The sequence below is a fragment of the Agelaius tricolor genome, unplaced genomic scaffold, assembly GCF_023055355.1.
Source record: "Agelaius tricolor isolate 1412-34295 unplaced genomic scaffold, bAgeTri1.0.p SCAF_2, whole genome shotgun sequence".
NCBI classification, from domain to species: domain Eukaryota; kingdom Metazoa; phylum Chordata; class Aves; order Passeriformes; family Icteridae; genus Agelaius; species Agelaius tricolor.
In genome coordinates, this window is record NW_027269262.1 from 52872975 (window position 1) to 53140916 (window position 267942).

Here is a 267942-nt window from a genome sequence, read left to right on the forward strand (position 1 = left end):
GATGTTTGAGAAACACCAACAACCACTGCAGACTTTACCCTCTTCAATACATGGGGCCCAGTCCTTGCACAGGGTGAATCAGTGCTGTGCTGGTGATGGCAGGACAAAGGTGTGATGCACGTTCTGGGGCTCTGACAGAGACCAGACCTGCCAGCCACAGCCTGATGTTTCAGTATGGGGTCATTTTTCCTCGTGGAACCTGGATTTAGGTGGGCTTTCTTGCCTCCACAAACATGGCACAGCAGGTTAGCCCCTTAGCTGATTCTCAAGAGTGGACATGATCTCTGCACCATTAACTGAGACTCACAGAATTCACAGAATTCACAGAATTCACAGAATTCACAGAATGACAAAGTTGGAAGAGACCTTAAAGATCATTGAGTCCAACCCTAACACCTCAACAAAACCATGGCATCAAGTGCCACATCCAGTCTTTTTTAAACACATCTGTGGTGACTCCACCACCTCCTCATTTCAGAACTTTATCGCTCTTTCTGTAAAAAACTTTTTTTTCTAATATCCAACCAATATTTCCATTGATGCAGCTTGAGACTGTGTCCTGTTAGTTCCTGCCTGGTGCAACTAGTGTCAGTAGTCACAAATTTCTCTCTGAAAAGAATAGATGCTACTACTGAAAAAAAGAATCATGTCTTTGAAATATTAAAAAACATATCTTACAATGATTAATACACTTCTGAGAATGCATGTGATGCACTGTCCTTCTCTTACTTCAGCGTATGAGACACCCAGGTATTCTGCTGCAGTTGTCCTCTGAGAGCATAACTCAGGAAAGGAGGCCAAAAATGGTTACAGGGTGTGCCTTCTTTGAGATGATGCAGCCAGAGATCAGGAACAGTCTCTCAGGGATCCTCTCCAGAGTTCTGTGGCTAATGGTCCTGGAGGGACCATTGACCAGGCAGAAATGGCTGAATGACAGTATGGATGCAGCCCCTGCCCTCCCATCCTGAGTGATGCTGGAGGAGCAGACAGGAGGGCTGGCTCTGGCACAGAGGCTTTTCCATCTGCAAAGAAGGTCCTGCAGCTTGCAGACCTACAAGTGATAGCAGTCATAACATGAGGAGGGGGAATGAGTGCATTTTCAATGTATTGCCACAAATTAGACAAAGTTTATTTTTCCTGTGTGCTTTAGCACAAAATGGATGCTCTGCTTTATGAAGTTTGAGAGTCAACAGATTGCTGTTCAGAATTGTGTTTTGCTTCAAAAGGAAAAGTGAAAAAGCTTACTCAGAAAGCAGATGTGGCAACAGTTGCTAAAATCACTGACCTTGCTGAATTAATGAGTCCAGCAGCAGTGACAGAGACCCCCTTCCTGCAAACCCCATCCAACCACTCCTATTCCCAACTCCGTTTGCACTCTTTGACCGCTTCTATGTTCAGTGAAATGGACTGTGTGCACATGGACAGGTGCCTTTTGGACTGTTCATTGAATGGTAGAAATGCACAGATTAAAAAGAGAATGGCAGAGATTTCCTTTGTTTTGTAACAGGACAATCCTGATAATATTAGTAGATTAGTGACCCAGGAGTAACTCACCTGTGTTCTGTCCTGGGGAAGATAATGACTCTAATACAGACTCAGTTTCTGTGCACTGTGTGTGTTTGCAGCAGCAATTATTATATATGCATTTTTCTTCCTTATTAAAAGGAAAACCTGCAGTCTCTTGCCCCCTGCAGTTTTTAGTGAATACTGTACATAAATGATTTATTCTTTTCTTTTAGAGAAGGCTTTGCTCTGCACAGCATCTGTCATCTGGGATTTCCCCCTCCCCCTCTTGCAGAAATATAGCTGGAAGCCGTTTGACTCAATCTGAGAATGAGTCAAAGTTGGTTGTATTAAATCCATCAAGCTTCAACTACTCTTTAACAGTCTCTTTCATCTATTGAGGACCTTTGTTAATATGCACCATTTGTGATTAAGGTAGCACTTGCAGGACCATCAGAGGATTATGTGCAGATTGGCTACACATTCCCATGAAATTCAGATTTCTAGAGTTTAAAAAAGAATATTTAAAACCTTAAAAAGTTTTTAATCATTTTTTATTATTGATCAAGAGAAATCATGCCTATAATTGCTCTCTAAGACATGATCTCTTCATTTGCAGTATATTGGAGATGGGCAGTGAGACAGGATTTCAGCTGAAGGATGTGTTGCCCAACACATAAATTAAGATGGATCAAGAATGCTAACCCATAAAAAGTCTCAATTCAGTGGGATGCTGGGGTCTATTTCTGGTAGCTCTTCTTCAGGGACAAAAAACGTGCTATATTAGGTACCACATAGTAGTAAATTCTGTTATATATCAAATGCTGTATATCATGACTTTCACTTTTTATTTTTAAACAAAGTTCAAAGTAGCATTCTGAAATAGAGCTGTCAGGTGAACTCCTGTGTAAAGGCCAAGGAAATGCTGTTGCTGGCATGAGATAAAAGACAAAAATGGAACAGGTAACAGAACAGAAAACTTTGGAAGTAGATGATTGCATCAAAGCAAAGCATGACAGGGTCGATGGGGAAGAAGATTAAAGTAGAATAGGAAAAGTAATCAAAGGATGTCTTGAGTGAAAGCTGTTGCAGGGTAAACTAGATGCTGAGAGGGAAATATTTGAATCAGTAAATACACCTAGTGTAGTTATCCATTTTCTGATGGTCAAAACTGCTCCCACTGAAGTGAGTTCAAAAATTTCAAGAGATGCAAAAATGAGTCTGCAAAGAGCCTCCCCAATCACTACTGGGAATGGCACATGCTACCTGCTGGGGCTTTCTGAGCACAAATAAGAGCTGGAAAATCTTGACCAACATGAAGAACACAGCTCAGCCATGCATGGCTTATTGGAACTCCCTTCTTCAGGCAAGCCTTCACCAGAGGACCTGGAGCTGAGTACAGGGTGCTGGGACTTGAGTGGGGAGATGAGGAGGTACCTAGGGCAGGTCATCACAAGCATGCAAAAAGCTTCATTGCACAATCATCATGCGGTCATACAATGGCTGGGGCTGACAGGGACCCCAAAAATTATCCAGCTTCAATATCCCCACTGTGGGCAAGGACACCTTTCAGTAGACCACCTTGCTTAGAGGCCTATCCAACCTGGCCTTGAACACTCCCAGGAACAGGGCTTTTGAACCAAGAAACCAGAGAAGAAGGAGCTTCATATGAGAAGGACCTTCCTATCCTCAAACACAGGATTTTTTATTTTTCTGCCCACTGTGCCTATGAAGGGAAAACTCTGCCTTTACAGAATGGCCCATCTGTTCTGCTGGAGGGTGGAAGTAAGTGGCAGCTCAGAACTCCCAAGAAAGGTGAGACAGCCTTTTTACCTGCTCAGCAGAGGTGCTACAACATGGTCGGTGAATCGAGTTGGTGCCCTGGAGTAGAAAGGAGAACAAAACAAAAAGGACTAAGAGGATGAGGTGATCTGTAAGCCACAGACAGAAGGGTGGTCAAATGGGACCCCACAGGTCCATGCTGAACTGCAGACTGAAGTACAGACTGAATGCCTTCTCTTGCACAGGGAGCAGCACACGGAGCCTGAGCTGTCTCACGGCTGGGCTGTGGGTGATGTGCTGTGTGCTGGGTGTGCACAGCATGTGCTGTGTGCTGGGTGTGCACAGCATGAGCTGAGATCATTCACAGGGGCCTCGGTGGCCCTGGGCTCAGAGAAAGCAGGGAAAGTGGGACAGGCAGGACATGAGGAGCAGGAAAAACAAGATGTTGGAAATCAGAGGAAAAGAAAAGGTGAGGTGAGAGCTTATGGCTGCAGCTGCACTTTTCAGCCCACATGGGCCACTTGGAACCAGGAATTACCTTCTCCCTCCTTAACCACAATCTCCTGCATTTCTGCAAAGTATAATTTATGGGGAAATTCCATAATTTTTCTAAAGATAGTACAACTTACATATCACATTTGCATTTTGTGACTTATTTGCATACCAGTCCCACTTAGTTGCTCCTCCTGCATTTAAAAATTTCAAATATGTTACATCTATAAGCAAATATTGAACATGTAGTAACAACTACTAAAATCACCGTTTAATCATTGGAACATGTACTATTTGTTCATGGCAGGAATGTTCAGTAGCAAAGGTTTGCAGGACGTACAGAAATACTAGTGGCATTGGGAAAAGTTTTCAAAATGAAAGCTAGGTACTGGTTTTAAGGTCTTCAAAAAGAGTGTGCTGGCAGTGGCTAATGGTTGTTGTGGAGGCTGTTGAGAGGAGACCTGCTGTGAGATCATGGGGCCCTTGGCTCCAGAAGATACTGGCTGGGGTCACTGAGGGGACAGAGAAGCAAGCAGGTCTAAGGAACTGTTTTCTGCAGGAAAAGAGTTCCAGTCTTGAAGGAGAACCATGGAGTAGAGTAGGGTAATGTAGACTTATTTCTTCTTTTGAATATGATGACTAGCCCAAGGAGGGGATTTCTGTGTGGGAGACTAGCCTGAAGGGTGGAAGGGCTCCCAGGGAGCTCTAGCTAAAAGGTGGGACTCCATCAAGAAGTGTGACACATACCAATTTTGTATTGGTGGTGGTAGAAGAACTGTGAATTTGAATTATTTTTTCAATTAAAATCTTGCAGCACAGCTGAAAGCAGTATCCACTCTTGGAGTTGCTGCGTGCCTCAGAAAAGAGAGAAGGTTGTTGAATGGAAGAAACATGGTTGTCTCAGGTGGGACTGGGCAGCTCCTCCATGAATTGTGCTATTCCCCACTTGGAACTAGAGCACATGCTAGCAAAGGATGCTCCTGGAAGAGAGATATCCTCACTCTTTTACTTCATCCGCTCTCATCAACCTTCCCTGCCCCTGTCTTCTCTGGCAGTTACTCTGTCATCTGTTTCACCTCCTCTGTTGTCCCTATCTCAGGTTTCATACACAAAGCCTGAGCTTCTTCAGTATAGTGATAAGAGAGAGGAGTAACAAGGGGTTTGAAGAAGAGAAATACAAGCCAGAGGAAAAAAATCTTCAATTGAAGAAGGAATGCCATATTGTTTGTCTTGTGTAGTGTTCTTTTTCAATGAAATTATCTCTACAGTCCATAATTAATTCCTTTTTCTTGCAATTACATCAATTAGCATGTAACACAGATAAATTGAAGAGGCAGTATTTTGCCTCCAGCAGCCAGCAGTGCAATATGTTAAGCCATCGAATCATCTATGGTGCTGCAGAACATTCCTCCCTTTGAAAAAAAATTGCCCACCATTAAAGCACTAGCAAAGAAAAATGAGCCAGAGGTTTATGGCAAAGAGGCAGTGCTTCAAATGTACATTTTATGCTGCTAAAGAGAGCCCCAGTACTGTGACCAAAATCCCATTAAACGGAACACTTTCTATTTAAATCTTCCCATGACATGATTCTGGTATTACTGCACCAGCGAGGCACATAACTGTCAGGCTTAAAGGCTGCTCTTCTTTCCTTCCCTGGATGGCTCTGCAGACTCAGGCTGTCACTTCCAGTTCAGGATCTCAGCTAAGTGCCAAACTCCAGCGTAGAACAATGCCCCTTGGCTTGTGTGCCTTACCCAGTGAAGCATCACCCATGTAGTGCTCAGGGAGAAAGCTCAAGACTTCTCAAGGAAAACTGCAATGCTGTTACTCCTTCCCTGGGCCACCAGCTCTGCTGTGTCCCTCACAGTATGAACTCCATTTGTGGGTGCCTGCTACGGATACAGTGATGCACTTCACTCATGAGAAAGAAGCAGCAAATTTTTTTACTGATATAAACCAGCAATTTCACAAAATCTGATAGCAAATGCAACACTGGCTCGACAAGATTTGTTGGCAAAGAGCACTTGGTTATTTACTGCATGGAGGGCAGGGCCAGACAAAACTATCAGGGAGAGCTTCCCATTGAGTCATGAGGTTCAAAAAAGACCCCCTTTTATTCTAAAATCCTTTTCAGAAGGGAGTTTTGCTGCAGCTGAATCCAGACTTAGACCCAGACTTAACCAATCGTTTATACTAAATTATTATGTGTACACAATCGATCCTTTATATCACTTAGATGAGATTTAAAATTTGAGTAACCTAATAATCTGAGAATTACTACTGAGAATCCATTGTGGCAAGAAATCTCTCATTCTTGAGGAGTAATGTTGAGAAGCATCCCCGTTCAAGGGGAGATCCGGTAGTGCAGCCCCGAGCTGTGCAGGAGAGCTCCCCAGGCCCCTGGCTGTCCACAGTTTATGGAGTAGGACAATGACTTACAGTTCTATTTGCATATCAACTACAGAAGCTGGTTCCTGCCAAGTCTGGCTTTTGGTCAACCTTGATCAGGTATATGGTGAGGGAGTGGGGATGTTTTACTCAGGTCAGCCCTTGGCTACTGTGCTGTTTTCCACCTGCACTGAATCCATTAGGAGTCAGATGCAGCCATCAGGTCCAGATTCATCCACTGACACCACTGCTGGTAGTTATCCCTTGGGCAGGTGTGCAGGAAATAAAGGCCAGATTTTGGGAGATCGGGGAGCACATCCTCACAGTGCCTCACCTGTCTTTTTCCACTGGTGGATAGGCCTCTGGCAGTGTTAACCTGGTCAGCACTGAATGGAGAGTAATGACTCAAACTAGAAGTTTTGGTTGTTGTTTTTGAATCACCCTTTGGGCATTCAAGGCATGCTGTGGTTTCTTACCCACACAGAGAAGAGTTTCTCATCATGAAGGGCAGCAAAGTGTGCTCTGTGTCTGGCATTACCTGAAATGTCACACTTAGCTTTCTGTCAAGGGGCTGGTCCACACATCTTGGATACACTTAATGCTGGTTTACAGTCAGCACGTGTTAAATGCCTGCAGTAATCCCAAGTGCAGTGTATACAGAGTGGACTACAGCAGCTGGTTCAGAGGAAAAAATGCTTAAATGACTCTTCATAGACTGTCATACCAACCTCTCCAAACACTGGTGATGTTACACAATACTGTAAGAGAAAAAAAGAAACATAAATGTTAAACTAAAGTCTCAGAAACTTACTTTTTCCACAGGCTAATTTTAGCTTTGACAGGCTAAAATACGCCTCCTTTTTTATCATTTTGTATTGGAAGGTCGGCCTTTTTTGCTCCCAGTTCAAGAGCTTCAATGTAATCATCATTTCTATGATGTAGACAGCTATAGCTACATTTTCATATTTACCTAATTTGTAAGGTATATAGAAAACCCATCAGATTTGGGATTCCTTGTAGAAGCAACTAGCAATAGCCAGTAGATCAACCGGATTGCTGTTTTGGATAGGATGTTAGGTTTGGTTTTTCATGTCTTGTACCTAGATATTGAACTTTTCTTCATGGCTTGATCAGTTGCCTTAGCCTTGGTTTTCTTCCTTCATCCCAGAATATTAGAATTATTGAAACAGGGAATTGCTTCCTGGTAAGTCTTCAGTGTCTGTCGAGCTGAAATGATTTTACACCCTTCTTGCAGTTCATAGTGGGCATGGTCTCAGAAAGCACACAAAGATCTGAGCATCAGGTAAATTCTTCCTCCAAGGTATTTTCCATATCAGTCCTTAACAACACTGGGCAATGCAGAAGTCTAAATTAATGTTCATCTCTTCTTTGGGCCAACAGGACTCCACCATCCTGCCTAATGCTCACTGTGTGAGAATTAAACTCTGCTAACCACCCCCTCAACCCCAAAATCCCAAATAATCTGAGAGAGATAATATATTCAAAGGGGTAGGCAGGTTTAAATATGGTGTCTGTCAAGTAACTGAGCCTATACTTGGCTGCAAATATTTTTTAACATTTTTCCTGGCCAATATTAGTATTTATCAAAGCTCTCTTTTGTTTAAGGAAGGACCTGCTGCCTCCATCCTGTCTGCTTAGTCCTGTGGTGCAACCATTTAGATGAATGCATGACACAACAGTAATTACTTTGCCAAACCCAACCAGCTGCTGTTTAAAAAAGAAATCCCCCGAAAATCTAAGAAACAAAACCACTGGATTGTGCCTAACAATGCAGAATTAGACAGTGGAGAAGGGGAAAGCTTTATTTGACCATTAATATTCAGCAAAGTAACAGGGAGACTGGAAATGAATGTCAAGAGCAAGTAGCACGTTGAAGAAATGTCTCCTCCAAGTTTATTCCCTTGTAAGACCCCTTCTCAGTGTAGGGTGGTGCCACAGTGTAAGGCACACAGAGAGCCAGACACTTGGAGTGAACAAAGGCCTGTCTCCTGCTGTTGCTTAATGCTGTAACTTTTATTAGCAGCAAGTGACAGCGGTTTAGCCTCCCTTCCTTTTTCTGGATGATTACATTCCTAAGCCGATTGACTGCGGTGACTAAAGGCAGCTGTTGATCCACACTCCTTCCTCTTACACACACAATGGCACACGAAGAAAAGAAACACCAGATTTCCTGTGTTCAGGACAGGCTTAAGGTTTTCATTGCCTCAACAGAGGTGAAAAATTGTTTGCTGGATCAGGAACCCAGGATCCCTAAGGGTAAAGTTTCCACATGCTTAGCAGAAGAAGGTGAGGATACTCTGAGTTTGGGGGCACAGAACTGAGCCTCTTCCTAAGTTCCTTTTCCTCTTGCCCCAGACATGGGGGAAAGGGTGGGAAAGGGGACTACACTAGTAGCATGCATTTGGTTGGATTTGGGCCACTAAGTCATCAGCCCTGACAGAAAAAAGGAGGATTAATGAATCAAAATGCAGCCTACATGGTCTTTACACAGAGTTAGATGTAGATACGTAAATGGAATTAGTTTCCTTCTTTTTCTTTTTTTTTTCCCCCATTTTTGTTTATACATAGATTTGTTTCCATGCCTAAGTCCAGGGAGGTGCTTCACACCATGCTCAGAAGACCTTCAGGACATGTAAAGTGGCAGCTGTCTTTTCTGCTAAGGCTGAGGGGTGCAAGGCCAGTGCATGGGGACGTGGATGGTGTGGAATGGGCAGTTCACTGAACTTGCAAGCCATCCTTTGAGGTTGTAAATAGCACTACTGTAGGGGATGGTATTGGGAAAGGATTCCTCATAACCACAAAACAGCTGATAAGCTGGCTCTTCAAGAGGTACTGCCTTTTAACTAACTTGTCTGTGTGAACTGGCAGAAAATTTTACCTCAGGAGGAAAGATGATAGTGGAAGTGGAGTTGCAGCTATAATTAGCCAATTAAGCTTTTTTTCAAGGAAAAACATGTCTTAGATATCACCTTTTTTTGCTGTAAATTAATGGAAAAAAACCCAATCTCTTTCTGCAAAGATTTAGGTGGCCAATTTCCTGCTTCAGCCTCTGCTGTCTGCGATGCACAGTAAATACATCAGCTACAGGTCTCAGGAGATGTTGATCTAACAAGAAGGCTCCTGCTTCTGTCTTATCTCAGGTGGGAGGTAATTTACTGTTTAAAGGAAAATGCAAGAGCAAGGCCTCATCTGCAAAAAGAAAATACAAGTAAAGGAGTGGTAGGGATGTTTTTTCCTTGTGCACAAACTAGTGAGGCAATGCGGCTGTAGCGAAAAGGGATCTAACAAAAAAATTCAGATCACTTTCCCCCCTGACAAAGCTGTGGGATATCTGCTTAGGAATTTCTAGCTAATGCAAAATATGGATTTCCAGATGAAATTCAACTGAATGTGTCAAAGATAAAACTACACCTTTTAAAGGGATAGTTGTGTGGAAAAAAACCCCCAAAACTTTAATCTCTCCAAATGAAGTTTTCAAAAATGGTTAAAAGCAAAACATACTTTTTCCACAGGGAACCTGTGCCCTCTGTTTTACTCCTTTGGAAACTGCAATATGGAAAAAAGTTCCTTTTGTGTGCTAAGAACAAATAAGAAATGTTTGTATCCTTACTACCTTTTGCTCCTCTCTCTCTCTTTCTCTCTCCATATACCTAAGCTTTCATTCATATTTGAGTGACATAAAATGATTTATGAAGTATTGGTCAGATGTACAGTTTGATGGAAAAACTTCTTGATTCTGCTTTGTGCAGTGTGAAAATGGATTTATGCACACTGGAAGAACTTAACAGGGATGACAATCTGATAAGTGACATTGTTGTGGTAATTAATTTAGAGGAGAAAACCTAGACTGGATTTCAAAAGCTTGACTTGGATAATAGCTCACTGGTAAACCATATCCTGAGACATGAAAGCACTGCTGGTGTGCTGTCAAATAGGGAAAGTCTGTTCAATAATGAAACAGGACACACTAGGGAAGCAGGTGACTTTCCAGGTGGTAATAGGAGTACCAGTGTGGGTCTGAGTTGGAAAGGTCACAGTCCAATGGAGTTAGCACTGAGGAGTGGAAAGATCCTGCTTTTTGTGAAGATGCCAGGAAGTTGCTTGGTTTAGAAACACCTTGGAAAATTCTGCACCCTTTGATGGAGTGATGTGGTAAAACATGTTATTTTAATTTCAACCCACTGATTGTACTGATTATAGTTCCTACAAATCTGTTTTCTGTGTGGATGAAACAGATGATATAAGGTGAGAAAGTGTGTAAGTCACAAATGCTCTGATGACAATAACCACATAAAAGGGTTGAAAGTGTGATTCTACTGCTTCTCTCCACATCACCTTCAGTCCACCCCTGGTGTCTTCAGAAAACTCCATCAACTGTTACATTACCACAAATGAAAGAAACTCAGGCTTACCTTCAGCAGCCCTTGTAGGATATGACTGTGGAAGCTGCTTGTCTGTGATGAGCTTTCCAAAGCCTTGGGCTAAATCAGCAGCTGTGCCTTTCAGGCAGCAGTGGTGATGTTTATACTGTTCTTCAGCCAGAGCTAAAAGGAAGTGGCTTGTCTGGACTCCAGGGCACAGGAGCCAAGGATGCCACAGTGCCCTGGGCCACACTGACCCAGGCTGCAGCTGCCCCTTGCAGACACTGCTGTGTCTGAACACACCCCCTCCTTTTGCAAGCTGCAGTGATTGTGCTGCCCACGTGAATGGACATACCTCAGTAATCATTTCAATGGGAAACAAAAAATCCCATTCTTGGCAGATTTATTTCATCATTCAGAAGGAGCTGCATCTATTTATTTTGGTTATCTCTACCAGTAGGTGTCATGCTACAGCAACCTGTGAAAATTCTTGGTGGAGTGGGAGATAAAGTGGTTAAGTAAAAACTAAAAATTACAGAATTTTATTTAAATCATTGGATGCCAGTGGTTAAAAGGGTGGTTAATTTTGCTAGATGCTGCCACACAGATATTACTCCCCTTGTTTTGGATGTGCTGCAAATGAAAACCTCTGTCATTGCCCCCAAAATTTCTTTTTGATGCCTGTGGAATACACCAGTTTCTCTTCTTCCAGGAATGGTACCTGCCCTTCAGTGGGACACACTAATAATGGGGTGGGGAAGTGACTGACGAGTGACATTCTCTAAAGAAATTAATGATAACCTCTCCTTTGAAGAAAGAGATTGGAAACAAATGCCACACACATTTGCTATGTCTAAGAGCAGTCCACTTAGATATTTTTGTCACACACATCAAAGCATCAAAGCACAACTCTCAGCCATGTCCAATTTTGTGATGGTTTCATCCTTCCTGGGGAAAAAAAACAAAAGTCTGTCTACTCTGGAAAATCAATTAAATCAATTAAAAGGAACTCTGATATGCCAGATAGTCAATCAGGTGCCTACAAGGATTGCATCCATTCAGAATTGCTGCAAATTACAGCATGACATGAGTTTTCTCTCACCTTTCCAACAGCAAGCCTGGTGCTACTGCCAGGCAGGGTGTTTAGTTTTTCAGGCTTTTGCCTGCACGGGCACGCTGCATTTTAAGTGTAAAGTAGCAGTGTTTTAAAGTTTGATCTGATTGCTGGCCTGAAGACTTCTCCTGAACACTTCTCCTGCTCCCAATAAAGGCTTGGAGTTGTTTTATTTATTTATCTCAGCCCTTTAAAGGCTGGAAACAAACCCCAAACCCACCCCCATCACATCACATGAAAGGGCCTGTTGCTATTCAGTGAGAGAATAAAAACTGAAGTTCAAAGTCTTATTAGAAATGTCTAAACCTTCCTTTGTCTACCTTTGCTTCATGTTCTCAGCAAAGTTCTTAATCTAAGCTTGAGAAATCATGCAAATCTATTCTGGACGTTTTTAATGATTTTTGCAATCCATATTTTTGAATCTGTTCTTCAGTTTTTAAGACATATATGTTTACAACTAAATTTCTAGATTCTTAAAGGGTTAAGGTGAAAAAATAAAAGGATTCCTCAGCACAGATGGAAGCAAAAAATATTTAAGAATATGCACTTCATTTTAGTGAAAACTCCAGCCCTGCAAATTCAGTGAAGAGGGAGTGTAAGAACAAACACAGCATGGAGGTTAGGAAGGTACCATGGTACAGGATTGACCTCAAGGAGCCTGTGAGTGACTTCTAGTCAGGCAAGACTTGATGGAACTTTTTAGTCAGACTCACCAACACCCACAGAAAAGCCCTTGTGGACCTCTGACCTGGAGGGGCTGATCACCCAAGTCTTACTTGAGCGTTGGCTGATAAGCACTGCCATCTGCAGAACAGAACCAAAACTTCTTAATTGGTAATACAACCTCTTTGACAAGTGTGGGTTTTACATAGCACACCTCCAGCATGTCATGCTGTCACTCTTGAAGGAAATGAGACAAGATCACTACATTATTTTGGTATCTCAAAATACTTTGGGAAGAAGTCTGGTCTCTGCTGAATTCAACAACAGCGAAATATTCATGAAGCAAAGCTACCACAGTAAGCCTGCTTGTCACAACTAGCCTACTTCAGAGTGGTTTACCATTTCTTAGCATTCAAGCTGAATCTACTACTTGGCAACTAAATGTTACAAGTGAACATACCAAATTAGCTAGCAGGTTTCAGTGGATGAACAGAGTCTGTTGCACCCAAACCAAATGCTTACGTTTTTTTGAATTGGAGGAGTCTCAATCAGTTATGAATGAGCTTTTAACCTTCATCCTAGACCTGTCAGCCTTCTAGAAAGCAACTTATGCTCAGAGTACATGTTGCAGGCCTCCCAGCTCAGCCTGGGTTGCTGGAAGAGCTATTATAATTAAAGATGTGTTATCAACTGCCCTGCTTTTGGCTGGGGTACGGTTAATCCTCCCAGTAGCTGCTGCAGTGCTGTGGTTGGATTTAGAATGAGAACAATGTTGATGACACACTGGTGTTCTAGTTGTTGCTTTGTAGTGGCCAGGGATCCTTCAGCCTCTCATCCCACCCCACCAGGGAGCAGGCTGGGGGACACAAGAAGCAGGACAGCTGACCCCAGCTGGCCTGAGGGGTGTCACACACCACATGGCTCCATACATAGCCTGAGGGAGGGAAAAGAGGGACAGCTGGCCAGGAACACTGCTCAGGAACTGACTGGGTGGTGGCAATTGCACACTCTCTGTGACATTTGCCAAGTCCTGAAGCTAAGACTGAAGTGAATGCTTCTCATTTTTATAAAGATTTTCAAAAGTCTTAGCCTGAGATCTCCTGCTCTCTGTTCAATGGGCTCCATTCATTTTTCCCATTCAGGAGTGGCCCCAATAACTTTTATTCACAGCCTGGGACAAGATCTGCATAATTTGTAGGTAGCTGTTTCTGATAGTTCATGAATATAAATTTAGTGAACAAAAAGTGTGCCCTCTCAAAATGTGTCAAGTTGAGTCCTGACTCAAGTAACTTCAGTCTGCAGAGTCCTCTCAGGGCCTGGTGCTCATCCAGGCACCCAACGCCTGCTGATTTCTGTCATCCTATTTTGCCATTCACCCTGTATTACCATAACAATGACATCCTCTTATTGGTGGGGAGAATGAGAAGCCTAATAAAATTCAGTATCCTTGTTAGTATTCTCATATTCCCCTACAGAAGAAAATAAAAAAATGTCCTTTTATAATGACAAGGATGGGCAGATGGCCCTTTTTAAGCAAAGATAAATTTTCACTGCTTTACATCCTAAAAATGTACCATCTTAGCACAATGTACAGAGAGACAGCTAGTAACCACATTTCTCTCTCAGTTTCTTGGCAGTGGAATTCTCTTTCAAGTTCTAAAATATCAGCCTGAAGTCCCAGTGACAGTGACACTTATACCTAAGCTCTATCATTCCAAAGAGATTTTCCAAAAACTTCTCAGCCCAAAAATACAGGGAACGCAGCACCCAGCCAAAAGGCCACTGGGAATGAGAGCCTTTCTGTAGCATCACACAGAGCTCATAGCAGCCCTCTCCAAGGCTAATAATGAGCCAAGAGACTGGATCCTCAGGGATGCCATCCAGAAGGAACTTAGCAGGCTTGTGGAGGGACCCTCATCAGGCTTAAAAAGGTCAAGTGCAATGTTCTGCACCTGGGTCAGGGCAACCCTCAATATCAATATAGGCTGGGAATGGATGGATTGGGACTGGAGAAGGACTTGGGAATACCAGTGGATGAAAAACTGGACACAAGCCAGCAATGTGTGCTTGCAGGCCAGAAAGATGGACACATCCTTGCCCACCTAATGAAAATTGTGGCCTCCTCAGGAGTTCCCCACACAAGGAACTCTGGAGTTCCCCACACATAGATCTGCTGGAGCAGGTCCAGAGGAGAGCCACAAAAATGGTCAGAGGACTGGAACACCTCCCTTATGAGCAAATGCCTAGGGAGCTGGAGTTATTCAGCCTGGAGAAAAGAAGGCTCTGGAGCAGCCAGAGAAGCCTTTTGATAAGTAAGAAGGACAGAAAGTTATTTTTCGCCAAGGCCTGCAGTGGCAGGACAAGGGGCAATGAGGACAATGATTTTAAGCTGAGAGAGGGTAAATTTATATGGAATGTAAGGAAGACATTTTTTACAATGAAGATGGGGGGGCACTGGAACAGATTACGCTGAGAAGCTGTGGAGCTGTGGATGCCCCTCTGGAAATGTTCAAGGCCTAGTTGGACGGGGCTTTGAAAGTGGTCCCTGCCCATGGAGGGAGGTTGGACTAGATGAGCTTTGAAGGTCACCCCCCAAGCCAAAACATTATTTGATTGTATGACTCTACCAGAGTGTAAATGATTTAGTGTTTGAACCATTAAACTTTAGTCAATAACCACGTGGTAGTTTTTTAATTGACCATGATTTCAAGCCCTTTATCATCACTGTTTTTAAGGCAGCAGAATTACGCATGGCAGGGAGACTAAATGGGGTATGCTGTCTTCTGGACACCTGAGTCCAAACAAGAGAGTGGATTTATGCCATAGAGATTTGCCCCCAATAGCAGAAGAAATCTGGACTCCATAAACTGTAAACAAACAATACTGATAGCAATTTGTTTAAAAGGAAAAATCATATGATTTTATACTTAAGCACTGAGACAAATTTTCCAACTCTATGCTAGATATTAAGGATTTATATCAAATCCCTAATTTTATTTCTATTGTTATTTATCATTGAAATCAATTAATATATGCTTTAATAAAGTATAATTAGATTGGACAGAGACATTTAAAAAATAGCCTGTGCTTCTAATTATTAGAGAATGGCACTGAGAGTTAAGTATGCCTTGTAGCTTGCAATTTTCAAATATCAGGTGCAGCAAATGAACATTGTTAAGGCTGCCTGCTGGCTAGGGCAGTAAGAGCTTTTCTCAGCTAGAAGCTATTTCTCCTACAAAATATGAGAGGAAATAAATAGGTCAAGCTCATGGTGCTAAAGCACTGTGATCTGGGAACCACAAAGAAAATTAATTTAAAACAATTAAACAATGACATGTTGGAAATATTAATGATATTTATCCCTCCTATTTTTCCAATTCTTCCTGCTGCTTTTCCTGCTATGAGTACTCCATTGTGCTGTGAAAAGAAACAGCACCAAGAACTGATTAATGACCCTACAATAACAAAACAGCAGCCTCACAGGAAAAAAGGAAAAATTATCTGGTACAAGTTTCCAGGGGAGCATTAGGAAAAAATTTAATTTCTTTTCTGGAAAATCTTGAAAATTCAGTAACACTGCTTATTTTTAATTACCTACTGGAATTTACCTCCCTGCTAAGTCAAGAAAAGGAAGATAAACCTATCTATGTGCTGGATCCTTTTCCCAGCTCTCCTTACACCAGAGTTGGCTACCTACAGAGAAGATAAACTTACAAAAAAGTTTTATATATAGTCACAATAATTAGAACTCTTACACTGTGTTTCCAGACATCATTAGAAAAAGGAGCAAAAAATTTTGCATAGAATATCTTTATCCAGACTTGGGGAAATCAAGTGAATTATGTGGCACAACATAAAGTTTCTATTCACAAAGTAGTCAGTAATTTTACAGCCTTTCCAGCTCCTTTGTGCTCCTTCGTTCAGTGGTGAAAAAGAGATTTAAGCAGGTAATTTTAGAAGAGGTAAGAAAAAAACATTTCTGCACCCTGTTATACAACATTTGATTTAGTTCTGACCATGGAAAGGGGTCAACAGACCCAGGCATTCACAGGTTGCATGGCCTCAAGCAACTAATTTCTCTTTTTTCCTGCTATTTTTTAATGATATATCATGCCACATGACATCATTCTACGCCAAAAAGAAGTAGTGGGAATTGTACTTAGGGTACACCCTAAATAGCCTGGGGATCTGCTGGGCATCACATCTCCTGGTGGGAAGTGATGAGGGATTACCTCTGCATCCCTTCTGCTTTTTCATTCTTTACTTACTCAGTTTGACCCAGTTTTTTCCCTCACTTTTGCTCTTTGGATTTTTTCCCTGAGCCACTGTGGGGAGGGATTGAGAGGGTGGGTGGGGACTTACCTGCCAGCCAGGGACAGCCCACCACAGCCTCAAGCTCTTGTAGGCCATGGACGTGCATTTAGAAATCCTTGCTATAGGCTTGCTCTGTTCTTCTGGCCTGCTGTATCTAGCACATCTTTATCTGTTTTACACATTATTCAGAGATAGGCTACAAGGCTGTGAACAACTGATCTTGTCCAGCACAGACATTTTATATTCTTACGTATTTAATCCAGTAACCACCTTTATGACATTGCTTGATTTCTCCCATTCTCCCATTATTTCACAGTTCTTTTTCACATGCTGGTGTTTTTCAATAGTGGGTGGAGCCTGGACTAGATCCTGACTTCAGGATTTATCAAAATCAGTTTTTCTTTACGTAGAAAATCGTCTTCTTTATGAATGCCTCACAAGCCTTTCAAAGCCAGATTCAGAGGAGCTTCAACAAATTTATGGGGAGTCTTTTAACACAGCGCTAGGCACTTTGAAGAAATAAAGTTGCTCCTCATTTTCAATGGAGTTTTACCAACAAAACCTACCTCCAGCTACACTGTATTCAGCAGTGACTCAGGCCATTACAGCAAAAATATCCACATACTTTAGTATAACTCTGTTTTCCAAATAGTTTTATAGCCATAGTCACGTACATGTTCACCAGCGTTCCCTCATCATGAAAATTCCTTCTCTGTAGAGGATGGGCAGCTTTAGAACTGTCAAATACTTGCTTACCTCTGTATATTCTCTCTGTAGCTTCTGATACTCACCATGGCTAGTATGGTGGTGTCATCCTTCAATGACAGGCAGCAAGGTGCCAATCTGGATAAAAACCATTTGACTCCAGATCTCTTTTCATGTGTTTCCAGTTTCTCAGCAGGCATTGAAAGCAGTAAACCAAACTGATTAGTTGATAAGCTAGCCCGATTTTCCACTCTCACAACCCAAAGTTGAATCTAAAGATATTACCCACAGCTGTCCATGAAAACTACCCTGGAAATCAGGGAGAGAAGAATGGATGACTGACTTGTCTTCCCAGTGTGTATGTAATCCATGGTCAGGTTTGGTACTTAACTCTGTAGGGAAGTTTATGGACATTATGACATTTTCCCACCATCCCTCCCTGCCCAACAATCCCTTGGAGACAAGAGGTCTGACAGGACCACTCATAGAGAAACTCCAGGATAGTTGGGAAGATGTGAGGCTGTCTCAAGAAGGACCAGCACCTGCCAGTCTTGAAGCACTAGTTTAATAAAGATGTTGGATATAAGGGTAATCCTTTTCTGAAGGCAGCCTTAAGCAGCCATACTCAGTGGAGACTGGGTATTGTCCCATGCTGGAAGAAACTGGCCTTATCCTAACAGCAATATTTAGGCTGAGGTAACCAGGCCTCTGTTACAGAAGATGTGGATGAGAGAAAGAAATAACGCTGCAGTTGTTGCTGGGTGCCTGAGCAAGATGTTCTCCCTTGTGCTTTTACTGCCTTAGAAGGTTCAAAGAAGACACAAGCTAGAGGGCTCTGAGACCTGGATTCAAGAGGACAAATTTAGTTGCAATGCTTGGATCTAGATTTTCACACACAAAAATGGACAGAGGTTTATGGTCTCTCCTTCACAGGATGGGTCTCAATTTCGGTATCCTCTTAGAAGAGGAAGTTAAGACTATAATTGAATCGGTGATTGTTCCAAAGAAGAAATTAATAAACCCAGTACTTAGGGGCAGAAACAGCTCTAGAATAAAAACTCCCATCTGTCTGATGGAATTTGGTATAGACAAACCACTTGAGGACACACTTAAGTATCTGTATAAGACTTCAGAGGACATCAATTGCTCCTGTGATTGAAGGAGACCCTAAATATTCCAGAGGAGGCACACAGAAGAAGAGGATGTGTCTAGAAGACATGGAGAAGTATCAAAGTAGGCTGGGAATGGAGCTGGAAAAAGGGGAAAATAGTCATGGGCCTTGAAGGTTGTATAGTGACCCCAAACTTTCCTACTTCTCCCTCAAGAGAAGGAGTAATTGAGGGAGAAGAAAGAGCAGTCAGAGGACAGAAAACTGAATTAAATTTCTTACCTCCTTGTCCTCTAGCTTCTTGTCCTTACCTGGATTTAGCAAAAGAGCTTGAAAAGTGGTGAGGCTGCTCAGCTGAGCAGAAACAAATGCACCTCCTAAGTGATGGGGAACAACTGGTAAGGATTTGCAACAATATTCTCACATCCAAGAACAGGGGCCTCTAAAAAGACATCCAATAGTTTTTTAAGAACAAATGTAGAGTGGCACAATGGTGTTCCCTCCAGCCAACTTTAAATTATATATACTAGTTACTCAATCCTACTGGATTTACTAAGCAATATTGAGAAACGATGTTTGAGGGGCTGCATGAATTGGACTGGAAGGCCATTTTCCCTCTTTAAAGACCATTACAGTTATAGCTTTAAATGTTATTCTATTTAAATGTTATAATGTTTCACAATCATGTATTTAAACACAGAAATCTGTTTATTTACCCAAACAAAACAGAGGAAATGATTCCAGCCCTCAGGTTTTGAATTCTCATTTAAATATGTGAACATGAGTCCACAACTTAGAGATGTTTGTGTATCTATGTACCTCCAAAATACTCATATTTCATAGGCTTTTTCACATTAATATTCACCAACAGTATCACAAAAGTTCTTTTTCTTTTACATAACTGTAAGCAACAGTAATTCTAGAAACACTAGAGAAAAAAAAAGCATAGCAATGTCCACAGTTACAAGAAAAAGTGCACATTACTTGGTCACAATCACAGTCATTACTTGGAAAACTATATGTAACAAGTAGATATAAAATATCACTGATGCCTTAAACTCATTGTCAAAAACGGAATTACATAAAATTTTGTACATGAAATAAGGCAAATTTAGGAATGCACAAGAAACTTGTTATTCAACAAAAGCTAAACAACAGAACAGATAGTACAATAAGCATAAACTAAAGTACCTTTTTCTATATACTTAAAAAGAAGCCTGCCATAGTGCACAAAGAAAACACCATTAATGTGTAATCAATATTATAAAATAAGAAATAGAGGGGTTGGGAAGAGTGGGGAAGGGGAGAGAAGAGTTTTATTATAGTTGCAGCTGCATCCACTTACAGTTTTGTACAGGTTTTACCTAGGCCTGGGAATTATACAAATTATACCAGAAGTGTCAATGACCTTCCTTGGTAAGAATTTTGTTTAAATTAAGGAAAAAAAATAAATACACACAAGAGTGCAAATTTTCAGATTGTCACTTGCAACCTCTTAACATTCATCATCTACATCCAATCACAACTAGAGGGACTTGTATAAGACAGCAGCAGTGATCATGGAGTCAGATGAGCTCACCGTAAGAAATCAAATCATCTTTTTTTTTCTCAACGATATGTCTTTTTTAAAAAACGCTCAACTCTTTATTAATTGCTAATAAAGCTGCAATATATTACAGAATGGAGTTGAGAATGGCATGAATGCAGGAAATGCATACTTCCTTTGGAAGGTATTCCATAGATGACAATTTACAGTACACGGGGGAGGAAATTATCCAGCATCAAGAGTTACTCGTTGTAGAAAGAATATGAAGTTGGGGAGAAGGGCACAGCCAGGGATTCAAGAGAGGAAAGGGGGACTTAAAATAGCTCCTCAAAACATTTTCAGGACCAGTGAAAAAGTTTACCAAAGTAAAAATGAAAAATCTTGAATGAAAACAAAAATCATTTGTTTCGTTTTTTATAAAAATTACATTTTTTTAAAATACAAGATCCTTTTAATTGCAATTGTGCCCTGTAGCAACAGGACATTTGGCAATGTTTTGCCATATACTGCAGCTTTAAGTCCAATGAGTCAGTATCACATTCCACTAATATTGCACTTGGATCTTGAACCACTTGTTTTAAAAAATCATCACAGCATCTTCTGTTTCCTCCACTTGTTAGAATGAGTTAATTTCTAGCCACTTTTTCGATATTTATGCTGACACACTAAAACAAAAGCAATAGCCTGGACACAGTAAAGTACCTCGGAAACACCAGAGGTCGAAGTTCACTTTAAGCACCTTAACACATCACTTTATGGATCAAGAACAGTGTGGCATTATGGTAATTAACTCTCCTAAAGGACTGTGCAGTAACTGAAGTGTGTGCTCTGGGAAATCAAAATGTCATTAGTGGAAATTCTGAGATAAGACCAGGCCGGTGTGAAGGTCACATGACTCAGTTCTGCTGCAAAATAAGGTTTTCCAGTTCATCTGCAGAGCGCAACAAGAACGCGGCTGATTCCCGGTACCCTGCCACGAGCTGCCTCACTGCGTTTATTTCGGTGGGACTCAGCTGGGGTCTGGAGCTGGAACTACTGGAGGATCCAGAGCTGCTTGCTAACTGCCTCTTCATACTGAGATCTGTTGGACCTGCAGACAGCAAAGGGAAAGAAAAGAAGCTTCAGATCGGCTGCCAGAGACGTTTCACAGGTTTGTAGAGACCAATGCAGAGCAGTAGGACCTGCTCTCAGCTGAGTGCAAGTAGCAGAAATAAGCAATAATTGTTCTGTTACCAGTCACCTTGACAGGAACTACAGCAATTTATATTTATGTATCACAGACCCCACTTACAGAACATGAGGGGCAAGTCCACTGCCAGCAGAAAATTACCCTCCAGGGGCATATTCTAACAGTGTGAGCCACTCGCACCCCAAACCCTGCCCTGGGATCTGATGATGGTGATCAGGCAGAAGGTTCACCTCCTGTGCCTCTCCCCAGCTCCAGCTGCCATGGTGGACTTCATGGCAATATGCACACTTGCAATTTTTATCACAGAAAATCCAACTTATGTTCTCTAGACAGCTATTTTCACATTTTATGCTTCAATCAGCATGTGGCCAGATTGAATCCCTTGCAGACGTAGATAAATGGTCATCCACATGACTTGCCTGATGCTGTCTGATCACTTACATAAATAGCTGCTCATGAATGAGATTAGGCTGGTGACAATCTGGCTGCCACAGTGAGGAGCACACTATCATCTGTGAGGGCTGCATACAGCTGGCAACACATTGCAAGGATCTTGTAAGGCCAGAACACTGACAAGAGATTCTGCAGCAATCACCATGCTGTTGTATTGGCAGCTCACAGCAATATGCTTAGCACTTTTCTTCAAAAAATATTCTCAAGACCATGAATACTTCATATGGAAGACAGCATTCCTGAGGGCAGTCTGCAGGTTACTCTGATTGGCAAAACATCTGCCATCATGAACTTTAGCTTTGTGTGGAATTTCCTTGGCTGTTTGATCAGTTATTAACCAGCTAAGATGCATGGTGCCTTATTAAAGTGTTTGTAATTTCCACTTAGTACATTTTTTTTCTTCCTGGAGTGTAAATTTGGACAGGTAGAATTGGACTGAGGATTTTTTTTGAGCATATATAGAAGGATATAGATGGCAACTATACCTATTAAGCAAATCTGGGAAATATTGCTCTCTCATTTTGGCAATATAGCAAATCTGTACTTCCAGCAGGTAGACGACCAGACTAGCCTCACCCTAATCTTAATACTCTCCTGGAAATTGGGATCAAGACATCCAAAGCAATGGATCTTGCTTTCCTATGAGAAAAATGTCACTCTTCAATTTGATCAGTACGCTATATGTCAATGCCAAGATTTTCCAGCAAAGACTGGAATAATTTTAAAATTTAGCATATGCAACTGCAGAACACAGAACACACTAATTCATACTGTGGAGGTTCTCCTAAATAATCCCAAAAAAATTATAAGATTCAAAAACACAGACTTGCAATCATAAGCACTAATGGCAAGAGATGCCTGATTTTCAGAAGCTGAAGATCTGGTCATAAACCTTATTTAATTTTCTTCCTTATATATCTGTGCAGAGGTACAGGTGAGACCACAAAAAATGTGGAGATTGCCATGTCCCTACAAAAACTGAAGTCAATGAAAAATTTCCCTTTTAGTGAATAAAAGCAGAGCTGGGACTATGAAAAGAAACTACTCAAACAGAAAGGGTCCTATTAGATCTGATTTCCTACTACACAACTAGCATGAGCAGCACTTACCCTTACAACTTGTATTATCTGGTTTTACACCAGCATAAATGAACTGACTTTTAAATGACTTCCAGTGTACAGAGGATAAATTAAGCATAATTAACTTAGAATTAGAATTTGTTTGGTGTGACCACATGCTGCAGGAAAATCATGACTGTGAAGAAGCTCAGAGGACATGTTTAAATAAAATCTTACCCAGCACAGGGAAGAATGGTTTACCAATCATAACACCAGTTGGGCTGAATGGTTGTAAAGAGCCATTAAAGACTTCTACATTTATTGAGGCAGTAGTGAAAAAGCTGCCACTGACATATTGAGGGCATTGTACTCCATATGAACCTACTTTAACTTTTATGTTCTTTCCTCGACTTTCATTCATGTCACTGCCAAACACACACACACACACACACACACACACACACAAAAAATATCTGGCAGAACAGAGTTTCTGCAATAGATAATTTCATTTTATGAAATGTAACTGTTTTCTCATTGGTAATCCAGATTTTAAGTGACAGAATAGGATATCAGTTTATGTCACTCATAAGTAAAATACACATGGAAATGTGCTTGGTCATATCTCTCAGGTTTTCCTTACACAAACTGATGGTGCACTGCTCTGAAAGGAAAGCTAAGAGAAGACCAGATATCCAATATGCACAAATCAGTATAAATCCTCACAAGTCTATAGGGTCACAGTAATTTACATAGTCTGAATATCTGGCTGGCTCTGTATTTCTCAATGTCTGGATTAACTTTCATGAAGAAAGTTTTTTAATTCTTCAGAATATTTATCTTTGCATCCTGGAGGTACTGGAAAAAGCCAGATGGCAGTCTGCATACACAAGGAACAACCACAACCCAAAACTCCTCTTGGTCTGGGAGATTTCTGTTACGTCAGAGCTCTTGTATACAAAGAAAATAAGATTTCTCAAATTTTAATGTACCCAGCTCCTTCAAACTACTTGGTGGGTGTCACTATAGGACATGAAAGAACACAAGCACACCACCATTCTCAAGGCGAAGGAAAAAAGGGTAGTTTATTTTCTGACTCTAACCTTTATAGTTTTCCAAAAGTGACAGTGGATTGGAGGGTGAAAGTGACACCTCTCCAATGACACTGGTCAAACCAACAGTCCATCAACTCTCTCCTCCTCCATAAAGGAATGCAAAACAATGAGTTGTTTACAGAAAGTGTGTGAGAAAGTTCACTACAAGAATGTCAACATCAGAAGGCTTAGAAAATCTTAAAAAACCAGAGTGACAGGTCGGCTTATTTTTTTTTTTTTTATTTACTAGGAAAATGGGATTTTACTTCACTCCCCAATTCCTGCCTTGTACTTAACAACTCACAGCACTGTCCTCCTTCCCCCTCAAAGAAAACCCCTCTGAGGAAAAACCCAAAGGAATACACACAGAGAGAAGTTTCATAGCTATGATTTTGGGACACTGAGAACACCCATGCCTTTTCAGGAAGGGAAGCTGCCAGAGAACTGAACAGAAAAAAAAAAAAGCCAATGCTTCATGTGGAGATAAGGATTTTAGCTCTTTTAATTATGTTATGTGACCCCTACATCTCACTTCTAAAGCTTGCCTATGACAGTCCAAGCTCTATATCTGGGAGAACACCTCACTCAGAGATTAGTCCCAGGATGTGTTATATTGGTCTCAGCTTTTAAGGGCTATGATAGACACTCACTGGCAGTAATAGAGATTCTCAAAGGTGGGCCAGGCTGCTAAATACTAAAATATTGTAACTTATTTGTAGCTTCATCAGTCATACCTGGTCATTTAAAAACTGAGGAATAAGTGCAACCTATAAGTGCATTCCTGTGCTGTAGATTTTTCCCATGCAATTTTATGCGAATCAGCTACTGAAACATGGAAGCCTAAAGCTTATTCATACCTACTGTATCTCTTTAATCAGAAAAATAAATCACAGCTATTTTGAAGGCTTAAAATAGCTGCTTAAGGACACTTTATGTATATCTATCTCCAGAAGCCATCATGACAGGTTACTAAATCTGGAAAAAGCTGAACAGCTTCACCACTATGTCTTTTTAACTCTTTACTATTTCTTTAGTCTATTTAACTTCATTTATTAAGCTGCCAGTCCTCACAGGAATGAGAAAGTGTATATTTGTAAAGACAGAAATCTGAATATTTCTGCAATGAATTTTGCAGTGTCAGGTTCCTCCAAGATGTTACTGCACATTTTAGCATACTGCTTCCTATTCTGGAGTACTTCAGGACTATTAAAAATCTTGATTGCAAACATTATTATCAGGTTCCACAATGTCTGCTGAGCAAGCAAAGATAAAGCATATATCACAGAGATTAAGACAGGAGAGTTATTTCCATTTTTTTCTTTCTCTTAGTGCATATTGCCTTAACATGAAATTGTCACCTTCCATGTTTCTATAACAGCACAACATTCCCACAAGCAGTGGATTAAACAAAGCTGAGACAAACCCTTTCTTTTATACTCTTTCAGAAGACTAAAGGCAGATTGTTCATCTGCTTCTTTTTTAGGTCACCTGATTGACACTTTAACATAAGAATATTTTTGATTTACTATCTCTGTCCAGTTACATTGACCTAATTTCCCCTGTGAGGTGCAATTGTTCTTGTTGGAACCACTTTAGGCTGAATATGAAAACTCTAAAAACCCACTCAATGTGCTAGACAAACATTCATCAAATTAGCTGCTAGAAATGTCTGCCACTAAATACACTGTGGAACAAGTGGCTTTTTCTGTAAATTACAAGACTTTAATGGAACTAGTTACTGCCTCATGCACTACTCATTACCAACGTGATTTATATCAAATCCCAAAATATGGGTCAGATGTAGATGTGTTGATACTGATTGCTTAGACACTATCAACTGTCTCAGCAAAATTCCCTTAAGAATTGTATGTTGTCACTGGGTAGCTACCAATCTTATAATTAACAACTACTGAAAGAATAATAAATGTGTCAGTGACTCTCAAAATGGTTATCACTATTGTAGATAATAATGTAGAATAAAAAAATATTTTTTAAAGCTTTATGTGCTCAAGCATCTACATGTTCATTAATAGTTAAGCAACCTTTTTCAGCAGTGATAATGCAAAAAGCAGTGACACTTATTTAGAGAAAAATACATTTGCTCATACTTTGAAATCTTCCTATAGCACCTATTCTGCTCTTCATTTTTTTCCCATGAATGGGTTTAGAAGAGAGGTTTGACTGCAAACCTTATATACTGCAATTAAACAAAATATAAAAAAAACTTATCAAAGTATGCCACCTTTTCTTTCCGAATCAGATGTATTTATTGTAATAAGAATGTTTTATTATGATTTTATGTATCTGTCAATGCTTCTTTTCCTCTTGCCTTCCAACACAGAGCAGATGTGCCTAAAAGTATTGCTTCAAGTGCCAGGAGAAATCAAGAAAACAGGAACTTGATGAATTGGAGCTTTTAAGCTCCTTTCTCCCTTCTACACCTCTCCCTCTGGAAGACACATCTTCTGCTACTTTAGACAGCAGGGAAAAAATGCTGTCTTGCCTGAGGAAAGTGATATGAAAAACACAGAAATGCCTACAGCCATCATTCATTTTCAGGGATCAGGACACACAGTGGTCTGTGATTAAATGATTATATGAGATCCTCCCTATCCAACACAGGAGATTAATTATGTGGTTTATACTGTGTTGCCTTAACAGTTGTCACCTCAGCTTTGCACAGAGGTAAGAAAGTCAGATACTGCCCAGTACATTCCATTTCCATCCCTGTGGTGGGAATGGAGTAGTACTTGCCTGTGCCACGTGTCCGACAATTTGAAGAGGATGAGGAAGAAGGAAGAGGAATGTGGGGAAGGTCTTAACAGAAAATTCAGCCAACATTTTCCATCAAGAAGTTCCCCTTTGCCAAAATACAGGTCAAAACATTTAACTTCTCCCAACCCCACCTTTTGGGTTTTCAAATGGGAATAAACACACTGTCCCAGGTTCCTATATCTATCACTCTTGATCTGTTTCTTCATGCTCCAGGTTCTGTGTTAGAGACAAACTGTGTTCTCTTTCCCCTCTGTCCACTTTGATGTCATCAGGGTAGCACTGAGAACACAAAAGACTGTGCAAGAGTATGGTATAAAGAAGACCTGGACAGAGGAACCACAACAAAAACCCCATTTAACTACTACACCCTGGCAAGCCAACCTGTGAATAACCCACTGAGCACTTTAAAAACTAGCTACATATTGGATATTCTCATCTGTTGGGGCTTTTTTCCTCCTAGTTTGCCACCAAGAATATCACCAAGTTTATCATTGCCATCAGCCATGCAAGTGCCAAGATTTTACAAAAGGTTACAACTTGACCCAATTTTTGGGTGTGGAAAGGAGGTGCCTTTCTTCCCTCTTATCTCATTAACAAGTGGACAAGAGTGCTCAGTACTCCTCTTCCTGCTGCAGATCAGCATGGTCATGGTCCTTGGAGGCTCCCCCAGCTACCCTGCTGTCTTCAGCAGGGCTGCAGCATCTGCAGGACCAGGATGCAAAGGACCAGGAAGGCTGGCTGGCACATGGGTAGGAGTCCTGGCTAAGGCAGGGCAGAGCTGGGAGGGCACAGCCTCTGGAAGGAATGGCAGGGAGGGGTGAGCAGTGTGAGAGAAGTCCCTGAGCCACCAGCTGGGCCATTAGGCCATCATGGTCTGCAGGCCTGCCCCTGGGAGAGGAGGCTGAAAGAGAAGCCTGCCAGGGCCAGGATCTGCCGTGGTGTGAACATAATGGGATTCAGCCAAAGAACTCACCTGAGCTGGAAGGGGACTGGACGTTTGTGGTGCCTGGGATGCAGTGCTGAGTTGTGGCTGTGCTGGAGGTAGGCTGCAGATCTGTGGAGAGAAAGGGAGACACAACACTTTGTCTTACTGTGACATGAGGGCATATTCTGCATGACCAGCCCAACACCAAGTCTGAAATACCCTCTTTCTACACACACAAAAGGAAGTGACTGACATTTCTGGCTAGTAAACCAGACAATGATGCAGAACAGTCCCAAATCACCTCCAGGCAACCCAGCTATGGCAGCAGAAACACATCCCACAACTCCTAGAGAAAATGGACTTCAGGAAATGAAGCAACTGCAAAGACCATGACTCCAAGGAGCCCAAAATTACTTCAGAGAGTGCTGACAGTCATCAGGAGAGGGCAGACACCAACTCACTGGCCTGAAATACATGGGGAGACAAGCCAATCCCACTTCCTCTGGAGATGCTCAGGCTACATGCAGGGACTTCAACAGCTCCTGGTGGTATCAAGAGATTTTCCTCTCAACATTATCTCCTGTCCTCACCCTCCTGCCCTCAAGCTGGACATTTTTCTGAGCTCAGTCCAGGAATGATAGAAGGGGGACAGCTGAAGCCTTTGTGGCTGGCTAAGAGCTGGCAGAAAAATTCTGCATTCACAGAGCTATTGCACCTTGGAGGTTCTCTATTCAGTTCTGTAACAGGAACTGCATTAGCCTTAAAAAGGGGAGCTGTGGAAATCCACCCTTCTCAAAGAGTAGCTCTCCTTCACTATCTAAACAAATCAAATACAACATGACCAAAGGCTTCTACCCAGCCCGTGTACGGGCTGACAGAGACTCTGTCAACCCACAGATTGCTTGGTGAATGTTTCCAGCCAAGCTGGATTGGTCTAAAATGTTTAAAAGGAGGGCAAAAGGAAACCTTGGTGCTGTAAGACCAAGCCTTTTCCTTCTGTGCTTTTTTGCCAGCCCATAATAAGGAGGGGTCATTGCACAAGCTGCTACATTCTGTTTGCTCATATTGAGCAGTTTCATGAAGGCTTGCCCCATGCAGTTGTGTGAGGAGCTAATTATGTCTCTGTAATTAGCCATGTGGAAGGACTGACCTCCCCATGAGGAGGGAAGCACTGCAACAGCAGGCAGAGAGAGGTCCCTGAGCCAGAGCCACCAAACAGTTGGGCGAACAGACAGCTAAGTCTGTAAGGTCAGAGTAGGGGTGAACTTTATATGGAGGAAATAGCCAAATTAAATGAGTCACAGAATACAAAATACATACATCAGCTGGACTACTAGACAGAGAGTTAATTGGACATTAATTATTATGTTACTGTGGGGGAAGGTCCAGAAATAGGTAATCAAGCAGTGAGTTTTAGATAGCTATTGCAGCTATTGCAACTTCTTTTTTTCCTGTTTTAGCAGACACAAAAAAAACAGACCTTATTTGTTTATACACGCATTCTGACTGAGGAGCCTATTTGTTTTTACACTAGGAGAACATCTGTAAATGTGACAAGAACATTTGATAGGTTACTATATTGAAAAGGAATTGCATTTTTAAATTAGTTCTTCGCTCCTGAAAACAATTCACAAGTAAATATCCTGTTCTCCAGAGAAGTATGTTATTAACCATTTTAACAGCCTTGCGTATGTTTGGAACAAGAGTCCTTGAAACAGTGTAATGACTGCAAGCAAGGGTCCTGTGAGGTCTGTCAGGAGGGCAATGGTTACTCCTGTCAACTGCAAGTCCAACCACTCCTCTTGTCTACCAATGGACACATGAGAGGACTGACAGATCTCACGGTCCTCCAAGTCCTCTCACTTCTCCTGTGGGGAAACCAGCTACCAGAGCCAGAGAAATTTACCCTGAATATCTGAGAGATAATTAGGTTGGCTCCTCGTTGGCTTTGCGTCAATGAGACTGGGGAATGAATGGAGTTGCCTTTCCACAACTTTCCTAATGATCGTCCTGATTTGACAAGTGGATCACAAATCACCAACCTAACTAGACTGTCAGCATCAAAAACTGGTTTCCAAGTCCTGGCACACAAAGCCCTTTGGTTCCCGGAGCTTACGTACTTTGACTCGTGCAGGATCCCTGTGGAGAAGATGGGCACCTTGGCACAACCTTCCAACTGTGCAACCATGTGGGAGAAGTGCAATGGCTTACTGGTTTTTCAAGGTAAAAGAACGTACAGACAAAATTGTCCAGTGAAAGTAGGGAAAGGCAAGGAAGAAGAAATGTTTGAGCATTTGTCTGTATAGAAACCTGTCTCGAGCTTTAATTGTGAAAAAACCACTGGAGTCCTCTGTGTTAAAGGCACAAAGAAGATGTGGCTTCTAATCAGAAGAAACGATGAATTGATGGCTAAAAATGCATGTGGTTGGATGGTGGGTGCTGCTGCCTATTATCTGTTCCCAACAAACCTCTCCTGTGATGCTACAGATGGCATTTAATTTGTACATAATTTTTTTAAATTGCATGCTGAGGCGACATAGAATACTTTTGCTTAAACCCCAAAAGTCAGTACAAAATGCTAGTTATGAAAATGGATCCTATTACAAGAAGTTTGAAGGGAAAAACAAGTACACAAAACAGTTGTGATTCCTCACAGTTTAAGATTATATAAACCAGGACAATATTGATGGCTTTTGCTGACAAATAACACATGGGGAGCTTAATCCTCCTCTTAGCTGGGCAAAAGAGCAAAAGCCAACTGTTTTCAGTGGGAACTGGTTCAGATCCTCTCTGGGCATAATGTAGAAGACAATTTTAAAGTTCTTGTGCATTTTCACAAACAAACCCAGATTTCCACGGCTTGTCTTACTGTAATGAAAATATTTGATCAGAGACCATATTCAGTGCCTCAGATGTGCTCTTCATGTGTATGGGAACAATTGTAATCATCATTCACACTGAGTCAAAGACTTTTGACAACTAAAGTATTACCTATTTAAAGACTTTCGAAAACTTAGCACAAATCATCCACAGACCTTTGAGAATTCTGCAGGCAGGGGTGAGGAAGAAGATGTGACTGAAGGTCCTCAGCACACCACATTCCAATAACTCCCTGCAGGCTGCAGCCCTGGTAGCATTTTGAAAATTGCTGAGCATGCTGAATGTAGAGGCTGTAGCTGAGCAATTATCATCTAGCCTAAGTCAGCTGCTCTACCTGAACTGGCACTCTAGCCTGCCAGACAGGGATCAGCCAGGGCAAAACCCCAGGGATTTCTCCATCCTCTGAGACATTTCTTTAAATACAGTCCTGGGAGTTGATAAAACCTCAGGCTTCCAGAGGAATTACATTTCTCTGACAGAGAGACAATACCCATTTTATCAGAAGGGTATTGCTCTGCATTTGTACAAAATCAATATGAGGGATAATTTCAAACAAATACTACAATTTGCTTACATTTTTATGTTACAAAAGCATGCCAATGTAGGAAGCAAGGTATGTTGTCTAAAGAAATGACACCACTTGTTTTTTTCAGGGGGACATACAACCTCATGGTGACATATTTACCTTATCATTTTTAGTGTAGGGTATAAATGAATATGCTGATTTCTCATTTAACACTTGTTATGCCAGATCCTTATCTGCAGTAAATTAAAGTAGCTGGTGAGACCACGTGACAAATCTATGTCAATTCATTTGTGTTACACAATATGGAGTTGAGTGTTTTGAAACTTGAGCCAAAGATATACTAATGGCCTCCTTTTGTGATCAGTGTAGGAGAGGACAGTAATGATAGGGTCCTATACAGTTATGCAAACAGACTGAAGATCTAACCTGGCATTTTTTTACTCAGCTTTGTTACAGGCTTATGGTTCAGTCTTGCCCTATCGTGTATTAGTCCCTTGAAGCTGGAAAGAGACTAGCATGCAGGGAGCAAGTATTTTGCTCAGCAGTAGCTGTTTGCAGGCTTGTGCTCCTGCTCATTATGTGATAATAGCCTGTGGCTATTGAACCCCATGGATTAGCTTTATGTACAGCAGGGGGAAATACACATCAGCACATACATATACAGCCACAATTTGTGAGGAAACTCACCACTACTAGAAGCATCATTGAGGTTTAGCAGCCCACCTCCGAGCCCTCGGTAGCTATGGTAACTGTAGGTCCCATTGCCGTTGATGTACAACACCTCCTGCGTGCTGGAAACAGCTGATGTTGAGTAAGTGACCTGGGCTGGCTCCTGTTTGCACTGCTTGTCAGCTGGAGCAGCCTCATCCTGCAAAAAACAAGAAAAGGCTTGGAATTACCGTTACATTTCGCCTTGCATGTGAAGGTCTTTTCCGTTGTTAAGATTCTACATCTATCGCTTTCACAAAATTACAATGCATGTTAAACAAGCACAGATATGTTTCTGATTTACAAATATCAGCATAAAAGAAACAATGGAAATAAGCAAGAATACAGGTTTCCTAAAAATCTGAGAATATTCATTTATTTGTGCTCCACAAACCAGCCATAACTGATTCTCAAAGAAGAACATGTACCCTCTCACCCTGAAGAGCTCTTCTTCAAAAACCAACTCTGTCCAGAAGAGTGGGAAAGGACAAGAAAGAAACAGCCATTTCCTGAGTACTGGAGTGACTCTTACAAGTCAGAGAATCACATATTTCTTTATAAAATAAACCAATACAGAATGTACCATCTACTTATTTGGATGCGTCAGTCTCAGAAATGACAGAAGGAATAGAGGAATGGAATAAAACTGCATTCTTATGTTTGGAGAAGTTTAAGTGAGTGTCCTTCCATACAAAGGTCATAAAGTAGGGATGCCTTCACAAAAATGACTTGAACACTGTTGTTATCTGTGTAACAGCAGCATCTGTTTGTACACCATGAGCTTTCCTCAATGCTTTCTGTTTGCCTCTTTGATGATTGTGCAATATTTAACAGAATTTAGCACAACAGCCTTTCAATTTTTCCTGAAGGGAGATGCTTCAGGTGAAAGTGTATTATTCCCCATTGGTACTTACTGTATCTACTGCTTAGAGTACCTCACCTCCATTCATCATCACAAAATGCCACAGCAGCAACTTTATTAATGACACAGGTGAAATAAAGAAAAGCATTGAGAGAAGATTTAATGCATTTTAGTAGTTGGAAACAAGGAAAACTATCACTGTGTGACTGCTCATCCTGCCACAAGGACCTCAGTGACACAAAATATGATTTAGTCTGTATGTATTTGAATATTTTCTTTGTTTCTTGACTTTTTTCATTGGTTTTACTTTCTACTCTCATCTAATGAAAACACATTGCAGTGTTTTCAAATAAAATGGTTTAAAAAAATGGATCTATGGAAGTTTTGTTTTTAAAGGACCTTTTCAGAGCAGTTAACTGAAAAAAAAAAAAAAGGATTACCTCCCCTTTGTGTCAGATTTTTTGCTATTTTATGCATATCTCCACTGCACAACTCTTTTATGGTTCATAAATATACCAAACGTATTAAGAATTCTATAAATTTTCTGAAACCTTTTTTATAGTTTTTACTTAGATCAAATAGTTCAAGCAGTGTTGAGTCTCTGTGTTGAAGTAAAAAGGGCTGTGAATCCTGTATGCATTAAGAGCAATTGTTGGTTTCACTTCTCAAAAGGCACTATCAGCTTTTCTTACATGAGGACATCCCTGTCTTGCAGGTAGTTATTGGTGAAAGAGACTTTCACCTGAAGCACAACTGAAATAACTCAGGAGAAGGGATATATGTTATTAACAGAAATTCTAATATTTATTATGGAATGCTGAACCATCAGACAATTAATACCATAAACAATAAGAATGGGGCCTCTTGGGCAGTATTATGAGCTAAGGCAAAATTTTACACTTTTAAGAGAGTTGGCCAAAGTGGTCTCCTAAGCATTTTTTAACGTAATAATAATCTTAAACAAACGGCCAGAATTGCAATGTATTTTTGCCAGGAATTTAATATCACTTATTTTTTTATCTCCAAAGGTCATTGATGTCTCTTATGAGAGAAAATATATTATTTTCTGAGAGAATATTTATAAGCTACACAGTAAAGTTATATCTTGGCAACATAGCTTAATTCATCGTCCAAAATTTTAACACTCTCAAGACTCAGATGTTCTGCCTCCTTATGTCTAAAACTAAATGATACTTCCTGCCATAGACTCACTCAGAGCCTCATTTTTTTTCACAGAGCTCAACAGCAGAACTTCTGCAAAACTATCAAGGACTAAAGTGTGTTCAAGGGGCACAGTGCAAACAGGACTAACTCCTACAGCTGAGCAGAGTGTCTCAGGATTGCTCTCCTTATCCTCGCTGTCTGGAAACCACAGATTTGCTGTCCCTGGATTTACATGTCCTCCAGAGCCTCTCTAGTCAGAGCACTGAAGCCCTAACTGGAGGTGTCTTGCAGAGCAGATGCACAGAGCTCCTGGCAAGGCCCAGAAGGCAGAGCCTGGCTGGAGGAGGCAGCAGGGAGCTCGGTGCACCTCGGCGCACACCAGCCCACGTGTTTCGGCGCACACGGCCAAGAAGTGGGAGAGAGCCAGAGCTCTGGCTACTTGTCGCTGTGCATGGTGAAGAGGCGGAGAAATTGGGATGCAGGGTCTCTGCTGGCTGTGGCGAGGAGGGACCTGAACTCAGAGCTGCCATCTCCTAGCAACCAGGCTCCAAGCAAAGCTGCGGTGGGAGTCGTCGCTGAAGCTGTGCCACTGCGCGGGAAGGAATGCACAACTCACAGTGCCACGGAGATGGCACCCAGAAAGGGAGCATGACTCAGGTCCCTCTCAGAAGTGCCACCCTGGGAGGCTCCCTTCCAGCTCCTCCCTAACACAAAATCCACAGGCGGCTTTGAGGTCAGAAATCCAAAGTTGGCGCTGTGCTACTGAAGGGGGATCTTTGCAGAGAACTGATCATAGCCCTAAAAGAATAAAAAACACTGTGACGTGCCAAGGGATGGGGCTTGAGGTGGAGTCTGGGCACTCCAGTGGGGAAGGAATTCTCAGGCAGGCTAAAGGAGTTGAGGATGATGCTGGAACCAGGACTCCTGGTTCTGCATATGAACTCTAATCTCTTGGCCACTAGCTAAAGGAGGCTTCCTCTAAACATTACACATCTCTTTAAACAGCACACTGATCACCTGTCCCTAAATGATGAATAAGTTGCCATACATTTCAGACATTAAATCTGATCCTTAATTAAGTGTTTACCTCAGTCTTCATGACTCCAACTACATGCAGAAATAGGGCAGGGTTTTTGTCAAGCTTTTTCTGAGCAGGCTCAGGCTTCAGCCCTACTGGTAGGATTATGAATCATGAGCCTGGTTCCAGGGGGTTAGATGTTGCCTCTCATACATTCCCCTGGGATTTATGCATTTTTTTGGAAATGCTTGGAAATGTTTTTTTTAAAAAATGTTCAAATGGCAAAGCTGTGCCATTTTCCCTTGCAGTCATACCAAAGATAAAGAAGCCAGTCTCTCTTTTTCTTGGGGATGGAGAATATGAATATCACATTTATTTGCATACCTGAGATTCATTCTTAATAGATTAATTCTCTTCATTCTTTTCAACTGAAATTTCTTTGATTTTAAACTAATGTAGAAATTAAATATATTGTTGTTCCACTGAAAACAGACATCTTTGAAATATTCTGTGTTAGTTATTCAGCACCTCCTGTTTCTCCCTATATAATGTTTACACTGAAAAGGCTTATTTATTTAAAATTTTATTTAAAAAATACTTTTATTTCAAGACAATCATTAGTAATTAACAAACAATTTAGAGACATGTTTGACCTAACTACCTGGAACATATACTGTTGTAATCAGAGCAATATACTAAACTTTTGAAGTATTAACTAACCATTTTTAAACAATTTTAATTTACCTTTAATAAGAAGTATGACCAAGGTGCAGATAAAACATCTGTTCATCTAGAATTTGACTCATACTATCTTAATTTAGTATATGCCAAAGGAAATAAATCATCCCTCTAACAATATTTCTCTTCTGTATTTATTTTGGAGGAGAAGCCATTTAAGTTTGAGAACATTACCTGCAAAATTATTGAAATCAGAATATGGAAAAATACTTTGTAGGTACAAAAGCATCCTAAATTAAAAACTTATCTGTTGGCTTGAAAAGAGGAAGCATGAGGTCCTTACTGTGATCCTCAACTTGATATATACCAGAGATATTTATGTCTCAGTTTAATGTCAAGGTCTGTACTGGGAGAACACTTTTTTCCCCCCACAAAACAGGAGATAGAAAAGATATATTTCATTTTATTTTTAATCAGGGAAGGAATTTAGTAACCCTCTGAGGACAGTACATCCTAACAAAATTTTCCATGAGCTGTTGCATAACCTGTATATTGAAGAAACCCTTCTTTGCTCTGACTGATGCTCTGAGCAGCAAATGAATAGTTTACAGAGGAATCACTATCCACAGCAACATGATGTTGGTGCAGATTGTCAGGACTGTGGTACAAAGAGCAAAGCTCACTGGCACTTCCCAGCCTCTTGTTCCCCTGCCAGCAGAGGGACAGCACACACAACTCTTTTAAAACAGTCTTCATAGAAGCATCTTTAACAGTGTCACTGATCTCTTCTGTTCCCCATCTCCTTTACCACCTCCAAAATAACACAATAATTCGTGAAAATAGAGATCCCTGGCAAAGCTGTGCTACACTGAGTTTTGAACCCTTATACACACAAGTGTCAGAAATTCAGTGTACTCCAGTTAAGAGAGAGCAGTACTATTGCCTTGGCTTCCCTGCTAGCAACAGGCATTGCTAACATGTACATGTAAATCCTGACAGGGAGTGTGTGTGCAAATCAGCTCACATGGCCAGTGCCAACTGACCATAGGGCTAACAAAACTTCTGCAAAAGAAGTATAGATAATAATGTTCCAAAAATGCAAAGCTGGTGACATGCATAGTGCTACTGCTTTCAATACTGCAGTACTTGCCAGGCTGACAAACCAACGACTCTGAGAATAACAGCTTTTAACTGCCCCTATGTCAGTGTAATTTTTCCCCATGAATTAGAAAAGAGACAGAAAAGCAAACACATTTTCACTTCATATTTCTTGATATTGCCTTTTTTAATAAGTTAAACTGAAAAATGTGGATTGCTTGTTGTTCTTGTCAATAAATGCTTCTTTTAGAATACCACTTTGAGGTTAGGAAAACTCAAATACAGATAAGTCTTCAAACAAATAGGCAAGCACATTTGCATATGGTCTTCCACTCTTTCAGCATAGGAAAAAAAATTCATTCACTTGTAAAAACAAAGCAGGCTTTACAGTTTTTTTTTAGGTTTCAGTAGCTTGTAATATGGCTTTAGAAGAAAGGAGATAATGTTTCATATATTTTTCTCATTTGAATCCCACTAATTTAATTCTACAATCAAAAGTAAAATAAATAGAAACATATGATAAAACCACATAACACTTTTCAAAGCATATCCAGCTAATCCTTACAATACTCCTGATAGATAGGACTTTTATCAGTGCTTTTCAGATGGTGAGATTCTGCAACAAAGGCAACCTTAAGCTAGAGTTACCTAATATGTAAAGTTCTTGAGTTCTGCAACCGTAGGAGCATAATGAGCTTCTCTTTGTGTAAATTAATTTTTAAAAACTCGGAAGTTTTTAACTGGGAAGAAACTCAGAAGTTATATCACGAGACACCCTGCTATATGCACAGAGGATTGTGGGGCTGGGAGTTCTCTGCCCATCTCAGCTTTTGCACAGAGAAGCAGCTGCCAGGGTAAGCAGCCATCACCATCTGCATGGAGCAAGGTACTTCAAGGAGGATAAACCACATGAAACCTGGCTCCCACTGAAGGGCCCAGAATCTGGCCCCTTCTTAGACACCAATCTGCTGGTGCCAGGACCAGATTGTGAACACCTTGTGCTCTGCCTTTGCAAAATCCCTGAGGATTTTGCTTCTCCAGTCTTGTCTTCTACCCTTCATCTCAGTTTCAATCTTCTTGCCTAGCAAATCCTAATCTCTCTTTTCTAAACAAGTCTCTTGATTCCAGATACCTGAGCAGCTTCAACAACTCAAGGCCTTTTGTTTCCTTGTTTGTATTTAATCAGTGTTACACTCACTGATGGTTCCATTTGAGATTTTCTCTCTATGCTCAGACTCCTATCAGTATCCTAATCCCAAAAATCTTGTCCCACAGGGAGCAAAGCCAGGTTCCATAATTAGCCAGAGCAGCTCCTGGTTTCAACTCACATTATTTCTCATTAGTAGTATCTGATCCTCTTTCACCACTAGTTCTTTAATCCACCTGGCCAGTTTCCATCACACTGCCAGCCTCATCTCTCTCAAGTCCTCATAATGTCACTTTCCCTTTGTCCCTTGCTTTCACTGCTCCTGTCAACCCTCACCAGGCTCCAGCCCCAACACTTTTCCCCTCCTTTCTGCACTGAGATCAGAATTTAGCAAATAAAACACTTTGATTGTGTAAACATGTGTATCCAGTGTTATACACTTGGTATAAATGACATCATGTTGTCAAGAGCAAACACAGAGCCTCCTTTTATTTTTTTTAAGCAATGGTAAATATACTTTAGGATCAAACTACCCTTACAGGATAAATTTTTTCTCGTTCTTGAAAATGGCTGTAATTATCTCTGAAAGGGTTCAACAGATGGAAGACATAGAGAAGAGTAAATGTAATCCCTGTGGGCTGAAGGTCATGAAGTTATCATTGAACTGCACACCTAGTATTGTAATGGGAAATGTCAGGCAATCTTAATAAGTGATGATTCTACCAACTGCTTGGATGACACACATTGTTCTGACAGAATACTGGATCCTTTATTAGCTTTAATTACATTAAAGTAACTCTCTAGTGTTTAACCCAGCTTTTAATTTTATAACTAATATCCTGGAAGCCTGGACAGCTAAACATTACTTTGGCATATCACAGTAGGCCAAATTTTCCCTTAATTCTGCAGTAAGGCTGTTGACTCAGTGTGCTTAGCAATAGTGAAAATGGTATTTCTGCAAATGATGGATTTCACTTCAGTTTTGGTTTCCATTGCACATTCTTTCTCCCCTCTCCAATTGCTAAGGTTTGTGTTGGGATTACTGCTAAATAAACTACAGTAAATAAAGCTTAGTTCAAGACTAGTGAGGCTTGAACAAAAAGAAAATATACCTACATAATTCATAGTTTCAAAGACCTACATAATTTCCTAAGCTTGAAATCCAAGTGAAGCTACACAGTAGTCCTTTGCATTGGCTGACCTTCACATCTGAAGTACTGAATATTTATAGTCCTGTAAAAGGACTTCTTTTAATATTGTAGGATGTGCTCTTAGAGCTGTAAGCTCAGCATGGAAGCAATGTGAGGCAAGACTGGGAGAACTTCTGTACCCAAAAGCTTATCTAAGAAAAGATACTACCTTCCCCAGAAAGCCTTATTCCTCTTACAGTGGAATGAAAAAAAGCCAAATTTTCAATTAAGTCAGCAGAGTTTCAGTATTCACAGTAAGAAAAGCAAAGCATTTGCTACAGCCTCTGGATTTACACATAGAAATGTTAACCCTTGTGACCTGTTTGCCACATGGCATCATGTCTTCTTACCTCCAAACTATTTTGAATAAAGTTACACAAAATTTCCAGTCCTTATGTTGAGGGATTATTAATAGAAAATGAACATCTACTTGAAATTTCAACTTGCTGTACCAGACCCACAGCTGAAACCTGAAAAATAAGTGCTAGAATCTTACAGTCTCTTTAAAAAAATACTTAAAATATAACACAGCAATATTTTATTTAAGGGGAAGAGTTCTTCTCTAATAACTTTCAAGACTTAAACATATATTTATATTTATATTTGTCACATAATATCTCTCCACGGGTATTTCTCCACCTCCAAGGCTATTCACAGTATTCCTTAAAATGATGCATCTATTGACAGTCCCATAACCTGGTGTCCAAAACCATCAGTACAGATAGATATAACAAAAAAAATGCATCTTTAGACAGATTCCTTCCCCTTTAAGTTTAGTTATCCTCCAAAACAGCATTGCAGGAAAAGACACTAGATTTATGGATGAGGTCTACTTGCAGCCAGCAGAAAGACCCCTGAGATTTTATCCAGAAGTACTTAATGCAAATTTGAGCAAGCTGGCTAAAATAAAACATGAAGTAAAGTTCCAACAATACCACAGAACTCATGCCAGATATTCCTTAGACTGGGAAATGTTTTGATAATTCAGGAGTGGACTTAGCAGTAAAATCAAGTGGGACATAATTGCTGTTCTTGGGTATGCACACTATTTCTCCTCCTGTAAGGAGCAGCTGGGGGATTGCTAAATTGCTTTCCATCCTCTGTTATCAGATCTAGACTATGTTTTTCTCTGCCACTCTCTCTGCATTATTTTTTTCACTTTTACTTACTTAAATGGAGTATGTATAAAAAATGAGAAAGCCCATTCTTGTGTGACATACTACTCAATTTGTAGCTCAGTTGGAGCTGGCTATTCCAGCCAAGCTGAACACTCATGCTTTAGCTGTGAGTCTATCATCTCATCATTACATGGAGAGCACATCAGTCTCAGAGTAGAATTTTCTGGCCTGAAAACCTGAGATTACATGAAAAAGTGCTCCTAGCCTGCAGAGGCAACCATAATGAACATGTCACTGCCTGAGTCTAAGTACTAATGATGATTTCGCTTTGAAGTCCAGTATAAAATTTTTTTCATACTTCTGATAAAAAAATGTAACTAGAATATTTTAGATGGTGGTGAAATATTGATACAGTCTAATTGAGTTAAATTGAGTGTAGTACAGAGTCCAGTTAGGCATCTAAACTGCCTGAAATACCAACAGTGATGTGGAAACTTGAAGAGTGCCTATCAAAATGTTAAGTTAGCTGCCAGCACTTCAAAGATCTCCAAATTGCCCTCCTGACACAGGATATAGAGCCAAGAAAAGAAAGCCATGCTTCAGTTTCAGATTAGAATGGCATAGGTTCCTTTTGCTTTCAGATTATTAACTCTGAAATAAACTGTCATCATCAGTGTTGTCACCAGGCATCAAAAATGACATCAACCAGTGCTCAACAAGAAATGAAAGCATGAGACTGGCATGGAAAAAGAAGATCAAAATAAAAAGGTGCTATTGTGTAGAAGAGAGATAAATGAACCCCAGACTGCTGCATTTCTGATAGAATGACACATCATCTATAAACTGGAATGGGTATGTTAACCTTAAATAAAAGGTTTATGTTTTCACATTGCAGCATTTGAGTCTTGTTTTTTCACCACTGCCACATCACTTGCAGTACAGCAAACAACTTTTGAGAAGAGCTATTGTGTGGCTGTTGCAAGGAGCTTGGAGAACCACTTTTGCTGGAGCAGTACTTAAGCAGACAGCTCACTGTTCACAGTCTGTCAGCTTTTCAGTTCATTATCCACTGTGGTAGCAGAAGTGCAACAGGAGCTTTCAGAGGTCACCAGTGCTGCTGGTTGAGCATGGACACATGGATGAGCTACTCCTACAGTTTAGTTAACTGGGATGCTGGGTTCCTGGGGAAAGAGAAACTGTGTTCTACTAAAGGACTGTATTTCTCTGCCCAAATGGAAAGGGATAGCATTTATCTTTTCCTGTGGCCCTTAAGATAAGGGCCTAATCTTTAGTGAGGTTGTAGATAGTTGGTTTTTGAATGTGCTCTCCTTGGTGTGGCTTTTTTCCCATCAGGAATAAAGGAATATTAAAAAGCTTAATGATTCAATGGAGCAATATCATTTTAGGTGGACTAATGGTAGAAAGTGTCCTTGCAAGTTAATTTTCTCTATAACTCCTGCTGTTCTTTTCTTAGGTTGCACCACCATAACTTTCATATCACCATTCATAAACTATTCCATAAGCTATACTGGTCATGCTCTTTCTTTTTCCAGAGAATTTTAATATATGAAACCATTTAGATAGCTCTAGTGGTGGTATTCCACCACTACTAATTGAAAGTTGTCTCAATATACAGGACAGATGCCCAGTGCAAGACTGCACAGTGCACCCCAGTGTGTGCACAGCAGGGACTTCCTCTGTGCAAATTTAAATCACATGTCCAACAATGGCTGGCACCAGGTTACAAGCAGCTTCAGACATGTAAAAGACTGGAATGGGCCTGGTTGAATATGGGAATTGTGACAATACCTTTGAGTTTTGGCAAAACTTCTGTGGGTGATAGTGTATTTCACAAAATACACATGACATTTCCTATAGAGAAAGCAGACAAATGTGTCATGTGAAGAGCAGAAGAGTCTTCAGCCACCATTTTCTGCCTTGCAGAGGAGGACAACAGGAAAGAGGGCAGGTGGAAATTTTTTCCTCCCTGTTATTTCCTCCCCCCTAATTATTTCCTTCCCTGCCAGCAGAGGGAAGAGGATTGTTAGGGCCCAGGCCTCATACAGAATTTCTTCCTCTTAGGACAGGCAGAAAACAAAGGCAGACTTTTACTCTGACCCAAAGAACAGTGCAGCATGATCCTTGCCTTGGACCTTATGACAAGTTATTGATTGAGGCTTTGTTTTTAAGTAGTCAACCTTGAGAATCCCCACCTCCGTCATTTACACCTCCCCACCCACTCCCAGCCCCCATTTCCCATTAAAGGAAAGGAAGTTTCCCTTGGAAGACTACCCCAACTTCTTCAGCCTCTGAGGGGAGAATATGAAAGGATCTTTTCCTTCCCTCTGTCACCTGCACAGAGCTCTCAGCCTAAGGTCACTCAGGACACAGGACTATGGGCCCAGGTTTGCTAAACCTGCTCTTTCCTAAGAGACTTCATTTGGTACATGCTGGATCCCAAAAGTGAAGCACTGCATAATGAACTGCAGGGCCTAGGGTGCCCCTGCCAGAATTAGAGTAGCTAAAAATCTGAAGAAAATAAAGGTAAAAATTCAGGGGAAATGAAGTAGAGGTTATGTCATGTTTATTCTCATCTTGCTACATAAACCCTCTCAAAGCCAATTTCTTTGCAGAAGCCAGCACCTTGCAGAAGATCATAGCTGATCATTTTTGCTGCTTCTTTGTTGACAGGCAGTACTAACAGAGGAGTCTGAATATCTGAGTTTTTTTCCAAAAGAGAAACAACATAAACTGCAAGGAAACAATGTCCTCTTTTGCCATCCCAAGAGTGGTTTTGCCTGCAGGTAATGGTGGTGAATGAATCAATGTATTACTGGAACTGATGTGTGATGACAAAGGCATAGCAGTACTTACTGCTGAACCAGAAATATGCAAAGCAAGAGGAATTCCTCCTTTCCTTTGAGAGTGTAATCCTCTCATTCAGAACAAGCCTTGCTATGCCTCAGGCAACTCCACTTTTATGATAACAATCAAGCATTTTACTCAGTACTTTTCATGCCTATGTGTACGCTGGGAAAGAAATTATCTCAGTAAGGTACTCCTGCAGGAGTTTCTTTCCCCCTTGCCAAAACGCCATTTTCCAGTGACTGTGATGGGCAACATTTTCAGCTGGGATAGATCAGCATTACTCCATTCAGTGCAGGAGGACTGTGGCACCAGAGCACCAACAGAGAAAATCTTTAAACTTATGAATCAAATGTTTAGGAAGCACACAAGGAACAGTGTGTGGGAGTGCTGGAGCAATGCTTGTGCCAGCTTTGCAGATTTATTACTACAATATCATCACGGTCACCATAATTAAACCTCCCACTATAGGTCTCTTCATCTACTGCACTGCAACTGGTATCACTCCCACCACTGCCAGCCTATTTTGTTAACACAAAACAGTTTTCCATTCTCCTGCCAGATCTGGGATATTGAGATGCAACCACTGAAAAAGGCTCTATGGAAAACTATGGGGTACGATTTGGATTTTGAGTGATTCTTCCTCTTTCTCTTCTGCTCCAGACTTCCTTTTTTTATTACACATCATGGAGTGTCTGTCAGGAGGAATGGACCAAAGCACTCTATGTTAGATCCCAAATTAAATTCTTCTTCATTTAGAAACAGATGACGGCCTAGACATGAAGCATTTGAGGTCAATGTTGAATTAACTTCCTCATTTTCAACTAATTAAAAATGCCTGTGTGTTCCAGTTTGGAAAGGAAGAAAAGTAAGCCTGCTGCAGATTCCAACATTTTGCTTCCACAGGTAAATTATAGTCAAAGTTATAGATCTTCTGGAAAAAAAAAAAAAACAAAACACCAACAAGCCCCAGTTTTCTTGTCTGTTAATAAGCAATGGCTTTTTTGTAGTCACTTAATGATTGGCTCTTCTTTTCAAAGGTAGGTTCAGATATTTTAAAGATATTTTACCCTGTGTTTGAATAACCTGAATGCTAATTATTTTATTTCAAATCTGCATTAAAACCTTAACAGCATGTTTGTGGAAAACAAAATTCTTTCTATTAATTCAATGCAGGGTGTCTGTTAATGAACACTGTCTCAGGCAAAACTTAACTTTTACAGTTAAAAAAAATATTTTAAAAAGAAATGGTATTAAAAAAAGCCAAACAAACCTGACCTCCATACCCTGTCTTCAACTATTTTGTAGAAAGAGAATACTTTGCTACTGAAGAAGACTTGCTCTAATTTTTTTTATAGAACTTTATAATCCTTTAACTTCAGTACTGTGAGGCTTCTGTATTTTAAAAGATCAAGTAAATAAGAAGTGATGTTTGGGGCATGGCCTTTTGACTCCATAATCATCAAACCAAAGTAGCATATGCCATTGGAAGAAACAAAGAAATTAACTTTGGCCTTTGGAGGATGCACTTTCTGATTTGCTTTATTAATGGAGACAGTAAAACTGAAGCTTAATATGAAATACCATGAGTAACAAGCATGAAATATGTGTACTGCAGTGCAAATCTGTTCACCAAATATTCTCATTTCAGGGGAGAATTCTTTTGGCACAATGCCTGGGCTGCTGGCCACAGCCTGCTTGGCTGCCTTGTCCTGTGCCTAGCCTCTTCAGCAGCTGGTGCTGCTCTCAGGCACTACATTCAGCTCCTGCTCCCACAGCTTATTATAGGTTTAATTTTTTTCTTAGAAAAATATGTTTCTAAATTTAGTTTAGGACATCAAGCCAGTTGTTGAATCACAAACATGTTCCTGCTACCAAACATAAGCAGTCTGTGCATTCACTTGTACATGTATTTTCTGTGGGCAGAACTGCATTTTCTAATTGAGGAACATTTCTGAATCCATTGTGCAACTGATGTTTGGAATTTAGGATTAATTTATGTCTCTCTAAAACTTACTAAATCTAGCTAATTCAATAACAAAAACCAGAATTTGCCTCTCTTGAAAAATAAGGTTTTGCTCATGCACACTGGCTTTGCGTTGATGTCATTAAAGTGGCCCAAACTCTGCATGATAATGGGGATTTACTCACCAGAAACATTATTCCCTGCCAGTGCTGTGGGCAGGAGGGTGTGTGCAATGAAGTCATTAGCTAAACACAGGAAAAAAATACATATTTGTGTCTGTGATAGAGACATCTGACAGGCAAGAAAATGCTTCACATTTAATATCTTCTTGCCATATGAAAAGAAGGGATAGGTAAAAAGATTCTCTATTCCTGGCTTTTAAGGCTGGAGCAGGAAGAACAGAAGTCCTGACTCTAAGCCCTCCCTCTTCAGACCTGAATAGACAACTCTTATACCTACATGTTCACTGGCCTTTCCTTTTCTGCTTCCTTGACATAAGGAGGATGTTAAAGACACCTGGAAGAAAGCTGTTCCCAACCCTGTTCATTTTCATTCCACCTATGGTAGGAAGGGAGATAAGATTGCTTAAAAGTTCCTGTCCAAGAAACAACACAATATTCCATTTTTGAGCCTTCAGCTTTATCAATCTCCAGAACAGAAAACTTACATTGACATCAATTTTACTTCACATTCAAGATCTTATTGCAGCTCAGGGTGCCTTAAAGTATACTCTGAAATCAGCAGCTTGAAATTCAACAACACAGACTCAGCACAAAGAGCCTGGAAAAATACAGCATTTTCTAATTTAATGATCTCTGTGTTGAGGTGAAAAATTAGCTCTTCACCTGAGGGCCTCACTGAAAATCCAAGGCATGAAATTATTTGCAATTGCATGCCTTTCACATTATTCCTTTCCATTGCATGTAGCAAATTTAATGTAGGTTGGTCTGGAGTGTGGAGGGAGGGGGGCAGCCCTGTGATACTTGGCATCCTCTCCAGCTGCATCTGCTAATGACAGAGCCCTATCCAGCACTGCTGAAACCAGGAATTTTGCCACTGACTTGAAAGGCAGCAGGATTTAAAATTACAATGCATACCACTTATTTTCTTCCCCTTGACAATATGGCCAGTGCATTCTGGGTAGGAAGCTAAGCTTCCCCATACTTGTACATAATTTGATCTCCTGACAATAATCCACATGCAGCTAAATGGTGCCTGCATAACATTTTTTGCCTCAGTGGTTAAGGCATATCATTTGGAACCACAAAAACAAACCAAAGACCAACCTAGAAGTAAAATAATCGCTAGGTGGGGAAATGATGGAAGTGAACAAGGCCCGAAGTGCAAACTGGAGCATGGGTATCCAAGGGCATTACAGTCATCTTAGTGATCATTTTGAATGCAGACAAAAAAGGATAAAGTACTGAAGTACAGAAGTCATGTTCATCCCTATTAAATGCCAAATCACAAAGAGATGTCTGAGCACAAAAAGCTATTACTAATAAATCTTCTGTAGTGTAAGAGGCATTGAGCTCTTTGCAAGTTAAGTGACATTTGCCTCTTGTGGATTTTGGGATTCCGATTTCTATTTGTTTGCTTTATGTTAAGTGAACCATCTGCTTCCTTTTGCTCTTTTCTAAGACTCCAGAAACCTCCCATTCTGAAGCAAAATTCACTTTGAGCTGGAATTTTTCAGGTCTTACGTAAATACACAGCAGAGGTAGGACATGGCCCTGTTCCTTTGCACAGCTGCCACTTGGATCCAGTGTCTTTTTTCTTCCATCCTCCAGAGCAAATTAGGCTCTGTGAAACCCAAAAGGAAGGGGACTCCTGATGCTTTCTCCTCCACCTTTTACAAGGATGTACAGTTGATGTGCTCTTCCTGCATACTGAATAGCTGTGACAAGGACTCCATCACCCTGACACAAAACCACTTCTTTGTGCTCCCTCTGCATTTGCAGCTTTCTGCCACAGCAGCACTGCCTCCACAGGGCATCCTCCAGCATCAGCTGGGAGATGAGATTTTTTTACATAACTCCCTTTTCTGTGACCAGTGCTGTCCAAATCTGCCCCACACAATACACTGCCCTATATTGTCACTATACAATATAAATAACAGAATATAGAGAACATTTTAAAACCATACAATTTTTTCCTTCCTCCTGGGAGCTGTATTGATCGGGAACACACAATCAGGGACACAAACATATATCTTTCTTCCTTCTTTTCTGCTCTCTGAAGGGTAATACATGAAAAAACTCCTCAGTGTCAAGATTTAGAAGCTGGGCATTAATTGCAAAATTGTTTCTGTCCTCCAAGTACGAAGGTTTAAAAGCCTCTCACCAGTCACTGCTGAAAGCCAGATACAGTGATCTTACATTAGAGGTCCATGCCCTCACTGCAATTTAGATTTCTAATTCATTTCTACCAAAGCAGTTGCACAATTACTTATAATTTGTCCACCAGTAATTTCCTTTCTTCTTAATCAAAACACAAACTGCTCCTGGTCTGCAGTAGCCAGATGTTACTTTGTTAATAAAACAGTGCTTGAAGAGTCTTTCTTTATGTCAACCCCCTATAACATGCAGCAAAACAGCACCAGAAATTGTATGGAGGCAGATGAGTAACATCTCCTCACAAACCTCAATTTTTAAAAAAAATTAGGAATTAGCTATAAACAGAAGGACACGCTGTAGCAGTGATTTCCTAGTGGCAGTACATGTGCACTTTTATTAATATTCAGTTGTATTGCATTAGCACAGAACCTGTATCCAGTTCTGCAACCAGCACTTGTACCAATCTGCTCTATTCAGGTTGCTGCTATGACAACTATCCAGAGTCAAATGCTAGGTCAGCTCCCAGCATATGTGTCTAGGCCAAAATTCATTTGTCAGAAACCTAATAGCCACCTATTCCTACTCCTCTAACAGATAAAAACAATAATGTTAAAATGACAGAATGTTACAATATCCTTAATAGCCTATTCACTGAAAACTTTAGATTTTCCTTGCTTTTATCCCCCAAAACAAAAACAGCTGAGAAGGATGTGTTTGAAGTGCCTATTTGCAAACTTACCACAAAATCACAGAATAAGCTGAGTTGCAAGGAACCCATCAGGATCATGGAGTTCAACTCCTGGTCCTGCACACTGTCTAAGAGTCCAAGAGTCTCACCATGTGCCTGAGAGCATTGTCCAAACACTTCTTTGGTGCTGTGACCACTTCCCTGGGGAGCCTGTTCCAGTGCCCAAACACCCTCTGGGTGAAGAACTTTTTTCTAATTTGCAACCTAAACCTCCTGTGACACAACTTCAGGCCATTCCCTCTGGTCCTGCCACTGATCACCACAGAGAAGAAATCAGTGCCTGCCCCTGCTCTTGCTCTTGTAGGGAAGTTGTAACTGCAGTGAGGTCTCCCCTCAGTCTCCTCTTCCAGGCTGAACAAGTAACCTCAGCTGCTCCTCATGCAGTTTAGGATCATTAAATTATCTCTTCCTCCACCACAATGATTACTGATATTTAATTTGTCTGGTTACAAGTCACAGCATAGAAAAAAAATTACAGCTGTCATCTCGATGAGAGATTTTTTTTAAAAATGCATTCAGTGTTTATCACAAAGAACTGTTTCATAGCATCATAGTGCATAACATTCTGTGAACATAGACTTGCCCTTGTCAACTTGAAAAGCTCAAATAAACAAAGACTTTTTTTTAACTGAGGCTAGCACATCAAGTGAGTTGTATTGTGAGGACAACACCTTTATCAGACTATAAAGTTGTCTGACTACTGCTATTTTCATGTAGTCTCTGGAATGAAAGTGTACCTTTTAAACTCATATTTTTTAAAAATTAAATGCAGAATAACTTTTTCTTATCATGCATATTCTATAAAATATTTACAGACAAGCACTCTGTGAAGAGACTAGTATTTTAAAGAGCACCAGCCCTGACTGAGAAATGCCTTTTTTAGGATGGGAAATATGTAAGATAACAATAACTTTCATTTTTCTCTGAGCTTAAGTTTTTCTTGGGCTCAACTTGTCATTTGCTGTGTATCACACATTGCATGTTTAATTACTTGGGGCATAAGGATGAAAGAAGTGTATGTAGCTCCCTCCCTTGGCTGATCAAAAAACTGTGCATGCCATTGCAGCTTTTCCATGACATTAGTCACTGAAGTGGAGTCAAATGGCTAAAATGACATGGATTGAATCCAGGAGAGCATCCAGGCCACTGGCTTTGCAGTCATATGTGACCACTATTCTATCTGCAAAAATAACAATATGTTCTCAAAGGTCCAGATTCCTAACTGGTACAAATCAACATGTTGTGAATGCAGCAACATCAATTTTCTAAATGATCTGGCTAACTATACATGACACGTCCATAAAAAGGTTCATATACTTCTACACTCATATTACTCTGTGATTCAGTTCTTTTCCTGCTTTCCTATATTCATCCTCCCTCCTCATTCCCAAGTGCTGACATTTTGTCTTGATTGCCAAAAACTACTTATTTCAATTAGAGAAAAATGCTCATTCATAAATTTTGCCACATGACAACATGCAAAAAGTATAACTTCTAAACAAAAAAACAACAAAATGCAGCTGTTACAAAAAACCACTTGTGTCCAAATGAAGGGGAAGGCATTTCTTCCTACTACCATTCTTACGTGGTTTTCCACAGATAGATTCCATCTAGTTCATCTTCTTTAGGGAAAATTAAGAGGCAGGTGCTCTTGCATACTGTATATAAATTACTATTTACTCTTACATCTTTCCTTGAAGACTTTTAATTGGTTTTGGGGTTTTTTTCCTTATTTTCAGATGGAACAGTAGCAGCACTAACCCACCTTCACTTTCTCCAAAGTCCCACAGCCCAGTCCTGCTCCACACTTTCATACTGGGGCTTTACAAAAAGTACAGCACACACTTATCTGTTTGGAAGAAGCAGAGACTGACAATGGTTCAGGTCTTAGAATAAAACTTCAATTTTTGTGATCAACAAGAAATTGAGCCACATGACCAAGGTCTCTGGAGTGCATAAAGCATGCATTCTGCCCCTCTGCTCCATGCCCAGGACACAATGACAGGATGGCTTTTCCCAGATTTTTATATTTATTTAGCCATTCTTCTTTTGCCCAACCAAGACACAATTTAGTTTGTAAAGTGAAGAGCATGGCAAAAGAAGAATGGTTATATTGTTCACTATATGCAATGAATACAAGTGAAAAGGGCTGTATTTTAGCTCTACTTATTTTGTTTCGTGACTCCCTTGTTCATTGTAGTTCAGAGCCTCCACTTAATGCAACTGCTTCATACCAAATATTGCTAGAGATGTAATAAGGATCTTGAAGGATTATCCCAGGAGAATATCCAAAGTAGCACAGAAAACCTTAAGGATTCAGATAATGCCTCTTCTATCTCTAACTGAAGCAAATCATGTAAGGTTGATTCAATTATTGTTTCTGCATTTTTCATCAACTATGATCAAAAATGTCTTTAAAATTCAAAAGAGTTACTCTTTTTCAGTATCCAGACTCAACAGAGGTGATTTGTAATGAGACACAAAAGCTCTTCATTGCCTCTGTGCCATCTTCCTGATCTGGACTACAAAAGATCAGCCAAATTTAGTCCAGTGTCACATGCATTTCACTGTTCAGCAGTACTACCATTAAACCTTGACAATTTCAACATATAAATCTATAAAAATTGTGCGACAGAATAAATTATTTTTGGTATTGGGAAGAATTTAAAGGTGGAAGTGACAGGACTCTTCAGTTGGGTAATAGGTATCAAATATATAACTTCTCAACACTAAAGCTTCTGGCCAACCAAACAGTGCTTGATCTCAAGATAATGAAAATGCACTGGAGCTTAAGAGAGCACTTGAGTAACATCTAACACAGTCAGACAGCCAAAGCATTGCAGTCTGAGCTACCACAGCCTAGTAAATACACTGATGCTTTTTAAAGAGAAGTCTCACAAACCGACAATGCTTTTATTGTTGCAGTTGGGAAATTATTGTTGCAGTATTGGGAAATTACTAGTTTCCTGAAAGACAAGAAAGCATTTATTTTCCCATTAAGAAATAAATTCCTGGCATGAAAAAAAAGCAATGTTGAAAATAAGTCAGTGATGCCAGTGAAACTAGATTTCATTGGCTTATTTTTAAGATTGGATTTTTGCTGGCAGAAATTTTCAGCCTTGAGTTAGGAAATACAAAGATCGTATAGGTGGAACTTAAGACACAGGTTGAAGAATGGTTCCTTCCTTATTCAGTCTCAACTTTATCACTCTTAACACTGTCCCCAGATCATTGCAGCTATTAGAAAGACTTCTGGAAAGTAATCCATAAGATGAAGTATTTGTGTGTGTAGAGACACATACACACAGGGAGAGGTTTCTTCTGAAGAGAAAACAAATGGGAGCATGGGATTGTAGGTATATAAAGCCAGTCCTTCACATTTAACACTTGTGAAAGAAACAGAAAATGCTCATGAGCATGGCCTGCACTATCTGTTAAAAAGAAATGAGGTCTTCAAACATCCCTAGTTTTGAATTTTAAGCTGCTTCTTTCTGCTGAGCAATAATTGAGATGGTTTTTCATTAAAACAGTGCTAAAATTAACACTGTAGGCAAAAAAAAAAAAAAAATTAATTTGGAAATTCATGTCATTTTAATAAATAGAGACTTCCATAAGGGACATACATTCAAGATACTCAGAACTTCTTGCTGAAGACAAGTTCTGTGACACAAGTGTTGTGTCAGGGAGAGAAGGAAAACTGAAGAAGAAAAGGAAAGGGAATAAACAAGACAAGAAAAGGAGTTCAGGAGGCTGCAAGGTTTTACCTTAGCTTCAGGAATGGGCATAACACTCACTGTGTTCTTAATTAATTCATGATTTATGGGTAATATTCTGAAAGAAGTGGTGGTGGGGATACAAACTACAGAACTACAAAACCACAGAGTCAATTAGGTTGGAAGAGCCTTCTGACATCGTAAGTCCAGCCTATCACAAGAACATCACCACATCAATTAGACCATGGCACTGAGAGCCACATCTCACTTTGAGGCACATCACCTGTCTGGAACACAAAAGGCAGAATTTCACTGTACTGTATGCAAGAATAAAGCAGCCTTAATGCAATGCTTCCATTCAGCTCTGAGGGGAAGTGCTGAATGAGTGCCCTTGCCAGATCCTCTTGACAATCTACTTTCCAGGACTGTCTAATGCTTGTCTTCAAATTGAAAATCTCTTTATATCATTTTTGAAGTGGTAATTTTCATCATCAAAATCTTATTTATCTTATTTCCCCTTTCTCCCTCCCAAGTTTTCACTGGCCCCCTCAAAGCCTGTCTGAAAACAAGGCGCTTTTTTTTTTTTAAGAGCTACAGAGTGACAAAACAACACGATGAACTGAACTTTTCCAATCTTCCTCTGTTTAAGAAAAAAATCTAATGAAAATATAACATTTTAGATATATGTAAGAAAAGTGAAGGAAATTTAATAGTAACTTAAGAAAAAAATAGGAAGACAAGCAAAATAGAACCCTTTTACCTATTAGTCACACTGTCTGATTATGAGGATACAGATCCAGTTCTCATCTCAGCAGATGAACTGAGCACACTATTGTCCATTAAATACCACACTCAGAAATACTCTGGAATGCTGTGCTCTCTGTCTACTTCATTAATTTCCCATCCTCAGAATAAATAATTAAATTTCAATGGAACTGGGGCTAAACCCAAGGTTTTCTACTTCTCTAATGACTTATCTATTCCACCCTGAAGGTTAAATTTCTTACTAAATTTTATGAAGCTACCTAACACACACTGCCATATTTTTTTCCCAGCATGTTCAGCATCTCTACTCAGCATATCTGTCCTGAATTCGCAAGTAGTTTTGCAAGCACCAAAGTTACACCAGCTCAGATAATTTACTGCTTGCTGAATGAAATTGCTGGTGCTATTTGCAATTCCACTGTGTTCCAGAACTCACTGGCAAAAAGGGGGAAGAAGTGGAGGAAGCAGAACCCAACATCCATTGTTCATAGGCAGCTTTGCTGCTTTAACATCACAGTTGCAATTAAGGCAATCAGTTGGGAGATTTTCTTACAGATTTTTAATTTTGTAATGAAAGGTAAAGATATGCCTCTCCCCCCAAAGAGGTTATCAAGTCCTTGTGTGATAGTAATACTACAAATAAAAGAAAAAAAATCCTATTAATATGAGTTTTTTTTAGTTCTGACTACCATTCAAATATTGATTTTTGTTTCAACAGGTCTCTGGCTCCCTGAGGAGCATTATGGGATTCTCACTCAAATCACTTAAACTCTGCCTCACCCTGGCTGGACCAAGGGATTGAGCTAGTATTTTGTACAATGAAAGTAACTGATGTTTGTGCAAGTAATTTCTAGTTCCCCTTGGGCTAAGAGCACATTGACTTTGTAGCTTTTCTTTTGATTATTACTGAAAAATCAGAGAGAAAATGAGAGAATATAAAACCTGCACAATATGAATGAGCACTGCTTGTAAACTAAATTATATTTAGTATTACAGTGCTTTGACATCTCACGTGATTTGTAAATCTTAAGGCAAATGTAGCACAATAATGAAAATACTAGCAAAAAATATAACAGCAAAAAGAAATAGCAACATTCACTCTCAGATCCTAAACTACCCATTGTATAAATATAGCAGTAGTAATCCTTTATACAGTTAGGGCATGACCTGAAAGAACTCAATGGACTATGCATAAAAGGAAAATGTTCTTTTAAAAAATGTTCTAATCCACAAAATAAAAATTCATCTGCTATGACTGAAGCACATTTTGGAACACATGAGATATCACTAAGATTTTTACTTGTTACAATCATGAAGAGAAATAAAGCATAATAGTCTTTGGAATATGAATGTTAGACATTCACTCTATCTGTGGAGTGAGTAAATAATCAAAGCCTGGAATGAACTACCAGTTAGATTTTTAAAAACTGAAAAAAACCATGCAATTTTCAGAAAATTAAAGGTAATAAAATTGTAACATGCACAACAAAAGGTGAATAATCACACAAGAAAAAAAACACATGAGCTTTAAAAACTCACTAATAAGTTAATTGACAGCATTTTGTTATACAGCATTGCAACTTCTCTGTTTCAGGCAAATAGCTATTTTCAGTCAGTAAGAACATTTCACCTTCTATTTAAAATGCATTCACTTTTTCAAAGAGAATATGAGCACAAATAAATACATTGATTCATGGACACATGCACCATGTCTGTTATTTATGCACATTATATCCACTCTATGTTCAGTTCTTTTTAATTCTAGCACAGGGATTACACATAATGCTCTGAAAATCTACAGCCACCAAAAAGTAAATATACAGCTTTATCCAGCTGGACATTACAAATATATTAGACACCCTGACACAGCTTATGTAAATATAGACAAAGACATGCTTGTGTATTCATTAAAAAAAACCTACAGCTTTTGTATTTTAATTAACCTTGCTAGCAAGAAGCATACAAGGCACTGCACCACCCTTCTGCATGGCACCCTATGTAAATGAGTCCAGTGCATTGATAAATATGGATGTGGCAGACCCCCAAAGAGCACAGTACCTGCTGTCTATCCAAGCGCATCCTTTTTGCAGCATTTCTGCTTTCACTCTCACAGGCGGAAGCCAGGATACTCTCTGCAACTGCTGAAGTAAGGTGTGAGGGAATAGGTCGTGACTATGGAAGAGAAAAAGGAAACACAGGAATTATTCCCAGCGTAATCCACGACATCCTTGTTCAAAGCACACCATACCATCACCTAGGCAGGAAAGTCCGCTCATTGAAATGCAGTTTATACCAACAAAACAGGGAAATGGAACTTGCAAAGATGAAAAATGAAACTAGTTAGATGTTAAAGCTGCAGCTGATCCACAGATCCACGAGAAGCCCTTTCCCCCCACAGCTCTATTGTCCACTGTGTTTAGTCTGGCTCATTAAGCTGTACTTTGAACAGACAGTGGCATATTCTCTGTGTTCCAGCAGCACCCTGGCCGTCTGATTCTTGTTAAGAAAACTGAAAGGCTTTTTATCCTGTGCAGCATGTGACAGAGATGAGTAGTGTTTTTTTATAGTCATAAAAAAAAAAAAGAAGAAAAACCCAAAAAACAAAACCAAACAAAACAAAAAAACCCAAGTGATAGGGTTGAAACATCACTCAAAACCTAACAGATTGTCAGAACATTTCAGAGCAGCCTCAATCTGTAGTATATGAATATTTGCATTCCTTGCTGCAACATGACTGATGTGATTAAAACGACTTAAAAAAAAAAAATCTGTTTTTCTTTGGATAATGCCAGCCTTCCAACACTCCAGATATTTTGTTGTTCAACTAGATACGGTTCATTTTTCTGATTCAAAACCTGTCATTACTAATTTTATAGCATTTACACATTTTAGGTTAAAGGTGCAGTGAATCCCCCCAAAAAAGGGAGTGATAGAATCTTTTTAGCATCATCGTTGATTATGAACTCCAGTATGATCTTGCCTACCATTTCATTAGGGAGAATATTTACACAGCTTTTTTTCCCTGATTACATACAAAACAATCTTCCTGAAAGATGAAGCTCACAATAATCTTCTTCATTAATATACAAAGACATATCAGAATTACCAAGAAAATAAACAAGGTGGGGATAATAGCAGAGATACTGATGCACATATAAGCCCATTACAGAGACTGCAATTTACTGAGCCCAGTTCTGAACTTCCACAAATGTTCAAAGCTTCATTGAACTCAAATTTACATTTACTATGTAAATTTTTACCTACTGAGGCTATGGCCATGTGTGAGGGGGTTGGGTGTGGTTTTTTGCTTGTTGGTTTTTTTTTTGATTGGTTGGTTGGTTGGTTGGTTTTTGGGGTTTTTTTTGTTTGGTTTGGTTTTGTTTTTGAAGAGTTTTACTTTCTTACTCCCAAAAACATGGATATGAACCTGATATGAAATGTCAATTAATTTTGGAAGAAAATTTTGAAGTTATTCCCATTCACTTCCTAGACAACAACCTTAAAACAGGTTAATTGTTATAAATTATAATTGTTAATAAATGATTTTATGGTTTTCATAACATTCCAGAAACTGAGGACCCAGCCATTATCAGTATTAGATTGTTACCTGCAAAAATTAAAGTCCATTTATTGACTTTGGATATGCTCCGCAGAATGCCAGTTTTTAATGTGACACTCTACTGTCTCTAAAGGATGTGACCACACTCTGTCTGGGACTGGAAGATGAACTAGCTTTCAGAAATAGGCAGGGATTTATGGGCCTTCCTCACTAGTGCAATAGGCTTATTTATCCCCACTTACATGAGAACAAGCTCTCTGGCATCAGCCAAGCAGCACTGCAAGAAAGGCAGCCAGAGGCTGCAATACTGCAATAAATTACACTTCGATTGGTTTGACAGAACAAAGTACTAAACTTGTTTCCAGTTTGAAAATAATTCAATCTAAGAGATGAGGGACACTGATGTAACCCCCAGTGTCATGACAGAGGTTAACATGACATGCAGTACAGGCAGACACCCTACTCAGAGCTCCAGAGAACAAAATAAGTCTTTGCAGAAGGGTTTCACTGAAAAAGCATTATATTTAATAAACTGCCTCCCTGGAATGGTGATGTTACTCTGAACTTGTTACTCATCCCACTAGATCCCTCTCTGTATTTGCTGGCCAAGTACCACTGTACATGCCACTGGTTTATGTACGTTCAAGGTGCACTGACTCTGCTGGCTGCATGGAAGCCTCACTGTGGTCCTGTAACAGGGATGTTCACACAATGATATTCTTGAAAAAGGGTGAGCAAACACCTGGATAATTCCTCCAGCTCAGGTCTTTAGCTAAAGCTGTAACTATACCTACACATAAGTGGATTTTTAGAAGGTGATATGTGAGCCAGAAAACCTAATGTTTCGACCAAAAAGTAAATTGAACAACAGTTCTCCCAGTTTATTTATTTAAGGGAGAGAATAAGTTTATTGAAGTGTTTTATAAAACAAAAAATAAATTGTTATTATAAAAATCAAGCGGATATCTTTGAAAAGGAGTGTAGTGGTCATGTGCTCACTATTGAAATATTGAACTCAGCACCTGCAAAAAAGAGGAAATCTCTGGGTACTGGAGTATCTTCCTCTCAAAACATGTGTTAACCCATAATTTCTCTCAATCATCACTGCAGCTGGCTGTTGTTATGTTCATGTCAAGAACTACCCAGAGTGAACCTTAGGGAAAATGTGATGAATACCTGGCCCAGTCACCTGGAGAGTAAAGTACTGTAACAAAGCACAGGAGAAAAATCATCTGCTCAGCGTTGAGGCTCCATCAACAGAGCTCTAGTATGGCATTGAATGAGAAGATGAACACAGTCCTCTGTCACCAGGAGCAGAGCTGTTAAAAAGAAGATTTTTCTGCTTCGCAAAATTCCGTATCTGTAAAGTCTCAAAAAGATCAATTTTGAAAAGCCTCGCCTGAGAGGAAAAATTACTCTGAAATAACCACTTCAAAAAATTGGTTTTAAATAAACTGAATAAGTATCTCCATCTTCTAAGCTCAGAAGCCCCTTTCTGGCTTAACTCAGCTTCCTTTTCCTCTCTACTTCTGATTATTCATGATCTCTCTCATAACTACAGCTGTAAAACCAATTCTGTAAGAAGCTCAAACATCCCTGTTGGGTTCTGAACATCTCTCAATTCCCGAGCTGAGGGTGAGATTCAAAGGCCTTGGAAAACATGGCAAAAGTGATTTCATTCAATTTTGCAGAAGGAAGCCTGCAGATCTCAGCCAAAAAGACATTTTGCAGGTTCCCAAGCTACCCTCTGCAGAGCTGAGAGCTGAGTGCTGGTTCCTACAAGTTTGGAACTACAGCAGGAAATGTGGGAGAACTTTTTCCAAGGGCTCCCAGGCTGCCCCCACAATCCCTGGATCCACAACCTGCCCACTGAACTAGCAGAAAACCAGATTTCATTTTATGTCAAAATAGAAAACCGTTGACAAACTAACATTTCCTAAAGGGGAAAAAAAAAGGCATTACCAAAAAATTCCCAACCAGATTTAGCTGGTTTGGAATGTGCTTAGTGTTGTCCGAGGCATAACCTTCACAGCTCCAGTCTGGTATTTCTCTCACTTCACAGTAATGTAAAGCAGGAAATAACTATTCTGGAACTACCCATGTGTAAAACAAAAGAAAAGAAGAAGTCCTGTAAATTAATCTACCAGAAGTAGCAAATCACAAGGCAGGATAACATTTTTGACATTTTGAACCAAGGACAGATAGAAAAGACGTGATAATTTTAATAGTAACTCTCAGGTGAAGAGATGGGTAAAATTTAGAAGGAATCTGGTGAACAGTGTAATGCAGACCTTCTGAGAAGACTGTATGTCCATCACAAAAAAGCAGTATACAGAATTGCTTTGTATTTACTTGGAAGCATGATACTGCTTGTGACTGCACTAAGGCAGGAGTCACATTTTGAACGCACATCCGGTTTTGGTTTTCACATCTCCTCAGCTGACACACAGCTAACATCCAGCCTCTAACACAATGTAGGTGAAGAGCATTCTGATAAAACATTAAGGAAAACCAGCTAGATGGACTGTGTACATGGATTCCTTTCTTTATAACAATTTCTGAAGTGACTGACATTTGGGAAGTGGTTGGAATTCCCTCAGTAACCCATGGGAGATGACCAACCACCTCCAGTTCTCCCATATTTGAAACTATTTTGAGACCACCACAGAGCCTGTAGATGACAATGACAACAAAGCAACATGCACACTTGACCACCTTATTGGATATGCACTTTTGCATGCATTTATGGGAAATAATTTTTTGTTCAAATTGGTTCGAACTTTTTATACACTCCTCCCTTTTTCTCTTTCTGAAGAGTTTATAAATTATTGACAGATATATTCACAGATATACTTTTGCAAGCTGCCTAATGGAAAATCAGATTAGTCAATACTTCTTTCTAGTCTAATAAGTGCTGTTTTACCTTAAAGTATGTTAAACCTAATGAAGACCCTTTCATGCCTCTGATGCTCCTTAGATCTGGGTATCAACAATCAAAGCATCTTACAACAAGCTTTTCTGGAGTTACAGAGTAGTCCTGCAAGGTTGCTGATTTTTAGTAGTTGAAATCAGAAATCCTTGGCCCAGTTCATCTAGAAACTAGCTCTCTTGGTATAATCTCTGACTCTTTAAGAAAGGAGAGACTAGCATGTTCAATATGCTGTAAAATATGCATTTTCATATAACAACTGTATGCAGCATCATGAAGTCTGCTGTTTAAAGTGAGGTACTATTGCAGTATCCTCATGTGAAATACCAAATATTTTTTCTGGAATAGTCACATAATTCCTGTATTTCTACACAGAATCCGAAAAAACATCTATGTTTTAACTTCTTATGTCCATTTTTGGCATAAATTTACTAATTATTGATATACTACATAACTGATTGTATTTCAGTCTAAACCACTAGGAGCAGTATACTCACTAAAAAGAATTTTGCAATTTACTGTGCATGCTGTCCGCCTGTGGTTAGAGATCCATTGTCTCTAAAGTTACTACCTTGGCATGTTTTTGAGATCCAGTATAAATAAAAGCCAAAGCTGTCATACAAATACTTTCACACTCTACATTGGTCTGGCTCAGTTCTGAAAAAACACAGCTATCTGTTTAGTCAGATAATGGGCACACATGTACACCTGCTGAAATGCCAACACCATAAGCTGATGAGTGCATAAATACTACCTTCTAGTTTAGGCAAATTAACACTGAAAATTACATCTTTCAGTATAACACAGTTGGAAACACATAAACATGCAAGCTACTTCATTTTCTTCATAGACAATATAATAATATTACCTCTAATATAAATCATAGAGTCACAGAATCATTTAGGTTGGAAAAGACCAAGATCATTGTAAGATCATTGAGTCCAACCATTAACACAACACTCCCAATTCTCCCCAAGTGCTGCATCCACATTTCTTTTAAACACCTCCAGGGACAGCAACTCCACCACTTCCTTGCACAGTCTATTCCAATACTTCACCTTCAAATGAAGGAATTTTTCCTAATAGCCAATCTAAATCTGCCCTGGCACAAGTTGAGGCCATTTCCCCTATTCCTATTGCTTGACACTTGGGAGATTAATATAAATGTGAGAATGAGGAAGTATTTTAACTATTACTCAAATTTGGAAAAAAAAATGGTTTAAAATTTTCCAAAGTGATTTGGCATCCAAAATTGAAGATGAATGCCTAAGATGCCTCACTGACAGTAACTGAATTTTTCCAAAGGTACCACTAAGCACTTCTTTGCATATTGGGCTCCCAAAAATTAGACACTCCCTAGTGCTCTACTGCATGTCAGCTTTTTCCTCAGGTATTGCAAGACCAATTCATTTTCAAAATTAAATACTGCAAATATGCCACAACTCTTTCATAATAAATTATTAAGATCTAACACCATGTCCTAAAATGCCCAACATATTTCTAACAGTGTGCAATACCTAAATAGTACTTTTTTATAGAAAACATGCAAAATAGATTACAAGACAGGGAAGACACGATATTCAAATAAGAGTTTTTAATCAGAATAATGCAGTGAAATGTATAACAGAACTGTCCTGCACAGCACAATAGCAAAGGATTCAGAAACCCTTCTAGAGAGTATTTTTGAATTTAAAGATTGAAGTACAGTACTGCACTATATTAGATGTACTTTTATAGTGGTCACAAACTGGAAGAGGGTAGATTTAGATTAGATATTGGGAAGAAATTCCTTGCTGTGAGAGGGGTGAGACACTGGATTTTGTTGCCTAGAAAAGCTGAGGATGTTCCATTCCTGGAAGCGTTCAAGGCCAGGTTGGGTGGAGTTTTGAGGAACCTCCTCTAGTGAAAGATGTCCCTACCCATGGAAGAGGGGTTGGAACTAGATGAATAGTAAAGCCACTTCCAACCCAAACCATTTTGTAATTCTATGATTTGTTCATACAGAATAGTGGAATATGAACAACTGGACTGGCATTTTAATGCCTGTAGCCCTGCATTTCAGTTGGGTTTGCTATATTTTGCTTGGTCTCGCAGTCTTGTGATAAACACCTAATTGTAACACCTACTAGAGGATTCAGTGAAATAGCGACAAATATTTTCTTAAATGACAGAAGAGGCTTTTTGAAACATCTAGTGATGTTCAAATCACTTTTTTAAGTTTTCAGTTTTGAAATACATTGAATTGAAACATTGCACCCTGATTATGATGGCACCTAAATAAATCCAAGTATATCTTAACAAATCCATATTTCTGTCTAAAAGTTTAGCAAATGACTCTTTCTAATCAACCACCATGCTGCTGTTGCTGCTGCTTTGCCTACATATGGGACCAAGTCTGGCTCTGCCTATTTGAGCAATTTCAACGGGGCAAGTGGAAATTTTTAACTACCTATGTGAACAACAGCAAGAATATCCATCTGACTTTATTTACATAAATATAAAGTATTTTGTCAAAAGTAATCGTCCAGGCTTCTTTTTAGTTTCATTATTGACTTATGAGACACCTGGGGATGAACCTCTCCAGACTGGTTCATCTAAGTGCTTCACTGACTGCTGAGGGAGCCAAAGTCACCTAATTTCTGTAACAAACCTAGGCACAATTATCTCTCTCTCAGAGTTATCTGGTATTTCATATGACAGAGAACTCCAGGAATCATCCTGCTGACCGAACTCCTTCAGAGTCAGGTGAGGATTGTATTGAACACTGATAGCACTTTACTAGCAAAACTCCTGGGGACTTAGGAAAACTGAGTATGATTTAACATTATTTACTCTTTCCCCTAAAATAATACACTGAATTGGCTTCCTATCCTTAAACCATTGGCACAGGCCAGTAAATCAAGTAACACTGCAGCAAGAGCTCTCAATCTAAGTCAGAATCACAGTATCAAAAAACACTGAAATGTTTACTATTTTTTTTTCTGATTTCAAGTTTACAGGTAAACAGAGTAAACATTCTTTTAACCTATTCTTTGTTTGTCAATCAAAAACAAAGAATAGGTTCTTTGATTTTGTTCTACATCAGAGTTTACTGCTATTTCAGAGGGGATTACTTTTATTCTAAATTCAACAAAAAATTTAAATAAATGTCAAAATTTGGTTCCTATATTTTCCTCTTTCACAGGATGTAGAAGACTAAGTCCTATCAGGTTAGTAGGTATTTTTCACTTTTAGTTTTAATCCTATTTTTCCAAATACCATGCCTTTTTTTAAGCTAACTTCTTCACATTTTGCAAGGCTAATGGAAAAAATGTTACTTCTTCAACTGCTCACTTTTCCAAAATTGCCTATACTTTGAAAAGTCATTAAAAAGCAAAAGTTATCTGGGGAAGATTTAGGAGGAAATTCTTAAAAATCACACAAGTATTCACTTAACTGGTCTGTGGTGGAAAAAAAAGAACAGCATATCTAAGAGCCTTAGAAAAACTGATCCTAGAATATTTTTTCAAGACTATATGAGATCTAATGGTAAAAGTCAAATTTCATTAGAGTGTAGCTTTGGCCTATTTCAATCAAGTTGCCCATCAGACTTAAGTAAGTTAGCCACTACCAAAAAAGGGAGAGATGCTCAGAAAGGGAAGTGCCCAACTGACAGAGTTTGGGTATAATACAAAGCAACAACTCTATTAGTATTTGTAACTTCATGTAACTGTTATTGTGATAATTTTCTTAATGCTTCCCAGCTTGTTAATCAATTAGATACGCATCCCTAAATCCACAGATCCTCATTTTCCTGAAAATGCTTATGACCTTTCCAGACATAAAAGCCTGGAAGACTGAAAACTCATGTGACTGCAAGGGCAGCTGGACTTTTCAGCACTAAATTCAGTAAATATTGAAAGATTCCTCTTTCTAAAACTAAAAAGCAGAACCTAGACACCTAACCCAAGTAATCTTAATGAGGCATATCTCAGAAAACCTCCCCCTTCTGGAAACCAGTTCCCACCGAACTTGCTCAGTCTCAGTACAGACACATGACAAGCCACTAGACACATTCAAAACACCTTGATTAACATGAGCACAGTTGCAAATTGTTAAAACACCTCCCTCAGCCAACTGGCACAACGAAGTGACAGCAGCAGTGAAAGATACAGAGCTCTGTTATTTGTTCTGGAGGCTGGCAATAGGACAGAAGGAGCTGGGATGAGCAACACTGGGACCTGGATCAGGAACTGTCTTTGGGCACAGTGTGACTCTTCTCCCACACATCCAAACTTGTCTTTGGACAATGAGATGCATTTATGACCTTTCTCTCCAACACAGAACACATTGCTCTTTGATACTATTGTTTTGTATTACAGTAGTATTTAGAAGGAGGGTTTCCTTTTTCTTAAAAATAAAGGGTGGATCTCTTAGTGAACGAGAAAATCTTATTCTTGCATTGGGATGCTCGCAGAAAAAATGGCATATCTGTGAAAAAGATACTGTAAGATGCAATTTCAAATTGAATGTAGTGAGATTGATCATAGGAGATTGTGAAGATGGGAGGAAGCAGAGAGTAGTAAGAAAATGTAACTATTAAGAAAATTGAACCTCATTTGATTATTTCTAGTATCTAAAGTTTTTCTGGACTATATCTAAATAAATGCATAGCACATATCTCCAGCATCTGTCTACTAACCCTTTTTAATTGGCAATTCTTTTTCACAGAGGCTGGGACAAGTCTAAACAAAGGATTTGAAAAACAGTGAAACAGGCCATCTGAATATTGCAGGGAGAAAATTTCTCTTGCATACCCTACAGAGGTCACAAAACACCTAACGCATATACAGGAATTCTTGTTGACATCAGTCCTTGAAAGCGAGGAAGTAATTTTTTTCTTTTGTTTCTGGGCTAATGAAGAGAAAAAGAAATAATTTCTTTAAGAATATCAAAAACTTTTACGTTCTCAAAGCAATACAGCACAATGCAGGCAGAAGCACAACCTAGAAATCCCACACAAAAGCCAGTGATTTTGGTATTTGACAGACTTCCCTCCCAAGGAAAGCTTCTGAGCAAGTTTGTGGAATTTAGTAAGAGAACATTCTCAAGAGTCCATTAGCAAGAGACAGCGGGAGGAGAAAAAAATCTTACGATTCATGAGAAAAACTGAGTGCCTCATTGAGGTATGTGCTTGTGTCAGAATGAAAACTGCACAGCTTCATCTGCACAGTCAAATGGGCAGAGCTTTTCCAGTGCAGAAAGAGAGCTTCTCAAAGGCATATTTGTAACAAGAAGCTATGCAAGCTGCCTGAGAGTCCACAGACAGCTATCTGTCACAAGGAGAAGCAGAATAACTATAACTAATCTCTTAAACATAATAATACTAAGAATCATGTTAATTAACAACATGAACACTCATGAGACTGAGCCTTTTTTATTGCCTCAAAGCTAGAACTGGCCTGTTATGCAGCAAGAACTGTCATTGGGATTACAGGCAGCAAATTACTGACAGAATCAGGCTCCAGGCTTGCTTTTTCATCTTTTTCATGCAGTTTTACACTAATTTAACACAGTGTTTACATTTTCTCTTCACTTTCCAGTATGATGCTGTAGATAACTGCACAGTTCCACACCCAGTCTGAACTGTCATATGCCATAAAAGAGAATATTCTCTTTTTCTCGTGCAACTAAATGGTCAAAATGTAGCATTTTTGAACCTGAACAAAATAAAAAACTTGTATTTAACATGTGTATAACAAAAGACATCTCCCATGGAGGTTATTATCTGACATCCTATTTAATATAACAATGGTACTGGTACTGATATTGAGTAGATCATTATTCTGGTTTGCTGTATTTGAGGGTAGCCCCTTATTCAAAACAACACCATCATGTCCCTTCATGATTGTTTTGAACAAATGTTATTATCCAGAAAAGGTGTTTCTTCTCCATTACCAAAATGGTAAGGATGTTTAAAACAATCAAGTAGTCAAGATTAAAACAATCAATGCCTCTGTCCATGGTAGCATTTTTAAAAATGCCTATAATCAAGAGATGATGATACAGTAACTTAGAAATCAGAAAATAATTTAAAAACTCAAAGGGATACACACTGAATTTCAGAATTATTCAAGACATACACATAAAATGCTGCTTATTCTCTTAGGAAGCTGATGGGAGCTCCTCTAGAGACTTTGGATAGTCTTTGGCTTGTATTCCTACCTGCAAACAGGGACACAGGACAAATATCCCTTCAGGCCCAAGAGGGCTGCAGTCTTTGGCATGAGTTCCAGTGCCTTGTCACTTCCATTCATGGGTAAAAAGTCAATGTTTTAGAGGGTGATTTGTTTGTTTAAAAGGACATAAAGCCCATCATAAACTCTTATTATAAAACCAGGAACTCTTTCTGAGCTATAAAGATTTCCTGTTTGGATCATATTCCTAATAATCTCTGCTCCTTTTCCCCTTCCAGGAAAAATTTGATCCTGCAACCTTTATTCATATGAAAGTAACATTTGCAAATGTGCACTGAAGTCAAGCCAACCCAGGTCTCATGGATTAAACTGTAGCCCGTTCTTCATATTGCAAAACAGTTGCACAAGTGTTTCAGATGACAAAAATGAGCCAGTTTACATAACTGCTCATCAGCACGAAAAATGATAGTAATAAGGCCATAAATTGGAACAGTGAGGAGACTTGCTAGCATTGGCTAATTTCGGAAGTATTTTCAATTGACAGTACAGCTAAATAAAATATTTGGCTTCATGAAAGCTGAAATTTATGTTGATGAATTATTGTCAGTGAGTAGATGCAATTTCATACTACTTAGTATATTGTAGTAAATATTTATTTTCTATCTGTCCTTTTTTGTTTGTTTGTTTTGGTTTGGTTTGGGTTTTTTTTGTTAGGGCTAAACAATCTGCCATGTACACCACCAGTCAATCTTTGGCATGTCTGGCTGTACAGATGTCCTTTATTCTACCTGTCTTTCTTCATCTGAGCTTCCATTGTTCAGAAACAATGCTATCCCAATGTTTCAAATAATAAAACCATGCCGTTGATTTGAATCCAAAACACACACAAAAATTTACTTTCTGTCTTTGCTTTTGATGTTATCAAATAGTGGTCTTACCCTACAAATAAGCTTGATATTTTGTTCTTAAAACTGTCAGCTACCATCTTAAACAACATATGGTACTCATAAATATTCTGCAAAAAACTGCAGGAAAGAGAAAGACAGAGAGAAAGAGAAAAACAGTAAAATGCAATCATCTCCAATGATTTTAATGTAATCAATGGGTTTGCAGATGATTCATTAAAAAAAAAATGGTATGTTTAATCACTAAATGATATCTGTTTTTAATAATGAAGTGTTTTTGTTGTCATCTTAAGGCCAGAGAGCTAGCTAAGACATTAAACACAAGGTGTGTAGCTATCTAGTTTCTTCTGACTTTCCTCCATTTTGGAAATACAAACGTTTTCTAGAGATAATGAAGCTGCCAGTTAATGAGAAGACTTTATTTACCCATTTTTGTGCTACTGAGTAATAGTAAAATAACAATGTCTGAAAACACTGTCAGTTGTATACCATTATAATCTTCATGAGATTTGGTTCAATAATAACTACTAAACTGTTGGGATGCTCAAATTGTAAGTTTGGCCAAACATGTTTGGTTCACAACCGTTAAATATGTTTTGCACACCTATATATCAACTGAACGATTTCAAAGGAGTAACTTTCACTGATAAGCAACTGGCTAAGGTGTACAAGAAAACACCCAAAGCCAAACCATTGCCACTATGATGTTACTATGCTGGGCATTTTCTTGAGGGTCAATTTTACAGAGCTCACTGGAATCCAGATAGCAGAGGCATTTTAGAGAAAAATCCATCTTACAGCAAGACTTTTCCAGGCAAAAATCTGTAACTGCAACTTATAGTAATAAATAAGTCACTGCATAGTACATAGTTCAGTTTCCCTCCTTATGCCTTGCTTTTTTCTTCTTTTCCTATAGATCCATATTAGTTCATTTTGTGAACTCTACTGTCCTATAGCACTTTTAAATCAAGGGGAATAAATTCAGGAAGAATGAAGGAGGGGAAAAAGAAATCTCTGACCTGGTATTACCAAAAAAAAAAAAAAAAAACCAAACAAAAAATAAAGACGCTAAGATGAAAACAAAATAGTGCCATGGATTTACATATGGGGTTTTGATGGAAACTAGGGCTGGGTTTTAAGTCAAAACTCACCATCTCAAAACCACTTCTTTTCATCCGCCTGCAGGACTTGAGGTAAGTACGTATGCGTTTTCTGGCACGCTCTTGATACTCAGGGAATTGTCGCCTGCATGAGTCAATGATAGCCTGGATCTTTTCTTTGGGCTGCTTAGAGATTGGGACCATTCGGTCCAAGTTTTCATCTACAAACAGCCTGACAAACATCTGTTGGCAAGAGGGAGACAGAGGAGATGGGTTTGGAGGGCAGCTCTCTTCTCTTCCTAGCTTCCTGGCTTGATTACTGATAGGAAGACAGTTTTTGTTTTCTATCCACTGAAGAGCTTTGTAATGGGAAGCCAGAAATATAAAGCAAACAGTTCTTTAAAGGGTTATTTGGGGTGGGGGTGGGTTGGGTTTAAAAAAATAGACAAGAAAAGAAAAGTCTATAGGATACAGAACTTGTGAGATAAACCAGAACAGACTGTGAAAATAGGCACTACTTAAGTTTCATTATTAACAATAAGCTGTGATTGCTAATCATTTTATTGAACTGACTCACATTTTTTTCTTTGTTTGAACAATTGCTTGTGTTTTCATGCATAATTATATACATTGAGAAAGAAATAGAGAACAGCTGACCACTAGAATGGTCTCCTGACAAAACTAGCTACAGCCTCTTTCCATTCAGTGGGTGAACATGCACATCCACACAGCAACACACATGGTCACACATGCACATAGAGAACAAAGCTTTGTTTTCATCACTGGTAAAGATAGCACTCTGCCTCAAAATTCTAAATGAAACACAGCAAATCTGTCGTCTGTTGGCAAGAGTTTAATGTGCATTAAAATAATAATTGAAATAAATCCCGCAAATTAATGTGCCTTTAATATTGTCAGACTTACCCAAAAACAACAATGCAAAAGGAACAGGAGAAGTAAACAAGGTGAGTGCAAGAGGGCTTACGTTAAAAGCTTTCAGTCGCTCAGCTTCTACCCCATCTGATTCATTAACCTTCTCAGGATCTTCTTGCTCGTCATGGTCATCCTCATCCTCATCTCCTCGATTCAGAGACAGATCTTCAGCACCTCTGCCTACACTCTCATTCTTGCCAGAGTCATAGCTTGAATAGCTATGTGCAGGGGACTGAAAATAGAGAAAAAGAATATGCTTGTAAAAATTCTCAGCAAAAATAAGGTCTTACTTATCAAAAAATGCTCAGTAAATATTTCAAGAATTCCATGAATTCTTTTTATTCTTTGTTCAATATAAAGTGCTCCTAATCTTTCCAAGAGCAAACAATGCACAATTATATTAATTTCAGTTCTTTAAAAAATGTGACCAACTGCAAATTCAGTAAATCTATTATCAAATTAATTACCCATAATGACTACAGTTAATATGAAATCTTTGCCATACAGACTTGTGTAAGTACTACCTACAGAAGTTTCCTATAAATACTAACTTTTTTTTTGTATTAATCAAGATGTAAATAAGGGATAGCTGATTTGAACAAAACTCCAAAGAATTAAAATTTAAACATTTCAAGGCAAAGAGGATTTAAGTAGGAAACACTGTTATTCATCCAATGAATATTAAATATTATCAAGAGATGCAAAAATTTATTCAAAATAAGGACATGATTATGTTCTAGTTTCACTTGCAAAACCCCAGAATGGAGATGTGTAGGTTTACATTTTGAATGCTCTCTGAGAATCATGTAGTAAAACCATTTCCTCTTTGAAAATCAGCATTCAGAACTTTCCCCTGAGCAGAAATTCATTTTGTTGGATAAAACAGATGACCATCTCAATAGAGTGTATCCACTTGTAGGACCAAAAAATTTCCTATTACCAAAAGTTAATACAGTGCATTTTCCCTTGCAATATTAAGTCCTCAGCTGACTGTTCCCACTGCATACACTTCAAACTGCAGACCATAAAAAGGCATCAGTAACAGAAAGCCTTCCACAACTTAGCATTCTACAACATAAAAAAGATCAAAGCTTTTCCCCAGCCACACAAACATATCAGAAAGTATCTCCACCAGTCATCAGATTCACATTTAAGTCAATCAGAACAAAATTTTATTTCTATATTTTAATGCTGTAATATTTCAATATTTTTCTCTCTTGCTTCAAAGCATTCTGTAGTCTGAATCAGGTATCACATGACAAATTTCACACACACACACTTTTTTTAGATGCCTCCTCCCTTAATGTCAGCAAAAGTCAGGAGCATATTCCTTCAAATAAAAATATATTTCAAATGGCATGCTTTGAACCACATTCTGAGCTTCCTAAAATTATCTTTATTTCAGGGTATTTCGCCAGCAAGAGAATTAATCTGGACAGTGAGGTAGAAGGGAAAGAAAAACAAAACCATTCATCCGTAAGGTATATTTTTTTGCCTTATAGTCTTACTTCAGCTTCTTCTTTTCCCTTTTCCTGTTTTCATTTCCATCTTTGCTCCTCTGTACACCATCAGAGTGTACAGAGTGTTTTAGAGTACAGAGTGTTTTAGAGTCACTTGCCTTGCCTTAACAGCACTCATGTTTCAAGCCTTCCTTTTTTCTTTATCCTCCCAGACTATATTCTCACAGTACCCATGACCTGGAGTTCCAGTTTTTAATCCCTAATGCTCCTAATATCAGAACTCGCAGTCTTTCCCATCGCCTTCCCTGAGTCTCTTCACTCTTCATTCCCTAGACCCTTACAGGAGATGTAGGAAGAGTGAGAAAACATGAGAACAAACCAGAAGAGCTGGCCTGGGGATAAAAACAGCTTCAACAAGTAGCAAGTTCAGCATCACCCCTTCTGGGGCAAGGAATTAGCCAGGGTTCAAGATGGCAAATGCAAGATGGCATGGGAAGATAAGGCTTGCAAGAGCAGCAAAAAACAAAACTCCAGTTCTTGATACACTGATAGCTTGTCTTGTGAAGATGGTATCTACATTGCTACCCAGTCAGATAAGTTCAGGGTCCATCCTAAAGGAGGTGATGGTTGTGTTTTATCAGAGTGTCTGGCATGTGCAAGCAAAAATGTTTAACTGGGCCAATGGCTACCAGAAGGCCAACAGCTGCAGCCTGGTAGCCTGTAACAAAGGAAACAGTGATTTCCCTTAAACCTAAAGAAATTATCAAAAGATATTTTTTTAAAAAAGAAAGTTACAATGAATTAATTGCTACTTTTGTACAGTGTTATGCAGTAGCAGATCTGACCTATGCTGCAAGACTTGTTCTTCTGTAGTTCTTTGTTTCACCCATCACTACAGCTGCATAGCATGCAGAAGTCTTTGAGATAATCAAAAAGCCATTTCATGTGTTAGGCACCACAAAAAGCATAGAAGCTGCTGCCCTAAAGAAACCTACTAACTGCAATCCTTGTTGTGCAGACACTTGATCTCACATGTGTCATTTCATCAGACTAAATCCAATTAGAGTACTCATGTGCACAAAGTTAAACAGATGCAAAAGTGATTTCAGTATGTACATATGTTTCGGCTGGATGCCAAGATCATAAATTATGCACCAGCATTGAGATTTCCTTTTGTGAAGGAAACAAATTCAGGTCAAAATGGCTTAAGTATATCTTTTAAAAATGCAACAGTCGGGATGGTTTTTTTTGTTTTCAGCTCTGTTTTGTTTTGTTTGGTTATTAAAGAAAGTATTGCATAGAGAGCCCTGCCCAACATCTTCTCTAAAGTTTTTATTTAAACAACAACTTTAGCATCTTAAATGAACTGTGGGGAAAAACAGTCTGAGAAAGTTGCATGGCAGGAATCCATATTTATTCACTGTGAATTTGAAGACTGTGTACAGTACCAGGAAAAAGAGGTGTTTTTCCCCTAGCTGTTTCATTAGCAAACTGAGGAAGAAAAAAAGCTCACTTGGAGTTTGCAAAAGCTCAGTTAAGAACAAAATTTTTACCTTTCTGTACTTCTACATAGATGAATACTGATTCAGAGAAGCAAGAGATGTCTCTCACTTGTGTTGACTCTGCAGTTGTGCAATATTGGAAGTAAATACCAATCTAGCCGGATGGCAACGTGCCTGGGCTCATCTGGCCTTGCTGCTTGACCAAGGTGGTGGTTTCACCTCAGAGACACCTTCTCCCAGCTGGATGCTGCAGCTGGGTGCTTGGGAGAAGTCCAGGCATGCAGGAGCTCAGGTTTACCTCTGGTGGAGAGGCTTCAAGGTGAGGTGAAGGAAAAGGAGTCGGGTTCTGCTGGAGGGTTCCGATCCAGAGCTTCATTCCTGGCACACAGGCCCCTGAATGCAGCAACAGCTCCAACAGAACAAGGGAACTCCGTGGTTGCTGGGTCTTTTTAACCCCAGGGAGAGGGGGAGGGAGGGGTAGAGATCCCACCAACCAGGTAAGGGGGGGGAAGTCTCAGGGGACAACTGACACCTGGATGGCCCAGTGTCCCCAGGGCTGAGAGGCATCTTTTGAACTCTGCCAATCACACTATGCCCTTTCTGGAATGCCAAGACTGATGGACAGCTCTCAGCAGAGGGCAAGGAGAGGGGAAGGGAGGGGTTGTTGGCACACCTGGGGAAAGATCCAGGATGGACAGGCTATTACGTCACACCGCAACAGTGCAAAAGCCAATAAGGATTTCCTTTTGCTACTCTATTAAGTAGCTGCAGTGCTAAACAAGGGGTGGGAGAGCAGAGGACAACTCACAATTCATACACAATACCCAATTTTAGGTCTTGCACTGTCCTTTCAAAAGGCTGCTCCCACCTTAGACAGACAGGAACATGCTCATTCAGATTCCTCCACAGACCTTGACAAATACATTTTCCAGTAAACTAGACTGAAGTCCTGCAGTAAACTAGACTGAAGAAGGGAACTTAGTTAAAATGTTTTGGTTTTGCTTATTTGTTTGTGGATTTGGTTTTTTCTAATATTTGCCAGCCTACTTAAGACAAGAATCAGTTCTTGGTTTCAGCTCACCACCTGAAAGCAAAAACCTTTGTGCTGACACGAAAGTATGAGTGTGGAGGGGAGCATACACATCTCTGTTAATATCAATAAAAGATTACATCTTGGTGGAGTAGAAGCATTAGTAAATGTAGGATGTTTCACAGGTGGACGTTTTGTGCTTAAAAACCGAGGGTTGGAAAAAAAAGTGACAGCAATGAGAAAGTAGTCAGTGAGAACAAATGAAGCCAAGGCCAAAGACAAGATTATTGCCCTCCCCAAACATTTAGATGATTATCCAGCAGTCTTAAAAATACTGAGATGCTGCTATTTATATTGTGACCACTTTGTCCTTACCCTTTTGTTGAAGGTTCAGAGTTCATCATTTTTATTTCTTCCTTGCAATAATAAGTACTAGGCAGTACTGCTTTATCAAAATGAAAGTAAAGGTTCATGCCTAATGACCTGTTTTTAGGAGGTTATAACATGAAATACCAATCTCTTTCTAAGACATTATAAGTTAGCAACAACATTCACCTGAAGTCAAATCATAGAAGAGGAGATCTGGGATGACATCACAGTATCATCTATTTTATATTGCTGCACCAGAACAAGGTCAGATGGCCAATCCTGACCACTGTTTTCCCAGTTTTTATCTTAAGACTTCCAGTGCCAGAGATGTCATACATCCCCCAGACAAACTGCACCAGTGTTTCCCTGTCTTCACAACTATTAAAACATTTTTAAGACCAACCTCTGACTTTCATAAATGTATTAAGCCTATTTCTTTTTCATGTGTCTACCACAGATTGCAATGGAGGAAAGGTGTGGTTTTGGGAGAAGAGACCATTCTCTTCCCTCTTCATGAGACTCTTTCCAACAACTGAGGACTGTTATCACATCCCCTCCCCTCGGTCTTCTCTTCCCAATAAATTCATTTATGCTATGAAACCCATGTTTTTCATGGATATTTTCCATCTGAGTTGAAACCTTCTCAAAGAGCAACTCCCAAAACTCTAAAATGCATTCCATTTGATGTCTTTCTATGAAAAATATATTTCATTATTTTTTGATCAATTTCTAGCACGCTTGCAGCAGAAAAACCTTATCCCTTTATTTGTAGAATACCCCAAAGATGCAAAAGACAGCAGTGCAGAAACCCCACAGTTGCCAACCAAAGTTGTGCTGTTATTTTATGAGGACTAAAGCAGAAGTAATCTGTAACATTTAAAAATATAAAGTCTACCACAGTGCTTCAGTGCCTGCTGGGGTTCAACACTGGTGTATGGTCATTGGACAGGGTTTGGAGGATGACACCACATGAACTCACTGCAGGAAGCTTCTCCCCGCAGAGACTCTTGGCTACCCTGGTGAGTGTACAAAGATGGCACTTGATTACCTAACCAAAACTAATTCAGTGATAGAAAGCTAATTACTGAGGGTGACTATTTGTAATGACCAAAACTGGAAAAATCATGTCTTTCTGACTTTAAAATGCCAACATGGAACAAAAGACACCACCTTTTCAGGGAAAAATGCCTCTGATGGAAGCGTGGCAATTCTTTTTTTTTTTAAACAAAGCTTCATTTTTCACATTTGCATTACATTTTGCATTTACATTTAGTTGGAGACTTTTACATCCATATTTGAGTAGTGTGTAACTCTTTCAGTTAGTTACATCAGACACTCATGAACCACAGAACTCCTGTGAGCAAGAGAGACTTGAGCATTTGAAGAGCTGGCAAGACAGCAGCAGAGGTCTCCATGCTGCATGGAAAGGAAAGGGGTTAGGAGGCAGGCAGAGATGAAAACACTTTACTGGCTCTGCATGATTCTCTTCTAGAAATCTGCCTCCACATCGCTAAAAGTTACTAAATCTTTTTAATGAATACATAAAACCCTATTCGAAAGCTAACACAATTCTGCTTGTTCCCAGTTCTACATCCAGCTCTTTCTTCTTTTTCCTACATTTCAGTATTTCCCTTTCTGCTACTGAATACACAAAAATCTACAATTTCAGCAACTACTCTTGCAAATTATTTGTGCTTTTCGGTATACTTTCCCATGTGCTATTGTGTAGCAAAAATACTTTCATAGAAATTATTCATATGACACAGAAAGGGATTAGAACATTCTGATGACAATGGATTTGATTGATTTTTTCCAAAATTATCAATAAAATTAGAATTTTATTTTAATTTTTTTTTTCACATTTACATTTTTAACCAATTCTACATATGACCAAGTTTTTCAAAAATTCATAAAAACTAGCTTTTGGTAAACTGGTATGAATGAGAAGCATGCCTTTTCTTTGACATATAAAAAAATTATAAAGCTAAGCCTGAAAGGGAAAATTCATGTCCTATAATTTTCCCTTAAAAATATATTTGAAATTAATATTGCATTGTTAGAGTTCCACTTCATTCCTTTGCAAACTGTGAGTACTCCATATAGCAGGGAACTTGCCTACAGGAGGTAGCTGTGTTTCACTTTGGTTTTATTTTTTTTTCATTAAATCTATAATATTTGTAATATAAATAACACATTAGAAAACATTAAATATTTTTGGCATATGCATGCTCTTTTGTTATTGAAATACTTGAAACCATAAAAAAAATCCTAATTTTTTCTCCTCAATTCAAATAGAAGGCAGGAGGCATAACTGAATACTCAGGTTTAGCTATTATCATAAGGAATTTGCTATCAGCTTTTATAGATAGCAGTCCAAGTCTCTATTATTTTGCATTAATAAGCCATTTTCTTTCCACAACCTCTCTTAAATCCTATGCTTTTCTATCTTCCAGACTTTACTGTTACTATCCTTTTTCATGGCCCCTTTAAACCTCCATATCATCACATGTGTGGAACTTTACTGTCCATCTCTTCTTTTCTCATTACAGGGAAGACACTGAATTCCCAAATACAATTCCAGCATCTCCCATTTATTTCAAGATCCAATTAAACTCCTTTTTATAAACTCCTCACATATTTGTTCATCTTACCCATACCTTTGCAACTGACACAATAATTGTCAGCTCTTTTATAAAATTTCACCCTTGACAATGGGAAGGCATCCTTGTGTGCAATTCTGCTATTTGGAGCATGAGGACAACAGCATTTTTATGGGAAGAATGGAGAGCTGAAAGCTAGAGTTTCATAGGTTTTACTCTAAAAAATGTTATCTAACATGTGAAGTGTTAAGTTGTAAAGGACTTTTTTACACAAAACTTCTATTACACTGAAATATTAAAAGATCTTTTTTCTTTGCTCTGTGTTAACAATGTGACTTCCAGAAACAAACTGTTCAGCTATTTTCAACAGGAACTAAGAAATAAAAAGATTCTGCTCTCAAATTATCCTTGGCATGATCTTCTCTCCAGAGTCATTTTTTTTTACAGTAGTCCCTGAGAGAACACTGACTGTTTCTAAGATTATCTGCTTATTCTTTCTCAGTAATTTTCCAATCTATTCCATATTATGTTTGCTTATAATATCCCTTTCAACAGAAGCACATTTATTAGCCAAAAGGAAACTATAAATTACCCAGACACTTTCATTCCAGTGGGTTTATCTGGATAAATAGAAGTTTGGATAATTGAAAGATAAGAAATAATTGAAAGACCATCTGAGACACATACCTTCCTATGCTAGTTTCTCCTTTTAGGTAAAATACAGTCTGCCCTAGGCCTCTCCCCACTGGTATTGACCAATATCAAAATATATCACTTTATCCTAATAGAAACAACCTCAAAAATTAAATAGAGAATAAAAAAAGAAAGGCAACTGAGAATTCTCATTCAATAGAAGAATAAAGTGTATTTACAGGCTATAGTTTAAAGAGCTTCTTTCTAATTTTTCTACAACCAGTCCTTTATTACTTGATTGGGCATCTCCAGGAAAGCTCCTGCTCCTTCCCCAGCCATTCTAAAGGAGGAGAATTTTTGGGGGAATCAGAATATGTATCTCCAAATCACCCTAGTACACCAGTATTGAGAGTACCAGAGCAGAGCTGATTTAACAGAGCAGGAGACTTGCCTACTTCTTAGCTACTAAATAGCTTTTATTTTACAAAGTTGTTTCATTAATGAACTTCAAGAACTCCTGTAACTGATGTAGGAAGACAGGCTTTTTCAACCAAACACTAAAAGAACATATTAATATAACCCCCTATAACTAGTCATATTGCAAAATGTGGCTGCTGTGTCTTTGGAAAAAATACAATGTCCTTTGTGGGAGTTGAAAAGTCGAACTGAAATGGTGACAGACTCAAATAAAAGATTAAATTATTTTTGGCAACATACACTGCTAATTTGAAGCTCTAAAAGGATCTGGCAGAGTTTCTGAGAATTTGAAAAACACAGGTTGCCACATAGGAAAGTTTCATCACAAATTTCTGGATTTCTGCAAACTGTGCTGACAGAGTATTTAAACACTTTCTATAGTACACCCAAAATCAAACCAGACGATCTGAATTAATTTACACCCTTTTAAGATCTTACAGTGCAAAATAAGAATAAGAAAAAGAAAACAACCTTACTTTATTATCAAAGTCAGCAACACCTAATCAGTGAGTTTCCCAGGACAATAATAGCATACTTGGCAGGTAGTATCATAGCTCAGTGAAGCCAAGAGCCTGAGAGAGCCCCACATTGGTTTTGCGCTTTTGGCAAAATCCATCAACCTAAAACTTCTATTGGAAAACTATAATATCCAAGTTTTGGTGAAATTTTGGTCTTTTGCCAAAACTCTTTACAGTTTCCATTCAGATTCCACAGCTTTCCCTTTGTCAGGGTATGGGGGCTTTTATTTTCCTTTTTCAATGAAATAGCAGTGTATGAGGATTAGTGAACGTTTTTCTTATGGAATATATTTCAGTGACTACTATGGTTCACATTACAGGCAGGTAATGAGCATTTCTGAGCAGCAATTCTTTGGTTAATTGTTAGACAACTGGCTGGTAAGAGCTACAAAATATTTTTTTGTAAAAAATTTGTAAAAAACACTGGACTATTAATTTCTTCTCACTCTATTTAAATTGAGAATGAAACTTCAAATGCAGACAACACATTCAGGAAGTCACTAAAATGGAGAACATTTTTAAGACCTGAATATCACAATGACAATTACAATGTAGGTCCCAAGACTCTCGCTCCCCTCTTTGCAGCCTGTCCTAATCTGAGAGAGGTTTAAGATATAAAAATGTCAACAAGGATAAAACAGGCAAGCTCCAACTCTCCAGTGAGGAAACAGCAGAATTCCTGACAAAACCCAGTCTATCCATTAAAGATCCCACTTGCACACCAACAGTGTTACCTCTACTGTTTGAAAATATCTCTGTTTTGCCAGCTTTCAAAACAGAAGTAGTTACTGAATACTGCAATGTCCTCTGAAGTCTTACTTAGGTAAGAAGCTAATATCAGCAAAAACCAGAAGATACAGGAGTGACAGAATTTCTTGAGCAGTAGCTTAAATGTGCTAAGCTTATTGTTTTATTTCTATAATTTTAATTTCTTATCGGTATCTGTATGTAGGGAAATAATGTTGTCATAAATACAGAAGAGTGGAGTTTCTTGTCAATGCAGCATCACTGGATGCTCTGTTTTAATCTTGAGCATATTGCTGCTGGAAAACACAAGAAGAATCCCTTTCCTCACTTTAACAGTAAGGAATAAAGGGAATACAGAGCACATGCAATTCAATGCAACTTAGTCATAGGCCACTTGTACGACATCTACAATTAACTAGAAAGCTGTCATAATTTTTTTTTTCCCATTCTGTGCTATTCTTTATATTCATGCCCTTTGGTTCATTTTCAGCTATTTTTTCCATGTTGCTTTCTCCTAAGTCTTTTCATTCTTTATCTTTGAACTCATTATGCCTTTAGTTCCTTTTTGCTTCAGTCTTTTCTTGATTTCTTCTCTTGTCTTTAATACTATTCCCTTCATTTCTTCCTCCCTAAATTTCTCTCTGCTTCCTCTTGCCATAAATTTAAGCTGTGACATCAAAACAGTTCAATAACCTGTTTTCTTCTTCAGTCCCTAAAATACATAGACCTGTTGGAACGAGTCCAGAAGAGGGACAGCAAGTTGATCACAGGGATGGAGCACTTCTCATATGGGAAAAGACTCAGAAAATTGGGTTTTTTCAACCTGGAAAAGAGAAGGCTTTGGGATGATCCATTTGTGGCCTTCCTGTACCTGAAGGGAGCCTACAAGAAAGATTAAGAAAAACTATTTACAAGGGCATTTAGTGATAGGAAAAGGGAGAATGTAATTAGGAGACAAAGGAGAAAGAAATTAGGATTAGATTTGGTATTGGGAAAAAATTCTGTGAGGTTGGTGAGGCACTGGAAAATGTTTCCCAGAGAAGTTGTGTATGCCCCATCCCTGGAATTGTTCAAGGCCAGGAACAATGCAGTTCTGACTGGTCAAGTGAAAGGTGCTCAGCTCCACAGCAGGGGGGTTGAAAGTAGATGATCTTCAAGGTTCCTTCCAAAGGTCAAGGTTTCCTGATTAAGCCAAATCATTCCATGATTCTACAAAAATATAGGGCTATCTCCTCAAGTCCCAAAGCAATAATATACACTTGGAAACTATGTGTTTATTTGGAAACTATGTGTTTATTTATAAATAACACTCCTTGAATCTATGACTACAGGTGAAGTCTTGCCAAGAATACTATGACCACAGAGAATGTAGAATTTGTACCTGCCCCTTTAATTCACTGTCTTTTTCTTCCTCACAGTCCTTACCGTGGCAGTTTTCTACTCCTTTAATGCAACAAAAAGTTCCCAGGGGGCAAATACATTCACAAATGAAAGAGTTTGAGTTATATCAGGAATCCAGAAGAAAAGACTGATTTTTGGTTGTTGACAATCACCTTGTTCCCCTGTTTCTATTGTATCCTAGAAAAGCTAGAGATGAAAAGTGCACAAGAGGCTTCCAGGTTGTAGAAAGTTTCAAAAGACACTGCTAGAGACTGACAGCAGAGGCAGATGCAGAAATAATAACACAACATCACTGCAGGGTTTGTGTGCTGTAAGCACAGCAGACAAGAGTATCACTTGTTCTCACTAGGTAAAGAGAAAGAAAGCCATGAAGACAAAGGGTGCCTCTGTCCCATCCTTGTCAAGACTCTGGCTATTTGACATCCAGGAACTCAGCAACTCCCTAAAATGTCTGCCTAAGGCCAGGCAGCAGCTGGACTTATTAAACACGTAGTTATATGCTGAGCTGTGCACCTGTATTTTCTAATACAGAAGGACATGCAGCATTTTGTATCCTAACTCATATGAGAAGGATGAACACAGTGCACACAACAAAAGTTGGAAATAACAAGGAACTAGAAGTGATGATTGGGATGAGAGAGGAAAATGGTTTAACAATGGACTTTTCTTGGTGTGCTCTTTCTGAATTCATCATAAGTTCTTCTCTGAGCTGATTTCCTCTTCCTAGTTTGTTCCTACACAATGGCATTTCATAATTTCTCACACCTTTCTCCTTTCCAGTCTGAGCACGGCATAAGTGCAAATAATTGGGAAGGAGATTAATATCAATTGGTGGAAGCAGTGGAGAAGGGAACTCCAACTCATCTGTCTCCATCATTTAGGAGAATTTTAGGCCCTCCCTCCTACAGTTTGTGTTGCTCAGTCACCACAGTCCTATGCCAGAATAGGTGAGAGGAGACAGTCCTGTAACTCTTTTCTTCTGACCAATCATTTACATCTTCAGAAGCACACCTTAAAGGAAAAAACCAACAAAAAAACCCCAGTAACAGTAACATACTGAGAGACAGACTCAGGAAAAAAAGCAAACCAATTGATAAATGACAGGAATGTAACCCAAAATAATCTGCATAGTACTGAACAGCCATTTACAACTGATTATGGTAATAAATGACATATTAAAGACTGTTTTTTCTAGGGGGAAGCTAGGAACACAACAGGAATACAACACAATTTTTTTGCATATGCAAGAGAGGAGCATATTGCCTAGTGAGAAGTATAGGGTACAATTTGAGAATGCTTGTTCTTGCTCTTCCTTTTGGCCTTTTACCTCTATCTGCTTACAGCAGCAATCTTTTGCAAGCTTTAAAAAATTCACTGGAGGTAAATCAGCTGGATTGTCCCAGTATGTAGCCCTGAGAGACAGAGGTTAATGGCCCTAATTATTGTTTAAGGAACAGGTGGGGTGATTTAGAACTTGAGACCAATCAGGAAGGGACAGATGATGACAGAGCTCCTGAGCCAAGGGGGAGGCCTGTTCCTAGTCTGCAATAGTCTGAGTAAGAAGAGGAGCAGCTGAGATGTCTGTAGCTGAAGCTGATGGAATAGATTACTGATTAGTTCCCTACTTATCTACCACAAATAAATCTTAAAGAAATGCATCTCGTAAATCAAGTAAATCTTGTAAGAAAGGCAACTAATTTGACCCCCCCTGTTTAGGGAAGGATAAATAAAACATTTATCATAAGAGTAAGCCAGAGACATTGCTTGAGGTTATCATAGGACAGCAATCATGAGAATGTTGCTTGAGAATTCCTTATAAAGGCAGTTTCTGCCTATTAGCTCTCCAGTTCAATGTATCCTTCAGACTCATGCAAAAAGACCAGGAAGAAACAGAAACAACAAAATAATCTTTCTATTCTAAATCTATGCTGACTGTGCTTCTGTTAAAGACATGGTCTGACATTTTGGGGGCGGGGGATGGAGGACAATATTATGAAAAGCATTAAACCTGACTCCCAGAGGAGGCTGCTCAACAATTGCTGCTCAAACTACTCAGGCAGCCAATTCTAGCAAACAACACAGTTGTGTTGAAGAGCAAATGCTCTTCCCCAGAAGAGTCAGACAGGTCCCTACAAATATCATTCAATATCTCTTTTGGCTGCTAGCTTTCATGGTACCATCCTGAAGAAACCAGAAACCGTCCTGGTAAGCCATAATTTTACCTGCCCAAGATGGTACAAGACTTTCCAGCTTGTACAAACATTAGTACACATTTGATACAAAAGTGAGCTGTTTTGGTTGGTCTGGCCATAAATGAGCCCTGAGATTTTATATGTTGCCTGTTAAACTCTCAGGCTTATGAGAAGAGAATCAGCCAGGTTCCTCCAGGATAGCATGGCATACTGTAAGCTCCCAGAACAGCTGCTGTTTAGAAAGGAAATTGCACTTACCAACTTGATTCCATGCCCCAGTACTCTCTGTGATTTCTTGTAGTGGAATAAACTTTGTTTACTGCAAAATGGTTCTGTCACTTAGTACCTGGAGCTCAGTTAGAGGGAACCATACAGCCATCAAGCAGCACTGAAATTTCCAGGATGATCTAATAGACCTGGTCTGTAAAGGCTCAAACTCATTTACAATAAAAATATTTACCTTCTATTAGGAAAGATAACTTGAGTTGTGAATACTGGGACACTTAGTTACATGCATTCACTTTAACTAACTAAATCACCACCCTGCCATGGAGAATTCCCCTATCAGAGTATAAAGCTGAGTATAAAATCCTATTTGGCAAAACTCCACCTTCACCAAAGACCACAATCAATCCAGCTTCTTGTAGAGGAAGAATTCTGTGATGAAAACCAGCTAGAATTATGCCAGAAAAATTAAATAAATCAGAGCATACAGTGCATTTTCTCATATTGATATCATAACTCAATACCTGACTATGGAGAACTGAACAGCTATAAAAACTGCTTTGTATCATTCTCCAACCCAAATTATATAATCTTCCACATCCTACCACTAAATTCAGGCAAAAGGGATTTGATCTTATGATAAGTCAGCTTATCATATGAAGAGAACTAGCTGAAAAATTTAAATCCGGATCTGAGCTGGACTAAAGTTTTATAGGTTGTTGTCCCTTTCTACTGGTTTTCTTATTTTGTGTGACTACTATTGTATCCTTAGCTTCCACAAATGAAATTTAAAGAACAAAGAGGAAACCAAAATAGAATACATTTTTTAAAATTAAAGGAACTCATGTATAGATCTATTTTTAGAAAGTGACTCCCCTCTCATGGTGCAACTGCCTACACTGGGCACTCATGCGTCTCCTCTTTCACAGAGCCCTACCTGAGCTCAAGGCACACAGTGCTGTGATCTACAGGCTGAGATCCTTCTGAAATATAGAATGTAACTCTCACCTGTTGCATTTTACTAAACTTAAATACAAGAGGCACAGAATTTGAGGGACAGAGGAGTTTTCTGTGAACATCCCTCACCACCGTCACTGGAATTGGCGTTGGTTCTGCTCTGTTGTGCGGCCATGTCACGGATCAGAAAACCTGAGCAGGTTTTATTAATGCCTGAGCAGGAATTAATTTTAAAAACAGAAAGGCAAGGATAACTTAGGTAAAGTTCCTCTTTCCTAGTGTGTACCTGTAGGAGGGCTCTATTGGAACACAAAGATGTGTTCACGTGTGGCATAGGATGCTAATAGCTTTGTTTGCCATTATTAAAAAGTAACACACAAGCAGTGGAAGCATTTAGAAACTGATTTTCTCTGGCAAACATGATCTCTTTGGCTTTGTCAAGAAATTTTGCAACTCCAGTAGTGGTGCTTTTAGATGAATATGATGATATGGATTCAAGCCACTGAATTTTTCTATGTAGTATATGCTTTCAACAGTGTCATAGGAAACAAACAAAATACAAAGACATGACTTGTGCTGGCAGTCACAGCTTACCTCTACAAGTCCTGTAAAGGAGTAGCTTTGATATCTACTCACTGATTCCTACACAGAGATATCCATTATATTATATTTAAACCAGTTTATCTTCAAAAAGTAGACCTGAAGAAACCTGACATCCTAAAGATGTATGTCCTAAATCCCCAAATCTCACCAGTATGCATTCTTCATTTCACTGCACATCTCTCTCACTCTTAGAGGGCAGGACTTTGTGGGTTGTTGAGGGCTGGGAGATCACTCACTGCCCAAGCAGTATCTGCCTCTCTCTTTTTGCTTGCTTTTCAATTCCCTCATGAAATCAAGTCTTTCTACCTGAGCCAAATGCAGATTTTCACAGCTCATAGCAACTCAAAATTGTCAAGATTACTCCCTTGTTAAATTAGATTCAAAGGTTATTCAGGGACAGAAAAACTGACAGAGCATAAAGCACCCCCTTTGGGAAAAAAACCCCAGAAAAACAACAAGACAACAAATAGCAACAAACAACTTCTCACATTGATAGAATAAAATGCACCATATGGACAGCATAACAGCACTTTTTTTTGTATAAAACTTTCCTGGCAGACAAGATTTTAAAAAACATTTTTTACCTGGGACATAAGTAAAACAGGAACAGTCTGACATATATCTCTAAATAACACTTTGCATTCTAAATATATTTTTATGGAAAGCTCTATTTTGAAAAGATCTAACAAATACCTTGCAAATTATGGCTCTAGGTAGAATGAATTTCAAAGGGGTGTGTGGGAGGTATCCATACAGAGAACAATCCCATATTTATTAGCCACTTCCACAGCATTATGTGCTCTAATACTATTAATTTTCTGGATATATGTACAACTGGAATTATTAAGAAGTTCAAAGCATTGAATAAAATATGGGAGATCATTTTTTTATTAATTTAACATAACTTAACCTCACAGCTTGACTGAAAGCAAAAAATATAAATTGATGATTATACAAAACCTGTTAAAAGTATGAAATCACTTTCACAAAAAACTTCTGGAAAGGTGATACTCTTTAAAAGATTTAACTTTCCAAGTAGCTGCTTCTATTAAATAAACCTATGGGACCAATAGGTTAAATAATATAAGAACAGAATGTCAGTGCATACACATATTTCTTTTAATGCACTGCCTTTCAAGGTCCTGTTCTAAGACATGGATGACAAATGGACCATCCAGTAGTTTTTAATTGCTAATAAATTCTGTATTACATGCTTAATCAAAGTTCCCCATGAATTTTAGGACGATCCCAGCTGTTATTGAAACTGTAAACCCCCAGGTTTATAAACCGAAATAAAAAAATTTTCCTATTTACCATTCAGCCTTTCAAAAGTCAAGGAGAAAGATACACAACACATCATAGGACCCAAATTTAAGCTTTCTGCCTTATGTTTTTCAGAGATCATGTTTCATAGGCTTTAAATAATTGGAGCTACTTGGAAACACTATTTACACATTAACTTTGCGCATGAAAAATGGTTGGTCCTTCGCTTGATCCAATCACTGAAAACTGCACTGCCCTCAATTAACTAATTCAAGGTAAGATGTTGTCTGCTTTTTTTTTCCCGGTAGGATGAAAGGCTTTAGGGTAGGATTAGTGAGGCCCATTAATTTTGGAAATTAAATGCCATCCTTTTGCTTGTCTGTATCTGCCTTTCCACCAAAGTCAAAAGAAAACATCTCTACTTTGTAAGATAGCCAGCTGTGGCCTGAGCACAGCCCATGGAAATATGTCCTTGCAGAGTAAATACAAGTTCTCCCCTGTGAGAGAGGAATGGGCTCTGAGGGTAACATTTCATTTTGTACCAATGCCACTTAAAAAGCTCTTACACTTTCTGTCATTAATCCACACCCTCATCAGGACCTTGCATTATTGTACTTTATTTTTTCTGGCCATTTCTCCTGAGACCCCCACCTGTGTGCCCCTTCCCAGGATCCCCACTGAAGCTGAGCTATACCATGAGCAAGTGGGGGCCAAGAATGTCCCAGGCTGCTCCTGGCTTGCTCCCTGCCCTTCCTGCACTGAGCTGTGACCTGCACATCCCCTCCTGTTTCTCTGCTGGTCATTGGGACCTGCTGCTGCCAGCAGCCCTGCCCTGCCATTTGCTACATCAAGTCTGCATAATGTTTTTTCCTCAGCTTCCAAATTTTTCCTCCCTCTGATACTTTATGAAAGGTAAAGCAGTGACCTGTAATGCATGCTTACAAGATCAGATAGGAAATATCTTCTATTCCTGCCAATCTCACCACTTGTTCTAGTCAATAAATTGTCTTTCTGAGTGGTTTGGGTGTTTTTTTCTGAAATGAGCAATTACAAGAAAAGGTCACTGAACTAAGGTGGTGTAACATAAAACTCAGACCATGAACTGAATTTTGAATGGGCAGCTTTTCTGACTCCTCTATTAGCTGTTGTCTTCATATATTGTAGCAGAAGTGTAAGAAGAGGTATTGAAAGTCATGAGGTCATCTGTTGGGATAATCCTGTATAAAGAGAAGACCACCATACAGAGTAGATCCACTTTTCAAGCTTAAATCTCTCAATAAATAATTATTTAGCAAAGCACGATATAGTTGATTTGGATTAACATGTAAGGGTGATTAAATTGGAGTTCACAACACCACAGGAGATGGGGGGCAATAATATTAAGTAATTTGTGCCAATTGGGAGGAGCAGGCAGATGAAGTGAAGCCCTAAAATGGCTGCATGGCAGTGCAAATTTATGTGCTGGTGACAAAGCCCTTTCAAAGAAGGAAGGAGGGAAGGGGGAGGCTATTGCACCTTACCCTGCCTCTGACCTGCAGCAGAAGGATTTAGCAACCAGGAGAACACTCAGCCAAGCAAGCTTTATGAAACAGAGCATTGTGAAATAAAGACTGTATGGTAAGAAGCAACATTTAAGGAAGAATTGAAGAAATTTGCTTTACACAGGCACACAGATGCACAGACATACTCATATTTCATACAATAAATTGAAAACCCAGATTTGAAGTCCCGTGCTTCAGTGATTTTAACTATTATTTTTACTTTGACTCTTTTTTTCATAATTAAAAAGAAAAAAACCCAACTGCTAAATAGCTACAGAAAATTGGAATATTCTAACACTTCTACAACCTCTTCCTCCTGCAGTTCTCTCACTCTGAGCTACATAATCAGTTCAATAAGTAAATGCACTATACAAGTAAGCTGTATGACTGAATCTAAGTAAAGCATTCAACTTTAGGTTAGTTAAGGTTTAATCACAGAAATACTAATAATTTAGTCCATAGGCTCTCTTGGGGATACATAAACATGTTTTTATATGAGGTCTGGAAAGATTTATCAAGACCATCAGTGAAAATGTATTCCTCATGGTTCCAACAAAGCCCAAATTAAAACAAACATTTAAAAACACTGATTTGAATTTTAGCTCTGCTAAGAAAACCAGAGGAAACTTTCCAATGGCTACTCAGTTGAAGTTGACTCTGCATCTTTACCTTAACTGAACAGGAATGTCTGAAGATAAGGATTCGTACTGTGATTAATGTTCAGCTATAACACACAAGAAACAAATGGCTTCTCCAGCTTTTCTGGAGAAATTGATTGATTTGCTTTGGGAAAGGAATTATGCCATGCCTGTATTTACCAACCAGTAGACATGTTTGCCTCACAAGACCAATGTAATGTTAAGCTGATTGATTTTTATTGATGTCTTCAGAATCCCAAGCGTGCTATGTAAATCCAAGGAATTTAGATATAGGAACCTCTGGCAATTAAAATATTGATGAAGATATAAACAACTTGTTCATATTGTATAAAGTTATTATACAGAATTATCTTATTAGAAACAGAATAACCTAAAATTTGTATTACCTATATAAATTATAGATGTTAAATGACAAATGTAAAAATTAACACAGTAGTATCCTATATATTTCAAGGACAAAAATTTCAACTAGAAAAAAAATAGTAAAAAGTGAAGCAAAAGTTTTGTAGATGCTGCCACGACAGCCGCTGCCTACACTACATGGAGAGGAAAGTTCTACTATCTCACAGTTAACAGTAGACTTACTCAGTCTATTCTTTTTTAGTTTACTATTTCACGTAAATAGCCCAACATATAAGTTTTAGGTACTGTAAACATTGCTATAAAGTAAGCATTAAATATGGAAAAATCATGTAAAATCAAAATCTAAACACAGGAATGGAGAAACAGGCTAAAAGCAAACTACATACTCCCTGTCAATTTAATACTAAAAAAAAAAAAAAAGAAGATAAAGAATTATCTCCACAGAACTTAGATATAGCCTTAAAATTACTTACCTCTTATACTAAATAGAATGATCTTGAATTGGCATAGTGAGTGCAGTAAAAATAAGTATTGTCCTGGAGTTTGTATCTCAAACCAGAAGTATGCAGGGCTAAGTACTTAAGATTACGAAATACAGATATTTAGGCCAGGTTTCTCAAAAGCTTAGGCCAGGCAACTGGCAATGTGAGATGCTAAAAGCCTTTTTGGCTCTTTAAGCATTCAAGAGACTCCTACCAATTCACAGAACCATAGAACATGACCACTCAGCTCTTGAACAGAAGAGAATAGTTGTCACCATTTTCCTAAAGGACACAATCATTCCTCATATACTTTCAGATTCATTAGTACATATATTTATAAAATGAACACCTACCTTACATAGATATTTTTTGTGTAATGATGGACTAGTTTCATATGAATGGTTTGTTGCAATCATTACAAAAATATTTTATCTTAATTCCAACCTAACCAATAAAAAGAAGTTCTACCTGCTGAGTCTTTTGATAAATGTGCCTTCCAGAGACCACAACCTATTAATTGGCAACAACCACTGAGATCTGGGATGAAGTCATGGCTACTTTATCTCTAATAAGGTAATTCCATCTTTATGCAGCAAATTTTTCACCTCCTCAGTGTTTTGTCACTCATTTAGATCTGTTAGGAACTCCCAACATCTTTTTCCAATATTACATAAACCTGTATATTATGTGTTTTCTGAAGGCAGGGTGTTGAATGAATAGAGGTGGATTTTATAAAGCTTCTAATGAAGCACAGAGAAGCACCAACCTTATCTTTAAGCTGAAACTGACACAAGTAGCATATTCCAAAACATATCTGTATGTCATTCCTACATGTGTCCATCTCTCTCCCAGCTGAGCCAAGAGGGTGTGAGATAGCACACATGCCACAGACTTATCTAACTTCTTTTCCACTAAATACAGCTATTCTTACTAAGAAACACACTGAGGGAATCAGGAATTTTCAAAACCTTTATTTTAGTAATTTAATACAGCTTTTGAAACAGGTCCAGTCCCACGGGGCTCCATCTGCAAAAGATTTTTTAAGAGCATATGACTAACTGTACAAAGTGAGACAAGGATAAATTCATTCAGAGGGGGTCCAAAAAAACATATATCTCTGATTAAGTAAAAGGACCCAAAGAATATCCATGTGTCCTTTTGAGAGCCAATACACAGCTCACAGTGTAATGTTGTGGACTGAGGATATATCATATTGGGGTCATTCATGGTAACCCCTAAGGAAAACAACTCACCTTTCCCTGATTTTCTTTTATTAATCCTGAGAGGGTGCAGCCCAGGAGCTCAACAGTAGAAGGTAGAGGGAAGAAATTCTGAATAGTTCTGAAAGGGATCTTCCTGATGGAGTCAGACAATTCCCAAATGCCATGGGAAACACAAGAGGAGGAAACACATTACTCCATGACCTCTACCAAAATATAAAATGGAGTCAGAAGCAAGATACAAGATTTCATATTCATTCCCAATATTAATTAAAACACACATGAAAAACAGTTGCACTCTTGTCTGCTAGAGCACCTGTACACAAAGTTTATGTTTGTATTGCAGGTGCCTTAACAACATGAGCTCTTTGTATGCTCCTGGTTCATCTGTATGATTCCATACTTTGGTTCATGGCCAATGGATATGACTGGTTCTCATCAGACAAAGGGAAAAAATATATGAATATATATATGTGTGTATATATATTGTGTGTGTGTGCATGTATATGAAGAGAACAGCATGTAGGATTTCCCATCAGATCTGGGAGTAGCTCATGGCATATTCATGATGACAAGAGTTGGAGAGCACAGACTGAATAGGTGTGAAGGGACACTGAGAATGACACTCTGACCAAAGCAGCTGATGAGAGGAAGCATCTCTATGGGAAATATTCAGTTGTACCACGCCAAGATCCAGGCAACAGCTGCAGTATTTCATAGAAACACTGTAAGCTCCAAGAAGCAGCAGCTTAGGGAAAACTCTAGAGATGCATATGGAATTCATCCAGTATTAAAATGTTTCATGGCATGCCACACTTACATGGGTGAAATGGAAACTCGCATCAGTTACAGATTCCTACCTTTGGCTGTATATTTTTATACCCTTTCATCAGTTCCCAGTGAAACACAAATGTTGACTGTTTACACAGCTCTCAAACACCAGTTTCCAGGATCTGTTACTGATTGCGCAAGAATACCATTCTGTAGTATTTGTAACCATCAATGTCTTATTTCTTACCACACATTTTGCAAAATTTTTTGATTGCTGTCTTTTGACTGTGTTTAATAAACATAACAAACATTTCACAGCTTTCAATGCCTACCTCCACCACTATCCCCTCCCTGCCTCAATAACTAATGTAGATGCTGGTTTTTTAATTGCTTCTTTCAAGTATTCAAAATCAGTCAGTGTTAGAGATGAAATACAAAGCAGGATGTTTTGATGAAACATATGGCAGACAAAACCTCAAGCAGACTGATAAGGATTATTGGCAGTTGTTCTTTTTCACTCCCCATTCTGAGGGGAATAAGATGCTGCTAGAGACCATCTGGGAAATCCATCTAGCAAATCCCTTGTTGTTGTAGGGATCTAGGACATCAACCATGATTCCAGTTCCTCACTGTTTTCAGTGGCACATTACAGATGCACCACTGTTGTTTTCTATAAGGCTGAAAGTTAATAATCAGAACTCTGTAGACAATGTGAATCGAATTCTTGCATATCCTCTTGGAGCAAATGTCTATCATCTAGGTTCCCCTTTACAGAGGACTAGATTCAGTAATTAAAGTTAATTCCTCACAGTTCTATATTCTGGTAAAGTAATACTGTTATCTTTATTTTTTTCATAAAAACCAAAATTTAAGATAGGTGTTCCATGAGTCTTCAGAAGTAGATGCAGGAGAATTACCAGAAAAGTTGAAGCAAAAAGAGCAAGCAACAAAAAGAAAGATGAAAGAGAACAAATTAGTTAAATAGTTTTAAAGTTGGATTCTACTTTTCTTTCCCTCTTTCCTCTACTAAAAAATTGACCTATTCATTTCTCTCACATCACCCAACAAATCCAGCTGCTTGAATAAGTCTCCAAAAAAAGTATTCAGTGTTCTAATGTAATTAATTATTCCCAGCAATTGCTATGGAGAGCACACAAAAGCACAGCTTGAAAGTGTATCAAGCTTTCAGCAAGACATTTGGCTACAGGCATTCATTCAACAAGACAAAAAGATTAGCAAATGAGATATCTGAAAGACAACTAATAAAAATTATATTTATTTTAAAATCTCATCAATATATTGTTAGAAATGTCTTTAAAGATGAAAAATCTTTGGCTTCTTTTCTCTCTTTTCTCAGGACTTGTCTTGGCATGCAGAAAAGAATTCAATACCAGAAAGAAAAAATTAGGAGTAACATTCATGATTATCAACTTCTTGAATAACAATATAGTTTTGAAGGAGTTGAATGTGTAGAAAGTAGCCAAATAGGAAGCCATTCATCAAAGATTAGTTTTGAGGATCAGCTCTTCATCCTCAGCATCTGAAAAATTAAAAAATGACAGTTCATTAAGTGTAAATAATATTAAGACCAAACACAATCGCAATAGGTAGCAATTATTGCTGCCCCATTATATCTTGCTCAATTTACCATCAAATAGTGTTTAATCTTCCAAGAGCAAGATTTGCTCTCAGTCTTTTTCTAGGTGGCAGAGAAGCTGCATATGTGATAATAGAAGAAGAAAAAGGAGCAGCAAATCGTTTAATGTGGTAAGACTTCATCACAAATTCAATTTCCTTCCTAATGGGGAAAAAAAAATACAACAAACCACAACAAAAAAACCCCAAAAAATAAGAGTTAGGGATTGTAACAAGGTTCAGCCTTGAAGGTGTCTATCAGGAACAAATCTCAGATGAAGTGAACAAGAATTTGCCTGAAAGGTACAGACATGTGTTCCCCGACTGATAAGTTATAAAACGTTCTTGGCTGTAAACAGGGAGGGAAGCAGTTTCAGACCTTACCTCTTTGATTGCAGAGGCACTTGATAGCTTTCTGGCTTGTCTGAACAGATGTCCAGCCTCTAAAAGCAGGTTGCAGAAAGTCCTGCATCTCCTTCACGTACAAGAGCTTCTTGTTTGATACGAGTGATGAGAGACTCCAAAGGTAAAAGTGTATGAGGATAGACAGCTGGATCTGTGAGTAACACACATTCAATCTGGAATCAAGAGCACCACTTTCTGCTACTTCACCCATGTGCTCTTCCTCCTTTTAAAAGGAACCTCTGAGAAAATTTCTTAAGGTTGCATCAAAACTTATTCTCTTCCATGCCAGCTTTACATTAGCTGGGATTTCATACACATATGGAGCCAGATTGTGTTCTCCATTACAGGTATGTAAATCTGGAGTGGCATCATCAGTTTCCATTTAATTGACCTGGAGTTACATCATTGTAATGAATGCCCTGCAGGAAATCAATTTCACTTTCAAGAGCTTTGAGTGAACATGAAAACCTGCTACTAAATGTACTTCCAATGGGAAGAATTAGACACAGAACTGATGGTATCAGACAAAGGACTTTGATGAATGTGACTGTTAGAGAATGCTACAGAATTCATATTTTCTGACAAAGATAACACTGATTTTTTTTTCCATGCAGCTGCAGTAGCATGAAAAACATGCTCTTCAAAACAATGACATATTTAGCCATTTATTATGGGTAACCCCCAAAATCAGAAGATTCAAGCCTGAAAAAAACAGTGCTCTGTAAAACTGTAGTTGTTACACTTGAACAGTGATTAAACAGTGCTCATTAAACCACTAAACTAACATCAAGTGTTTTTTGGTACTAAAGCTTCTCAGTGCCCTCTAACAACTTCTACAAAAGAGCAGGAAAAAAGAACTTTTTTTTTTCTTCATAGAACAAACATTCTTTATCCAAACAACAAATAAATTGACTTTTAGAGTCAGAAAACTGTGATTTTCTCAGTTTGTTTGTTTTCTAAAAGTAGGGAAGAGTAAAATCAAGGTGCCAGATAAAATGATAGAGTAAAACATAAAGGACTCAGACTTTATGAGAGCAATTTCTAAAAACCCTATGCATGAAGCAGAAATTTATTGGGAAAGAGAAAAAAAAAACAGGCTAATTTGTAGGTAAGTGGGCAAAAAAAATTAGGAAGTCACAAAACTGCTTGCATACACTTTTGTTCTCCTTTCATTGAAGTTCTCCATGCACAGGAGAACAGGCTTATCTTCTATTATAGTGTATCCATCTCCCAAGAAGAGAAAAGCACTGGCATGCCAGTTACCTTTGCACAGACTTGAGCATAGCAGAGAAAGAAGATACATACTTCAACAGAGCCCTTGAGCCTGCCTTCACACACCGAAGTTGTGAGATGCAAGAATAAAGATGTGGCCTCGTATGACCAACACATGATGTTGGCAGGGATGGAATCTGCCTTCAGTTTACTTCTTTAATCATCTTTAATTTTAAATCTAGTACAAACTATTTCCACAGATTCAGTGTAAAGCAGCAGTGATGGAACAAATGATTGGGTAGCAATTAAGGCAAAGCTGGAATATGTCATCATCCTCTCCTCAGTGCTATGATTGGAATGGTGAAAGCAGACTAGACCATAGTGGAGCTGCAGACTCATTTCGTGCTGGTATCTCATTGCTCCAGAATGTTTATAATGGTGGCTTTGCCTGTTGTTTTGTCAAAATCTAGTATGCCACTACTTGCAGTAACATGTTCTAAACCTTTCATGAGACTTTGCTTCACTCTTCATAAGTTATTATGACAGTAGCAAACAGTATTTCATGCTAAGCCTCTTTCTAGTCCTAACAATTAAGCCATAAAATAAAGCTGTCAAATCCCTGGACTGCAGACTCTTAAGATACTTCCATAAACAAAACAGCAGTCAGTAAAATATGGCATTGCTTGAACACTTTCTGTCTGACCATGGAAATGAAATAAAATATACCAGTTAGAACAAACAAAACCAAAAAAAGTCTAATTTCTTCTTATGCCATACCTAGGTAGTGAGATCCAGCTTCAAGCAAGGGAGACAATGAAAAGTTCTGAGGAGAGATGAGTTAGAATCAAAAGATCCTTTCTGACAGGCTAAACTCTCAATCCAGCTAAATTATCTTAACTTGGATATTTAGCAAAATAAACTAGATGGGGAAAAGGGTATTTTCTTTGTACTAAAAAGCCAACACACAGAGTTTAGTGGTATCCTCAAAAGAGGAGGAGGCACTTCTATCTTGCCCTCTCCACCTTCCCTCCTGCTTAGAGCTGAGGTAACCATCTCATATAAGAACCACAGCACAATGCTCCCATTTAGCTGAAACTTGTCTATTCCACTTGAATATAAATAATCAATGATGATGAAAGAAAAAAAAATTAAGGAAAAAAAAAAGGAAAAAAACCCAAAACAACTCCAACACTGTTCTTAATAACATGCAAATTCCCAAAGTCTTGATTTTAACTCCTACTTCAAGTAGCTGCACACCTGTTTAACATTTTATTAGCTATTTTAAAAAATAAATTACTTCATAAGTTTCTTGATAGGCATCTATCTGCCTCAATTAAAAGTGCACTGCAATTCCTAAGGATTCCATTTGCTTTAGAAAAAGCCATATGCTCTCTTATTTTCTGACCATGGCCATTTCCCCAAGGAAACCTGCAGACAGAAACACAGGGAACTAGGCAGGCAGTGACTCCATTGCCTCAGAAACACAATGTCAGATGTGATGATGTTCACTAGATTTAAGGAATGACCTTCCACCTTTTGCTAAGATGCAATCACATCTTTTAAAAGGAAAGAGAGTGAGGAAGAAATACAAATACATCAAGACTCTGCCTTGCTCCACATAGGGGGTGTCTATCTGTGGCTAAATTCACGTGCACTTTTGGAAACCAGAAGGATTCACCACAGATGACCACAGGCTTATCAGTATAATTGCATACACAAGTCAGGCTGCTTGGACAGTCATGCCTGGTTTCCCTTGGTAATGATGAGCTCCATCAAAACAGATGTTACAAGATGCTACAGCTGGACTAATCACTGAAGATGACTAATTTTTAACCGTAGTATGGTGCAGGAGCTTCAAACTTCGCCCAGGACCTCATACATGCTCTGGCTTTCAGATGCTATACAAGGTTACAGCCTTTAAACACCTTCCTGGGGCAGGGCCTGTGTTTAAAGCAGACCTCACCGGGCTAACCTGCCAGAGTGTGGATACATTGATTGCAACAGTAATGTGTAAGCGTTTGAAGTTGCAATTGCTGGAGGCAAACAGCCCCCAGCAATGGCCCATGACAATAACACTGTTCTTTACATCAAGCTGTAGAAAAAAGGTTGAGAAACACTTCAAAAGCCCAGCATCAAAGGAGAGACAAAGATTTTAGTTTTAGAGACTGCATGAAAACTCTGCCTCATAGTGAACAACTGTAGCTATAATGACATGTACATTAGAATGCGGTATTATAATTAAAGGTCATGGTATGCAGCAATCATTATTTACTGTTCTCTCATTTAAAACTATGTTTTACTTTCCAGACTTAAAAGAAACATTCCTTATCTTGTGCAATTCTTCAAGAAGCCAATTGCACACTTTAGCTAAACATAATGCATATTAACTTAGCCTACCATACATCCAGAGGGACTCAAGGTGTCCAACTTTCTACCAGAAATTTCATCTTGTAGAAAGAAAAAAAAGCAAACTGTTTGCAATTAGTATGTATCTGGACAAAATGGGCCCATGTGTTGTCCTTGTTACCTCATTTTAATGCCTCTCCTAGGCATTTATTATCAGTAGCATATATTTCTATCTGGAAAATCCCTCAAAGAAGTTTTTGCATATTCGGAGTGCCCCTTGCAACACAGACATAACAAACCATTTATTCATCCAGGTAAAATAATGGCACAATGTAAGTATGACTGGTGAGCTCAAGAGCCTGTTTTCCCATACTATATTAAAATAACATTGTTATCCAAATGCAAAAGCGACAAAAATCATTCAAAAGAGTAGGCTTGCTGAATTTAATGAAATAAATAATGAAGAAGAGATAAAGCTATATAATAACTTTTTAAAATAAAATATATGGTACAGAAAGTAGCAACAACAAAAGAATCAGCAATAAAAAAACTCAGTGCTACAGAGACTTCACCACAGTCATACAAAAACCCAGCAGTCTCACACATAAGTATTGATCTAAAATAATTTATATGTGCATGTAACTATTTGAATTCATACAACCACATTTGCAGAGCATTTGCTGATGAATACTTTATAAGTGTTTTCTAGTACAAAGATCCAGACCAGTTAAGTTAAACTTAGGTATGTATTTTTTCAGCTATGCAAAATTTCACAAACTTCAATTTATCCCTAAATGGTTGTAGAAATTTCTGCTGCTGTGAACAACTAGGTCTTACTGGAGGGTCTGTTTCCTAATAGAAGCTCAATAAAAGTGTATATATATATAAAACGTATATACATACACACACGTGTATATATACATACTTACATGTACATATATGCATTAAGCACTGGGAAAACCCATTTTGTCCTTGCAAAACAAATTTTCAGTAAATAGTAAAACATTTTGGATCAGATTTTAAGGCTGTTACAATTTGGCAACTCCCTCCACTGCACTCAGGTCATGATCTTTTTGTAAAAAGAAGAGAGTACCACACATACTCACTGCCTGAACTGAGGATTCAAAGTAACACTGTCCACTGAAATGTCATACTTGTTTAAAGAGTGCTACTAAAACCAGTTTTAAAAGCCATATTCTGAAGTAACTGAACCAAGAATTCTTTAAATAATATACTGTAGTTGTTCATAGGGTTATCTAATCTCCAGTTATTTATCTAAGGTTTTTTCAGGCAAGAAAAAAAAAAACCCTACATTTCTTAAAAATCACTAATTATGTCCTCTGTGTCCATAGGTATGTTAATAGGAAAATCTTAAGTATCTCTGTTTTGACAACCAAGATTTTTTGCAGAATAATACCACAATTTTCAAACTTTCCCTATAGCAAAATAGGTATGGACAAGATGAATATTCTGAAAATTTAACTTCCACAAAGAAATAACCATTTTCAATAAATATTTCCCTTTTAGCTCTCATGTTTTCAAAGCAAATATGATGGAAAAACTACCATTTTTATCTCAACAGCTTCTTCTGATCAAAATTCTGCAGCAGATACAAAATTATCTTTCAGAACACATCAGCCAAGAGATCCTCCTAGCTCCATTCCTTTGCCCCTGAGTTTCCCAGTCTGGACTCCCAAGAGAATACCATCTTGTGCAGGTTAAATGGGACATTGAGGAAGTTGGAGGAAGCATAATGTATTTCTTCCTCCAGTACTAGCCCATTAATTCAAATATATTTAGAAATTAGATATTTTCTTCAGTAACTCATCTTACAAATCTCTAACAAATTTTGTTTATCCCGGGATTGTGTTCTTCCTGAAGTCTTTACTCTATATTTAATAATCTTTACTGCATATCTAATTAATCATATACTTAAATGAACTCTAAGCATCAACATGAGTTTCACTAGGACAAAAAGAGGAGACAAATCTGCATATTGTTGTCAATATAGAGTGGGCAGGATGACAGTGAGTGTGAAAGAATGTATTGATGTGGGGGATGATTCTGGCCTCAAAATTTGTAAAGAATGAGATGGCTTTGATTGTCATCTAAATTCATTATAGATTTTTAACACTTTTTTATACATTTTTCTTGTATCTGAGTTGGAACTGATTCAAATTGGAAAGTGAACATTAGGCTATGTTCTTGTCTTAGCTATAAATGAGTGTTCACATTAAGACTCCTCCCCATCTTTGCCAAGCTTATTTGTATATTTGCAAGAGTGGTGGCACAAGCAACAACCTACCTCAGGCAAAAGAGCCTGTGTGTCTGTCAATATTTGGGTGATGAGCCTATAAAAGGTTCATTAGAACAATCTGCCCTGAAGCAAAAGATGATACTGTTCATATCAGCCAATTTGGGACCCACTGTGCAACTCAAAGGACTGAGTAAATCCAGCACTGGGGCTCATACACAGGCAGAGACTACAGCGTCTCAGAACACTTTCCATAGAAGGCAAGTTTGTGAGAAAAAAAGTATTCCATACAGATAAACAGTTTTTCATAAAGATTTCATGGAGAAGGTGTTGGGATCCATGGTTTGCTTAATGGCCATGAGAAAGACTAATAATCTCCCATTTAGTCTCCCTTTGTTCTACCCACTAAAACTTAGACACTAAAGTTACAAAATCATTACAAGTTTTATTTTTACTCCACAGGCAATGAAGATAGGTGATAAAACCTTAGTATGATTAAATGTTGTTCTCCAGATATCACTCATGTATTTTCCCTTTCTAAGTATGCTTAAGGATTTTAACGCTCCTGTTTTGAAGCCCCATAAAAAAAGTGCCCATTCAAGGTATATCTATGTTGTCAGGCTACTAAAAGCCAGTGAGTAGCATTAATAGTCTTTGGATTCAGGATTCACATCCTATTATTGCTGCTGTAAAAGTGGTAAGCCAGTTGGTCATCAGATACTAATTTAAAAAAAAAAAAAGGAACTTGTGACCAGTAAGATCAATGGGTAAATTCTATGACATATGCCATTTCTTCACCTTCCCTACTGTAGGCCCTCATGAAAAACCATCACAGATAGCTAGCTAACTTAATCTGTGAGATCTGTCTTTATCTACAGAATAACACCCTTGCTTCTCCTTACCCACATAATAGAAACGACAGCGAAAAGCCCTCAGGGGATTACAGCTTCTTAAAGCAAACTTGTCAGTTTTAATTCAGGTTAGGTGCCTGCATAACACAATCATGAAGAAACCAAATCAGTTCCTTTCAGATGTTGATAATTCACTGGTAGGAATTCTCTTGGCCATACACACTTAACATTCCTATGGATTAATTCTTGTCCAGGTTTTGGTGAGTTTATTTTCTTCCTGGTAGCTGATATAGTGTTGTGTTTTGGATTAAGTATGAGAATAATATTGATATCATACTGATGTTTTAGCTGATGCTAAGCAGTGCTTACCCCAAGTTAATGATTTTTCAATTTCCCAGGCTCTGCTGGTGAGCAGGTGCACAAATGGCTGGAAGGGAGCAAGCCAAGGACAACTGTCCTGAACTGGCCAAAGGGATATTCTGCACCACAGAGAGGATTGTCCAGTGTATAAACTGGGGGGAGGGAGGGGTGGGGGGTGGCCAGAAACTGTCAAATGCTGCTCAGACACTGACTGGGCATTGGTCAGTGGTGGTGAGCAACTGTATCATGCATCACTTGTATTTCTTGGATTTTATTCTTCCTTCCCTTTTTGTTGTATTCTTTTTCATTACAATTATCAGTAGTAGTAGTAGCAGCAGTATACTTTACTTTATTTCAATTGTTAAACTATTCTTATCTCAACCCATAGGTTTTACCTTTCTTCATTCTCCTCCTGACTCCACCAAGGCAGAGAGGGGAGTCAGAGAGTGGCTGTGGAGTACTTAGTTGCCAGCTGAGTTTAAAACATGAAAATTCTACAGATACATAATAGAAGTGGTGAGATGGCCATCTGTAAATATACATACATATATATCTCCATACTTATACATGTGTATATATATATGTATCATACTATTTTTTTTTCAAATCAGTAATATAGACAGTTCTTAATAAATGGACTGATAAAATTCATGTCTGATGGAGAACTACACCATTTTTGCCTGTGTGTCAGCACAATATGTTTGCCTATACATATATATTCACCCATGTACATCCACATACACTTAATGTACGTATGCATCATATATGTGTAACAGAGCATACAAATCTACGTATGGCATTTAAGTAATGATCTGATAGACATTAGACACATCACATTAAGTGCTTAGCTGGGAAAAACCTTTAGTTTGGCCTCACAGATCTTTTTCTTTTCTGAACTACATGCTTCATATCTGGACCATGTGGAAGCATCTTACCTTGCTTCCATTTTCTCTTGCCTCCCGTTCCATCTTGAGATCAGAAATTAGGAGAGTCTTGTATTTGTTCTTTCCATTACTGCTGTGATCATCTAGTCTGTATTCTGAAGTCAGCTGAGCAGAGAGGGGACTGTCACTCAGGTTCAGAGGCTGCTCATCCTGCTCCAGATTTGTTTTGCCATTACTGTTGGTTTCTGCCATCTCCCTGCAGTGTGTTCCCCCTGAAGCATTGGAACTGTGTCCCACGGTCTCATTGCCATTAAAACTCTCTGCAGCTGAATCATCTATTAAAAAAGATACATTTTCAGTCACATGCCACATAATCATCTCTGTCCAGTTCAAAAATAATTTATGTATTCACAATGTTTTTTTCAAAACAGAATGAAAGCTGTTTCTATTACTAGCACCAGTAAATTTCTGTAAAAAGCACAAACACACTCCTCCATGTTTTCAAGTAAAAGCTTTAAGTAAATCCATAAAATATTAAGTAAAGGGAAATTGTCTGGGCTGACACTTTAGCACCACTGTGTACATAAAGGATAATCACAAAGGATTTTTAGGAACAAAGTGATAAAGTCTGCCTTGATCAATCTGGCTGTCCATATGGCTATGGATCTATTTAGATTCTTATACCACATTCATTAGTGCACTATCACATATTTCTGAAATCAACAGAGGTGCACATGGTACTGAGAGAAAATCTGAATCTCAGGTTTTAAGTATGCAGAACAGCACATGTCATATCCATAAATATCTTTTTGCAGAGATACAGTGTAAATAAATCTGATGTGTTCACTGCTGGCAGCAGAGATTACACTAGAAAAGCTGAATCCTGAAATAAAGATCCTGTCTTCATTTTGTTCAGGTGCCCATTCACTTCTTTCATTCATTGTGTGTTATAATATACTTTAAAATATTGATAAATAGTGGACTAAACTATAAGCCTGAACACTCCATCCAAAAACTCTGGATGTGTCATTGTCACCCTTAAGATTTTACAGTTAGATTGTATGATTTTAATATGTGTCTTCACTTAGTTACAGATTTGTGTATCTTGTCAGTACTGGAATTTGCCACCTGTCCTACCACTCAGCCCTTCTTTACTTCTAAACAATCTTTTGGCCAACAGGCTATTTGGTAAAACATTTTATTTTTCAAAGGATTAAATGGCAGTAGAATTTGGCACTCACTATGCCCTCTTCTTGTTCTCTAAAGCACCTCTGTGCTGGCAATTTACACGGTTTTGCTCATGGTGCAAACACCTGCCCAGGGCTCTACAAGGATTTGCTTATTGCAGACTATGAAGCTGGAAACAAAACTGGGAGCTCAGTAGTCAGGAATGCATCCAGATTGAAACTGGAGATATGGAATGAGATGGACCTTCATATATTAGCACCTTAATACACCATCTTTTTTAGGCCCTTCTAAACAACTTTTTATGAAAAAGGAGCAAACACATTTATACACATGAGGAATTTAAAAAACCCATCAGGACACATCCTTTAACAGTTGTGCTCAGAAATACTCATGCTTTAACTACATGATTAATCAAATTGTTGACTCACCATCATTATTACAGTAAAAAACAACTATTCACCACTCTCAGATGAGATTTTAAAAGAGAAGAAAATAGTGGGTAAATGGGTAGTAATCTAATTCAATTGAATTAGAAAAGCCAGAGACAAGTTATCATACATAATTCTCTTACTTTCTGCACTCCAAAAACATTTTTATGCCATAAATATATACAGGACTGGGCATGTAGTATGAACATATTTTTTTTTAATTGCTTTGTTTTGTAAAGCTGGGGGAAAAAAATCGAATTTTTTAACAATACAAATTAAGAGTCATAATTTTAAAAATTTTATTTGAGGACCATTTTTTGTTGTTCTAAAACAGCTGTATAACTAATGGCTACAATAAAAAACAACCAACTGTGCTTTGGTATGTATCACTTTTACATTATTTCTTGGGAATAACAATGTATACACAATAAATGACATAACACTCCTAGAATAAGACTTTTAAATGTGTATACCAAACAAATTTGTAACAGAGCAATCTGCTTGAGGATTTCAGCTATGTAAGTGAATAAGAAGATCAGGATTTATCCTTAATAAACCTTATATCATGCCCTGAGACTTTTGTCTTCAAGGCCATAACATATAAAAAAGGCTAAAATTCTAACATACTCTCAGAAATAAATAAGCAGTTTTATTACTCCAAAACAGAAAATGGAATTCTAATATAGGGTCTTTACTTTTTTAAAAGAAAATAGACACACTTCCAACTGATTTTAAAAGCTCTGAGATAACAGAAAGAAATCCAGATATTTTTTACCAGAGAAACACTTTGATTACTGTTGTGTTTAGGACTGTTAGCAGATAATTGGCTTCTTGATTAACAGTTTAAAAAGTGACAGTTAGCTTCAAATTAATTAAATCAGTTACTGAATGGGTCACTGAGTGAGGGATGCTCTTCCCTTTGAAGGGCTCAGAAAATTCCCTGCTGTCAGCAGCAAAGACAGAAACAAGTGAGGAACCAGAGGATACAAAGAGTCACCTAAAAGGTGGGGGCACTGCCTACCCAGCAGCACACAAGTCTGATCCCTCAGTGTGCTGGCACTCCAGTGTCCCAGCTCATGCAGTGCAGAGGAACCTCTACCAGGACACAGAGGGCTGAATGGGGGTGATGGGAGCTGTGCTAAGAGCTAGATCCAGGAACAGACAATTCTCAAGCACAGCTGTTAGCTTTGCCTAGCAATAATGCTTTAATTTTTTTTTTTTGTTGCCCTGTATGACATATGGTTGACAACTAAACCTTACAAATGTGTGAGAATGTTACAATGAGAAGAAAAAATAATCTCATGTTTGTTCTAAAACATGACCACTCAATGTTGAGTAAATGTGATCAAGCATTGTAATACTCTGAAACAATAGAAAAGTTTTATAAGATTTCTGCTTTTCTTTGCAAAAGTTTAGTTACTTGATGGCAAATCTCAGTTGCTACTATAAAGTCAAATATCTTTTCCTACAGTAATTTAACCTTGCTCGTTAGAGGTGGGAATTTGTTTGTCAATATAATGGTCAGGAGAATGGCCACAATGGGTATGGTATAAATTGCACTTTTGTCAAGTAAACAGAAGTACATATTTCCATAAAGGAGATGAAGAAAAAATAGAAAGTGGTTTAGCAATAGTTTCTCACAGATGTTACCAAGGTAACCAGATTACAAGGTTTAGTACATTCCTCCTCCCTGGGCAGCTGTCTATTTTTGCTAAGAATGAGGCTACTTTAAAGCAAAAGTTTCTCAGAAGGTATCATAAGCACAAAACACATCAGGAATGACTGAGTTTGGGGAAAAAGGCAAGAGGGTCTTGCCCAGAAGAAGAAAGTGATGTTCATCCTTGGATACAGGCAACCAGAGCCCAAACACCTCCTGACCGCTCCTGGGCCTGCAAGCGCTCACGGCCATCACAGGGATGCCAAAGGGCAAGAACAGATCCATGGAGACTTGGCCCTCAGACCATATTCCCCAGTGGCCACTGCCTCTGCCAGGGGCAGGAGGTGAGACCTCAGCTCCTCTCAGTGCCTGGTGCAGCTGCTGAGTGGAGTTGCACCTAAAGCAGAGACTGCACTAGGACCAGCAGCTTGCTCATAGTTTTCTCACCTTCATCCATCACAACACCTCAGCAACAATGAACTGATAATGCCAAAAGCCTCTTCTCTTACCAAGTATTATTTTCCCCTCCATCCAGCAGAGGCAGAGGCACGGTGGCTTGGGAAGAGCTCAGGGAAGAAGGGGCTTTGTCCAGCTACGGCCACTGGTCCCTGCTCCTTATTGGGAATTCATAGAGATGAGGTCCACCCCTGAGGCAAGGTCCACTCCAGAGGCAAGGTCCACCCCAGCCTGGTGCACAAGGGGCATCAGCCATGAAACCACAGCAGAGCTGCCCTCCCACACACAGGAGGCTCAGCAAACCACAGCATTCCTCTCTGGGCTCACTCCAGCCTCCCTTCCCACAGCATTAAACTCCACTGAGGCAAGAGCAGCAGATTTTCAAATCCTGTCCCTTGTCTGAACCATCCCTGCAGGGTGAATTATATGGAAAGGCTTCCAGAGAAGCCTGCCACAGACACTTGGAGCTGAGAAGGCGGAGGGAGCAAAGGGGCCCCATGCCCTGCATTGGGTATTAGGGCAGTCATAAAAGAGGCTGTGGGATGAGCTCCCATCTTCATCACACCCAGGAGCTGCTTTTATCCACAAGTATCAGCAATGACACAAAATCAGCCATCAAATGCTGCTTGCTCAGGGCAGGACATGTCTTTGGGAACTGTGCAGCTGTCAAGCCTTTATCCAAGAATGCTGGAAGGCTGGAAGTAAATTTACAACTGGTTTTGTTACTTAAGCCTGAAAAGGGAGTCTATCTACAAAATATGTACTCATATCTGAAAACAGCAAACTGGGGCCTCCTTCACCTATGCAGAGATCCTCTTCCAGGGATTAAAAAGCATCACCCCTCTAAAAAGTAAAACATCCTAAAAGCAGAGGGAAAGTATCTTTGGATCAGGCAGCAGCCACATTCTTGCTGAAGCATAGGACACTCTCTAGGCTCAGGCACAGACTTCTGACTCATGGATCAATATTTCTTAAACCACTCGGTGCCAACACCTCCTTCTTTCACCTTGCACACTGCTCCACACTGTTCCTGTGCTCTGCTCTGAACAACACCCTTTGGATACCTTTAGTCCAAATATTCTTCAAGTCAGAGGTAATTAATAGAACAAGGGGTAGTGGCTTTAAATTGAAGGAGAGTAGGTATAAATTCGATATTAGGAAGAAACGCTTTACTGAGGTACTGGAAAAAATTGCCACAAGAAGTTGTAGATGCCCCATCTCTGGGAGTGATTAAGGGCACACTGGGTGGTGCCCTGGGCAACCTGCTCTAGTGGAATCCTGTTCTACAGTTCCATGATTCTAATTCTCAAAACAAGATCTACAGTACTTTTTTGACTTCAAGTTAATGTCTTATCACATTGCATTACAGCTTCCAGTTCCTCCTTCCAGATCCCACTGAGATCAGCAAGATACAAAGTGACACCAGCTTTATTTTTGAAGACATGAGAATTCCAGATTCCCGCTGTGAACTTTCCAAGCTCATTGCAGTCATCACTGTGTTGGCTTTTCTCTCTGCTTTTGAAGGAAATTTGGAAATGGGGGAAGAAAAGACAATGCCAAAGAAAGCCCAAGCAAACAGATGCTCTGAGTTTTGATGCTTGGAACTATTGCATCCTTCACTTCAATTCTCTGCCTCAGACATTCACATTATCATGGCCTAAATCTCTACCCCAACCCAATTTCCCAGTACATCTTAGATTCTGCAAGGTGATATCAGTGGCAGCTGGTATTTTAAGGGCACTCTCATTTAGAGCAGGAAACTAGGTCTTAATTTATAGGAATGTTCTCCTACTTTCTCCTATGATGTCTAGATTTATGAATGGGCCAACAACACATATAGCTAGAATTAGAGATTCTTTGGTTACAAGTTAACATACAGTTGTTCTACCCCAAAAGAGCTGTCTTCACACCAGATATGTCAAATGCTCAACACTGTTCTCAGTAAGAGTGCTTTCTTAAGGAAAGCAAGTTGAAGTGTGCACCAAATCTTGCTGGAATAACAAGTTCATCAGACTTGTTTTCTGAGAGCACATATTTAAGATCTGAATTCTGATATAAGTGTCATTGAAGTGAATCGCTAACCAAGGTACAAATATATATTCCCACTTGTGTCCTTGAGAGAAAAATCTCCAGATGTTCTAAAGGAGCTCTTAGCTATCAGTTTCATACTCTAAATCACCCTGAATTCTTCATATTCCTCATATTGCAGGTAAGACAGAATGAGCTAGGAAGCCATTCTACATTAAGACAAATCTCTGAATATATCCTGACCCTCTCTCATATTACCTCTCAGGTGAGAATGCAATTAAGATTTAGAACATGCTTTAACAGTTTATACAGCTCAGATTTCAGCTACCTGAAACATATTTTACTAAGAGTAATGCACAGGGCTGGGCTGCAGCTCTAACAGCAGCAGTGTGGCACAGTCCTGCAATCAAACAGCCACATGGAATTTCAGCTCCACTTAAAGGGCAGATATCCTGCTTAGGAACCAGTCAAAAACAAGGGAAAGGCAATTAACCTTACAACACCTTTGGCTATTTTGAGACAGTCTGACTGCATGAGGGGACCCTACAAACCAAAACTACTCCTGATAATAATGAGTCTGATTAGTCACATAAAAGAACAAGGCACTTGTTGGGTTCATTGTCCTCTAAGGAATAGAGATGGGGGAGGGCCCACATGCAGACAGACACTGATGCCTGCAAACTCTGAGGTAGCAGGCACCCAGGTTAAATGAACATTTTGAGTGGGCTGCTTGTCGACAGAGCATCTCTGAGAGCAGCAAGATGGGTAACTATTCCTTCTAAAAGGAGGAGATTGGAAGTGAATGAGCTGAGTGGGATGAGTGAGACTGAAACTTCTTGCTGTGCAAATGCAGGCTGTCATAACACCCACACTTAAAGATTGTCTACCAAAATCCTGGATGATGAAGGTTACTTTAATCTTGTTGGGCTGGATACCACCAGCCCAGACCTTAAAAACACCACTTTACACCCTTAGCAATCCAATCCATTTGAACATGATCACATGCAAGAGGCAGTACTGCAGACCAGAGAGCGGCACCAATTTTGAATTACCATGCTGTTCTCCTTAACCTTTTGGCTTCAATAGTGCATGTAGGTTTTTTTCCTATGTTAAAATACAACTTTAATGAAAATAATATGCTGCAGAAACAAACACTATAAACTAAGTTAAATTCCTTCCACAATTCCACAACACCAAAACAACCTTCCTAATGGGGATTAACCAAAAAAACACTCTTTTGGTGGCAACAGACAGCAGCTGTTTTGGAAGAGGAATACCATGAATCAGACAAAAGGTGATGTAGAGTGCTGACTCACAGAAACTTCTGTAGTATAAAATATTATAGAGACTTTTCTAAATGAACTGATAAAAAGGCAAGGACACATTTCACTCCCACCACTTTTCACAAGGACTGTTTAATACTAATTTGTCACAGTTATGTATTTGGTTATGCTTCATTTCCATCACAGGTCATGTTTGAAGCATAAGTTCAGAACATAACTTAAAAGCCAGTCCAAATCAACCCTGTCTATTCATCATCTCTATTCCCTTTCACATTGTTATATAGAACAGGGGTTGAATTAATGGAGGTACAAAGGTGATCTCAGATCTTCCCATTTCATAAAGCATAAGAATGGCCATAGTTTGTGAGATAAAAAATCCATTTAGTCCAATAGCCTATCTCCTAATCAGTGGTTATTAGGAGATGTTTAGAGAAAACCATATACAATTCTTCCTCCTGTGGATTCCTGAGCCCTTAATAATTTTAAATGCAATTTTCCTGAGCAGGATGTGGCTTCTAGTTATGTGCTGAAGCTCAGCATGTTTTTTCCTTCCAAGTAACCAGCCTTTCTTGGAACCTGTATTTATCTCTCAAGCATCCTTCTCTGCTCCTCAATATAAATTACTGCCACTCTTTCTGTTTCCACTGTCCTGTATCAAGGAAACAAAGCAAAGGAATTAAGAGGTGGACAAGAGCCTTTCCAGAGGACAGAGCAGGGTGGTGTGCACAGAGCTCAGTCCTTTTATTCCCAGTGAGACTGTGTTTGGTCCATCACAAGAACATATATTAATTATCCTCTTCAGTTAACCTCAGTAACAATAACAATTCTTTTTCTCCTTCTGACATATATGCTTTCCTGAGGGCATTGTCTGTGAATTCAGCTATGGAACCCACTGCATTGAATTTAAATCTGAAATGCCCATCAGTTTCAGTGATACTTATCAAAAAATTCCTTACTGTTATTTTCAATGGTGGAGGAATAGGACAGGAGCTACTTCATACAATCACTCACTGCATGAGTTTATGAAAAGAAAAAGGAACAGAGAAAACTGATCCTTAGCCTTGTCAACAAGAGTACAGTAAATCTGATATACACATGCACATACACAGTGGAATCAGCATTAGCCAGGCTGTAAATCTTATTTCATTATTAAACAAACATTTCAGTAATTCACAATTTTCCATGGGTAAACATCTCTTCTTGTTGGAGGCACAAAACAGGAAGCTATTTTATTCAATTATAATGTTAAATAACAGAGCAGTGAACAACTGCCACTCCATGACATCAACAACCATCAGAAAAATAATACTGCCCTGTCAGTCACAGCATTATAGAAGGGCTCATTTATAAAGGTTCATGAGTGACTTGCACATTTACTTTTTTGCCTGCAGAGAGACTGTCCCTGCATATACACAGCAAGGAGATGAAGGAGATGTCTATTAGGAGGGTACTGCACACATAAATAACCAATTTGAAAGCTCACTGGGTGCACAGTGCCCTTATTACCACTATGTATCTAGCTCTTCCTTCTTCTTTGGCATTTACACTTCAGAACACAGAGCCCTTACTGCCTCTGGAGAGAAAAATCCTTGGTTTTCCCCTTACTCCAGAGAAACCTTCAGGGTGCTTTTTGTGGCAAAGACTCTATCAAGCAGTTCTCAAGGCAAAAAAACTGCAATTCTTCTAAAAGTTTTTATGACTCATATAGGATCATATTTGACAGGCAAAAATGTCATCTGGCACCAAGAATGTGGCTTAGAGCTCCACTCCTGGGCAAGCACTGCAAGAACAAGCAGTTCCTCCTCAGGAAGGACAATTCTCAGCCCGACAACCCTGAGTGGTGCCAGAGGTATTGTCTTATGCTCATCCCAAAGAGGGCTCCAGACTGCAGAGCAGTCTATTAATAAGAAGCTAGGAACTGAGAAAGGCTGGGAGACAGGCAAGCAAATAGGGCTCAGGCAGGCAAATAGAACTCTTAGGTTTGAGGGTCACTACAATTCCAACCCTGCACAGAACACATCAGCACCAAAGATGTTTGAGACTGCAATGTATTGGGAAAGAGAGAAATGTGATGCCTTTTCTATAAAAAAGAGGTAACCTAAGAGATCTTGCACTCTCCTCTTCCTTGTCCAGCAGGAAGAGGCTTATGCTTTAGCAAAAGCAGCAGCTGCCACTGTTCCTGGCACATGAAGAATCTGGTGCTGTGCCAGTAGCAGACAAAGAGTAATGTGTAGGTGCACGTTTGGTGCCAAAACTGCAACACAAATGGAGCTGAAAGGAATTATGTTAAACTTATCTACCATTTGGACCTAGTGTGGGTGTGTAGTGTAGAATTTTGCTTCATCAGGATGTGCCAGAAGACAAAAGCAAAGAGGAGAGACAAAGCTGGAGTCAGTAGAAGAAGTTCTGCACAGACTGGATGCCCCCAAACCTGGAATTTTTAATCAAGCCCTTTAAAATATACCCCACCAGGTTTCATGTGTTGTGTGGGTTCAAACAGTGATGTCAGTCTGAATTTCTCTCTGGAAGGGTGAAGCCCTGAGCACAAGCAAAATAAGTAATTGTTTGACAGCTCTGCATCCCCTCAGCAAATTGCTGCCTGCTCTTCCATAAGAGCAGTGGCTATGGAAAGGCTCATTATACCCCCTTCATCAGGAAAACTGGGAGAGAAATGAGGGAGAAGCCATAAGAATAAACAGAAATGGCTGCTTTGAGCATTATATGTCCTTAACAACATTTAACCCACATTCTGACCTGGGTCCCCAAAGTTTACAGTACAAATTGCTGGATTTGCCTGTTTGTTATATTCCAAGCAGAGAGCTTAGTAGAAGTTTCCTCTTGAAATATGAAAAAACATATGTCTGTTAATATTGTGCTTGTCACTAGATGACCACCACAAAGTAGAGATAAGGAAAAAAATCTTACCTACCCAAAAAAAAAACCAAAACAAAACAAAAAACCCCCCCCCAAAAAAAAAAAAACAAAACAAAAAAACCAAGAGAGAAGTGGTAAAATATACCAATACATTCCAAGATGTACAAAAAGCAAGAGCTTTGCTGAAGTTCAGTGGATTCTATTATTGTATTTCAAGTTTTATTTCAGAACTATTTTGAAGAAGACTTGCAAGCATTTTTTTTATTTGTAATTTACACACATTGTCAGCAGTTACCAATTGCTATTTAAGCACATAAAACAAAGAGCAACTGAGATCAAAGTGCCCTGTCAGTCCAATATTTTGAGTATCCCTATAATAATAAAAATAGTTCAATTGAGTTGATAGCATAACTCTCAGTAACAATATTTCTCTAATAGTTCAGACTCATTAGAGTCTTCATGATCATCATTGTGATTCTATAGTTCAGAATTTCAAAATTACAATCTAATTTTCTTGTTTGATTTGTTTTTTACACAGAAAAGCATCATCTAAAGACTTGTATTACTTAAAGCAATTTTATTGTTACTTACAACTGCATACTAAAAGTTAGGACATGAAAACTCCTCAAGAAAAGTGAAAACATTTCCTATAATTTTCTTCTTTTTTTTTTCCTAGTTTTCATTTTATAATGTTAGTAAAATGAAGCAGGTTTTTGCGGAACATTTCTTTTTCACTCTGGAACAATTCTGTCAGATCCTTTCCACTCAGTTGTCTCCACTCACATTAACAGAGGAAATTTTCAGGAAAATTTCCTACCTCAGCAGAGGGTAAAATAAGTGCCTCTGATAGTCACATATAGAAATTCAGTTTAAAAATAGGTAATAAACATACAATTGGGAAGAAGTAGAAGAAAACCATGTGGAATAGGAAGTAGGAACTTACAGCCTTTGTTCTTCTGTGCAGTATGTAGTGTTAAAGGTGAATTAAAACTTCCTCAATACATTAGGAAAGTGGATGTTAGCAAATCTGAGAAGCCAGAACAGTAAATATGCAAGTGTAGGACTCCATAAGTGTTGCTCTTTCCTTATTTAGTGGCTGTGATGCAATTAATGTTTTTGCTGAGACAGAGTCTCTGTGAGTCAAGTATACAACTCTATTACAGATAAACCACAAGTTCAGAAATTCAATGAATTCCAGAGCTTGCAAAGCTGCTATTACAAACTTCAGCAAATAAGCATGTCTGAGGGATATAAATTACATGTCCCATTTCAATTCTGTTTGCTTTTGATTCTGCCACTTTAAATAGCTTGTAAGTGCCCATGGCAGCATGTACATTACTGTTTCCTGCTTTGAGTGTGCCATGGGTAACAACAGTAAGTGGTCTCCTCACTGATTAAATGAAAACACTCTTCTGGTCACACAGGACAGCACTTCATAAAAACCTTGGCCTTTCTTCATCTGGCAAGCAACTATTTTTGAATGGTTATACCCATTATGCCTTTCCTATTGCATTTTTTACTGTATCAAATGTAAGTTAAAAAAATTCAGCATCTCCAGTGCTTAAGCACCAGCCCAAAAGAATGCAAAAGGTGGTGAGAGTCAGCAGTGCTAAAAAAGTCGGCAGTGGTGCCTGAACACAAAAATACTGCCACTGAGGTAAAGGACACAGCCTATTTGGAGCCTCTCTAGCATGCTGACTACAATTATAAGGCAGAAAAATAAGCAGTGCTGATGACTGACCTCTCTTTGATCTGAAAAATCTGTCTCAAGTAGTGAATGACAAAATTACCAAGTGAGATGTATAGGCATTATCAAAATTAAGACATTAGAATCTGCTTGGGAGTTTACAACAGTTAATGTTTCCTCCTTCTACAAAACTAAATGGCCCAAGTTAGAAGAATCTTGAAACATGTAATATAACTTGGGTTGAAAAATGGCAGATTTGCAAGCTCTATCCACAAATGTCTGCAATGTGAGGAATTTGACACCAATTGGATGGTGTTACACAGAAGACAGCAGAGCTCCCATGAGGTATTAACACTACAGGAAGGTGTCTTCTACCTTCATTAAAGTCACCACTTTTAAATCCCAGTTGCCTCATAATCCTCAGATCTTGATTTCCAATCTGACTGAAAACATTAAAACATGCTTTTCTGTTTGGAGAAACTATTTTTGGGGGGGGAAAAAGAATCAACCATATTCTTTTTCATCCAAGTCAGCAACTTTTTTCAGAATTCCCAAAACATAGATGAGAATTTGGTTATACATTGGCAAAAAAGGGACTAGAATAAGAGGTATATGAACACAAAAAAGAAAAAAAAAAAGGTTTTACTAGATGGTCAGTTGTCACAATACTCCTGTCAGGCCAAGTAACTATGATTCAGAGCTCAGAAACTTCACAAAGGATCTAACAGATAGCTCTGGAATATCTACTGCTAATCCTCACCAGAGCTGTGGACTTCAAATTTTCACTGCCAAGCCACCTGACTAAGCAATGCATCTCTTGTTTCAAACTTTCCCTCCCAGTGCTATGCACTGGACTCTACTTGGGTGGGGAACAGAGCAAATATGAAAGTGTGTAATGAACTGGAAATGAAAGATTAAAAATTGAAAACTTTGTGCACTTGAAAACTTTTGCATGAAGGCTGTCATTTTACTCTTCCTTTCTGGGAAGCTAATGGAAACAAAAACACGACAGGTTCTTGAATTTAATACTATTTAGCAACTTCCAAAAATTTTCTTCTCATTAAAGGCAGTCAGTTTGCCCTCAACGAAACATCACTGAGAGCTAGACTCAAAACCAGATTACTCAAAAAGGCCAGAAAATAGGGCAAACAGAATACCACCCTTCAGAGAGAAACCATGAGCTGTTTTGCTATTCTTTACAGACTGGTGAGATTTCTTAGGAAGTATAATTATTCCATTATTCTAATTCACTCAAGGGCCTCTGTTAGCCCAGGAAAATTCAGCAACAGCAGTCCCCACAGCATAATTGTTGCACATGCTTTTCCTGTGCTTTACACTACTGATAAGGCACCTTTGCCAATGGCATTTAAGAGTGTTTCAATATCACCAAATCAGTCCTATTCTCACTCAAATTTCAACACTATTTATGTACAAATTGTTGTTAAATGTCAGAGCACTAAAAAGGGAAAGAATAAAATCTTACCAAAGAGTGCAGCTGTAATACCTGCTTGGCCTCCTTATGATTTGGGACTGAGAATAAAGGGCAGCATGGAATTGTAAAAAAGGACCATTGAGCTGGCATAACAGATTTGTGTGTGGAAACCAGCAGGCTGCTCCTGGTAAACCAAGAATTCTGCCCACAGATGATTTTCTCTGTGGCAAAGCCATCTTGGAGAGGAAGGGGAAGCCTAGAGTAAGAGCACTCACAGATATTGGTGTTATTTTACATAGAGAAGTGAAGATGAAGATATTTCAAAATCTCATCTATAATATATTTTCCCTTTGCACTCTGTAAACAAGATTATTTGGCCCATGGAATACTTTATATTTTGAAAGGATCAGCATTGTATAGCTACTTTAATCTAATTGAAATGCACATTAGAAACAGAAACAGATGTATGACAAACAGCTGTATGCAGACCTGTTCCCAAGCTTCCAGAAAACTTAGAAAATATAGTGCTTGCAAAAAAAGCAATAAGGATGAGAATGAACAACACTTCTAATAATCTTTTTTCTGCTTAGATAAGTTGCAAATGTCCCTCAAAACAACAGAATCTTGTCAAATTCTTTCAAATCCTAGATCATTACTTTGCAATTCCTAACATCCCCTTCATAAACTGCTCACCTTCCTTCCTAAATAATAATTACAAACTATTTCTGAGAGAACTGGGTTTTTCAAAAGATAAGTTAAAAATTTATAGAAGCAGGACATGGATCTGAAGATGGGTGTGAGAATAAATTAACCTTATTTCTTCTGAGTGGAAAGTTTTTACCACTGGATAGAGCAGAAAAGTTACTTATGCTGAAACACACAATTTCAACCCTGATCATGAATAGAATGTTATTCCTTATAAGTATTACAGTCTTGGGAGGGGGGGCTTTATCTTTTATATCCAATGTAAGAGCATACATTAGGACCAACACTCAAAAGAGTGAAATCCCAGTGTGCTCTCTTTCACAGAACACAAGCAGGTTTTTCCTCTTCTGCAATTGCAAATAGAAGCCATCAGAAGAAACAACACAACCAATGCAATTACAACAAAAAAAGCCAACAACCTAAGAGAGAGCTGTCAGTGATATACACACCACAATCAAATCTATTAATTGCACTTCAAACACAAATTTGATTTGTTGCTGATGGTACCTGGTGATCCAGGTAGGGCAGCATTCAGAGACTGTTCCATATTCTGCATGTAGCAATCATCAGACACTTCAGATGACAACATATTTCCTTGGTCCCCAAATTACAAAACAATCTGGGGAAAGCATTACTCAACCATCCTTAATTAAGTTAGTGTGATGGGCTCCAGCATACAGAAAACTATTGACACAGGTGGATTGCTCAAAATTACATATGTCAGTTCAGGTACTTAAATTTCACTTGTCTGAGCAAAGAAACAGTTTTCAACTTCAATTCTGCAAAACATGAATAAAAACATTTTGAAGGACTCAAAGCACAGTCTTCCTAAAAGAAAAACCCTCACTTTGTAACCCCATGACAGATACAGTGGCTCCAGTACAGGAACATTTAGAAGATGGTCCAAGGGTGTCATCTTCTTTAGAAAAATCTGCAATACCTGAGAGATATTCTTGGCACTTTATGCCAACAGATAAATACAGATTTTCTAGTTCCTGATCCTGTCAGTCAATGTCACCCTAGGAAAACTGCTCTTGGAAGCTTTTAAAATATTGGTCCAAAACCTTTTAGGCTCACTCAAGAAGCCTTTGAAGATGAAAATTTTCTCAGAACTGCTTTAATTTCAACATTATCTTCTTTTGTTGAAGAACACCTGGGACAGCTCTGGTTTGAAATATTTTCCTAAAAATGCTAAAACCAGTTGAATAATGTGGTGAAAACCACTGGAAATCACAGGCACTAAGCCCCTTTTAGGTAGATGTCATCCACCAATTCTCAAGTGGCCTGTTTTCCCAAGAGATGTTTATTCTTCACTTCAGTAGTGCAATCTGCAGTTTCTGGAGATTCCTACACCAGGAGTCCCTGCAAAACTCAACACCGCAGCTGCTGATGCAGGAATTGAAGATAAAATACAAGGATTAGAGTCTGAGCTTTTGTGTCAGAGTGAACGTGCACTGACAGCACATTTGCAGACAGTAAAAAGGACTGAATCCGTTCATGCATGAGGTAGTAACCACAATAGAAGCCATTAAAAACAATCTTCAGTAGTTTACATAGTAGTAAAGAGCAGAATGGAAGGGCACTAATGAATATCACAGCACTCTTGGTCTAGGACTTGAATATCCAAATGATAGTTTTGATCAGTTCCCATTTAGTTTGCTGCTGACTGGAGGCTTTCACAAATCACAGGTGCAATCAGTGTTGCCATCATCCCACACATACAGCACTTGTCTTCTCCTCAGCGTGTTTCAGAAAACAATTTCAATCATAACAACTAGAGAAATGACAAATTCAAAATTACCCATTATTCACCTACAGAGAGACCATTAAAGGGATCCAGGTAATAATCTATTTTCAAGAATGATTTTGCAAAGATAAAATAAAATACACTACATGTGAAAAGATCAATCACTCATAACCTGTGCACACATTCATCCTCCCATCCCCTGTAAAACTTCCAGTGGACTCTTCTGGCAACAGAACAACAGGAACACTGGATTCCTACTGTATATAACTTTCCACTGCAACTGACATTTTGGTATTATTGGTACTGATATTTTGGTATTTCAAATCTAAAAAATCCAAAAAAAGTAGCATTGCCATTAAGGATGCATGTGTTTCTCTCATCCTCCTCATAGCCACCTGCTGTCATGACCTGATAAACAATCTCTGGAAAAGACAAAAATATTCAGATTACTATGGATGACAGCATAAAAATTAGAAAAATGGAGCTGCAACAAAAACAATCACACCCTTTTCAGTATTAGTGCTGCCAGATAGACTGCATGTAGAATCTCAACTACTGTTAGGAAAGAGAAATTGCCCAGGAATTCTTGGTTTCCCTCCCTTTGTGTTTGACCCCATTAAAAATTAGCATTGCTCTTTTGCTTAGCTCTTCAGCTAATATAAAGGACCTACTCTGCAGTAAATCATAGAGCCAGCAGCACCGCACCGAGAAAGCACTTTTTAATTTACTGCTAGAAAGCTGGCCAGAAGAACACCACACACTGGGCTAAAATCTACCTTTGGATGCATATGATCTTAATTTCACTAGAATCAACAGGACCCAGCATGTGCAGCCTGAGAAATAATTTAGTCCATTAAATTTATGCAATTTACATACAATCAGTGGCTTCAGAGGCTTTCTTTTGAAGGGAAAAGGACCACAAAGGAGGTTTAAAATAATCAAAATATTCCCATGTGGATGGCTATTACTGTTTCAAATTAGGACAAACTTTTGAGTTAAAAGGTATTTTAAAATATTTCAGATAATTTTAAATAAAAAAATGATTTAAATATTTGAATTCATTTTAAAGACATAAAAAAATTCAATAGATTTAAAATTAGTGTTTTAAGTGAAGGTACACTTCTTTCATTGAAGTCCACTTCTGCTACCATCAAAGTGACCATTTACAGTGTCTTTGGAAACATTATATATATATGTACACATTTTAAAGGAAATAAGGATATAAAGAGGCAGAGATGCCTCAGGAAATAAGATAAAATATGATCACTATTACTGATTTCTTATTAAAATGTGTAGGATAAATCTCTGATATGTAGAGACACACAGATATTGCATATGAAGTCTATATATAGTATAGAAGTGTGATTTCTGCTACTGATTTAATGAGAATATCAGCAGCAAGAGCCCTTCTGGGACAGAATAAAGTTTGCGGATTTATACTTGTGGATGTTAAAAGACATCCAGGCCCTGCAAGGAGCAGTGTACCACCCAGTAAGTGCTGAACATTTTATCTATTTTTCCCTGAATGAGAATTGCAGTGAAAGACAAACAAATTCTTAGTCACTAATTCCAAATGGAGGTTGTAGGCAGATGCTGTGCTGTACAAGTTTTGGGGGCTATTATTGCAATAGTGAGAAATGTTTCAAGGAAATAGAGTGACACATTATTGACAATATTTCTCTGTTTGGTGCCATAACTCAAAACCTTGTTCTGATGAATTGGTATATACATTAAATCATCCTACTTCCTTTTATGCATGGCAAAGACACATCAGAAAGCATTATGTTAGCCAGCCAACCTCAGGCCAGCAGACAGCCTGAACACTGGGACACAGTGGAACAGGGAGAAGGTGGTTCAGGAAGAGTCTAATACCTGTTGAGAGTGGGAATGATGGGCAGGAAAGGAATGAAAAGCCTGGGCAGAGGACACTCACCCACTGCTCTAGGGAAGCCAGCAGCTCTCAGAATGAGAGAGTGCCAAAGAGAAGCCCTGGAAGAACTCAGAAGTTCTGGTCTTTTTAAAAGTTTAGAAACTCTGGCATTTGGTGTATACAGAAAATAGAGTCAACTTTGCTTTTTTGTTTCTGGTAACTCAAGGAATTTCAGTTTATTTAACTGATACAGAGTTTATACAGGAATTTCCTTAAGCTTGGTGGCCTGGAACTCCTGAGTGTGAGCAACCTCTACCAACTGTACTTGCCTGTGAGTAATACAATCCCACTGCTACAAGGAGCATTCCAGCCCTTTCCCTGGAATAGAATGTGGACACAGGCTCTGAGTTTGGATGTATGCTTTGAAGCTCACTGCACTTCCTCACATGCAGCAAGTCCAGTTTACTCCTGTCTAGAAATGCAGATAAGAAATTCAAGTCCCCTTCTGAAAGCTCCTAATAAAACTTGGACTAGATTCCTAAAATCACACACTTTGTAGAAAACAGAATAAGATAATGTTTGACCAGTCGCTCCATTTAGCATAAGTTAAGTGCTGGAGAAAAATAAAAGGAAACAAATCATCACCTTGGGACAAAAAAATTAAAAATCCAACTTTCCAGTTAATTAATTTAATAAAATGACACACAAGGTAGAACATCTGTGCATTTAACAATCTCAGTTATTTTAAAGGCTATAAACAGCCACAAACATATCCTCACAGAGATGGGGAAAATATACAATGAAACCTCTGGGAAATCCTTCCCAGTGTGTTTTTGATCACAGAAAGGACTTGTTAATCACTGATTTAGTTTGACACATATCAAGAAATAATTTCATAGTGCTCTTTCCAATTAAAAGCATTTATTTAATGAATTTGCTCTTACTCTGATCCCCACTTTGCTTGACATTTCTGTGGAATCCCTATCACTCATATGTCCATCACAGATTCAAGGGTCAGCCTAAATGATGACTTAAATCTTCCATACCCCTTGTGTTTATTTTATAGTCCTCCATAATAGATGTACACTGGCTACTGACTCTAACTGCAAAGAAGACACAGTTTCTTTGATTATCAGTGTTCTCACTATTTGGTAAAACAGTCTAAAAAAAGAAGTTTGAAGAGAAAACTGTTCTTATGCTAACCAATCTGCAGCTTACGTGTGACTCTTTCTGAACTGTCCTGGGAGGAAGGAGAAAAAAACAACCACTGTCCCTTAACTATGCATGTCATGGACCCAAAACTCTGGAAGGATAACACAGTGCTCTTTTATCATATCAGCAAGATGATTCTGCTTTTAGCTCTATAGACATACTGAGAAATAAAGCATGTGCTGTTTCTTTAAGCAGACTGAGTGTGTGTTTACTAGGATTTCTCAGCATTAAGCTTTTTAGATAGGAGGAAAATACCTATCCCTGCAAGGTGAAAATAGGTCTTTAACTTCCTCAGCGTTATATTATCGTTAATTACTCATGGGCCTCCTTAAAACAAAGACTCCACTTGTCTGCATATGTATATGCTTGTATGTATTGCAAAGACACACAAGCATGCATACATTTCATACATGTAAAACACATATGCATAATAGATATAAGTTAGAGGGTATGGCTATGTAGAAAATAACCATTAAATAATTATAAAGAGGCTTTTTTGATTAAAACCAGAAAAGGCATGCATAATAAAAATGCAAGAATACATAGGCTGAACCTATAAACTGGTGGAAAAATTAGTTTAGAAAAAGCTGACAGTAATAAAAAGCAGACAGGTAAAAATCTTACTGCAAACAGTCTAGTTTAAAGCTGGGAATCCTGAGCATCTATTAAAGTGAAATGCAGGATCATATCAAAGAAAGGCAGAACATTAAAATAACCAGAAATGGAAAACTGAGAATATCCTCTGTTTAATTCTACCAGCAAGAAAACAAAACAAATTTTATACGCTACATCACGTCACACAGCACCTTAATTCAGCTACATTAAAATGAGTTTTCACCAAAGAAAAGCTCACATTTTGACTACACCTTTAAAAACCTCATTGTTTGGGTTATTACATGAAGAAAAAACAAGACTGCATCAGGAGTTGTAATTTTTTATGCTTAATTTGATAGTTCAGCACTTTTTTAGTTGAGTTTGCAGCACACACAGTTTCCTCACACTTTCCCGCTTATTTTTCAGAAGCCAGGAATTCTTAAGCACCCTGCACAGCGCACACACAATTTGTAAGGCACTCTCCTCATCACTTGTTCAGCTTTATGCACCAAATGAGACACGCTTCAGGTTTCTATGTGCGCATCTCACAATGATATTTTAAATTTTTATCACCTAGCTTCCAGGGAACTGAGGCTTTGAATCTATATTTGAAATACCACCTGAACGGGTGAAATATATTGGTATTCCACACACAGCCTCCTGCTGTCATTCCACTGCTGGCATGGGACAGTCTTCACCAAGACTTAGAAAACCTCATTCAATATTCCTCTCTGGAGGATCTGACACTTACTGTGAATTCTGCTCTTCAACTTAAATACCAGTGTCTGTGGCAGGCCAATTCTATCATTGCAGATACAGCATCCCTCAGGCGAGGTCCAACCTTTCTCTTGCAGTGCACCCAGGGATTAGCTTGACTTCCCCTAAATTCTCTCCAGTGCACAGTACAAGCTAATCTTTCCTGTAGGAAGCAGGAGATGGGGTTGCCATGACAACAGAGCACATTCTAGCAGTGGGACCACTGAGATGAGCTGAAAAGACGACAGTGAAACATGCACTCAGCCTTCCTCCGGGGCTACGGGCTCCTTCCTCCAGGATTTAATTCCCTTGCAAGTTTACTGACAGGCTAGGAGGTTGATTAGCTATGTATTTTGCTGTGGGGAGATTACTAGTTAAGAATATGGTTGAGAGATCATAGCATTATTTAATGAAACTGCCATTCCTCCTTACATTAAATTGCTGATTTAAGCGTGGCTGCTTTTAAACCGCTGCTCTTTCATACACATTAGTCCTACTCTTGTTCAGGCTAACATCTCACTGGAATACAGTCACAAGCCCAGTCCTGTGCTTCAGCTTCAGTTTTCCAGCATATTAGGCACGTTTTTATGCTCACACACACACACATGCCCATGCACACACATGCACACAAAGAGCACAGTGTAACATCTGTGTTTGGAGCTCAAAGGGTTCTGCTTGTGGGGGAGGGGGCACCGAGAAAAGCAAGGCACAGCAGCCACGTGTCTTATACAAACCACACAACAGCCACAATAAGCTTTGGGAGCCCTGTTCATCAGGCAAAAGAAAATTGAGTAATCTATACTGTAAATATCAGCTATTTTCAGCCCCAGAATAATTTCTGAATCCTACACTTTAAAGATTTTTTTTTTCCTCAATGAGAATAATAGAAAGCTTTTAAGCTCCTGAATTTCAATTATTTACACATTTTTAATCGCTCAATCAAATTTTCATGCAGAGCGTTTTTCTTTGTGTTTTAATTTCTCTTGCAAAATCACACACACATTATTGTGGTAAATTCCTGGGGGCTGGACCATGCCAGTGTCTTCTCCTGTTATTTCAGAAATAAGCATGTCTCAGTGATCTTACACCTTAAAGCCACAGCAACCGAGAATTTTCAGTTTCTAATCGTGTTTGTAAGCCATTCATTTGCCCAGGATGGAATCCTGCCTCCTTTGTCCTTCACTTTTGAGCATGTAACATGTGTGGCCACACACTGAACACCCCATCATCAGGCAACACCAGTCTCCTCAGTACATGTAAAAGCTTAACCTATCCAAGTACAAAAGACTTGGCTGTGGATGAGCCAAAGCCTCACCATCTGCATCCATTTCTCTCTCTGGAAATTTAAAAAGAAAAGAACCTCCATAAAGGTCTCTGACACAAGCAAGGGAAGGAGCCCAGGGGTTGCATTTAGCCAGAACTCCTGTGGGCAGGAAAGGTAGGGGTGGATGAAACAGTGGGAAGATGTACAACAGCTTCCCCTCTACAGCACGTTGTACAGGACAGTTGGCAGGTCAGTCACAACTCACTTCGTCTTGGCAAACTACATAAGGCCAAGAATTTGGCTGGAGAAGGAAGGTTCTGTGTTGGGGAGGCACCTTGATGACTGGAACATGTAAGGAAATTTTTGGGAGGTCTGGGAGGATAGGAGCATGTGGAAGCCTGGGCCAGCATCTCTCAATGATCATCAAATCACTGGTTTTATCCTGATACTACACTGATTGCATTTACAATGAGAAGCCCTCTGACAAAACCCAACCAAAAAACCCCGTAAAATTCCTTTTCCAAGGCTATGCAATATCACACCTCCATAACCTTGGAAAGTGTCTCAGTGTTACACAACCCTTTAAAGTTTAACCTTAATTTGGATTTTACCATGTGTCAGGAATATATATACACACAACAGTATCCTTCAGAATCTGCTGGCTCTGACTCATCCCACAGCTTGCTATGAAGATGAATTACACCACCCAGTATAGCACCTGTATTTATTATCATCTAATTAGTGTTAGGTTTTACTTTTTTTTCCACTTTTCCACTCAAGTTCTATCCAACTGGAGAAATGCCAAATCATGTAAGCGACATATGGTTTTGCTTTTGAAATCATCCAGCCAGAATTCCCAAATACTGAGAAATCTTTGCTTAAATAACTTTCAGCTTGAAAGACAATATTTTACACCTTCAATTCCAGTGGGAAACACTGATATTTGTAGGTATGCAAATTGGTTTTGAGGAAAAGGGGCATATAATCAGATGTTGAATGATGTTATAGATTTTTCCTGTCACATGCTGTCTCCTCACAATCTAAAAAGAGCAGTTAACAGCAAGATTAATGCTGTGAAAACAGCTAAACTACTATTATGGTTAATGAAAGTAAGGTTCTGTTTCTTTTTTGTTTCACAAGCTATGACTGTAGAAACCAGTAAATATTGCCCTTAGAACGCAATTCATTCATTTCTCAGTGTTCATGTGCATATCTTTGATTTAACAATACTGTATCCTGTGTTCCTGGAAATTCAGTCTTTCAGCCAGGTACAAAAATGTACTATGTTCATTTAGTTGTTGGATAGGGAATGGATTCCCCTGCTGGCACTCTAAAAAAGTAACACCCAGTTACTAAATTTGGCCCACACTATTCCTGACCACATTCTTTTCATTTCTAGCAAAAACTTCTTGTGTTTTATTTCAGATGAATACCCAAATCATTCTCTCAGCAGGAACACATGCTCTTACATAGATGTGAAGTAACAAAAGGAATTTAAATGAGGTAAATTTGAAGATCTCCTGGAACATCCAAGAGCTTACAGGTATTCTTATTGTATCCGTATATCCCTGGGTATATCCAGGAAAAGGCAACTGTTTTAGTGAACCCAGGTGGAACATGCCACAACAGGGAATAAGATAAAATGAAAGCTGAGGACATATATGTAAGTGGTCTACTCTAAGAAACAACACTTAAGTGTAACATCCCAGAAGCAGAGCAGCACATTTCTAAGGCTTGAGTAGAATAACCAGCTCTAGGTTCTCAGCAGAAAATGCCCCCACCAATCTCTTAGGTCTCTCCCAGCTTTTTCAAAGGTAGAATCTACCTTTATCAAGATTGGAGTCTGAATTTTGCTCTTTGTTTACCCTCTTGCTTGTAAGAGGATGAGTGGTGAATACACAACAGCCCCTTTTCCTCTCAATAGGACACTCACAGCTTAAAAACAAGATGTGGAAGGTCAGAGGACACATCTTGTCCTATGTTTCTGCATAAGTTCACAGCTTTGACCTCAAATGAAGAGTCTGAGGATTTCACATTGAAAATAAACAAGAAAAAAGACAGGAAAATAAAACTATACAGAGATTCAACAAGAAAGGTGGACATGAGAAAGTGACGGCTTTTGTTCTGATTTCCTTTTACTTTATCATGCTTAACTGTGAAATCATAATTGAATTCTCAATTTTATAATATAATTTTTATACATAGCTGTTCATAGAATCCTTTGAATTCTGTGGATGAAAGAAAATATCACTCTGCTTTTTAAGAACTATTCATTTGAGATTAAACAGCGCTAAATGCTGAGCCCTGAACAAAGGGTTTAAGCACATTTAAGTCTTGCTGAAATAGAGGAACAGTGCCCAGTACTTTACAGGATGAAACCTGCAATTTGGGGTTTTAAATCCCCTAATTTCCTACCCTTTCCCTTCTCTTCTAAAATATACCTTGGAAACTGCAATCCTGCTTTTGCCAGATGAATTGGTCATACGGAACAGAGTGACCTTCAGTTCTTGTGCAGGGATACATCAAGCAGCAGCCTGCACCCAGTGCAAGCTGTACCACCACCTCCTGACAGCAAACACAGACTTCACCTTCTAAGCACAGAACTACTGGCACAGAGCTAATCACCTGCATACACCTGAATTTGTAAATGAAAATGATGTTTTTTCTTCTTTGCCTCAAGACTGTAACAAAATTGTTCTTAAACACAATCTGGTTTGTGGGGTTTTTTAAATGTGTCATACAATTAAGCACTTCCCACCTATAATTTTACCACAGGATCACTTAGGCAATTGGGACATATTTCCAGCACCTCTCACACTTCTTTTCCCCTCCTTGTAGGTTCCTCTCAGTTCACTGACTTTACTCAAGGTTTACAAATAGGAGTAGGTATCAGCAGAATAAGTTTTCATGACCTTTGAATCAAATTATTTTGGAAGTAATGACACTTTTCAGAAGACAGGCTTTTTTAATTTGCAAAATGATAAAGAGCACTGTGATTTCATTCTAATAGCCAAAGGAACTTATACAGAAAAACTAAAACAGCCTGTACTTGTAAAATTGTAATATAATTTTATCTCCTTAAGCAAATGCTTTGCATTTTATAACAATAGTGCAAATGTAGAAGTACTTGCTGAAGGGATAAAGCCACCCCATTGTGAGACATGGACAACACTGAACGACATTAAATTACTTCTACACTGAAATCATAAGTGCAAGAAGAGGTCAGATGTCTCAGTAGGATGTTCTTTTCTCTAGATCTTTAAGATTAGTTAATCAAATTGGGAGTGGTGGAGAGGCCTAGAAAAGATAAAAGTGCCGTTTCAAATGTTTGTTACTTATACAGCTTCTAAAAACTGAATTTCATAACTTTTCTAAACAGGCAGCAGAACTGAACTGAGAAATCTCCAGAGGTGCCTTCCAAACTCACTTATTCCATGATTCTGTGAGTTACATTGACTACTTTGTGGCAGTACAGTCTCTGGTGAGCAAGCGCAACAATAAAAGATTTCACCATACTTCTGTCTGATGGACATTCTTATTCAAAAAGAGGATATATAGAAAAATAACACTGACTTTGAAATACATTCTATTTCCAGCAATAAGCCCTTAGCACTCTCCTGCAAGAGGAAAAGAACAGATACACTCTCCCAACAGTGATACAAGCCAACAGCCACAGGCATGATGGAGAAGAAAGGGAGTGCATTTCCCTGACTTACCCTCCCACCATCCAGCTCCGTTGTCACAGAATTCTGGAATCAATTAGGTTGAAAAAGATCTCTAAATCATTGGGTCCAGCCTTTAACCAATAAGCACCTTGTCACAAGGTGACAATGCAGTCATTTCTCTAACACCTCCAGAGACAGTGACTCCACCACCTCTCTGGACAGTCCATTCCAATGTTTAAAAATCCTTTCCATGAAGAAATTCCTCCTGATGTTGGGCACAGAACCTTGTGTTACTGTGCTCCTGCAGAGAAGCCCTGTTCTTCAGGACAGTTTTGTACCAATCTTTCAAGTGAAGATCTGATTTTTTTCATCTGCAGTACCCTGGATACCAGTGCCAGCATTGCAAGATTCACATCTGCTATCGTCCATTTCAAAGCAAGATGCTTTGAAGGTCAGATACATTTTAGGTAGACAGAAAATTAAGTGTGAGCATTAAGCTCAACATTCTCAGTTAGTATTTAAATATTTTAAGTACACATGCTTTGAATTTCCTGTCTGGGTACTATAACAAAAAGGTTGCGTTTAGCACCATGTAAATTTGGACAAATGAAAATGTTCAACCCTCTGAGATAAAAAAGCTCATTTACAAACTCATGTTTTGCAAGTTCAGTGTTCTTGCTGTCATACAGAGTTGAAATATACCTTTGAATTTACAGCACAAAACATGCCAGAGTTCAAGGAGTGTCTGGATGACACTCTCAGTGACATGATTTAGGTTAGACAGTTCTGTGAGTTCTGACAGCTCAAGGAGTTGGACTTGATGATTCTTATGTGTCTCTTTAAACTTGAGATATTCTATTGTTCTCAGATTCTTATATTTACATTTAACACTATTAAAGAAGCTAACTGATTTCTGTTTATTATGAATTTTCCTCTACAAGCTCACATCTTTGTGCATAAGCTATACAAATGAGCAAAGTATCATGCAGTAGCTTTCAGACAAAAAAAAAATACCTCCAGGGTACTTATTGCTTTATTCTTTCAGTATTCATCTCTTCACTCAGAAAGCAGCATCTCTGTGATACACTCTGCAGTCTGACTTTTTCAGCTGATTTTAAAAATCCAGGAAATCTAAGTTTTTATTGTTTGAGCATTAAAGAAATTCAAATACTACCTTTAGTTAAGAAAGGAAAACCTAATCTAGATTAGCTTTATTGAAGCAACTTCTGCTTCATTGCTCATATTTATGACATTATGGGAAATTATCAGTATGATAAATGCTTTTTGTAGTGCTCACAGTTTCAAATGAAATTAATTTTAGAAGCTGCATCAAATTTCCTTCTTATTACTCCAAATCATGTCACTATGGTACTATGGATGACCCCCTGTGCATTTCTGTGTTTAAATGTGTTTAGGTCTGTTTTCAATGTAACAGGAAGTCTGGTTTCCAATTATTTAATACTTGGTCTTTTTAGAAATGTACAGCTTCTTTTCCCATATATATCAATTTAGCTTACTGTTGAGGAGAAAGACACTGCCATTAAAGTTGGAAATGGATGCAAAAACATATAGTGAGATGACTGAAGTTTCTGTAAACAAACAATTTGGAAAGGCCAGAAATTCCCCTTTCTCAATCATGCCAGGCAGATCTTCCATTTAAAGCTCCCTGAATGGCTTTCACAGAATAACAGAAGCATAGAGTAGTCTGGCTTGGAAGGAACATTAAAAATCCTCTAAATCTAACCCCTGGGGCATGAGCAGTGATGCCTTCCACTAGACCAGGTAGCTGAAGTCAAAGTCACCTCCAACCTGAGGCCTTGAACACCTCCAGGGATGGGGCATGTGCAGCATCTCTAGAACAACCTGTTCCAGTACCTCACCACCCTGGCAGGAAATAATTTTTCCCTAATATCTAATCTAAATGGACCCTTTTTCAGTTGAAAGCCATTTCCCCTTGTTCTGTCACTATACTAATTAGGAATTCAGAGCAGGAGAAAACATTTTAAATAATTTCTGTCTTAAAGATCACGGTAAATAACAAAGTTTACATAAACCTTATTTGCTGATGATGTTTCTCATGGAGTTGCCATTTAAGACAAACACGGAGAAATCGAGATCAGGTAATACTAAAAGGTAATGGCCCAGAAAAGTGACAAAAAAGCATCCCAGTTATTTATCTTTTAAAATCTAAGGATAAATACTTGGTATAAGACCATGAAGATCAAGATTGAAAGTGAAGCAGCTTATGTTCTATTTCTTTGCTTGTCTATAAAGAAGCAAGAAGGATATGCCATCCAGCTCTGGCTTGACAGAGCATCATACTCAAGGAACACCCAATATGAGAAACAAATTGAAAATTCACATTTTCATTCTGGTTCAGTGGACATCAGTGTATTTTAAAGAAATTTACTCAAGTTACCCCATGGCTGCTGAATGACAACTGAAGAAGAGAATAAGGTGAAGAGAAAGAAAGTGCAAGCTGGAAAACAGATAGTTCACAAACTATCAGATACAACCTTCTAAGCACAGCTGATCTGTATCCAAATACCTGCATTGGTTCTTTGCTTTGCTAGGAGGTGCACCTCTGGAAGACTTCTATGAGATGATGAAGCAATAACATTTCAAAAGGACATGAGGAAGAGTGTGAAGAAAACTTTACTTCCCCTTGAGTTTTCCACCTTGTTCCAAAGTGCTGTTAAGCTTCATCAGCAGGTATAGAAAGAATAATTCTTTGGACCTGATAGATGCAACAGCTAAACTAATTTCTAGAGGGGTATTATGCAATTCTCATTTAAATTGTTATCTTACATCACCAGAAGAGAAGGCAGTTGACTGATTCAGAACAGCTGGCATTAGACTCAAAGAATGATATGAAGAAAATATTCCAAGGACATCTACCCTGAAGCAAACCACTTAGGCACTGTAGATAAGATTGACAAACAAATGAAGTTGAGACATGAGAGCACTACCTGGGCCAAAATCTCTGCTTACTCCATCTACTAGCTAATGCTCACAGATAGATAATGTTAAAGAATATCTAACAGGGACAGAGGGGGTATAGTGCCATAAAACTGACCTAAGATTACTCACCATGGAGGAAGAATGGGAGCAGGAAAGGGATATCACATCCACAGCATATCCTCTAAAACAGAAACACCAACAAGCCTAATGTCCCCCATGCAAGACCAAAGAGATGAGGGTAATATTAATGCCTATTGCTGCCAGCCTGGTCCCATCCATGCAGTGCAGCAGAGGGATGTGGGGGGGATTATTGTTAGCTCCCACCCACGCATCGGTTCTGAAACTCCCACCAGTAAACACGATTCAGGGAGACTGCTCCCCACCAACGTTCACATTACATAAAGGCTTTGATTATATCAAAATGAGAATGGCAACATTTTTATCCTGCATCTCAGACTTACAGATTTTCAGTAATAAAGTCCCTTTGATTTTCTTTTTTTAAAATTTTTGTTCACGTTTCCTGCCACCAAATCACTAAAAGGTCAAGGATACACAGAGAATCACTAACACCAGTGCCCTGGGGTGCTGGTTCCTCATGAGAAGGCTGGATGTGTGCCTCTGGTTTGCTTTTGCAGAGCTGGTACACTGGTTTGACATTGCCAGTAGGCACATCTTGCAGGGCTGCCTGCAACACCTGCGTCTCCACTGAGCTCTGCCTCCCAGGCATGTAGGAGTGTGTCACTCTCTGCACAAAGAGGGGGATGAGGCTGGGCACAAGCAGCTCCAGCTGCAGCACGGTGCAACCCCTGAGGAACATGCCTAAGCACTTCAGTGCCTGTTTGGGGGAGGCAGGCACATGCAGACCAGGCAGTGACCCCTCACAGTTTACTTTTTCTTTTAATGAGCATCTCCAAACAGAGACAGGCTTTTTGTTTTAGAGAGATTGCTCTTGCCATCTGAGAAAGGTTAAGGAAAAGAAAGTCAGCATCAGTGGTATACAAGAGGGGAAATAAACAGAGAATAAAAGGGACTGAAATGAAGAGCCAAGGACCTGCCTATTCTTTGTCCTCAACTAGTTCTTCTTTCGGTTGGTTAGTCTGGGTTTTTTTTTAGAATTTCTGCTTAACATATACATACAGGTGTCTGTGTTAGGACTTACACACTCCTGCTTGTATCAGGTCACCATTATGGCACCATTGTACCCATACATGTGAGTTCTCATAAAACCCCTGGCCTAGAAGGTTACTGCTGGATCAAGCAGGACAAGAGAGAAAATACATGGATTTAAAGCAATATTATCCCTTCCATTCTCCAGACAAGAACCAAGACCAAAAAATCAAGAGATCCGACCAGGGCAAAGATTACTAGGAAAGAAATGCAAACCCTTTGAATCCCTGAATCTGCATCTCCCCCTCTCATGACTGGGCAGGGATTGCACACTGGTCACTTCCATAAAGCTACTTTTGCTGTTAAGCTATTTTTTTCTACCACACCAGCAAGGGTAATTTTTTTCAGAGGTTCATTTATTTCTCTGTGTAATTCCTGGTATATCTAATAACATAGTCTCCATTTAAAAAAAAAGAGTCGCAAACTGTCAGCAGTAACAGACTCTAAAAAGCCTCAGGATGGTTGAATTGAGCATGTTAGCACAAAATAATCAGAGGCTTTTCAGTAAAGAACTCCACTTCACTGATGACAAAAAGTGTATTAAGCAATTAGAAGAGGTAAAACAAAGATTTAGGTCACACTCAGTGTTTATGTTGGTTCATGAGGATAATTAGGACAACATAGACCAAAAATCAAACAGCAGACTTGCAATACAGTGTGCAACTGAACACTGCCTTTTCTTCCTGTTTTGCTACAGTCTCTCTGATGCTCTGCTAGGTGAAGGGAATCCCCTTGCTTATTTTATCCGCAGGACTTTGTTTCCTTGATACTATGCAGTGTATTCCATCAAGTATTTGACATCTAGATATAATGTCTGGAAATCTAAAAACAAGCACAAATAATCACAGTGGGTCAAGCAAAGATTCATCTGGCCAAATATCTCAATTTTAAGCACATGTCGGGCAGAAGACCATACAAATGGCAAAATACCACTATTTCTCTCCTACTACATCCTTGCAGCTTTCAGCAATCAATGCTTTATCATCTTCTCTGAGAGAGAGAAGTTTTTAAAAAATATATTGAATAGCCATCAGTTGATCTATGCTTTAAGATTATGTCCACTTCAGGGTTTTTTGCTTCTGAACATATTACACTAATACCTCAGCATAGTGATTGCCCGTGTGTGAAAATGCCTTTTTTAGATTTTTATGATCTCACTGCTTGATCATTTTATTGTGACCCAATTTTTACAGTATGAGAAACAGTATAGAATAACACCATGTTCACCACTTACAACTGCACAAACCTCTGCCATACCACTCCCTCAGGCATACTTTTCCCTAAAATGAAATGTCCAGGAGTTTATTTAATGTCTCTTAATTTCACAACTCTTTTATACACCTTCTTCATACTGTCTTCTCTAGGCCTAGATCATTTTGTGATAGTATTTGTTTTGTAACATCAGTTTTCAAGGTGTGATAATGCAATTGAGTTCAAGGAAGAACACAGAATGTAACACGATAATGAATTCATATTCTGTATGCAAATTTTTTGCAGTGTTTAAACAGAGTTTTAAGAAGCAGAGAAGATTTTAGCTAACATTTCTCCCTAAGTGTACAAATATGAAATCAATTTATGTATAAAAGATTAACAAGCTGTAGATTGAGAAGTCCAAATCTGCTACTCTTCCATAGAAAGCTATCAAATTCTTCTGCAGAAGGACATACAAGCTGTTTTTAAAGTTCACATCAGTGGCTCTGATGAACTGGACTCACACTACAGACTGTCAGGATACACAGATATACATTTCCAGCTAACAAATCCTACACAGGAATACAGCAAAATTTAAACTCTTTAAACTCTTCCCTCCTGTATTTAGCATACACCTCTAAGAAATATCAAAGAATACATCACAGATGACATCAGCTTTTGTATGGTAAATAAGGATAAAGCCTTAAGAAAGCTTATTCTCAAACAGGTAAGAAGCCAAAACTGTTCAGTCAGTAAATGATAATATACCAAAAAGAGGATGCATCCTAACTGTGTCTTCATATTATTGATTCTACAGATAAGGCTTTAAAATTTCACAGTATGAAAAGATATTGGCAGTCATGCATTGGTTACTATTCTAAAAGATCCCCAGGAGATGTTACTTATTTAGGTAGAAAACTATTTCTGAGGATAGCCTCCTGGGAGATCCAGTACATCTCTTCCTGAGCCTCCCGAGGGGACAGCAGTCAGACAACCACACTTCAGCATCCTGCAGTACAACACAAACAACATAATGCAGGACATTCACTCAGGACAAGCAGACAGCCACTGTCAGTGGCTCATTAGGCTGTCACAGCAAGTGAAGGCTTCACACAGGGATATTAGTATTCCAGTCACTGAATCTACAGTATATAGAAAAGTTGTCTTTTCCCTTCATATATTTATATGTATATTACTCTATACCAGAGGGAAACCCTTTCCAAGGCTTTCTTTCACCCAACTTGCAGCACACAAACCCAGGTCCTGCCTCTAAGCCACAGGCCTGAGGCTATTTAATTTATAGACACTCTAGCCTTAAGTGAAATACACAGTATGTCAATTCGGTCAATAAAACCACCACCAATTACGGCTTTTTCCAGCATAGTATCCATATCCAGTTCACTGTATCTCTGGTATTTAAGAAATGCATTTTATATGAACACAACATCTAATTTAAGTTGCCCAATTCTGATTTCACAGATTAAGTGAAAAGAACTTCAGAAACCTGAATTACTCATCCATAAGTTTCACTGTCATGATATCAAGTGCCCCAGATTAGAAGCCCAAGATTCTCAAAATTACAAGAGTAATAATTTATGAATAAATAAGTAAATCCCCAAATCTGCACTGTTTAGCAAAATGTATTTTTGCATTTCATTTAAGTGTTCCAGTGAGTCTTGCTTGAATGAGCATTTCTGCTTACAGCTCTCCTAAAATTCAACCACATTTTCTGGAGAACTGAAATTTAAAAATTAAAAATAAATAAATGGATAAATAAAACAAAACAAACAAAAAAGGTCTTCTTGTTAATTTAGTCAAACTTGTTGGCAACAAACAAGAGGAGCTGGAAGCCATTGTGCAGGAGGAACAACTGGAGCTTGATGATGGTGGTGATACAGCTGAGTGGTTTTGGGTAAGAATGAGGGGGAAGGCCAGCAAGGCAGGTGTGATGTTGGGAGTCTGTTATAGGCCACCCAAACAGGATGAAGAGGCAGATGAAATATTCTAAGAGCATATGGGAGAAGTCTCACTATCACTATGTGTTGTTCTCCTGGGATCCTTAGATTTACCAGATCTAAATACTGATGGAAATACAACACAGCAGGGAGGAGACAGTCTAGGAGGTTCCTGGAAAATGTAGAAGAAAATCCCCTGACAGAGCTGGTGATTGAGCCAGCTGGGGAAAATGCCCAGCTGGACCTCTTGTTTGTGAGCAGAGATGGACTGGTGGGTGCTGTGATGGCTGGAGGCCATCTTGGGCATAACAATCACAAAATTATAGTTTCAGTTCTTGGAGAAGTAAGGAGAGATGTTGGCAGGACTAACACCTTGAATTCCAGAGGACAGGCTTTGGCCTGTTCAGGGGACTAGTGGATAGCATCCCTTGAGAGGCAATCCTGAAGGGTAAAGGAATCCAGAAAGGCTGGACATTCTTCAGGAGGGAAATCCCAAAGGCACAGGAGCAGGCCATCCTCATGTGCAGAAAAATAAGCTCGTGAGAAAGAAGACCTATCTGACTGTACAGAGCTATTTAGCTGGAGCTCAGGGGAAAAAAGGGGAGTTTATGACCTTTGGAAGAAGAGGTAGGCAACTCAGGAGGGCTACAAGTATGTCATGAGGATATAGAAGGAGAAAATTAGAAGGGCCAAAGACAAACCACTTAGATACACACATGGAGCCAGATAAAATCCACCCAAAGGTACTGAGGGAGGTGGCTGAAGTGCTAAGCAAGCTGCCTTCCATCATTTACCAGCAGTCCTGGCTAATCACAGATGTTCCAGGTGAGTGGATGTTGGCCAGTGTGACACCCACCTAAAAGAAGGGCCAGAAAGAGGGTCTGGGGAACCACTGACCTGTCAGTCTGACCTCAGAGCCAGGGAAGGTCATGGAACAGATAATGACACAGAACATACAGACCAACCAAGGGATCCGGCCCAGTCAGAATGGATTAAGGAAAGGCAGGTACTCTACAACTACATGAAAGGAGGTTGTGGCCATGTGGCAGTCAGTCTGTTCTTCCAGGTAACAAATGACAGGACAAGAGGAAATGGCCTCAGGTTGTGTGAGGGGCGTTATAGAGGAACAGTTTCTTCAGAAAAAGGGTTGTCAAGCATTGGAACATGCTGCCCAGAGAAATGGTTGAGTATTTAAAAGAAATATAGATGTGGCACTTAGGGACATGATTTAGTGGTGGAGTTGGCAGTGCTGGGCTAGTGTTGGACTCAATGATCTTTTCCAACAACTTCTATGATTCTATATCTGCCAGTGTGAGAAAGGGTTGTGTTTCTTGCAATGAACAGTATTCCTCTCATCTGCTTCTAATGCCTTTGTTCTGGCAGAGGTCCCAGCCTGAGATAGTAGTGTGCATAGCAAGTGCTAATGAGCTGCCTTTTGACTCCTCATCCTCTTCTTGCAGAGAAAGGAGGGCAGAGGATGGAAATTTGCCCCATTCTACCCAGGGGAAAGATGACAGTAAGGTGCATTTTCCAAGTCCAAATATTCTTTTCTCCCCCCAAACCCATTACTTGCAGAAACAAAAATGAGACCGTGAAGGTGTTCACAATACTGCTGACATAGACACAGGGAATAAAGCTTTGAAGAGATAAATCACCAGCTCTGGCAAAAGAATAACTGGAAATTCAAACATCTGGAGAAAATGCCATGCTGGCTCCACCCTTTCTGCCATATAATTCCATTTAAACACTACATTTTAGAGCTGGGAAGAAAAATGTTCCCATTAGTTTTGCTACATTGAGACCCTGTAAGTAATGCCCCATTAGCCTCACATAGCTTACATCTGCTTTTACTTAAATATGAAAAACATAATAGCCCATGCCCATGGTGTATCTTGTATCTTTTCTGTCCCTCACAACTAATCATTTTTCAGCATTCATTCCTCTCGAGTATGGGATGTTCAGGAGGAAAGCCAGACAGTCACAGTATTTTGCCTGTTGCCCAGCACTTTAGGAACAACTACTGTCACCACAAAGTCTGCGTGTGGACCTAGCACCAGAAGAGTTTCTAGGGACTATTAAGAGAGATGATGATGATGATAACATTAATAACAGTAGCAACAGTAATAACAATTATAATTATCTGTCGTTTTCAACTAGATGAAAACAGATAAAATAATTTTTCATCCAGGAGCTATGAGGTGGTGAATGGATGCTAATGAACAGGATGGACAAATGGCTGGAGAATGCACTCTTTTCCTCACTTTTCCCAGCTACTCTGGCTAAATCTGTTTTGCTCTAACCAGCTTCACTGAAAAACCTTCTTTGGAGTCCTGACAGCAACTTCAAACTACCCTTCCCCTGAACAGCTGGAAAGGGCAGAGCAGCTCCACCACCTGCTCTCTTAGGGGAATCCCTGTTGGGATGCTGGTTCCACACTCCTGCAGAGAAACACCTCCTAGAAATGTCTTGAATGAAACTGCTCTTTTGCCTTTCATGCAAAGGACTTACTTATTTCCAACAGTCCAATGAAGAAAGCAAGGTTATTCTGGAAAGAACTAATTTCACTGGTCTTTCTTAAGGAAAGCTTTGCCCACTTCATGTGGCATTTCCTCTTTAAACTGAAGATGGAGAGAAATTAAATATTTCCATAAAGTGCAATAAGTTAGAACTATCTTGGGCATGACTTATGTGCACAGTGGACATTTACACATAGGTTTATGGAAAACCTTAGTTAATCATTTACACTGAGTTATTCTATGCTATCACACTAACAATTTCCTCTCCTATTAAAGAGGTGTACTCATACTAAGCACTCTGACTAGTGAGAGGCAGGTCTGAATACCTTAATAAATATTAAAGTTGACAGATGAATCCATCAGATTTTTTTCCCAGTATAATAAATAGTCTGAAAAAAGATATACACTTTGTAGGTTTTCCTTTACCTTAGCTCTCAGCCATAAGCTACTGACTTCACACACAGAACTAACTGAATTCACTACATTGTCACAGCCCTCATCTTTCAGTGAGTGAGGAAAACTATGCACAAGGGAAGAGACAGCATTAGGCTAAGAACTGGGGGAGTACAGCAATCACAATACAGTCAGAAAACAAACAATATTTCACTACAAGACCCAGCACTTGCACAATATACAATAAATATTTCCACTAAGATGCATGTCAGTTGAACAAAGCACCCAACACAGTTAAGTGCAGGAAAGTTTTACAAATGTTCAGAATCAGGCCTTGTTTGTATCCTTTGCAGCTGCTTTTGTGACACTGCCTGTGATATCACCTTCTTTCAAAGAAAATAGCAAAAAACCAAAGTATCTCCACTTGTCCCACACCAAACAGGAAGCACTATTAGATGAGATCTGAGGAGTCTTACCCTTCTTCTGAAACTCACAGGCTACTGTTCCATGACTTGTTAGGCCACAACAAAAAGGATGTAAAACATTTTGCTGAATAGGAACATACAGTCATGTTTAACCATTAGCTAGATCTCAAAGGGATCTTCTCATGCCCCAGCTTGAATCCCTACAAACATTAGGTAAGGAGCTCATGAATCACAGAGAATTGCAATTTACCCATTTTGTTTGGTTTTGGGTTTTGTATTTGTTTTGACCAAGAAGAAGTATTTGTCACCTGCTGGGGAAGTGACTGGAAAAAAGTCCTTAATGTTACTTTTTATCCCTTTTGTCCCACTGAGTACATTCCTGTTCTTGTGATGAATAACTAGACCTAAAGGAAAGGCAGTAAAATCTACTTCTCACTTGCTGTTAGAAATTTACAAGGTATCATACTACAGTCACAGAAAAGAAGGTTTGAAGATTGATTTATTTTCTGAGAAATAAAAAAAATCCTCAGAGGCATATAGAATTCAATAATGCCAAAAGAAGCCACTAATTGTAGAACAATTTCATTAAAATATTGTTTGCTTCAAGGTCAACCACTAAGAAATATATTCTATCCAGTGAACTATATTTTAATATACCTACATGTGTGAATATAGTTGGCAATTTTCTAAGTCACTCTTCAGTTGTGAGTTTTACATTTCAATTCTTCCCTACTTCAGTTAAATATAACTTAATTAAAAACAACTCTCAGGGGCTAAAATTCAGATAATTTAAATTATACACCTCACAAAGCAAACTATATTTAATAAGAAGCATTTTCCTTTGGATTAAACATTTTTAATACTTGCAGAAATAATTGATGTTGGTGGAATTTTGATATCAGTAGACCTCTAGTGGCTATTACAGTAATTGATGGTTACATTATGTTTTTAAATACAAATATGCTCTTCAGAAAACAAAACAGGAGAAAATTCATAAAAGAAAAACCGCAGCAAAGTTTTTTTAGAGTTATTAACCCATAGTAAATGCCTGCATTATTTCACAACTCTTACACAGGGAGTAGATAGAGACCTGATTCTCATTGATTTTTAAGAAAATTACACAGCTTTAAATACCTTTGCAAATTCAGTCATCAAAACCCAATTCTGAATCAGCAGTGGATGTTTTAAAATTTTCTGAGATTAATACATAAATATTTGCCAAACATTCTGAAGGACCTATTTAGAAATCATGCCTTAAAAGGAACAGGGAAGCACTTCATGGCTCCCCAGCCAGGGCTTGAGTCCTCACTCTGCCCACACACCCTGCTTGGAGACACCTCAGACCTGCAAGTCAGAACTGGTCTGCAGAGGGCTTGAGACCATGCCCAGTCTGGGCTAGGAGCTGTGGGACAGGAGGACGTTGTCACATGGTGTAGCTAGCCATGACTCCAAGCTAGAGAGCTGGAGTCATAGGTAGAGCCAGACATTGTCAGTATTTAGTAAAATATCCTTTTCAATGATTTTGCATTCATTTTGGCTAAACTGTCATATTGCAGTGCCTATCAGCAAGTGTAAAATAGATAGGATCCCCCTGCAGTGATTCAGTAAAGGAACCAGTAAAGGGCAAGTCTCAATGACCTTTGAAAAAATCAGTCTACATTAGCTTAATGCAATCTCAAAGACATGGATTTCATGGCTGAATAAGGGACACTCAGCTGTAAAGTTGAAGCTTTTACTCATTTAATTTGCTTATTTAAAGTTTTTGTCATGACATTACATTCCCCTGCATTATCTAAAATGCAGTTGAGGAGCTGGGGTATAGATTTACAGTTTTTATCTTTCCCACACTCCTCAGTATGAAAGAGTCAGATTTTCCACCAAATCCAGAAAGGCAAAGAGGACAATCTATATGAATATATCTGCATATTAGCCATCTTATCCTTTCTGCTTATGTGACTAGTTAAAAGGCTTTTGTGATATTTAGGCCTAACAAACACTTAATGGCTTTTACAGATGGTATTAACTATCTTTTTCTCTCAGGCAATCAAGGGGGTTTATCTTCTAAGAAGAAACACTTAGACTCGTACAGTATTAGTAAGAAAGCAGTATTAAAATCAAATTCTCATTGCCTGAGGGCCTCCCACTTGCCCATTAAGAGACTTCACTTTAGTTAGTTTTCTCATACTATTTCTTTCAGATACACTTCAGCTTCAGAGTAGCTGTCTCCCTCACATAGCAGTACACCTTCACACTAAATCCAAAACACTCTAAGTCAAAATTGTTCAACAGATTTCTGTGTGGTCTCCTTCATATGCTGGTGAAAAAATGATAAATCACATAATCTGAAAAGTTGATTCTTATTTAAAAGACAATTGTGTCCACCTGTGCATGAAATCTATTACCTTCTGATGGACCTTCGTGTCAAGGTGGCTTTCACAACTTAAAATCGTCACAAAAACATGATTTTGCACCAAGTGTGTAGATTTAGAACATAAACAGTATGCAGAAAATATCTTCTATTCATAACTTTGCACATATTTGTGTACACTAAGACAGAAAATGCAACACTGCCAAAAAGGTGAACCTTTAACATGCAATAGGGTTTTTTAAAAGGATGGAAAGCCTACTTAACCAAAGGCAGATTATTTGAATGAAAGAAACAAACACTGTGGGAATGAGTCCAAAGAGATATGAACACACACAGGGAAATGCAGTGATGTAAAATGTGTGCCAGTGCAAAAGTCTCTCCCCTCAAGGAAAATCCTCTTGCATATGCTCATTGAACTTATTCTTGACTGATTATCATAGGCTGTGCAGTTCAAAAAGAACAAGTTTAAAACATTTGCAGCTAAGCATTCATATTTCCAAAGAGGTCAGCAGACAATCTCTTGGCAGTCTGTGTCCAATAGTTGTCTATTCAGATAGGGTGATTGCTTTTTATTATCAAATCTTTTCCTAAGGATGTAGCCAAACTTGTTAATGATGAGTTTAGCTGAGCAACCTGTGCACTGTTAATTATTCTTTAATCTCTATTAAAACAGCAAGTTCCTTTCTCCTCCAAACCCAGGAAGTATATTGTGCATAAATGAGAGGTGCCTACAGCTCAGAGGATTCTGGACACATCCTGCCAAGAGAAACATGGAATCAATCATTTAATCAGCTAAAATTCCTATTCTTCCTCTGCTCCTCCCAAGCTTTCTCAGAGCCAGAAGCTGAGGAGAGCCTGTACAACCTACAGCTCTTCCTGTGTGTTCCTGGTTGCAGTCTCTTTGGAACCAGAGCAGTGAGAGCCCGCGCAATGGGCAACAGCTTCATTCAACTCTGCAACTGAGCACACAGGTGCCTCTGCCTCAGTGTGAAGTCAATAGCAAGTGGCAAACTCAATGGAAAGGGATAAAGTCTGAGCCCACTTCCACATGTGTTTGAGTTATCCTGAAATGGAACAAGGGTCAGAGTGTCCACAGCTCCCATTTGAGAGATAATAAGGAAGGGCTATGTGAGGCATTTTTCTGCACTTGGCTCATCCTGAGGGGATTCCAGCCCTAGGCAGACCCTGCAGCAAACTGAAAATTTGGAATCAGAGTAACTGGTGAAATCATCCAATATTATCTCTGCTGCTAAAGTCCTTTCCATGTTGCAGGGCTCATCAGTACTTTTCAACTCATTTAAAACTCATTTTGCCTGAAGAGGTGGATGTGCAAGCCATAAGGCCCCAACACTGGCTAATGAAGACCTAGAACCAGGGCTCAAGCTTAAACTACTTTTTTTAAACAAAGGTTTTAAAAGGGTTAATTGATGGCCATATTTATAGCAAAGAACAAAGGAACTCACTGGCTTTTTGTGTGTCTGCCAAAGTTTGCCTGCACCAGATCCATACAGCTACAAGGAGAAACCCAAAATCAAGGCCTCTGCCCAACCTTGGAAACATCAGCAACTCACAGCTTTCCTGTGGCTTTTTATGTAATCATATCATGCAGCCAGCAAGCTCTTACCAGAGAGGAAGCTTCTAGCCTATCCTTCCTGCACAAATGTGTCACCAACAGTGCTTGTCACACTTCAGGCTGAGCTGTAGCAGGCAGAAAAAAAGGCTCCTACTTCAGATACCTTCGGCCAGTCCATATGTTCTACTCATCCTTATATTTGGCATGTTTAGGGAATCTAATTTAGAGTAGTAAATCTCACAAGATGTAGGTGGATCTTAAAATATCTTCCAGATTTCTGTCTTAGTGTAAAAGCTGTTCCTCCTTAATATCAAAGGAGTGGATTTTTTGAAAGAAAAAAAATTATAAATATATTCAGTGCTGAATCAGCATGAATATCCACGGGAAAAGACAAAACAAATACAAACAATTTTCAGTGTTCCATACTTTCCTTTGAAAAACTGGTCACATTTCATTAAGTTGTAGTTCAGATTTAAGGAAGAATTTTTCCACTAATTCTGCAACTTATTCTCAACAGAGCTTGTAGTTGCCAAAAACCCTCCATCATCTCTCTTCACTCTCATGAAAGGAATATGACAGTAATGTCCTTCCTCCTCTTTACCCATTCACCAGAGTTCCAGGTTACAGCCATCAATAAATTCCAGCACCACCAAACTGGAAACTGAATTTATTAAACCACATGGTTTAGACTTTTCTGTTTTACTTTGGAGTGTGCAAAGTATGTTCTGGCATTCAGTCATACTGCAACTTCTGATACCTCCAGCTTCTAAATAATACATATATTGCTGTGATACGAAGCAACATTCTTCATCTGTCCATGTTCCTTCCTCTGACAGAAGACCCATCTTGACTTGCCTCATTTCCACAGCTCCACTAACCTTCTGATGTATTTAGGGAAATGGGAGAGTAACCTTCCTGAGCTGTGCTATCTCTGCTAATAGCTCCAAACCTCCTGGATTAATGATGCTCTGAGTCACTGGAAAAAGCTGTCACTCTTGTTGTATGGATGAGTACATTTAACAAAGACAGTAACACTCCTCCAAACGCTCCCAATTAAAAAGGCTTCCTTTAGTACTACTACTTCGAACAATAAAACTACTGAATCAGACCTTCAGCTTAAATGCATAGGCAAAAACTCTCAGATTGCTTTGAAAAGATACTCCACATGCAGAGGGTGGGTGGAAGAGGTGGAACACAGACAATATAATAAGGCATGCCACTTATGCCATGTTACCAACCTGCTGGTATCCCAAAAGAGATTTTGTTATACTGAAATGACACAGGTGTTTACCACAAATATCTATGTGGTTTCTTCACCACTTGAAGATGAAAATGAATAGTGACTGGACATCAATAGGTTTCCTTTATTTCCACTGCACTGTGGACTGATTTATTGTGCTAATAATTAATAAAGTTAAGATCACATTTTTCCTGCTTACAGGAATGCACTGACAACTATCATCTGTGACAGAAATCAGTATTGTAAACAGAAAATAATTCCTCTTTTTAAAAAAAGGTTGGGACCTCATTTGCTATAAACACAGAGTATGATGCAAGACGTCCAAATTTGCCTGCACTGGTGTTTTCCTTTCACACACTGGCAAGTAATACTCTTTTAAACAGCTTCTTCAGGGAGTAACTAGAAGAGAACTAGCAAAACTTCCCCAAGAGCAGTGGTTTAAAAGGCACCAATGGCAGACGAGCTCTCCCTCTCCTGCTGCCTCTCTGCAGCATTCAGAGGTCTGACTACCACTTATGCCTCTGCCAAGGCCATCACTGCTGACTCTCTTCCTGTCCAAAAGACAGCTCTTTGGAAAACTGCTTTTCCTTGCTGCTTTAACTGACTTTTTCATGTCATACTCAGAATCCACACCAGAAACAAGCAGGAAGATAGGTTACCTTTCCATTTGGTCTATTCTGGTCCTTTCTCCTCAAAGGACAAGCCTTTCAAACACAGGACCTTTTCCTTTACTACCATTCTCCTTTCCCATGACAAATTTTCAGCTGGCAAATAAGCAAACATGAAGTATCGAGGAGAAGTATTTCAGATTTCCTTAGACTGAGAACCAATGATTATTACAAAAACTATTTCTCTCCTGCTTAAATCCACACCTTACAGACAAAAAAAGCCTCAGCATTCTTCCCCAATAACTACATGAACTTGTGAAAAAAATTGCTCCTTATCACCTGACACCAGTGCACAAAGCTTTTTACTCCAGAATTCATTTCCTTCTCAAACTGTCTTGATGTTTAAATGATAGCAGGGGGAAAAAGCCTTTTAACAACAAAGGCAGACAAATGAAAGGTGGTAGGAGGAAGGAAACACCTCCTGATCATATTCCAGTAACAAGAATATCCAGCTTTAAATTATTCAACCCACTCTTCAATTCTGGGACCTTTCATGATGCTGCTACCTTATTGGCTGCCCAGACAGGCATGGCAGGAAAAAAAATTTTCCACCTGAAATGATCCAGAAGTCTCATTTCTTTTCTTTCTTTTCTGACAGAGGTCTTATAAGCTGGAGTGTATGTGTTCTCTCCTTGATTAGTGCAATCAGAGAAATAAAGGGTGGTTTGAGTTGGAACAGACATTGAGACCAGTCTCATTTTTCAACCCCCTGCATGAACATGAACATCTTCAACCAGGCCAGAGCTGGTTGCTCAAAGCTCCATCCAACGTGGCCCTGAACATTTCCAGAGATGGGGCATTCACAATTTCTCTGGACATATTCCAGTGCTTCACTGCCTTCGTCATAAAGAAAAAAAAAAATTCTTCATGTCCAATCTAAAACCTATTGTCCTCCACTTTAAAACTATTATCCCTTGTCCTGTCATTGCAGGCCTTGGTAAAAAGTCTCTCTCTCTCTTTCCTATATACCATCTTTAAATATTGAAAGGCTCCATTAAGATCTTTCCAGAGGCTTTTCTTCTCCAGGATTAACAGCCCCAAGCCTCTCAGCCTGACCTCACAGAAGAGTTGTTCTATCCCTCTGACAATTCTTGTGGCCTTCCTTTGGAGCAAATCTAACAAGTACTCATCTTTCTTGTACTGATGATCCTGGAGCTGCACACAGCACTCCAGGTGGATTGTTACACAAGTCTTCTCCACTCAGTCTCTGGCCTGCCTTAGAAAGCACCACTGCAAATGGCTCTGAGAAGAAGCCCCTAAGATTCCCCTGTCCTGTAATAGAAGAACACTTTGAAGGATGGACAGAGCTTCACTATGGACTCATATTTATCTTTGCATATGTATATACACACATGCATACATATATAAATATATATATATATATTTATAGAAGTTACTTGTACAAGAGACAGACATCCAAATTTATTTTTGTTGTTGCATCCCTGGAGGAAGACTGTGCTGTTGAACTGTTTTAGCTACTGCTGTCCATCAGATAAAACCTGTAATATTCTAATAGAAGCTACAGATACTGACATCTGCTGTTTCTCACTGCTGCCTCTGCTGAAGAGATAAAAACAAGCTGGTATAGATGGCACACACTTTGTGATACATTTGAAACACATTCAAGCAAAACCTTTTCCGTGCGCAACAAAACAAGAAAGCAAGACGTGCCACCACAGGAAAGTATCCTTCAAGTACATAAGCAACAAGCAGAAACAGAAGAAAAATACTGGTCCTCTGTTAAACAGGAAAGGTGGATTAGCCATCAATGATGCTGCAACAGCTGAGATTCTCAAGACTTTCTTCCCCCCTCTCTTTACCTGCACTGTTGGGCCTGGCCTTGGGAACAAAAATCCAGGTTGATACAAACACAGTCCACTTGACTGTAGAGGAAGATTTGGTGTGGGAACTATTACAGGTGATACTATTAAGTATCGACCCAAAGGTGCTGTTAGGAGACCTGGCTGACATTATTGGAGGCCACTCTCCATAATCTTTGAGAAGCCTTGGAGATCCAGGGATGTCCCAGGAGACTGGCAGAAGATTAACTCCACTCCCACCTACAAGAAGGTCTTACAGGAAGCTTCAGGAAGGGATAGGCTCATCTGTCTTGCTTCAGTCCCTGGGAATGTTATGGAAAAAAATCCCCCTTGGGGCTATCATAAGTCAGATAAAGCTCATGATTGGGAAAAGCCCAAGGCAGTTTCACCAAGGACACATCATACTTGACAAACTTGATCACCTTCTACAATAAGGTTCACTTGTTGTGGGGTGAGGAGGGCATTGTCTACCTGGATTTCTCCAAGGCTTTTGACATGTTTACCTACAGCTTCCTTCTGGACAGAGTGATGTGGTAGGACTCACAGACATGTGGTCTGTATGGTGGGTAGGGATCTGACTTACAGGGTGTACCCAGAGGGTGGTTGTTGTCAGTATATTGCAAGGGTTCCACATTGCTAGAGTTTCCTACCTCCTTGATGTTTCTTGTAGGCAGCTCCTCTAGGCACTGACTCTTCCTTGTCCTCACAGTAGCCAACTGACTCCAGTTCCCTTCAACTAACCAATCTACTCTTTTATAACACTCTTCTGATTGGCTACAGCTGCAGCCTATTAACATCAGGCCTGCTCCTAATATCTAGTAATTGGCTCAGCTGCAACTCTTTAGGGGGTAAGATTACTTTCTATACTACCTTTATTTACTTAAACTCTATCCCCCTACAGGTGGTGATGACAGCTCCTTTTCAAACTGGAACTTACTAGAAGTGGGGTCCTACAGGGATCCCAATGCTGTTTAATATCATCACAAATTATTTGGAAGACAGGATCAAGTGTACACTGACAAAGTTTGCCAATACCTAACTGAGTAGGAAAGTGGGCATTTCAGAAGGGAGAGACTGCAGCTCAGTCTCAGCTACTCCCTACACAACCTTTCTAATCCTCTGCTCTCTGGATTTTTTCCTCAGAACTGATTTCTTTTCACATCTGTGTGTACAGAAGGGATAAACAAAAGGAAATTCATCCACCATATACTCACATAGGAAAGTAGAATAAGTAACATTTTCCTTCCTTGAAGGGTGCTGAAGGGAGACATTTTTCACTCTGAGCAAGAATAATGGAGAAGTCCAGAGAGTGGTTTCTCCTAATTTTTTCATTGAGGTTCAAAGTATAGCTAATTGCAGTATTCCCAAGAGGGAGTTAGACAGCATGGGAGACTAGATTTCTTCCTGACCCACAAGACAGAAATATCTTTAAAGAAACTCCTTATTATTAAGAGAAATTCATGCAGCAAGGCAGAAAGAGTTCAAATAGTTATTTCTCATCTATCTGCCTACACATTAAAACAACCACAGACACTGGTACACTAGCATCTGCTCCCCACTCATAAATGTGTACTGGATGATCAGTTAGGTCTGGGATCATTCTGGCCAGTCTGTTCATGCCCAGGTGTTAACCAGATCACAAATAGCACAGGGTCCTACAACATATTTCAGCTAAAAAGCAAAGGGATGCTATTCCGTTACAATATGCTCAACTGGGACATGCCAGACTTGAGACATGCCTGTTGTCCTTCTCCCCAAAACTATATTATAGAATTCTTTTCTATTCACAGCGGCTCACATCAAGCACCTACAATAAACAGCAGCTGCACTAGAAGGCCACAAAGCTAGCCTAAAGAAAAAACAAAAAGCCATAAACTGAGCAGAACTGCCACACAGACTGTTGACTTGCATCTGGAATGGGGCAATCCTGGTTGTGTGTACAGACTGGGGAATGAGAGGCTGGAAAGCAGTACCACAGAAAGGGACTTGGGGGTCCTGGTCACTGGCAATTGGAACATGAGCCAGCAGTGCCCTGGCTGCCAGGAGAGTCAAGTGTGTCCTGCAGTGCATCAGGCACAGCATCGGGCAAGGGAGGGGATTGTCCCACTCTGCTCTGCACTGGGGTGGCCTCACCTTGAGTATTGTGTGTAGTTTTGGGCACCACAATATAAAAAAGGCTTTAAAGTATTAAAGCACATTCAAAGGAGAGCCACGAGGATGGTGAAGGGCCTTGAGGGGAAGCCTTTTGAGGAGTGGCTGAGGTCACTTGGTTTGTTCAGCCTGGAGGAGACTGAGAGGAGACCTCATTGCAGTCTGCAACTTCCTTGTGAGGGAAAGCAGAAAGTCAGGTACCAATCTCTTCTCTCTTGTGTCCAGTGACACGACTCACGGCATGATGCTGAGTCAGATTGGCTTAGTTTGTGTACCAGGAAAAGGTTCTTTGCCAAGAGGGTGTTTGGGCACTGGAACAGGCTGCCCAGGGAAGTGGTCACAGCACCAAGCCTGAGAGAGTTCACAAAGCATTTGGACAATGTTTTCAGGCATATGATGTGGCCCTTGAGGTGTCCTGTGCAAGGCCACGAGTTGGACTCTATGATCATGATGGTGGTGCAGCTTCATTTATTCTATAATTCTACAATTCTACAAGTCTGGATTCTATGAGTCCATGATTCTATAATTCTATGATTCTAGGAACTGGACTACTCTAACCCAGGCATTACACTGGAATGGGTTCTAAGAAACAGAAAGGGCAAATTGGCTACCACTATGCACCCAAGTAAATTATCCATGTAGTAGAATTTCTTCTCAAAAAACCGTGTTCTTCTGTGTGCCCATGATAGCATCAGAGCTGCCTGTAAAAGGCTAGAAGTGTACCCAGTTTCTAGGAGGTGAAAAATTGTTTCTCAGAAAAATAATAATTTTACCATTTCCTTTGAAAAGCTACATTTAAGAAAGCTTCTACTGAAATCAACACTTTACAACACCAACAGAGATAATTAAGTTCAAGGATCACCATGGAACACTCTTTCTTAAATTATTATGAGAAACTTGGCCAGGCTGCTGTTTCACTCTTTGAAATCTACCTGTGCCATTTGCCTTTAAATGCTGTCACCAGCATTTCTTCAACTTCTAGAGCAATTAGTAATTTTAGGCCCCACTTTTTCCAGGGGGTGAATGTGAACACACTGCTGAATGGATGGTTCAGAGAAGAGAAAAATATTTGTCCGTGCTAAGAGGCTTTACAATATCCATGCCTTTAATTAAAGTAAGACATATTTGCAGAAGATACAGTAATATGTACAACTGCAAGTCTATGGCTGCAGTCTTACAGGAATAATCAGGGATTATAGCCTACTCCAGGAATCTATGAGCACTTGCTAAAGAGCATGTATAAGTAGTACAGAACTGCAGAATTGTAGCAGAAAGAAGAAATGAAGATAACAGGAACAGACAGAGCTTGGCTAACTTACTGAATTAAAACTTACCATCACTGCATAAATTGCACCGATGGTTTAATTAAAGAGAAAGCAGAAGTTTCAGTGCCCATATAAACTACTTCTGAATTTGTTCAGCTACAGAGTACCTATTATGACAACAGGTAGGGCGAAACTTTGTCTCCACTGGAGTTCATAGAAATTCTCATTATTTATTTCAGCAGGATTTTCATTGCATCCATGTATTTTGGAGATGATCACACCAGATAAAATATCTAAAAACTAAGTCACTAAAAGTCAAAGTTCTTTTAAACTTCTGATACAAATACAATCCTTGGACAGTTACCTCGGAGGGATATCTTTTAAAAGATGGAGGGTTATATTTTTAAAATCTTTTACCAATTGTTTTTAAACAGACAGAAATCCTAGAAGATGTATGCAGACCTGTAAACTATTCAAAGACTATTACTAAGAATTATAGCTTCTTTATACACATGCAAGGAGACTTTTTTAAAATTTATTTGAGAGCACTGGTCATTTTCATTTACTTTCTAGCTCTCTAGACCACACTGCTGCTCTCACTATTTGTACCACCTCCTTTTGAAGAGGGCTTATTTCTTCCACTCCAAGTAATTCACATTAAGAGTTCCCACGTCATGTAGTTCTGTCTTTCCTTCTCTCTTTGACAGCTTGCAGCATCAGCTCCCTTCAGAATAACCATTCATGAGACACTTAAATAGTGTGACATAACAAACTCACTGTATGTCTTTGCCAGTTAAGTCATTAAAATTTTATTATACTTCATTTTTTGGTTCTTCTTGGAACAGTAACTTTGTGTAACTGAAATGTCATCCCTCTATATTGTTTTTGCAGAGCAAAAAAAAATATTCTCAGTTTGCATCTCCTAATTTCTTTTCCTATCAAACTAGTAATAGCAATTATCACTCTTAAGATTAGTCTGTTGATATCATGGTTTTACTACAGCTTCTCAAAGCAAAAAATCAAATTTTATAATCAATTATTGCCCCAAAGTATCTATTACTATTGCCTTATTTAAAAGCTGCTAGTGAATCTCATGGTTTTTTTTTCTGGTTTATGATCTTTTTTGCCTCTCCTTGCCAATGTCTACACTTAAGTAAAATTCAGATTTCAAAGTACAAAAAGCTAAGCATAGAGGTTTGAATTCCACCTTCCAGTCAGAAGCATTGACTAACTTTACAAAAGTTTAGCAGGAATCTTGGATGGTTACTAACAAGGATCACTCTGCCTTCTACTCAGGGAACTCTACCCAGTAAGGCACACGGGATACCAGAAGAGTTAGAAGTTCAGTAGAAGCAGTCACAAGTCCTCCAGAGATGCATTAAACTGACTCCTTGATTTATGTCACAAGAAAGGAAGCTTGTAAAACACTGAAGTTAAACTGAGGCACTGAGGAAAGACTTTAAACACAGAGATGGAACTATCCCCATAAGCAGGAACCTCTGCAGTAGAGACTGATCTCAAGGCAATCTTTCTGCTGGAAAGGCACATTCTGGCTGCAAGGCCAGTGTCCTGATGAAAGTGGAGAAAAGCTTCTTGGAGCTGACTTGAAGCATCAATTTCTCTTCAGTTCTCTGCACTTAAATCTGAAAGTTGTATATTACATAAATTTAGCTTTTATCTTAATTTATTCTATTAGTAATGCCAACGCTTACAGCTGAGGTTCTGAGCTTGTTTGTCAGCATCACACATAGTAGAGCCAACAGAGGCAATTAAATAGTGTGCTCCTCCACATCTTTTCCCAGAGTGTCTCTGAGTAGCTGCTGAAGTCTGTCAGTCTGGAAGGCTGCTCCTGCAATGGTCACAAGTGGTCAGTGTCCACCTGGCACGCAGCAGTGGAGAGACTGCCTGAGCCTCACACACCTCCCAGCGTGCTGTTAATCAGCCACCAAGGCTGAAAAACTTGTAAAACAAATCAAGCTGTATCCTAATCTGTCTTGATGCTAAATTTAATCGTTCTTGTATCTTTCTGTCTCCAGTCAGCCTGTAAAACATCTCTACTATCTTTCTAACAGACCAGGCTATCAGTGTTCAGAAATACTTGGAGAACACACTGGAGTTCAGCCTATCCTGAAACTTTCAGGATGATTGCATCTTTTCTTCCATCCTGTTATTAAGAAGTGCCAGGGATGGCATGTCCCTCTGCCTCAGGACAACAAATATGGTGGCTATCTAGAAATATTAAACCAATTGTTTGAACACACCTCTTCACAAATCTCAGGAAAATATTAAATTCTCAGGAATATTAAAACACTTCCTATGTGTTTTAATATTCCAAAATGCTATACTGTTGAAAAATACTCATTTTTTTTCTTGCAATCGAACTATGTTCATTGGGTTACTAATTTTAAACATTCAGCATTACAAATATTTTATCAAACAATAAATGCTTCAAAGAAATTTCTATTAAAAATATCCTTCACAAGACAGCCCAATGTGTCCAGGGAATTTCCTGCTCAGAAAAAAAATAAAATTAATAGCTTCCTTAATTAAAATATAACACAGCAAAGAATCAATGGCTAAATTAAATTTCTTTAAAGCACATTCTTTTACATTCCTTTCCTGAAAAATAAATGCTCTATTATATTATTCTATGGTATATGTAATAGGAAAAAAAAAAAAGGGGAGTCTATGCCTAGCATGCATTTTAACAGTAACTATGAAAAAAACCCTCCGCTTCTACTAAAGGAAGCAGACAAATTAAATCAAGCAATCTGTGCACATAGTCTCTGCTAAAGTCAATTGGTACATATGAAAGGATAAAATGTATTAAGTGCCTTTACTGGAAAGCAAAACTAAATCTCTGTAACAGAATGGCCCTCCTTTTATTTGATTTTAAAGAGAAATAGGAGGGAACAGCCTGAGATATGCTAAGAAGGGGGGAAAAAACCAAAGGATATTGACCCAAACTAAACAACACTTTCAGAAATTCAGCTAAGCTTAGTTACAAGGATTTGCACACTGAAATCAAAAGCAGATTGCTTTCAGTACATGCATAAGGAAGAGATAGCTCGATGGGTAGTAATATTGCCACAATGAAATACCTATTGTTACAGGACACGTACAACAGTAATACAACTGTTCTGAAGATGCAAAAGAACACGGGTCTGCAGCTAGCCTTTTACATGGGGGCAAGCTTCACTTACCTCTAGATTGCTGATGTAAAAATGAGTGGCTCTGAATAGAGTGAATGGTCTGCAAGCATTTTAGCATTACTTGTGAAAAGATAATTCTAATTTCTCAGCTATTATTGGCTGCAAGTATTCCCCGATGTAATTATGGAGTAATAGCTGAGAACCTGATTGTAACCAACAGTTAGTAGTTTGTTGCTAACAAGGCAAACATGACAAACAATTTTGAGGCAATTATTGTCATTACAAGCCACACTCAATTGTTCAAGGCAAGCGTAATAGAAAGTGACAGTTGTGCAGCTGGGAGGGTGGTGCGGGAAACAAGATTGTTCTCTGGTTGCAACAGACCACTCAGACTCTAGCAGAGATCTGCTCAATGCATAATTCATGTTTAATAATATTTTAGTCTCTAAAGCAAATTACAGTATAAGATAAGAAACAAACAGAGACATGTCAAAAAAAAAATCCCACAAGTTATTATAAGACAGAATAAGACACAGAGAAGAAACATGGAGCAGGGGGGAGATATTCACTAAAGCCAACTCACAAGATGCTTGCAACTAGCAAATGTAAATACAGTAACTCTACCTATTAAGAGAGTCAGTTATAAAAGCAATCCATTTGCTATGCTTCAATGAGATGGGGGCTCGTGTCCAAATCCCAGTTTGAGACTGCTGTATGATTAGGTAGGTCGAGGAGGAAGGAAGGAGGGCTCTCCATTGAGAAACATTGATGATTAATTCTGAGCAAATTTGAATTGTGTGTAGAGTCAAAGGAAGATTTTCATCCTCTCATACAATAGAAGTGCCTCATGTATCAGCTCAGTATTCTGATGACAATGCACACAGCAGCTGCCTTGTCAGCAGCCAGTCCATTAAAATACTTGATTTGCTGAAAATTCCACCCAGCTCTCCTCAACAATATTAAGGGCTGAAAGTTTCTAACACATATGCAGCAATACTTCATGCTCTTGCCCAGGCTCAGTAATATTCATTGTCAGTGACATTGTAGCACTGTTCAAGCACCATTATAGCTGGATTTCCGAAACTTCCTGACTTTCTGGTCATGTTTTACCATTTTCCTCCTCTTTCTTAAATCACAGAATCAGAGAATGTTTTGGGTGGAAAGGACCTTAAAGATCATTTAGTTACACTCCCCCTGCCATAAGCAGGGACACCTTCCACTACTATGCATGGGTTTATGCAAATAATAATCCACCAAACCAAATCTGATGAGCTAAATTGCTCCAGGTGCAGCTACACTGAAGCAAAATAGCATCACATGCCAGCTTCTCAGGTACTCTGACTCTGCTTAGGTGAAGGTGATACTGATTTTCTCAGACAGAGCAACATATTATAACTAACTTCCCATCTAAAGAAACCTCCGTGATTTTGACATCTGTGACACACTTCAGTGCAGCCCATAGACTCACTCAGAAACAAATATGTGTGACTGCCCTGTCTTTTGCTTTATTCAGTAAGAAAGATGGTGATTGCAGAAGGTGGCAGAGCAACAGCTGCAGAGACAGGAGACCTTTGCATCTGTACATCACATCTGTGCTCCTTTTTCACTGCCATGAGACAGGCAGGTATCTTAGATTTTCATTTTCAGAAAACTAGTATTCATTGTTTCACTCTGAGTGATAAGAAGTGAGATTATTTCCCAAAAGTTTGCAAGTTTCAGTGGCTTGAACAAAACTGGAAAGTCTGAATATATCACAAAATTGTCACATCACCTGGTCCTAGCTCAAATGTACTTTTAAATGGTCTGCCATTTCACCAAAGAAAAAAATTAGTTATGTTTTTTCTATCCTCTTTATAAGTCAATATTCTTAATCAGCCCAAACCCTCCCTATTAAGCAAAAATTACCTCTTTCTTCACAGTAAAATGCTTATTAATTTGCATGTCCAATGTCTTGTATAAGGTATAGCATTATAAACAACTTTAATAGCATCTTAGCTTTGTTGATATGGATCTACAGATTGCAAATAAAACCAGTCAAGTCACAAAAAGTCCCTAAAATGAAAAGGCTTTCTAAAAGTATATGAGGTGGCATCTAAGAAAACTGACAGACTGCTTTTTATTTTATTTTTAATATTTTTATTAAGGCTTTATGACTTCATGTGGTAATGTCAGTCTATGCCATATACCACAGAAATTTCATGTGCTTTGCTTTGAAGTCTAAAGCAGTAAAGGTTTTTTAGTAAAAGATATCTAAACTCTGCAAACAGTTTGGCTAACCTTTAGTGGGCCTTTACTGAAGTCAAGTGGACTTAGACCTCATTCAGAAGAAGGACATTTATAAAACCTTTCAGTGCTTGAACAAAACTTAGAAGCACAATACTTCTTGATGCAAATTGATTTTATAAATTAATGTAAAATAACATTTCCACTGAAAATTCCTAATTACCAGCAAAAATGGTTGCCATGGATTTAATGCTGTGAATCATCTGCTCTCATGTTGGCTTTGCTTCCTCTCACTTTACTCAAGATCAAGAGCAGGGGCAATACATTGTCAACTGCATAGACAATTTACTCCATTATGCTCTTTCACTAATCTGTCTTTACTCTGGCCTGCAGTTGGTGATTGGACTCATATATCTTGAACTTAAATTGCTTTTAGAAGAAAGAAAAGTCAGTGTTTCAAGGCAGGAAGTCCAGGTTTCATTGGAATAAAGACAAAAGCAGAAAGAAGTAAAACACTACAAGAAGTTTTGAATGAGAAGATGGGTTAAACTCTTGGCTTGGACTTTGTTCAGAGAGAAAAATCAACAGCAAGTCAGCAGTCTTGCATAGACAGTCAGTTTTGACAACTTAATCAGCTAATGTTACTTATTTCAGGTGAAGCCATTGTGTAGAGATTATAGCTTTGATGCAGAAAACAGGTATTTAGATGGCTGACTCCAATACTTGTATCTGTCACAAACACAAATGAGTGAAAGGAATAGTTAATGTTAACAGCCAGGTTTCCTACATCTATATTGTGTAAAAATGGCAATTTGAACACGCCAAGGAAAGAGAACTGACACCATCCAAGTGATCACAAACTACTCAAAGACATAACTCTCCATTGCATTACAATATTATTGCTCAATTTTCTATAAATTAGAAAATATACAACTAGGAAAAGCCTATTAATCTCTACATCTAAATTGGCAGCACAACCCCTGTTAAAGGTTGACTTCTGACATGTTTTGTCATGGCTAGCTCCTATTTGTCTCCACACAGTGCCTGTGAGAGGTAGTTGTGTGTGTATGTATAAATATATATATAAACATGTAACTATAATTTTCTAAAAACTAGATTGAAGAGAACACAGTCCCTCCACCCAAATCCAGACTAATGACTGATATGTTTTAGTATACCTCAATAGAGTGAAAAATACTGAAAATAAATCAATCCTGCATCTTTCAGTTTGAGTTACAGTCAAATAGTCTTATCCCTTTTACTTGATAGCTCACATAGTTAAAAAACCCCAAACAATAAAAAATGCAATGTCAAATTTATACTTAATTCTCCTCACTTCTAAGGTTGCATATGCTCTTAACTTCCTCTAATAGACCATCCCCCTACATATCTCATGTCTTGGTAACTAATGAACTACCACAGTGAGGAGGGAAACACACCCAGCTGCTCTGCACAGGGCTCCAGCTAACAGGCAAGGGCAACAAAAGTCCTGTTTTCACTCAGGGTAGAAGCTGTTGCTGCTCCTTTGAAGGCCTATCTAGAGGTCACTTTTCACTACAAAAATCTTTTTTTTTAAACAGAATGAACCACTAACTTAAAAAAACAAAAAAGCTCCTTTATTTCCAACTCAGTTCACAAACCTTGCCTGCTGTCTGTGGTCTGAGATGGGCAAAAGGGTTTGATCCAGCAACATCTGAGCCCCAAGAGCATTATTAAGAGAAAAGAGAATTAAAGACAGCTCTCAAGTTGGAGCTTTGCCTACAGATGAGTTACACACAGGGCTCACTCCAAAGAATCAGCTTAGGACACAGAACTGTGTCATGTCTAGGGAAGCAAGAAAACAGGGGCAAGCAAGAGGCAAGCAAAAGAGAAAGGAACACATGAGCAATTTGCAGCTCTATTACCCAGCTGGCTGCAAGAGAAAACACCTCTGAGGCACTGCTGAACAGAGAGCCATACCCCATTCCCAGCTGGGGAATGAACAAATTGTAAATTAGAGCTCCTTTCCTTTTCCATCTCCCCAGGGAAGAGCAGCAGCCCTTTTCCAACTCCTACCCCACCGTTGCAGCAGTCCTGCAGGTGCTCAGGATTTTCAGCCATTCACCAGCAGGTGTGACTCAAGACCTTGTTATTTAAAAGTGTACAAAGACTAATCTAAAGTGGGAACTGTCCTTAGTAGTATTGCAGCAACTTCAGTACCACGGATGCAATTCACCAATTCTCCACTCTTTTCATTATTTCCTTAATTCCCTGTACCCTTTCCACCCAATAAGCATAGTACAAGTATTATGAAGCCTCAGTCCCCTTGCAGAGCCCAGGACTTTTGTGCAGTGCCAGCACTCATCTACTCTGAGCAAATATGCACCTTCTGTCTCGGTGCCCTCCCTCCTCAACGTTTTTCTCACCTCCCAAGGCATTTCTGGGTGTAGAAGTCTATTGCTTTCAGCTCATACTGTGAGTTGCTCTCATACTTGACTTTATTCTATTTAGGTTCAAGCAACCCAACCATGAGAAACAGGACACAGTATTGGGCTGGAACACATTGAGAAACCTCAGGTCAAATTTTCTAGTAGGAGCTCTGTAATGGACTCCCAATGAAAAATGCCTGTCTAAGTAGGATGCAAGTACAGCCCCAAGGGATGAGGCTATGAAAGCATCATATTTCTTTTACATAGACAGTGTCAACATTCTGATGCTCTGATAACTGGAGGAGGAGCCTCCATCTATCCCTCAGTAGCATGGTCCAGCTCACTATTACATTCCTCTAGGGTACACAGACTGTTTATATTCTAGTACCAAATCAATTTAAATCCATAGGAAAAAAAAAAAAACAAGGGATGTCCCAAAATATTCTCATGCTATTTTACATGGAAAACCAGGTAAGTAAAGTGATTAAACACATCACCTTTAGGTACACTGGAGCTGTGCTTAATCCACCCCGGGCAGCAGTTTTCCTAATGATTCCCATTAGCAAATTATCCTCCCAAAGAGAGCATGCTTGGGGCAGCAGAAGACCTGTGCTGTCCCATTCCACCCCAGACACCATTTCCAACTGCGTGTACACAGGCAACCTTATGCAACAGCAAATTTCCACCTGCCAGGATGCAGCAAACACATTTCAGATGAGGCAAATGCCAAGTGTCTTTATGTATAGGCTGAATGTGGTGGCTGACATAAACTTTCATAGACGTGCAGAGTGTTTGAGGGAAGGGAGCAAGAATCACTTTTGACACAGATTCATGCTTTGGTGATGATTTCAGTGTGTGTGCGCTATAATTAAGGATTAAATTTGTAAAATTCTACAATGCAGCCTGTGACAGCAGAAGGGATTGTACTGCTAAATTCATTTAAGTTCCCTTTTATTTTCCTTCTTTCCTGTTCCAACTTCCCTTCCTCTACCTCTCATATTGTTTATTTTCTTCCACTCTTATTTTTTCCTGCCCTCTCCTCTCCTCCTTCTTCCCCCCACCACTTCTCTCATGTCTTTCTGCTCCTCCTTCAGCCCCTTCTTCCACATCTGAAACAGCAGTGTTGCTATAACTAGCCACACTTAGGTTTGCTAACTGACAACAGCTAGCAAAGGAAAACAATGAAGCAGGGAGAGTGGCTATTTCAAATCTCTCTATTAGCAGATGTTTCAGCCAGAAGACGCAGCAAAAAATAGGATTGGCTTAGGAAGGTGAGCAGGTGCCATCTGGGAGGAAGGGAAGGAAAGCTGAGAGATTTAAAGCCATACTGTAAGATCACACTGTCTGAAGTTCAAAGACCACAGTGGATTTACTTCCCATCATTTCAAATAGCAAGTGACAGATTTGCAGCATTTTATCATTCATACTTAGGGTCTAATATGATTACACGTGGCACATGAATCTGGTTGCAGCAGGTGTTAAGATATGTATGACAGGCATTTCTTCACAGGTTACTGTACTGAGCTATAATTTTTATTTTAGACATATGCATGCATGCAATTATTATTATGAAACTATATATGTGAAACTTCTACAGCACAGTATTGCAGTGAAAGCCAGATACATTAAAAAATCACCATCCTAAGTATCCCTGAAACCTCTAAGTCAGCAGTATTACTATATTATTCCTGGGAAAAGTCAAACTTCAACAGGAAAGTGAACTATCTTTTCATACATCATGTGCATCAGAACTGCTCCTTTAGTGAACATATGCAGACAGAAATTAGTTAAAAGCTGAAAAAAAATTGTGATGGCTTGAGGACACTTAGACAAAAGGCAGCTGTGGTTAGAATCTGGCCTATCAAATTATCACACACATCCTACTTCTTCCTTTGTTTGGCGAGCAACCCAGCTGAAGATCCAAGCCATCACCAGGTCCTATCAGCCACTATGCACCACACCCATTCTCACCTAAATATCTTACCAGCTAGCAAATGACCATGATGCATGAAGTGAAAAGCATCCAGGTTAGTCAAATCCCATATATTTAGTGTTCAAGAGAAATATAAAAAGCATTTCTGATTTGGCACATATGATCAGGAAATTCCCAAGCAGCAAGTACAGAATTCCAATGTGTTGTTTCTAATGGCAATTGAATAGACCTACACTTTGGGTGTTGAGCATTCATGTGCCACTCCTGAGCCACTGTCACAGTCTGTAGTAGACAGGCTATTTGTGAGCTCCATAATCCAGAAAAGTCCATTCCAAACCAGATGCATTTATCTTGCTATATAACAAGAGCTGAATCCAATGACTACACACCCATGTACCTTCAATGCCAAGTCAGTTTTATCTCTGACCAAAAAGTAGCTTTTTGTTGTAAAAAAGAAACAATTAACATACAAATGTGCAATGCTGCTTGCTGTTTTCTCATCTTTTGCCTCTATTTCTCCATAGGAATCTGTTATTTTCATCCTGTCTTCTGAATACCACATTCCAGTTCCTATCTCCCAAATAACCAGTTTCTGTCACACTACTCTCCCTCCTCATAAAAACAACTTTCTCAGTTTTCTGAGCATGGTCACACTACAGATATATATCTAGAAACAGTACGATAATGCTACTTAAGATATAGTTGTCTAAGCGCTCACCTGTTGCCTAAGCAACAAATAAATTAACCTGAAAAAAACCAAAAAACTAATTTCTTCTTCTTCATGCCGAGATATAGGGAACATGTATTTCGAATTACCTAATGAAACACACTATGAAGAAAAGCAAATTCTAAAAGAAAACACAGAATGGGAGCAAAGACTAGGCAATGCCACATTTTCTGTACAAAATGAGAGCCTTACCATCCTGCTGGCCCTGGAGGTTCTGAGGACTTTGCATTCTCTCCTCCAGATTTGAGCTGAGGTCAGAGTTTACAGCTGACATTCTAGTTGAGTCACTCATATCAAACTCATCACTTTCTATAGAACTTTCATCCTACAAATAGAAAGAGACATGTCAGAAAACATGGTGCACTGTTCACATTATATGTGCAGTTCATTCTCTTCCCATTTGTTTCACTCACACAAAGTGTGGAGTGTAATCATGCTAAACATTTTTGTATATAAGAAAACAAGCAGAGGACATCAAGAAGAGGGAGGAAACTACAGCATTTATTTGGTATGATATTCTGATAAATGCAATTTGCTCAACTATGAAGATACTACATAGTAGTTCCATAGTATATTCCAGAAAAGAATTGGTAACTAGAGACACCATACCAAGCCCTTGTTATTCAAATTTGGCTGAGGAGACCTCCCTATATTCCCTGCCTGAATCCTTTACCTTTCCCACATGGAAGTGACCCCTGTGAGTGACCCCTGTCCTGGTTTGGGCTGGCATAGAGTTAATTTTCTTCCTAGTCCCTGGTACAGTGCTTTGCTTGGATTTAGTGTGGGAATAATGTTGATAACATACTGATGTTTTGGTTGTTGCTCAGTAGTGCTTACTCTAAATCAAGGAGTTTTCAGGTCTCATGCTCTGTCAGTGAGCAGGTGCACAAGGAGCCAGGAGGGAGCATGGCCAGGACAGCTGACCTGAACTGGCCAAAGGGATATTCCATACCACAGAGCATTACTTCCACTATATAAACTGGGAGGACTTGACCAGAGGGAGACTGGCAGGGCATCATTCAGTGAGTGGTGAGGAATTTTATTTAGCTTCACATGTCTCTCTTGGATTTTATTCCTTCTTCTCTCTCTCTCCTTTCATTACAATTAGTAGTAGCAGTAGTGGCAGTAGTAGATTTTACTTTGTTTAAATTATTAAACACTTCTCATCTCAACCACTGGTTTTTCACTTTTTTTTCTGATTTTCTCTCCCATCCCACCAGAGTGGGTAGAGGAGTGAGCAAGGCACTACATGGTTCTGAGCTGCTGGCTGGGGTTAAACCACAAAGACTCACAGGAAGATATTTTCAAATGGCAACCTGACCTGGTAAGAATCCATGGTCAAATTCCCTTTACATGATGTCACACTTACACTCTGTTTAAAGAAGCATCTATGAAAATGAGAAAGCCTATAAAAGTTCTGAGCATGGTCGTAACAGTCAGTGGCAAATAAAAGTAATATAAACACATGAGAATCATTGCAAATATATTCTACATTGTACATCTTTAATATTATTTATCCATCAAGTCCAGTTACAGAGCATTTTACAGGGATGATAAGAAGGGCAAAAAGTAAAAGTCCTGATCATTATCCCCACTTATAAAAGAAAACAGTTTTAAGCATAGTCCAGAAAATATTCAAATACATATTTGACTTCAGTTGCTTCAGTCCCACTGAAGTTCACACATCCACTCATGGATTAGAAATTAAGTATCCACAAGTCTGGCTCTGGAAATGGCTGAGGCAATGTACAAACCTAAGGCAATATATTTTCAGTAACAACTTTTCTGATGGTTACTCCTGTTAAGAAGAAAAGTACTTGAAAGAGCTGAGAGAAAACTATGGCAAATAGATTTGTACATCCTGAAATGTTTGAAATAGTTTTCCAATTCATTTTTATTTGCATTTTTAAATAAAAACAGGACAAGATAGGATTCTGACTATTTTTGTGGGTTGTTCACCAGAACTGACCTAGAAAAATAGCAATCTCTAGAACATTATTTACTGTGTACTTGTTGTGAAGTGGATATTACAGGTATTAATATAGCTGCTTGCTTATTTCTGAGTAACTCTTAAATCAGTTCCTCCCCTAGGTCTCAGCAATGTTTCCAGTTTGTACGGACATTTCTCCTGTTTCCAGAAAGCAAGTTCCCTGCAGTAATAACTCATGTTAAATTAGGATGAAGAACTCCAAATGCCAGTCAGGAGCAAGAGTGGGACAACATACAAGGTGAAGCTGTTCTGCACTGCCACAGCAGGACAATGGCAAATAAGGAATCCCTCGTTCTCAGGGATTTGTAAAAAAACGAATGGAAGAGTGACGGCTTCTCTGACAGGCACCTGTCTGTCTTGCCTTACACAAGGCAGGAGCACCCAAGTCACAGCAGCAGCAAACACCCAAACACTGCCCTCACAGATGGACCCCGGTGCCCACCAGCCTCCTGCCCAGACAGACATGGCCAGGGCACACACACATACCAGATGGGTCTGAGGTTTAGGGAAAATGCACTCTGCTTGTTCAAAGAGCAAGATAAGAAAACAAACTCCCCCAGACCTTCTGGATTGCTGTGTCTCCGTTAAAAAGCAGGGGTAATTCTCAGTGAATCCTGCAGGAACCAGCAAGCAGCAGCTCACATATTTCAGTTCTGAGGTTAGGCAATTTGATGGGCTCACAGAAAGGAGGCTCTGGCTGACACTTGCACAGTTATAAAACAACACACATAGGCAGCCTGTTTGCCTACAGCACTGCAGAATACCTCCACTTCACTTCCCAAACTGTATACACATCTATCTGTGTAAACCTCTATCTGTGTAAACCTCTATCTGTGTAAACTTCTATCTGAATCTGCATGGACACATGGGCATGGGAACAAAAACAGAGAACCACTGGCATCTTTATAACAGTTGCAGCACAGATCTAAATTCCCACACAGTGGTGGTGAGTTCTCCTTTTAGATGAAGCCTGTTTCCCTCTCATCAGTGGTCTCAGCTTAAAAATGTGGAATTGAAGATGAGAGAATTAGGAGATTTTCAGTCATTGTTCTAGCTAGCAGTGGGATCCAAGTTTACTTCTGTCTCAATTTCACACAAGAATACTGATATGATTGATTAAATCTTTCCTACAAACCCAAGCCTGTTTTTTAAGTGCATGAAATAGTTTGAACCAGATGTCTTTCTCTTTTGTACTACAACATTTTCTCTGTCATTTTTTTCTCAGGGCCAACAAATGTACAGCCCAGGGGAAAAAGAAAACCTTGGCAAAACCGCGATTTGAGAAAAGACATAAGGATTACTTTGAGAACTTTCCTTGTGCCCACTCTGTTCTGAAAAGTTATTATTACTAAAACATACAAAAAATTACTTTCATAAATCCAAAACTTTCCTTGTGCCCACTCTATCCTAAAAAAATTATTATTATTACTAAAACATATAAGAAATTACTTTCATAAATCCACTGCTGCAGGCATTTCATATACACTAACAACAGAGCTACAAAACCAAGCTGGGCAGAGAAATACCCAGCAAAGTTAAGTTCTGCTGCCTCCATATCATTGCCACTGGCTTGTCTAGATGAAAAACTGGTTCAACAAAAATTTCAGTCATCACACCAGAAAGACTACACCAAAATATTCAGGCTACAGAGGATCTGTGGCATGGGGTCCTGATCCAGCATGAGTGCTTGACCCTGTTGTGGAAGTAGTAATTCTCAAAGGGAAAAGGTGTAGAAATCAAGGAGTCCTTTAATTCCTAAGGCTACTGCAGAATCAAACCTCTTTTCACCTGCTAGCTGAAACTCTACTTCCAGATCCCTCAAATAATCAAGAGACTCAATAGAAGGAAAAGATGAGCAGGCTGTATTTATGCATTAAGAAATTTGTGTTTGGGATCTCTCCCTACACCCTCTGCAATTAAACCAAGGGTCAAACTGAAACAAGGATCCTGATATTTCTAGAATAGTGGTGAAATCCCCATTCCAGGGAGTGTTGAATAATTCATGAAATCTCCAGCAATAGCCCATACCTACTTATTGGGAAAACAAATCTGGCTGACTCTACACAAGTCAGAAGTCAGTCAGGGTCTTGACATAATCCAGCAGTTAAGGTTGTTTTTGAAGGCTTTCTTTATTAAAAAATATCATGTTGCTGGACACGAAGACATAGAATGCAGAACTGGTTTTTTGCTGGCACATAGCTGAGCTTCTATTTGGCAGCTTAAATGGTAAATGAGCAAACTTCTAGCAAAATGGGGTTACCACAAATAATTTGGTATGGGCCTGTGAATTGATGGAGCACTTCTTCAGATCTGGGAAAACTCTGAATAAAGCAGAGAAAGCAAACAACCCTTGAGAAGAAATAAATACAATCCAACCCAAATTCTTTATGAAGAAGCTTGATTCTCAGTCTACTTCTCCCCCTTCTTTTTTTTCTACCTTTTTATTCAAAATATCAAAAGCAACTCCTATTCTTATCATTAAGCTTTTTGCCTTAAAGTTTTCAACTGATGTTACCAGGACTTTCATCACTGTCAGTACCATGTGTTGCATTGTGTTTGCTAACCTTGAGAACAGCATGGCATTCATTTCAGCTGGTGATGGTATTGGTTTCTAAAAGCAGACAGTGGAAGTCACTGCTGGGCACAGAACTAAGCCTCAAGTGAACATGCTGCCCACATCACCCTTTCCACTGGTCCAGAGAAAGAGCACCTCCAGGCAATTCAAAGTACACTCACTACCCCCAGTCACAGAAGGGCCATAAATCATATTTTCTCTAAATCTGATTGCTTGAAAACAACCCTGCCTTGGCTTCAGACTGACTGTTTTAGCAACAAAATTATAAAGATGGGATCAACAATCATCTTCACTTCAGTTTTCCTAGCCACCTGAAAGACAAGTACAAAACAACACAGGAGAACAGAAAATCAGACTTAAAAGATTTCAGGTTTTACCTCATCTTGCTGTGAATTTAGTAGCTGCAACTTCATGTGTTTCATATATGCCATAGTAATGGGCATGTTGTAATCAATCATACTGGTCACCAAAGTTGGAGGTTTTCCATTATCTGCAAAAAAATAGCAATTATGCAATATATGTTAATTGTAGAGGCTATGTCAGCCTATTCTGCAGTTAAAGTCAGACTGTTATATTATTTAGCTCTAACTTTTGCATTTGCAATCACTTGTAGGCTGTACAAATGGAATTCTCCCAAAAAAAAAGGAAAACCAAGATCAAACCCTGAAAACTGATGAGCTCTTCTACCCTAAATGACTACAGCCCATATACCCTATCTATTCCTTGCGCTTAAGCTCCCATACAAACACTTCCATAGCAAAATAAATTATTTCCTCCAGATAAAACTATCTTTCTATTGAGGGTGCAGATGGCATTACACTCCATCCTTAAGTGAAAGCAGAAGATTCACTACCTTCCAGCTTAAGTAAATGAGATGATCTGACTTAGTGAACTGTTACAAGTCTACCAAATTTATATGAACCCTCACTTAAGCTAGGAACCTATAAATGGGTATTAGAAATGAAATTACTTTACATCCCACTACTTGACACTAAAACTACCTTTATGATCCGCTCCATCTGGGTTTAAATGCATTCTTTTCTGGCACTCTGAGCAGCTCATTAGAAATCGTGTCACCGCTTCTCTCGGTAGGAAGGCATAGGTCTCCGAAATCTGAAATTAATAACAAAATATAGGTGTTAATATGTAAGCTGATTGAGCATGATTTAAGAGACTGATCATCATATTTCCAAATAAGGCACATTATCTTTTAATGCCAGGAAGCACAATGAAAGCATGTTCTGCATACTATGTAGGATTTCAAGAAGCATCTCTCCAATCTGCCTACTTAGCATCTAATGGCTACTAACAGTTGGTACTGAAAAAAATCCCACTTATGTCAAAAGGGGGGGTTGTTTTCTGTTTACAGTTCATTTCAAATTCCTTTCAACAAAAAGATTCATACATAACAGCTATCCCACTGTGGAATGGTATCAAAAAAAGTTGAAGAGAAACCTTTTTTTAATAGCCAATGCCATAAAAAGAAAGTACTTGTCTTATGTGATCTATTTTTTTTTGCTGTAACAATACATAGACAGATATAGGACTTGATGTATTAGCAGCAAAGAAGGTTGCCTTACTATTTTAACTTTGTACTTGAATGTTTTGTGAAAATATTTTTCTAAAGCTTGTGGTTCTGTACTTTGAAATACCTATGTTATTTTTACTAATAGTTAAAGAATTTGTGAACCAGTTGATTTTAGAGACTCTGCTTTACCTGGCAATATTTTGAAACAACAGGTTTTAGTTGTTTCTTGATTTCAACAAAATCATTGTTTCTAACCACATACTCACAAGTAGGCACCAGAGGGATTTGTTTCTCTTTTGAGAGGGAGAGGAGGAAGAAGTTGTTACTGGTTTTAAAGATTGCATTCCCCTCACCCCAAAGGATGTATCTGTCTTTACGGACATTTCACCTTGCTGAAAAGGACCCGGAGGCTGGTGCCAAGATGAAAATGAGCTAGCAGCATACTCTCTGATCTCAGAAAAACTACATCTCATACTGGCTACTTTAACTGTAGAGCCAAGAGATCAAGAAAAATTATTATCCCTCTCTACTCAGTGCTGGTAAGAAGGCAGCTGGAATAATGTGCCCAGGTTTCCCCTCAAAGTTCACATTCTTCTCCACAGTTCAAGAAGGCTGCTAAGAAGCAGGAGATGGCTCTGAGCCAGGCCATCACAGCAGCTGGAACCTAAAGGAAACCTTGAAGGAAAGGTTGAGGGAGATAGATTCCTTTCATGTAGGTTATGAGGCCAAGAAAGATCTCATTTTAGCCCACTGCTGCCTGAAAGGGAGTTAAAAATCTGTAGAGAAAAACTCTTTATAGTGTATAACCAGGGAGAACAACAGAGGTGTCTTGGGACATTCAAACCAGACATCAGCAGAAAGTGTTACACTCCAGTGCACTGGAACAGCTTTATCAGATGGGTGGAGTTTGATGAAAACATCCAAACTTGGGTGTTTTCAAGCTAATAAAAGGCAAATACATGGCTTTTCTGGGATTCCTTAGATATGTTGATGTATATACACTGAACAGTGCAAGTGTTGTAATGAATCTCTAGCCTCTTTTTTCCCAACTATGGTGGCTATCTTACTATGGAGATAATCCTTACTGGAAGACCAAGGCCCAGCAAGAGAGACTAAGAGAATGAGTTGTTAATCTGTTTGTACTCCCCTACTGTAAAACCTACAGCAGGATTTGATTTCCTATCAAGCACTATGCTGAGATGCAAGTCTCAGCAGGAAGTGAAGAAGAATGGAGATGGTGTGTATGAAAGTGTGGCTACAGAAAGGACAAGATCACGATTTAACTAGAATTAAATGGGATTACATATTGTCCTAATCACTTTTTCCCCTCAAAAGGGAGCTAAGAGGAGGAAGAATGGTCACTTTTCCACTTGGCTTGTCACCTACTTAATCTATGTTGAATTTTACATTTCCTAAAACTCCATGGACCAAATTTATCAGTGGCAGTATTTTTGAAAATAGGTAGAGTTTAAATTAGTGTTTGTTGATGTGATGTGTGTCACGTCCATAAATAGAAATGATGCATTATAAAATGGGAATGCAAAATATACTATCATGTCTATAACATTGGGTTTAGGCTGTTTATTGTTGTTGTTTTCTTATATAATGGAAATCTTATTGGGGAGGGAGAAGAGAATTAGTATTAAAGCAAATATTGTGATGAAAATTGGCAAAGATTTTTTCTGGGCCTGAAACACCTTTTCTGAAAATTAAGGCACTAAATGAAGCCACTTTTGAATGGGAGGTCCTACTAAAAATACATTTTTAGATTATTTTTTCCTGTTTTTATACCCACAGAACAGATGCTTATTTACCTTTCCAAACATGAAAACACTGGTTATACTCATGCTTTATGGAAATTAAAAAAAGAACATAAAACCAGCTAGCATTCAGTATTGAAAAAATTGGAAAGTGCACATACACAACCTCTCTCTTACAACATTTAACATGTTTAGCACTGTATTGAAATTAATGGAGCTTACCAATGGACTCATTAGTCCCCTGCATTCAATAGGAACGCTCCATTTATTCTAATCAAGCATCTCTGTCAAAATTCCAGTTCTGCTCAAACAAGATGAAATTCCTCCATGGAGAGAAAGTGAGCTAAGGCCTAGATTTGATAGGTCTGCTCCACTGACTATAAGGGAACTGGGTTTTATAACTAAATTTGTCCATAGAGCAGATGCTCGTGTCTCCAACCTCCCACTGCAACACAGTTTTAAGGATGCCCTTCCCTAAATAACTCCAGATTTCACCAACTTCCTCCCCTGTTTATTTTATAATTTGAATCAATCACTGACATTCCTAGACTTCAGACTGTATAAATTGCCATAACACAACAGGAATCACATTAAAAGAGATACATAAGGAGCATAGCCCACAACATTACTTATTCTTGTTGCCTGAATACATAGAAAAGAAAGGTGTCTCCAACTTTCACTGCCAGGAAGCTGATGAATTGTCACTCCCCTACTGCACAATTTCACACCCCCAGCAGTGCAGACCCTTGTTTGGCTTTCATCTCTACTTTATAAGATGCAGATAGCCACTTGCTTGCTCTGGCTGAGCTCTGAACCAGCTGTAGCCAAGAAATGCTCAACCAAATTAGCACAAGGCTGAACATAAAATCCCATATTTCAGCTCTCAGTAGAGTTTACCAGGTTATGCACAAGACTGAACTGATGTAATTCATGGGGCTGGCTTGCATGTGAGTGTTTCAGAGAACAACCTGGAGGCCTATGACACCTTCTAAGTAATTACACAAAAATACCTGAGTGGTCTGATTTCATCAGGAAAAATTGTTTCTGTCCTTTACTCAATCCAAAAGAAGGAAGTAATGACTCAGCCCTTGCTGATGCTGTATCCTCTAACTGCCTTCACTGGCCCAGCTCCTAGCCCTCTTCTCAAGGCTATTAGCTAATAAAATATATAGCAAAAGAATATGCATTTATTGTAAATCCATGCCAAAAAAAAAAAAAGATTCAAAGATGAACATGCTTCTACATTTTAAGAAAAAATAAAGCCAGAAAAAAGAAGTGGGGGATATTGCCTTATTTACATTCATACTCTGACAAATCAGACTGTCATATTTTTGGCATGACTTACAAGAAACTTCTAATGCACATGCCCATTCCCATCAAAGACCAATGAGTGCTGATTTACCATATTGATAAAATTACTTGGATTGATTTAAAAAAAAATATTATAACTATACTTTTCTCAAATATATAAGCTCTAGAAATATCCCTATGGGATTCTTTACTCTTACTTGTGTTTTTATTGCACATAAGTACATCTTCTGCTGCTTGTAGAGATGTGTTATCTCATAACTGGATGTGTTCTGTATCATGGAGAAATCAGAAAAACAGCAGATTCTAGGAGGTTTGTGTTTAAGTATTGCATACTAGGTATAGCTATTATAGCTATATGCCTTTTTACATTGTAAAGATATATGAAGAAGAAACAGAACTTCCAGAGCATTAAGCAAAAACCGCAAAAATTACACAGGGTTTGTTTTAGCCTCAGAAATTATAAGATAAGAAGCAAGCATTTCCTAACAATACAGTCCATGCACATCTACATATATTTGGCTTTAACTCTGAATTGAGAGGAAAGTGAGTTGACTCCAGTGGTTTCAGAGTCAAAGCTTTTATGATCTTACTTCACCATTAACAAAAAGGTTTTGGTATATTTTGACATATATGACTGCATCCAAAGCATCATGGAGCAGTGAAGGCCTGTCCAGGCTTCTTTACTGGATCCCATGAAGAGCACAACTAGCACAGGCAAGTAATCCACTACCTGAGCATATAATCTGATTTACATTGGAGCTAAGCAATGAATGTCCTAATTGTCTGTGAGAAGCCTATTTCATTCTGACTGCATCACTACAGGCAGGGAAAACAAGCAAAGTTTCCTTTTTGCTCTCCCATACTCAGATGATTTAAGTGCAGGATGTTGTGATGATGTAGCTTTCAGAGCTAAATTTTTGCTTGGAAAGTTAACAAGTCCTAAACTGAAAGGCAGATTTTAGGACACATATGGCAGAGTAGGAAAGACAAGTGTGAGGAGAGGGAGTGAAATTTTGCAAGTGAACCTATTAACCTCTAAAGAATTAACATGGAGGGTGTATGTGTAGTCTGGAAGATACAATGTGTCAGAATAGAGATTTTACATGTGTGCTTGTATTTTTTTTTTTTAATTAAGGAGGGTAAAGGGGGAAAGATGATCAAAAGAGGACTCCAGGAGGAGGGAAAGAGAGAGAAAGATAGGGATAGAGGGAAGATGGTAATCTGTCCTGGGCCCACAGCCATCAAACCAGGTGGCAGAAATTGGTTTCTTGATGACAGGAGGGCAAGCCAGCCAAGGGAAGCCCTCTCCTTTCCTCAGCAAGAGGTCAGAATAGAGGGCTGACACAGGAAATCAGATCTAGCACTGCTGGGAGTTTTAGCAAGAGCTCGCTACCCCGCTACACTGTGGGAAATGCTGTTCCCTCATGTGCTAAACTTGCACTTCACAGCTCCCTTCCCTTCTCTCTCCATCTAGCAAAAACTGCTCTCTGTGAGGGAAGCAATGGGAAACACCTGCTAGTGGGACAATTGCCAGGACACTGAACACTCACCCCCTGAAAAGAATCAGGAACAAGCTCATAGAGTAAAAGTGCACGGGGCTTGGCTGTTTTGCCATGCATACAAGAATGGTGTGGATGCAAGAATTTAGGCATGCTAGGGCCCTGCACAAAGCTCAAGTTCTTCTACTTCCCCAAGTACAAGGTCTGTCCTGTACAGAAACCAGCCAAGCCCCAAATCTACTTCAGCCTGTTTGATCAGGAAGGAGATGATGTTATCTCACAGAGCAACCTGTCAAAAAATTATTCCCTGAGGAAAACACACTCAGTGTGATGCTCACAGGGGATTCACAAGCACATTCTTGTTTTGGGAGGGAAAAAGAGTAACCCCCTGTTTCTCAGTGTCAGCAAGGCTTTTCTTAGGCTGATAGGAGAGATGGGAAGCTACTCAAAATCTTGATCCAAAATCAAGAAACATTTATAACTGAAACAGCTGGATGATGCACAATACCCCAGATATTACCCCACATCTTAAAGGCTCCTGTTAATGCCTCAAATGTTATACATTTATGTACTACCTATCTGATGAGAGCCTTGTCTCAGGCTGCTCTCCCTTGACACATTAGTTATCTCCCCGTGTTTTACAAGCCTGCTTCTTCCAGCTCATCAGCCCAGTGGCTCCTTTTTCATTTATGGGTTGGGATTCTTATTAACCAACCCATTTCACCTGCTCAGACATGACAACCCTCACTCACAATTCAAGTTCACTGCTGTAATATTTCAAGATTTTGCACAGAGACTCACAGACTCAACAGACAGATATAGTCCTTCATAGTTAAAAAATTCAAGTAGAATAGCTACATTGAGTTAAAGGTGCTTAAGGTAGCTATGAGACATACACAGCTCTCAGCTAGAGGATGCACTTAGTTGTGGGAAAATGTGTCCAGATATAACATAGAAAGATGAGGAACCTTCTCAATTGTTTAAATTAATGAAAATCTATTGCCTTTTTTAAGGATATCAAAACAGAGTATGGAAAGTCAAATCTGTTCTGAAATATAGGGCTTAAATCATTTTGTCTGGCTTGACAGTACCAATAGCTGGGCATGAGAAGTAACACAGATGTTTTAGCTTGCCAGCCTCATCACAGACCATTTGCACTTCTTGAAAAGTGTAATAAGGCTATTTTTTTCCTGGTTTGCACTGAATCACAGAGTTGTCCTGACAGCTTGAGCCTGTTGCATTATGCTGCTACTGTAGCCACAACTTTTCCCAGTTACTCCCACCTCTGATATACCCCTCAGCACTTGTATTTAAGTTGTAGACACAAATGAATAGTTTAAATCAAGAAATGTAGTTCTACAAAGGCACAGAAAGCCTGCTATGTACTTGTTGCATGCCTTTCCCAAATGCACCAGATGGATTCTTTTCCTGAACACTTCTCTCCCATGCGTCCCCATCCCAGTTTGATGCCACAGTTCTCCTTTCAGAGTGGGATGTCTATACAAAAATAACTCCCTGAGAGCACAGAGTGAAAAGCACCACCCCAAAGCAAAGAGTTCCTCTTAGACACTGAGCTGTGGCAGCACCTGCTAGCGGAGATACCCCCGCGAGATCCCCGTGCTTTCTCTGACAACACTGCTGGCATCAGCATTTCACTCCACCTCCTGTGAGGCCCAGCAGAGCACCCAGGGGAATGCAGGACAAGCATGGACCTCTTTGGGCACCACTGCTTTCCCTTGCCCTGAGGAACATGCTCTTTTCACCTTCCGCATCTTCCGAGTCACCTGTGCCCCTGCTGAGCAAGCAACTTGGCCAGGCCTTGTGTCACATATCCTGCCTTTGTGAGGGAATTATCTCCCAGATCAAGATCCTCAATGTTTTCTCTGTTTGTAAACTTCCCTGGGAACTGGAAAAGTAGCTGAGATTAAAAGCACCACATTAATTATTCCTCTAGTCTGGCGTACTTTGGATATGATTTAAAGTTCTTGGTTTCATTTTACATATATAAGCCATGTCTGGGTTATTTGCTGGTATAGATCTACCTAAAGTTATGCTGGCAAGGAACACAGCACATCAATCTTACCTTGTATACAAGTCAGGTACCCAAAATGAACACAAAACCTGCCAGTTAAGTAGGACACGCCTCCTGTTTTGCATATTTTCAAGGTCACTCTCCCACATCATACACACAGAGTTGATACAATTCCCTTCTGGTCTTTTCGTGTGCAGAGGAGAGAGAATGGGACCTTATCCTAAACTTAAATATTGAAGGACAGATGCTTTCCTAATTTATCTAGAGGGTTTGTGCCAAAAATCCTACAGTTTGAGCTTGGTACATTGCTGCCCCAATTAAAATGGAAAGGCTCTTTCCAGTACTCTGCTCTTTAAGAGGTCTCAAGTACCACATCCTATTTTTCTTCCTGCACAGTGCTAGTGTAGGAAGTTCCACACAAATCAATCAGTTGTAAAAATATCATGCATTTCCATGCAGTTAACATAAACAAGGCAGTGCAGATTCCCTAAATGAGTTTGTCAAGTGTTCTGAACACATTTTTAGGGAGACATTCTGATGTATTTTAGCACACCAGCACCCAGGGTGACTCTATCAAAAATTAAAAAGACTCTATGCCAAATTTGTTACTCCATGTAAATGCAGACAGTGGTTAATTAAGTCACCTTTGACAATTTCATTACCCTTCCAATCATTCTTGAGCATATTCAAAACTTTGAGTGGAGCAGGTTTACTATTGAAAACAAGACTCACACACATATAAGCAAATTAATTACCTAAAATCAATATGTTGCAATTCTCAAGGGCTGTGCCATTAATTTTTCAGAAATACTTAGGTACTGAAAATCCATGACAGTATTCATGAACTTCAGAAGTTCAGGAATTTCGTACCAAACTTGTGGTGTTTTCTTTCCATAATTTCTCTGTTAAAAGGTTTTTTTAGGTTATCTAGTGAGAGAATGGAAGCAATGTGACTAGATCATGCCAGGGGTGAATTACAAATAGCAATTGTAGCAAAGAGTTTGTGAAGCACATCTCCTATAAAAGTTCTTCACTCCAACCATTTGGTGAATACTTATGTATGACAAATACATGCAGAGATCTCAGGGATGATTCACTTCTGACACGTGAATAAAGAAACGAGACTAAATTAATCTTGTTCCAGATTCACTTAATGAAATTAAACCCCGCCAAAGTACTTCAGTTTGATTTATAAAGCTTTTAAAGTAAAATGTTTTGGGAGACAGTTACCTGAGATATTACCTTATTCCTCCTTACAGTGCCACAGAGGAGGTAGATACTGCATGGCTTCCTGGAACAGACTGACACTATAGCTCTTAATTTTACTAAAGGCATTTTCATGGACAGGTCCAGTAAAGGAGCATGCCTTTCCCCAGAAGGTCTGGGGGTTTGGTGCCTGTTTACTTAACCTAATTCTTATGTCAGAATAGAGAGCAAGAATTGTAATTTTTTTCTTCTGGAGTCTTTTTTCCATTTTTTTAATCTATGGAAGCCTTTCAAAATTATATATGTGAATCTTCACTGGGAAAGGCAACTCAATGCCCTTGATAAATTAATATACAATTAAATGAATGCACAAATATTGCAGACTGACAAAAACTTACATTTTGGCACCCTTAAAGATGCAACAAGCTCATGTCTCAATTGCAGTAAAAGTTGACAATAGATGAAACTACTGTGTAGGCTAGTGAATCTGCACAAATAGTTCTTCTCACCAAAGATACACTAGTCTTTTATGCTATTCACAATAAACAAATTTCTTATCTGACCTGCAATCATGGGATTCTTACAGTAGTAAATATTATACTTGGCACGCATTTGTGGGATGATGACTTGAAGTACTGTATTTACAGTTGGCAGCATTCCTTATAGCTGTATATTATTCTAAGAGATTTGTGACCTATATCTTTGAACAGCCTACTGAAGTAAAACAAAATAGAAAGAGAAAGGTCAATGGAAAATATCACTTTTCTAATGCTTTCTGAAAGAGAAAATGAAGTATCAAAATGGTTGAGGTGCCAGGTGAAAATTAATTTAGAGAGTTTGCGTTAGATCACCCTGAAATAACACTCCAAGCCCTACAAAAGCACACCCAGATAAAAGATGTCTTCATATGTCTATCTTAAGGTCAATCCCTCTGGGAACAAATTATAAGAAATTTTGCCAAGAGCTTATCCCTCAACAAACCATCTGAAATGGCCTATAAATAAAATATCTGTGAAGGGATTCACAGATAGAGAGAAAAGATTGCTATAAGGGTGAAAGAAACAGTAATGGAAAAACAGCCATTTCTTACAGCCAAAATTGAATCAGAAACCTGGAGCTTCCCCATATTCTGGTGACCTCTGATAAAAAACAGCTCACATAACCCCAGGCTGTTTTTAAGATGAAGAACTGTGTTCAGGGTGATAGGTCACCTCAGGGCCCTGTCCACAGATCCCTGCCACCCACATCCCACTGGGACCAGGGGGAGAGGTGCCTTGGATGCCCTGCAGTCCAGTCAGGGGTATGTGATGGCACCTGGCTGGGCACCCCTGCCCTGCCACCCTGGGAGAGCCCCTGGTGCTTCAGCAACTGGAAACAGCTGGGCAGGTGGGTCAGGATCAACCCCTGAGTGTGCCTGGCATTATCACAGCCCTGCACATGGAAAATTAGTCACCCAAATCCAGGCAAGACCATGAATTTTAAGCACCTTGGGAGAGTGCAGCAAATGTTTCATTAATCTCCATAGGACAGCAAAGTGTTATATTTGTGTCACTAATCACAAAAGCCATTTATAGCTATTTTAGGACTATGATGCAATTAAAATTTTTAAAATACTACTTTCTCTCTACTCAGCCAGTTTATGCAGGAATGAGAGGTACCTCCTCAACACTTTCATTATTATACCTAGTAGTTTTCCAGCCCTTGGAATTTAGGACATGTACAAGTTTTCATACCATTAAATCATTAGGTATCACTTAGTCTATGGCAATAACCTATAAGGCACCTTCATTTATATGCTGAAACACAGGAATCCATTTAGCCAAGTTGTGACAATACCTTCTAAGTCTGCTTTAACACTTCATCCATTTAATAGAAATTAATTAATACAGAGCTTTTAGAAACCATTATAGAAATAGCAAATTCTCTTCTTGTACCAATGAGAGAATGTCTAGTGAAGTCAGTGCATATGGCCCTTATTATACAGCAAACGTGATTTCTAAACAATATGTTTTCATGCACTAATGAAAGATCTCTAAAATCAATTTGAGAGTGACAGTGTCAGCACTAATCTAGTTGGGAAAAAAACCCCACAAATCTCATGCCACGTGACTAAACCCAAATAGCTCACATTTTTAGAGACATGTTCACTTTAAGCTGGTTTTTGTACTTACTGCTTTATAGGTTCTCTTTTGTCCAGCATGTTTTCTGATTTGTTCTCCATTGGGCCCAGTTTCAACATGCATGGAATAGATAATGTCAAAGAAATCTTCTACGACGGCCACCCGCCGTAAAGACAGCTTCTCATCTACACCTACTCCATCCTGAAAAGGAAAAAAAAAAAAGAAGAGAAAAAGTAAGGGAGACAAGATGAATAGACAAATTATGATAATCATGAGACACATTGTCATTTTTTAGAAGTGAGTTAAAGACCCATTAATATCTGAAGATCACCCACCATGCAAATAACAGACGCAGTATTGTAGGAAAGCTGTGTGATCAGAAGGATCACCCCTGTAAGCAGCCCATTTTGCCAAACCAGGGCATTTGGCCTCTTGATAGGAAGTGATCTTCCACTCCAGTATTTAAAAAACCAAAACAAAAACTATCTGTGCTTCTTTCTCCAAACGCAGAAACACGATTCAAAGGCAGAAGCTGTCCCAAAAACACATGGCACAAAAATGCATTATGTGGTGGTTAGCAAGGATGCAACAGCTCTGTTATTCTCTCACCCCCCAGTAAATCTGTGCTGAGTATTTCATAAAGATGTTTAATAAAAGGTTTTAATTCAAAGAGCTGGTTGTAATTATAAATATGAAGGAAGTTGTTACAAACAATTTGCCCTTGCAAAAATTGCAAAGACATACTATATGAAGACATACTACATGAAGACGCACTACAATTTGAGGAAAAGAAAGGGGTGTTTTAAATAGCTTCTACTTTTGCACACAGATGTCCAGTTGGAAGAAGTGGAAAAGTGAGAACACCTAGCATCTGATTTTCAAAAGTAATAGTGTCAGGGTAGCTAAAGACTTCTGAAAAGAAACAGTCCACAACGTCTCTGAAATTAACCAGTGCAGTTCAGCTCCCACCTTTTTAACAGAACCATCCCCATGAGGTTTTGTTGGTTTTACAGCTGCCTATGGACTCAGTGCTAATGAAGGAGCAGGAACTGGGACTCTCGTTTTTCCAGAATAGACATCTATCAAGCAGGCTGCAGTTTGTAATACAACACCAGTATATGAAAAATAAAATAAGAATGACCAATTCACTTGTACTCCAACACTGTATTCAAATTTAGATCTTTGGAGGCAGCAGTATAATCTAACATTCACAGTGTATTTTAAGCAATAACAGTGTTCCAAACTGAATGTATTTTATAATACCATTACTGCTCATTTAATTCATGCCACAACAAAACTGATTTACATGGGCGCTTCTATGACAAAACACATGCAATTATGGATGCAGTGACCAAATAAAGACAAAGATGAGAAATTAAAAGATAATAATTCTGTATGACTCCCACTTGCTGTTCCTCAGATCACAACTTCTTGCTAACCCACTCCACTAAGTTTGCTGTATGTGGACAAATGTGATTCATTTTTCTCACTCCCCTTATTTTTATTCCAGCCCACCTAAATTTTCCATATATTTCAAAGGAAGAACCCAAATAATCCCAATGGCTCCAAAGAACCCCCCAGGGTGATAGTGAGGAGCTCTGACACATTCCTAGTAGCAATGGAGAAAATGTCAATGCCTTTAGAGCGTAACCTTCTAAATGTGCATTATCCCAAGTGACAGTGGGTTATGAGGTGTTGATACACTACCAGACAGGCTATGCCCTGTCCTGCTCTAGTATGCCCAACTTTCTTCAGAGAGGTCCCTGCCCAAAGCTACATGGTCTCTTCCACTGCATTCTTTATCCCCAGGAGACAGATGGACCTGGGCAGAACCCTGGCACAAGTGCCATGAGAGGACTGCCACAGTTCTGATGGAAATGACTGTGTTGAGGATTGAGGGTGGAAGAACATGAGAAATTTGCAGGGCAATCTCCACCACAGGTTAGAGCCTCAGATCAGCTGGGAACAGTTGCTCTGAGAAAGCTGCAAAGCTCCCAGCCCATGATCAGTCACTGACCACCAGCTCAAAAACTTTGTGGTGTTGTGACAGGTTTTGGTTTCAGCATCGTTAAGAATTTGCTTGGCACTATCCACCACCATTGCCTACTCTTTAAAAAAATTGCTTTAGAGATAGGGCCAACATCAAATTCAGATCTTTTCAGCTTTAATCTTTAGGGGAATTCACATGTGAGCGCTGTAGGGGAGCCCATCTTCAATCATTATTTTCTCACCACCCAAACAGCACAGTGGGATCCCTGATGATTTCAAACACTCTTATTATGACGACAGTGTTATCTCACACTGCTCTCCAAATACTCAGAAGTTTATAGTGTTGATTAACTGACAAAGATTTAATCTGTTTATTACTAATTAGTTTTATTTTATGAAATTTCCTACAAGGGAGCTCTCTTTTTTAATTAAAAAGAAATGCATTACAACAATATTAATTTAAAACCTGAGATGCCACCTCAGCAGAGCTGACACATGCAAACATTATGAATACATTTAAAGAAGAAGCTCGGAAATGAAGCTCAGTTTGCTGCTTTTGGTGGCCATAGTGTGCAGTGCTCTCTCTAATGGTCCTCCTACGTCCCTCCCCAAACATGGACACCCAAAGGCTGGCAGGTATGAGCTGGGGGTGCTCTTGGAGGGATATTTCTCCATGTAGCTGACTAAATCAATAAGCATTGGTAGTACTTCTAAAAATACACAGAAGTAAAGTCTGCACAAATTGTCATGACTCCTAATTGAAGTGCTAGAAAATGAATACAAACTTTCCAAACATTTTTTCAATCAAAAAGGATAGGAAAGAAAAAGCTTAAACAGAGTAGAAACTGCTTCAGGGGGTGTAATTAAATATCTACATCTGCAACTTTATCTAGTGGAGCCTGGACATGACTGAGTTGGCTTCATCCTGCTTGGTGCTGTCTAAGACAATGAGGTAGACCTTGATTCAGAACACCTGCAGTGCTGCAGAAGGTGCCAAGGTGCTGTGAGGGAACTGCTCAGTTCATCCAGCAGCACACAACGCTGGGCAGAGCCATAGGCCTCAGCTGCAGAAGAAATGCACCAGATGAGTGATTTGAATAAGGTAGCTACTTACTGCCACTTTTGATATTCCATATTGACATCCCAATAGGTAAAAATTGTAAAACCTCAAATCTCCACTTAAACCATGAAGTCTCTGAAGTGGACACAGTTGTATCAGGCTTTCCTGCCATATGCCATTATTCTACACTTTTATCATGAAATTGCTATTTTATAAAGGCATTAATAAAGCAGCTCTGCTTTATAAGCTGACTTTGGGTAAAAATTTTCACAGTGCCTAAGGGGACAGGTTTTTAGCTTCAACTCAGGCCAAAAAAAAACTGAATGAGAGAATGCATCATAATGCTATTCCCATGACTGAAAGGCTATGAAATGTCCATAAGGGACAGGACAAGTAATAGGCTTAAACCACAGAATGGGAGATTTACGTCAGACATTTGGAAAAACTTACTATTGATGTGGAGTCAAGCTCAGTAACAGTTTGCCTGGGGAGCCTGTGGGATGTATATCATAGGAGGATTTTGAGACCAGGTTAGGCAAAAATCTGTCAGGGATACTATGAGTAAATCCTGTCTTGGGTTGACTAGATATTAATTGAGTTTCTTCTTGATAATTCTAGGAAGCTTAAATGCCACTTTCAAAGTGAGTTGGGCAGTAACAACTCTGGAATAGCAAGGAGGATATTTATAAATCACTGAGGTATTTTTAGGACTTTTATTCAGCACGGAAAGGGTCCAAGTCTCACGTTCAAAAATGACTTAGGAATGGAAGCCTCACTGAATGCTTTACTTCAAGCATTGAAGTTAGACTCTCAAATCTTTCAGGCCATTTCATCCCTCTCCTTTCAGCCATCACTGAGGTGTGCCATGCCCTGTCCTAAACCAGTTTTCTCAGATGCCTCTCTGGCCAGCAGTGTGACACACACTGACAAACTACATTCATCCTCATAGCTGCTGGAATGGTTTTGATCTCTATCAGTGAGATTTTACTTCATTTTACTCTTTGCATTACAGCTTTTCCTGTTTACTCTTGGTTTTATGTATATCCAGAGATTTTTCTGTGTTCTTAAGATACAAATAAAGAAATGTTTCCTTTCATTTTTAGCACTACAAAATCCATTTGTACTCTGAGATTAAAGTTGTTTCCTCAGGGTTGGTTCTTTTTTGCTATCTAGACAAAGAATGAGTTTCTGAACAGAAGTGAATTTTACAGAGAGTTGTGCACCTCCCAGAAAGTGCTAAGGATCCCTATGAACCAGGATGGCTGGGGAGACAGGCAGTCTCTTTTATTGAGGTTGAATCTACAGTGCTTGTCACAGTAAAGAAAGGAAGAAAGTTTGCCAGTAAAGCAAATAGATAAAACTCTTAAGGCAGCAAAAATATCTATTAAATGAAAGGTTGTCATTTTTATGGTTACTTTGCAGAGGAGAAAATAATTTAATACAAGCCTTTAAAATTAATGCCACTGAAACAAGAGTGCTTGTAATTCCTTGCTGCCCCATCTCCTGTTGAAATTTCTAGGAGGAAATAGGTCTCATAAAACATCCTCTTGCTTTGTGAATGAATATAACTATCAGCATCTTGACAGTGTTTGAAAAATATTCCTATAAAGGCATGATAGACAGAAATAGAAAATAAAAGGAAAGTCTTGGTTGGTAGTTTTATAGAAAATGTTCAGGTCTATAAAAACCTCTGTTGTAAAAGCATCAAAGCCAGAAGCATCTACAAAACATTAGGAGTAGATGCAAATAACAATGCATCTAAATATTTCATTACATTATATAAATCACAGATAAATCTAAGACTGCTTTGAATGCAGAAATATGATGTGTAACAATTTTCTCCTATAATCAGTTCAGACAGCAACAGAGTTAAAGCTCATTTATGTCCCCACACCTCTGCTGACTCGTACCACATTTTGAATTTCCCCTGGTTGAAAAAAAAAGTCTGCTGACTGAAAGGCCATACTCTGAATAAACAAAAAGTTTTGCTCATAGCCCTATGCATTGTTAGTTCATGCATAATGAGCTCTTGACATGATTGTCTGTAGATGTTTTACTCCCTCAGGGTTCAAGATATGAAAATTTTGTATGCAAAGTGTTAGGAGGAAGCAATGGTAGTTGATGTATAACACAAACCCTACATATCTGTCTGCAGAAATAATTCAAAACAAATTAACAAATTGAAAATCCCATTTTACATTATTTCCTTTATCTGCTTGTCCAGTAAAATAACTGCAAAATATATTGATATTTAAAATAGGGATGAGCATTTTATAATGCCTCTTACTCCCATAGAAATGAACAAATTACTTTAATCAGCCCATGTATTTGAACTCCCAGGTTATGAGTACATCCATTTGAATATCTGACTCATTCCTGTCAGCACAGTGAAAATCCACAAAACAGCAAAAGTTACTAGTATTTGGTAGCTATTACTAAGTAGCCTAAAATAAATAAAACTGATCATTTCTATCCATTTCCAAATGGAAAATGTCTATAATAGCAAAAGGGTTATTTATTATTTGAAATTTACAGTTTCTGTTCCTCATTATATCATGTTTGAACAGCAAATCTCATTTTTTGCCAGCAGATGGAGACAGGAAAAATCAGTTATATTAAAACAGAAACACCAAAACCATTTCCAGCTGACAAGTTCTCCCTTTAGAAAAAACATACACTACAAGAACTAAAAAAATAAGCTAGGATATGGCAGCAATGAGTCAAACTAATTGCAGATATAGATCATGAAAACAAAGAGAATAAAGTGAAGTAAAATGGCAAATTAATTTACCCTTTGAGATGAGAGACTAAAACCAAACAACAGACACGGAGTTTTGGTGCATTATGAAAGCTGAAGGTGACAAAATTCCTCTTACTGGACTGGCTTGATAGGTGAGTTCAAAACAACCAATACACAAAATCAATACTGAGCAGAAGTCCCTGTCTCCTTTATCTCTTGAACTATTCCAGATGATGGGAAAGCACCAAAGCCAAATCTCTGTCCATAAACAGTGAGGGGTGAATACTGGGTGTCATATAAGTCTAAAATATACCACCCAAAAGGGCAATCCTACTGAGTTGTTTCAGGTGAGGCCATCATCTGGTGTGGATCACTAGCTCCATTAAATTAAGCTCTATCAAGTAGAGGGAATGGGTTGTGAAACTCAACTTGCCAAATTGTGAAAGGAAGGTCTGTCACCTGCCTTTCCTTGCAGCATGGTAAAATAGGCCCAGAGATTATTTCACAATACACAAAATATGGTCAAGGGTATTTTCAGAGGTTCCTTTGGCATGAATAGGATAATATCCTAGCCAGTGGTCTCTGCAATAAATATTTCATGCTCTTTCCATATTAAAGGGCAAAAACTTTTCTTTCTCATCTTTCTTCAGAAGTGTATATGGATGGCAAGAGGCAGAAACTGATGCACAGGAAGTTCCACCTGAATATGAGGAAGAACTCCTGCGCAGTGACCATGCAATGGAACAGATCGCCCAGAGAGGGTGTGGAGTCTCCCTCACTGGAGATACTCAAGAACTGTCTGGATGCAATCCTGTGCCATGTGCTTTAGGATGACCCTGCTTGAGCACAGAGGTTGGACCAGATGGCCACAGTGGTCCCTCCCAACCTGACCCATTCTGTGAAAGGTAGATCTATCATCAGTGGGAGTGCAGAAAATATTTGAACTAAAACATGGAGTGCATGTACTGACTTTTGAGTCTCCTACCAAAAATAAGCATGGACATGGGAAACAAGAGATAATTTCAAAAAGATGCCTGCACTCAGAGCCTTGAAGGAATGGCAGGAAACCCTGTGAGGAACACAGGACAGCCAGAGCCCTGGTTGCAGTTCACTCTTCACATTTAAGAGTTGCTTCTTAACTGAGGTCTGAATACCTTTTTCCCTCAGCACCTGATTAATTTTTTCCTTTGATGTTTAAACATTTACACAATCCTTCTGAACAAAAGCAGGTCAGAAGCTGGGTCACACTTCACTGTTTGTGAGGTTTGGTTAGCTGCAGGCTAACCAAACACCATGAGCTGGATCTCTATCAGCAAGCAGGTCACTGCAGGAGCAGCACATCTGTGAGCAAAGCACATGATGCCAAGGAGCTCATAAGAATTTCAGGATATCTCTAACCTGGACCTCTGCAATGGGCACAATTCTGGTCACAACCCAGTAGGTGCATGTCTATCAAATGCCAGTTTGCTTTCACTGAAAGGAATCTGTTTATATACTGAAAAAATATTACACTGTGAAACAAAGCCCAGCAAGCATGGTCAGGACCTTTGTTCCAAAGACATACTCATTTTCCAAACTACAATGCCAATATAAATGCTGACATACCTTCCTTAATAAGGCAAGAAGATAGGATTATTCAAACACTCATATTGTGATGAACATTATCCAACCTGATGAGAAAGATATGTGACTATCTAGCTCAGGGACACACATGCCCTGGTGTGACTCAGGAGATCAGAAAGAAGCTGAACAAACACTTATTCTGAAACAGATCTTATTTGCCACATTAGCCCTTCTACAGGCCTCCCTCTCTAGCAAATTCCTGCCTACTTGGCCTGTTAAAACAACAGATGATGCTTCCATCATTATATGCAGTCTGATATCATCTGGCCTTTTTTCTTTTTCTTTTTTTTTTTTTTGACAGAGAAAGCAAAGTAATGTTCTGTTCTGTCTACAAGAGTTTGTTGAGTTTGTGTATTTAGTACATGAAAAAGTAACCCAGGCACTACATGCATTATATTGAGTGAAACGTATGTGACAATTCCAATTGAACCAAAGCTAGAACTGGACAGAGAGAGAGAGGAAGGGCACATATAACACCTGCAGGTTGCATTTCAAATCTGAAAAATTATAATTTATAGCAATAATAACAATAAAAAACCAAAATCTGCAGATTTTAAAAGAAAGCAATTTCTTGAATTACATATTTTTATTAACATGAACCTAATTATAATTTACTTGTGAATTCCTAATTTTGAAAAATAGTCTCAAAAAATTTTTGATCATAGGAAGTTTCAAAGAAGTTTTTTTTCTGAAGTTTATATTTTAAAAGAGAAGCAATAACTATTTCTTTTTTTGATAACCAGATTGTATTATTTCCTGTTCCCTGAAGGATATTGTCTCTTTCCTAATGGGTTAACATTCTATTAGAAAGAATTTAGTTATGACATTGAAGTTGATTTTTTTTGAAAATATTCAAGACAGGTCTGGAAATATCCAGCACACTTCACTTGCCCTCTTCAAAGTTTTAAGCAACTGAGAGCTGATAAACCTAGCTTGGACATCAAGGGTAGCTGAACAGAGAGCCAAATCTAACCGAAGCCTTTTTGTTTAAGTTCACATTCATGACCAAAGTTTTAATGCAGGTATTCCTTCTTCATGACTCATTAAAGGATTCATCTAGGTATAAGGACTTTCTACCAGAATTTTCTGTAATACTATGAATTCTAAGAAATTGTAGATTTTAAAATAAAAAAGCTGTCAACATTTCAGTTCTACCATGAAATAAGATGAAAGTGTGTGAAAATTCATCCCATTAAAGTAACATTTTATTCTTTTACTGAAAGTAAAACTGAGGTAAGTATTAAGATAATTATAAGATTTCTCTTAAGACACTAAAAATATTTCAAAGATATTCTGAGGCTGGAGGTAATCTTTCTGTGTACAGATTTCTTCAGCTGCTGGAAAAACTGTAAACACACCATCAGACTAAGTAAAAAAATTGAAGGATAACAACTCACTGAAGCACAAGTGTCCACTAAGTGTATGAATACTGAAATGACATTGTCTTTTTCATGTCTTTCTACTCTTCATGCATTTTATCTGATAATTATATCTGCCAAGCTGTAAACAGTTGCTCCAGGACTTTTCCAGTAAAGACTGCAATGCCAAGCTAAATGCTTGGCAGGGGAGCTGCCTTTTCAATCTCACAGCTAATCTGGAAGGGTCAGCTACTCCTGGTGAGTGTTTTAAAGGGAAGGGACTTCAGCTCCCCACTCCAACAGCTCAGCACACTCTACAGCAATTTCCACGAAACTTTCTTTCCAAAAGTTAGTAGCAATTATAATATATACAAAACTTAGTTTCCTTTAGTCTCAAGATAGACAGTTCTTTGTATCTGCTGAGCATGAAATGATTTGCTTTTCCTGAATAAGAATACAAGGATAAAGCAACTAATTCTCCTCAAAATTTTTTACTCTAGGGGACTTTAAAATGAAGGGTATGAATCCTACTGTGGGCCTGCTTAGTATGTTCAGGGCTTTTTCCTAAATTATAAGTTCAGGTATTGTCATCAGCTCAGAAAAAAGAAATGGACAAGCTACTAATTAAATGTTAACTCTTAACATTCCTGTCATGCCCCAAAAATGAACAATCTCCCAATTATAATTTAAAGTGTGCTATACTTTACAGGTATTCAAGCACTAGGGGAATGCAATGTAGATCTATAATGCCACCTTTTTTCAGACTGATGAAATGCAACTACTGTACACCAAAAGTAACCTAACACTAAAGGGAAGCTTAAATAATAAGAACTCATTACCCCAAAGTGCTGCCTGTGAAATTATGTATATTAAATATATATATTTTAAAATTATATTCCAAGTACTCATAAACCTCTGATGTAAGGGTGTTGGCAGAGGGAGCTTTTTTAATACATAATGTGAAATGCAAGTGCCAAGTGTTACATACTGCAGTGAAGTGCCAAAAGTATACCACACCACAGATCAACCCTGCACAGTGACAAAAGGTCTAAATAAAATATTTTTAAAAGCTTCAAAATCCTAGTTAATTGGTACAATATTTCAAAAGTCAGGGAAAGAGGATGAATCAGAGGACTGCTGATGGGATATAGTGGTTTTGTGTCTAGGTCTCTGGCTGCAACTCTAGCAAGGGTTTTTATCCCTAAAGTTGTTTCCTCCTCCTTTTACCTGCTGCCTGTGGCAAGGAACAGCCTTGGGATGGCAGGGAGATGAAATGTGTGACCTTATCTTTCCCATCCATGTTTCTGCAACAGCTGTTCCCTTGCTTATACAAAATGAGTTCATGGTCTCAGCACAGCTCCCAGAGGACAGCTGTCTCCATCACCAAAACCACTGCTACAACAGCCCATCAGGTGCCATTAATTGGTAACCTCATTAATGTCATCAGTAAAGGCACTGGGGATCAGATTTTAAGCTGCACTGGTGCTATACAGGCAGCTTAAGGTATGGAAAAGATCAGTGGCTTTGCATGCACAGCTTTGGTGCTGATACAGCCCAAGCACTGGCTCAGCAGCCCCACTTGCAAGGCCAAGTGCAGAATAATGACAACTGTCCCCAGCTGCAGTGGCAAAGGGGACAGAAGTCTCCAGGGCACCCATGTTCCACATGTGGCCTGGTTCTCTGACCACATTACCAACATACTTCCCACACTGGAAAAAAGCTGCTTGTTGCAGGGAGCAAAGAGGTACTTCCCAGACTAAACACTCCTAAAGCAAAAATTAACAGCCTCTAATGGAGATCCCTCTAGATTTCTGCAAGGACAAATGAGCAGATTATGAAGGGGCTCTCTGTAATTGCACAGGTAATGTTACCTGGCCAGGGACAGAAGGGACTGAGGGTCATATCAGCACAATCAGAATGCAGGGTCACTGACTTCAGCCTTCATGGGCTCTCAGCAGCAGCACAGTGCCAGCCCTGATGATGTACAAAGATCAGCAAAGTAGGAACTATAGGGGTTAGGGTCTGTTCTCAGATGTAGCAGCACAGTAACCAGAAAAATCAGACAAAACATTGGTACACAATCTCTCTACCAGGTTTGAAACAAAAGTAGTAAATATCATATCAGATATTGGCAATAAGTTTTTGGTGCAGCCAGCAATGCCATGAGCCAAGTATCTAACCATGATCTTCAGGAAGATTCTTCATGGAGCAGTATAAAATTTTTCCTTCCAAAAAGACAGGAAAAAAAACAAAAGTTTTTTTCATTCTCCCTCAGACCTGAGGGAAGGCTTGTATCCTCAAAAATATCATCAAATTAAATTAATTGGTAAATAATGAATATTCTTTTTTTTTTTCAGTTTTGTTAATATTTGTATGTGTATGTGCACAGATCAGGTTTTATGAAATTACTTCAGCAGGCCTATGTGGGGCTCTTCAATAACTTATTTGTTGAGTTTTTCTTTAATTGAGTTACATTTCCCCAGCTCTATCACTTTTTTCACTCCTGCCACACTTTTCTCTCCTGGGTCATCTAGGCAAGAACAAGTGCCAGATGCAAAAATCTTGTGTTTTCTGTGAGGAAGCACTGTTGCAGATAGTCAGATTATTTATACCACTTTTTTTTCCTTTTCTTCTTCCTCCCTTCCTCAATCATAAACAAAGTCTACAGCATGAAGAGGCCAATCCTTGCCAGCAGAACCAAGTTTTGAAAAACACTGCTCCACCATATGTTCAGTCCTGACCAGCGTGATAGTTCGGAAGCTGACATTTGCAGATGGGGAGTTCATACCACCACTCAGCACAAACATGCTGCTACTGTACACTGAAGTCAATACTAGCCAGACTTTGCTTAGGAGAAATTTTCAACACTGATCTACAGTTTCACCTTGCCAACTAATTTTTGTTACACTGATGTAAATGAAATAGATAAAAAAAGAATCTCAGAGAAAAAATGGTGGCGCTGATTGAAAAAGGGAGTCCCTGTGAATCCTTTTGGTAATCTCCTTTAGAAGGAAAACTCTTCTGTATCAGATATTACATTGAAGCTGTTGCTGTAATAGAAAACACTTGCTAATATTTCATATGATGGACCTTAAGGCAAGCCCACTAAACTCTATTGGGCCTGTAGGGTCATGCATCACAAGGATACAATGACCTCAAATAGTCCCCTGAACTTCTTTGAAGACCCAGTTAACTCAGTTTTTCTCTGAACAAGATATATCAACCTTGCAATAAGCACTGTATGAACCAAAGTCTTTCTTGCCTTTTCTGATGCCCTTCTTAAAGAGTACTCTGCTTAAATATTTGTGGGAGTGACACTGGTACTTCTACAGAAGCACTAAGATAAAATGCATTTTCCCTGCTACTTTTACTTTTTCTCCCCCTTGCTCCTCTCTCATTCCATCGGCAGCTCCTCATGCAGTCCAAACACTTTTTCCAGGGCTTAAACAGATTTATGGCTAGCAATTTCCACAGGGACTGTGTGAATGTTCTCTCAGGCGTGCCCAGGCACCAACACTCACCAGAGGGCTGGAAATCAAAATCTGTGTCAGTTGTGCCACTGGCAGTGAAATTCCATGAGTTCATGTTTGTTGTGTCCCTCATTCAGGCCTTTACTGTATAGCAGTGCCCTTCTTCAAAAGGCTGTATCTAAAGCCTCTGTGTGAATTTTCTTTAAAATGTTCTGCAGTCTTATATGTACATCTACCACTGATTATTAAATGGGAGAGTAAATGGAATAATTTTCCTTTCTTATGTTGCTCTGAAACTGAAATGGACAGTGTCTGGACTGTAAATTCACAATAGAGAGAGGTTAGATGTTCAGTTATATGAATTTTACTCAGAACTTTTCCTGCATCAAATTTGGAGCATGCCTGAGCAGCAAACAGTTCAAAACAATGGTAACTACAACACTGACTTTGAAAATTCTATTATATTGAGTAAATTCAGCCTCCTAATTTTTATAGATATTAGCTACCTAATTTGTTTTTAATGTAGATAAGAGGTACATCCCACTTCTGATCACTAATGATGCTGCCCACCACCCCAATTATTTTTCTAACAGAATTAAGAAAACAGCCAAATAATGAAGAGGACCATTATTAGCCCAACAGTACTGCAAGAACTGGTGTTTTGAATGAGTGGGTAACCACATTTGCCCAACAGGATGAAAGACAGGCAATCAGAGTATTTGCAAGTTGAAGATTCCCTATTAATGAGATGCTTGCAAATCTCTGCCTTAATCCAGGCATGCCCATGAATTTACTACCATATACTAAGCTTTGCATGCAAATATATATAAAATATGATATTATATTATATGAGATATATGATATGATGTATAATATTAGTATACATATAGTACAGTTGATGAAAGAAAATAAAATATGCAGATGAAACAGTCTGCTCTGTCTAATAAAATTCACGCTCATTTTGTCATACCTACAATGGGTAATATGCAAACTATGCAAAGCTTTGTAATTAATAGTACAATTCTGTGCTCAAAACATGAACCAAACACTCTATTAACAATTCTCTGTGAGCGTGCATCCTTACTTAAACTTTCTCTCTTTATATAAAAAGAAGAAAGTTTAAGTTCCTCAGTTGTTTATAAGAACAGGAAGAAGAGTTGAAAAACAGGCTTAAAATTCAATTATGTTTAACCACAGTATAATGATTACATTATTCATGAAGTTCAGAAGAATTTGATGATCTGTCTCCCAATATCTTAAACTACTGTGTTCAAACTGTATCAAAACTGTAATGCACCAGTGTTAAGTGAGCCGTGCATTTTCTCACTCGCTGTATATATTGGCTGTATTATGTTAATGGGACACAGCACTTGGATGCCTTCAGTACTGACAATGAAGTTCTCTTCCTCTCATGACATTCACATGATGTGTACAACTTGACTGATGGATGTGCCAACCAACCCAGAGCTGGTTGTAATTGACAGTTTAGCTTGAATTCGTCATATGGGACCTCTTGAGCTGGAAAGTACTATAGAAAATTAGGGACAGATGAAAGAAAAATCAAATGGTCATTTAGTCTATCCCTGACAGAAAAGGGACTGTCTTCTGCTGCTCACAATGTAATTTCTTGTCTTGTCATAAATCACTCATCTGATCTAGGTTTCATCTGAGACACTGTTTTACAGTCTAGTAGGGGTAAATACAGAAACTTTGGCTGAGCCTATGCCAAGAGCCTGCCACAAAACCTTTGCAGACTGCTGTGCTGTTGTTTCTTAGCTATGCTCACTTGGAGCACAGGCATGACACCAACCCTCTCTAGGACTCACAGGAGAATAAAGTTCCTCTGTCATACTAGATCATATCTGCTAAAAAGGAGTTAGCAAGGGCCTCTTGGTGGCAGTGAGAAATAGGTGATCACCTCCCTAAGGCTTTGTCATGTCACTGCCTTGTTTCCAGCTTATCTCCCAATTCCAGGAGCCCAATTTCATCTCCTACCAAAAATAGCTTCTCTTGCAAGGGGTTCAGTACATTCTTTCTTCACAAATAAAAGCATAATTTAAAATCCCATTGAAGAATCACAGAATATTCTGAATTAGAAGGCACCCACAAGGATCATCAAGTTCAACTCTAAAGTGAATGGCCTCTACAGGGATCACAACCCTGAAAATATTAACAGCATGCTCTAACCATCATAGCTAATCTCAGGGTAACATTGATTTTAATAAACTGTAGCTCAATCTTCCAAATTGTCCTATTTTCTCCAAAACGATGCTTTGCCTGCAAAGGACATGGGGCACACCATCATCACTTTCATTCCTCAGCAAATGCAGAGATCACAGTGTCACATACACATCAGAGATGGCTACAGTTATAAAGCTTCAAATTTATTTCACAAGGATATTTCATCTTGCTGACAACATGAATAGCAATGTTTTTATTCTGCTGAACAAAACATTAACAAGGACTGAATTTTCAAATGCATAATTTGTGCCTTTATGCATTGATTCAACATTAAACTGCATCTTCTGATATACTGCTATACCTACAAGAAGCAATTTGTTTATCTCAAACTTTGACCATTTCTTTATGTCAGGTTTGAGTCTTCCCAGACTACATTTCCCAAGACACACTGCAGGAGATCACATGTTTTGTGAAACATTTAGTAAAACCAAGGCTGCTAGTGTAGTAGAAATTCTAGTGCCACGTGTCTCTCTTTGTAAATATATTACACCCATTCATTTGCTTGCACTTTATAGGAGTCACTCACTCCAAAACGACTGAAAAGGCTTTGATGCACTTGCACCAACAGAGTCAGGATTGAGTGTGTACTTCATCTATGTAATTTAAGCCTTGCCTGCTGTAAGAAAAATATGTTATTACTTTATTGACAAACCACATTGGCTACCCAAACCACATACAAGGCCAGTTGTAGGCAAACTCTAAATTTAAAATTGTATGTCTACAACTGCCAAACCAGCATGGATCACCAAGAAGATTTTTAAAAGACCATACAGGCAAGCCCTGTTCTGTTCTGTGCAAATAGCCTATTACAGTACTGGACTTTGTGTGCTACAGCCTTTAAAAGGATATGACACAGTAATTTCCTGTCAAATCAAATCATTTCTAGCATAACTTTTCATTGGGGGTATTCTGCATGTATCCTGAAATTTGCTTTCTGGGGAGACAACAGGCACAGCTGCACATCTGGTAAATATGTGTGCTTGGTTTTCATGTAGGGATATACATGAAATTAAATTCAATTTGATTCAACAGTATTTTACTGCCATGGCAAGCTGCTAAATGCAGCCTAGGAAAAATGAACAAACCCTTGAGGTAGCTGTCACCAGCTGATACAATGAGTTTAGGTTGGGGTTTCATTCTGTATCTGGGGTTTTATCCCATCCATCTATTCCCTACTACTGCCTTTTTTCCATCTTGTTCAGTCATTTTTAACAGTAACCTGCCATCTGAGAGTACTTCACAACACAATGCCATCATTACACTCTCCTCCAGGGGTCAGGAATATTTTTTACTCAATTTTTTTTTTTGGACAAATACATTTTAGGATTTCTGATGATACCAAAAAAAATCTTTTTGTATTTCACTCAGATTTTGGATGTTGATGTAAAAAGCATTGCTTCATTTCATTTTTTCCTACTAGATTTTCTGCTCAGATGCTCCTTTTTTTCCTCCCCCCCGCTTTTTTTTGTCTCCTTGTTTCTGCTCATAGCTTATAGACATTCCTTCTCCATCCAGTGTATGTTTCAGCCTGTTTATTCACTGAAATTTAAAAAAAAATCAATTAAGACAACAGTGTCCAGTTGAGCACCCTATTGTTTGCTTTCATTCTTCCCAGAACTCAGTTATAAAGAGCATCATGAGTTACAGAGACAGGATCATAGAACCACAGAATGGTTTGTGTTGCAAGGGACCTTAAAGATACTCTAGTTTCCAATCCCCCTTCCATGGATGGGGATACCTTCTACCATATCAAGTTTCTCAAAGCCTCATACAACCTGGCCCTGACCACTTCTGGGAATGGGACACTCACACTGCTCTGGGCAACCTGTTCCAGTGACTCATCACCATTATTGTAAAAAATCTCTTCCTTCTGTCCAATCTAAATCTGCCCTTTTTCAGTTTAAAAAGATTGCCCCTTGTTCTGTCACAATAGACCTGCTGGAAACTCGCTGTCCATCTTTCCTGTAAGTGCCCTTCAAGTACTGAAAGGCTACAATAAGCTCTCCCTGGAGCTTTGTCTTCTCCAGACTGAACAGTGCCAATTCTCTCAGCCTGTCTTTGTAGGAAAGGTGCTCCAGCCCCCAAATCATCTTCATGTCCCTCATCTGGACCCACTCCAACAGATCCATGTCTTTTCTGTGCTGTGGATTGCAGTCTTGGACACAGCCCTTCAGGTGGGGTCTCATGAGAGCAGACCAGCCTGCTGGTCAAACTGGGGGCAATGACTGTGACCGACTCAACTGATGCTATATCAATTCTCTGAGTTAATCCTTGTGAGTTATTGATGCTGTAGTTACTGTAGAAATTTATTTTACTTTTTTGGTCCCACAGAAGTCAACCTAGTACTATTAAGAGGCCAAAAAAATAATGGCATTGATATTGCTTTCACATTTGGTCCTCCTGTGCTGCTGTGTTGCAGAAGAAGGAATGTCTCCCAGTGAGATGGGACCTGGGAAACAGGGTCTTCAGCAAGTTTACTAGAATGCTCTCCTTCTCCAGATCTTGCTTTGTGGTGCAGCATACTCACATAGTCTTTTTCACGTTAGTTTTTACAATCTGGTTTGTAAACTTCTGAAACGGAAGCTTCTAGGCTCCCCTATTCTGAGGCCAAGTTTTATAAAATGTAAGATGTATTCAGTATTCCTATCTCTATAATTAAATTTGTCTGATTTTGTTATTTTGAGCACCTTCTGAATTTTTTTCAAAGAGCTTACTAGGCATTATGTTGAAAGGACTCTGCTCAAATTATATCCTTCATTCTCTCACTTTGTTTTAAGGATAATTACTTAACTGATATTTGGATTAATGAAATAGGGTATGGAAAATCACTAAATTGCCCTGAAAAACCTTACAATTTAGGAAAAAAAAAACCCTGCTTTTTTATTTCCTGGTTGCTAAGTCTACACAGTCCACCTGGGAAATTTGCAGAGTTTAAAGTGGAAGTTCTCAAACATGAGCCTGCAAGATCATTTATTCATTAATAAATCAACAGTCTCTAGAACCACACTAACTACCCACACTTTATATACTCATCAATCAAAAGGCTGATAATGAAATATCCGTGGTCCTTGAGAGATTTTGAGAAGTGACAGGGAGTGGTTGCTAAGACAATCTTTTCTATACAGCTGAGGGGATTGCTAAAGGATTTTTGTATGAGGGGTTTTTTGACACAAAAGTAGAATTTTCACGAGCATTTGACTGGAGATGGGATTTTAAAAGAAAAAATTACAAACACCGTGGGACTCACAATGAAATAGTAACAGTTGATAAGACTCCATTTTTGAGCTACTTTAACATCTATAAAGAAAAAGAAAGTTTCCTGATCTTTTTTGACATTGATATCTTTAGGATACAGATACAGTTTTGTGGTTAGTTTTTCATAAAATAATTAAATTTTTATTTCCATGTGCGATTATTACTATTGGTCAGATATCTTACTAGCTTTTTAGGTCCCAGAAGCATTCTCTTAAAGACAAAAGGAGTCCTCCAGCTGTATTCTATGCCACACAGTCCAGCCTTTAGTGAAGCTGATAAAAAACACTTTTCTCTTGTTATGGCTAAAAAAGAAACCTCTTCTAGTACTTGAGGCTAAAGACATTCCTCCTATCTACCCACTCTCTCCAGTTTCTGGGCTGTCCCATCAGCTACATGGCAGAAGGGACGCACAGGTCTTCCTCAGAAGAACAGACCTGGCTTCAAAATATGTCATAATATTTGCATATCAGGGGCCCAAGTCCATGTTTTCTTATCACAACCATATGCAAATGTTTTTATTGCCTGTAATAGCCAGTGTAATACCTTGAGGGCCAAAAATGTAGCAACACTATTTTCAACAACAGCTGTAACTATATACTATGCTACACACCATACAGCCACCTGCACAGGGTAAAAAAGCACCAGAGCTGGTAGCAAGACATGTCTCATGTGCTGGGTTCTGGCAAAAGCAGAAAGCAACAGTGAACACCAGCAGTGACGGTGGCACGAGGTTTTATTTCCATTCCCTGCCCCTCAAGTCACACCAACCATGACACATTGCTATTTACAGCAAGTATTTGTAGCTGCCGTGACGCTGCACAGCAGGGTCTTGTGTGGCATCATGGTGAATTTTCTTACATTTGGGGCTTGTTTCCAAAGTCAAGGGCTTCCTTAAGTCAAGCCCAAGGCCTGTGCTGACCGCAGGCTACATTGCCATGGTGCAAGTGCACTGCAGATGTGCAGGACAGCCCAATGCAATAGGTACCAGCTGTATCACTGCATACACACACCAGCACCCATGCACAACAACAAGGGAACAGGGCTGGCTGGTGCTGAAACCCATCCATGGCTGCCCACACAGCTCCTCCAACAGACGGGGGCATCACCAGCAAGTCCAGAGGAGGGCCATGAAGCTGATAAGGGGACTGGAGCACCTCCCCTACAAAGACAGGCTGAGAAACTTGGGGCTGCTCATCCTGGAGAAGGGAAAGCTGCTTGGAGACCTCACAGTATCTGAAGGGGGCCTATAGGGAAGCTGGAGAGGGACTCTTCATCAGGAATCGTAGTGACAGGACAAAGAGCAATGGGTACAGATTGAAAGAGGGGAAATTTAGGTTAGGTGTCAGCAAGAAATTCTTTCCTGTGAGGGTGGTGAGACAAGGGAACAGGTTGCCCAGGGAGTTTCTGGATGCCCCAACCCTGGCAGTTTTCAAGGCCAGCCTCGATAAGGCCCTGAGCAACCTGGTCTAGTGGGAAGTGTCCCCGGCCATGGCAGAGTGTGTGGGATGATCTTTAGGTTCCATCCAACCCTTAATTCCATGATTCTATCACCCATGCATCTCCAGCATTGCTCCCTGTCCCTGCAGCAAGCACTACGCCGGGCAGGCATAGGGCATTCAGTGCACTGAAAATAAACTGGAGACGATGTTCCGCTGTACCTCACACGGTATTCCCTGCCCGCACTGGGTGCAGGCTGATGGCTGTGCAGGGGCTGTCCGTGCCCACCGCGGCGGCACAAAATCCCCCCTCGCCGCAGCCACCCGCAGCCCTTTCCCCGGAGGGTTGGCACAGCCTCTCGGCCCGGGATGCGGCAGGCGCGGGGGGAGCGGGCCCAGGGGCGGCCGTGGCCGCACAGGTGCTGCCGCAGCCCGTCGCCATGGGAACGGCGCTGCCGAGGGCGCGGTGGCCGGGCCCGGCCGGGCCCCCCCGCCTGCCTGTGGGAGCGACGAGCGGGTGTGGGTGTCTGTGTGTGTCTGTGTGCGTGTGTGTGTGTCTGTGTGTGTGTGTCTGTGTGTGTGTGTGTCTGTGTGTGTGTGTGTATGTGTGTGTGTATATGTGTGTGTGTGTGTCCCGGAGGTATTGCACTGTTTCCATAGGAACAGGCGGGGGGAGGCGATGGCGGCACAGCCGCACCCTCTCCCCGCTCCCCCTCCCCCGTGCCCTCAATGCCAGCCCGAGCCCTGAATCAATTAATGGAGCCGGCACCGGGCTGGGAGAGGGCCGAGGCCTGTGCCCCTCTCGGGGCAGCCCCCGCACCCAGCTGGCGTGGCGGCCGCGCTGCTTCCCCGGGGGGACCCCGGGACGGGGGTCCCCGAGGGGTGGCCCGGCAGATGGTCCCTCCGCAGCCGCCCCCGTTCCCCGTCCCGTCCCCGGCGAGGTGCGCCCGGGGAGAGGCGCTGGGGAGCCCCGGCCGCACCCCGGGGACACCCGCGGGGAGAAGGGGCGGGGGACATGCACACAACAACAACAAAACCCCGTCCCCGCACGGCTGTTTACGGCACCATATGGCTGCAGGGGGAGGGGTGAGGGACATGTCTGCCGAGCCGCCGCGCTCATTATGTCCGATGGAGTCACGGTCACCGCGCCTCCGCCGCTCCCGGGGCGCGGGGGGACACCCCGCTGCCCGCTGCCGGGGGCGTGCGGCCGAGGGACCCTGGCAACCCCCGGTGAGGACTCCAGGGAACAAACACACAACGGGCTGGCTGCCCTGGGGCGGCCGGAGAGGGAAAAACCAACTCCCTTCCCCAAACTTTATCTCTAGATCTGCTAACATCTATGTATAGCCTCGGCGTAAAGATGAATGTATGGGATAGAGCTCTATTTTGGATCAGCAATACTTGAAATGTGAAAAGGAAAATACGAAATAAAAAGGTCTCCTGTTGTTTTCTTGGGTTTTTTTTTATCGGTGGGGTTTGAGAGGAAAACCTGACCCATTTCGGGGCATCTCTGTCTATGGTTGGCACTTAGGAAGGGCTGGGATGGAAGCCCTGGGCATCAAACGCTAGCCCGAGATCCACAGCGATTAATGCTATTTTTTCTTTCCGAGCGAGGCAGCCATTCATTTCAGAGTAATCCCTGCTGCACGGCGCTGATGGAGGCACGCTCAGTGCAGCGCGTCCTGCCTCTGGAGAGCTTTCTCGGCCGGGGCAGGGAAATGCTTTGAAATGGCTTATGTCTTTCCTCTCAATGATTCATAAGATAGGTGCTAAACCTTGCCATTATTAGAGAGATAAAATCCACAGACTATGGGGTCTGATAATAGGCAACTATGCTGTTATCCATATTACCTTGTAAAATTGAAGTATTGATTTTTTTAAAGCATGGTTTGCTACTTAGCAGACCAATCCCACTACTATTGTAGTCAGTGAGATTTTGTGATTGACTTGAGTGGGAACAGCTTTTTGCCTTTAAAATGGTCTATTTCACATTATTATGGTAATATCATTCAGCAACGCTTAAAATTGGCCTTCTTGGCCTTGGACATTTTAAAAGATTTATGTAAAAATTATTTCAGCTCAACTTCTTCACCTCATTTCTGCTCATGTTTTGTCCAAAGTTTTGTTTGAATAAATCCGTCAGATAACTTAGTGTTCCAGATGGTTGCGGGTGGACTGGACCTAATAGATTCTCCAGTTATGTGTGCTAAAGTGTTTTTTTGTTTTGGTTTGGCTTTTTAATTTTACAGAAGCCTAGATTTAGAAACCCATTTGTAGATCTCCTGTTGTGTGCAGCTTTGAATGCATTTGGTTTCTCACCAAAATAGCATGCCTTCCAAAGCAAGATTAAAAATATTAAAATGCAGCCAGCACAGGGAGTGGTTCAGTTCGACTGATGCCACAAAAACAGGCTGATCCTCCTGCCCATAGATAACATACATCTGAATCTTGGCACCTGCCATTGGATTGGAATTCAAAATGAGAAACAGCAGGCCTCGAGGTCTGGAAATAAAGGCAGCATAGGGGGAAAAAATGTTCTCTGCCTATTAGTAAATAATAAACTGCAGCAGTAAAGACAAATGACAAGGATTGAGGAAAACATACTGTGGGCATCAGATAGATATTGGGGCTATGACACAATGGTAAACATGTCCAAATTCAAAGTGCTAGGTGTATCTAGTACCTATATTAAGCGTGTGCCTATTTGTGTAACTAAAAGCTTTTTAGTGTCTAGCAACATTCTGCTTAGCTACTTTTTGCTACATCATGCTGTGATACTCATTGAAATAACTGTTGACTAATAGACTCCAATTTGTAATAAATGGATAAATGGTTGGGAATAGACATTTAACCAAAAGTCTGCTGATATCAAATTTCCTTGAGAAAATGCTTCCCCCTATGCCTCCCCCCCTGCCCCCCCCAAAATTGTTTCATCTTCCACACATTTCCCAGGCAGTTTTGTTATGCAGTTAATATCATAAGGTTGTTCTGTGCTTTTAGGTAGCTGACAGGTATGCCTAGCTGCTTAAATACTACTTTTGAAGATCAGAAGTAGTTTTATTAGCCAGTTAACAGAGAGCATCTGTCTTCTTTTGCCTGCTTTATTTCATTAGCTTTATTATTATTATTATTATTATTAATATTATTACTGTGAAATGTGTAATATGTGTTCTCTAGGTTTATTTTATTTTCCTCAGCCTCCATCTCTTCCAAGGCTGACTTTCTTGCTTTAAGAATCAGCTCATAGGAAGCTATTAAGCCAAAGTTTGTTTTTACTTGATTGGCTTTAACACTTCACTCCATTTGCTCTCTCATCTCACTTTCCTTCCACTCTTATTAGAAGCGGGATTGCTCTAATGCAAATATAGTTCAAAGAGACAGAAAAAAGAGAAGGAGATCTGAATTCTCGTCATAGCAGATGTCCTAATGCAATATCCATAGAAAAGGGAGATTATTTTAAAACAAGTAAACAAACAACCTCAACAGTGTAATTGAGGGTGAATATATGTGTTGTGTGTGTTTACTTGGTGAGAGATGCTCGTTTATTTGACTTAAATATATGTATGGCTTAAAGGATTGAAATCAAGCTCATTCTCTGGTTTGGTTTATTCCTCCTTGAACAATCAGAACTTGGGGATTTCTACAACAGAGAGCTATCTGCACAGTGCACTGCATTGAGTGCACTCTGATGTTGCAGAAGATTATAACCAAAGAGGTGGGAGCAGGGTGCCCCTGTTGTTATTTTAGAGCTGGATTTGGCCTTGCTGTTACTAAACTTTTCTCGATATTTTTATACATTTTATAAACTTCTCTATATGCTTGTTAAGCACCGGTCTCTAGCACATTGGAATTTACCTTGGCAAAACCAGATAGAGCTGACATATAAATTATTCTTCACAAATAGAAAAAAATATTGTCTAAATGTATCCTATTGAGAGTTCAGTCATTGCTACCCAACACCAGCTGATGGGGGCATTGAGTGCCCAGGGCATTGGTTTTTGGGTGGACTCCTCCCTCGGGCACTGACCATTGCAAAGCCCAAGCATCAGTCAGGGCTGCATTATGTCTTCAAAACAGGGGCATAACCTTTGTTCCAGAAAATTTGTAAGAATTATTCACAGACCTTCTGCTGGTCCTGTCCCAAGAGGGGATTTCACCCAGCATGATTTAGGATGACAGGAAGGTCCTTCAAACCTCACAAATGTCACGGGCTTAACTCCTTCCAGCTTCCTTCAGCTACAGTTTTTCAGCTTTATTGTAGGTCTGTTGGTTCACTCTTTGGATCTATTAGGCAAAATACTAATTTACTTTAAAATATTATCACTTAATCATCTATATTGTACTTTACTTATTTGCCTGCTTTTAAATTACAGCAAGAATGATAATGCAAATTTCTCGAATGTTTTGAAGTCTGTATATGTGAAAATTTTCCTGACTTTACATCCATTAAAATTAAATTTATTAAAAAAGAAATCTTGTAATTACCTATAAATTCATTAAAGTTCAATGATAAGAAGCAGAAAAAATAAATAGTTCATTACAATTCTATTAATTGAAATGTTCTACTTATTAATAAAAGTTGACCTGCTTTTTCCTATTTAGGAATGCTTTTTCCTACTCAGCTTTTGAAAGCAGACCTTTTGCTTCCAGTTCAAAATGGAAGATTCAATTAGGAACACAGGTAAAACAGTATTTTCAGTTCCACAGTTTCCTTGAAGTCTGATGTATCTTGCCAAAATTGGGATGAAGAGAACAATACTGAAATTTTCTATATAGAGGGGCAATTTAAAACGAAGAAATTAGTCTGATTTTAACTAGCTTTATTCACTTCCAAAGCTAGCTTTATTTTATATTGCTTTATATTTGCTTAGATGCAAATTTAACTATTTGAAAGCTCCCTATATGCCCAGTTCAACTCTCAGTTACACCAAAACAATGATAATGAGGCCTTCTACATTAGTAAGATGTGGCAGAGGATTTGTGTAAGTTTTCAAAAAAACACAGGGTCATTGTGCAAGAAGTTTACAATAAATGTCCTTTTGAGAATTCTGTTTTTTGCTGCTGCATTCATACAGAATTTACTATCCAATTTCCTTGTTGGATAAGCCCAAATTGAGACAAAAAGGGATAAGTAGATGAGATCTGCCTGAACTACAATTTTTAGATGGATGGCTGGCATTCAAATATAGCACTCATTAAAAGAATGCTGACTGTTTGCTCAGTAAAAATTAAATACTTCAGTATTACAGCAACCATAACCAGGGGGCTTTACTGAACTCTCATAGTATAAAAAGATAAAGGTTATCAAAAGATGTCATAAAAAAAGCTATGACTATGTCTAGATTAAAGGAGGAAGGAAGGAGCTACATTCTTTTTTCTTTTCCACTGCCATTTCTTGAGAAATGCAATGGGACAAGTCATCTAATTATATATATGCCATACTTCCTAGTCCCATTGGTCAAAAAGCAAAGGCTTTCAGGAATTGTCATCATTTGAATGAGCTAATTCCTCTCATATTTGTCATTAATTCTCTAACAATTCTGCTCTTTTTTCTTTTCTTCCCACCACAGTAAGGGTTTGGTAATAGTCTTGACAAATACACACACTCAAAAAGCTGACACAGGTAGACAAAAATACAGAGGTGAAAGCAGCACATTCCTTCTCACCACAACTGCAGTAAATTGTAAACCAGGGCTAGCTTATTGCAAACTTTCTGTGTAAACCACAACAATCTCATGCACTGGTTCACATAGTGCTGGACCTCAGAAACTTGATTGTCCCCCTCCTTCCTCCAGACTAGTGATATCACCAGAGCAACCAGCCACAGAAATTGCTACAGCCCAAGTGAGCAACAAACCATCTAGTACCAGACTGCAAGGGAGTCTGCAAAAGATGTTTCAAAGCTCAGTAATTGGTAAATAAACAAATTCCTAACCAAAATACTGTGCCTTATGCAATAATGACCGATTTATTTTCCACTGCTATAGCATCAGCCCACCTAAGACACACCTAAAACTTATTAAGCTATTCATGAAACAAGAGCATGAAGGCTGAGACCACCAGCATTGTTAAAATTCAGTACAAAGTGGAAGGGGGTGGGAGGATGCTGGGATTTCAAGATGCCCCACCAGTCTTTCCTTGTGTTGAATGGATGGGCTGGAACATGACTCCCCCTGATAGAGGCTCTATGGGACAACACCTGGAGAGATGCTGCAAGACACCAGGTGGGAGCCAGGCAGAGAGTTCATGCCATCACACCAATGCCCTCACTCCTGGTGGCACAGAGCAGGAAGGGCATGAGCATGACCTTGTCCTCACTTCTGCTCCAGCCTGCAAAGCTGAACTGACATAAAGAGCATGCTACATCCTTATGAGAGCCACAGAGCTCCTGTAAAATCCTTGGAAGAAATTTTGGATTAATCAGTCAGGGTTTCTCTAGGGACAGCAGTGCAGACTTTCCATTCCCAACACTTTGGTTTATAAAAATGGCCTAGCATTGAATTTATCTTCTGAGATGGTTGTCAAAAGAGCCTTGGGACATGAAATAGAATTTAAAAGGCTAGTGACTGAATTTTCTCTGCTGTTCACCAGTATTTACACCACACTATTTCTCTCACTTTCTTTCTACCTCTTACATGTCTGTTTTCTGCTGAACATTTTTTCTCTTAATGTTTATCTTTTTGGTATATAACCATTTTTTTGGAAATAACCATTTTAATACTTCTCAGGTAAGTACCCTTTTTCTTTGATGAGCTTGGTTACCTTCCATGGACCTTTCATCTCTTGCAACCTTTTAGAGATGAGATAAATACACTAAGCATGCCATTAAAGGCAAGGACATACCATTTAATGTATGAGAATAATAAGTTTTCAATGTTATTCTCTATACTTTTTCTAATGCCGATTTTTGTTATATGTGCCATGCTCATTTTGGATACACTTATTGATTTGTTTGAAACCATTCCTAAATATTTCCCTTGAGATATTACACTAATTCCCTATATTTTAGATGTGATTGAAAGGCATGAATTCTTCCTTTCCTCTCCAAAAGCTAATATCATGATGGCATAAAATGTAAATTATCTGGCAACAGTCTGTAGGGAATTCTGCCTGCCATCATTTCTCCCTTTTTTTCCCCTTTGTTACAATATTTCTATTTTAGCTCCCAATTCTTCTTTGACTTAACCTAATTAATTTGCATTTCCATATATATATATATATATATATATATATATATATATATATATATGGTGGGGGGTGTTTACATACACACATTGGAGTGCATTGCATACCTCTCAAATACTTGCTGTGGTTTCCCAGTTCTTCATCAGTTTTAATTTGTCATCATAGCCAAAGCTACAACCCTGCTTTAATAAAGTCTGTATCAGATAGCCACAAAATCCAAACTAGTTCCACCAACCAACTCCAGTTCATATTTACGCTTAAGATAATTTTTAATGACTCTTACTGATTTTTTTTTCTTAGTGTTGACATATAGTCCACTATCTCTTATTTCTGTGAGCTATCTTTACTACCCAGTTTTTCCCTTTCTAGTACATTCTTGTCCATACTGTTGCATCATTGTCACATATAGTGGCAAATAGTATATTTTAGTAGTATTTTAGGTACTTCATTCTTAAGTTCTTTAGTGGTTTTGAATTTGTGCAAGTCGCAGTGATGCACTGCAATGTAATATCCCCTCTTTTTTATTTCCCTATTTCTGAACATTCTTCAATTTTATAACCTGAAAAATGTAAACCTAGGATAGATATTTCTTTATCACCCACATCAGAAAAGATACACACTGAAAAAATAAAGTTTTGTGAAATGTGTTTATAGTCCTCATCTTTCCTTTCCAACTGAAACCTCTGGCCATACCTTAGCTGTTCTTCTCTTACTGAATCTAATTACCTGTATAATGATTTACCTGTTACTCATCTTCTATCAGCTCAGGGTAGTGAAAGTCCATTCCTAAATGTGATTTCCTATATACCAGCACAGTGCTGCTTTACCCTACAGATAGGTCATGATTTAGTGGCAGCTACTCCAGCTCTGGATCTGCCTTGAACAGAAGTTTTCTACAAACTGCACCTGGCAATATTAGTAGTCGTATGTGTAAGTCCAGAGGCAACAAAAAGAGCAATTACAAGTCATAATTACTTAAAAGTTTTACAGGGAGTTAGATTCATAAGTCATTTAAGTGCAAGTAATCTCACCACGTAAATTTTCTCTAAGTGCAGTCAAAATGTTGTAGCAACCATGTCTGGTATTAAAATCTCTGGGGTAACAAAATGTACAAAAGCTTCAGACACACAGACCTTACTATCAATAAAATACATAAAACCTCTCTTTTCCCTAAGGAGTTGAGTAACAGGCTCTTAAGTAAAAAAGGTTGAATGGGTTTCATCCTAGGCAGAAGTAGGTCATTTGATAAATGTTGCCCTTCCAAGTCTATACAGAATATTTGTTTCTGAAAAAAAGTCTCTACTTGAGGTTAAGTCTGACATAGATCAGTTTTATTAAGTAAACTGTTCACTACAGATAGCCCCTTAAGTTGAGGAGTATCCACATATACAAGGAAATGTTTCAAACACCCCATTTGAATTTCAACAACTAGGCTGTAATCCCAGCAGATGCACACAGTAACTGTCAAGTGTTGCAGCTTGCAGAGTTATTGAATAAGCAGTTAGAAGCCTGTACAACTGTCTGTGACAAAGTTGATCAGCACTAAGAAAATCCATGTGCATTGGAAAAAATGCTCAATGCCATAACTTGTGGCATTTCTTTCCTCTATATTGACAATGCCTGGATATTGTATGTTCATAAACCATTAAAAATACCTTGCTAGTAGAATTGTAAAGTTTTGAGATTCATCTATTTAAAGAGAACAAAAGGGTAATTTAAGCAAGCTGCGGGATCACTTTCAGCGCTCTTGCGGGACAATGGCAACAACTCTTATTGCACCAACTACCACTGCCTGACTTTTCTAAAGTCAAGAGAGACTTCTGGCAGGTTTAAAATGACATAGACAAGACAAAAACATCTTTTACATCCTGTGAATCTCTACTAATTTGGGCAACTGTGTTGACCAGTCAACCTACTCATCAAGGAACACAAGATGCCTGTGCTGCTCTGCGATGCATGGGAGGCTGCAGAATCTGCTATGATCCTCCCTCCTGGAGAATGTGTTTCCTGCCACGCTGTCTCATGATCTTTCTCCACATCTACCTCATTTATATGCTCTGCTTATTTTGTTCCTCTTTTACCAGCAAACTCTCAACAGGTGTATCCTGCATAACTGGGGAAGATTGGGACCCAAATAGCTTCCTTCAGACCAAACCTAACAGCTGCTAGTTGCCTCCTTTCAACAGCAGACAAACTCACAGTTCAGTGTCAGCCAATTTTAATTTATTTTTGTAGTGTAAAGTGAAATTTGAATCATTAACTCCCACATTCATCCAGCACTGGCACTAGCCTTCTTCCCCCAGGGGCCTGTGTTCATGGGAAGCTCTTTCTACCTGCAGTGTCTCTGTGTAGTCTCCCCAGATCCTGTCTCTTTTCAGTCTAGAGTTGAACAACAGCAATGCTGATCACCCCAGAGGACAGGGAAAGAAAGTTTCTCCATAAAAAGATCAGAAAAAGTCCTATCAGGCTGTACTGATGCCTAACAGCTCATTTTAGCCCTAACCTTCCAGCTTATTTCCCACTGATCACACAGCTATGTAGCCACAGAAACAGCATGCAGTACATCCAAAGAAAATCAGGGCTGGAGCATCTGAGCAGCAGCCCCTGCATCATGACCGAATCCAGTGCAGCTTCACTGACAAGAGACTCAGGGTAAGAATGAAGAAACAAGTTCACTATCACCTCTGGCTTCTCAGCAAAGGTTCACAGAAGCATGAAAATCAAACTGTGAGGTTTTATTTCTGATTACTGGAAAGATTTGGGCTTTTGAGCTGCAAGTCTGGCCTTTGCCCAGGTGATAGCACTGAATTTTTCATCCTGTCTCTCATTACATGTGTATTTATGGGACAGATACATCAGTGCTAGGTTTTGTTTGCACACTGCTACACCCTATTTCATGTTTCTAAAGTCAAGTCAACATTTTCTAACCTTAAAACACTTAGTTTTTAAAAATCTGCTCTCCTTGGTTCATTTTTCTTTGAAAATTCCAACTCAACATTGTTACTAAGAAATCTCAGCTCCTCCTGTCCATTTGCCTCTCTCACACACGCATGTGGAGATGGCATCCTACATATGGGCGCTTTAACATTTTTTAATTCCAGGACAGAGTTATTCTCTTTATTCATGAACACTCCCCTGAATGCCTGCATTAAGAGTTGCCAACTAAACCAGTTTTGTTCCATCTGCTGTGACCATTTTCCAGCACTGCCTCTCTGATTCACCAGCATCCCTCCTCACCGGCTCCATCGGGAGGTCTGCAAACAGCAGGGCAGAGGCTGCGGGGAAAGGGAGGAGACAGAGCTCTGCAGACCTCAACAGGGGTTAAGGAAAATGTGGTTGGCAGCTAGAGCAGGGTGGATATGGCAGGGTTTGAATACCACCCCTGAGCCTGGAAGGTGCACTTAATGGGACTATAAAATTCCTGCAGCATTGTACCTTGGGATAAATTATAGCTCACCCTCAGCATCACCTTTCTGCGGTGCTTACTGCCATTATGTGCTGGCAGTTCACTGGGCTACAGAGCTACCAATGTACATTTGACAAACACTTTTATAATTTTTTTTTCTATGGATGGGTACAAAAATGGGGAGAAATGCAAAAAAAAAAAAAAAAAAAAAAAGAAGCTTATTTTCAAATTGTTACAAAATGCCCTAAAATAATGAACAATTTTAAATGTAAGATAGTTTAAAGCAATCAATTTTGACCTATAAGCTATTTATGTTGTGATCTGTTTTTTTCTATTGTTCATTAAACAAAGTAATTTATCTAAAAAGAAAAGCAATATAAACTGTATCTATCTACTATTATTCATGTCCAACAGAACAAGAGGTGGGTTGGGACATAGCCTGTTCCTTAGAGCTGACTGGTCTATAATTTTAAGCCTTAAATCCTGTAATTGGGTTCAGTAGTACAGCCCTGCACCTGCACAAAGCCTTGCTGGTCTGCTAGCAGCAACCCATGAGGTACCAGATCCTCCTGGAGGATCTAAAGATTTAAGCTAAACAAAATTCGGTTTCAGAATGAAAGTTCATTCTCTGCTTATATTTGGAAAATATAGAAGAAAGCACAGGAAAATTCATACATTAGGTCTGTGATATCATTAAAGTCAATGGAGTAATTTCAAATTAGTAATGACATAAAAGTAATCTGAACTTGGCCTTTGAGGTTATATTCTATTAGTTTGCTAATACTGTGTAAATTCTATATTTAAAAGCTATCCTGCAGTCATCTTGGCCCTTCTTTTTCAACGGAAAATTCTGATTAAAGTCCACTGATACAGCTTGGGCCATTATTTTATAACTTCTTTTTAAATCAAGACTAATTTTTAGGATCCATATTTGTGCTCACACCCAGCATCAAGCCAGAGAAATAAGAGTGGTGAGGAGAAATTTGTTTTCAAGTTGCCAATCAATAAATAGCTCCAGCTAAAGAAATTCTGCAGAAAATAAATTTCAAAAATACACCATAAATATCCTGTATAGAGTTAGAAAGGATATCTTACTAGAGATACTAGTTCCATACCTCCTCATTGTTGGTGAGTACCAACTATTGAAAGTCAACAGTCACAACCATTTGGCATATTTGTTGGCCTAACCTGTTTTATTTATACAGTGTGTCTAGGCTAGACATCATTTTACTGCTTTCACAAAGTGCAGCTTGGGCTTGATGCAAGAAAACCTACAGTGGTGACAGAAACAATCTGAAAAGTTGCAGAAGTAAAATACTCACTAGGTTGCATACAGGAATACCTTAAGCATACAGAAATACCTTACTGTGTGCTGTCCCACTCTGGACCTAAAATGGCTGTTTTGCAGGGAATGTTGTTGCCTGGTGACCAAAAGTGCATCTCCTAGGCCACAGAGGGATGTGAACATTCAGAAATTGATTTGTTCCTGTTGCTCTTGAGGAGACCATACCCGTAAAATAGATTAAGCCAGCACATAATCATCTATGCATTCTCCTTGCTGGCATGCTTAAACTTGATACTGAAGGCAGGCCTGTGATTTTGAGCTACTTATCAACCAGGCAAGGGAAAAGCAGAATAATACCTCGTGCACTACTGCCCACAGAATATGAAAGTAGATCAAGGCTGAGCTACTGTGAGGCTGCAAGACACCCTGCTTCAATTAAGTCTGTGTTGTACATCTAGGCTGTTCCGGTGCAACCTCCCAGTTGCTATCAGGCTCTCTTTCTTTCATTAGAATCAAGTAGTTAATTAGCCCCAGCCTGTCCTCTCTCCTTCTCTCTTTCCCTTTAACGCAGCAGTAATGATGTCTAATTACCAGCAGCAGTGGATTACAGCACCATCAGGAGCAAATCTCTCTGGCTGACAGCAAAGCTGAGCAGCAAATCTTAAAGCTTCATGGAGAGAGTAATTCCTAACAAAGTATTTGAATATTTGCTTATTTTTGACCAGCTTGTAACTGTAGAGTCCAACTTGTAATTTCACCCGTCCTGTTATTGAACAGGGAGTGCTCATGCAGTGATTAATTTTAAATTGAAATTAATTTTACCTATGGTGAGATCAAGTGACGGACAAAAAGAGGGAGAGGATGAAGGAGAAATTCACAGTTTGGAGCAAAAGGCAACCTTTTGGGGCTGCCTCTGAGGACTGGACAGGCCCAAATGTATGGGATAACCATGAGAGAGGGGAGGAGAAAACAATGATGATCACAAATTTAAAAACTCTTAAATAATAATTAAGAGTTAAAGAAATGAGAGAATGGGCTTTTAAGGCTCACCAACAATTACTGTCTGATGAAAATCCAATTTTTCCCCCCTGTAACTTATCATTCCCATCTGGGTGAAATTCTAGACCTCTTGAAGCCAATAGGAGCTTTGCCACTGACTTTCTCTGTGCCAGGGGCTGCATCCCTGTTCTGTCAAACATGTTCTTTCTGAGCCTTCAGTGCCTGGCAGGCACTGCCCCAGCCCTGGCAGCAGCTCATACAAACCACTGCCACCCTGTGGGTCTGCTCAAATACTCCTCTGCCTTTTGTGGTGGGATAGTGACACCAGATTCATGGGTTTAGGAGGGGCTGGCATTTGTTTTTCAGAGCTGAATGTTGCAGAGCATCCCCTTTTCCCATTTATGTTGGACAACAAATTTCTGATGGCCAGCAGGAGGAAATCGTACATATGTATTCTGAAAAGGTTTATATGTCATTGCTCAGGTTATATACAGATATGCAGGAATTGCTTACAGATAGGTCATGCTAACTTTTCCTTTCTTGATTTCATTACCAGTCCTAATTGTATTAGAATTCCTGCTTGGTTGCTAAACTATATGAAGAGAGTTACTCCTATATGAATACAAATACATGTATAGGGCCATACAGAGACATTCACAGCTAAGGCTGTGATTCCCACAAATGTACATAAGGTAAGACCTGCAAGATGCTCGACCTCTCGCTGAAATTCCTTGTGGGGAAAAAATAAAAATAAAAATTGATTCTGTGTTCTTAAAATAGCAAACAGGATGGAAGGTGGCTTTCATGGCCTAGCAAAGGTGAGAGAAAATAAACAAGCTTATCATCACTGAGTCTTGTGTTTCAGAGGACCAGAAAAGCATTTAATTTTTAAATTCCATTGTGTGAAATTAAGGTTATCCTCTTTATTTAGTACGGTAGTCAATGTCATTTTTAAAAATACCGAATTTGCTTACAGTTTTGAACTCATAGTGAAAAAAATAGTCTTGGGAATAAACAATCTTGCCCACTGGCCCTTCAAAATAATTATTTCAGTGAGCAGAAGAGATATTTAAAAATACTAGCTAATTGGAGATTTCTGCTTTAGGCAACCTTTTTGTTATAAATTGTATCTATGGTACTGTCTGGGCTCAGAGATGAGCAATCAATCTTGTAACACTAAAACAGAGATCTGCCAAATCATCTGAATCTATAGACAGACCTGAAACACTTCAGTGAATAAAAAAACATAGAGAAAGAAAAAACTGTCCAGAGCTTCTCTTTTACTTTAAATCTTCATATTGAAGATCTCCTTAAAATTAATTTCCCACTTCTGTCTCCTCACAGCCATGACGGCACTGATGACAAGGGGGCAAATACAAGCCAGCCCCTGGGAATGCCCAGGTTTATGACTTCAGCAAGGCAAAGAGAGGCAGATTTCCCCGGCAGCCTACGTCACAACCCAACCCAGAATACTTTCCAAGAAGCCCCCTTTGCTGCGCCACCCAGCAACCTTCCCGTTAGGTCTGGATAAGCTGCCACTCCAGGAAAAAAAAAAAAAAAAGAGAATATTGCTCATCCAAGCCAAATGCCCAGGCAGGAATATTTTTAATTGCCGGGTTTCCTTTCTCGGCTCCCCCTCCACACCCGCCCCACGCACAGACAAAAGAAGCTTAGCTTGCGTGACCCAGCGCATAAGAAGTAAGAATAATGATACATTAAGAGAGTTCAATAGGCAAAACCTACTTGCAACCAACAGTCCCCATCTTCTTAAATAGGAAAATCTGTCGCTCCTGCCACCACCAAGCATAATAGCTCTCCCGCTGTCAGACCTGCGCCGAGCCCGTAACGCCAGCGCCTGCCGGGGATGCCACGCTACCCTAGCGCATCGAACGGAGTGCTGAGGGGCTCCTGCGACCCCGCAAAGTGTCACAAAATGCACCCTTCCCCCGGTCATGCGGAACCCCGTCCTCCCTTTGTTGAGCATCCTCTCCCTCCCGCCGCCCCTTACTAGCGCAGCCGGCGCTTCACAGCCCAGCCGGGCACATCCGTGGCCGCTCGGCGGCGGCGCCAGGGCTGCGGGATAACAATAAGGGGGGTAAAAAAAGGATAAAAATCATACTAGCAATAAATAAATAAATAAAGCCCAGCAGAGATCCCGGGGAACCACCGCCCGGCGCCGCGCCTGGCTTTGTGCCAGGCAGGGTACCCCCGTGCGCCATCCATCCATCAGCGGGGCCGCTGCCCGGGGCGGCGGGGCCCGGCACAATGGCCGGAGCGGCGGCGGCGGGACAATAGCACACCCCGAGCCCGCCGCAGCGGCCCGGGGGGGACGGGAGGGACGAGGAGGACGAGGAGGACGAGGAGGAGAACGACACCGACCCGGCGGGGTGCGTTGTGCGCACGATCGCTTTAAATAAAAGGACCCACAAAGACCTCGGCGGTGTATAATGTGACAGGCAAACGCAACATGGTGATGATGACTTGGGGGAAGAGGGAGGAAGGAGCCAACTGTGGCTGCGGCTCCCCCTGCGCCTCTCGCTCCCAGAGCGGGCTGCAGCGGCCGACATAGAACAAGGAAGACAATTCTCTACTAACCGTGGTTTTGACTGGCACGTACAGCACTTGCTTCCCTCCTCCAGCACCACCACTGACCTCGTCCGAGTTGCCGAGCTGGAAGCCTTTAGATTTGACCCAGAATTTGAATTTGGCATTATCCGTGGAGCTCGACTCGGAGCCGTTCAGGAGCTGGACGATCCGGTCGTATTTTTTACGGGTCACCGTCTTGGTTTTTCCTGAGTCCCCGTAAGTCCTGAGACACCAGTCCTGAAACTGGCGGTACATGTCCCGGTCGCTGCTCTCCATAATCTCCTAATACACACACGCACTCATGCACACGCCGGGGCGCACACACACACACACACGGACACGCACACAGACACGGGCAGACACACGGACACGCACACGCCGCCCCGAAGCGGGCCGGGGTACGGGGCCGGGCCGCCCCGCCGCACTTTGCACCTGTTCACCCAGCGCTCATGAAAAATGCATCCACCTCCGAGCCGGAGCGAAGGAGGTCCCGGTGCAGGCAGATCCCAGCGGATTTTTTCTTTTTTTTTTTTTTTTTTTTTTGTTGTGGTGGTGGTGGCTCGGGGGGTGGGGGGTCGGGAGGGGGATGGGTGGGGGGGGCAGCAATCAATTCAATAGTGTGGCAATGTTCTCCTTCATTTTTTTTTTTTTCACAGGAGGCAAAACGGATCTGGTGGAGGTTCCTCTTATCCTTCCACTGTACGTGATCAGTCTCTTTAATAATTGTGCAAGGCAGGACTATCCCACTGGCTCCAGCAGCAGCGCCTTACCCAGAGAGGGTTCGGGTGGATAAATAATTAAAATCCTGTCCCTCGGCTTAGCGAAGGAAAAAGAAAATATTGACTCGGATCCTTCTTCTTTTCCATACATCAACTGTACCCGGATTCACCCTGGATAGTGCAGGTGAAGAGGAGGGGAAAAAAAAAAAAAAAAAAAAAAAAAAAGAACGGAAAGAAGAGAAAAAGCCCACCCTAGTCCGCCCCGGCAGCCCTCGGCTGTCTTCTCCGAAGGCTTTCAGAGCTTTCTGTCTCTGTCCTGGCGGGCTGTGCCTCTCCCCAAAGCCGCCTCGCCGCGCAGGATGGAAGAAGCACTGAAGGGCACACTGGTCTCTTTGCTCCCCCTTTATTCCAAGGCTGGGCGGCTTTGCTTCAGATATCCCCGCTCCGGGCATGAAGGTACTGGAAAGAAAGAAAGTTCTTACCTGCTATTTTCTAAGCCTAATGCATCCGATCCGCGTTTAAAGTACATAATTTTTAATTTTTAAAAAATGGTCTGTGAGAATTTCACTTCCTCATATTGAGTCCCATTGAATTTTCATATGCCCTTTCAGGAATTTTCCTCTGTTTATTTACATAGCGATCCCAGCCGATGGAAGAAAAAAAAAAAAAAAGAAGAAAGAAAGAAAGAAAGAAAACCCATATATATGAGATAGGCTTGGATATTGGACCAGAGGAGAGATCAGTCCCAGGAGGATGTTGGTACAGGAAAGGAGGCGGCTCTCGTTGCTCTGCCAGTGTAATGATGGTGCTCACACATGTAGGACTCCTCGGGTGCGGGGTATCCTTTGGTCTCTGGGCTAAACTGGCTACAAGGCATTCAAGTAAGTTTGCGTGCGGATGCTAAGCATAAACCCCCGTTTTGTAAAGGGGGAAGAAGAAGAAAAAAATCCTGATTTTTTTTTTTTTCCCCTCCCTTTGCCACAGCTTCAGTTCACGCCGGAGATCTCCGCGCTCTCCCCGGTCTCCCCCGCCGCGTCAGGCAGGACACCCCCTCGGCGGGGGGGGAAGGCTCCGCCGCGGCGCTTCCTCTCGTCGCCTCTCCGCGGCCGCGCCCGCCCGCGCCTCCGCCATCCAGCGCCGGGCTCCGCGCCCCCGCTCCGCAGCCGTGCGGCACCTCCGCGGCTGGGGCACGACTCGGGCCCGCGCCGGCCGCGGGGTGCGCTCCGGGGCCGCCGCTGCGCTGCGCTCCGCTGGGCTGCGCCGCTCCGCTGGGCTGCGCTCCGCGCCGGGCTGGCGGCGGCGGCGGCGGCGGCGGCGCACCGGGCCGGGCCCAGCGCCGCTCCGCGCCCCCCCCGCGCCCTGATTGGCCGCCGGGACAAAAGTTTCTGTGGCGACGGCGGCGCGGCGCGGTGACGGGCAGCGCTGTCCCATGTCGGGATGCTCCCGCCTCCGCGGGCGCGGCGGGGCGCGGGGGACGGCGCGCACCCGGCCCGGGCCGGCGGGGGGTGTGGGGGATGCGGCGGGGGAGAGAGAGGCGAGGGCAGCGTTTCCATGGCGATGTCTCCGGGCGCAGCCCCCCCGCCTCCCCGCGCGCAGACGGAGCGAGGGGATCAGCTGACACTTCATTAGCTGAGGACCTAATTATTGCTTATTGGAGCAAGAAACGCGCGCAGGGCCGTGGCGGAGCGCCGTCGGCCTCCGCGCCCCCGGCGGACATCCCCTCCGCCGCCGCGCCCGCGCTGCCGGCGGAGCGGAGGAAGAGCCGGCGGTAGCGCGCACTTTGCGCCGCACCGGCCGGCGGGGCCGCGGCGGGCCCGGTGGGATCCCTGCGGGACACGTGGCCGCCGCTGGGCTGGGCTTTCCCCGGGAAACGGAGAGCGAAGCCGCTCCGCCGGGCGGGGGCCGGGCCGCGGGGGAGGCGGCGGAGGGGCCGAGCTCCCGCGGGGCGCCCCCTCCAGCGCTCCCCGCATCCCCCGGTGCCTCCGCGACCGGGCGCGCAGGCGGCTCCGGGGAGCGCAGCCGTGCCTTGGGCCCCGCGGGCGGGCGGGGGCTCGGCCGGCCGTGCCCGCAGCATCGCACCCCGCGCTGCGGCGGCAGCGAGCGGCACCCGCCCCGGGTCGGCGCTCGGTGGGCGGGAGGGGAGCCCAAAATCCACCGCAACCCAAACGCGTGCCGTTTTGGGCTCAGGTCGCTGAAATGAAGAGGGCTGCGGGGTTCCTGGGCTGTGCCTCGGGTTTCTTCTGCCGAAATCCCACCTGTGTCTGGGTATCCAGTCTCTCGGGGCCTGGAAGGGCCCAGTGGAAAGGAAGCTGTGTGTTTTTCCTGCCCAGATCTAGGCAGTAGCGAGCACCTTAGTTCACTCTCTTGTGTCCTGCAGAAAAAGGCTTCCATGGGCTGTCGTGCTGTTTACACCGAGCCTGGATTTCTAGTGCAAAAGCTGAAGGTGCTAAGAGAACCAGGAGAAGCCCTTCCTCACATACCCCTGCCAGGACAAGCGGGTCCATTGGGCTGGCCCTGTGCATGGGCACCTTAATCTGGCCTCCATCTCCCCAGCTAACACAGCTCACACATACCTGTCCTCTCCTCTGTCCCACTCTTCCTTTTCCCCTCTTTCCCCTCTTCCCCCATTTCTATGTTTGCTTTTCTGCTTTCTGTCCGGAAACACCACCTCAGACACAGGCAAAGCTGGGACAAGACTATTGTTTAAAAGCAGTGCTCTGAAGGATGTTTCTGTTGCCAAAACCTTTCCTTCCATCTGTAAAATCTGAGAGGACAAGCTGGCACAATGGGCAGAGAAAAGTAGGACTTAGAGATAACCCAAGGAGGCTTGAGAGTTTTTGTTGGCCACAGGGCTCATAAATTATCTTGGCAGCCCCATTTTAGTGTTACAGGAGCACGGGACTCCCGTCCATCACAGGATGTAGAGGCAAGGCAGTAACAAAGGAACTGCTGTGCAGAAGGGGAGCAAGGGGAACCTCACTGAACTCTTACCCAGCAGGCTTTATGAGATGTAATATTGCTTTAATGTGCCATTAGATCTACATTTAGAAAAAGGGTCGTAACATGGATTGGGCTGCACTGCTAAACAATTCTGTCAGATAATTGTTCTCAACCCAGCCTCCTGCTGAGGGTCTCAGTAACTTCCGTATCACACTGATACTGTGCTGTGACTGAATCCAAAGTACGCACACAAAGCAAAGGGGATAAAGGAAGATGTGACAGGGCCAGGAGTGACGATCCAGACAGTTATAGAATGGATGAGTAAAATGCCTGAAATAAGCAGGCATGGTTTAGTAGATCAGAAAATAATTTGATATCCAGGAGTATCACTTTGGATCCTGTGCCTTCTCAGAAGAGACACATTCCTGAATTCAGTCAAGCTTGGACCATGCCTTAGACCCCAGAAATATTATTTATTTTTTCAAACTGTTTCAAGGCAGGAAAGAGAATCATAGAATTCCAGAATGGTTTGGAAGGAATCTAAATGATCTTAACAATCATCTGCCATGGGCAGGGACACTTTCCACTAGACCAGGTTACTCAGAACCCCATCCATCCTGACCTTGAACACCTCCAGGTAACACGCTGCGCAACTTGCTCGATCCAGTACATCACCACCTTTACAGTTTACAGTCCAGAACTTCTAATATCGAATCTAAGTCTTCATCTTAAGGCCGTTCTCCCTTGTCCTACCACTACATGCCCTTGTGAAACAAACATGGGTGAAAACCATCTATGGGGATGGAGAGTAGAAACTTGGATAATATGGATGGATTTCTTTCTCTATTTTACAGTTAAGATTTTTGATTCGTGGTGATGGAAGATATGGATGTTTCATGACTGCTTCCAGTAATCACTTGGCCAGAAGTCCTAGGAGCATCCTGGAACCCCACCCACCCTGCCAGACAATGGATCAGCACAGGATACAAAAATTATGCTTACCATAAGGAATTGGTGATCTAAAGAAGGTCAATTTCATGGTACATGGCTTCATTTTCATATAAATATACGTTGTAGAGTGTATTTGCACAACCTATACTCATTACATATATATAATGTGTGTGTGTATAGTAACTTCAGCAGAATTTATATGGTGAATTTAGAGTGCAGATTTTTAATCTCCCATTTTGAGAACTTCTGATACTCTGAAAGTAGTACTATCGGATTATATTTAAATAAGAAAAACTACATGGGGTTAAGTTCACTGTCTGCTTTGTGGTGGGTTTTTGTTTCAGAATTAACAGAGTTTAATAACACAGTCTGGAATCTCCTTGCAATGAAAAGTGCTTGCACAGACCCTCCTCCTCTCAAGAGTTCTAATGACCACCTTGTTATAAATTATCAAATCAGTAGCCAAATTTATAAAAAAATTTAACAAAGATTTATTAGATCAATAACAAAAAAAAAAATAGAATTTTGAAAGACCACCACAGCCAAGACAGCGTCAGCCCTGGGTGCAGGCGCTGGGTGAACCGAGATCCGACTGACAAAGTGCCAGCATTTCCCCAGTGGTTCACCCCGAATGCTTCAAGCAGCCAGCTTATATACAGTTTATTCTGCCTGAGGCAGGGATGACCGAACGTTCCTTTGTGTCTCTTCACATGTAGAACTGGATCCATACATGTGCAGAAATAGACAAAGGTAGGTCCAGGTGTCCAGACAGATGTCTGAGCACCTCCAGCGGAGTATTCGTATGTAGCAGAGTGATGCCAGTTCTCGAGTATGGTAGATGTAATCTGCTCAGGTGCAGGTCCTGTGAGCGATTCAGAAGTTCCACTGAAACTATCGATCATGGCCCAGGAAGGTTTCTTTCATACATTAACAGGCTTGATATTATCTTAATGTTGTCCAGGAACTAATTGAATAAAAATGAGACTCTGCTCCCAGCCAGGGTGATCACAGACATACCTTAGATTCTACAATATTTTATACACATATATAGCATGAATTATCTCTACCATATACTACAACCTGTTACTCAGCTGAAATTGAAGCTCCTGTGGCATCCTTGAGTAGAGGGACTGTGTTGGTCCTTCAGTGCCATGGAGTGAGGCTGTTCTGTGCTCTGCATTTGCAGAACTCACTTGCCTCTGCCAGAAAATGAAAGTTTCTCTCCTCTGGTGTGGAGACACCACGTCCGTGCCTTGCTGGCTTGATTGCTCTGCAGCCAGCCTGAAACAATACACCACCAACAGATGTGTGAACATTTCCATTCAGTGGAATGAAGTGTTAGTTGCAAAACAGAGTTTTGGCTATTTGAATTGCCTCATGTGCATCAAGCTGTGAAAGAGGTTTAAAGTAAATCATGAATATCATAAATACTGTATTTTTTTAATTATCAGCTCTAACAAGTCGACTGGCAATAGAAAGTGAAGACAGGCAGAATGGGACCTGATGTCTCTCACTGGAGTTACCAGGGTTTCTAGATGAAATTACAATCTTGCAGTGACATGGAACTGAGTCCACGGAAAAAGCTGAGAGTCATTTTCAAGAGACAAGTTTTTTAAACTTGCTGAAAAACAGAGAGTAGGTTTTTGGCTTAAATCTGTCATCTGACTTCTACCAAAGAGAAGCGTTTGGAAAACATGCACCATATTTCAGCACAGTGCTTGATATGGCATTACTAGATGGCTAAGGGTAGCCTTTGAGGATGTGAATGTCCTGTCTCTTGGGTTTTTTGTTCATTGACATAGCGAGAAAAAATTATTTTGACACTTCTGACTTGCCATGTCCATGAGTTATGTTGGAAAGCCCGTTTCTCTGCAGACTAAAAATCATCCATGCTGAACTGACAGAAGATGTGCTGAGGAATAAAGAACTGCAGCTCCAAATGGTTTGCTTTAAACTACGTACCTGGTGGTGCTTTTCCTCTCTTTTGGAGAGAATTTCAGTGGAAGTGTCCTGTTGTGTCCTTTACAGCCCAGTGATGGCAGCAACAATGAGCACTGCAAGCCCTAATGCTTGTGCAGGTGGAAGTCAGTGCTCATACACTGCATGGGCTTGACTGTGCTCTCTTCCTTTGGTCTCACATACCTGACAGACTCTTCTGAGTGGTTCGATAATCAGTCACCTGATTGCATTTGGGGAGGTAGGACTCTGCTGTGACACAGCTTCCCTGAGGACAAAATAGTCACCATTCCACCTACTGAAATTACTGGCAAAGGACCACTCTAGAAAGGTATCCTTGATGGTAATTCCAAGGTATTTGCTGCTTAGGAGAAACTACAGGTAGTCAGAAACTACAGGTAGTACTACTTGGTAGTACTAATGTATGAAAACTTCAAATGGAGGGAGGTTGTCTAGGTTTTGATTTATCTACTAAATGAGCTATCATGGAGCAAAGACTAAACTATTAATTGTTCAATTTTTTTTTCCTACAAATTGTTCCCAGTTCCAATATTCTTCTCTATTTTTCTTAAGGTACTGCTGATTTTGGAAAATTAAGATGAGGTAGGCCAAAGCAATGACTCAGAGATGGCTTATAAGAACCTACTTGCTAAATATTTGGGGGAAAGAGGCTGTATGTTTCTGGGTTTATAAAGGAATGTGAGAATGAATTCATGAAATGTGGGAATCGTGTCAACCAGTGTTCTGGTTAGGATCTTTTCACATAGAGTGATGTTATGATGCCAATGAGAATTATACTGGGATATATTCTGTCTTTATTTTTTAACAATCTTCTTTGGCGACATTTGGGATCCCTTGAGAAAATGCTCAAACTCACTTCCCCTTCATGCAGTTAGAAAACTCCAGACTTGGCTTCATTCTACAAAGCTGCTTTGCTTTAAGTAGCAGTTCTGCAAAACATAACTTCACATATTTCTTTTACTCTATGCTTTATTACTGAGAATATTTGCATGAAAACAGGGTCTTTGTTTAAAAGTTCCTGCTTCTTATTCATCACAGGTCGTTGAGTTGGAAGCAATTACGGTGCCCTGTACAGAAGGCTCCGATCCCTTCAGAACAGAAAAATATAAGCAAGAATTGACAAACTTGTAAGAATATAAGCTCTTGTTTTCATGAAAATTTCTTCATTTCCTTGGTAATAAAAAAGGAAAAGGGAGTAAATATGTGGCACACAATGAAAAAAAAAAGAAAAGAGAATGTTTCAAATGTCTTAAGGTTTGTATATGGGCACTGAAAATTTTTTATTGTTACAGTGACACATTCAACCTTGCTTATTTTCATCCTAAAGAAGGTGTGCACAAAGGATTTTGTGTGTGTGTGTGTGTATAGTATTTTTTATTCTTTCTACAGGTAATGTATCTTTCTCAGCTAAGGAAAAACTAATATAAACCAGCTACTAGAATACCACCCAGTGTGTTGTCTAAACCAAGGCAGGACTAATAAGGTAGTGCTGTAAATGCTAGCAGTCTATCTCTGTTAGTGTTCTCGACTTCATTGCCATGGAGGGAGATGTGATAATTGGAAAATGTTCCAGAAAGTTTCAGATATGGCTCCACAGCCATTGTGTCAGGCACTACCAGACAAAGTCAGCACTGGAACAGAGTGTGCTTAACCAGCTGCCATCATCCTGCTTACAACAGGATGGAAACCAGGGAGCAAGCAAAAATGAAGAGAATTTCTCAATCTGAAATATTTGGCAAAATGCAACATTAATCTCTCACTGGTATAAAATACCATCCAAATTTTACTTTTGCATTTGATCCATATATTTGCATCAGCAGCATGGGATCCTCCTGACTTCACAACATTATAGGCAATGATAACTAAAGACCAAACCAGAAGAAATTACTGTTGCATCTCATTGTAGATATTCCTTCCTTCACTGTTTTCACAGAATCACAGAACCACAAAATAAGCTGAGTTAGAAGGGACCCACAAGGATCATTGAGTCCAACTCCCTGCACAGCACCATGCCTGAGAGTCATACCATGTGCCTGAGAGCATTGTCCACTTTTTGAACTTAGCCAGTCTTGCTGCTTTGACCACTTCTCTGGGGAGCCTTTTCCAGTGCCCAGCCACCCTCTGGGTGAAGAATCTTTTTCTAATATCCAATCCTAAACCTCCCCTGACATAACTTCAGGCCATTCCCTTCAGTCCTGTCACTGGTCACCACACAGAAGAGATCAGTGTCTGCCCCTCATCTTCCTCTCACAAGGAAGTTGTAGACTGTGATGAGCTCTCCCCTCAGTCTCCTCCAGGCTGAGCAGACCAAGTGACCTCAGCCACTTCTCATACAGGTTCCCCTCTAGGCTCTTCATCATCTTTGTTGGCTCCTTTGGATTCTGTCTAATAGTTTAATGTCTTTCTTATATTACCGTGCCCAAAACTACACCCGATATTCAAGGTGAGGCCACCCCAGTGCAGAGCAGAGCAGGACAAGAGCAGCCCTTGCCTGGCTGGCCATGCTGTGCCTGATGCCCCCCAGGACAGAGTTGTCCCTCCTGGCTGCCAGGACACTGCTGACTCATGTTCAGGACCCCGGGACCCCCAGGTCCCTGTCCATGGCAGAGATTTCCAGCATCTCATTCCCCATCTGTGCATACATCCAGGGTTGTCCCCTCCCAGGTGCTAAAAACAGCACTCACCCTTTTTGAACTTCATATGATTGGTGTTTGCTCAGTTCTCTGATTTGTTGAGGTCTCTCTGCAGGGCCTCCCTGCCTTTGAGGCAGCAGCTCCTCCCAGTTTTGTATCATCTGTGAACTTGTTCAGTATCCCTTCCAGTCCTATGTCCAAGTGATTGATGAACATGTTGAAGAGCACAGGACCAAGAATGGAACCTTACAGAACCCCACAAGTGGCAGGTCACCAGTCTGATGTCACCCCTCACTATAATCCTTTGTGCCTGACCCATGAGCCAGTTGTTCACCCCTCAGATCATGTGTTTGTTTATCCAGCTGTGTGCTGGATGTTTTGTCTTGAAGGATACAGGGAGAGACAGTATGGAAAGCTCTACTAAAATCTAGAATGATTACATCAGCTGGCTTCCCTTCATCAACCATATGTGTTACCTTGACAAAAAAAAGGACAAGTCAGGTTTAATAAGCAGGACTTTCTCATGACTGTGACCAATGACTGTGTTGTCTTTCAGGTGTTTTTCAATACCTCCCAGAATAATCTCCATAGCTTTTCCAGGCACTGAAGTGAGACTGACAGGCTTGTATTTCCAGCATCCTCCTTCTTACCCTTCTTGAAAACTGGGACAACATTTGCCATCTTCCAGTCAGCTGGGGACTTTTCCAGATTCCTGAGACTGCTTAGAAATCATTGAGAGAGGTTTTGAGATGGCAATCAGCCAGCTCTTTGAGAGTTCTTGGATGAGCACCATCAAGCCCCATAGATTTGTAGGGATCCAGCTGGAGAAGCAGTCCCACACAATTTCAGCATCAGCTGGGAGTTGATCATTCACACAGTCATGGTCCTCCAGCTCAGAGCACTGAGAGCCCCTTGGTCTGGCATCTGTGTTGAAGACAGAGGCAAAGGGTTTGTTAAACACCTCTGCCTTGTTCAGGTCCCTGTTTGTGAGGTGACCATTTTCATCCTCTAATAAGACAATGTTATTTCTACTGCCTTCTGCCATTTATATTTGAAATAACTCTGTTTATTTTTTCCCACAAAAGCTGAGAAAAAATAAAAAGAGTTATTTCTGGAAGCTTCAACTCCAGCTGAACTTGGATCACACAAATTTTCTCCCTACAGGGCCAAACAGAATCTCTATATTCTTTCCATGTCAATTAACCTTGCTTCCGCTGGGCATACACCTTCCTTTTTAACCTTATTTCCAAGAGAAGAATCCAGTTCAGCCAAGCTGGCCTTTTGCCTCACCTGCTTGACTTCTGACATTTGGGAATTGCCTTCTCCTGTGCCCTTAGGAGGTGATGTTTAAAAAGTGACCAGCACTGATGGACACCGGCATCTGCAAAAATGTTTTCCCAGGGAGCTATACTTGCTAATTTTCTAAGCAGGCTGAAGTGTTCTCTCCTCATGTCCAGAGCTGAGGTTTTGCTGGCACTCTTCCTCCTGTCAACAGAGATTTTAAAATTGATCTCTTTGTGGTGGCTATGGCCAAGACAGCTGCCAATCTCCTCTTCACTCATGAGATCCACAATGCTGACAAGAAGCAGATCAAGGAGGGCACCTTTCTCAGTTGGCTCCCTTAGGACCTGTTTCACACAGTTGTCATCCAGGTTATTTAGAAATCTTCTGGCCTGTGTTGTACCTGCTGTGCAGTGCTCCCACTTGATTTCTGGCAAGTTGAAGTCCCCCTTGAGGACAAGGGCAGTTGACTTGGAAGTGTCCCTTAGTTCCTCATAAAATAATTTGTTGGCATCATTGTCCTGGCTAGGAAGTCTATAGTAGACTCCCACAATGACATCCACGTTACTTTTTTTGTCCCTTGATCCTTATCCAGAGGCTCTCAACTGCACCTTTGCCAACTACAAGCTCCACACATTCTAACCCTTCTGTTACATACAGTGCCACCAGGTCCTTAACCCAACTGATCTTGTTATACGGCAGGGTCCCAGAATGGTCATTAGAAAAGTGCCCTTTCATAAATTGTGTTATGGTAGCTTTTGACTTGGTAACATTTAGGCACTGATTCAATGTTCTCCATAAATTTATCCTCAAAACACCAAATTAGTGTTGTTATTATCAACTTTAGGCAGCAGAACAGTATAAATGGTATCTGCCCTCACATGACTGTTCCCTGCTGCCCAAATGCAGCTTATTACTGGAGCACACACTCCTTACACTAGTCTGTCTGTTCCTGCTGAATAATTTTTACCCAGTATAACCCCATCCTGAACAATAACAAGAAAAGAAAGATCATTAATGTTAAAAAGTGAACACAAACAACCAAATTGCTTAAATAATTCCCATGGCAACTAGGAACTTAAAAATAGAAGTGGACTGCAGATCTCCATGGCCTTAAAGAACACCTGGTTCCAACCCCTCTGCCATGGTCAAGGACACCTTCCACTAGACCAGGTTGCTCAAAGCCCCATGCAGCCTGGCCTTGAACATTTCCATGGATGGGATAACCACAAGTTCTCTGGGCAACCTTTTCCAGCATCTCACCATCCTTACACTGAATAATTTCTTCCTAAAATCTGATCTAAACTTGCCTTCTTTCAGTTTAATGCTATTCCCCTTTGTCTGTTGCTACATGCCCTGGTAAAAGGTCCCTCTCCTGCACTCTTGTAGCCCCTCTTTAGGTACAGAAAGGCTGCTCTAAGATCACCCCAGAACCTTCCTTTCTCCAGGCTGAACAACCCCAGCTGTCTCAGACTGTCCTCATAGGAGAGCTGCTCCACCCCTCTGATCATCTTCCTGTGGGACAGTGTCAAATGCTTTGCACAAGTCCAGGTAGATGACATCACCAATTTACATGAAGTAAAATTGGTCCAGACCTAAGAAGAACTTCTGGGTTGTCTTGTAGGGTTCTTCTGGATGGCTGGGTTGGTTGGTTTGTTGATCTCCTACTCTCCATGTGCTCTGGCTGGCTGGGTTATCCCTCAGGAGTGAGGAGAGGATCCCAGAACAAGGATGGTCCCTGCCAACAGTAGAGCAGTGAGACACTGCCACAAGTTAGGTAGAGAATTTTGGGGCATTATATGTAGAAATGCCCAGCACAGGGAGCCAGAGATAGTCATCATTGTGTCCTGCAAACCTCCCAGCCTGGGAATGCAGGCCTGGAGAGGGCCTCCTCACAGGTCCCACCTCCTGTAAGTACCTTGTACATTTTAGTAAACAATGGTCTATGGCTGTTCCGTTTTTCCCACCCGCTGTAGGGCTCTCCCAACCCCGTTTTGTCAATGTGGAAACATGCAGAAAGAAATAGAAGTCTGCAATAGTCTTCAACAACAGGGATTTAGCTGTAGTTCTAGTTTCTGGCTGTGCCCTTCCACAAGCAGTGCAACAAGGAGACACTAAGATGACAGCACTCAGGAATTATACAAAGTATGAGCCAAGGATTGCCCTTCTGTGTTCCTCTGGAGATCTGCTGGAATTTATCCATACCTAGACCCTGTGAGTCATTTGCTGATAGAAGCAGGTTGAGTTAGACCTCAGAGTGCCAGAGTTTCCTTAATTCCAGAGCAAAAGCCACAATCAGTCTTAGGACAGTGAGGTTTTAGATCAGGAGGAGCCAGGTATCACCATGACCACTCTGCCAGGCACCCCTTTGATACAGCCCCTCACTCTGAGCTGGGATGTGGAAGGAAAGGTAGAGATGGAGCACAAGTCAGCACAAAAGCTTATTTTATTTCACTTCTTCTAAGTAGTGGTATTTCTCCACCTGCTGTCCCCAGCCATTTAATGACCACTCTCTAGTATATAAAGCAGTACAGAATATTATCCTAGGGCTTTATCTTTTGGATGCTTAAAAGTCTCCAAGGTACTTCTGAGGCTCATCCACTGCTTCTAAAACCTGGGGGATTCACCTGAACCAGCATGTTCTCTTATGTAATTATGATTTCTCTCTTTCCAGGAGGGAAAGACCATTGGAAAAAAAAAAAAAAAGAAAAACCAACCAGCCCGTTGTATAATATTTTAAGGCTCTGGAACAGAAAAAAAAATGCTTAATGTGAGGGCTGGCATGAATATTTCTATTTATGACCACTAGCCCATAGAGAACAATGCTGCCTTAGCAAAGTCCTCACTCTGTTTAACATATACTGAACTTGGCAATGTTAAGCTATATATATTTTCTGATATGAATTTATAAGCCATATATATATTTTTGATTGAACTTTGGATAATGATTCTTATAAAAGAATGTAAAACTGGAGGTCTTTGTACTTCCCACAGCTATTTTTCAAGCCAGAGTTGTGCTTTGTTTTCTGAAATTGATATCCTCATTCAAACAAATATGTGATAAAAAATGTGTTCATGTGTGAAAAAGCCATATGCAGTGTTGAAATTCCGGCCAACTCATTATACAGATACTACATGCTGGAGAAATGATGACTCAGTAGGGGAATTTTGCTCATCCCATAACATGCTTGACTTCATAAGCAACACCTTGCCCTCACTTCTCTTACTGCTGCCAGGGACTGGGGAGGTAGAGATGTGCAAGGACATTGGCAGGGTACCTTAGAAAGATATTCTGCTGTTTCCACTGTGGGTTTGGTTTGGTTATAAAAGGGATATATAAAGAGATATATACTCTCCCTATAAGATCAAGTACAGCCATGGTGCTTTTCAGGCTCTGATGGGAAGGAAGAAGCCATTTCAGCCTTGGCCTCCTAATTTGCATGACTGTCTGCTCTATAATCACCTACTGTGTTGTGTTTAGCACAGGCAGAAAGTTACCTGTTGGTGTATTACTGACCTTCTATGTCATGCATTCATTTTGGTAATTAGTCAGAGGAAACAGAAAAAGGACAGAGCTGAAACTTGCTCATCATACATAAGCTAATGCTGGCTGGCCCAGTTTTTCACCTTGATTTTCTTTATCATTTGTGTTTGCACATCTGGATTGTTGAAGGAGGTGGTTCTTGGCCCATCCCTTGCTTCAGACCTCAGAGAATTAACTTAAATAAAGTCAGTCTGTCTGTAGATGCAGTATCCTGTGAAAACAGACAGAGGGAAGGGAAGGGAAGGGAAGGGAAGGGAAGGGAAGGGAAGGGAAGGGAAGGGAAGGGAAGGGAAGGGAAGGGAAGGGAAGGGAAGGGAAGGGAAGGGAAGGGAAGGGAAGGGAAGGGAAGGGAAGGGAAGGGAAGGGAAGGGAAGGGAAGGACAGGTGAATATTTTGCCAAGTGTAAATTTTCATTCCAAGGTTGTGAGTCAAAGGGTCAGTGCTCTGTGCCTACTGCAGGATTTCTCAGGGAAGCTGTGTTGCCTCTGATGGCAGAGGTGCAGTGGTCACTGAAGCAGTGTTTGCTTCTGCAGTTCACCATAAGCAACTGGTGGCCAACAGAGAGAGGTTCAGAGAAGGGTGACAAGAGGGGAAGCTTTGTCTTTCAATGAGATGCTTAAGTACATCAATCTATTTAGCTTAACAGAGACAAGGTTAAGGGGAGAGTTGGATATAATTTATAAATTTCCTGTCTTCCTGTAGAAATAGGATAAGTAGAAGAAGAGTAGAAATTTGATAATATATGGCATTTTGGTCAAGTGGAAAAACGCCCGACAGGAACCAGCGAAATTTGAAACTAGACACATTTTAGCATGGAAGGAAATTAATTATTAGAACAATTTACCAAGGATTGCAATGGATTCTCCATCACTAGGCATTTTGAAGGTGAAAATGATTGATTTTCTCAGAGAAATTGTTCATCTTGTCCCTATAGGAGTTAACTCAAAAAAACCTGTACCCAGGAAACATATGATCTCAAATAATCTTTTAAGCTTTGGGATCTATAAGCTTGCATCAAATAGCTAATGCACAGTTGCCTATGTCCTGTGTTCTCCTACTGTACCTTGTAAGTATGATTCCAACATTTTTCCCTTTGTTTACATTTGCTTGGGAACTTGTGAAGGACTATAACATAAACTGATGCTCTTGCAGGGGGACATTGTGTCTGCCATATGGATTCAAAGGTTCTAAGGCTGGGGAGCCACTGGTCATTTGGCTTGAGTACCTCCGGCACAGAGCATCGTATTTCACCCCACCATTCCTCCAGTTCTTGGGGAGCTGATGTCTCATTGATGACACAGAGCTGGGGTGAGTGGCCAATACACCTGAAGATGTGCTGCTGTTCAGCAGGACCTCAACTGGCTGGAATTTTTGGGAGAGAGAAACCTTATGAATTTCAACAAGGGCATGTGCAGGGTCCTGCCCATGGGGAGGAATAACCCCAAGCACCAGCACAGGCTGGGGGCTGACCTCCTAGAGAGCAGCTCTGTGGAGAAACACCTGGGGGTCTTGGGGTTGGCCATGAGCCAGCGGTGCCTTGCAGCCAGAAGGGCCGATGGAATGCTGGGGTGCACCAGGAAGAGTGTGGCCAGCAGGTTGAGGGAGGTGACCTTCCCCCTCTATGATGAGGCCCCTCCAGATGAGGCCACATCTGGAGTGCTGTGCTCCGTTCTGAGCTCCTCAGTACAAGAGAGACAAGGAGCTGCTGGAGCTACTGTGTCCAATGAAGGTCACAAAGATGATTTGGGGTCTGGAACATCTCCCTTATGAGGAGAGATGTGGGATTTAGAACTGTTTAGTCTAGAGAAGACTGAGATAAGATCTCATGAATATGTATAAATATTTCAAAGGTGGCTGTCAAGAAGATGGTGCCAGATTCTTGTCAGTGTTGCCCAGTGACAGGATGAGGAGCAATGGCCGTAAACAAAACCACAAGAAGTTTCACATCAATATGGGGAGGAACTACTTTACTCTGAGAGTGGCAGAACACAGGAACAGGTGGCCCAGGGAGGACCTGGAGTTTCCCTCTCTGGAGACATTTACCCACATTGACATGTTCCAGCATTACCTGCCCTAGGTGACCCTGCCTTGGCAGGGGGCTTGGACCAGATCATCTCCAAAGGTCCCTTCCAATCCTAACTCTCCTGTGATTCTGAGATTCTGTAACTGACAGGAGATATTTCCAAAAGATATTTCCAAAAGTGGGTTATAATTCACCATGACAGTACAGGGAGAAGTGGAATGCCCCACTCCTTGTCCATCTCTTCATTTTTCCAGGCTCTTTTGTAAATTAACACCAGATCAAATTTGAAGAATGAGATTCTGCTGCTGCTGAAACTAGAAGAAACCTTGTCTTGGATTTAAGTGAATTCCACTAGACAAGCCAAAATGATGCTGCATTCGCCACAATGACAAAATTGTCAATTAATAGTTCTTTATGGATTTTTTAATGCAGAACTAAATATAAAGCAAGACAACATTGAACCTCTGTGAACAGGACCTCTCCATTCCCAATCACCTTTCACTGAGGGGTTTGAAATCAAAAGGAAAAAATCTAGTTTAAAACAAGCAAGGAATTTTTTATTTCAGTGCATGTCCAAGATCTTCCTAGCCACTGCATCAGACCATACTGTCTAAATACAGCTGAGTGTCTGTCTCTGAGCAGTGCTCAATGCAAATGTTACTTGACCTAGAAAATTACTGCTCACAAGGAAAGGAGAACCCTTTCGACATTTTGATGGTAAGTCATGGAGACCAACTATACAGAGAACTGTAAATAAACATTACTTCAAAGTGTAGCTCTGGGCAGTTCTGTACAGTTCATCTGAAGCCATTACAACATTGGGAGCTATATAAAAGAGCCAAGACAGATGAGGGAATGTCATTTATTACAGCTGGAAAATTTGAATATAACAGTTTTTCTAATCAAAGAGGTTAATTACTTTTTCCTGCAAACTTTGTGTCTTTGAACCACCACGGATACAATTCTGCCTCTTTCTCCACAGACAGTATTGTTAGTAGAACTGATTTTACATACAGCACTAACTTCTTGAGAAATAAAAAGCAATGACATACACATGTGCAATTTAAGGCATAGGTGAAAAAAACCAATTATTTGATATTATCATTATTAAAAAAATTGATGAAAAATTAGTTTATAAAAATAAAGCTCCTTCCCTCTGTAGCAGGTCTGGGCAGAAATAGCATTTAAAGGATCCACAGGTTGAAATATTCATGTCAGTTACTTCACAGACTAAAGTTACTTACCTCATAGAATATATCCTTTTATTAATTTTATCCATGATCAGGTTGAATCTATTTGCTATAATCATGCAATGCCTCTTTGTGAAGAAGGGTCAACTCACAACCACTCTTTTTAATTTCGTATCAAGCTATAATGAAGATAATTTTAAAAAAACAAAGAAACAAAAAAAACCCTTTCATTTTAGCCAAACAAAAAGTAAAAGAAGATATTCTACAATGAGAATCACATTAGTTTTCTTCAAAAGTTAGGTGGCATCAACACCGTAAGGAAAAGCAAAACGATTCCTCTCTCCCACTTTCCTTCTGAAGCCCAAAACAATCACTCATTTAATAAATGACTGTAATGTAGAGCTACACTTGGACTAGCATGTTAAACACCTGAATGAGGCTCAGCTTGCACAGGGTGGGAGTGATTCAGATATGAGTGATCTGACTACTGCTGATGTGCATTAACAGCAGGGATTAGTCAGTCAGGTTCCTGCGAGCGTTCAGGTGGCAAAATGAGCGATAAGTGGCGATGCATCGTAAGGCATTAGAGAGTTTTGGAGGATGAGGGAGAAGGAGGAAAAATTGCTGCTATCTGCAGTGCAATTTAACAGGTAATAGCAACTTGGAAGAATTAAAAAAACCACTCAGAACCTCACCTATTTGCAATATTGTGTACATTATGTGATTAGAAAGTGAGCCCAGATCAGGGTAGTAATGGGACAGTTCCTCGTTTGACCTTACACCCTGCTTTAATTTTGGTCAGGACATCCACAATGACCTGACTTTTTTTTTAATTTCTCTTGCTGATTTTTTTAATAGCAGTCACTAAACATTTAGTCAGAAATTTTGCTAATAGCAAGGAACAGCCATTCCTTTGAGAAGAGTGCTCAATTCAATGAGCATGGTCTGGACATTCAAGATAAACTCACCCAGAACCCTGCAGTTAGTGGGAAAAAAATCATCATTGCAGGCCAATATTGACAGATCTAGGCTGGTCTCTGGCACTGGCAAGAATTACATGTTTCACACTTAACTTTTTACAACAGCTCTTCATATGGGAATTTTGCAATCTTTAAGTGACCTTAAAACACTAATTTATGACAAGTTTCTAATGTGTAGTTTCACTGTTGCTAGACAAACCCACGCTTCAGGTTTATAACACTTCAGGTCTGTGTGAGAAGTGTACTGGTCATAAGGGATTTGCCTATTCTGAGACCTTCACCCCCACTATCATACCTGTTTTGGGAACTGGACTGCTGCTAGCAAATATGGGTAAAAATCATTTATTGTACAGGGAGATTTCTCAAGGGAATGATATGCCTGGCTGCCTTACACAGGTTCTAAAAAACATTTTGAAATTACACAGCAATAAGAAATAAAAATCGCGACATTTATCTTGCACCCTGAGTCTACACACAGGGCCAGAGCTAAGGACATGTCCACCAGGAGGTCCCAGAGGCATGGCCAAAGCTGCCCTTAGCAGGAGCTTCTAGGAGGCCTCAGTGGATAATTGACTTCCTCTCCTCCTCGTGAGGTTTTTGACATGCTGGAATGACATGGACATCTTTTCCAGATTTCTCAATAAATGACATCTTGCCTTAAATATTGACATGCACTCTTCAGAGGTCTTCTGTGAAGGAGGGAGATTTTAATGAGCAGGCAGCACCAAGTCAGGGTTTTGTGTAACTGCTGCCAGCCTCAGCCAGAGATGTGTGTAATGAACCCGGAGGCGCAGAGCTGCATGGCCGGCTCCTCTCCTGCAGCTCCCCAGCTGAGCAGGGCAGAGAGGCACACATGCACCCCCTTGGAGGGGACAGGGAGGCAGGTCACACTCTGCCACCCCCTGCAGAATGCCCAAGCTGCAGCCACTCCTGCTCCCAAGCCCAGTGATGCTGTCATTCCCCATCCCAAGGCCAGTGAACTGTTAACACAGCATTTTCCAACACGGAGATCAGGCTCCTGGGAGACCAGGCAAATGTGCAAAGGTACTGGGCAGCAGCACAGAAGATGCAGGGGGCAAGAAGAAACCTCTCCTGCAGTTCCCAGCTTTGCAGGAGCAGAGGCAGGGCTGGGGGCAAAGAAGTGGGTGGGGAGGGTTTGGCCACTGCTTCGCCCTTCTTGTCCCCTTGTCCCCTGCTTTTTTCTACTTTTCAGTATGCTTCCAAATATTTGTTTTGTGAATAACAGCAGATGCACAGTTATATTTATCTGCAGAGGTGATTACTTTAAAAACCTAAACCGAGGACTGAAAACTTAAAAAGCTTTAACTTAACCATTATATAGATAACATTTTTCAAAGAAATTATCTCCTTGAAAGAGATGGTTTCTTTGTGACAATAATGCTGTTATATAGGAGGGCACGTTTACACCTCAGACACCAGTAGAAGCATTTCCAGTACTGCTCAAACCAAAACACAATCATAGTTTTTAAAAAGGAGGAAGCCACTTTCTCATCTAATCCATTAATCTGTGTAACAACAACAGTCACATAATTTCATCTGGTTTCTTAGTATCCCAAAACACTCAAAGTATCTGCTCAGGAAGACACATATTAAAAAAACCAAGTCATCAGGTCACATGGGAGATGGGGCTTTCAGATGACAGGTTTAGCCTCTACCTGTAACTAATCAGCTGTCTCCCAGCTGATGAGATAAGGCTAACAAGCAGCTTACTTAATGGAGGGAGCCTGCTCTGGCTGAAGAGATTGGGTCATGTTGAGGATAAGGGTCTGTTATGCAAAACTGGCTGATTTGCTTGTTATCTAGGTGATGGTACAGAGCTGGAAAGAGTCAGGTGGTAAGATCTGGCTTACCTATTTTACCTGGCTTTACATTATGCTTGTGATTGATTTAGTCCCTTTGGGAAGAGTCTCAGAAAGCATTGCCTGTACTCAGTTCAGCTAGCTGGTCTGCCAGCCTGCCCAAGGGAAACAGAGGGCTGAGGAGACCCTTGATGAGTGGACAACGTTCAACTGATACAGAGGTTACTGCAGTAATCCTTGCTGACCTGTGTGAAAGATTTAATTGTTGTATATGCCCATTGGCTTTTAACAGCAATTATGTGATTTCATAGGGTATTTCACCTATATTTCTGTCCTTGAATTATGTTGCAGCTGTAAATGCTAAAATGCTAATGGGGAATGTGGAGAGTTTACCATCATGCAGTGCAGAGCTCTGTATAGGATGGGCAATGCCTAAAACTAGGCAGTGTGTTAACCTCTTCTGTGGGAGTTCTAATTCACTAGTGAAAGCATCTGTACCATCAGGGACTTCAAATCTTGCTAGAGCTTCCCTTAAAGCCTTGCAGTACCAGGTGCTGCACACAAATTGGTTTGGTAGCTCCCTCCAACCAAGTTCTTGCCATCTGTCATTGCACTGCTCAAATGGGTCTCTTAATCTGGCACTATGAATGCTCAAATCTATAGAGAGGCTTATGCAGACACACTCCCCTCTTTGGAGTCCAGGCAAAGATCCAAAAAAATAGATCTGGGTTCCAGGGTGTAAATCAGGCAGAACTTCAAAGGCACAAAACCGTTTTGGCATCTTTTACTTTTATTTGCCATCAAAACTCTTCTGCAGTGTGTAAGGGTTTAGTTCTGTGTTTCCGTTTCAGTCAAGGGCTAAAAAATGCCTGGAGGCCAGCTCTGTTCCCTGTCAATGAGTGCCTGCACTACACTAGATGGCACTGCTTAATACTCACGTTTTTCTCTTGTCTCTGCTATGCTGGTTCCCTGGATCTGGAGCATCCTGTAGCTGCAACTTCATCAGATTTTAATCAGTGCTCTGTGGTCCTGGCAGTGGGATCAGATGCACAGAGGCATTGGGAGCAGACATGTAACAAGGCAGTAGTAATGGTCATCAGAAACACATTCAGAGTTCCTCTCTTTAGCCTAATGAATGGGTAAAAACAGAGCTTTTTAGAGATTACACACAAATTAAGACTAAGGTCCGGTGTTATCTTTGACTCTTGCTAACATCCCTCATGTCCTATTCTCTCGGGACTGGAACAAAAAGCAGTGGTAGAATTGCTGCAGACATCAGGCATCTTACAAAGCCAGAAATGTGAGTAATAATGGAACTGTTATAAGCTGATCACTAAATATGGGAAGAGGACAAGCTAGAGAGAAACAAATCTCTGCTCTCATCACTAGTCCATAGATTTGGAATTAAACAGCTCTACTTCTGCTTTCAGAATAGTGTTCAGCTCATTCAGAAGCTTGATTCTTGCAAGGAGAGGTTGATCAAAATTTAGAAGGGCTGTAGAACAACCCAGTGTTGTGCCCTTCATTCACTAATAAATTGCTGAATACATCTAAAATGTGAAAACATAAAGTCCTACCAGTATTTTGTGTACTTTTGAAAAGCTCAAATGTCACGTATAGTGTATGGCTTTTGCATCATTTCAAAATGTATTGTAACAGCAATGACTAGTTGAAGGAATGATCTCCTCCAACAACAAGCAGAGAGCTAAGTGCCTTAAACCTCTATTAGATACTTTGAAATCAGCTGGGCCTAGAATATTAAAAAATTACTAAAGCTGTGCTAGAATACAAGTAACTTTTGAAGTTGGGTAAAGTTCTCTAAAAGGCAAATGGGATAGGATGAGAAAAGCAGAGGATTGTGGTCACTGTAGATTGGCCACCCTGATGCCAGTTCCTAGAGAGAAGGCACCTAAAAAGGCTGGCTAAGCAGTGGTGGGGATTGCAAAGAAATAAATAACAGCCTGTGGATGTGCCAGGCCACTTTTCCTTTCTCTGACACTGAAATGGGCCTTTTAGCTGGGGTGAAACATTAGAAACATCCTGCTGTTTTAATGGTGTTTCATTTAGTTTTTGACTTAGACAGTAGAAGTGGAAATTAAACTTGAAGGTGACTCCAGGTGGGAGAGCCTGCAAGTGTTCATAAGGGTTATTTAGAATTTAAATATCTGGAAAAAAAATGGAATAAAAATACTGGTCAAGATTCAAGAAAGATAAGTAAGATGCAATGGATTTGTTAGTTGATTATTCCTCCCCACTAGAGGATGAAAAATAGCTGGTTAGGTAGCATTTTCTCAGTAAAGGGTCTTGGGAGTAAACTAGTCATAAATCATAGCTGTGCTGTTTCCAGCAGTCCCCCTGAATCTCATAAGAGTAGGAGATACAGGCAGAAATTTAGATTGCAAAACACATGGAAAAATCCTTTTTTCACCCATCATTGATCAAGCCTCAGCTGGAGCACTGTGACTGATTTTGGCTAATTTACTTTAAGAGCAATGTGGCACACTTGGAGAACATCCAGAGGAGAATAACATGTTCTCCTTAGTAAAGAACATAACCTACAAATAAAAGACTTCTAAAAAACTTGCCCAGATCAGGGATGAAAATTCCTTTTCTCCCTTTCCCAGATTTATCACAGTTTTCAAGAATATAGAGACTGTTTCAGAGAGGAAGAGGCTCTCTCCAAATATGGTGGAAAAGAGCAATGGCTTAAATTGGTGCAAGAAATATTGGGGTTTGACATGAGAAAAATCTCACAGGTGTAGTTATTCCTGCCTTGAAACAGTGTGAGAGACTAAAGTAGTCCCTTTCTGCCCTGCTTTTCTGTTACAATAATTCATAGTCATTAATACTAACAATTTTGTTTAAAGGATACAGCTGTGCCACTCCAGATCCTGGGTTTGGTAAGCTGACAAGGCTGATGATGTATTTTTAGACCCTAACCTTGAATTTTATTGGTGTCCAAAGAGTGTTCTCTTTTATTTTCCTCTCTAAAGCCATGCTGAATTGCTCATTTGAAATTAAAAAAAAAAAAAAAAAAGGCTGTGACTCTGCTTTCAAGGCTTCCTCACTGAAATGTTATACCTACTTTTTTTACAGTCATAACCCAGATTACAAAATAAGATGAAAGTAAGAAAACAATACTTCAGATAAGGTGATTTACATGTTGGATTTTTTCCCAGTGTTTTGGTAGGGAGTAGGTGTAGACTAAGCCTTTTAGCATGGCTACAAACTGAGCCCTATACCAGGTTTATGATCAAAACCTAATTTAAGCTTTCTGGAATTCTCCATCCAGGCTTAAAAATTGGAGTCCCCTCTTGGGCAATCATCTTAGGTACAGGAAAAATTGCTGAGGAGGGAAAGGGATGTTGGAAGCCATGTGGCTTATCTCAAGAAGAATGAAAAGCAGACAAAAAATCATAACATAGCAAAAGAGATAAAACAAGGAGATACCTTAGGTAAAGTCAGGAAACATTTTCATCCTTTTATTTTCAGCAAACAAAAAGACTTTCTTGTAATACAGACTTCTCTGATTAAGGTGTTGATTTTTTTGAAAGATTAGGTCTCAGTGTTACAATTAAACTAATGACAAATTGGACATGAATATATCCATGTGTCTGAGGGGTTGGCAAACTAGAGCTTTAGTAAGAGGTATCAGTGAATCCATTAGGAATCTTGTGTTAGGAAATGGACTCATTCTGTTTGCAAATGTTACTTCAGTCCCAGTTTAAGTCATATGGAAATTATGCACAGTGTCAAATACAGCATTGGAAAGAGTATTTTTCTTGTTTTTCTGTAGGACACAGGACAGAAGCCTGCTAATAGTGAACTTGAAGCTCAGGTACAAATAAATTTTAACTCTATGTACAAGAAGTTTTATAGGTAAATTTAAAAATGTATGCCTCAACTAGAATTAAGTACCATATTACACAGTAAATTGAGACTTATAACTGAGTTTTATTTGAAGATGGTAGGAATGTACACACGAAATAAAACCTCTAAAAGGAAATAATGTTTCCCAAAAAAGGTAATGATAATAAGAAAATATTTTCCCCTTCATGTCACTGTCCCTCATTTCTGTGCAAAAGATGATTGCAGCATGCAGAACAAGGAGGATGAAGTGGGTACCTCTTGGGTGTTTTAGCTGGGTCCTTTCTTTCCTCTGCTTCCCTTGTCCCTTGCTCTTTGGTCTCTTGGTCTCCTTCACAGGAGTGCCCCAACCTGCTGCTCCTCACATCAGGGAAGGCTTGGGCTGGGTGCCAGGGCAGCTGGTGCTGCCACAGCACCTGCCAAAGAGCCCTTGAGCCTATAACCTCCCTGCTCCTCCAAATCCTGTTACATGTTTACCTACTTAAATACATCTTCAGAGTCTCTCTCTAAATGACTTACAGGTGTAAATCCCATTGGAAATCAATGGCAATTTTTTTTTCTGCTCTGTGATCAATGCACTTCTAAAATCCCACTCATAGCTTTAGCATATGTACAGAAAGATAATGCTCACCTGAGTTTCTTATGGCCTATATTTGCTGTTACAAGACATCTATTTTTGCAGAGTTACTGCCATCTCAACTGACCAAGGTAACTGTGATGAAGAATGAGTGCTGTTTTGATTGAAACTCTGTGAAACAAACTTTGAAAGATTTTGCATTTTTTTTCCTTAGTATTAATATGCTTCTAAGAAAGGGACCAGTTCAAGGACTCACCTCCTGGATATCCAGAAAAATGCTCCTTCCTGTTGCATGGAAGTTGTTATGCCTCAAAAATCAGAATTAAAGCCACAAATGCTGAGGTGCTGCAATTAGGCAATGCTTATTCTTCCTTGCACCTCCAATTGGTTTTGTTCCAGAATTGTAAAATTATGCAGGTTGGAAAAGATCTTTAAGGTCATGGAGTCCAACTGTTGCAGACATGCACAGCAATCATACACGTGTGCATGTAACTCAAACTGGATGTTGAAAATTTGTGATTCAAAAATCTGGGCTCTCCTCTGAATTGGCATCAATTATGTGAAACACTTTTCCTGAAACCAACTTTAATGATGAAAATATTGCCTTTTTTTTCCTGTGCAAAGGTAGATGTGTTTTACTTAGAACAATGCCCAGAGTTAACTAATTATTTCACTTTGCAGCTAGTAAATGATCCTGTCTCAGTAATGAGGTCTTCTTAATCCTGCATGTTTCACATAGAAAACCTTTAAAGCATTTTTTTTCTGTATGACCTTGTTGTCCTTGCTGCCTATCTCCTTAAAAGGATAATTTTGAAAAAGCTGCTTGTACCAGGCAAAATTCTGTGGACTATTTCCTACTATTTCCTTCCTTTAATTCTTTTAGCTTTCTGTGGGTTCTGTGATTTGCTTGGGGTTTTTTTCACACTGAAAAGTAGTGTTTTCTGACTTTTTTGGTCTCAGGACTGTCAGTAAACACCTATGTGAAATCAGTAGGGTTTTGTTTTTACCCCCAAGGTCAGTGAACAAAACAGGCTTGCTTTAAATAATAAAGCCATAAGGTACAAAGCTAGCTACCTTTATAGGTGAGGATGCAGGGAGATTACACTGGCCTTGTCCTGCAGACTCTACTTACATATTTTCTGAAAATTAAAAAGGAAAGAAAAGTTAAAGCAGGATTTCACAGCTGTCCCTCAAATGAAATAACTTTCAGTGTGGAAAGGGACTTGTATCTTAGTTTTAAAAAAAGTGAAACCTCAGCCATCTGAATCTTGTTTCAGTGTTGGCTGTTAAGAGAGCATGGTAAGAGGGCAGAGGTTTTGGCTAGGTACATTCCCAAACCCAAAGGCATGCACTAAATGAAACCTAGGTACCACAAATGCTTCTCAGGCCCTCACTGCCCACAGCTGCACATTCCCTAAAATTCTTCCCCCAAATGCATATACAAAATGTTGGCATGCACATGCATAACATGTCTGAGTGCAGATGGTTCTTGTGGTCTTAATGGTGCTTTCCCCCTCAGTTTTCTCCCTTTCTTTCCACATGCATGTGGATGTGGAGTAGAGAGGGAGGCAGAGCACTTAATGAGAATTCTCTTGTTTGTTAACTGTGGAAATAGAATTCTCCTTAATATTTTCTTTCTTTCAGGACCCCTTATCTGGTATTTTAAGTGTCCCAGCAGCTTGCCCAGGATAGAAAAAATGCCATACAGAAGAGCCAGGCTGGGCCACACTAGATCAGCTTGAGAAGCAGATGCTGCCATGTGGGAGCCACCACCAAGGCCAGCAGTGAGGTGCCCTGAGGGACTGCTCATCCCCAAGCCCCCTCTGCACAGCTGGCAGTGCACTCCAAGCTGGCTCCTGTGCTAGGTATTTGCTTCCTAAAGTAAAGGACAGCCTCTGCTTGAATGAGAAAGCTTCAAACCTCAGCAAGAACCCTGTCAGTGCTGACTGCACAACAAAACCTACATAATTCCAGTGAACAAGTGAAAAATAAATTCATTGTTCTGCCAGTCACTGAGACCACATCCCAGGGAGTTTGTCACTGCTCTTTGTGGGTGGTGGCCTGGTTTCTGTTGCAATGTCTCTGGCTGCACACACTGCAAGCAGTCTCTTCTGAAGTCAGGAAAGCATGCATTTGTCATGGGCAAACCACAAATTAATTTAATAAAAAGCCTAATAAATATGGTTTTAGCTTCTAAAACACTCACGTGTTGCATATACCTACAGTATCTCCAGAAAACCAGTGGAAGAGGGCAATTTGCTGGAAACTTTCTGGGTGAGCAGGAGCTAATAAAGTACCACTGGCCACAGAGGTTCACCTCAATGCTGCCTGGCTGCTTTCACTCTCATCATGAAATGCAGCAAGTTTATCCAAACGTGGCAATTTTGCAAGGGGAAGAGAACGAACAGTCAAGGCTGCTTGTGGATCAGACCTTCCACAGTCACAGTCTGTGTTCACATAGCAAATGGCACTGAATTATTCAAACCTTTCTGGAGCTGAACTCACTGGGTTCCTAGTGGGTATTAGCAGTACTGAAGTGGTTCCTGGTTTGTGAAATGGAGGGGGAGGATGCTGCCTGTAAACTATAACACGTTTTGCAAACATTCCTGTTAGCTTCCAAAATTCTGGACCTTGATTTGAATAGCAGCCTGAGAGGTCATTTTACAGGCAGGGAAATGAGTGTTATTGAAACACTAATACAAGTAACCTCTCCAGCCCTTCTACTAATCCATCAGAGCTAGAACAAGCATCCAGAGCATTTCAATTCTCAACCTTCAGCAATATTCATATCTGGTTTGAAAATTTTTACATGTCTGGGGTCCTCTTGGGACCCTTGGACCAAGAATTCCCCATGGCTAGAGAAATAAAGATGGGCCAAAACACTGCAAATGTGAGTCTTGGAGGTTTAAAATGTTATTCATTTAGATTTTTATGAATGTTATGAAAGAGGTCAGAAAATTCATAACAACTTTTTAGTCTTTCCTAATGCAATAAAACAAAGTTAGGGATCTGACCATGAAATCCAGCCTCCATACCAAATGGCCAGTGAGTATTTAAGGCCTTACCAGAAACCTCTAGCCTGTTGAACTGGCCTCAGCCACATGTTTCTCAGCAGCTGTCCTTTGCCTCATGCCCAGTACAAGACTGCACAGAGGCCTCCTAAACACACAGAACATGAGCAGTTCACTCAGCAAGTTGCAAACACCTCCAGCTCCCTGCTGAGACAAATCTGGGCCATGGAGAAACACTTCCCCAAGGCACCTCAATGGGTGCAATAGTTATCTGCACCAAAATTATAAAGAGTACATTTTATTAAGCAAATGAAATGTAACTAATTTAAAAACAAGGAGGGCGCAAGCTGAGATTTTCCTCTGCACCAGGTTCTCAAACATCTGCTAAGTACCATGCAATGCCTATCTGCTCAACCTAGCTTTGCTCTGGTGTCCACAGGTAAGAGTCAGAGGAAACTCCTCCTCACAAAGCTGCTACCAGCCCAATTCAACCCTGATAGCCAGAGGCTCAAGCTTCAAAGTGGTGATTAAAGAAACTTTAAAACACACGCGACTATTAACATGTCCACAATTTTAAACCACACATATAAAGTGAAGGAGAAATTTTATGCACCTTTTCCACTTCCTGAGTTAGTTTTAAAACAATGTGCACAGGAAGAAGGGAAAAAAAAAATGTTCTGCAGGGCATCTGATCACCTTGTGCTTGTGAAGCCCAGGAGAATCACCTAGCTTGCTAGCAAAGTCACTGACTGCATGCACATAATTCTGGTTAAAAAAATATAGACAATATCACAATCTGCAGCCTGTTGGAGGATGACTCCAGAACAAGCTTCTTTTCATACAATAGACCAGTAACACCCTTTTTAGCATATCTCTTATCATAGAAGCCTTTTTACAAGAGCTCAAAAGCAGCAGCATTTTCTACAAGAATATCCTACTCTGCCACAGCCTCTGCGTGCTTGATTGGAGCGTAGGCGGGAACTCCTACCTGCAATAAACCAAAAGCAATAAATGTCCACCCATGAACTGCAGTCATGATTCCACCTCTCCCTGAGGAATATTCCCTCTCAATACCACATCATCAGAGTGAAGTGGAAAGTACCTTCACAGCTCTTAGCTCTTGAGCCAGCTAGGACTCAAATGAGATCAGCACTCAAGCCCGAAGTAAGCAGCCAAGGATACTTCAGTGGCAAGTCTGGCACGTCAAGTCTCTGTTGTGGCAATTCCTTGATGACAGATCTCATAGTCACTGTTCTCTGAGAAGCACTGGTCTCAGACAGCAGTAGTAATGGGTTACTGATGCTACACAAACTTTTTTTAGAAGGGCTCTGTAAAACAACTGTGTTCCCTAGGAATAGGGCGGTGTAAGAATAAGTTTCAGTAGTGGTTTACCCCATTCCTGTGATTATTTTTATGGATGAAAATCATTGCCTGACATACAGACAGACTGGGGTGCCTCTTCTCCCCATGAGTGGTAACCTGCTGATATTCAGCTTAAGACTTCAGGCAGCAAATATTTCAATCTTTCTTCTACTTCACTGTGGAGGGATAGAATGTAAGAAAATAAAGATAGTGCAGAAGGTAATCTCACACCTGAGGAGTTGCAGCTGTACTAATCACCAAAGATTAGGAACAAGCCTGCCTTTAACAGGCCACAGCTGTGTCCAATAAGACAAGTGCTACAAAAGAGTGGGTCAGCTGGGTGAGGAGAGAGATGGAGTTTGTTGGCTGTACTGTGAAGAAGTTGGAGTCAGTGCTGTGAAGAGCTGCACATGAGAAATTGCCAAGAAGGTATGAGACTTCTGCAATAAGACAACACTTCACTACAGGTTGAGGTACACATAGAGTTGTATTAATGAAAATATGAATTTTTAAACTAATTTGGCCCTTTATCCAAGGCAGAAGTATCCTTTTAGTACTTCAGCCATTTGCCCAAGGATCTTAAACTACTCTAGACCTAAACATCAAAACTTGAAACTTGTGACATTATCCACTATTTAAGAAATGGAAAAGCTGAAAAAGCAGTGAAGAAAAAAAAAATCCCTGTCATTGCTGCTCAAGACAGTAGGATATTACAAAAGAGACCTCAAACTCTGAGACTCACTTCCAATTTAAGCAGCACTTCATTTGTAGCATGAAGTTTAGCACCAGAAACCTGGTTTGTGTAGGCTGACCCCTGGGAGGAGAGAGGACTGTTGTCCAGTGAGGCTGTACTGCACAAAATTACTTATGTTTAACTGAACCTTATCTTCTAGACAAGGCTGAAGACACACAGAGATGAAGAATCAACTATGCCCCTCAGCTCTTTCTTCCAACAATTTCTGCAACATTAAAAGCATGCCTGATTTTAGCTTTAACTGTCTTTGCCTTCCCATGTTCTGCCAGCCTTATTCCTGCTCTTGCCTCCTCAGACAGGTTAAACCCTTTCAGATTTGTGTTCCTTCTCTGTGAAGTCCTTTTCAGTGATAACAAATTACTTCTCTTTGCTAAGCTAAGCAGATGGAGTTCTCAAAATCTGTCACTGCCAGGCATTTCCTCTAGCTTTGAAAACATTTGTCCAGGTTCCATCTTTGTCCTTTTTACTTCTGGACTTCTCCTGTTTGTTTCTGCCACTTTCATTTTTAAAGTACTAGCAGGAGAATGACCTGTACTATTTCAGTAATCATGGTCCCAATGCACCATTTAATGGTAAAACCCCTTTTCCTTATAAGCTGACAGTTCACACACAGTGCCCATCACCAAGGCAGGGCACTGGGAGCTCCTGTTACCTTGTCTGTTTCTTAGAACCCTCACATCTTCCTGCATGCTGCTGTTTCCTAAGATGTGACTGTCCATCCTGTAAGTATGAGCCCTATTCCTTTGCTCTGGGTATGAAATTTATATGTGGCTGCATTTTAATGCATATGGTGTGCATTGAAAACACGCATCAAAAATCAAGGAAAACTCTGTAATACTTCAAACTCAGTGAATAAAATTTAAAGCCTAATTTTAAGAGCTACAGTTATTCTCCAATCTCTTGACTTTATTAGCTCTAAATATCAAATAAACTTTAAAATCCCTAATTTTTTTTGCTTTCAGGACTTTGGATTTCTATTTTTCAACCCAAAGATTCAAACTGTAGTTTGCTAACTTTGCAAGCAAATTACAGTATGAAGTGTTCAGGCATCAAGCAAAAAAGAGAAAAAATTGTTTGAAGAGAATTAACAACATTATTAAATGAACAACAGATGATAGAATAATTCACTATTTCAGTACAAAAGGGCCTCTATTAGAAGTAAATCCCTTTGAGGAAGGAAGAGAAAGAAGGCTACATGCTGTAATCAAGAAAGTAACCATTAGCATAATCATTGCAAGAATTTGATCTTAATAACCTACCCTTACTTGGAAATCTTGTCCATACAAAAAAGATGTGACTGCAAATTAGTAAAACAACTATATTCAAAGGCTGCTTATACTTCATGATAAAACACTGGAAAAATCTTTGCCTTCAGAGACCATATATATATTGAATTCCAGGTAAAATTCCCAATGCAATTGACCAAAAGACCCTTGTCTTCAGTTGGTCAGTATCTGATAAATCTGAGCTTCCCATTAGATCAATGGTTTTCCTGGTAAAAGCCAGGAGTTAAAGGAGAGCACTGCTTCCTTAGAAGGTGAACAATGCTGGGGAACAGCACAAGAGATCCCAGTGTTTCCTGGAAAGATAAACCATCCCTGTGTTTGCACAGAGCTGACTTGAAGTCACTGCACTCCCACACTCAGGTATCTTATCTAAACAGGGTAAGGAAAAGCAGCTACACACATAAATGTTGCCCCCTTATTGCAGGGGTTCCATACTGTTGTCTCCTTATCACACAAGTTCCATACCTTCTTGGTGTTTCTCATGGGCAGCTCCTCAGAGCACTGACCCTTTCTTCTTCTCAAAGTAACCAGTTGACTCCAGTTCCCCTCTCAACCAGCCACCCCACTCTTTTATAGCACTCTTCTTCTCATTGGTTACAGCTGTGGCCTGTTAAAGTCAGGCCTGTTCCTAATCTTTGATAATTGGCCCAGCTGCAACTCCTTAGGGGTAAGATTACTTTCTACACTATCATTATTTTCTTATATTCTATCCCCCTACACATAAAGATCTCCAATGAAACAGCAAGTGGAAAGAAAGAGGGAAGGAAGAAGAGCCAGATCCTGCAAACCTGGGCACTCATCCACAGCTGTGAATACATAAGCTGCCCCACTGCCTCCATAAAGCTGGCAGTCCATCATATTTACTGGAACCTAGGGGGTAAACCCCCTGGGGGTGAAGGGATCCATTTGGGTTCTGCCCACAAAATGTCTCTGTACCTGGCTGGAGAGACTTGTGGGACACTAAAAGGAATCAATTAATGGTGATCCTGTTCTGTACAATAAACGTACAAGTTAAACCCTGTCCATGCAACAAGCTGCACTGTATTGTCCCTGCTCTGTGTTCAGAGGAGAGGAGAGGCCACCCCACACAGGCTTCTTGGACAAGGGCTTGGCACTCACTTGATTGGTCATTTGTGTCCCAGGTTAGAAAGGAACTCCTGACTGACTTCTCCCTGTGTGAGGAGAGGGATAGAGTGGGACACAGAGCAGTCTTTGGTGTGTCCCTGCCATCCTGCACAGCCCCAGCCTGCTACACTGGTTGCCAAGATTGAAGTAGCTGCACTAACCTCGGACCATCTAAATGCAAATTTCTCATTCCGGAAAAAATATCCTCCAAGCCAATTGATAAAAACAGGAGCACCAAAAGCAGCTTTAACCTATAGGGAATCCAATCCCAGTTAAAAACAGACCTAAGTAAAGTGGCTGCTGAGCCCATCACATTGCATATTGGTAAAAGTAACTTGAGTTTTTTTATCCTAGTAAAGAGTCTTCATTTTATGTCTCTGCTAATTCCTTAGCCTGCAAAATTCCCAGAACCAGAAATGTCCTAACAGGCTTTTCTGCCCATCATGAAATGCACTTATTACCTCTACATGGAAAAGTAATTTGGTCTTCTGATTTTCAGCAGTGATTTCTGTGTGAAGTATGGTGACTCTTATCAGAAACTGGCAGGGGTTTATATATGCTAAAAGTTAATCAGTGATTCCTTTCTTCAAGGCAGGACATATCATTCTTCTAGTTGGATTAATTTTTTTTTCTAAACTAATGCAAAAAAAAAAAAGTTTTGTATCCTTTGAAGCATAATTGTACTAACCAGAAATATTGTCAGCCTGATTTTATGTTTGAGACATAGTTCCACATAGTGGACTGTGAATAGAAATACTGTGGGCTGGGGCTCTGTACAGTGTAAGAAGCAGATCCTCCAATCTGGCCATGGTGCTCTGTATTACAATAAAGCAGAGGAACAATGAAGTGTGTACAGCTTATCCTATGAGGAGTTTTCAGTCCTAGAAAATCACCAGGAGATGTGAGACCATTGTTGGATTCATGCTAATCTGCACCCACTCCCTGATGTGAGGCACTGCTGTGGAAATACAAGTATTCCCAGGTTGAACCATATGACTGGAATCATTTTAGTGTCATGGGCAGGTGGCAGCAGCTGGACAAGGGTCTACTAAAAGGCAGAAGGTGGAGAATTGAGGAAGGCTCTGAGGATTCAGAAAGCCCTGGCTACTGCCCCCCCACACAAATTTTTCTTGACCATCCCAGAGTATCTGTGTGGGAAGTTAAACCATTTCAGCTAATTTTGATATTTGAAGCCGAGATCTATTTTCAAGTTAAGTTCACCTTCCACAGATGACATTCCATTGGAACCTTCCTTGGGTTGCTACTGGTGAACTATGGCTCCAGAGATGAGTAACATGTCCATGAAATCAGTTGCCCAAAGGCTCTGATCTTAAGCCTATTTTTCAGGTGGAACCAAGAGAAACCAGTGGAAGCATTTCAACTGGAGCAGAGAGCAAAAGTCTCTTCCGCCAGAAGATGTTGAAAAGGAGCAGAATTGCTGGCATCCTTACAATTCCCACATCACATAGACAGGAAAAGCACTATCAATGCAGGCCTTCTTCTGGATCAGCTTCAGGCTCTTTCCCAGCCTTCCACCGGCACCGCTGACAGCAGCAGCGATTGATCCAGCCAGAAACGCCCAGGTTTGAAGCAGAGCAGCGTTGCTCACCGGCAGGAAAAGCCACATCAGTGGCACTCCTTTAATGAGGAGCTCCTAGCAGCCTGGAGGAGCGGGATGTGCTGTGGTTACAGGGGGGCAGAGCTGAGGCTGCCCCCACAGCCCCTCTCCCCTGCAAGAGCAGAGCTGGCAGCGCAGCAGGGAGAGCAGCAGGGCTGGAGGCAGCTTTCCTGGCAGCTTTTCTGGCAGCTGGCCCGCCTTCACACGGCTCTCACCCAGACCCTGCTGCTGCACAGGAGCTTTCTGAACAACAAGAGAAAGCCCAGGGCAAGAGGCAAACAAATTTCTCTTCTCTTTGGGAGAAAACAGGACACTCTGGTAATTTAATTTGCCAGGCTCTGCTGTAGTATGATGGTGCAGATGAGAGGATGCAGACACATATTCTAGGGCAGCCTACTTTCACATTGAAGCACTGGGAAGTTTCTTACACAAACAATGGCTTTAACAAGTGTATCTTAGCCTAATCCAAAAGGTAGTAATTATTAAGTATAGCTTACAAGGTTTGGGGCTTTTTATTCTTAATGGTAAAAAAACTTATTCAGTTTTTGAAATGAATATCACTTCTTTCTAGACCTGAGATAACAGAGATCTTGTTTTCTTAACTCAGAAATAATGGAGAACAAAGAATAGCTGAAGCAAACAGGAGGACTATGAACTCTTGCTTGTTTTAAAGGTTTTCAATTCAGACCACTTATGAGTGGGTCCTACTGATCTTAGTGAAAGTTGTTTGTCCATAAAAAGGAGAGCTCTACAGACCTCAATTTTCACAAGATTATACTCTCTAAATGCATTCCCTCAGCCTCCTGAGAACAGAGGCAGACAGGGTCCAGGGTATGCCTTTGAACTCCTGGGTATTTTATTTGGTATACACGGCCACAGAGCTAGCGGTAGTTGATTTTGGATCATGCCTACAATCAAGCCGGACATCTCCTTTTATTGTTGCATGCTTGGTATCACCATGATCCAAGTCCCTGGGCTGATCAGTGTGAATAGCTGGGGAATACCTGTATAACCTCTCCTGATTATCATGCAGCCCTACTGTGCAGTGCTTTCCTCCATTTACTTTCTCATTACCTGTTTAATGTTCCTCTGTCTCTCTCCTTTTGAAAGGAAAATCTTCTTGACCTCAATCAGTGTTTCTTCAAGCTCCTTCCTCCCCCTTCCCTACCAAGTCCATGCTTCTCCATCAGCCTTTAATGCTCATTCACTGGGGTGAATTGTCCTTGATCACCTGCTGTCACTCTCCCACCCTTCTTCCCATGTCAGAACATTCCCTGTGCCACCATACCAAGCTAATCTTCAATACTGACATCTCTCATTCAGGCTAGCAGTGTTAAGCAAGGGCAAGGATTTGCTTTCAGAAGGCAGCCAGAGATGCCAGGATGGGTACTGCCTTCACTGATTTAATGCCACCAAGTTTTGCACTCAATCTTGCTCTTTGACTTTTTATTTTCTGTTGTAAAAATGAATGTGTGACAAGGAGCATGTGGGGGGCATTACCAGGGATATCTCTGATTTGGGTTTTTTTCCCCTGAGGTAGCTTTTGCTACTTGGGATCTCTGTTTCCCACACAGAGTCACATGAACCATAATGCAGTCGTAGCAGGCAACAGCAGGTCCTGTCAGTGGACCTGCACTTTTGCAGGCAATCAAAGGCAAAAAAGAACCTCTCCATGAACAGAGAGAAAAGATGTCTGTGTGTGTCTTGCACCACCTCCACGGCAGCAAACACCAAACTTTTGAAAACCAGCTCTGCAACATGGAGGCTGTGCTGTTGGTAGAGAGAACAGCTTTCCCTCTGCCACAGAGCCCTTTGGCAGCTCAAGGGACCTGTGTGGGTTTAGGATAAGCAATCTTTATAATCCTGAAGGGTATTTTGTGTGTAATGGCAGAGAGCTTGAAAAAAGCAATATATTTGATGCTTGTTCTGTGGTACATGCCTGGAGGGCATTTCCTTAAGTCCAGGTATTGCCTTGGACACCTCCAAAAGCAGCTAAGGCATTCAAAAGGTATTAGAATATAAATGAAAAAGGGCATAGGGACACCTGGGCTCACCTTTTAACAATTCCACAGTTTCAGATCCCCACAGCTTGGAGAGGTACAAACCTCCCCACCATAAACACACTTCAGCTTTGGTGCTAATGAGGACTTTGCCAACATAGGAGGGAAAAGGAGTGGCTCTTCTGGAGGCTGGAAGTGTACATATCTGTAGAGAGCACAGAGATGTGCAGAGTGTATGTTGTCCTCTGTGCTACTCCACAATATATCCCCTCCTCTTCCAGTAAAGAATCTGTCCAGGTGGTTTCTGACAAGGAAGATGAAAGAACTCAAGCCTCCATATGCCTGAGGCTACCAATAGCTAAAGTGCTCTGTGGCCACAGTAGCTTTAAACTTGAAAATGAAGAACTCTTCCTCTTTGATCTCCACAGATATGCTCATTTTGCAACTTGCATTTGCCCCACCCTTTCGAAAATTCATTCACTAGGCACAGGGGCAGAAGACCCAGATTCAAACAAGAAGACTCTGTGCTTACTGGCAACTCCTGCTTCAGCTTTATAACCTCATTTTTCAGTACAGACCAAACTGAGTTTCATCCTTTGCAATACCCCAAACTTCTCAGCATTTCACAATAGCCATGTGTTATTAGAAAAGCAAACATCATCTTGTGTTACTCACTAATTACCCCAGCCCAAAGTTCCTAGCTACCCAGAGCTTCCAGTGAACTTGTCCCTCTTAAGTCCCCTTTTGAAGCCCACCAGGTCCCCAGCTGCTGGGCTGGTGTACTCAGCCCACAGCCAAGGACAGCCAGGAAGGTTAATGGTATTTCTCACTTCCTTCAGCTCCCTTGCTGGCACAGTGGGATCCCCACAGCCTCTCACACCACTTGTTCTTGTGCCAAAACTGCTCTTTAGCTTAACATAAATGGCCCATTTCCCTTCCTGCTACTAACTCTTCTGAATTACTTATGAAGAGCAATAATATAAGCTCTACAGTCTTCTGCTGAGCTAATTACTCTTGAGCGTATTCCCTCACAGGAGAGTGACTGCCCCCAGCCATCACCTTTGACTCTGCTCCAGGCTGGCCATGTCTTTCCTGGCTGAGAGGGGCTGGTATCAGGCAGCAGGGATGAGATCTCTCCAGAGATTGCTGCAGTAGCATTAAGAAGCCTTGCTCTCTGTAGGAAGCTCCCTGCTTAATAGATTTTGTGGTCACCCTTTTTATCTTCACAGCCAAGACATCTCCGTGGCTCATCATCACATTGAGACTAATAAAACCAAGACTTACTCCACCTCTGTCATTCACAGCTGATGAACTCAAAGACATTTCCATGATTAATCCTGAAGCACAGACTGTCCCTTTGCTGTTAGATGAGTTTCCATTTCTACCCCTCTGGTCCTCATGCTCATGCATTATGCCTTCACACAATATCCCAGCCCTCACCCTGCTGGCAGGGCCCCCCAGTCTGATGCCAACACTGGGCTGCTCTGCCTCTGGCCTTGCACTTCTACACACATATAATATTTAATGCACAGCAGCATTAAATTTGATCCCAGAACAGCTCCATCATTAATTTCCTTCCTTGCTGATAGCTTCTCCTCCCAGAGCACACATAGCCACTTCCCTCTGGAGCCAGGAGAACAACTGGCCCAACAACTGGGAACCTCAGCATCATACACAACAGCATGAGCACAGCATCCTCTGTAGAGGAAAGGATTTGGCAAAGGCCAGAGCAGGTGCCCAGATCTCCCCAGATGGACTCCAAGCCAGACTCTCCACTTGCCCTGTCTGGTGTTGTCAAATGGATCTGGCTCTGCCCACCATGGGCAGAGCCTGTGGGCCTGCACCCCAATGCTGAGGGCACAGCTCATGCTGTGGTTGTTCCCATCCTCCAGCTTGTCCATCCCCCTGATGGAACCACCAGCCCTCGTTGTGCCCTGGCTGCTCTGTCATGAGCTGGGTGTGTGTCTCTTCAGCTTAGGAATACACTTGGCACCAGGAGAGCCTGAGACCAGCTCAGTGCCAGCTTTGCTTCACCTGCCTGCCTTCCTATTGACAGAAGAGAAAGGTATCTCAGCCCCAGTAAATTATTCCCTTGGTTTAAAAGTGATTTTCAGTGATATGGAGAATATTTTTTAGGCAGCCAAGTGAGACATCTGTAGGGACATCCACCTTTCTAAAGTACTGATTAAATTAGATTTTGGGAAGGAGGATAGGTTACTTGTCAGGTAGACTTTAACTCTACAATTTAAAAATTTGCAGGGGTAGAGCATTGCCCCTAATTTTTCTGCAGCCTGCTTGCTTTAGTCCATGCTCAGTGGAAGCACAATGCACTGTTAAGTATCACAGTAATTTGTGATAACTGAGTGCAAGTCTTACCCCCTCATTGTTCACAAAGCTGAAAAAAAATATTTCTATGCATTTTTTCATCTTGCTTTTTCTAAACACTGCTGTCTTTTCTTGCTGCATTTAAACTGCCTGGCAGTTCATTTGGCCATTGGGGTGTGTGTGTGTGTCTGTGTCCCTGCCCAGTGTGTGTTATTTCAAAGTTGACATGATGACAAAAGCCACTTAAGGATGGCAGCTAATAAGACATCTGCTTTCCCCTTGCTCACAAGGCAGCAGTCAGATGTGGGCTGTAACAGGGTGCATTTCCTTTAGACCCCAGGTCACTGCTTCACCTCTCATCCTTGTCAAAAGTGACCACGACTCGTTATCTGCCTGTGCATCACTAACCTAGGAAAATGCATTGATTCTCTTTCTTTAAGTCCTGTTGACAAATATCTACACCACAATTAGCCAAAGCAGCAAAGGCAGACTGGAGAGAGTGGCTTTCTCAGCCTGTGGTGGGGTCCAGCAGGTCAGTGCCAAGGGAGCTCCAGGCAGGTTCTCTTGCTGCTGATCTCCAGCACCCTATTTTGGTGCTCAGGCATGAACCATAATTTGATATAGATAAAAATAGCTGTAAAACAAAGCAAATTTGCACAGGGCACAGCTTTTCTGTTGCTTCCTGGAGCACTGCTAATAGAAATCAGTGCCCATTTAATAGAGCATATTTTAAGAAAGGGTAGGCTAAAGAAAGGAGACTGTAGGATAAAACACAGTAATTTTCAGGGGCCTTGGAGTCACAGAGTAAAGTGATGGTTCATTGTTCGTCTGCAATGTATGCAACCCTGGGCTTTGTGCTGATTTTGGCAGGTTTGTGCTGCATCCACACATATATCATGCCAAAAATGCCAGCCAGCTGTGCTGCATTTGCAATGTAAAACACTAACTATACATTTCATTTTCACTTTCCTGTGTATCTTAAGACAAGGCATAGGTAAGATTTAAGCCAGGAGGAGTTTTGTTATTAGCATTTCACAATTTCACCGATTAACAGCAACAAAACTAATAAAACAACTAATAATAAATAACTATCAGGTCATCAGCATTAGCCATTTTCACCACATATAATTATCAGTATCTTTTTCAATTTCAGTTTATCACAATTACCATATTATGCATATAGATCACTGGATTTGTTTGAAGTCTGTATGGATGTCAAAATGTAACCAGAATTTAATCCCAGTAAAAGGGCATATTGAAGACCTCCATTTGTGCTGATTGAATCATACATTAACCCAAGAGAACAGAAGGTCTGACATCACTACCAGGTAGTTAATGATTAAGCTTTCTTTTGTCTCCTAATATTATCTTGAAAGTGGCCATGTCAGGATCCCTAAGAGCACCTTATGCTTTTTTATTTTCAAGTGTTCTATGATAGTATATGATCAGAGACAGAGAGAGAAATATGAATTAATTAAATGATCTATTACATGTAAAAACCATTAGAGCCAAAATCTGCATTTTTTTAGTCAGTTGTCAGTCAGGCAAATCTCCAAATGCTTCCAGGCTGAGCTGTTGCTGGAGAAATTATTTCAGAGCAAAGCAGGAGCAAGCAGACTGAAATATCCCACCAGCAGTAGAAAGATATTTATTTCAGGAAGGTATCCCGTGGCCTTTGGTGGGAAGAGCACAGGAAGAGCCACTAGGGGCTCCCTCTGGACCCCTGCCCTGGCAGGGTCACAGCAGATGCTTGGGCAGAGCTACCAGCAAAGGGCAAGCAAGAGTCTCTCTGCTCCTTCAGTGGTGGGCAAGCAGAGGCCTCAAGAAAAAAGGTGTCTGAACACCACCAACCTACAATACCTGAATGGTATTCAGCCTTACTGATGCAGAAAGGTTTTGTAGCCTTGAAATTCAGAGCTTTAGAATCAATCCATCTTCTTAAACCAGGGCAGATTTTTAGCTGCTAGCACCAATATATATTTGGGGTTGTGAGACTCTTCAGAGGGTTTGGATGCTGGGTGCCCTGGCTGCAGCAAGTCTCTGGTGGGATGTGGGAACATGGCAGAAGGATGCCCAGGGTGTGGAATAAAGACAGGAAAGAGGCTGAAGGGGCACAGGGCCTGGAGCAGCTGTAATGTGGGGCAGCAAAGCCAGGCAGGCATGGGCATGGGTGAGCAAGGAGAAGGCAGGGAAGAGAAGATGTCAGCACATCCCAATGGCACGTGTTTGGCTCAGCCACTTCTACAGAATCTAAGCTGTTATTTAATTGAGATGCTTTAAAAAAATGGATGTAGATTGATAAAGTGATGATTAATCTTCATTATACTGTGAACATACATCTCTGTGATCATCACAGCAAAAAGCTGCACTTGTATGTCTGCTTCTCATCTCTTCTGAAAATCTTACTGGTAAAGAAAGGCTTGATTGATTATTAGATTTTTGTCCTCAAATCCCATTTTTGTTTATGTGCAGAAAAAAGGGAAGCCTCACTTTTGAGGGAAAAGGGAAATAAAAGGAAGCACAATAGCTGGGCAGTTATCTCTGACATTCATGTGATGCAGTGTATGTCCTTATGTGACATTTATGTGAGAGAAAAAGAAAAGCATCGATTGAAAAAGGTTACAGGAGTTCTTCAGGCATGAAGTCATCTCCAGGCAGCACAGTCACTGCAGTTTATAAACAGGTTCTGCTCTCACCCACTGCACTCACAGACTTAGGGCACCATTTAACACATTTGCTTGCTGGCACTTCTTTAATACCCAGCTTTGTTTTTCCTTCCCAACAGTAGCATTAAACCAGGATATTAAGCCAATTGCTGATTTTAGGAAAGATTTTTCATGCCCTGCCCTTGCCATCCTGCCTTCCACAGAGGAAAAGGGCGCTGCACTGAGGAGCCGAGCACTGGCAGGGGAAGTGCAGCTGGCATTTAGGCAAGGCGTTCTTCCCTCGTCCCCAGGCATGGCTTTCTGTGAACCTGGGAAGTCAGACAGATGGACATGGGATGCAGATGCAGGCAGAAATGGCAGGGTGAGGGCCACCACTTAAACTCTGCACCAGTTTTAAGCTTGTAAAGAAGAAAACCCAAAGCCTTCCCTTAAACAATCATTACATGAACATCTATTTCAGTAGCAGTCACTTTGCTTTTTGTTTATCTCCGGTTTCTAAGCACTGGGATTGACTCATGGCATTTCTTGAGGTTCCTTCTATTTCTACAGGCATGGCACCTACAATATTATCTTCATTCAGCTCAGACCTTGTCACCCTGCAAAAAGCTGTGCAGACATCCTCACAGGATGTCACTAGGTTTGGCAGATCTTGCACAGACAAGGTTTCTGAAGATGCAAGTCCATGTACAGAGGCAAAACCAAAGAGCTGTGAAAAAATTGGCAATATATTGATAGAAAATCACAGCACAGAGGTGGAGACCTCTCCATTTGCACACCCTTGCAGTGCTAACTTGTCTGAGGTGGCCTGGGACATCAGGTGGTCCCACTTCACGGCTTGCTGTGGAGCACAGCTGGTTTTTGGAGAAAACAACGCTCCTGAGTGAGGGTGGCCATGTAACAGTGCTGGAGCTGCTCCTGCAGTTTCTCAGTGTTGGCATGAGTTTCCCAAGAGCACAAAAGGTAGGAGTGGAGCTGCCTCCTCTTGACTCCTAGTCATAGTCTGTGCTTGCAGATGAAATTGTCTCTGTCACAAGATATAAAAGATACATGATAACACTACCATCTTCCAGCTTATTTAACTGATTATGAGTCTAAAAGAAATGGTAACCATGTAAACACAGGCTTTTACATGGCACACAGGAAACACAGAGACAACTTACTCCCCCAGGGCAGGTAACAGTGAGTGCATGAAACATTGTGGGGTCATGAAGTTGTCTAAGTCCAACTGGTCCTTGGTGTCTCTCCCAATATTGTTTTGCAGTGTGTGATGAAGCATTACTTGACCAGAGTGACCACAGGCCTGCCTGCACATGTGAGAGCACTGCCAGCCATGACAGCTTCCACTTCTGAGACGTGTCTTCTGTGCAATTTTATTTGTGTTAGAATATGGAAAAGAAAACTCTCTAACTCTCACATCCAAAAGGAAAATAATACACTGTGCAATGTGTAAAGCTGTGTTCAGTTGGTGTTGTACAATGTAGCATTTGCTACTGCAGAAAGCAATGCAGATATTTATTGCTGTATTATTTGGACCTAGATGTATTTATAATTTTATAAATTTATAAATAAATAATAAGAATATAAATTTATAAATAAATAAATAAGAAAAATCTTATTTATTTCCTCTTACAGGGTGCTGTTTTTTCCACAGTCTTGCAAATGCATTCCTATTTCTCTTTTTTTTTCTTTCATTCCTGAATTGAGCATATCATCTTCCACTTGCTGAAACTAAAGATGCGTAACACTTCTCCTTCGCAGGCCCTGGACAGCCTACTCCTGTCTTCTTTAATTCCAAGAATTCTCCTTAAGGAAACACCCAGGTTCCAGGGAAATTCTTTGAGAAACTCGTGATTATGAGTGAGGGCGGCAGGACTGTGTCTAATGACTCACAGGTGCAAAGCTGTACAGCCATGGAAAACTGCTTAAAAGCCGCTTGTGTGCCTGTGTGAGAAACTCTGAAGCGAAACTCCTCGGAGCCCGCAGCTGAGAAGCTCACGGTGGAGCTTTGCGGGTCTGTGAAGAGGTGGAACAAAAGCCCGGGGGATGTGCAGGGACCTGCTCCCCCTCCTGGTAACACGGGCACAGCGTCGGCACGGTGACCCCTTCCCTTCCCTTCCCTTCCCTTCCCTTCCCTTCCCTTCCCTTCCCTTCCCTTCCCTTCCCTTCCCTTCCCTTCCCTTCCCTTCCCTTCCCTTCCCTTCCCTTCCCTTCCCTTCCCTTCCCTTCCCTTCCCTTCCCTTCCCTTCCCTTCCCTTCTCCCCGGTACCCTCCCAGGGGCTGCCTGGGAAGAGATGGAGGTGGCAAAAGCAGAGACTGAAGAACTCAGGTGCCGGAGCGTGTCCAGGGAAGGGCAGTGAAGCTGGTGAAGGGTCTGGAGCTCAAGATCCTGTGCCGAGGATCTGAAGGGATTGGGAATGTTTAGCCTGGAGACCTTAAGAGTGTCCACAGATACCTGAAAGGAGGTTACAGCCAGGTGGGAGTTGGTCTCATCTGCCAAATAACAAGCAGTAGGACTAGTAGGGATAGGACAAGGGGAAATGGCTTTAAACTGACAGAGGATAGGTTTAGATTGGATATTTTGAAGAAATTCTTTACTGTGGGGGTGGTGAGACACTGGAACAGGTTTCCCAGAGAGATGTGGATGCTCCATCCCAGGAAGTGTTCAAAGCCAGGTTGGATGGAGCTTTGAGCAACCTGGTCTAGTGGAAGGTGTCCCTGCCCATGGCAGAGGAGTTGGAACTAGATGATCTTTAAGGCTCTTTCCAACACAAACCATTCTGTGGTTCTATGAATTCCACAAATACGTGACAATCACAACACTACATTCAGAGATTTCTAGAACAGCTGCTGCTTTAGTATCTGAATTTGAGATCAGTAACTATCAACTAGACAAAGATTTATTACCACAAACAGTCTAAGGAACAATTCAGATAAATTCCAAAATTTGGAAAGAAAAAGTAACTGCAGGAACAGCAAGGAAATATTCAGTCCTGTAGCTGTAATGATGCAATGCATAACAAGATTAAAGATTTTTAAAAGTGAAACCATATACTAAAAATAGTAAAAAAGCAAACACCAAAAGGATCTATTTGGGGGAAGAGAGATGTGGCTTTACAAACCTTCTGGACAAAGCCACAGCAGTCTGCAGGAGATTTTGTGGTGCCGCAGTGAGCTCCTCTACTCCTCAGGCATGTTCACACACTAGGGCACCTAATGGGCCTCTCACATCTAATTCTGCCTGCTCCACACTTGGGCAAAACATCTGTCTGAAGTCTGTGCACCTGGCTGCCTCACTGGCTGCCCAACTCCTGGCCTGAGCTTCCCTGGAGACATACAAGTGAAAGACTTCTTGGGGCACAGAGGCATTGTACTTTTCATCTAAAAATGGGCGTCGCTGATTTTCAGAAATACCACTCAAAGATGATCCTTATTCGTGAATTTTAGTGCAGCAGGCTGACTTCTCTCTTGGTTGTAATGTGTTAAAGATGATATGGCTGACTTGGTACCATAACAGTGTGTCAAAATATGTTATCACAGTAAGAAATAGAAAACAGTTTCTTGTTGAGACCTATGTTCAGCATTTTAACTGCATTTGGCAAAGCACCCAAATGTTTGTTTAAAATTCTTTTTATTTCCCACTGATTTCAGTGGGACTGAAATAAATCCCAAATGCTTCACTTAGCTGAGAATTCAGACTTAGTTTTATAAGCATCCCCCATTACTACAGAGTTCAGTGGAAGCTCAGGGTACTTATTGTCCAGTAGGAAAAATAATATTTTACAAGGTATTATCTTAACAAAAAAAATATGTCTCCTTTCTATCTTGAGTGAAAGAAGCACAAGGCCATAATATGTTTAGTTGAATAAAAGAGCAGCACACTGGAATGCAGGGGCATATTAGGAAAGCCTCCAGATTTTGTACATTACTAATACCCAATGTTACCATAAGATGCAATTTCTGGAGGCTGGGAGCTGATCTGTTAAAAGAGAAAAATTAATAAATAGAGGAAAGAAAGCATAAGCGTTGGTTTGGTATGATGTATTTAGTAGTAGTAGTTGCATGTTAGAAAGTACATAAATTCAGAAATCATTCAGAAAATGAGATTAATGAGATACATTTCTGAAAGCCAAGGGACTGGAAGTCCAATGTTCCTAATTTTTTCCCCGGCCTAGCAGGCTGCAGGCAGCTGTATCGTGTGTGCTCACCTTACAGGCAATCTTTTTTTTTTTTTTTAAGGAGATAACCACCATTCTTATTCAGCCCTGGTCATCTCCTCCAGAGATCCTGGTTCTGCTGGGTGGTTTTTGCACTCTGAACTGATGCCTGCAAGGAGCTCAGCTGAAACCACAGTTTTTGTTACACTGATGGCATCAGGCTGGACAGGAACCACAATACCAGTGTTTGCCTTACAGCCATCCTGAGGCACTTTCTTTCTATTTTGGACTGACCTGTTATGATTATGCCTGTGCACATCCCATTTTGGAAAGGACAGCTCAATGTGACAAGGAAGATATTCTGAGTGCAATCTCACCTCTAAGGATCTCTATTGTCTGTATTTGTATAATTTATACAGTGGAGCTATGAGAAAGTGTGGACAAGAGCCTTAACTGACATGTGAAAGACACATTGTGAAACTGAGTAAATGTTTGTTTTGAGGAATAGTAACAGCTCATCTCTACAGTTCACTAGGTAAAGGTAACAAACAGAAAAGAAAACAGCAAGACTCTGTTCTGTATTTTTCTATTATTTTACCATTCTCATGCATGGCAGTTGTACGCCAGTTTTTAGACAGGATACTTTTTTGTTTCCGTTCCTGTCTCTCTATAATATTAATTAAAAACTTTGCCTGGATTGAACATAACAGGTGATCCTCAGACCACAAAATGAGTCAGTGTCATGAAAAAAGGGCAGCAAGGTTGAGGTGGTTCGAAGTTTAGGGGATATGAGCTGTCATGTATTCAGGTCCCCAGGACTGCAGACCTAGGTAGCCTAGAACTGCCATCAAGACTAGTCTTTAATGGCCAGCCTGATTTTAGGGGTTGGATGAACTGATGATGGAGATATAAAGAAAGGAGTGTTACAAGTTCAATTTCACAAGGTGCTTTTACCTGAAACAATGGCAGAAAGCCTTGGCACTGGCTCTCCTTTCGTGCTCTGGACACGATGATCATCCCTGCAGCCACCCAGCAGTCACCAGCCTAAACCCTGCCATGGGCCTGCTGAGCTGGGGAAGGAGGGTGACCAAAGGGGCCTTTAGCCCCTGCATTAGCACCACCTGATACAGTATATCTCCTCTGGGGCAGGATGAGGAAGATGCCTCAGACCGTGACCATCACAGCTGTACGCAGCTGTATCCAGCTGTATCCATCAAATAAACCCCAGTGAAGAGCAGGGCCGGAGGGAAACACAAATCCTTCAACAACCTGAGCCATGCATTCTCTGTGCAGAGCCACTGAGTCGAGTTCTTCATTCCCCCATGCTATTGGTCGCAAAAATAGCCATCCTGATTCAGAAAGCTGCTACCTCTGGCTATATATAGGCTGTTCTGTGTGTGGTTCAACACCGAGCTCTTCACACACATTAATATCCCATTGTGTCACGCAAGGCACTGTCAGAACTGCCCGCTGGCTGAAGAGTACAGCACACAAGGGAGGGACACAGCCCTGACCACAGTGATTCACCTGCTCTGTTGTCTCAGAATAACAGGCTTGTGTGGAATCAATGGGACTTGCCATGGTTATGTCCCCATGTGCCACTGTGTCTGTGGGATGCAGCTGGTGCAGGAGAGGAGCCACCGTGCTCCACGTGGATGAAAACTGCAGTCACTGCCAGAGAGGAACTGGATGAAGCTTGGATGGTCTTGTTGTGAATGAAGCTCATGTCCTGATGACCCCCCTCAAGCAGAGGGGGAAGAGAGGGAATGTTACTAAGCATGGATTCCCAGAAGCAAGCAGAGTGCAAGCTCATCGTTCTCTACACAGTGCACATGCGTGGAGTGGCCCGGAAAGCACCAGACGCTGCTTGTTAAAAATTGGCATCTCTTCAACACAGCTACCAGTGATTTTTCTGTAAAACACATTAAGAGTCAGTATAAATGCCTTTATGGATTTCACACCACATTAAAAGGAGTGAGTGATTGACTACATTCCCAGTAGCTTATTTTTCATCCTTTGACAGCTGTTAACCAGACAGAAGCATTATTAGTTCAATTTCTCATGCTGTAAAAATATTTGGATATAGGAATTTGGCCAAATTTTTCCTTCTTGTTTCTGGTTTCCTATGAGAGTTGGTTGGATTGTTTTGACAAATCCATGAGTGTAGCTAGCACAGCATCTTAGCGTGAATGCTGGCTTTAGAGCCAAGCCTCCAGGTTTGCTAAGCAGATATGAAGCTCAAGGTAAAGAGACACAAGCTCTAATTACAGCACTCCTAAGCAAAGCTTCAGGGTCATCAGGGCTTGACTGTGGTTTTGCTCTTCACAAAAATAAGTGCTGCTTATGGGCTGTGGGGTGTCTAGTCCAAAAGAAGGACCTCCCTGACACAGTCAGTAGAGGGCATATGAAAAATTGATATTGAATGCTAATGCTGATATGAATCTGTTTTTAACTTGTATAGACTACAGACAGGAGAATGTCTTTCCTGTTCATCAATCTCTTCAGTCTTTATTAGAATTTCTTTATTAAAACTTATAAAACTTCTATCTCTGTGTCTTCTGAAATTTTCCATCCCTCAAGGCAAACTCCTTTGCAATCAAGTATTGAAGTTCTTACAGTATAAAGTATGGAAAGAAAATAATTTTCCAAATGCCTCAACACCGCTGGCAGAGTTTCTAGCATCTGTTATGGCCCCCAGGGAATTTACACTACCCAGGCATTATTCATAATTTTGAGCAAAATGACTGTGCAAAGCAAGGAGATAGTTACACAGCATTGAAGTGAATGAACTGCTCTGCACTCAATTCAGAGGAGCCAGCAGCAGAGCCTGAGTGTTCCTGAGACTTTCAGGTGTCACAGACAATCCCACTTCTCACCCTCAAGCTCAGGGCTCCACCAGTTCTGTGACAGGAAACCAAGGGACTTGGTAAATCACAACCGTGTCTGAAAGAATTCCTCGTGTTCTGGGAAGCAAACATCTGAACCTTTCTCAGTATGGTTATCTGAATATGAATTACACAAGTTCACAGAGCATACAGAGAAAAAGGTTTGGACAGACATAGAAGCAATTTTAACACCTACTTTCCTGGAATATGGTTATTTTTAAATCAAGTCTGAGTTTTGAAATGTAAATGTTACAGGCTAAAGCTAAATTACAAACTAAGTTCTGTTTTTCAAATGTTTAATTTTTTTTTTAAATAGGCATACTGCAGACAGGCATATTACAGGAGTATAAAGCATTTATTGGTGAGCAGCATGAAATAGCTGCTGCAACTCTTAAGTCTGCAATTTTAGCATTCTTAAACAACACTAAGTACTTGCTTCTTGTTCCAACTAAGTATTTTTTATTTTATATGCAGATATATAACATTCTAAGTAAGCTAGTGGCAGAGAAAATGTACATTCAACTTCCCCTCAGCTCTGAGGCAAGTTAAGTTACATGATTCAGGGTTTTGTTTTCCACACCATGGAAAGAATAAAAGTGTCAGTAAGGAAACTCTTCCTTGAAGCTAAAAATCCTGGAGAAGCTTCATAAAATGAGCAAACAACAACCAACCAAGGAGAAAACAAAGCTGCCGTGTCCACTTCAATCATGAAGATATGTTCGTTCTGCAGAACATTCATGTTTCCATTTGCTAGATGAGAAAATGGGTTCTCTTTTTTCAGGAATTTCAAAAAAAGCAACATTTCATGCTCTTGGGCTCCCTGCTTGTCCAAAGGCTTTCTGCCAGACTCCAACATGCTCGGGATAGAGCTATGACAGGCAGGGCAGGGAAGCTGTACCTGAATAATCACCCAACTCTCACAAATAACAAGCAATGGAGCAGAAAAAAGAGGCCTTAAGTTGTGCCAGAGGACACTTAGATTTAGGTTGGATAGTAGGAAAAATTTCTTCACCAAAAGGGTTTTCAAGCCCTGGAACAGGCTGCTCAGGAAAGCCCTGGAGTGGGCCGTGCCAGGAAGCATTCAAAAGAAGTGCAGCTGTGTCACTCAGGGACATGGCTTAGTGGTGAGCACCGTGGTGCTGGGTTAACACCTGGACTCGATGATCCTGGAGGTCTTTTCCAACCTGGATCACTCTGTGCCCCTGTGATTGTCATGAGTGAGCCCTGAGCACCGAGCAAGCAGCATTAGTGCACCAAGCCCAGCCTGACTGACTCATGCAAAACTGAGCTGAATAAATCCCGCAGCAGTGGGATTGCTGCATGACAAACATTTTTAGCTACATGACAACCCTGTGGCTGGGCCCTGAGAGGATACCTGAGTCCATCAGAGCACTGTTCCTGTACAGCACTTGCTAGGAGTCAGCCGTGGTGCCCAACACTATGCACGAGTCTCCTCTCTCTGCACAACTCACTCTCTTCTTCACACCTGCCCCACCCAAACAGGGCACTGTGGAGTGGTGAACAAGGTCACACAGCCAAGTGACTACTGCCAAACACCATGTATGAGGCATTAGGCCCAGTACTCACGTGAATTAAGAGAAAAACCTACTTTTATTTTCCTAGGCTTGTTCATATAATTAATTAATATCTCAATCAGTCAAGAACAGGCAAAGACATAACAGTATTTCAGTGCATTCCTTGGGGAAACGCTGCACAGAGACAGCACAATTAATTTAGACAAGATCCATTTAGATAGCAAGTTAATTTTAATGGCTAGAAATAGACGGGAAAACCATTTTTCAGAAAACACCAAGAAAGTCAAATTTCCTTTTCTCTTACCTGTTGTCTGTCTCCATTAAACATACTTTTGTTAAAAGGCAAAGACAAGGAGAAAGCATAGCAAAACCTGTGTTGAATTTCTGCAGATTTCTGGGGCTTTCAGGCCAGGTAACAGAGAAACTCACTGTTCCTTTACTGGGTAGGCAAATTTGTCCCCCAGCTCATCTACACATTGAAACCATATCAAAGGCTGAAATTACACAACGTCTGCCTTAACTATATTAAAATCAGCTCTCTTATGTCCTCCCAGTATTAGAAAGTCAATTAATTAATTAGAATTTTTTTTTTTGCCTGTCTTGCAGTGATCTGACCGAACATAGGGGTGGGAAGGGGGTGAAATAGCAAATAATCCTCATTCAATTTATAAGCAAAGTAGGTTACTGTAAAGTTGTCCTTGTCATGGAGTGCCAAAGTGCAGTATGCAGTTCTCGCCTCCTTGTGGGTTGCCATCTGCCATTGCACCTTCCTCTCCTTCCTCTGGCTCCCTGTTGGGGTAAAGTTGATGTCAGAGGCTTTGGCAAGCAGTGGAAAAATAAAAAATCCAACACTGTGAGTTTTCTACAGGCCAGTGCAGTCTGTTTCTAATATTGCTTCAGTCTGTGCCTTCAGGAAATAAAATTATACACAGCTTGTGCTGCTCTCGGGCTCAGTCCCTAAATCACTATAAAACAAGTGCACTGGAGAGCCTCTGTTTGGCCCAGGAGATGGGATTGTTGCAGGGAAATGTTCTGCATTCTCACACCACACTGCAACACCCAGTGACTATGCCACACTGCAGTGAAGCTGGGCTTTCAAAGTTTGAATAACCCATCTTTGGGCATTTAAAAATTGCTTCCAGTGTTTGATTTCAATAACTGCATCTCTTAACAGCTCATGGGAGGCTCTTTCTTGCAGTGTGAAGTTCTTCTGCCTGTGTTTGCACAGGTCATTCATTACACTCAAGCACAGATTAGTCTCCACTCAAGGAGAATTTCACCTTGAAATCATAAGGCAGAATGGGATCTGCTGATTGCCATGCAATAACCAACAAATCAGAACTGGGGAAAATATCTGCTTTCTACCTTCCCAGTCAGCTTCCATCCAGGCTGCTTTTGCAGCATGAAATAAAAGTCCTGAGTGTTACTGACCAAGATGACACATTCTCTTAAAAACAAAGCAGATGTCAATAACTGTTTTCTGCTATAGCTGACCCCAACTATGGTGTTTCTGTGAAAGGAAAATTACCCAACCACAAATGAAGAAGATGCCTCTGTTTGGCCAGGAAATATCTCCTGTAGCTATCTCAAACCCACTTGGGTATTTGCTTTCCTGGCTTTATTTTTAGGAAAAAGAAGCAGGACACAGTGTAAGCTTACTAGTTTATGAAGTGTTCATTATAATTTAATTTTATGCTTGTGCAAGACAGAGCCTGAACTTTTTGGGCAAGATTTTTTCAGTAAAGATCATGACATTCATGTCAAATACAAGGTCTGAATGCTGGGCAAAAGAAATGTTCAGGAGAAGCTCTTTTATGTATGTGGTTCCATCATTTCATTCTCACATCACAGTGCAACAGAGGGAAATGAAGTCCAATGAGTTTTTAGGTAACTCTTGTTATAACCTATATTTTTTTCTATTTTAAGTTTATAAAAATGTAATTTTAAATGAAATAGACATGTCTGGCTCTTTGGAGTTAAGCAGGCAATTAATAGAAACCAGTGCAATCTAAGCACCCTGACTCACGTTCCCAGAGGCAAAGAGCTGCTGTGGCTTAGGATGCTCTATTTTGCAGATTAGTTCTCTCACAGCAGTGTCAGCAATAAAATGTTTGCACCTCAGCCACAGCAATGCCAGAGCAGACGTATCACTGAAAATTAATCTTCATCAGAGGTTTAAACAAGTATGCCTGCACCAGATCAGGAACAAAGGTTTTCTTCTTCCAGCTCCTCTACAAAAATGTTATTTCTAGGCAGTGGGGCAAGGATGACATTTGGGGACAGTAGGACTGGTTTTTTCAGAGCTTCTCTCTAGGGGCTGTACAGCCAGTGGGTGCAGGACTGGGTGTCAGCATCCATGGCAAAGATGTTACCTCAGGTCCCTGCTCAATATTTCTGTCAGAGTGGGGATTAACAAAGGAAGGAAAGGTTTTTCTCCAAAGTTCACTGAATGACTGTCCATTTCTCCAGACAAAAGGCAGCACTTAACCCCATCATTGCAATGAAAATGAATATTCTTGAACGAACCCTCCCACAAAAGTGGCTTATTTTATGTGAGGTGTAAAAAGATTTCACGCTAAGATAAATTGACAATTATTTGCCATGATGCAGCAACCTTCTCCTTTCAGAGTCATTCATGCAGCTTTACCCTGGGCAATATATATAGATCTATCTGTCCCATGGCTATAAGTCTTCACACAAATCTGCCAGGCTTTCAGCTCCAATACCCTTCACATGAGACTACTGGTTCAGCTTGTATCTATTGCTTAATCAATGAGCAATAAAACTCCAGCCGCTGCTGAACTGCTGCTTCAGCTAATAAAGGCTTGGTCTGCTTTGCCAGAGTATCCTAATTACTAATAATGAAATAATGTAAGTAGATCTGATATATTTGGAAGTTATATTTTTTTCTCTTTTACCAAAATGGAAACTCAGTAAGTCTTAGAGTTTTATTCCTCATTGAATTACTCTTTAATTGGACCTGTTTGGCTCAGCTGCTATTTGCAGCTGCAGCTCTCCCCCTACTCAGTGTAGGGGGGAATTTTTAACATCATCACCTACAGGGTCCCAACATCTACTGCAGCAGACTATAAAACACCACCATCCAGCCCTAGGTAGAGACAGATTTAATACCCATCCTTAGCCCCAGTGGGTTAGAAAAACTAACTGGTGGTGCTGCATGTCCTCTGGACTGGCAAAGATAATAGCAGCAGGCTTGGTTTGCACCAGTAGCAGACTGTAAAGGGACTGGCAGCAGCCTCATAAACACAATACCAGTAACAAATATCATTAACTTGTCATATATTTCTGTTCCCTGTGCCTCTGCGTTACAGAGGGCACTGAGCTGAGCCTGTGCATGCTACAGAAATCTCTGGTCGGGCTGTAAAAGATCCTTGGACCTTAGCACACAATAATAAGATTAACAAAGACAGTTTGGGGAATCTGCTCTGAAACAGCTCAATCCCTATCTCCTGAGGTTCTGAAGATTAAATAGATACTGGAGACCCAGAAGCACTGTAGGTTGAGATAGATAAGCATACCTGCCCTGCAAACAGGGGTTTCTAGATGGACTTCCAGAAAGGGTTCTGTGGAAAGAACTGCAGTGACACAGAGGAAAGGGCTCTTACAGAAACACTGCTCAGTGGCTGAGGGGAACAGATTGATCTGCAGGTGAGCCAGCAGTGAAAGATCTCATGTCACTTTGTGTTTCCATGGCTTGAAAATATGCAGGTAGCTAGAATGCCTTACAACAAAAAACCAATTACCCAGAGTAGCAGCCTTAGTGGTTATAGTGTAAAAAAGATGTTCATGACAATTTTCCTGTATCTGTGCCCATACTGCAGTCTTTTGGGGGAAGAAATGTCTCTGCAGTGTGTAAAAACATGGTTTTCTTTTTAAAAAACTGGTAAAATACTTTTAATTGGTCAATGAATTATATCCTTTCTAATGTGGTGAGCAAATGTTAGGACACTTTTAACATAGTTTCCAGTCATGCTCATTGGAAATACTTTGTTCAGAAATGCCTGGTTTGTTCTCTGCAGAGTTTGCAGATGTAGATGGGGTAAGTGAAGAAGTAGCTGCTGCTCTTCAGTTTTGGCAAGGCCTGGATCTCAGTGCAAGGTTTGCAGGAAGTACCAGAGATGGAGCAGTTAGAAAAAGTGCATGCATTGCATATATGCAGGCCAAGGCTGATCTTCTTCCATATTGTGACATTTTTCATAGAATAGTTTGTGTTGGAAGGGACCTGTCTTCTGTGTACCTTAGTATAGCTTCTGGGAGGATCTGTTCTGTGATCTTCCAGGTCCAGAGGTGAGGATGACAGGTTGCTTATTCCCAGGGTTCTCAAGGTACAATATTCTCCTTTTTCCAGTCGCTTGGGACTTCACTTTACTGCCATGACTTTTCAAACGTCATGGAGAGTGGCTTGGCAAGTACATCAGTCAATTCCCTCAAAACTCTGGGATGTATGTCATCAAGTCTCATAAACTCATGTATCTTCAAGTTCCTCAGGTGCTTCCAAACCTGATCCTCCCTTGCAGTACCCTCCAGGGAGGGTAAGAGGGAAGAGAGGTTGCCAGTGAAGACAGAAGCAAAAATATTGTCTTCTCCTCATTCACTGTTATCAGTTTGCCAGCATTGTTTATCTGTGTGTGTGTCTGTGTGTGTGTACACTTTCTCTGATCTTCCTCTTCTGGCTGACATGCCTGTTAGAAGCTCTTCTACTCTGTGCATCTCTTGCTAAGTTCAGCTCCAGTTCACCTGGGCCTTCCTGACCCCACCCCTACACAACTGAGCAACATCCCTTTACTCTTTCCAGGATTTTTGTGCCTGCCTCCCCTATCTGTGCATTCCCTTCTTGCCCTTTAGCCTGACCAGCAAATCCCAACTCAGCCATGTTGGTCTCTTGCCTTCCTTCCCTGATTTCTTACACCTGGGGATTGCTGGCTCTTGTGCTCTATGGAAAGCATTTTTAAGGAGCTGCCAGCTCTGATCTGCTCCCTTTTCTCTCAGGGCAGTTTCCCATGGGAACATATTGACTAACTCCTTGAAGAGCTGAAATGTTGCTTTCCTGAAGTTCAGGGTCCTGACTTTTTGCCTGAGCCATATCCCTCAGGACTGCAGACTCCACTGGTTTGTGATCTCTGCAGCACAGGCTGACTCCAATCTTGATTGGAGTGGTTTGCTTGTGTTGGTGAGCTCAGATCCAGTATCATAATCCCCTCTGGTAGGGCTGTCTATTACCTGGCTTAGGAAGTCATCCTCCCTGCCTTCCAGGAGTCTGCTGGGTTTCCTACAGTTCACCATGCTTCTTTCCCAGATGTTGCAATTGTTGAAGTCCCCCAGCAGGACAAGAGCCCGTGAGCATGGTTCCTTGTGCAGCTGGAGCAGGCAGTTCAGCCTATTCCTTTGCCAACAGGCTCCCCTTGAACAGTAAGAAACCAAATAAAATTTGCAGTGCAGCTCCACTACCATAAAATTCAAAGGAATTAATGGTTGTATATCAAAGAGGAGGATTATATGCAAATCTTGAGTTTAGATGATTATGCCTGGCTCAGGTAGCAGCCACACCTGGAATTAGGGGAACTTCCAATCCACACAATGTAAAAGTCAGTGTGCTGATAAAAAGAACCAAAAAATATGGTCCAGGACAACAAACAGTATTTTAAGCCTCAGTGCTTGTTTTGGCTGGGATAAAGTTAATTTTCTTCCCAGTAACTAGTATGGGCTATACTTTGCATTTGTGCTGGAAATTGTGTTGATAACAGAGGGATATTTTAGCTGTTGCTAAGCAGGGCTTGACAGTGTCCAGGCTTTTTCTGTTCCTCACACCACTCCACCAGTGAGCAGGCTGGGTTTGGACAAGCAGTCTGGAGGGGACACAGCCAGGTCAGCTGTGTGTCACCCCAAGTGACCAAAGGGATATCCCACACCATATGGCATCATGCTCAGCATATAGAGCTAGGGGAAGAAGGGAGGTGGGGACATTTGGGTCTATGGCCTTTGTCTTCCTGAGTCACTCTTACATGTGATAGAGCCCAGCTTCCCTGGGGATGGCTAAACACCTGCCTGCCCATGGGAAGTGATGAATTAATCCCTTTTTCTGTTTTGCTTGTGCACGTGACTTTTGCTTTGCCTACTAAATTGTCTTTATCTCAACCAATGACTTTTCTCACTTTTACCCTCCTGATTCTCCACCCCATGGTGCTGGTAGGGGACTGAGTGAGCAGCTCTGTGGGGCTGAGTTGCCAGCTGAAGTTAAAGCACAACCACCTGTAAAATAAATTTGTATTACACAGAGGATAAGACAAATTTTGTACTATTTAGCATAGTGAATACTCAAAGGAGAAACAAACAGGCTTTATAAATACTATCAAACTGACACCACAAATGAAAGAAGGGAATTATTTAGTCTCAGAAAATGGCAGGTCAAGAAGAAAGGCCCTCAAGCTGGGGAAAGTTTAGATTTCAAAAAGCTCTTCATGGAGCAATTAGATAGTCATATGTATATACCTAAAAAGAAATGAAAAATATGTGTTTTGATTGTTTAAAAGTTGCCATTAGTGTGTGTCAGAGCAAACCCCTATTGAAAATGGCCTGCATGGAATGACACATGCACTTGGTTCATGGAATTAATAAAGGCAGCTAATTGGGAGATAGCTCTGGTGTCTGAGTCACTCTGTACCTGCTATTTAACATCTTTTGCAAAGTAGGCATAAAAATGCTAATATGTAGTCAGAATAAAATGTCATTATTCTGGCTGCAGTGAGCTTCACACTTATTTTACTGTATTGTCAATTTCTGCATATGGCAGTATCAAATCCACTTCTCTTGCTGTATGTATTTAAGGAAAGTTGAAAGAAAACAGAAAATGTCTTTGTCAGAAGGCCATCCTGTCCTTTAAATGCATGGAAAAGGACTGAGTGATCTCAGTTCTGACACTGGTATCTATCTTTTTACGTACATAATTCCCCTCCCCAGTGAAGTCAATAGGAATAATAATAATTTCCTCCTTCTACACTTTTTATGGACTCCATGCCAAAAGTACATGATGGGGTTTACTTTAGATTTTTTTTCATTAATATCTGCAATGTAATCAGTGAAGTCAACAGTACTCTAGAAATAGGGATACAGTCTTATCTAAATAGCTTTTTTTGACAATAGACTAAAGAATTGGAATGGATTCACATTTGATAATTTGTTTTCTCCACATGGACAGCTTTTCTTGTTGTAACAGCACTTCAAATATAATGCGTTTAAATGGTTACTGTGTAACGGCTTTTTCTGCTTTTCTGAGAAAAAGTAGTTGATGTTCTTTTCTAAAAAAGAATAAAGGTTAAATGTGATTCCAAGAAGAAAAACACATTTCTTTTCATAGCAAAATAATTTTAAGGGAGGACAACCTTGAGTTCAAACTAATTGGTAAGATTCCTTCAAATTAGTTATGGATTGTCACTGTCAAAATCTGTTTCTTTACAGTAGCATGACATTTTCCATCCCTTAAGTTCTCACAGGAACATACATAAATTTTGATGACAGAGCTTTCAGAAAGCCTGTAAGATACATGTCTAAATTGTGGCTATAGTCCTAAACTATTTTTCAGAACTAGAAAGGATAATACTGTAAAATCAGGCCATTTCAAGTTAGCAGTGACAAATGCTCAAACCAGTTCCTTAAAAGGCTCAGAACTGGGAGTGATAAGGACTGATTAAATTAATTAACTCTGGAAAACTCCCAAGACTTTCATGTGTTTCTTATGCAAAAGAGATAAAACTCAGAAATAATTCCAACTTTCCTACATTCATGAAAGATAAGTATACCTAGAGTGCCTTCTGCTTTGGAAATGTTTTTGGAGAACATGTTCTACAGATACATAAACTACCTGGCACTGCACTTCTCCACATTTATGCTGATGTGAATAAAATCTGGAGAGTCTCCTCGGAATAAAGCCTAAGTGAAACCCAGAGTAAAGCCTTAAGAAAGTCTCTCCTCCCATTTAACTGACTAAGTCAATTTTCTAAAAATGTTTAGTTCACATTAGTCAGTGGATTGTTCTAATAAATAATTCCTTAATTGACTTCACAATGTTATATGAAAGACTGACAGTTAATAAATATTGCACTCATATTCAGTTCAAAATAATAACAACCTAAAGACACTGTGGGCATCTGTCAGATGACTGAAGAAAGAAAAATGAGGGCATGTATCATTAGCCACTTAAATGCCACAGCCCCATCTGTAAACTAATGAGAATTCATTACAAAGATACTGGAGAAAAGCAGATTACCTTGGATTTATAGAAAGGTAAATCTGGTTTTGCTTATTGTCTGTTTGGTTGTTTTCAAAGTCCTTACAAATGAACAGCCACCTCCTTCTTTATTGTGCTTTTCTAGTTTTTTCCTGTCTGTGAAGTTAAAAAGATTAATATTAGAAACTTGATTCAGATCCAATTGAATCTACCAAGATGCTTTGTGAAACACCTGAGCTTAAGGCAAGGATGCTTCTTCATCTGCATTCTCACACAACCTTAGCAAGCATCAGCTGGTCATGTAAGAGAAGATTTTCGAGTGACCACTGATGATAAATTCCCTTTAACCATGTATGATTTCTCTGGAAATGTTTTGCACTGACCTGAAAATTCTGAAGAAGGGCTGGAAGAGACTGTGATAGTGGACATGTAAAACTGGGACAACTGGCCACAAACCCCTGGAATCATATAATCCTGAAGCTTGGAAAAGACCTTTAGGATCATTGAATCCAACCATCAACACGGCATGGTCAAGTCCACCACTAAGTTCTATCACTAAGTGCCACATCTCCAGATTTTTTAACATCTCCAGGGATGGTGACTGTACCACATCTCTGGGCAGCCTGTTCCAATGCTCAATTACTCTTTCAGTGAACAAATTTTTCCTAATATCCAATCTAATATGATATCTAAGGAAAAGATGCAAACAGAAATGAGTTAGGAGTCCAGTGTGAGACAGCATCCAAGCCTTGCACCAGCATTTCTCATTTTTTCAGGTTTAAATAAAGAGTAACTGGGTTTGCAGTGAAAATTCTAGCTCCTCATTTGATCAGATATTGGGAAGTACAAATAAACATGTGCTGTAAGGGTACAGTTGAACATGTGAGTGAAGATGGGAAGTGCATGGAATGGCATTTCCATCTTCTTTCCGCCCCATCAGGGCTTGCATTTTTTTCTCGCATCATGAAATATGAATTCCTTTTGAGAGGGACTTGCTGAACTCTATGGATTGTTCTGGTGTCTGAGGCCAGGAAGAGGAATGTGATGCCCTCTGAGGCAAGTGGAAGTGCCTCTGAGGCAGCTGGATGTGTTTGCAAAGGAAACTGGAGGCCTATGGACAACTTTTGAAGTCAGAAAGCCTGAGCACTGACCTCTGTGCTGGTAAGGCATACACAGGTTCTGTGTTCATACAGGAGCTCCCTATTGAACAGGAGCTCCTTACCACCTGGATGCTGTGAGCTGTCCATCAAGGTCTGTCACAGGAAACCTCATTCCAGTAATCCCTGCTGACACACAGTTAAGGACTTTAAAGCACTGATGTAAATTGCAGCAGCCTGGCAGCTGCTATAAATTGTATCCAAGTTGGGCTGGATCAATAAAATCCTAAGTCTCCTTGGATTCTGCTCTTTCTCATATCAGGAAGAGGCTCTAATAGTCTTGTGTCTTAAATGGGGGTACCATGGCACAAAGATAAAGGACAATATAAGTTCAATGTGGGAACCATTGGCCAAGGTTTCCTCAGTCAGATCTAAATCTGTACCTGTTCCCTGCTTGGTTATGACTGTAGCTGGTCCCTTCATCTCCACCCCACACTGAGGTGTCCTGTTAAGAAAGAGGGCAGTTCAGCAGTTCAAGTGCTCACTGGTGAGTAGAAATTTTGCTGCTCCCTCTTAAGGTTTGTTGTACACGAAGAACAAATTCTCTTGCCTGCAGTATTCTGGCAATGAGTACTTTTTGCAGATTGATTAAATGCTTCAGCTTTGCTCACTCTATTAATCTCAGCAGACATTTATTGCTTCATATACTACAGTGCATTGGGGATTATCTCTTAAGCACTGTGTGTAGAAGGCATGTAGCAGCAAGATACAAATCTTGTGTCTTGGAAATGCTTCTCTGGAAATAATGAAAAGCAGTTGTCAGTAAAGAGCAGGATGGTTTGTATTGGCACTGGATGCCTCAAGCTTTTGTCATCAATACTGCAAACTCCAATGTCCTACCTCGCTTAAGTGATACTGACTCAGAATCCGTGGGTTAGTGTAATGTACTGCTGCTGCTGCACCCTTTCTAGTCTGCTAATTCCCAATGGAATGAACCCAGTGGAAAAGGGATGCAAACTTCCTAGAACAACATGAGCAATGGCTGTTGTGTGTTGGCTGGAGCATTCAGCCTCTTAATCCTGCAGACCAGTGGACTCTTATCACTCCCCTCCAATGTTGCAGGTATTGTTATTCTGCATATTAAGCATACATTTAAAGGTAATAAGTGCATCCTAGTGGGCTAAGCAAAAAGGCATATCAAGTATGTTAGCAGGGAAGCATGAATAAACCACAGCTCTTACTTTATCCTGAGTCTACAAATACCTTTTTTCTTTTGTTGTGCAAAAACTGATGCTTAGCTAACAGCATTAGAAGCAATGGAGCGATGCCAGTCCACAGCAGCAAAGGAATGGCCTCTAGGCTCTTCAGCCACTGTTTCTGACTTTAGACATCATCTGTCACTCCCTAAATCCTTTCCTTGGTTACTTGCTTAACACTGGATTTTCTTTCATTTCAATAATGTAAAAACAAATAGGCACATGCATCAGGATGAATTAACTCTGAGTTTACAATATAGTTAACCAGGTTGGGTTTACATTTCTAGATATTTGGATAGGTTTGTATAGCTCTTATTTTAGAGAGCTTGATACCCACTGGGCAGTGATGCACATGCACAGAGAGAAAAGACTGTGACTAGAGTGTTTTCATGCTCCTTGCTTTCTGGCTGCTCTGTTTATCCCACTCTAACACACTGGCACTTAGATGATCTTATTTATGCTCATCTTTTCTCCCTATGTGCATTCCTAAGTCCTTGACTCTTTGCCTTGCTACCCATAAGGGTGTTTTACCTACGTTATCTCTTCTGATGACCCATCTTCCAGACTTGAACCCTTTGACTTACTGGAAATGATGGAGTAGAAAACATAAAGTAGTTCTGAAGCTGAACATTTAATGAGATTTACAGGGTGATTCAAAGACCTTTAAAAACAACACAGACAAGATCAGCAATTCTTAGCACCTGGCCAGGCTACAGAGTTTCCTGACAATCTACTCTGGCAGTGACATGGAGAGAGTTTAGGACATGAAGGAGACTGTGATGCCCTCCAAGAGCCCAAACAGGAATTCTCTGTCTCCCAGAACAGTGACATTCTTTGTGCTCACACGAACCTGGGCACTCAGCCCTGCATCTCTGCTGCCTGAGCATTCAGGTCACCAGCAGCCCAGCTGGGAGTTTTGTTTCTCCCCAGCCCTTTGCCATCCTCATGTTACTGCTTCCCTCCAAGTCTTCAAAATGTTTCTTGACCACAGTCAAGCAAGCCCCCAACTTGGTCCTACTTCCCTGTCCAAAAAAAGCCCCAAATGCTTATCCCATCATATGTGTGTTTGCCACTCAGCTGGCTTCTCCTTTCCAACATTGACCTCAGTTCCCCACACCACTTATTCTGGTCCTCATAATATTAAATTGTTTTTTAGCTTTCTTAACTAAAATTTAAGGTTATCAAGAACAACCCATGTATGATTATCTAATGTATGATTTGATGAGGAAGGTATTAATGCAAAAAATTAGTGCTAGCTTTTTGCATCATCCTGTTAATTCTGATTTAGAATTTAACATTATTCATTTTCTTTCTTTTTCATCCATTAGTTCAGTGATACCAATGGGGGGAAGCTAAGTTTTTAGTAGCTTTCTTCCTTGTCCCAGATTTATAAATTTTTTTGGTTTAAAATTGTTTTCTTTTATTTGACAACAGCCAAAAGTGGAATTTGTTTCCCTTTCCCTTCCTGTATCAGCAGGAGCCCTAAGTGTTTCTGCCTTCGCCAGTGCATTTTAAAGTTCTGTGTGGTGGTCGTGTTCCAAAAGAGAAGCAAGAAATGCACTTGTGCAAGTGCAAAGCACAGACCTCCCATGATTATTCCTGAGTGCAGAACAGCCAGAGTGGCACACCAAAGAGCAAGGGCTGCTGTGAAGT

The 267942-nt window shown here is 40.2% G+C and overlaps 1 protein-coding gene and 1 long non-coding RNA gene across 6 annotated transcripts; one reads left to right on the top strand and one right to left on the bottom strand.

The window, feature by feature from the left end:
- Nucleotides 1–19138: 19138 nt before the first annotated feature.
- NOL4 (nucleolar protein 4) lies at nt 19139–208464 on the bottom strand. Of its 5 annotated transcripts, none has more exons than XM_071418921.1 (12): nt 206535–208464; nt 171887–172036; nt 161381–161492; nt 160757–160869; nt 156007–156139; nt 98884–99167; nt 67925–68104; nt 66991–67182; nt 54329–54442; nt 31582–31762; nt 27537–27617; nt 19139–21087 (listed from the first exon to the last, which is right to left on the bottom strand). In XM_071418921.1, the coding sequence occupies exons 1-12, from the start codon at nt 206742–206744 to the stop codon at nt 20894–20896; spliced, it is 1944 nt and encodes a 647-aa protein (XP_071275022.1). In that variant the 5' UTR covers nt 206745–208464; the 3' UTR covers nt 19139–20893. The 5 variants fall into 5 exon arrangements, with proteins under 5 accessions (XP_071275022.1, XP_071275012.1, XP_071275039.1 ...); XM_071418911.1 differs by having other exon boundaries at nt 206478–207034; XM_071418938.1 differs by lacking the exon at nt 206535–208464 and adding an exon at nt 205626–205782.
- On the top strand, nt 207930–219681 carry LOC139585909 (uncharacterized). Its single transcript, XR_011677398.1, has 2 exons — nt 207930–208068; nt 210982–219681. It is a non-coding gene; the product is annotated as an uncharacterized lncRNA (long non-coding RNA).
- The last annotated feature ends 48261 nt before the right edge of the window (nt 219682–267942 follow it).

Coding starts and splice junctions, on each gene's coding strand:
- NOL4 (XM_071418911.1), bottom strand. CDS start 206,744: ATGGAGAGCAGCGACCGGGACATGTACCGCCAGTTTCAGGACTGGTGT. Junction 161,493..171,886: donor AAAAGAGAACCTATAAAGCA/GTAAGTACAAAA, acceptor TATTAATTTCAG/ATTTCGGAGACCTATGCCTT. Junction 68,105..98,883: donor CAAGAGAAAATGGAAGCAAG/GTAAGATGCTTC, acceptor CTCTATTTTCAG/TCCCCTGCACATAGCTATTC.